This window comes from Bos indicus x Bos taurus, chromosome 9, assembly GCF_003369695.1.
Source record: "Bos indicus x Bos taurus breed Angus x Brahman F1 hybrid chromosome 9, Bos_hybrid_MaternalHap_v2.0, whole genome shotgun sequence".
Taxonomy (NCBI): domain Eukaryota; kingdom Metazoa; phylum Chordata; class Mammalia; order Artiodactyla; family Bovidae; genus Bos; species Bos indicus x Bos taurus.
Genome location: NC_040084.1, coordinates 74,350,399 through 74,576,208, shown reverse-complemented (window position 1 = coordinate 74,576,208; position 225,810 = coordinate 74,350,399). Strand labels below are relative to the sequence as shown.

The following is a 225,810-nucleotide window of genomic DNA, read 5'->3' as shown; positions in this document are numbered from 1 at the left end:
AGATACAGAAGCCTGGTGAAAAGACAGGTCGTCGGCAGTTATGTGCTAAAACGCAGATGAAGACTAGGCCGCTGAGTCGAATCCAGCCCGTGTAGTCCGGCTTTCCACGTGGCATGATAGTCTTCGGCGGCTGTCACCATGAACCCCAGCCCTGGCGAGTCTAACATTGATCAGGCTGCCTCGGAGCTCAGAGAGGGATAGAGCCTTCCGGATGCTCTCGCCTCATTTCGACGGATCCTCAGAGCGTCCCAGTTCCTAGCGCCACCAAGTGTCCCCGAACCCCCTGCAGACCTCGAGGAGCCGGGCAGCCGGGACCAGAAGCTCGCAGCCCAGGTTGCCTGACTCCGCCCACTGCTCTGGTTGCGGAAACCCAGCCGCGTCAGCCGGAGCGGCTGCCACGCCGTACCTGCCCACGAGGGGGCGCGCCGGGTGCAGGCCGCCGCGGGCTAGCGAGCGCTCGCTCCCTCCTTCCTCCGCCCTTCCCTGACGGCGCTCACCTGTCTGGGCCGCGGGCCGGGAGGCGGGGGGCCGGCGGGAGCCAAGCCGAGGAAGAGGGCGGAGCGGCTCTCCGGGCGCGTCATCGGAGCACCATGGCGGACCTGGGAGCGGGCGGCGACAGCCACACGGGCGGCGATGGCGTCGCGCAGAGCGAAACAGGTGACTGAGCTGCGGGGGCAGGTGGGGGTCGGGCGGGCGCGGGCGGGAGGGCGGCCAGCGGGGCTGCGGGGCTCGCGTGGGGCCGGCGCTCCCCTCCCCCGCCCGGCCGCGGCCCGGAACGGCCGGCTCGGAGCGCGCTGGCTCTCCGCCCTCCGCCGCCGCGCGTCGATCGCGCGGCCCCGGCGCCCAAGTTCGCTGGCGCCCGGCCGCAGCCAGGGCCGTCCCTCTCGCGCTCCAGCTCGACTTCCCCCAACAGGTGGAAGCGCGCCAGGGAGCGCGGGCTGGAGGAGGAAATAGGGAGACGCCGGTCCTCCTCTCCCACCTGCCAGTCAGGGTCTAATTCGGTTGAATGGGGAAATCCTGTTCCCCCAACCAAACCAGCAGCCGGAAAATCCTTGTCCAGGTGCGGCTCGCAGGATTATCCTTTTCTGCGCAAACCTTTTCTCTTTAACTGGCGCGCCGGGTGCCGGGGTCGCCCGACACGGCGGACGCAGCCCAGCGCTGCGGAGCGATTGTCCTGGGGTCCGCAGTTACGACGTTGGTCACGAGAAGACTGAGATCGGGGGGTTGGGAAGCAGGGGGCTGCTTTCGGGATGGTGGAGGCCTGCGGGTGCTGGTGGGGATCTCAGAGATTTGCTAACTTGAAAGGATCCTCAACAGTTCATGTTTTCAGTCAGTGCACCAACCATAGGTGGGAACATCGTCTCGGCCCCTCCGAAAGCGGTACAGAGGAACCCGCCTCCCTCCACTTCCAAGCCGCGGTTGGGGGCAGGAGCTCACATCCCTGAGAGCATTAAGTCTCCCCCGCCCCCCTCGATTCCCGCCCCTCGAGATCATTTCTTCTTGCAGATCCACCTCTCTTTTCTAGTCCCCTCTTCTATTCTTGGCCAGTAAACTGTTTCTGGTACCTTCCTACACTTGGGGGCGGTGAGGCAGATTCTTATTTTTAAAAAGCCGTGCCAATTGCAGGCTCCCCAATTAAGTTGAGTTTTCTGCTTACACATAATCGGAAACAATTGTCACCTAAATTTGAGACTCCCTCCGCCCTCAAAAGAGAGGTATTGACTTAGAAGGTGTGCTTCTATTAATGCGACAGGTCCGGGAAAGCTGTAACCGTATTTGCAAATGAATCTTTTCAGCTACGTAGAGTCGGGGCACCTAAAGTCTGAAGACTTAATACCTGAGATTAAGACAAGGAATCTTGAACTTGTTTACTTTGAAGTCACGCTACTTCCTGAAGGGTGGTTTATTTTGTCTTACTGTATTTGAAAGATTGGCAGGTCATTATTTTGGTTTGGGGTGGGGAAGGGGTGGCTAAGAGGACGTGCCTTTGTAAATGCTTTAGGGAACTTGATAAACTGGGTTCTGAGGGTTAGTGCAGCAGGAGGGCAGTATCCTCATTAAGAATATAAACGGTTTGGTGCCTAATCTGCACAAAGGAAAAAACAACAGCAACAACAACAAAAAAACTGCTTCTGAAGCAAAATTGTTCCAGTGAGTTAATACACACGTTTTATGCTAAAAATAATAAATAAGCATTTCCTAGAATTTGCACATGAACAAGATTTTCAGATGTTAGTGAATTACAAACTAGTTTTATTCAGTGCTCAGGCATGTTTACCAAGGAACTGGTCATGCTTCTAACAATTAACATACAAATCAACCATGTGGCTGTCAGTGAACTATTTTCTTTATGAAAAGGGCAATTTAACCATCTCCTTCATAGAAAACAATTCTTTCACATCTCTTCCTGGAAACTTCAGTTTCCAAAGGACAAGTTTTATATATAGTCTTTTGAATAACTGTAGTTTAGTTGATAAAGATGGAGAAGGAAATGGCAACCCACTCCAGTATTCTTGCCTGGAGAATCCCAGGGACAGGGGAGCCTGGTGGGCTGCTGTCTATGGGGTCGCACAGAGTCGGACACAACTGAAGTGACTTGGCAGCAGCAGCAGTTGATAAAGAATCTGCCTGCAATGCAGGAGACCAGGGTTTGATCCCTGGGCTGGGAAGATCCCCCCAGAGAAGGAAATGGCTACCCACTCCAATATTCTTGCCTGGAGAATCCCATGGACAGAGGAGCCTGACAGCCTACGGTTCATGGGATCACAAGTGTTGGACATGACTTAGTGACTAAACCACCATAGTTTAACTAAGCTTATTTCTGGCTCACATCTTTTTCCTATTTTTCTACCCCTGGATTATTGTTATGGCTTTTCATGGTCAGAATACCTTTGTGATTAGGTGCCAAAGAAAGAAGAAAGGTGAAAAAAATATATTTAAATCTGGGTGCCAGTTGTTTGAGGATTGTAACAACTTAGGAAGTTTTTCATATATTTAAAATATGTGACCTATACCTGAATATCAAACTTCAGTGTAGTACTTTTCTTCTTGTGGATGTATTTAATATTAACATACAAATGCTGCAAGTTTTTTTTTTTTTTTTAATAATTACAGGATTATATTGAGGTGGGTTTTGGGGGATGGGGTGGGAATTTCTGTCTTTTATTACCATCAAGAGGAGAACATTGCCACCTTAAAGGGCAACATTTGTTGAAGGATTCATTTTATTCCCTTTTAGATCAGGTTATTAGGTTATTGGGCTTCCCTGGTGGCTCCGATGGTGAGGAATCCACCTGCAATGCAGGAGACCTGGGTTTGATTCCTGGGTTGGGAAGATCCTCTGGAGGAGGGCATGGCAACCCACTCCAGAATTCTTGCCTGAAGAATTCCACGGACAGAGGAGCCTGGCAGGCTACAGTCCATCGGGTCGCAAAGATTTGGACGTGACTGAGTGACTTGAGCACGTACAGCACATTAGGTTATTAGGAGGTAGAGCCCATTCTTAAATGTCTTAGTTTTTCTGTCCCTGAAAAGACTGTGGTCCAACTTTAGGGCAATTTAGATTAGAATCTCAGGTGATTATAAAAGTAACACCTGTAATGTGTTCATTATTATGTGTGTGTGTGTGTGTGTGTGTGTGTGTGTGTGAGTGTGTATCAAAGATGGGTTGAAACTGGCAGTATACCATCTATAAAATGAGACTTTCTAAAGAATATTGAAAAGTAGAATATAAAAATCATATTTCTTTCAGCATTCAGAACTGTATTTCTGTCAGCATATATTTATTTTCTACTCAAAAGTAGTCAAGTCACATTCTTTATGATGAATTTTTTATTTTTTCTTTAAAACAAACCATTCTTTCCACTTGTGTTGCCATAACCAATCGTAGGCAAGAACTGAGCAAAATAATTGACTTGGAAACAAGTTTTCAGTTTCACCACTAGAGGATGTCAAGTCTATTCAGGTTATTTTGTGTAACAGATTGAAATTCACGAAATTGCCTCTGCCCAGGCTTTGTGTATTTAATTTTATACTAGTGCTCAAGAACTGTGAAAGTGAGTGTGCAGAGCTAATTTGTCAATTTAATAACTTCCTTAAAAAAAGCCTATTGAGTTAAAACCAAATCTAGAGCTGCTCTTGACTAATCCGTGAGAGCACACTTTCATACACTGGGGATAAGTTAATACCGATGACTTGTGAAATCTGTTGACACTCCTTTGGGGGAAATCACTTAGAACCTGGAATTGGGCTTTTTCTCTCTTTAGCAGGCAGCGCTGTGGAAAAACATTGACCTTTTGTGTGATCTTGTTCATGACTCTTCACTGTGTTTTTTCCGAATTATAAAGTGGTATTTAAGATCTTACATTTCAGGGTCTGCAAATAAAAATTGTTAGGTGGGGTTCAGATGGCATTAAACTCATCCATTTTGAAATTCACATCCTAGAGCTAGTAATGCCTCATTCAGGTGAATAGATAACTTTTCCCCTGTTATATTTTAGTTAATATAGTTATACATCTTGCTAAGCAGAAGGGAAGTATTATTAGACTAGGCCTTTAGGCTCAGGAGCCTGCATTTAATTGATGCGTTAGTTAGGCATGTGTGTGAATCACTAATTTACATTGGCATGTGCTGTAAAAAAGAATTCTAACATCTTCATCTCCTGGGGCATGAAAAATAATCATTTGAAAGGGTTTTTTTGGCTGTATTGAGTCTGCACTGTTGCATGTAGGCCACTGTCTAGCTGTGGTGCCACAGGCTTCTCACTGAGGTGGCTTCTCTTGTGGAGCACAGGCTCTAGGCTGCACGGGCTTCAGTAGTTGTGACTTGCGGACCCTAGAACATGCAGGCTTCAGTAGTCGTGGCACACAAGTTTAGTTGCTCCGTGGCATGTGGGATCTTCCCGGACCAGGGATCGAACTCACGTCCCCTGCATTGGCAGGTGGATTCTTATCCATTGAGCCACCAGGGAAGTCCCTGGGGCTATTTTTTTTTTTAACTCAAGTCTATTAATATGAATTGAAAATATTAAGGTTTAGAATAATTTAAGCAAGAAATATGTACCTTCTCAAAAACATAATAGTGACTGAAAGGTTGATAAAGACATGATCCTTAGATTACAAAAGAAAAACAAAACCCACAAGCAAATAATTACAGGGTTATGAGGAGTTCAGTGAAGAAAGAATTACTTCTAAGCTGTGGCCTTTCATCAGGGAGGATGTACTGGGTATAGTAATTAACTTAAACTTTTAAAATAGGTAAATGGCATATAAAGTTGAATGAAGGGAGGAGAGAAAAATAAAGGTGCAGATGAGGAAAAAAGCAAAATTTGGGTCCTATTGAGTCGTGTGAAGTTCAGCGTGAAAGAATCTAGAAGACGGATTAGGAATGAAGGCACGTTGAGGCCGTATTGTTGAGTGATCAAGCTCAGAGGTTAGTCCATGATTCTGCAGGCAATGAGAAACTGTTGATGACTCCTAAGGATAACATATCTTGATAAAGTGTGATAAATTAGATAATTCTCTATCTGTGGATCTTGAAAGCTTCATTAGCAAGGTCTGGCACAAGTGCTCAGCTGTGCATTTTGGAAGTCTACGGTCCCTTCATCAAGGAAAGCCATTCCCTTGATTGAATTTTGCTGCTTTGGGAAGGGTATCAGGGGCAAGGGGAGGAGGGAGTTTATGAGAACATACATGTAGTCAGTCAGATCAGCCAAATCTCTGGCGATCAGGAGGGGAATTGGTATTCTACCCACGTGATCCTCATTTTGAAGTAGTGTTGTAGAGTAGGGGAGGCACTTAAGAAGAACGCATGCGGTGATGTACAGACCAGCTTTGAAGTTCCTGAAGGAACCTCCTGGGTAGGCGCTGGGCTGGCACTATGGCATGGCAGTGAAAGTGGGAAGAGAATGATTTAATTCAAGATTCTATAGAGGCATGTGTCCAAGGATGCAGGTAAAACATTGACATTTAAGGTTATACTCCAAGTTTGAGTTGGGTTCATTTGTTTAAGGGCGGCAGGAATATAGTCATGAGGAGGACCAGGTTTTGGTGGGAGAACTAGACAAACCTCTGCTTTAAACACAGAGGTTTGAGCTGCAAGGGAGAGATGCAAGTAAAATGTTTAATGGACACCTAGAAGGGTGGGAATAAGGAGAAAATGAAGGTTGGGACTCTGGGCAGATTCATTCCATAAGGGGAATGGAATGGAGGCCTTGAAAATGAGGAGGGTTCTGCAAGGAAAACTGAAAGGTGGTGAGACGACACTTCAAGGACAGGAGGTGGAAAACCAGAAAGTAGGAGAAGCATAACTGAGCAGTGCTGAACCAGCCAAGGGAGAGGGATGAGCCGGTCAAGGATTCAGACACTGAAGAGAAAAGAGAGCACTTGGTGCTGTTACTGGGTAGTCACTGATCACCCCCAGAGTTGGGGCATTTCAGAGTGGGGGACGTAGCAGATTATGTGATTAATAGACTAGCAGTTGAAAAGTAAAGATAGCCAATTTAAAAGACTCTCCATAAAATACACTGGTGAAAAGAAAAAGTGTAAAATCCTTGAAATTTTTCTTATTAAAACTTTTGAATATGCACACAGCTTATTGTTTTGGGGGTTTGTGTGATTCATTGAGTTTTGTCGAATGTATAGTCATGTAACTACCTCTATCGTAATGATCCAGAAGAGTTCTCTCACCCCAGAAAATTCCCTCTTGTGGCTCCTCTGTGATCCAGCTGTCCTATCCTTAATGCCTGGCAACCACTGATCTGCTCACCATCCTAGTTTTGCCTCTTCCAGAATGTCATAAAAGTGGCATCCTACACATAGACTTCTGAGTCTGAATTTTTTTCACTTAACATAATGCATTTGAGATTCAACTGTGTTGGGGGTATCAGAAACATTGGATATTTCCAGGCTTTGGTGGTATAAATGTTGCTGCAAACACTTAGGTACAAGGTTTTCTTATTTATCTAAGGGAAATACCTGGGAGTGGAATTGCTGACTCACAGGTACCTACATGTTTATAAGAAACTGATGAACTTTTCTCCGTAGTGGCTGTGCAGTCTTGCATTCCTACAAGCAGTGTATATGAGTCTTACTTGCTCTGCATCCTTGTCAATACTTGTTACATTTAGTTTTGGTTTTTAGACATTGCACCAAGTTCTTTGAGTAAAGCAATGTACACCTCAAAGTAAATTGGTGCCCTTCGGGATACTGCATGATGTTCACTTGAACCAGGAAAACCCGTGGAGGTGCTCCCAGAGCCCAGGGTGTAATGAGGATTTATTTGGCTCAAATGTCATTGGCTTCTTTTTTTCCATAGTATTTATTTCTTGTGGAGTTTCCATGCTGAAGTTGATGATGAACAGGAGTGTTGTCATACAGCACATCCCATGCTAGTCCAAGTTCTCCTGCTTAGGGTCTGTCTTCCAATCCCTTGAAATATGGCTTTCCAGAATTTGGAACTTTTTTTCCTCTTTTTTTTTTTTTTCAGTAAGAAAGTTGGAAGTATTACTATAACTTGTTTCTTTGTTGGCAGAATTTATATTGGCCAACTCAGTATCAGTTCTCAGTTATGAAGTGTACTTGTAGAGCTTTGTCAAAAGTCTTGATAATGTCTTTGGACCTTTAATCACTGAGCATGGTCTATGGTTCTATAAGCTAAATGTTATGGTGTTCAGGCCTATTCTTTTCTAGAAAAACAAGTTTAAAAAATTTTTAATGATGTATAGTTGATTTACAGTGTTCTAATTTCTACTGTACAGCAAAGTGACTCAATTATACACATGTATACATTGTTTTTTATACTTCCCATTATGGTTTATCCCAGAATATTGAATGTCGTTCCCTGTGCCATATAGTAGACCTTGTCGTCTATCCATTCCATTCTATAGGTAATAGTTTGCATCTACTAACCCCAAACTCCCAGTTCATCCTCCCCACCCCCCGCCCCTTTGCAGCCACAAGTCTGTACTGTCTGTGAGTCTATTTCTATTTTGCAGATAGGTTCATTTGTGGCATATTGTAAACTCCACAACTGTTATTTGTCTCTTTTTGACTTACCTCACTTTGTGTGATCATCTCTAGTTGCTTCCATGTTGCTGCAGATGAATGTGGGTATGCAAAATGAAGCAGAAAGGAAGCTAAGTGAAATGCATTTGGTATCTATGAACTGGGCTTTGCAAGCGTATTTAGTAAAACTGTGATATTTCAGTTTAGAGTATTGAGATTTGGGATGTCTTACTTTCTACTGTGACTTTTTTAATGCTCTAAAAGTCTCCTTTTTAGAACTGGCTTTGTGGTACACAGAAATATCTTTTACTATGGCATAACTTTCCACGTGTACAACCTGTATCCCTGACACCATTGTTATAGTTTAGGAAAAGTTGAAATTCCAAGGTGCAATTCTAGAAGGAACCCCCTTTCTTTTAGTGTTCCTACAACCCAACACAAGGCCTGTTTGGGTGGACAGTAATGTGCATAGTAATCGGCTGTAGTGAAAACACCTGACTCCTTTTCAAGGTGTTAATCCAGGCAGGCCTCTGTTTCCCAGAAGCTCCTGACCTCTTTAGTGCGGCAGACATACCAAACAGGGCCTGGTTGCCTGCTTCCGTCATTGCTGCTGGGTTGGTTTATTTTCACAGTAGATGCTCTAAGGTAGTACACCCCACGGCCCTGCTGGGTTTATTTAAATATAGCTCAGTCCTTGCCACAAGGTCATGTTGTTGAACCAATTATTGAGGTCATGTGCTGGAACATCATTGGTTCAGATCATTGGTTCTCACTCACCTTGGGTAGTCTCAGTTGGCTATCACCTGGGGACCTTTTAAATACTCGGTACCCATGCTGCACCCTAGACAATTATCTGAGACTCTCTAGGGGTAGGAGGCAGGTGGCAGTATTTAAAGAAAAATTCCCCAGGTGGTTCCAGTGTGCAATCAAGATTCATAACTACTTTAGATCCATTTTTACTTAATGCTCTTCCAGTTGACCTTAGGTTTAATTTGGAGGTGTTGAGTGTGTCTTATGAAAACCACCTGGAAAATTGTAACAGCTACTGCCCTCCAACTATTGAGCTTACTCTCTTATTTTAGCCCATTTTCTTTCTAAGGAAAGAGAAGTAAATATGGGTACGAGTCCACTTGAATAGCCAAGTATATGTACACACATATTCTGGGACATATTTATGCACTTTATTATCTGAATATGTTCAGGTAGACACAATGTTAAGTAATTAGCTTTCTTTTTGTCTACTTTGCTCAGTTGCTACACTGCCTTCCTCCTCCTCCTCCTCAAAATAAAGTTCAGTTTCAGGTAGATAACTAAAGGGTTCTTTTTGTAGACAATTGTCCCAGAGATCTCCATGGTGACCCGTGAACTCTAATCACCAGGTGCCTGGCGGGAGACCAGCCCTTGTTTCTTCCGTCTGTAAATAACTGGCACCAGGATGACCTTAGCCTTGATGCTCTCCCCTTCCGTCTCATACCTGACCTGATGCCAGTGCCCTCTGGGCTGATCTTTCCTTCACCTCTTCTTTCTCCTCATTCCATGATATTTTACCAAAGGCTTGGTCTGGAAAGCTCTGCTCTTTTCATTTTGCAATTTTTCTCAATAGTATTATTCACATCTATGGCTTTGAACCTCACCTCACATGACTGTCTCTGATTTTGTTGTGTCAGAACCTCTAGAGATAGTTCTCAGTTGCAGTTGTGTGTGCTTGCAAGGCTCTGTGGTGCCATCCATTGTGATTGGAAGCCCTTTCCGAGAGGGCTTGCCTTTGGCAGAACTGCTGCTGCTAAGTCGCTTCAGTCGTGTCCGACTCTGTGCGACCCCATAGATGGCAGCCCACCAGGCTCCCCTGTCCCTGGGATTCTCCAGGCAAGAACACTGGAGTTGGTTGCCATTTCCTTCTCCAATGCATGAAAGTGAAAAGTAAAAGTGAAGTCGCTCAGCTGTGTCTGACTCTTTGTGACCTCATGGACTGCAGCCTACCAGGCTCCTCCGTCCATGGGATTTTCCAGGCAAGTGCACTGGAGTGGGTGCCTACTCCGTTGGCAGAACTGGTCTCCTCTTTTCTGCTCCTTGCAGCTGGTGCCTGCTAAACTGTAAAATACAAGGCCAAAACAGAAAGGACAGTAGGGGTGATGCAATGGCAATGATCCCTGTAGAAGAGGATCTTTTTTGTTGTTGTTTTTCTTCAAGATTATACTGAAACTGAGCACATGGAGAGACATATAGTCTTACTCTCAGAATTGACTGCCTAATTATTTAGGGACGATGCTAAACTATTACTTTGTGCTGGGGCTTCCCAGGTGGCTCAGTGGTAAAGAATCTGCCTGCCAATATATGAGAGACAGGTTCGATCCCTGGGTTGAGAAGATCCCCTGGAGAAGGAAATAACTACCCACTCCAGTATTCTTGCCTGGAAAATCTCATGGAGAAAGGAGCCTGGTGGTCTGCAGTCCATGGGATTGCAAAAGAATTGGACATGATTTAGTGACTAAACAACAACAAATTACTTTATGCTAGGACTCTGGGGTCTGGCTGCCTGGGTTGCAATCTCAGCTCTACTCCCCACCCCGATAAGCTGAGAGATATTGGATAAGTTATTTGATCATTCCTCTGTTTCTTCCTTTTTAAAACAGAGAAATTGGTAACAGCTTCATAGAGTGAGGATTAAATGAGTTAATGCACGTCAAACATGTAGATCAGTGTCTGACACAGCAAAGGCATGAAGTGTTATAATTACTGTGGTCATGACTATTAAGGATTAGTACTGCATCACTGTGACACTGTGGACCCTGGCATGCTCTCCCTTAAGCAAATTTTCTAATTGTGAAGTCTGCATAATAAGAGATTCAAATATAGTGCTGATTCAGGCTTGACAGCAGCTGTGATCACAGGGCCATTGGCTTGTCCCAGGTATGGGAAGCGTCATCAAAGCACATGGGTGCTCCTCACCTGTCACAGTGTCGCACACAACCTCCCAGCAGAAGACTATGACACACTGGCCTGTGAGACTCATGGACTGTGTTGTAATTGAGTCGGACAGCCATGCCAGCCCATCTTGGCTTATTTTTGTTTCCTTTGTATGGTATTCAAATGTGTTTTTATTAACATATTATAGTTCTAAATGTTCTTAAAGTGTGATTGCTATAGGATTATTGTACTTTACATGAAAGGTGGACTTCCATTCTTTTCAAACCACAAAGATGGACTTGCCTGGTTTGTATATCCTTAAGAAGTCACTGTCACTTCATTGAATGTCTTAGCTGGTAAAGAATCCACCTGCAATGCAGCAGACCCCAGTTTGATTCCTAGGTTGGGAAGATCCTTTGGAGAAGGGATAGCCTTACCCACTCCAGTATTCTTGGGCTTCCTTGGTAGCTCAGATGGTAAAGAATCCACCTACAATGTGGGAGACCTGGATTCAATCCCTGGGTTGGGAAGATCATCTAGAGAAGGGAACAACTACCCATTCTAGTATTCCAGCCTGGTGAAGTCCATGGACTGAATACTCCATTGGTTGTAAAGAGTCAGACACGACTAAGGGACTTTCGCTACGAGGAAAATAGAGGAAGCATATACAGCTTGCCTTCTGCTAACTTCCATTAGAAAGTTTGGGTTTCTTCAAAGTACAGACACGAAAGAGAAAATATCAGTAAGCTGTCTTATTTGTCAGTTTCCTATTGAATTTTATAAGAGACTTTCTTAAGTTACAGAGGCTCCATTTACAAGGCCAATTCTGGTTGTGTATGTGAGTGTGTGTCTTTGAGAAAGTGAGATATGCACACGTGCAGAGACATTTTCCCTAAGAAAACACTATCTCCTTCACCTTGCAATTTAGACTTTTATATCTTGAACTTAGTAAATCTTAAAATGTTACTTCCTTCAGGGGGTCCTGGGTTTAGATGACTTCAGATTGTGTTTATATATACAGTAGATACTGTGCTAATTGAACAAATATGCTTTTTGCCATCCTTTCTTAAAATTTGTATCATTCTTCAGTGAAAAAAATTAATATTGAAAATGACATTATTATATAATATGCTTAACACTAGAACAAACCCATTAATTTATCTTGCAACAGTGGCTTCCTACCGTCTACCATCTCTGTGAAGATGCTCTTGTTGGTATATAGCAAGATGCATCCACATGCCTTGTCCAGAGACTTTGTGTTAAGCCCCAGGCTGAGAATCAGAAAGTAAAACACAAGTTGAAGAAATAGCTGTACAATAGAAAGAAAGCCGGAGAAGGCAATGGCACTGCACTCCAGTACTTTTGCCTGGAAAATCCCATGGACGGAGGAGCCTGGTGGGCTGCAGTCCATGGGGTCGATAGAGTCGGACACGACTGAGCGACTTCCCTTTCACTTTTCACGTTCATGCACTGGAGAAGGAAATGGCAACCCACTCCAGTGTTCTTGCCTGGAGAATCCCAGGGACGGGGAAGCCTGGTGGGCTGCCGTCTGTTGGGTCGCACAGAGTTGGACACGACTGAAGCGACGCAGCAGCAGCAGCAGAAAGAAAGCATGAAAATAGAGAAAAGGGAGATGGAGCTAAGGAGACCTATGAGAGGACAAATGTCGTAGTCTTCAATCCAATGAAGCCTCATGGGAAAGAACACTAGTTTGGCATTTCTAGTTGAATTTCTTGGTAGTCCAACTGTATTTGAAGTAGTCAGCTTTGAGAATGTCATCTTGTTTATTTACATTTGCCTGCTACCCTGAGCATGGAGGGAAAAAAAAAGAGTCCCCATCATCCACCAATTTGTACAACACAAGTCTAAACCATACACATGATTAGAACCTCGTGTCATTGTGAAGGTGATAAAGGAGTCATTCAAGAAGGTTTTGGAAGAGGAGGAGCATAGAATGTCAGGAGGGAAGAGAAAAGGGCTATTCTAAATCTGGCTGCTGGTTCAGAAATAGGACTCGGTGTATGGCTCTTGGACACCTGTGAAGTTGAGTTCACACTGCTCTGAGGTGTATGATGGGTTTTTCTTGTCTAGAGCACATGGTTTTCTGTTACTGATGTACCTACCTAAAAACAATTCATGGAACAATTTTCAGTGTTGCAGTTATTTTTAAAGCAAACAGCTTTGGTTATGTAAACCACCCTCTTTTGGTTTGTAAACAGAAAGCAAGGACAAAGTCTTTTTATACTGAACTGGATGCAGCCTGGCTTTGTGCTTTAGGGAGACATGGGTGCCTCTTGTTTCAGGGGTTCAGGGTGAGTCTCTTCTTCTGTGCCTGTGGAGCCAGGTAATACTATCTCCAGCAAGAAAAAAATTTGAGAGGGAGAAGAGATTTTTATTATGAGGTTGATTCCTTTCTGCACTATTGCATGTATTTGTAACAGCCTTTTTTTTAATACAGCCAAAATTTTAGTACCTTTAACAATGGAAGAGTAGCTATTTTGCCTTATGATAAAAAGGCAAAATGGTGTGTTTGTGATATTTTAGGAAGTTTGCCAAGTCTCATTTGGCATTGTAATCCTTCCTCAGTAGCCTGTCTGAAGTGTACATGAATTTTAAAATGAGGGCTTAGAACATGGATGTGTAAGGTAAAAGGTTTTAGAGATGAGGTTTTGGGGTGCCTTGAGTGTCCTTATCAACTCATCCATCCTTCTGAGATGTTGTTTATTTCTATGTAAGAGCCCCCTGAAATCTTGATGGCCCTAAGTTAGGCAAGACAAAAAGAAACTGTGTTTATCAAAAAACAAACTGGGTTGCTAGTAATATCTACATGGAAGTACTTCATATCTTTTTTTTTTTTAAGTGATTATTGATGCATTGAGTTTCCCTGGTGGCTCAAATGGTAAAGAATCCACCTGCAATATAGGAGACCCGGTTTCTATCCCTGGGTCAGGAAATCCCCTGGAGCAGGAAATGGCAACCCACTCCAGTATTCTTGCTTGGAGAATCCCATGGACAGAGGAATTCTTGGCAGGCTACAGTCCACAAGGTCACAAAGAGTTGGACATGACTCAGTGACTAACACACACTTAGATGCACTAGGGACATTTCACAACTCAGTGACTAGCACACACTTTGATGCATTAGGGACATTTTTTATTTAGCACTTGCAAATTTTGAAAGCTTCTGGGCTGGCTATTTAACCCAAGTATACTTCTCTCTTACCTGTATAATTTATTTACTTTTAAAGATTTGGACCATTTTTAAAGGCTTTATTGAGTTTATTATAATATTGCTTTTTTTTTTTTTTTTAATGTTTGGGTTTTTTGGCCCTGAGGCATGTGGAATCTTTGCTCCCTGACCAGAGATTGAACCTGTACCCCCTGCATTGGAAGGTGAAGTCTTAACCACTAGATCACCAGGGAAGTCTGTACCTGTATAATTTAGGTTTAGGCTTCTGGTTGGTTGCACACAGTTACAATGGATCTGCTAATCCTTTCACTGGGAGCCTTCAACTGAATAAAAATGACCAAACCTCAAACTTGCCCACCAGCACTTTATACTTTAGCATTTGTTAGTCCCTTCCTTCCACTAGGTTGATTTCAGAACTGTGCCAGAGAATTGTATAATTCATCTTTGCTCAGAGTTGGCTCTAGTTAACAAATAAATCAATAACTATGTAAAGTTTAGTACCTTAAATCTTCGTGCACACTATCTTCTCATGAAAAATGTGTTTTATTTCACTATCTCTCCTTCCATATATATCTACATGCCATTCACCTCAGTTCAATCGCTCAGTTGTGTCCGACTTTTTGTGACCCCATGAATTGCAGCATGCCAGGCCTCCCTGTCCATCACCAACTCCCAGAGTTCACTCAAACTCACATCCATCGAGTTGGTGATGCCATCCAGCCATCTCATCCTCTGCCGTCCCCTTCTCCTTCTGCCCCCAATCCCTCCCAGCATCAGAGTCTTTTCCAATGAGTCAACTCTTCGCATGAGGTGGCCAAAGTATTGGAGTTTCAGCTTCAGCATCATTCCTTCCAAAGAACACCCAGGGCTGATCTCCTTCAGAATGGGCTGTTTGGATCTCCTTGCAGTCCAGGGGACTCTCAAGTCTTCTCCAACACCATGATTCAAAAGCATCAATCCTTTGGCGCTCAGCTTTCTTCACAGTCCAACTCTTACATCCATACATGACCACTGGAAAAACCATAGCCTTGACTAGACAGACCTTTGTTGGCAAAGTAATGTCTCTGCTTTTGAATATGCTATGTAGGTTGGTCATAACTTTCCTTCCAAGGAGTAAGTGTCTTTTAATTTCATGGCTGCAGTCACCATCTGCAGTGATTTTGGAGCCCCAAAAAACAAAGTCTGACACTGTTTCCACTGTTTCCCCATCTATTTCCCATGAACTGATGGGCCAGATGCCATGATCTTCGTTTTCTGAATGTTGAGCTTTAAACCAACTTTTTCACTCTTCTCTTTCACTTTCATCAAGAGGCTTTTTAGTTCCTCTTCACTTTCTGCCATAGTTTCCTCTAATTGAAACAGTAGGAAGGATTTCTTTAAGTTTCATATCTATACTTTATAGACCATTTAATTTTTATACAACCAGGCTGTTTTGTTCTTATAATGATAAAAAAGGATTTATTTGATGCTTTGAAGCCAACCTGTATTGGAGTCTCGGTAAAAAATCATCAGTGAAAATACAGGGGGATTTATTCTGAGGTGTCCAGTTTATGAATACTATTTTCATAGAGCATTGCAATACAGGAAATGATTTGAGTAGATAGTATCCAGCCTATTCAATGAAGGTTATGATCATTGACAGGTAGACCTCTGACATGCTTTATTTCAGCGTGGGAATAGGGTCTTCTTCTCGGGGTCACTGACTGAGATGGTTAACTTTATGTGTCACCTGACTAGGCTACAGGGCCCAGTTTGGTCAAACATTGGAGTAGGTGTTGCTGTGAAGGTATTTTGCAGATATGATTAACATTTACAGTCAATTGACTTTAAATATCTCCTCCTTTATCAAGAAGCTTACCCTCGATAATCTAGACAGTCTGATCCAATCATTGAAGGCAATCAGAGTGAAAACTGAGGTTTTCCAGAGAAGGAAGAATTTTGCCTCAAGGCTGTAACATACAGGTCATGCTTGAGTTTCAGCCTGCTGGCCTTCCCTACAGTTTTGGACTTGCCAGCCTCCACAACTGCAGCAGCTATTTTTCCTTAAAATAAATCTCTTTATATATATTTTGGAGAAGGAAATGGCAACACACTCCAGTATTCTTGCTTGGGAAATCCCATGGACAGAGAAGCCTGGTGCACTACAGTCCATAGGTTCGCAAAGAGTCGGACACGACTGAAGTGACTTAGCATATGTATTTTACATATTATATTTTTCTCCAAAGACACGGAACTGAACCCTGACTGATATGTCGACCCACAGAAAGAAAACCAAGGGTTTACCTCTAAAATTATGCAAAACACTTAAATTACCTTTTGAGAGAAAATTTTAATCTTAAGGTTAAAAGAGGATATTAAACCTTCCCAAATTGGAAAAAAAAAATCCCAATTGATGTCAGTTTTTGTGTTAGGAGAATTGGGAAGAGCAGCAGAGGGTAAGGATTGGCGGGGTAGGTTTCAGAGTCTGAAACACATTGTTCTTGAGCTGTTCTGTTCTTCACTGGCCTAAAGACATAGGACTGTCTTTCACCTTAAAATGTCCATAAAGTAATAAACTAAATTGGCTTATATTTATTGCCTTTTCACTCACAAACCTTTAGATGTCATCTCTCAAGTCGCACAGCCACAGTGAGCCATCCGTAATAAATTGTGTCGTGAAAGGCAAACTTGTGCGTCTTATTCACCTTTACGCCCCCTTCCCCAGAGTTTTTCACCCAGTAGCTTTCAGTAAGTTGTGGGTGGGTGAGAGAAGAGGGAGGTCTGCGAGCTGCAGGTGCTGGAATCATAGCACGGGCCTCTGCTATCTGCACACCCACTGAGGGAGGCTTCCATTGTTTGCATTATTTAGCTTTAAGTCTGAAACCTCTGGGGGGCATCAGTTGAATGAGTAAAGCAATACGGCTGCAGAGCTGCCTACAGAGTGAAGCCCTGTGAAGTTTAAGTGTGGAAAGTCAGTGACAGCAAGGAAGAGGGTAATTTGAACCTCTCTTGGGCTCTTCTCTCTGCCTGACTGTTTTCCCTGAGAATGTAGCTTGAGTTTCCATTTTCGTCAGGTCACGGAATGGCGGGATCAGAAGGGACTCTAGAGTCTGAAACTCCAACTGTGTACCGTGCATTAGCCCAACATATCACCAGGGATCAGTGTTTGTGCAGGACTGTCCTCTATGATGAAGGCCCGGATTGTTACATTCGGTAACTTCCAGTGTCCTTGATGATGGAAGGCCCAGATCGTTACATTTGGTAACTTCCAATCACCCAACCTCAGTCTGTGTGCTTAAACTACACTGAAAGTTCGCCTTTAAATCCATTCTTTTTATTCCTCCAGAGTCCTATTTTCTCCAGAGTAAATGAACTGTTTTTCCAATGATCCTCCTATGTTACAGGCTTGAATCTTTATAAATCTTAGCTTCTTTTCTGAATAGGTTCTTATTTCTCATCCCATTTGAAATATCGAGCTCAGACCATGTGATCTGAGGACCAAGAAATGGAGAAGGCTTGCTCCTCTGACCCAGTGCCACATGATGTGGTCAGGATGGTCACTGCCTCCTCACAGTGAAGTGTAGGAAGCTTGCTGTCCGAGGATCTTCCTTCCTTGTGTCTGCTGAAGCTGGGGTAGGTCTTCATTTTGTACCTGTGCAGTTGTTCCTTTTTAGTACAAGAAGAGGTGTTCATATGTATCACAACTAAACCCATCTTTTTAGCTATAGTCCATTATTTCAAACCATTGATCATTTTGATCCTGATTCGAACCATCACTCAGCTTTGTTTTTTCTGCAGATGTAAAACCTTCCGTTCTCATCTGCGTCTTTCATAAAAACATTAACCTTTTCTTCCCACTGCCTACATCTCAGCTTTTATTTGGACTGTAGGTATATCCACGCTCACTCCCATGCATAAGTCTTCCACATGCCGGGGAATGCCTGTATAAAAAAAGTGAATGAGTGATTCTTGTATTTCTGTCTTTTGCTTTCTCTCCTCCCAGCCACCGCTTGAGATCCCTCTTCTCCACTTGGACAAAGTTATTATGTGACAAGGTTTTCTTAAGTCTCACTCCTTGTTCCTTCCTACGCATCCAAGCACAGCTGCCAGACTGGCCCATCTGAATCACACATTTAGTCATTACCACTCCTCAGTGATGCCCCTGTCCTTGTTTGGGAGAACAATTATATGACTTGGCACCTGCCTGCCCTCCAGTGTCATCCGCCAGAGCACCTCATCTTGCATCTTTGTTTTACCAAAACTCCTAGAAATGAGGAGCCTGTTTCTTAGTTTTCTTGTCTTTCTAATTGTGTGGTTCAAAAATTAAACATGTGATTTGCTCATAGAGCAGTGATGGATTAGGTGATTTTAAGAAACACTGCTCTGGCCATCTGTCTCATTCTTCTATTGAATCCAATGATTGATTTCTTTGCCTCATTTTGAATCTCTAAAATTGGTTATCTAAACTCATGAGACTGTCATCATTAAAGGAAAGGACCTTTCATGAGCATTTTAACTTTTGGTCAAGGAATTCAGAAGCCCATGTGATGTATATTAATAAAGTATTACCACTGAGAATAATGAACAGGAAAGCCTAAAGGTTCTCTAGCGTATGGTACTGGGTTAAAGTTTAATGTGGTGTTTTATAACATTTGCAACTTAGCTAGTGATATCTAATGTTTAGGAAAGGTTTTAAAGAAAACTTAGTATCTGTACCATACGATCAGATAAATGATCCCTCAGGGTTTTACATTTGTTTATGACAGAGCAGACAAGGGAAAGTGGACTTTGCTAGCACCATGAAATGTTCATGCAGCAAAGATTTATAGAAATGTTACAAAAGGCATGGCAGGAACCTGGTACTCCTTGATTGATGGCACATAACTACTAGGGTAGTATTCACTGTTTTTCTTGTAAGTGAAAGTTGCTCAGTCATGTTCCACTCTTTGCAACCCCATGGACTATATAGTCCGTGGAATTCTCTAGGCCAGAATAGTGGAGTGGGTAGCCTATCCCTTCTCCAGGGGATCTTCCCGACCCAGGAATCGAACCAGGGTCTCCTGCATTGCAGATGGATTCTTTACCAACTGAGCTATAAGGGAAGCCCTTTTTCTTATAAACCTGTTAACAAAAGGTGGTGAAGTGAAGCTCGCTCAGTTGTGTCTGACTTTTTGCGGCCCCATGGACTGTAGCCTACCATGCTCCTCCATCCGTGGGATTCTCCAGGCAAGAGTACTGGAGTGGGTTGCCATTTCCTTCTCCAGGAGATCTTCTTAACCCAGGGATCAAACCCTGGTCTCCCACATTGCAGGCAGATGCTTTACCATCTCAGCCACCAGGGAAGCTCAACAAAAGGTGGTAAGGAAGATCAAAGCAAACCTACTTTATTTTCCTTTCATAGAGTCAGTCTGCCTTTGTGCAGTATTTCTTTGTCCAGCTCAGCCTAATGCTGCAAGATGGCACAATGTTGTGCCTTTATGGCCACATATGCCATCGGGAAGTAGCATCATTCTAGGAAACTGTAAGGAAGCCTTTTAACTTCAAGGAAGGGGATGGCAGAGAACCATCTGGGACCTTTTGTTCCCTAGGAGTTGTTTTGATTTCACATCCACCTATGCTGGCTTTGTCGTTTTCAAACCAGCTAAGATTTTTTAAATTACATTACAATATGTATTTCTAAAGCTCCTGCTTGCAGTAAATTGCAGCTTGCTTTGGGGAGATGCATAAAGTATTTAAAAGATTACTGAAATCTAGGAGTTTTGAAGAATTAATAGTCTCTGCAAATATAGAAATGTGGGAAAGCATTTTGGCACTTCTGGGCCCCACTGGAAAGTAACTTATATGGATATAGAACTGTAATTTACCAGTGACTGGTCATGTGATCCAGCAGTAGTGATTTTTGTTTTCAGCTACAGTCCTTGATTAGTGCAAATCAGCCCCTTTACCATTTCTATAACGTTTTTGTAAAGCTCACTAGGCTTTCAGAAAGGAAAATCCAGGTATGCTTTCTCACTGATGAAGCAGATTTCTCTTTGCAAGAGGCAATTCTTAGATTCACTCAGGAACTATCGCTGTTTTCCAGTTTTGTGGTCACAAAAGCTTGGGTAGCATAAATATGAACAGCAGCCTGAAGGGTATGTGTGGGATGCGTGTGCCTACATGTGTTCAGTCTCTTATATAACATCTCGACAACGAGGCCCAAGTCATGAGCTAACTCTCCTGCAGATCAGCAGGTTTAACTCTGTTTCGTGCTCATGGTTTGGTGCCAGCCAGGCAGCCAGGGTAGAAAGACAAACAGACATAAATTCATTGTGTACTGTGGGAGTGGGGTGAAAACAGCAGTTGCTCAAGGGCCTATTGGCCTGTTTGGTTCATAGCAATGATGAGTGAGTGGTACCATTTCCACCTATGATTTTTCAGTACATTTGGTGATTTTTCTGCTAATATTTTTTTCTCTGTACAAAGCCAGGCTAGTTGTAAAATCTACCCTTTTGCACCAGTTAGAGTAGGACACAACTGAAGTGATTTTGCAGTAGCAGCAGCAGTCTCATTTGTGCGGAGTCTCTGTTACTACATCACTTACTATTTTAACAGTTTAAACAAAGCACTTGTAAAACCTGATTGATTCTTGGAAGTCTACGTGCCCGCATTCCATGGGAACTGAATGAAGCTCCTGTATCTGTAGGCGACAAGCAAGGACAGTCGTGACATGTTGAATTGAAAATGCTAATTAGTGCTGAGAACAGTAAAGTTCAGAGTAGTATTCCTTTTAATTCTGGGAATATTAATTTAAGGTCCCACTCTCCCCCTTTTCACATTTGGTTTTATTTTGGATCAGAGTGTAAAAAGGAAAAGATTATAGCCTCAGGCTCTGCCCCTTCAGGGATTGAGCCAGGGCAGTCCTGCAGTTGCATAACTTAAACCTCTGTATCTGTAAAATCCTGGGTTTGAGTATTTAGGAAACTAATCTCAAATGTATTCATATGTCTTAAATGAGGTAACAAATGTGTACTTCATGGATAGGAAAAAATACTTTATTATAATTATTTGATCTTGAACTGTTTGCTTTCCTGTGACTGGTCACAGCTGTGACTGTGATGTGGTGGGTTTTGGAGTCAGGATCCACAGGGCAGCAGGATAAAAGCTTCTTGGCTTTAGAGCTGATGGGCCTGAGTTTAATTCTGACTCAGTGATTTAACTAGCTGTGTCACTCGAACCTCTCTGAGCCTCTGTTTCCTGATCTGTCAAGTGACAACTCCTCTCTCTCAGGGCTGCTGTAACTAACCAAGATAACATGGGCTTTCTTGGTGGCTCACATGATAAAGAATCCACCTGCAATACAGAGGACCCAGGCTCGATCCCGGGCTCAGGAATATCCTCTGGAGAAGGGAATGACAACTCACTCCAGTATTCTTGCCTGAACAATCCCATTGTCAGAGGAGCCTGGCGACTTTCACTTTGTGGACTTCCCTGGTGATCCAGTGGTTAAGACTCTGCTCTCCCAATGCAGGGAGCCCAGGTTCGATCCCTGGTCAGGGAACTAGAGCCCACATGCCGCAACTAAGACCCAGTGCAACTAAATAAATATTTTGAGGCTTCCCTGTTGGCTCAGATAGTGAAGAATCTGTCTGCAATGTGGGAGACCCGAGATCAACCCCTGGGTCAGGAAGATCTCCTGAAGAAGGGAACCCACTCCAGTATGCTTGCCTGGAGAATCCAGGACAGAGGAGCCTGGCAGGCTATAGTGCATGGGGTCCCAAAGAGCAACTAACACTTTGACTTTCAAGATAACATATCTAACGCACCTGGCACAGTGTCAGACAGGAAGTTAAACATGTTGCCAGCTGTTGGGTTCTTATATTCCTATACTTGAGACCACACTGCCTTATGAGTTGAGTGATGGTGGCAATCTCTGACCTCCTTCAGTAGGCTCTCATTTCCCCCCGCCCCCCCAAAAATGATTTTAAATGTAACTTGTATTCTTTTAAAAACAAAGCAAAACAAAACAGCCATTTTAGTGGTTTTCACATTTTGAGACAAATTGAAACTTTCCAGGAGACCCCTCAGGCTAGAGCAGGAACAATTCCGTCTCCCTCACTGAGGGGTATTGCAGTGAAGTTCACAGAAGAGGAAGACTTTTGATTGCCTGGGTTGAGTGTTGAAGCTGGGCTGTCCTGTGATCTCTCTTCCCCAGGACCTGCATTCTGCTGGGAACCTTGAGTGCAGCCACAGACATCAAGGAGGACTCCTTCCTGAAATCTGTATCTTGTCAGGACAACTTAAATGCTATATAGTATTTGCTTTGCTGTTGCGTTTCTCCCATAAAATGATTGAGACCATCCCTGAAAGTAATGGACTGGACACCTTCTGCAGAGGTCAAAAACCACTCTTAGTAAAAGTTTTTTGTTGTCCTTCTAGGTGGAGAAGAAGATCCCTTTTTCTTCTTTCAGTAGTACTTTATTAAACTCAGTGGTTAGCTATATTTGAGTGAGGAATATGTTCTGAATGAAATCTGTCATTTGCCCAAGACATTGATATTCATTTTCTCTTCCAAAAGGTAGTTTCAACTATACTTTGTATGTGTGTTGCTTTTGTAAGTACCGGCCTGATTCTCTAGAAGGAACTAAAATAGATTTGAAAATATTTCAGGTATGTTTATGTATGATAATTGGCCTGTGTTTATTAATCATCTGATTAATGAAGGAAGATTGAAGTAGGAAGAAGGGAATCTAAATTTTCATCATAGACTTGCTGCCAAGTAACATTTGACTTGTGCAAGGAACTTCATTTCATGGGCCTGGGCTTCCTTGAATGTAAAATGATGCTGATTCAGATGCTTTCTGAGACCCATTCAGCTCATTTTCGTCCAAATGCCTATGTCACAGGTTGACATGACTTTAAATAAACCCCATATCTGAAACTTCCTACATTTCTCTAAGCCACAAATCAAAATGTGTTAATTAAATCTCCCCGCCTTTGGAGGGAAAGATTTCTGAAGATTTTTCTGTTGTTGTTTTTCTCCCAGCAGCATTTGCTAACCATTTAGTACATTTCCAGCCCTAGGCTGGGCTGCTGCTGCTGCTGCTGCTTAGTCGCTTCAGTCGTGTCCGACTCTGTGCGACCCCATAGACGGCAGCCCACCAGGCTTCCCCGTCCCTGGGATTCTCCAGGCAAGAACACTGGAGTGGGTTGCCATTTCCTTCTCCAGTGCATGAAAGTGAAAAGTGAAAGGGAAGTCACTCAGTCGTGTCCAACTCTATCGACCCCATGGACTGCAGCCTACCAGGCTCCACTGTCCATGGGATTTTCCAGGCAAAAGTACTAGAGTGGGGTGCCATTGCCTTCTCTGAGGCTGGGCACTATAAGTAAATAAATAGCAAAAGTATTCCTAGATGCAGTTGACAGTTGAAAACACCTTAAATAATCATGAAGCAAAAGTGAACTACTTATAAAAATGTATTATAAAATATAATTAAAGCAGCTGATATTTATTAAGCACTTTTTTATGCTGGCACCAGCCATCATTTAAACCTTGCCCCTAATCCTATGAGACAAATGGTGTCATAAACCCAATTTTATGGAGAAAACTGAGGTACCAAGAGGGTAGTGAATTGTCTGAAGTTACTCTGCCATGTCAAGGATTTAGATAGGATGTCTTCCTTACCTTAGTACCCCTGGGTCCCCTCTTAGATAAGTGAGTTTGTTGTTGTTTAGTTGCTAAACCATGTTTGACTCTTTTTGTGACTCTGTGGACTATAGCCTATCAAACTCCTCTGTCCATGGGTTTTCCCAGGCAAGAATACTGGAGTGGGTTGCCATTTCCTTCTCCAGGGGATCTTCTCAACCCACGGATCAAACCTGTATATCTTGAGTCTCCTGCATTGATAGGCGAATTCTTTACCACTGAGCCACCAGGGAAGTCCATAGTAAGTTTAGGGGTTGAGAAAAAAGTAAGAGAGTAGGCTGGGGGCGGGAGGATGGCTACAGACTTTCTAAGCCAACTTGAATTTGATTAAAAGGCAGAAACAAAAGATTTGGAGTTTGACATTTTTAGTATCATTTATTGTATATTTAGGTTTTCTTGCACACAGCATAAATTTTAGGCAGCCTAGAAATGGAGAGTCTCATAAAATGAGAGAGATGATTTCAGGAGAAAACAATAATCACATGATTGTGTGCTTTGGAGAAATCAGTCCAAAAAAGAGCTAAAATTGGGTCAAGTGTTGGGAATTGCTCAGCCCTGCCGGTAAGGAGTTGCCCAGAGTGGTGGGAATTGGGGGGAGTTTGCTGGATATAATCAAGGCAGCTTTTTGCCCATTGGAGGATCATAGTGTCTCATTTGTATCCCTTCAGCATGACCTGCAGAAGCAGTATTTCAGATTGTGGTCTCTGTGAGAACAGGCAGAGTTCTCCCCTGCCTGTCTTCAGTGGAGAGTCTCAGGGACATGGTCAGGCTAGTCCTCATGACAGGTACCACCAGGCCTGCACTTAAACAGACTCTGGGGTCTTAAGAGTGTCAGGGAAACTGGGATGTGTTACTGAGTGTAAAGTGAGCTGGAGGGTACCAGTCAAGCCTTCATTCATCCAGGGGCTCACAAACATTGTTACGATGGAAAACCTGGTCCCCCAAAGAAGCAAAAGCAGTCTCACCTTGAGCCCCTTTCCTCAACTAGGGAGTCCTTGCTGCCTGTGCAAGCAGAATGACATTTCTCCTCCCCTCCTGCTGCTCCTGCCGCTGCGAGGGAGAGGGAGCTGCCCAGCGGCTGGGCGGCCTCGCCTCCTCGCACTGTAACCCTCTGCTGGCGAGCTCCCAGGACCAGCATCCCAGCAGGCTGGCTGCTGCCGCTCCACCGGGAAGATGGAGCCGCTCCCAGCCCTCCTCGATTAGGATATGTCAGGGTTGTCAGGGCAACTGTTCACGGCAGCATCTCCTACTTCCCCTTCTGTGCTGAGTGCTGAATATTTTCTCTGTGGTAGCAGGAAGAAGACTGGGAAAAGGTGCCGAGCAGGAAGGAGAAGCTGGGATCTGACTGAGCAGGTTAGGCAGTGGAGAGAAGCATTCGCCCCTGCGTGCCTTTCGCAGGGCTTTTCTGGAAGGAGAGAGTGGGAGGGTGTGGGTGTGGGTATGGGTGTGTGAGTGAGCGAGCTTGAGCCAGCACACGTGCCTGTGAGGAGTAAGTGGGAGGGGGCTCGAAGGGGAGGGGGCGCTGCTAGGTGAGGGGGAACCGCAGGGCCTCAGTTGCCAGGAGGCTGGTAGTATCTGTCAGCTGTTTGCACACTATTTCCCCATAGGGGATCTATTACAAGTGCTCAAATGAACCGGCAGCTTAGAAACTAGCAGCTTCCTGGGAGCTGCAATTATATAAGCATATACTTTGGATATACTGATAATTAAAAAACAAGTCGCAGCGGTATGCCTGGATCAGCTACAGCTCTCCGACAAGAGAGACTGAAGAAGACCCATGCAAGGCCAGTCCCCCTTGGTTTATTCACCATTAATGAGGAAGATGAGCAGCAGAAGAATGGACATTCCAGAAGACCAAAAGGTATGCATCAGCCCTACCCTGTGGTCAGAGCCAGACCAGCCCCCCGTTTCCCACACTCCCTACAGCACTCTTATCAACTGGACTCTGGGGCACGCTGTGTGGAGTGCTGGTGACCTGCCAGCACAGTTCGCTGGTTATATTTACACATTCTGTAGGGCTGTGTGTGTCTGAAAGGGAGAACAGATTTTTGCAGATTGGGTAGGTTTCAGATCAGATGCCTACTTGACTCAAGGTGCTTTCTGGGCCTAGACAGCTTTAATCTTCACCTGCTCGCTTAAATAGTCACCAGTGACTGTCCTCATCAAGAGGAGGGAATGTGAGTTCTCAAGGTTAAAATGAATAGCTCTCCGCCTTCTGTAGGTGCATTGGGCGATTTTCTCCTTGAGAGAGATGAGTTGGATTGAGTGACCCAAGAGTGCAGCATTTCCATGGGCAGAGGGTCAAGCTGTTACTTCCTTTTCTATTTTGAAGTGCTGAGAGGAGGAAATCAAACACCGAACATGACTGTGGGAGGCAAGGCTGGGGAGCAGGGAGGAGACCCTGAGGTTTTATAACTTCTGATGGCAACTCTGCTGCATCTGAATAGAGGTTGAAATGTGCTGGATATGGAAAGGAGAGGACCAGTTCTTGTGCTGTCCCTTCATCAGGATGAAATGGAGCAACAGCTCGCCGACTTCTTTCATCCCAAGTACTGCATCATCTTTAGTGCTGTCTCATGGCCACCCTCCTGGGCCTGCAGTCACCATTTAGTCAGCAACATGGTGCATTTTTGAAGCAGGACTTCAAGGCTTACGTTTTCTAGTATCATTCTTGCAACGCCCCCTTCCTACACACAGATGAGCTATTAAGCTGATCGGTGATCAGTTTTGTTGTTTCCTATGTTCTGATTACATTTTAGCTTGTGTTCAAATTGTTCTGTCACCGAGAGATCACATTTTGCTCAGCGTGTCTCAGAGCTGTAGCATAGCAAAGGAGCAAGGAAATATTTGAGCAGTGATAAAATGAGCGTTTACATAGAAGCCACTGTCTGAAGACAGCTGGCTCTTTCTCTCCTGGTTCTGGAATCAATCTCTTTGCTTTTAGGAAATATAATGTAAACTCTCTAAACCAAAAAGTATATTTTAATCTCATCTTTAAAAGGCTAGACAAGGAAGTCCTAATAAGTAGAGTCTTATTACTGCAGTTGATCTCGTTTCACCGTCAGACTTCGTTTCTGCCTGAGGACCAGCCGTCTTCAGGTATCTGATGCTGTGTGACTAGAAGGTGACTAAGGGGATTCTTTTATTTGCCCATGAACTAGATCTTGATGAAAACTCAATCCTTTTTCAATTGTTGGTAGCAAATCATTTGGCCTTCTGGCATTTGGTAGCTTTAAAAAATGGATGTGGGTTTGTTGAATTGTGGCCACTGTGGATTTTTGGAGAAGTTGTTGTTGATTTGTGGCACTGTTCCCCGTGTTTCCTAGAACAGGAATTTAGGATCATCATCCATTTTGTCCTTAGTAGTTTTCTTGAATTTCCTTTCTGTCTCCTGTTCTTTTCAGTTGCCTCTAGGATTTTATTTAAAAGGAAAGAGGGCTAGGGGACGGAGGTGCTTCTTAAAATCGATTTGCTTTTGGCAATTTATGCAACTTCTTGGGCAAGAGACTTAAATCGAGGAGTTTCTGATCCCCTACTATTCTGTTTTTTCTACCTTCCCCCACACCAAGGGCAGAGGGGAGGGTGAACGATGAGGGGGGAAAAGCCTATGCTGATAAGGATGTCCAGACTTTCTGTATATCCCAGAATGTCTCTAATTTAGGAGACATTCAGTAAAATAAGCAGATCAGGCATCTTGGGGGTGTCTGAGATTCTTGATGGGTGAGACTGTTCGATTCTGAATTTGTCATCAGGTCTATAGGAGCAATAGGAATGTTCACTTTTAAGTCTAGCTTGGTCCATCAGGAGGACAATGATGGAAATATTGTCTGCACTGTGCAGTATGATAAACCACTAGCCACATGTGGCAAAGAGCACTTGCAGTATGGCTGTTACAGCTGGCAAACTGATTTTTAAAATTGTATTACTTTTTAGTTAAATTTAAAGATGGTCGTGTGTGGCTAGCGGCTACTTTACTAAACAACGCAGTTCTAGTGCGTAGAGCTATGACTTTCTGAATTTGTCCTCTTTGTCCATGCTTGATTGCTTCCTGGTGCCAGATTTGGTTGATCCTGAAATGAATGTGTTATTAAGAAGGGCAGTGGGGAGCAGACAGTCTGTTCTCTGCAGAGTAGCACATTAACCTGGATTTACAGATAACTTCATTTTTCCTTTTCCATTTAAATGTTATTGCCTGCTCTGTATATTATTCTTACCAGTTGCTCATTTCCTATGCCATTTTAATGAACTCCTATTTTCTATATTATTTCCAAAACAGCACAGCAGGATAACATGCAATTTATCTTTTAGTCTAACCCTTAAGATAAGCAATCAAAAACTTTGGGTTTTGTTTTTTTTTTTTTCCTGCTTACTGCATGATCTAATCAGCCAACCATGTTCCAACCTGGTTTTCAATGCTTAGTATCTTTGTTGTATCATTACCAGGAATAGAGAAGCTTGGCATCTAAATTGAATAAGCTGAATGCTTCTGTTTGGGATTACCCTGGGTTAATGGCAGTGGCACCTTTCCAGGTACTCTGTTCATCAGTATGGATGAACACGGCGATTATCATCTCGACTCCCAGTGGTAGCTTCACAATTACCTGATAGGGTCATGCTATAGTTTGGTTAGCTGGTAGACTAGATCAACTATTAAAGGAGGGATTTCTCTCCTTTGATATCTCTCGTATAATCAATAGCAATATGAATGTTTTACATGCCTGCTTATTATTGATGTATAGCACTTAGTAATTGGGAATGAGCTGGACTTATGCTGTTGCTCTTACACCTCAGAACCCAAGCCTCCATGTAATGCTGCCTGTATAACTTGCGTAGGAGAGATTGTTTAGGTATTGCAGTGACTGAATTGGTTTCAAGGCCAAAGTGCCTTATAAGTTTTGCTGAGTTCAGTGTGATTATTTAGTAATATGACATTTCTCCCTAAACCAGCATTTGTTAATTGCTCACTCTATGCAGATTACTCTGCTGGCCATTGAAAGGGCTGCAAAGATAACTGACATGGTTTCTGCTTTCAGAAGTGTTTAACCATCTAAGAGAAGAAGACAAGTATGTACAAATAATGCAAGGATATTAACTGAAATTAAGGGCTGATAATGTAATGATATTACCTCTGCATACAGAGTGTAAGCTGCTTAAGGGCCAAGTCTACTCCATGTCATAAGTACTTTGCAGATGCAGGGAAAGCTATTGAATGGAGATAGATTTAACATTCAGAAATAATTTTCTCTGGTTCTTAAAGGTCTTACTAACGCAGGGATTCAAAGATGTTGATGGTATTAGAATCATCGTTCCAAGGTAACTACTTTGAAGGAGTGTAGCATTTGGATGTATCTGATGTGTTCATTGTATTATTCTCTGCTGCACTGCATTTATCTAATAGTATATTGAGGATTCTGCTGTTTGTTGCTTTCCACCATGGTATGCATTGTTCTCTTTGAAAAAATACAGGTATGTGTTCACAAGGTAGAATCAGTTGACTACTTGTTAGTATCTCGGTTAACCCCTTCTGCCCCTTTTGTTAGCTAATCGCAGGTTAGAGTGTAAAGAAATAAAAATTTCTCCTTGAAATCAGGACACAGTAATTGTGAGAAACTGAGCTCCTCTTCTCCCCTTCCCTGCCATTTTGTTAAAAATGTGTATTGATGGAGCCTGCAAGTGACTCTTCTTCTTTCAGCTTGTCCCTTGTAAAGGTAGAATTTCTGCCAGTTAAGGTTTCCAAATGAAATACAATCTACCATTTACTGTCTATATTCCTATTGGATAGGTGGTGATCTAACAACTGTAATGTCCTCTTTGTAAGTCATGAGTCTTTTTCTTTTCAAGGGAAGTGATATGTTAAGACGTGTGAATGCCATTCTAGAATCATTCTCACACATTTCCTCGTTTCTTTTTCTCTTTTGTTTTGTAAGACTTGGACCATTGTCTGTTCGCAGTGTTCTTATTTGTGCCATTTGAAGACTAGGCAAAAGGCTTTAGCCATAGAATTTTACAGCTAGTGAGGCAAAAGTATAGTTTAGAAAAACAGCAATACCAAAGATCTCCATTGTGAGGAGAAACATCTTAGACATATTGGCATATCTTGTATTTGTTAAAGAAACCCTAAATATATTTATTCAAAGCAGTTATATTTTTTTAAAAAAGAACAGAGTATACCAGGAACAAGGGCCACAACATCTAATGCCTAGCTTGCACTCACTGGATTCTCCATAAGTATCTGTATGTAGCTGTTTTTCAGGCATCCCTATGTTCTAGAAGTAGAAATTAGCATAGATGGATCGCTGTATACTAGGGAAACATGATTTAACTCGTACATAACCAAGTTTTTTTGAACAGTGAGTATGTAATGGAATTTGTTTCCTATCTAAAACTAATAGGTTTAAAACTTGTGTGCCTGTTTTAAGAGCTGTAATTGATGGAGCTAAAATTTAGCTGACTGCTTCAACCATAAAAACTAAAAACACATATTTGATGAGGCTCTCCCAGCTGATAAATCTTAGACCTTATTTATTGGAAGATTGATATGAGTGTCCATTTCCACTAACATCAGCATGTCTCAAGGAGCATTTAATTTGTTGCTGCCAAAAGTTTTCCAGGTGACTTGCAGGCACCTTGACCATATTTTTAGCAGAAACGAATACCTTCACAGCAACACAGGTAATTTGAGAGATCCGTCTTAATGCTCAGATTTTTGTAGGCATTTAGAAGAAGCCCCGTTTGTATTGGACCCTCTGTGGGGTGTTAGGTTTAGGTTGCAGATTTGCTAGCTTCGGAAGGCAAGTCATACCACATTATACCTCAGATGCAAAGGCCCAGAGTGTATCACAGATGGACATAGACTTTGTGTTTGAAATAGTTGTCAGAGCACCATGGAAATCACTTTGCTGACTATAAAATGCAAGTCCTTTTTTTTTTTAGGCCATATGCCCAGCATTGATTTGTTAGTGAGAGAACTGTAACAGATGCTGTCCAGATTCTGAAGAATTTACCGTCCTTGGTCCAGTGTGGGGTATGAAATGAGAATACAGCTTAGGAGTATAGACCAAGGAAAATTATTTTCACAGTTTCCATTGAGTGTGAAAATAGGCAAGTCACATTTATTTAACCTCATTATTTCCAAGCCTCAGGTTCTCAGCTGTAAAGAGAAATTAATAAAATGATACTCACAGGTGGTGGTGAAAATGAGCAATAATGTAAGTACTTAGCACCCTCTCTGGGAAATAATTGGGGTACATTAAATGAGAGTTACAGAAATGATAATTTGCAGTCCTATGCCCCACATTTTCTGTTAACTTCTACCAGCATGTTCTCTTGGGGGTATGGGTTATGGGCTCACAGAAAGACCACCATGCTTATCCCTTCTGGCACCCTCATCAGAGAAAGATTTTTCTCTAGTCTGATCTCCTACCTTTTAACTTGCTTGTAAAAAGTTTCCAGGAGGGCTGCCTCTTCTCCGAAGACTTTTTAGTTCCTTCGCCACCACAGGCATATGCAACCGGATCACTGTCCCATGCTTATTCATGTGGATCAGATGTACCACATCTGATCAGGTAGGTTACTCATCAGGTAGATTGCTCATTGCAAAACCCTGTAATTGCGTCATGTTAGGTAAGGGAAGTAAATTGCCATTATGTCAGATCACTTACTATTTCAAATACAACCCAGGGAGTAGGCCTGTTCTTCCTCGGGAGGAATGGAAGCACCTGGTCTTTAAGGGAACGGTGGTACCGCTCTTCTGCCCGCTTTTTGTTGTTGCTGTTTAGTCACTCAGGCAAGTCGACTCTTTTGTGACGGCATGGACTGTAGCCCTCCAGGCTCCTCTGTCCATGGAATTTTCCAGGCAAGAATACTGGAGTGGGTTGCCATTTCCTTCTCCCAGGGGTCTTCCCAATGCAGGGATCAAACCCACATCTCCTGCATTGGCAGGCATGTTCTTTACCACTGAGCCACTAGAGAAGCGCTCTGCCATCTTGGAAACCAATCAAAAGGAAATTTTTTTCCTTAAAATTTGTTTATTTTTCCTTCTGATATGGTGTGTGTGTGTGTGTGTGTGTGAGTGAGAATTGCTTGATGGAGATGTCCTAGATTGGTGGGCAGGTTTCTACCAGTGACTTAGGTTATAGACGCTCACATGTGGGGCAGCCAACGTTATGCAGGCCATTTTTCTTTTCCTATATGCGTATTTGCAACACCAAGATTGGTTCTAGGTTGCTTTAATGCTGCTCTGTGGTAGTCTCGTTTCATTCACTAGTCAGGCAGCTGTAACTGTGACAAGCATGAGTTGGGTGTTTTAGCTGCTGTTACTAAAAAGCACAGGCTGGTGGGTCTTTGTGGCCTTCCTCCTGCTGCTGTCACTTGGGTTTCTCCTCCCCTCTCTACTTTGCGAAACCTGGTCGACTCCTGCTTGTCCTTCAGTTTTAATGTCATTTCCTCAAGAGACCAGGCAAGGTCCCATGTTCTAGGCTCTCGCAGGATCTGGTACTTGTCCCTTCTCTTCAAATTGTAGATCATTTGTCAAATAGCCATTTAACGTCTGTCTCCCCAACTAGACTAAACGTTGAGCAGGCAGCGACTGTAACTGTCTTGTTTACACTGTATCCCTGCACCTACAAGGCCTGGTACATAGTTGAAGGTCCCTAAATACTTGTCACATGACTGATTAGAGAGTGGTACCCTGGCAGCACCAGCCGGAGAAAATGAGGGAGCACGGCTGTCCAGGCCTCAGAACATTCCAGGGACCAGGACTTGGCTTTGAGTCTGGCAAAGGGCCAGAGATACCAGATCAAGAGTCACCCTGCCTAGTGATGGGACAGTGTTAAGACATCGTCCCACTAGCCTTCATGCAGAGATGAGCTGTTGTTGGTTTTCTTCTTCCAACAGCTAAGAGTCGTGATAGAGAGCCTGCAGATACTGCAGTGACTGACTTAGAGCAAATTCCAGTGCTGGACCATTCCAGAAGCACCTTCTACCATCATCTTTCCATGACATGCTGAAAGCTCATTATAAAATAATTCACTTTAATTTGTGGTGCTTGTTCAGTCACTAAGTCGTGTCCGATTCTTTGTGATCCTATGGACTGCAGCATGCCAGGCTTCCCTGTCCTTCACTATTAGATTGTGGTATACTCATTATCACCACGTTTGAAGTGTTAAAAGATTTACCTTACTTTGGAACTATTCAAATTCACTATCATGACTGAAAGTGTAAGTTGCCATCGGAAGGAGTTGTGGCAGGGGAGAGAACGACATAAGAAACAAATCCTCATTTACTTAAACCCTCCCTGAGTTCTTTGACCAATAGTATCTGCCATTTTTTCCTGCTGCTTTGTGGATCAAGAAGCATCTCTGAGACCAGAGCTGCTGTTAACTTAGCAGTCCTGTGTGTTCCTAGTCACGTGCCTGCTGATCTCCCACCCATTTTGGTGCATCTCATTAAGCCACCTCTGAAATGGCCTTTTATGCCTTTCTTTTTACTGTTTTTACGTCAGCCTTTTTCTTCTTTTTCCTCCTCAAGACCCAGAAAAACAGGTTCTTTGTCAGTAGACAGGTCCTGGTGCAGACCTTTGTGTCAGCAACTTGTACAGATGCAAAGTAGCAACTGAGACTTTTGGATTCAAAACTTCAGCACTCTGAGTTTTTACCCTGGACTTGTTTCAGGATCACTTTTTTCTTTTTTTTTTTTTTGACCAGTTGGTTACTTGTTACTGCTGATTCTTCTGTGATACTCCAGTGAACCCTTCTAATTTTTGCTTGTTAGTTCCTCAGTCATTTCTTACTCTTTGCGACCCCATGGATTGTAGCCCGCTAGGCTCCTCTGTCCATGGAATTCTCCAGGCAAGGATACTGGAATAGGTTGCCATTCTCTTCTCCAGAGAATCTTCCCGACCTAGGGATTGAACCTGGCATTGCTGGCAGATTCTTTACCATCTGAGCCACCAAGGTGGTATCCATTATCCTACAGCTCTGAATACTGAGCTGAATACTGTCATCCTTAGCCATCTGAATACTGTCACAGTAACCTGGGCATGAATTATGAATGGAACTCCAAACTGGCCACTTGTCAACACTTCCAGTCACCAATTTTACAGCATTATCTCACAAACCCAGTGACTTCAAAATCATCTTCACTCGACTGCTACAAGTTGCAGTGACCTGGACATCTGCTTTGCTTCGTAGCTTTCGCTTCACCTCCATTTAGGTAGCCAGGCTGCGGTGCAAGTTGGTGCTGGGACTTGTTAGCGCTCTATCTATGGTATCATGAACTCAGATTCCCCCAGGCAGCCACAGGCTTCAGATTTAGCAAACACCGACTGTGTGCTGACCCCATGGAGACAATGTGTTAGGTTTTCCCAGATCTGTGAGATCATCCTTCTACTGGACACACAGACTCACATCTTCCAAATCCATCATCATCTGCAGAACCTCTGGGTTCCTAAACCCTCTGTGTTCTTATAGTTGTTAGTACCCTTCTAGCTCACTTGGCTTACCCTTGCCTCTTTTCAAGCCTGGAACTCATGGGTAGCCATTTCAGCAATGCACTTGCTATGAAGTTGGGGCCACCTTTGCAGGCTCTGAGTTTGCCCGCGTGGCCTCTTATTTAGGGCTACTGACTGCTATGTGAAAGCACTCAGGTCTGTTCCACTTTCCTGTTCTCTCACCATCAGATGAGCCTTGATTGCTGCTGGACAGTCATTTTAGTTAAATCATGTGACAGCTGGTATTCACCCTATGTCTCATTCACTCTACCTCTCTTAACGTCTAACACTTTCTGCCACTTTGCTGTGAATATTGAGGATGTATTGTATTAGCTTTTAGATCATAATCTACTCTATTGTAACGAGGGAGAAAATAAGTGGAAAGGCATATAGCCTGTATTATTCTAATTAAAACTCAACAATGGAAAAGAGAAGAGGAACTTTGATATAATTTTAAAGAAGGAAGAAGGTAAGATTTAAGAGGGCTTTTGGTCACTAACATTGGATTTAAATAAAGCCTGTCAGAGGATGACTGCAGCTTCATGGTCAGCAGCACAGTTCTTTGAGGCATTATACATAAAAGAAAAGCAAATTGAATGTTCCAGGTACTATCTGAGAATTTCTTGATCATTTCGTATTGATCATTACAACTATAGATGCCACATGACCAAGTTAATGCAGTCATTAATCTGTGCCATATTACTTGGAAAGAACAAGGTTAAAGAATGAGGACATACTGTTACAAGTCATGTGTTCACAAGCAAAGCTTTATATCCTATGATGAGCCATAATGGAAAAAAATATGAAAAAGTATGTGTGTGTATATATATGTATGTATAACCGAATCACCTTGCTGTGTGGCAGAAATTAACACAACATTGTAAATCAACTATACTTCAATAAAATAGTTAAAAAAAGCAAAGCCTTTAGCTCGGGGCTTTTAGTATTTGAGTTCCTTCCTTCTGACAGTACTGTTGGAACCATTGCAGTGGAGGTCTGCCTAGTCATTTCCAGTGTCCCAGGTTTGATTCCCGCCGCACCCCCCCCACCCCTGCCCAAGATTATTGACTCTAGGTAACAGGAAATTTCTTGGCTGAATATGTGGCTATTTCAGTCTTCCTCTAACATATTTTATCTTAAAACTTTACTGTGATGTTTTAGTGTAAAATTTAAAATAGAAAAAATAACTGTCTTGGGCTGTGATTGATAGTTCATCCTGGACAAATCTGTAGTATTTAGCATTTTCTGTTTTCACAAATGTGACCCTAAGGCTTAGTGTTCATTCTTCTAGAATGTTGACTGGAGGGAGGAAGGGAAAAGCAGGCACCCATGTATGAAACTGTATGAAGGATATTGGGTCAATACAAAGCTTAGCATGCTTAAGGGGTAGAATGTGCTGGTGCCAAAATTCAGAATGATTGATCTGTAATTAGTTGAAAGATTGACAAAAACTAATTTCCTTTTCCTGATGCTGATTTCCTTCTTAGAACCACAGGGTTCTAAGTGGTTCAGATTTCCAGTGGTGTGACAGGCCTTTGATAGAATAGTCCCTGGTGAAAACCAAATGTTCTGAATGGTAAAATGAGCAAGTCATGTGTTAATGTCCTAGAAGCAGCTCTGAAATGTTAAATTGGGGATTGGGGATTGTAGGTCAAAGTACATGTTGAATTGAGCAGTTGCATGCCGCTCAAATGTCAAATGCTCACATCTGAGGTGTGTCATTATGATCTCTTGGAGGTAATGTGGATTCAGAGCCAGTTTTAGCACCTCTGAAGTGTATGCTTCAGGCAAGGGATTTTATATTTGTGCCTGCTGACTTCGTCTAAAAACCAGGGATAATGGTGACACCTATCTCACGGGGTTATTAATGATTAAGTGGAATAATGCATCAAACATGCTCGTAACTGTGGCTGGCACTATTATGCTGGCATGTGAGTGGTAGCAAAGGTCACTGGGAAAAGTTTCTTAGCTCAATGGCTTTTCTTAATAGTTCTGATAAACCAGCATTTCTGCTAAGACTCCTAAATTCTGAGAGACTTGAAACCAATTAAAACAAAGTTTTAATTACTGAGAATTATATATCTGCTGAGAATTACTTATATAATTTAAAAATAGTTTTTCTTCTACAGTTTATCCTTTTAAAATAACTGTAGATGCCTAGTGAATGTGAAACTGTAGCAAATATTTTTATTGAAACTCGCTATCCTTGACAGTTACCTTGATAACAGCATTGTGAGTCACACAGCGCTCTCCCATCAGCCACACGAAAATGAGGACGTGAAAATGTGTTTGAAATTGCAGTGCATTGTTCTTAAGAAAATACTCAGGAAGGTACTACTTTTTGGGTTGGCCAACGCATTTTCACCTTATACATTGTTGTAAGGTTACATAATAAATATCCATATACCCATCCCAGACCATTTTTTAAAAATATTTCTTTTATATTTGAATACATAATTTGGGAAAATGTAAGTAAAGTATTACTGCAAATGTCATAGTTTCCTGTGTATCCTTCCATGGTCTTCTGTTCCGTCTCTCCCTCTCCCCTTCAGGGAGATAACACGCACCCTTCCAGTCTGTTTCTGAACTTTTACTGCATGTGTGTCCTTGTGCTTAGTTGCTCAGTCGTGTCAGGCTCTCTGTGGCCCCATGGACTGTAGCCTGCCACACTTCTGTGTCCATGGAATTTTCCAGGTAAGAATACTGGAGTGGGTTGCCATGTTCTACTCTAGGGGATCTTCTGGACCCAGGGATCAAACCAGTGTCTTCTGTGTCTCCTGCATTGGCAGGTAAATTCTTTACCATTAATGCCACCTGGGAAGCCCAGGTGTATTGCTACATGTATATATCTATATCTATAAATATCATGTGTGTATATTTCAATGTATATAAATTATATTAATATATCAGTTTGCTACTTGGTACTTTCCCCTCACTCAAGTTTTAAAAGAACTTTCTAAAATGATCAGTGTAATTTATTTTAACTGCAGCTTAGAATTCAGTACTGTGACTTTACTGCAGTGTACTATTCCGCATCTGACAGATGAAGAAGTTGATTATAGAGTTTTGTTTTCTTTGCCTTGTCTCTACTACAAATTGTGCTGTAATAACCATTTATAAACTTCTTCTTGGGCATGTGTACAAGTTTCTCTGTGTATTCCTGGAAATGGAATATGCATTTTCACACACCAAACTGCTCTCCAAAACAGTTTTATCAGCCTCATTCCACCTATCGTATGTAAAAGTCACATATCCTAACTTAGACTGGATTTATTGTAAGACAATTTGATTTTTGCTAGTTGGATAGATAGGAAATGGTATTTGGTTTTAATTAGCAAAGTCAGACATTGGCTAACTTTTTTTTTTTCTTTTAAATAATGGGGACACTGGTATTGTTTGTGTGTCCCCTCCCCGGCCCAAGGGAGGGCAGAGAAACCACTGCATCAGTAATGTGGCTTAAAGCTCCTTGTTCTTGGCAGGTATACTGAGTCACTGGGGGAAGAAACAGATGGAACCACCACCCTGTGCAACTGGAGGGAGGGTAGTTATCTTCGTTGAAAGCATGGCTGGGCCTTAGGACAGGGTTTCAGATTCCCCTTTTCAAACAGTGCATCTTGTTTGCAGGCCTGAGCCTTTTGGTTTTCTCTTCCCATTGCTTCTTTTCACTCAGTCAGTATCACTGCTATTAGGTAGCCAGAGAAAAAGCCGTGTATATGAAAGTTAAGTTGACCTTCTTGATAAAACTTGATAACTATACACTAAGATTTCTCTTAAGGATGAAGACTGTAAGTGGCAGGGAGGGTAGAGACCATGTTTGGGGAAGATTTCTGGAGAGAGCATGTGTTGAAAACATTGCTTAAAATCAGATTTGGTAATTATTTGCAGCTTTCCATTATTCGTAATCCTTGAATCTGATTAGTATTTGTAAAGTATAAACTCTACAAATGCAAGGTATTAACATAAATAATTAAAAGGTAGGGAGTTAGCTGTATGTGACTGTGGGTTTTCTTTTATTATTGCGGAGGCTATTTTAATAGACTCGTAAACTGCTGGTCTGGAGACTCCAGTAATGCTCTCAGCTCAACCACATGCCATGATATATTGTACGATTGCCGTATTTTCCTGGAAAAAGAAAGGTACTTTGCTGGCGGAGGGGGTAGCAATATTCTGTGCTTTGTATCTATATCAGTTATATGGGTACAATCTGAATTCCTGGGAGGAGGGCTGTACTTGATGTAATCATATCAACCTAAGTATAATTCTTATTATAGTTTGACATTGCCTTGGTCATGGCTCTAACTCATTGATTTGGGATCCTGAACCCCCAGAAAGTAATCCTTTTCAAAATTAGGGTATTTCCCAGGGGATATTTGCTGTGCTGTAAACAAGGCTACCTGCACGAGTGCCACCTCCATCCATAAGGTGCCTTCCCTGTTCATACTGTGCCCATACACTGCTCTACACTTAGACGTCCCAAACTGGCGTTCACTAGGTCAGTCCTTCTGCAGGATGTTAATGGATGTGCCAACAAGAGTGATTCTAATTCAGATTGCTTTACTATGGGACTCATAAGGGCATTTAGTATACTATTATGAATCACCAAGAAAGAATTGGTGGATGCATTTGACTAAGGAATAATTCTGTGTTGCGTATATGTATGTCTCAACTGCACGGAGTACCACTTTAGGAGATTCTGTAGTGTTTGTGTGTGTTTGCTTGCGAAGCATCATTTAAGAAATTCTTCCTTTGCCACCACGTGGTGCCAAAGCTGTGAGCTGGTTCCATGCAAATAGATGTTAGTGGGGTTTTTTTGTTTTCAATGGCTTCTGGGAGATACTTGTGACAAGTCTTGATGTGTCTAAATCTTTCAAAGTCTAACTTGGACCCCTGCAACATAACAGAAGTCTATAAACCTAACTTGGCTGCTGGTGAAAATGCACGAAAAGGTATCTCGACCTTTTTTGTTCTTGCTCTGGAAGCTGGAGGCAGATATTATCTCAGTGGATACCAGACTCTGGTCAATGAAGTCATGGCCACCTCTGGCCATGAATTTATTGTGGAGGGCGGGGAGGAGATGGTCTGTCTATATTCTGCAACCTCATACACAGTCTGTGACCCTCCCTTCATGGGAATGTTCCACTGAGTAAAGAAGGGAAAATTTGTGATAGGAACTTGACCGTTTCCACTGAGATCTGATGCAAGCAAGTCATGATGGGTCTATTTTCTGTATTCTGAAAGGATAAGTAAAATGAAATTTAAGTCATACAGTGATTTGATTATTCTACAGCTTACTTCTTTGATATGTATGTAATAAAAGACATTTGTACAGAGAATTTCAATAAGTAATTTATTGTTGTTGTTCAGTTGCTCAGTCACGTCTGACTCTGCAACCCATGGACTGCAGCACGCGAGGCTTCCCTGTCCTTTAGCATCTGCTGGAGTTTGCTCAAACTCGTGTTCATTGAGTTGGTGATGCCATCCAACCATGTCACCCTCTGTTGTCCCCTTCTCCTCCTGCCTTCAGTCTTTCCCAGCATCAGGGTCTTTTCTAATGTGTACCATTTATTTATTATATATTGTTTATTTTACCCAATAAGTAAAATAAATGATATATAAGATCAAAGAGAAAGGAATCAAAAGGAAGATCTGAGAAAAATCACTGACTTTTGGATATATTTTCTCCAGTCTGTTTTCTGTTTATCATCCCAGTGATTTGGAACGTGATGTTTTGCTATAAAAATCTACTGTGGTTACATTCCTGAAGATTTTCCCCCAGCTATTCTTAAGCTTATGTTACCTGACAGTGCCAGAAAATATTAGTAAAAGATGAGCTTATATGCTTCTTAAAACAAACATTTAAAAAATGTTGAAGATTGAAGTATGTAATTGCTGATAAATCATAGCAGATTTTGGAACACTTGTTTTTTGAGAAAATGTTAATCAGAAGTTTTCTTCTTGCTGTTCAAATCCCTCTGGGAGCCAGTTAGAAGCACTTAGTGTTAACCACCAGCATAGCACTCTGCTACTTCAGCATCATTATTCTTAATGGAAGGTAGTAACTCTAAAATTACTATAAAGCCCAGAAAGAATTTATTTAGAGTTAGTTCCAAAGTGATTCCAGATGAGTGAAAATAATTTTTCAAAACTTGAGATTCAGTTCAGTTCAGTCGCTCAGTCGTGTCTGACTCTTTGCGACCCCATGAATTGCAGCACGCCAGGCCTCCCTGTCCATCACCAACTCCCGGAGTTCACTCAAACTCTCGTCCATCAAGTCAGTGATGCCATCCAACCATCTCATCCTCTGTCGTCCCTTCTCCTCCTGCCCCCAATCCCTCCCAGCATCAGAGTCTTTTCCAGTGAGTCAACTCTTAGCATGAGGTTGCCAAAGTACTGGAGTTTCAGCTTTAGCATCAGTCCTTCCAAAAAACACCCAGGGCTGATCTCCTTCAGAATGGACTGGTTGGATCTCCTTGCAGTCCAAGGGACTCTCAAGAGTCTTCTCCAACACCACAGTTCAAAAGCATCAATTCTTCGGCGCTCAGCTTTCTTCACAGTCCAACTCTCACATCCATACATGACCACTGGAAAAACCATAGCCTTGACTAGATGGACCTTTGTTGGCAAAGTTATGTCTCTGCTTTTGAATATGCTATCTAGGCTGGTCATAACTTTACTTCCAAGAAGTAAGCGTCTTTTAATTTCATGGCTGCAATCACCATCTGCAGTGATTTGGGAGCCCCAAAAAATAAAGTCTGACACTCTTTCCACTGTTTCCCCATCTATTTGCCATGAACTGATGGGACCAGATGCCATGATCTCATTTTCTGAATGTTGAGCTTTAAGCCAACTTTTTCACTCTCCTTTTTCACTTTCATCAAGAGGCTTTTGAGTTCCTCTTCACTTTCTGCCATAAGGATGGTGTCATCTGCATATCTGAGGTTATTGGTATTTCTCCCAGCAGTCTTGATTCCAGCTGGTGCTTCTTCCAGTCCGCGTTTCTCATGATGTACTCTGCATAGAAGTTAAATAAGCAGGGTGACAATATACAGCCTTGACGAATTCCTTTTCCTATTTGGAACCAGTCTGTTGTTCCATGTCCAGTTCTAACTGTTGCCTCCTGACCTGCATATAGGTTTCTCAAGAGGCAGGTCAGGCGATCTGGTATTCCCATCTCTTTCAGAATTTTCCGCAGTTTATTGTGATCCACACAGTCAAAGTCTTTGGCATAGTCAGTAAAGCAGAAATAGATGTTTTTCTGGAAGTCTCTTGCTTTTTCGATGATCCAGCAGATGTTGGCAATTTGATCTCTGGTTCCTCTGCCTTCTCTAAAACCAGCTTGAACATCTGGAAGTTCACAATTCACGTATTGCTGAAGCCTGGCTTGGAGAATTTTGAGCAGTACTTTACTAGCGTGTGAGATGAGTGCAATTGTTCGGTAGTTTGAGCATTCTTTGGCATTGCCTTTCTTTGGGATTGGAATGAAAACTGACCTTTTCCAGTCCTGTGGCCACTGCTGAGTTGTCCAAATTGGCTGGCATATTGAGTGCAGTACTTTCACGGCATCATCTTTCAAGATTTGAAATAGCTCCCCTGGAATTCCATCACCTCCACTAGCTTTGTTCATAGTGATGCTTTCTAAGGCCCACTTGACTTCACATTCCAGGATGTCTGGCTCTAGGTGAGTGATCACACCATCGTGATTATCTTGGTATCTCTAGGTAATGGCTAGACATATCTTCCTTACAAATGCACTTAAATGTTAAGATTAACTGAAAAAAAAAAAAATCAGCTATTAACAGTGTTCCATAAGGAAGGAATGGAGAAGGAAAATCCCATTTGAAGAAACAATGTACAGGTCATGAGCAACAGTTTTCCTGCCTGGAGATGCCTGTGAAACCTGTGGTACTTGAAACTTTTAACAGAATAACTGTTTAATAATAGCCACCAATTGAGCCAATAGTCACCCATTATTGAGCACTTGTCATGTGCCAGGTTATTTATATAGATAATTTCCTTTTAATCTTAATAGTAATCTTATAACAGAATTATTAAAATCCTCTTTCCAGAGTTCTTCATTGAGACTCTGAGAGCTTAAGTAACTTGCTCACGATCACACAACAAGGAAGTACTAGCATCTGATTTAGAATAGAATCCAGGTCTGTCCAGAGTCCACACTCTGAAACTTTACTCTTGATATTTTGCAACGTTGATTCTATTTTCTTGGTGTCTGGTATTTTTTATTTCCTTTGGATCATTTCCATTATGTGTCTTTCAGCTGCATCTCATTCCCTTTAAGTTCTAGGTGAGACCGGGATCAGAGTTCTTCAGGTAAGACCCTGGCTTACATGGTGAGGACAGTCATCACTCAATACCTGAGGTGAATTTGTTCAAGGAACCCTTTGGATACCAAAATCCACGCAGCACCACGGACGTTTGTGTAAAATGGAGTAGTACAGGCGGCTCGTCCCACCCGCTCGCCCCGCACCCAAAATTCCATCCTCGGCTTGTGGAATCTGCAGATGTGTGAACCATGAGTATGGAGGGCCAACTGTGGGTGCTTCCAGAGTTAGGATTTGGCTTTAGGTGCCAATAAAAACACATGAGCTTCTCTCTGGGGAAATCTTTAGTGTAGGAATGTCTTGCATTTGAGTTCCAATGGACTTAGAACCACTTGTTTGACCTGTAGACCCTGAAAATAGCTCTGCAGGGGTGACTCTGTCCTCTTCTTCCAATCCCATTCCTCTATACAAAATGAAATCAGTATCTAGGAAGGGAGACTTATCTTTTGGTGACAAAAAGACCTCAGGTTATCTTCCCTTTTCCTACTGATAATCCTTGTAGGTAAACTCTTTCTCACTGTTTTTCCCTGAGATTAGGAGAGTAATTGTGCTGTGCGGTAGTTTGAGCATTCTTTGGCATTGCCTTTCTTTGGGATTGGAATGAAAACTGACCTTTTCCACTCCTGTGGCTACTCTGAGTTTTCCAAATTTGCTGGCATATTGAGTGCAGCACTTGCATGGCATCATGTTTTAGGATTTGAAATAGCTCAACTAGAATTCCATCACCTCTACCAGCTTTGTTTGTAGTGATGCTTCCTAGGGCCCACTTGACTTCACATTCCAGGACATCTGGCTCTAGGTGAGTGATCACACCATGTTGGTTATCTGGGTCATGTTCTTTTTTGTATAGTTCTTCTGTGTAGTCTTGCCATGTCTTCTTAATATCTTCTGCTTCTATTAGGTCCACACCATTTCTGTCCTTTATTGTACCCATCTGTGCATGAAATGTTCCCTTGGTATCTCTAATTTCCTTGAAGAGATCTCTAGTCTTTGCCACTCATCTCACACGCTAGCAAAGTAGTACTCAAAATTCTCCAAGCCAGGCTTCAACAGTACATGAACTGTGAACTTCCAGATGTTCAAGCTGCTTTTAGAAAAGGCAGAGGAACCAGAGATCAAATTGCAACATCCATTGGATCATCAAGAAAGCAGAGTTCTAGAAAAACATCTACTTCTGCTTTATTGACTACACCAAAGCCTTTGACTGTGTGGATCACAATAAACTGTGGAAAATTCTGAAAGAGATAGTAATACCAGACCACCTGACCTGCCTCCTGAGAAATCTTTATGCAGGTCAAGAAGCAACAGTTAGAACCAGACACGGAACAACAGACTAGTTCCAAATTGGGAAAGGAGTACATCAAGACTGTATATTATTACCCTGCTTATTTAACTTATATGCAGAGTACATAATGAGGAAATGCTGGACTGGATGAAGCACAAGCTGGAGTCAAGATTGCTGGGAGAAATATCAATAACCTCAGATATGCAGATGACACCACCCTAATGGCAGAAGGAGAACTGAAGAGCCTCTTGATGAAAGTGAAAGAGGAGAGTGAAAAAGTTGGCTAAAAACTCAATATTCAGAAAACTAAGATCGTGGCATCCAGTCCCATCACTTCATGGCAAATAGATGGGGAAACAGTGGAAACAGTGACAGACTTTATATTTTGGGGCTCCAAAATCACTGCAGATGGTGACTGCAGCCATGAAATTTAAAGATGTTTGCTCCTCGGGAGAAAAGTTATGACCAACCTAGACAGCATATTAAAAAGCAGAGACGTTACTTTGCCAACTAAGGTCCATCCAGTCAAAGCTATGATTTTTCCAATAGTCATGTATGGATGTGAGAATTGGACTATAAAGAAAGCTGAGCATGGAAGAATTGAGGCTTTTGAACTGTGTTGTTGGAGAAGACTCTTGAGAGTCCCTTGGACTGCAAGGAGATCCGACCAGTCAACTCTAAAGGAAATCAGTCCTGAATATTTATTGGAAGGACTTGATGCTGAAGCTGAAACTCCAATACTTTGGCCACCTGATGCGAAGAACTGACTCATTTGAAAAAACTCGGATGCTGGGAATGATTGAAGGTGGGAGGAAAAGGGGACATCAGAGGATGAGGTGGTTGGATGGCATCACCGACTCAATGGACATGAGTTTGAGTAAGCTCCAGGAGTTGGTGATGGACAGGGAGGTCTGGCGTGCTGCAGTCTGTGGGGTCACAAAGAGTCGGATACTACTGAGCCACTGAACTGAAGTGAGGAGAGTTAAGTTCTTCTAGAAGACTGGAGGAGCCTGGGAGGTTTGGGAGGTCTCTGCTGCCATGACTTTGCTCTCCTCAATAGTTTTTTGCTTGTAAATTTGAACAGCAGCCTGTTGCTTCTGTTTCAGAACTTTCCCATAGAGGTTGCAGAGTTTATTTGCTAAATCAAGGGAATATGCAGCTGTCCTGAGTTCATCAAAGATACAAATCTCAGTGATGCTCCAGAGGTTGGCAAACACAGCCTGCAGGCAAATCTGACTTTGGCCTATTTTTGTACTAGGAGCTCAGAACAGCTTTTCACATTTTAAAAATTGCAGGTCAGCAGTAAAGAATCCGCCTGCCAATGCAGGAGACTCGGGTTCAATCCCAGAGTCAAGATGATCCCATGGAGAAGGAAATGGCAGCCCACTCTAGTATTCTTGCCTGGGAAACCCCATGGACAGAGGAACCTAGTGGGCTACAGGTTAGTTACCTAGCAACTAAACAACAGAATGTACATAATATAAAATTTATCATTTTAACCATTATTAAGTTCAGTGGCATTCATTACACTGATAGCTTTGGGGTTTTTTTGTTTGTTTTTTGTTTTTTAACATTTAAAGAGTTGTAACAGCAAAGAATATGTGACATATTAATGTAGCTTGAAAGCCTGAAATATTTCCTGCTCAGTCTTTTACAGAAAAGGTTTACTGACCCCTGTCTAGGTCTTTCTCTGTACATGGGAAAGTGAGTGTCATGATCAAGAGTGTCAGCTGTGGAATTGGGGAGCTCTAAGTTCTCTTCTGGTTCTGTTACTATTAATGTTGTCAGCTAAACAACTTGAGGCAAGTTATGTAACCTCTGAGCCTTGTTTTTCTCAAGCCCTGTAAAACGGCAATGATAATAGTACTTAACCTCATAGACGGCTTCCCATGTGGGGCTAGTGGTACCCGCCTGCCAATGCAGTGGATGTAAGAGATGTGGGTTCGATCCCTGGATCGGGAAGATCCCCTGGAGGAGGGCATGGCAGCCCAGTCCAGTATGCTTGCCTGGAGAATCCCATGGACAGAGGAGGAGCCTGGCAGGCTACAGTCCATGGGATCACAAAGAGTCGGAAACAACTGAAGCAGCTTAGTACGCATGCAACCTCAGAGCCATCTCTTGATTAAATGAAGGAATATTTGTGAAACATCATATTAGTTAAGAAACTTTAAGTGAGATTTATTGGGCTCATGTAAGTGACATGTCCAGAGATTAGTAGATACTCTTCCTCCTTGGAGGTGGAGGGCTCTTGCTAAAGTTGCTGGCCATAGGAGAGATCAGCCTGAGGGCAAAGCTAGCCCAAAGAGGAGGCACAGGTTAAAAAAAAATTCTCAGAGAAATGGAACCATTATCCTGATCACTTGCTGAATTTCCTAGTCAAACTAAAGCCTTTCCCACTTTTGTACCTGTCAGTGATGAATGCCAGTAAATCCTCTGTCGGAGAAAGCAATGGCACCCCACTCCAGTACTTTTGCCTGGAAAATCCCATGGATGGAGGAGCCTGGTAGGCTGCAGTCCATGGGGTCACTAAGAATCAGACGCGACTGAGCAACGTCACTTTCACCTTTCACTTTCATGCATTGGAGAAGGAAATGGCAACCCACTCCAGTGTTCTTGCCTGGATAATCCCAGGGACAGGGGAGCCTGGTGGGCTGCCGTCTATGGGGTCGCACAGAGTCGGACACGACTGAAGCGACTTAGCAGCAGCAGCAGCAGCCCTATTGAATTAGGATCCACCCATATGACCTCGTTTTACCTTAATCATCTCTTTAAAGGCCTTATCTCCAAATATGGTTCCATTCTGAGGTACTGGGGGTTAAGACTTCAATGTATGAATGGTGGGGGATAAATTCAGCCCATAACGTGTTCTGATTTTTATAGTTTTCTACATGTATTAACTACTCCTGTAAATAATACAACAGTGAGGACTGCCTTAGTTTAGGCCAGTCAGAACCCACCCTTGGACCTGGATGGGGATACAGTAAGGGAGGGTTATAGTGGCTGTTGGGAGAGCCATGATGACCACTGCAACCATTAACACACTTCCTTAGAGTAGACACCATTATCTGTCAGCTTGCTGCCAGATTTATTCTCTACTAGTATGAGTTGTTTTTAGAAGATAACTTTGGACTTTATTGTAAGGCTCCTGAGCAATTAACAATGTATTTTGAACTTTTAAAAATCCTTTCAATTTGTCACATCATTTTAAAAGTGAATTTGCTTTTAGAATTGCAAGTCCAAGATGACTCTCCAAAAGTCGTCTGTGTATTTCTGAGCCTCCAGGAGGTACAACATTTACACCAGCCCGGAGGGTTATGTCCCGCACCTGAAAGTCTCCAGTTCCTCCTAGCGTACCATCACCACACACTCAAGCTGACATTTCATGTGCAAGGAAAGGGACCTAAAAGGATTAGAGCTTCTTTCTCAATATAGCACTGGCATTCAAATTCCAGTAGATACTACTGAATCAGTTAACTGTGGCTGTGTAATAAACCACTCACATATAAGACTGAAAACAATAACAGCTTACTCTTTCTCATGGTTCTGTGGGCTGGTTCCGTGGTTTTGCTGGTTTTGCCTGGGCTCACTCATGGGCTCATTAAGCTCGAGAGTTGGCTGAACAGGAAGGTCCGTGATGACCTCACTCACTTGCTTGGAGTTCATGGTCATGGTGATCTACTGGTGCACCTAGGTTCTCTTCTAGTAGGCTAGACCTATTTAGTGATCCTGAAGAAGTATTCCACGAGAGCAGAAACTCCAAAGCCTTTTATGGCCTGGTGTTGAAAGTCACCCAAGGTCGCTTCTGCCACGTACATGATCAAAATATATCACATGGCTAGCTCAAATTCAAAGGAGAGGGAAAAACCCCACCTGCTGGTGTGAGGAGTGGCAAAGTCAGATGCAGAGGTTCCTGAAAAGAAGCTATGACTCACCAGGAGCTGCTGTGGTAACAGTGCCACAGCTGCTAATGTTCACTGACCCCAGATGCATTTCTTGGATTGTGACTTATATGGAATAGTAGGTGAGAAAGTAATCCAGGTTTGTATGCAGATGTATAGATTTTTTCAAAATGTATTCATGAGTGTGCTTATTGTAAAGAATCCACCTGCCAATGCAGGAGACTAGGGTTCAATCCATGGGTGGGGAAGATACCCTGGAGGAGGACATGGCAACCCACTGCAGTATCCTTGCCTGGAGAATCCTCACTAACAGAGGAGCCTGATGGGCTACTGTCCATGGGGCCGCAGAGTCATACATGACTGAGCAACTAAGCACGTCGTATATATTGTTTTTAAAACAGGTATTAAATGGCAGGTTTATATAATATTTTCTATTTTGCATCTGGGAGGATATATTTCAGAAAGTCCATACTACATCATTATAGCCAACTTAGCTCTTCAACTGGGCTGTGCAAATAAATGACTGAAAAGATTAATATGTACCTCTGCTAAAAAATACAAAGTAAATCTTTGTTATTTAACTGTTATCTTTGATATTCTAGGTTACTTCAAATGTTATGTTTACTTGGATGCATTTTTATTACCATGGATAATAAATGAGATTCTTTGATCAAAGTGGAGATCTAGCACATTCGTATATGCAGGTGCAGGGTACATGTGTGCCTAGTTATATATGAACAACTCTGGATTTCGAAAGGCATCTATGTAATTTGTATATGCTCACATATTAAATTCTTAATTCAAAATATGTGAGCATATTGCTGTCATTTAGTCTCTTAAGTTGTGTCTGACTCTTTGTGACCCCCATGGACTGTAGCCAGCCAAGTTCCTCTGTCCATGGAATTTCCCAAACAAGAATACTGGAGTGGGTTGCCATTTCCTTCTCCAGGAAATCTTGCCAACCTAGGGACTGAACTCGTGTCTCCTGTGTTAGCATACAGATTCTTTACTGCTGAGCCACCAGGGAAGCCCATGTGAGTGTATAGAAATTATATGAAGTTGTTTATATATACATTGCCTTATAAGTACAGCTACCCAATCTGAGTGACCAGGTGGTTTGTTGGACGTCTGCTCACCTAATTTTGCATCTCCTTCATCACCAATCCATTCCCTCTTAACTCATGTCTCAGACTCTGCCTTCTCCCTCCAGCCTCCAAATAGTCTCCATCCATTTCTTCTGGAGAGATAGGCTCACATAGATACAGATACTCATGAGCACCATGGGGCACACAGAGGCCTCCAGATTTCATTTCATTCTAGAACCACTGTATGTACTGGCTTGACCAAAGTCACGGGGAAAGGATAGTGCATAAATCCTGTAACTATTTCTTTTCCCATCTCCTTGTCCCTGCAACAGGCAGATCCCAGCATTCCCAGGTGTTCGACTGCATGCATTACTTCACGTAAACACCCTACTAACTCTCCCCATCCCATTGCTACGCTGATGATAAACTCTGCAGGCCTTGGATGTTTCCCTTTTAGAATATAAAGATCTAAATATAGAATTCGTTCTTGATGGTAGAGGATCTTACAAAGGACTCCCTAAAACCACTGGGGTCCTCAAGTTTCATGGATCTGTGAAATTATTTACAAAGTATATGAATATGTCCTTATCTGCATTTTTTTTTTTCTGAGAGAAAAATCTATAGCTTTTATAAGGTTCTCAAAAAGACACAGGGCCTAAGAAGAGAATAAGTCCATCATCCTATGAGAACTCAGTGAAATAAAGGAAAGGGTGAAAGATGCAGGAGAGAAAAAAAAAATACAACCTACTTCACTATATTACTGGCTCCTCCTTGCCAAATATTAATACTTAGTACAGAGCATAAGGTTAGGAAAGAGGCCAAGAAGAAAAGAAACTGTCAGTTCTAATGGAGAATGAATCATGCCAACCAAGAGAAGGAGAAAAAAGGGAAACATGTAGTAAGCAACTTCCATGTACCAGAATCTGAGCTACATGCTCAAATTTTTCATTTAGTCCTCTCCAACATTTACTCATTTGATGGGAAGTCCTTGGGTTTTGGAGCTAGTTAAGAAATAGCTAGATCTGGATTTGAGTTTTGGCTCATTGCTTCATGGTGTGACACCTGGCAATTCCTATAACCTCTGAAACCCAGTGTTCTTAATTGAAATGTGAGATTAAGAGCACTTATTAAATTTGCGTGAAGATTGGGGATTGTTTATAGAAATCTTAAGAGCTCAGTAAGTAGTAGCTATTATTAATCATATTTTAATGAAAGGTTCATGTTTAGGGGTTGATTACGAAATCAGAAAGGGGCTGGCTCTGAAATAGGTTTCCAATGATTATTACTTAGCTCTGGTGGTTCCATTGTCCCTTCCCTCTAGGAATTGATCCTTACCAATCCCTCCTTGCCCCTAGGTTCTGACAGCTTAGTTATTATTGGGAAATGGGGAGAGTTCTGTCTTCACACAAACAGCGGGGAGCTGTGTTCGAAATTGAAACTCTGGCCCTCGGAAATCCTGCCGTGCAGCACTGAAAGTGCATCTCAGCTTTAGGTTGTGGGTTAGACTGTGGATCACATGGACTTCGGCAAATCAGTCTTGGAGCTGACATTTATAATATTGCTTCTGTGGGGGAGCTGTTTTCTAAATTCCAGTCAAATGTCCTATTCATATGCTGGGGATTACTAGTATACATAAAACTTGATGAGGTCTTGGGAATTATATTCTTAGGCAAAAATTGAGAGATTCAGAGAAATACAACATTGACAGATAGTTACACTTTTTCTCATTGTTTATGGAGTTAATGTAGTTTTGACATGAAACTTGTTCTAACCATGTATTAATTGCATGGCAGCCAAATGAGGGATACAAGAAAAGATGCTTATTGTCTCTCCTTTTGTGTCAACTCAGCTTCTGTTCCCTTCCAATCATAAGTAATTAGGAGCTGCTACTATGAGAGAGCTTAAATAATGCTCCACCCTGCCAAGGCCTGAGTCATTCACATCATTGGCATATTTCTTCCTTTGAAGGGAAAAACACCAACTTTTGGTCATCCATTAATTTCATTTTGATGCTACCTGTGGGTAGGGCGGAGAAGGCAATGGCACTCCGCTCCAGTACTCTTGCCTGGAAAATCCCATGGACAGAGGAGGCTGGTAGGCTGCAGTCCATGGGGTCGCTAAGAGTCGGATACGACTGAGCGACTTCACTTTCACTTTTCACTTTCATGCATTGGAGAAGGAAATGGCAACCCACTCCAGTGCTCTTGCCTGGAGAATCTCAGGGACAGGGGAGCCTGGTGGGCTGCCATCTATGGGGTCGCACAGTGTCAGACACGACTGAAGCGACTTAGCAGCAGCAGCAGCAGTGGGGTAGGGAGAGATGGATCCAGTGTGTTCATGTGACAGAGGAAGTCTATCTATTAATACATGCTTTACAGATGTAAACTATGCCCCTTAACAGTTTGTAACTTGAAAAGCATTTCAACTGTTACAGCTTATTGTTAAGTATTTTAATTATTCCTCTGAGTGTTAGGAATTCAGTCCTCCATGAGCCAACACTTTACAAATTACTTTTATTTGGAGGGTACTTTAAGTAAATGATTTTACCTTTCTTATCAATATTTTCACTTTCTGGTATTTATTTTGATTTGTAAAAATAAAATCCAAGAGAAAAACTCAAGACATGTATTTATTAAAAGAAGTCTTAGTATAAACTTGAAATTGTCATTTTTTTTTCGTAGCAAATAGATTTTAGGTATGTAAGATACCTATAGGTTATATTCCAATGGCTATCCTTTTCATACTTTAGATTAGACCTATACACATCCCAGTAGAAAGAACATTCATTGATGTACCAATCAGGAATACATTTTTTTTGTATATGTGTGAACATGTGTGCATGTATATATATAATTTATATATTGATAAAGTGTCACATACACGTCTTACTGGTCATGAAAATAAGTTTATGATTCAAACCCAAGATCTAGAGGACAGAGGCTCAAAGATGTGCTTAGGTGGGCTAGGACTAAATTGCAACAATTTACATTTTCTAAGAAGATTTGGAGTTTATGGGCTTCTCTTAGAGAAAGCTGTGACCCAATTTAGAAACCACTTTTCTAGAATAAGTCAGGTAGTAGAACTAGATAATGTCCCTCTCCAATCCTTTTAGGATTCTTGAATTTAATTTTCTACATGCTCAAGCTTTTAGTGTCTTAGAGATCTCAGGAGGGTAGAAAAAACTGGCTTTGTATAGAAAATAAGCAATAATGATAAACATAAGGAGAGTCAGTGTAATTTCTAGGCCAAGTAGAGCTTTTGCTAAACCCGTGGCTTTGTTTTGATCAGGTTGCTGCTGCAGCTTTCATATGTGAAGTTTCAGTGATTGTGGCTTTATAAAATGAGCCGTTAGGCTTCTCCCATTTCTCTTCTCCGTGTGTATTTGAGTAACCGTGTATGTTTGTGTGTGTGAGGAGACCTTGTGTCAGGGTCTCTATGGACGTTAGGGCAATCCTGATCTGGAAATGCTTGTTCCATATTACTGAATCCAGAGACTCAAGGAAATATTCTATTCACTCATTTGACAATGTGACGTCGTCAGCAGTCTCAAGTTTTGTAGGCCTACTCTTTAAAGATGGAGACGTCTTAACTCTTGACAACTTTTTTTCTAGTTTGTCTCCTGTCAGTCTATGTTTTATCTCATGTAAACATGACTCAGTAATGAAGGGACTCTGAATTAGTTGTAGCCTCGGTGTTCATGAGACCTACTAGAGAGATGATAGTGACTATTTAAGGATTTAAAAAAAAATTCTGGTGAAATACACATCACATGAAATTTGACATCTTAACCATTTTTAAGCTTATAGATCAGGGGCTTTAAGAACAGTCACTTTGTTGTGCAACTATAGGGTTTTTCAACAATGGGTTTTTCTATGCAAATATTTCTATTTGGTCAGAGATTTTCTCCTTCAGAAAACCATGTATCTTATCCCAAGGACAATATAAGTAAAACATGTCTGTTAAAATAATGTGTCTCCTAAAATCACTGAGTCTATGGACTCAGTTTTTACAGTAAAATAAAGACTCAATATTACAACTGCCACCAAATCTGTTACTAAATCTGTCACGATTCTAATTTCGCTACTGCATATCACCACACTGTGAATGCGGCCTTTCTTGTGGCAAATCCTCATGTTTCCCTTTTCTGTTTCCTAAGTAACCGTCTATTTTGAGATTGGCTGTGAGACTGAAGGCACCACCTCAGCATGCTTGGTTCTCCCAGTTCAGACCAACAGATGTTGATTGTCTGTTATGCTGAGATGTGCTATCTCCAGTTCTCCTCAGTGTCATGGACTGCAGCCTCTGAAAGTGATTTTATACCTTACAAATAAAAAATGGTCAGGAATTAAGAGCTCTAAAGATTCTAATTAGGTATGACTTGAGAGGTGGGTAAGTTGTACCTCCCCATTTTGTAGATACGGGGTCTGAAATGTAAAGGTGACATACGGCATCAGGGTAGTAGCTTCCCGTAGAATGCGTGGGGTCGAAATGCTAGACTGAGTCCAGTGCGCCTCTTAGACCCATGGGGAGGTACAGCCACTGTTGGCATGGACGGAATTAGGGATTAGCATGTTTCTGCGACAAAGCGCTCAACTCACATGTCTTGGAGTTTTGAAACATAATTGAATCCAGTGAGAAAGAGGATACTGTCCATATGGGTTTTTAATATGTTTCATAGAAATAACTTTGCAAAACTTTATGAAGATAGTCATTATAGAATTGTAACTTTCAAGGGTGAAGGTTTTACCAAAAGTCCCTTAGCCTCGTTGATTCAAATGTTTATTTTTAAAAATTAAAGATAAAGGTTATGTTCAGGGTGCTTCTTAGCATGATGCAGTTAATAGTGTTCAGATTTGTATGATTTTTCCAAAAGACCTTTATCAGTCTTTAACAGATTTTGGTCCTAGAACATAAGATCTGTGAGCTTTATCTGACAAAATTTTGTAAATGGACATTACTTTCTGTCCAGTGGCAAGTCTTCCTTTGAAGCAGACAGACCTGAAGTAATTTACTCCATAGTGCCCTTACTGGCTCCGGTTTAACCCACTGCCCTTGCTTCTCTCTGAGGATGCTTTGAATGAGAATATCCTGTGACATTTCCTCTTTGTCTTTTTGTTCTCCAGACAAATGTCTTAGGTTCATCTAGCAAAATTAAGATGAATAATTTTATTTTCATTATTTTTGTTTTATTCTACCCATCTTGTATGGAGATAATGCTCTTTATGGTATAATTCTGAAATCAGTTAAAGCCATTGTTTATCTCATATCTTTTCAGCACTAGTGAGCAGAATGAATTCTCCATTTTTCCAGTGAAAACACTCAGGCAACAAAGAAATATAAATGCCTTTTCCCAAACTCTCAAAGAAAGAGAACTAGTAGAATGAAGGTTATATGTATCTTTGAATCTTATGTACTGATTTGCATGAAACCATGCTTATTTGAAAGATAGTTTTCCTTTTTTCCTTCATTCATTAAAAGATTAGGTAGGGCAGTGCATGGTTCCAGGTATTTAAAATAAGATGGATATAAGCTTCAAGAATCAAGAATGCTTAGTAGTCTATATAAGAATTCTCAGTGCAATTCTTGACTTAGAAGTTCTGTGTTTCATTTTATTGGATCCAAAAACTAAAGGAAATGATTGCATATGTGTTACATTTCCTGTCTATAGTGTGTAAGTTCCACAGTATCTTGCATTATAACTGTTTATATGTCCTCATCATCAACTATTGGAATATAAGTGCATGGGTAGGCAGCAGGACAGAAAAGATCTCTTCTCCCTCCCCACACCCTCCGGTTTCCTTTGCAATTTAGTGGAGTGTTGAATATGCATGATTGGTAATGTAGAACCTCTCAAGTGGTTATTTCTTGTGTAGAAGGAATTCATTCATATCATGATTATTCTGCTGTTTTCCCATTAAAGCCATTCTTTGAGATCAGAATGTGAAGCCAAAGAGAGCTAACCAGTCATGTGGGGGAAAATTATAGGAGCAGCATTTTGATATATTTTCTTTTTGGTTCATTTCAGTATTTAAATCTCAGATTTCCATTTAATATAACCCACTGAAATGGATGAATTGAATGAAAATGAATTTTAAGAGAAAAATATGAAATGGAAGGAGGGAGATATTAAGTCTCTTGTTTTATTCTTTGTCTCTTGTTGATGATGGTGCTAACCTTGCACAAGGAATACAGCGTGCTCACCACGTTGTTTGTCCCCTTCATCTGTGTTGTTGGGTGAGGAATGGGCACCCGTGATCAGAAGTCATTGTCATGATAAACTGAGTGATGCCATTTGATGGACTCAGTGCAGGCACCACAGGGTGTGAAATCTAGGTCACATCGTACACAGCCGTGTCCTGGGAACAAGAAGCTTGCTGGCTGTCATCTGTCTTGCACAAACAGCTCATTTTGGTGCTTGAAATTGTTTGTGTAAATTGACTCAAGTATGAAGCTGAACTATATGAAATTGCCATTTTTGACCATTCTTTACCTTATATGACAATTTCACGTTGTTCAGCTTAATACAAAATATAGTGAAATCTGTTTAAATTTCAGACTCTTACACTGTAATTTTAAACTTTTTTTTATTAAAAACTACTACCTGTTAAAAGCACATTATATAGTCTAGGAGAATCTATACAGTTACTAATAATACCTTTTACTTTCAAAAACAGTGTTACTAATGGCAAAAATTTCATTGGAGAGTAGAGTTAGTTTCTAGGACTAAAGAAAAGAATTAAGGTACAAAAGCTAGAGTACTTAACTATTTGTAACCTCACACTTAAATATAAGAGGATTTTTTTTTCCTACTAACCAAAGTCTGTCCTGTGTCAGCTGTTGAGAACAATTATATATGGAAGTGAAGTTGCATGTGTTTGCTGGCCGGCTCCAGTTCAGAATTGTCTTGTGAATCTCTGGCGTCATGGATTCTTCTACAAGTTTTGTGTTACGAGCTGGTAGTCCTCATTCTTATTAAGGGCAATGTGTTGCCTTGGAAAATCCAACTAGGTTTTCACAACTGTAATATGGCAAATAGATTTAAAATCTTCAGATTAGAAAACTGCATTGGCGGGGGAACTACACTTTACCTGGCTTTTGGTTAAGAATGCACTATTTTATTTTATTTTTTATTTTATTTATTTTTTAATTTAAATTTATTTTAATTGGAAGCTAATTCCTTTACAATATTGTATTGGTTTTGCCATACATCAACATGAATCCGCCACGGGTGTACACGTGTTCCCATCCTGAACCCCCTTCCCACCTCCCTCCCTGTACAATCCCTCTGGGTCATCCTGGTGCACCAGCCCCAAGCTTCCTGTATGCTGCATCGAACCTGGACTGACGATTCGTTTCTTATATCATATTATACATGTTTCAATGCCATTCTCCCAAATCATCCCACCCTCTCCCTCTCCCACAGAGTTCAAAAGACTGTTCTATACATCTGTGTCTCTTGCTCTCTCCCATACAGGGTTATCCTTACCGTCTTTCTAAATTCCATATATATACATTAGTATACTCTATTAGTGTTTTTCTTTCTGGCTTACTTCACTCTGTATAATAGGCTCCAGTTTCATCCACCTCATTAGAACTGATTCAAATGTATTCTTTTTAATGGCTGAGTAATACTCCATTGTGTATATGTACCACAGCTTTCTTATCCATTCATTTGCTGATGGACATCTAGGTTGCTTCCATCATGGCTTCTCAGGTTGCTCAGTGGGAAAGAATCTGCCTGCCAATGCAGGAGATGTGGATTCAATCCTTGGACCAAGAAGATCCCCTGGAAAGGAAATGGCAACCCACTCTAGTATTCTTGCCTGGAGAATCCCACGGATAGAGGAACCTAGAGGGCTACAATCCATGGAGTCACCAAGAGTCGAACACAACTTAGCGACTGAGCACGCACACACAATTTATTTCAAGTCACATTACTCTGAAATAAATGTGAAACTCCTGAGACTTCAGATTTAAATACTTGTTGCTTTATATAGATCAGCTTCTTTCTCTTTAAATTCTATATGGTTTTATATACACACAAACACACACACACACACACACATATATATATCGTTTTCTACTTCAGTGTTTTGAGTTATTTTTGCCTCTCTAGGTGATTCTCCTCTCTCTATGCCCACTACTACCCACAGCTTATTCTTTCCCTCATATCTTAACTACAGCTGCTTAAAAAGTTCTGGGATGCCTTTACCACTCCCTGTCTGCCTTGGTATTCCCAGTGTGCTGGCAGTTTTTAAGTTGCTCATGCTAAATGTTTCTGTCCATTTATGGTGGAAGAAGGAAAATGCCATGGGGACGTGTCTGCAGCGTCATCAAGGCCCCTGATCTTACAGCGTATTGGAATGACCCAGGAATTCTCTGGAGTATACTGTTGCCAGATGAATAGCATGAAGAGGTAAATGTGTAGACTTAAGTGAAAATGGAGGAGAAAAGGACGGAATCATTATTTAACGTTAGGTATAAAAGGGCAAATGTTAATCAGATATTTTCTGGTTAATACCAGCTTAAAGAAGCATACCTTTCTCTCTAAAGATTTGTGAGTTGCTTCTCGGGATATAAGTGAATGTATGCGATTCTTCACCTTTAAGTACAATATGCTTTGATTTCCATGTCCATCCCATTGTGGGTTGGGAGATGAATTCTGAAATCTCAAGAAAAAAAAAATACAGTTTACTTTTGGGAAGGTAGAGAAATGGTCTTAATTTGGAATTACTTTTGATGTTGTTCAGGGAGATTAACACCTTTTAGCCCTATTAGAGTCTGTTCCTATTAAAATCAGAAATCTGAAAAAAAAAATTGTAAAAATAGAGGGATGGTGAATGTAAGTGTGGGGATTGACACAGGTCATGTCTAAAATTTAAAAATCCCTAACATATTGCATGTGTTTTCTGTAGTGTATTATTTTTCTCAAAACATAAGAAATTAAATGCATAGCATGGCACATGGCAAGAATCAATAAATACTTGTTGCTTGACTGAACACTATTCTAGTCTAAATGTATTAGGAACAAAGTAGGGTTTTATGTTAATGACAGTCATTTAAGGGGAACATATCCTGTTGGTAAAATAAATGTAGACTCATATTGTTTGCTTTTGCTATATTTGATGATACAAAAAAAAAAAAAAAACCTTTCTAAAAAGACTGCCAGATAGTGTCTCCACCATCTTGAATTTTAAAAAGTGAATAAAAATGTGAGGAGTTATTACTTGGCAAATGGTTTTTCTTCAGAGTAGAAAAGCTTGTGCAGGAATATTATCTAGAAGCTACTTGAAACTTTAAAAAGAGATGTTGAAAATGAAATCAAATCACAGAAATTTGCCTTTTTTGAAATGTTATAATTGTATAAGTATGAGCATAATGTGAAAGTAAATAAGTGTAAGCTGCCCTTTCCCCAGAAGGCTTGTCTCTGTTTTATTTTATTATTTTTTTAAGGCTGTCTCTTTTGATTGGTTTTTGGGGGAGGCCTTTTTCCCAGAATAGATTCGCCTTTTAACAGACTTTCAGCTCTCCACATTAGCATATAAAGTGAGCCCTCATACTAGTGGTCCAACTTCAAACATCTTTTCTGCCATCACTAACGACTAGAGCACAGAAAATCATGAACAGAAATAGGCTCCAAGCATTTCTTACTGGTTCCTGTCTAAACACCTTAAATATCACATACATATTTCTGATAGTAAAAGTAATACATATTGTAAGACACTTAAAAAATGCAGAAAAGGATTAAGCTTGTTGTTGAAAGTGAAAGCGACAGTTGCTCAGTTGTGTCGGCCTCTTTGCGACCTCATGGACTACACAGTCCATGGAATTCTCCAGGCCGGAATACTGGAGTGGGTAGCCTTTCCCTTCTCCAGGGCATCTTCCCAACCCAGGATGGAACCCAGGTCTCCCACATTGCGGGTGTATTCTTTACCAGCTGAGCCACAAGGAAAGCTCATTTTTAAATCATCTATAATCCTACCGTCTACATATATATCTGTTCACGTTTTGTGTGTGTGTGTGAACATGTAGTTTTTAGAAACTCGTGTGTGTATTGTTGAATATATGTGGTTTTGCAAACTGTTTTCTTTTCCATTTAGTGTCAAACATTTTTGAAACATTTTTCTAAAATAGTTACAGTAAATATTCTCTTATTTGAAATTTCTGTTAATTTTATAGGCAAGGAAATGATGTTTTGCATTCATTTAATAACTGATGTTAATTCTTACATGCTTGTTAGCCTTTTACTTTTGTGAATTACATGTTTATTTCTTGTGACATTTTCTAGTGGTGTGGTTTTTTAATATAGAAAAATATATAATATCTATCATACATGGCCACATGTATGATAGGTATTTTTGATATTTTCCCATTTTAGCATTTTCAGTTTAATATTGTTATGGGTTTTTGTTTAAATCTTTGTTACAATTCTTTAGTGATTTCAGAAATCCCCCTGGTTCAAAGAGTTGATTTGGGACTGTCTGTTGGTGATTCACTCAGATCCGCACTAAAATGGTCTCAGAGATGCGAGAATGACCTCTCAACTATAAGCTCATGAACTGTGAAGACCGGGTGAACCCTAAGGCCTGAGCTCTGGGGCACAGGGCAGCCTCGACGCTGGGTCAGGATTAAGCCAGCTCAGATGCACACAGCCTGCTGATCTAACTAGGTCAGTCTGCAGTGCCTCGGTGACAGACTGTGGGCTATTTTTGCCGGTGTTTCTTCTGTGTATGAAAATTAGAATTGAGAAGAGCTACAGATGCTTCCCATATGGCTGCTATTAGTGAAATTATGTACCAAGGATTTAATTTGAAAACGAAGTAGGTACACTCACATTATTTAGAGGCTTAAAGATCTCTGTTTCCAGGACGGGTGCCGCATCTTAGTGTGAAGGCCTCTGTCCTGTTCTTGTTCTTCTAACGAGGGAGCTTCCATTCTGGTGTTCATGATTTTTCATGATATCTTATGACGGATTCGAATCTCATTTTCTTCTCTTTTCTTCCCTTGCCCTCCAGAAGTTTTTTTTTTTTCCCCTAATAGATATTGTCTGGATTCTGCCTACTTTTGGGGATTTCTCATGGCCTTTTCATGAGCTGAGCTGATAGCTGCCCCAGTCTTTCTGACATCCAGAATTTAGGGGGAATTTTCATTTGCAATTAGCTGTACTTGTTCTTAGAATGGCTTATTTGGATATAGCAGTGAACAGGCTGTGATGGTTTATCACTTTAATTGGTCCATTAGATGTACTTGATGTTTCACAAGGTTCTAGGAAGAAGAAAAAAAACTTTCATCCGCAACAGACTTGTGGAGCCTACAAATGGAGTTTAATGTCTATTTTTGCCTTCTTTGAAAATGCATTATGGATTTGTATTTTAAAAATAATAATAATAATAAACTTTTAGTGGGATTAATCATTAAGTCATCAAATTTAGTTATGCTCTATTAAGGCAATCAGGTGACCTCTAAATTTGATTTCCCCTAAATTCATGATCAATATGCTATCCCAGTACGCTTGACCTACAAAGAGAATTTACTGCTACATAGTTTTCCTTTTAAGAGAAATGTCATGTTGAAATAGCATTATTTGTGTCTATTAAAGAGGAGCCTTTAACAATCTTAACTTTTAAACACTGTAATGACATTTGTAAATGTAACCCAGACTTATAAAACGTAACCCAGACCTACCCCAGATTAATAAATATTGCCCCCCAAAAAGACCTTTGGTCAAGTAAATTTGGGAGACCCTTATTAAATTGGTTACTTACTAAGGGCTTCCTCACAACATTTAATATATGTTGTAATTCTTCAAAATAAGAATTAGTTCATGCTGTTTTCCAAGTGCATTTACATCAGAACCCCAGTTGTGAGAAACATCACTTGAGGCACGCTCTTTAGCAATAGTATAAGTTTTTAATAAGTGATTAAGAATATCATCATATGAGTTACAGTTAAAGAATCACTTAAATAGTTAAGATTTCTTTTATCTCCCAGTTTTTTAAGTATATAACTACTCAAGCATATGCATACATAAAACACATCACATAGTAGATTAAGAAACACTTCCTCTACCTAGGTATTTCTTTTGTGTGAGTTATTGACAAAGGAAGCAGAGGAATTCAGTCTAAAATTTGTTAATTTAGCTGGCAAAGACAACACTAAATACATAAATCCTTATATACTGAATGATCATTTCAGAGAAGAGAAGGAAATGGGGAGAAAGAAATGAGATTGTTTTCTGTAATTACAATTGGCTCTGATAATCATAACATGCTAAATGATGCTAAGATCCAACTAAAGTAGCTTCTACTCCCTAATTCAAAATCATGCTATTTTACTTTTTAAGAGAATATTTCGTTAGCTTTTATCTTACTTTAGGGGAAAAAGTATGAAAAGCTTTTTTTTTTTGGCTTTTTGTTTAACAACAGTTTTTGAGCCAGATTTGAGGTCTGTCTTGTTCCTGGGAGGGGAATGCTGATTTAGTAGAGCTGGACTTAGATTTCAGGGCTTAGCTTGAGTTAATAAGAATCTCAAGTCAATTGATGCATGGTGTCGGGAAATTGCTCCCTGAAATTCTCCCAGCTCATGTCCTGCTGCTCCGGATACCAGATTCCATTTCCTTCTACCACAAAGGGCCAGCTAGTTCACCCTCAAATTGCTCTTTGCTCAATTTTCCTATTTATTTTTAGCCAGTTTAACATTAAGCATATGAAAGGTTTTTTTTTTAACCATCTGGTCAAAACAAATTGAATTTTTTTCTTCTGGAAGAAAAAAAAAAGGTTAAAAATATCTGAGGGTGGACCACTGTATAAAGGAATAGATTTTTAAATTTCATCTGCATTTTATACCAAGACAGTTATAATTGGAAGGAAGAATAAAATAGGTAAGGTGCTTGCTTTTGCTGTGTATCTTATACTCTAATTTGAAGAAAATATTATATATTATATATAGTATATTTTCAGAAAGCTTTGTGTTTTACATTCAGATTTTTCCAGTTTTAATTAATGTTCCTGTTAGTAAATGAGTCAGAAGTTACATTAATTTTTTAAAACTATCAAGAACAAATAGGAATTCAGTAGCCTTGGTTTTTAAAAAAATTTTACCCCCACACAGTGTCAGAACTACAGAAAAGCTGAAAAGTTGTAGTCATAGTACTGCTAGGAATTCCCATGTGCCCTTCACTCAGATTCTCCAAATATTAACATTTTGGAAGATTTCTTTTTAATCCTTTCTCTCTCCTTTTTAAAAGCAAGCATTGTCTTTTATATAGCCATATGTGCTTGTGTGTGCGTGTTCAGTCACTCAGTTGTGTCCAGTTCTTTGTGGCCCCATGGACTGTAGCCCGCCAGACTCCTCTGTTCATGGAATTTTCTTGGTGAAAATACTGGAGTGGGTTGCCATTTGCTCTTCCAGGGGATATTCCCGACCCAAGGATAAAAAACCCACATCTCTTGCGTCTCCTGTACTGGCAGGCAGATTCTTTACCACTGCACCGCCTGGGAAGCCCATTACCATATTCCATTTATCACAGTTAAGATTATCACTGATAGAACAGTGTTGTCTAAGCTGCAGACCTTACTCATATTTCACCATTTATTCCAGAGATGTCCTTTATAGCAGAAGATGAGCCAGGGTCATGCATTGTATTCAGTTATTGTGCCTGTTGACTCTCACTTCCTCCCAGTCATTCTTTCTCTGAGTCAGTAGTTCATGCTACATTTTTAAAGCATTCAGGCCAGTTATTTTTGTAGGATATTCTCAAATGGGGTTTGCCTAATGTTTCCTCATGGTTGGATTTAGGTTACATATGTCTGGCAGGAATGCCAGAGAAGTGGTACTTAGTCCTCAGTTTATCTGCCACGAGTCACAGTGTTGATTTATCCCAATTCTGGTGATACCCTGCATCACTGTGTGAAGGTGATGTCTTCCAGGTTTCTCCACTATCAGCTTACTTATCTTGCTTTGTAATTAATACATGTCTTGTGGGGAGGTACTTGAGGCTGTGTAAATATTCTGTTCTTCCTCTTATATTCATCTCAGTTTTAGAATCAGTGATTCTTGCCTGAAACAGTTGGTTGCCAAATAGTAATTTTCTAATTCACCATTCCCTCTACATTTACTAGTTAGCTTTCTACTGTAGGGAAGACCTTTCCTTTCTCTTACTTGTTTACCAGTGTGGACTCATGGATATTTATTTTACTCTGTAGATTTGAACACTTTTGTGTATTTATTCTGATGCTCAAACTGTCCCAGATTTGGCCAGTGGGATCCCTTTGAGGCTGGCTCCTGTCTCCTTTTAATGCATCTTTATTATTCTTTAAGCACATCTTTCTCCTCTGGCACAAGATGTTATCAACTCATCTTTCTTTTTGACTCAGCCTTGCAATCTGCCATTATTGTAGGAGAGCCCTGGTTCGTTACAGTGGAAAATGATATTTTATAATCCAAGATTTGGGTGCTAGCTGTGCTCATGGCTGAAGAAATGCGCTAGCTGTGCTCATGGTTACCTCTAGGCTGTCAGCAGGTCAAGCTCTGTGAAGTTACGTGTGTATGTGTGTGTATACTAAGACATTGCATCATTGCATGTGGCTGGTGATTACTATATTGGACAGTGCAACTCTGGAGAGTAATGACTTGCTTCATGTCACATACATGCTAGTGACAGAAGCCACGCAGGATCTTTTGATAGTGCATACCAGATTAAGTTGACTAGACCAGCCTTATCATATACCTTCTATAATAATTGTGATTTTTGATGATTTTGTTTATTTTTGGCTGTTTGGGTCTGTGTTGCTGCTTGGACTTCTCTCTAGTTGTGGCAACTGGGGGCTGCTCCCTAGTTGTGGTGTGCTGGCTTCTCATTGAGGAACCTGGGCTCCGCGAATGTGGGCTTCGTAGTTGTGGCACATGGGCTCAGTAGTTGAGGTTCCCGGGCTCTAGAGCATGGGCTCAATAGTTATGGTTCATGGGCTGTGCTCTGCGGCATGTGGGATCTTCACGGATCAGGGATTGAACCCATGTCTCCTGAATCAACAGACAGATTCATTACCACTGAGCCACCAGGGAAGCCTAATAACTGTAATTTTTTATACCAAAACCTCTGGTGCATTTTTTAGCAGATTTTTTAAATCTCAGGAACTTCAACACAATGATCTGTAGCAGTATATTTATTATTTTAAAGAAAATTTAGAGACCAGTAACAACTCAAAGTTGACTTGTTTTCAGTACCTAATAGTCACTAATAGTCATAGCTATAGTTTGAGCCCTTGCTGTTTTCAACAGGAATGCTTTTTTTAGATCTAACATGTACTGGCAATACTTATTTTAAATTAGTACTAATACTTTCTCCAAAAATGCTAATTCTCTTATAGGCTCAATGATATTACTTACGTTTACAACCTTTAATAAATAGTATGCCAAGATTTATTTTTATTTGTTTCTAGTGAGAATAAGCAGTGCAACTTGGTAGTAATTCTTGCACAGTGTTGGTGAGAGGAAATTGGTAATGCCATCCAGGAAATTATTTTCGGTGCTAGGTATCAAAGCTTTAAAACCATTCCTAACTTTGAGCAGTTCCCTTTACAATCTAATGTACAATTCAAGTTTATGTATAAAGACATAGTAAAAAAAAAAATCAGAAAAACTTGTATGTACAAGAAGATGCAAAATAGAGAAAAATAATGTGATAGCATCCTGGCTTATCACATCACAGATTTTAAATTTTGATGTTTTTTTAAAAAAATTATTATTGGCGGATTCACTTCGATATTTGGCAAAACTAATACAATATTGTAAAGTTTAAAAATAAAATAAAATTTAAAAAAATTATTGTTGAATGAAAGATTCTTTAAATTCTGCAGTGCATCGTGGTTTTGAAAAGTTTCACATACATGGCTTCATATAATCCCAGACTAACCCCTTTTCTCACTACCTCTGTGCTGCCCCTTCCCCTACCGCTCTCCCCAGTGATAACCACTACTTTGTTCTGTGTATCTGTGTCTGCTGCTTTTTTGTTTATTCACTACTTTGTTGTCCTTTTTAGATTCCGTGTATAAGATCATACAGTATTTGTCTTTCTCTGTTTGACTTACTTCACTTATTATAATGCCTTCTAAGTCCACATGTTGTTGCAAATGGCAAAATTTCTTTCTTTTTATGGTTGAGTAGTATTCCATTGTATTTATATACCACATCTTCGTTATCCATTCATCTGTTGATGGACACATAAGGTACTTCCATAGGGTGGCAATTGCAAACAATGCGGCTATGAACATTGGGGTTCGTGTATCTTTTTCAATTAATGGAGTGTTTGGGTTTTTTTTTTTTTTTTTGTGGGAGGGGCATGTATATGACTCAGGAATGGAATTCCTGAGTCATATGATAATTCTGTTCTCCTGAAGCATGTTTGATCCTCAGTCAGCTCTGTCTTAATAGATGTTCAACCAAATGCCTACATGTCATGTTTAATTTTTCCTTCCACATCGAATCCATCAATGAGTCCTGTTGGCATTACCTCCAAAATATATCAAACCTGTTTACTTATGTCCATCACCATTCCTGGTACAAATCGTATGTGCTCGCCCCAGATTGTATCATTAGTAACTGAGCTGGTCTTGCCCTTCCATGGACACCTCAGCCCCCAGTCAATGTCCTTCTACACAGCAGCTAGTGACCTTTTAAAATTATAGATCTGATTCTGGCTCTTCTCTGCTTAAAACTTGTCGCTTGCCAGTGGCTGGCTTCCCATCAATTTTAGTATTCATTTCGATATTTGGCAAAACTAATACAATATTGTAAAGTTTAAAGATAAAATAAAAAATTAAAAAAAAATTAAAAAATTATATTAAAATCCTTATTATGAACTACAATTAGAATCTTCCCCGATGGTTCACATGGGTAAAGAATCCACCTGCAATACAGGAGACACAGGTTCTATCCCTGGGTTGGGCAGACCCCCTGGAGGAGGCAATGCCAACCCGCTCTAGTATTCTATTCTTGCCTGGGAAACCCCATGGCAGAGGAACCTGACAGGCTACAGTCCAAAGGGTTGCAAAGAGACAGACACAACTTAGTGATACATTTGGATAATTTGGATTTTTTATGAGCTGCAGTTCGCTGCTTTTCTTCCTTCTGACCACATTTTAATCCAGTTGATTTTCTTTTCATTCTCTTAATCCTCATTGCTCACCCTGGCCTCAGGACCTTTACACTTACTCATCCCTCTGTCTCTCTTTGAAACTCCCTTTCCTTGGCTTTTGGGCTGAGTGGATCCTCCTTAACCTTCTGTACTGCTACTTCCTCAGAAACCCCTCCCTGGTCATTCTACCTGGCATCTCCTGTCCCACCCAGTATTGTTTCATTGCCAATGTTGATCTGATTTATCGATCTCTTGTCTCATGCATTGTTCATCTACATCCATGGGATGGAAGAGTCTTGAACATTGCCTGGCACATAGTAAGTACTTGTCAGATAACAAATGAACTAGTGAATGTATTGCTACTATCTGAGGATACGGTGGAAAAGGCTCTCTTTGGTGAAATGTATCATTTAAAAATTCGAAACCATTTTAAAACATTCCTAACCAAAGGTTCAGCAATTCTGTTTTAGAATTTGTCCTTCAGACATTGTTAAGATTTGTGAAACTCTATAGTCAACCTTGTTAATAATATCAAGGAATGAGAAACAACTTAAAAGTTGGAGAGTCCGCTACATATATTGTGTTATTTCAGTATTGTGCAACCCATTCAGTTCAGTTCAGTTGCTCAGTCGTGTCCGACTCTTTGCGACCCCATGATTCGCAGCACGCCAGACCTCCCTGTCCATCACCAACTCGTGGAGTTTACCCAAACTCATGTCCATTGAGTTGGTGATGCCATCCAGCCATCTCATCCTCTGTTGTCCCCTTCTCCTCCTGCCTCCAATCCCTCCCAGCATCAGAGTCTTTTCCAATGAGTCAATTCTTCGCATGAGGTGGCCAAAATGTTGGAGTTTCAGTTTTATCATCATTCCTTCCAAAGAACACCCAGGACTGATCTCCTTTAGAATGGACTGGTTGGATCTCCTTGAAGTCCAAGGGACTCTCAAGAGTCTTCTCCAACACCACAGTTCAAAAGCATCAATTCTTCGGCACTCAGCTTTCTTCACAGTCCAACTTTCACATCCATACATGACCACTGGAAAAACCATAACCTTGACTAGACGGACCTTTGTTGGCAAAATAATGTCTCTGCTTTTGAATATGCTATCTAGGTTGGTCATAACTTTCCTTCCAAGGAGTAAGCATCTTTTAATTTCATGGCTGCAGTCACCATCTGCAGTGATTTTGGAGCCCCAGAAAAGAAAATCTGACACTGTTTCCACTGTTTCCCCATCTATTTCCAATGAAGTGATGGGAACAGATGCCATGATCTTCGTTTTCTGAATGTTGAGCTTTAAGCCAACTTTTTCACTCTCCTTTTTCACTTTCATCAAGAGGCTTTTTAGTTCCTCTTCACTTTCTGCCATAAGGGTGGTGTCATCTGCATATCTGAGGTTATTGATATTTCTTCTGGCAGTCTTGATTCCAGCTGTGCTTCTTCCAGCCCAGCGTTTCTCATGATGTACTCTGCATAGAAGTTAAATAAGCAGGGTGACAATATACAGCCTTGACGAACTCCTTTTCCTATTTGGAACCAATTTGTTGTTCCATGTGCAGTTCTAACTGTTGCTTCCTGACCTGCATATAGGTTTCTCAAGAGGCAGGTCAGGTGGTCTGGCATGCCCATCTCTTTGAGAATTTTCCACAGTTTATTGTGAGCCACACAGTCAAAGGCTTTGGCATAGTCAATAAAGCAGAAATAGATGTTTTTCTGGAACTCTCTTGCTTTTTCCATGATCCAGCGGATGTTGGCAATTTGATCTCTGGTTCCTCTGCCTTTTCTAAAACCAGCTTGAACATCTGGAAGTTCATTCATGGTTCACGTATTGCTGAAGCCTGGCTTGGAGAATTTTGAGCATTACTTTACTAGCGTGTGAGATGAGTGCAGTTGTGCAGTAGTTTGAGCATTCTTTGGCATTGCTTTTCTTTGGAATTGGAATGAAAACTGACCTTTTCCAGTCCTGTGGCCACTGCTGAGTTGTCCAAATTTGCTGGCATATTGAGTGCAGCACTTTCATAGCATCATCTTCCAGGATTTGAAATAGCTCCCCTGGAATTCCATCACCTCCACTAGCTTTGTTCGTAGTGATGCTTTCTAAGGCCCACTTGACTTCACATTCCAGGATGTCTGGCTCTAGGTGAGTGATCACACCATCGTGATTATCTGGGTCATGAAGATCTTTTTTGTACAGTTTTTCTGTGTATTCTTGCCACCTCTTCTTAATATCTTCTGCTTCTGTTAGGTCCATACCATTTCTGTCCTTTATCGAGCCCATCTTTTGCATGAAATGTTCCTTTGGTATCTCTAATTTTCTTGAAGAGATCTCTAGTCTTTCCCATTCTGTTGTTTTCCTGTATTTCTTTGCATTGATTGCTGAGGAAGGCTTTCTTATCTCTCCTTGCTATTTTTTGGAACTCTGCATTCAGATGCTTATATCTTTCCTTTTCTCCTTTGCTTTTTGCTTCTCTTCTTTTCACAGCTATTTGTAAGGCCTCCTCAGACAGCCATTTTGCTTTTTTGCATTTCTTTTCTATGGGGATCGTCTTGATCCCTGTCTCCTGTATAATGTCACGAACCTCAGTCCATAGTTCATCAGGCACTCTATCAGATCTAGTCCCTTAAATCTATTTCTCACTTCCACTGTATAATCATAAGGAATTTGATTTAGGTCATACTTGAATGGTCTAGTGGTTTTCCCTACTTTCTTTAATTTAAGTCTGAATTTAGCAATGAGGAGTTCATGATCTGAGCCACAGTCAACTCCCGGTCTTGCTTTTGCTGACTGTATAGAGCTTCTCCATCTTTGCAAAGAATATAATCAGTCTGATTTCAGTGTTGACCATCTGGTGATGTTCATGTGTAGAGTCTTCTCTTGTGTTGTTGGAAGAGGGTGTTTGCTATGACCAGTGTGTTCCAAGGCCAAATTTGCCTGTTACTCCCTGTGTTTCTTGACTTCCTACTTTTGCATTCCAGTCCACTATAATGAAAAGGACATCTTTTTTGGGTGTTAGTTCTAAAAGGTCTTGTAGGTCTTCATAGAACTGTTCAACTTCAGCTTCTTCAGCATTACTGGTTGGGGCATAGACCTGGATTACTGTGATATTGAATGGTTTGCCTTGGAAATGGACAGAGATCATTCTGTCGTTTTTGAGATTGCATCCAAGTACTGCATTTCAGACTCTTTTGTTGATCATGATGGCTACTCCATTTCTTCTAAGGTGACCGTCGACATTCTAGGAATCAGCGAACTAAGATGGACTGGAATGGGTGCAACCATTAACAATGGTTTATTTGGAACATAGTTGACCTGGGAAAATGTCCAGAGTATAAAATAGATTCCAAGATAATATTATGTAAAAAGCTTCCTTTTTTTTGTTTAATATATATGCAAATTAAAGATTAAAAAATCTTCAGGAGCAAATAACTAAAATGTTAACAGTGGTAATATCTGAATTTTGAGATTGCAACTTATCTTAAATATTTTGTGCCTATTTTTATTTTCTGTTTTCTACACTTAATGTTTATCATCTAATTTATAATCTTCTGAAATATATACTCCAATAGCACTGAAATCAGAGAAGGCAATGGCACCCCACTCCAGTACTTCTGCCTGGAAGATCCCATGGACGAAGAAGCCTGGTGGGCTGCAGTCCATGGGGTCGTGAGGAGTAGGACACGACTGAGCGACTTCACTTTCACTTTTCACTTTCATGCATTGGAGAGGGAAATGGCAACCCACTCCAGTGTTCTTGCCTGGAGAATCCCAGGGACGGGGAAGCCTGGTGGGCTGCCGTCTATGGGGTCGCACAGAGTCGGACACGACTGAAGCGACTTAGCAGCAGCAGCAGCAGCACTGAAATTGACCTATATAACTAGAAGCTACGTCATTGCAGTTTAGTGTGTTTCTTGAGCTTTAGTTACCCAGAGAGCCTTTGAAGAAGTAGATGGATGAGTCTGATAACTCCCCTCTGAAGGCAGTGCTGTTAGAGAAGTGTAATTGATGTGTTTTTGGCTTAGGATGGGGGCAAGCTCTTCTGTCTGGGGAGAATCCAGATAGAATTCATAGAGGATGAGGGTATTTGCCTTGCTTCTTAACAGAGATGACTGAAGAGACATTCCACACAGGAAGAAGAAGTGAACAGGAAAGGGAAAGGAAAGGAAATCCCGAGACATGTCAAAGGGACAGCAAATGCATCCATTTTGTAAAAACATGGGCTATCTGAGGGAGCCATGGGAAAAAATTCTCAAAGTCAGTGGAAACATTGCCGTGCTTTAATTGGGAAGGTATTTGGGAGACATGATAGATACTTGAGCAGGGGAATAAGCTGCTGAAGCCGGTTTTTAAGGCAACTAGTCTAATGGATCACAGGAATTAAAGAGGAGAGACTGGCAGTGGTGAGACCGGTTTTGAAGCTGACGGTGGAGATGAAGTGGTGATGCTTGTTTGAGACTAAGCTGTCTGCCTGGTGTGTCACGTGTGCATGCGCCATGTGCTCAGTCTTGTCTGACTCTTTGTGACTCAGTGGGCTATTGCCTGCCAGGCTCCTCTGTCCATGGGATTTCTCAGGCAAGGGTTGCCTTTCCTCCTCCAGGGGGTCTTCCTGACTGAGGGATTGAACCCAGGTCTCCTGTGTTTCCTGCATTGCAGGGGGATTCTTTACCCCCTGAGCCATTGAGATTTTCCAAGTAGACTAAACTCTATTCTGTGTCATAGCAGAAAGCTGCAAAACTTGAATACTCTTGTTTCCTAGTGATTTGCCACAGGGCCATAAATGTTTTATAGTCTGATCTTGCATGTAAATTAGATTATAAAATAAGAATTTGTACTTTGGATATATCACACTTGACATTTTTACATCCCTCCATTCCCCAACTTCTTTATGACATTTCTCCTGAGGACGGTGTAATGTCTGGAGCTGGAAAGTGGGAGAGGAGTGAGTGCTCATAGTCTGGAATATGGTCATTCTTCAGTATCCACAGAGGCTTGGTTCTAGGACACAAATCCGGCTTCAGGGATACCAGAATCCACAAATGTGCAATTTCCTGATATTTAATAGCATAGTATTTGCATAACCTAGCACATCCTCTGTATACTTTAAATCACCTTTGATTACGTATAATGCCTAATACAATGCAAATGCTAAGTAAATAGTTATAAATACAATGCACAATATGTGGCAAATTCAAGTTTTGCTTTTTGAAACTTCCTGGGTTTCTTTTTTTGAGGATGATTTTCTGTGTGTGGTTGGTTGAATCCACGGATATAGAACGTGCAGCTATAGAAGGTCGACTGTACAAAAAAAGGAAACGTCAAATTGTTTTCGTAAATTCAAAGTTGTGTTTTACAAGAGTTCCTTGCATGTATGGATGTATATTTTAGTTCTCTGCAATAAAACCTTTGACATTTTGGCTCCAGATTCTGAAGGCAAATACCTGAAAGATTGCATTGGTTTGGGTTGAGAAAATTAACAAATATCCCTTTAGAAACTAGGTCAAGTTCCTTATTTTAATTTCTGATCTAATTCAGGACTCCAGCTGTCAGACTACCCCATTAATCCTCCACTGGCAGTGAAATCCTCTCTAAAATACATTGTAATTAACTTACAGGAATTGACAACAAAAGATGGAAAGTTCAGATGATATTTGTTTACAAATTTCCCACATGGATGTGGACATTTAAATTTTTGAGAAGTCATTAAAAATGCTTAGAGAATTTTGGCAGAGACTTTTTTTTTTCCCACTGAAAAATAGCTGACCCTTTTTAGCAGTTTCAGCACCCAAAATCTAGACCTGAAAACTTGATTTTGCTAAAGTGTTTAGTATTAGAACTGTTGCCTCAAGCATAGCGATTTTTTGTTACAATTAATCCTTAAACTAACGTGCTTCACAAGTGGCACAGGAAAACTGGTTATAGCTGGTGACATGCCTAGAGTTGGGTAGGAAGAGGCTTGAGCAAGTTTGATTACAGCTAAGGGGAAAGATTTCAGTGTAAACTAAAAGTATCTCATTTGTTAAGTATAGCTTTGTCCCTTCCTGGGAAGTGTTGACATGAAAGAAAATTGTTTCCGCAATTTGAGGTCATGGAAGATTCCAGGGCAGTGCAAATATGGATTTTGAGAAACAGACAAGCATTGCTATAACGTACTCCCTGAAAGAAAACATTTGTGTGTGGAGTACATTTTTAACTGAATTGAGTGAGTTTTCCTAAATAACCAACTCTTGTAGCTTTTGTCACTATCCAAGGTACTAATAAATGGGGGGCTGAAAAACAGAATTTTCTTCTTCCAGGATCTTAAAGATTATGGCCTCTGAGGACAACCTAAACGGGAAAGAGAATGAGCCAAGATATCTATTGGGAAGGAAAAGAAAACAGAGTGCTGGTCACTATATAACGGTTGAAATTAACAAATATTCTCCCAAAGCCTATTACTTGTTGAACCCAAAGGAAATGAGGAAAAATAAACAAGAATTAAGATAAAGAAGGGATCTTGGAAAAAGTGGTAGGCTACAGTATTCCTAGACTGATATTGGGGTTAGAAGCAGTTCACATATTTTCAAATAAGACTGGCCATGATTAAATCAATTTGTAGAAGATAATGAGCTGAGAAACTGGGTCTTTTAATGAGTTATGTGTAACAAATCTGATATGTAGCTATTGAAAACTTCAACAAAAAGCATAAATTCCTTTATAAAATGAATCTGCTTTTACTTTTCAACTAAATATGAAACAAATGAAATCTATTTCTAAGTGAAGTGAAAGTCGCTCAGTCATGTCCGTCCGACTCCTTGTGACCACATGGACTGTACCCACCAGACTCCTCTGTCCATGGGATTCTCCAGGCAAGAATACTGGAGTGGGTGCCATTTTCTTCTCCCTATTTCTCAGTATTTGCCCCTTAAAATAGCAATAGCCATGGTCTCAGTATTTTATAGTAGATAAACACTAAATTCTACCAAATAACAAGATTTTAAACTGTGCCATTTTGATAATTGAGGTAATAAAATACAGTATATGTGATTTTTTTAATAAAAAAGTTTTATGTGTAAAATATGTTTAGAAACATATTTTAAATTCTTATAAATAATGATAATACACTATAAGAGCATTATCTTTTCAGCCTAAAGGCTTAGTCTACCCATGTTCTCTCAATTATTTGATAGAACAACTAGATCTTCATCTATATATTTATATATTCATCATTACATGCACACACATACACACACCTCCCCCTGTTAAGAAGTGCAAAACAAAGTTGGATCACCCAATTCTCTTGTTTAAAAAAAAAAAAAAAGGTGGAAACATTACCAGATGTCTCATAGAATTCTTCTATCTATGAATATCCTAGTTTATTCACATTTAAATTTCACCAAGAGTTCAAGTATATGCTAGCCTTCTGTTCAGATTTTTGAAATGAAGATAAAATGGACAGACAGCTTTAGAAGGGTACAATGTGTTTAACACCTGCATAATAGATTCACCAACTATTCAATCTGATAGGTGGTGTAACTACACACTTAGGAGCACAGGTATAGCAACAAGCTCTGGAACTGGAGAGAAAACCCACCATTCAGGACTAAACAGAGCTTCTTGGTTACTGACAGAATCTCCCCTGGACTTCGGGCTTGAGTCTGTCAGTGTACTAAAACCACTCAACTCAGGACAGTAACAGGATAGATTGGCCAGTGCCAGTTCTCACTGTGGCAGCCAGTCTGAAGGGAACAAGGAGGCTGAAAATGTTACAGCTGAAGTGCAGAACGGGTGGATGAGAGGGGCCATCTTCTAAACATCGCTGATTTCCCAAACAAGTTCCCAAGATGCTTTTCCCAAACAGTCATAGAATTCTTGGCTTCAGCTTGAAAGATCCTATTTTTTAAGAACTGGTTTTTCTCTTAGTAGCCAAAAAGTTAAGGCAGGGGGTGAGGGGGGTGGGATGGAAATAGGAAAGAAAGAAGAACAAGGAAGAAGCAGAGTGGTAAGTGAGCAGATTAGATGGGAGAAAACAGAGATAAGAGCTGCCTACGTGCTTTACCCTGGCGAGGGCCTCTGCAGTTTTAAGGTTTATGTTGGGACTCAGGATGGAGCAGAGAGCTGATGAAGCATCATCTCAGCCACAGAGCAATTTTAGGAGGCTGGTGAGCAAAGCAGGTAGTCAGTGAGCGGGTAATAAATGAGCACACAGAGGGGAGAAGGTGGATTCCTCAGAGTTCTACAGCTGCTCTGCCAATTTTATAACTCACCAGCTCCCATTACAAAATATGTATCACACTTTGTATTTGTTAAGGATGATATAGTTTAGATTTAATAAACAGATTCATTTCCCCTTAATTTCTCAGGATTCACGTATTCCGTTGTAAAACTTGCTAAGCTTTCCAAGTGATTTCCATTCTCGGAAGTTGAACAGCCTTCATCCATCTGCCAGTATTCTGCATTGATAGTTTTGCTGGTTATTGAAAATGAAGCCAAAAACAGACTGGTAGTCGAGAAAATGACAGTAACCATGCATGTAGTTAGAAATGTGCCTCTTTCCAAGACCCTCACTGGGCAGCTATGGTTTCAGATGCCACATTATTACCGTACCCACTGCTCCATGCACTGGGACATAGAAATCTCCTTGAGCCACTCGTCACATAACAAAACCCTCTATTCTCTTTCCTCTCTTGTTAGCATTCAGCTGTTTTTCTGGATGAATGCACTGCCATTTAGTTACACCCTGTTGTTCCTAAGGGGAGAGTGGGGCACTGTCTCCATGCAGTGTCACCTCCTGTCTCTCCCCGCCTGTCTTCTCTCCTCATGGTACCAGTCCTTTCCTGTCTAAGCAGGCGACAGTGGTCTGATGCTCCCGGGTGCTCGGAAGTGAGAAGTCACCTAGCTGGAGGGCAGAGATTGCCATAGAGCAGAGTGTGGGGACTGAGAGTCTGCCACTGACTAGCTCACCCAAATTACTCTGTATATCTGAGTCTCCCCATCAGTAAGCTTAGCATAACAGGGTGATTTGCGAGGTCAGACCAATCCTTATGTGTAGGACCTTAGAATAATGACTGACTTAATAGGCCATCCACAAGCTTAAGCTATTATTTTTATAATTTCCTATGGCAATCTCTCTGAGCCACCAGGGAAGCATGGCTTAGACAGATTGCCATAGGAAATCATGAAAATAATAGCTTAAGCTCAGACAGTAAAGGGTCCACTTGGAGGGTGGGCAACCTGGGTTTGATCCCTGAGTTGGAAAGATGCCCTGGAGGAGGGCATGGCAACCCACTCCAGTATTCTTGCCTGGAGAATCCCATGGACAGAGGAGCCTTGCAGGCTACAGTCCATAGGGTGGCAAAGAGTTGGACATGACTGAGCGACAAGCACAGCACAGCACATGGCAATCTGTCACGTGAGGCAGTTTTTCCCCACCAGCCCTTCTCTTTCCTGTAAACCTCAGATGTGCACACAGCTGGTCGCAGTGTGGAAGGATGGATCCACAGCAGGGAGGCAGTGTGGAGAGTTCCTGAGAAGCTGATGGAAGGTAGAGAAAAGGCTTGTGGTAGTTAGCCAGAAGAAGGGAAGAGAGGAATCTTCAAGAAGTAATGGCAGCATATACACAACTGATGGGGACAGGAGAGCCAAGTCGAGGGAAATGCAGCCAAACACCATCCTCCATGAGGCCAGAGAGGAGAAGGCGAAGCAGACAGGCAGCCAGTAGTGCTGCTGATGTGTGGTGAGAAAAGCAAGTGTCTGAGACCACCAAGAGCCAAGAAAACAGAGGCGCTAAAAGAGTTACAGGATCAGATTGGTATTCTAGAAACATCATAGCTGTGTTGATGACTGGGTTTTGGCAATCAGGATTTGGACGGCCAGAGAACAGCTAGGAGGTTCATATAACACCGCCCTATCCTCTTAAAACTGGGTGCCTCTAATCTTCAATGAACTGGAAGATAGATAACTGAGCTAGCTACATTTGAGTCTAAAGTATAGATATAAAGATTCTGAGGGAAGAAGTGAAAGAATTTTTTTTTTCGAGTTGCTAATAGGAGTTATTTTTTTATTTGATAAATTCATGATTCCTGTCTTTGTTCTGTTTAAAGGAGTTGTGAGATAACTCAGGGTATGAGTTCTAACATTTATGGAGCCCTACTAAATGTACCCCTGGAGGAGGGCCTGGCAGCCCACTCCAGTACTCTTACCTGGAGAATCCCATGGACAGAGGAGCCTGGCAGGCTACCGTCCATGGTATCTCAAAGAGTCAAACACAGCTGAAGTGACTTAGCATAGGCACATTGAATGTATAGGCATAGAATTGTGGGAATGGATTGATATTTTAATAACAAATTAATAACCAACATATTTCTTTGGCTAGCATACACTCTGTGTCATGCATTTCATTGCTTTAATTGGACAGAATTGGGAATTTGTCTACTTCTTGAGACATTTAGGCAAATCACATACCAGCCATTATGTCACACGTGAGCAGAGAGAAATGTGGAGGGCGTGTTTATTATCCACAGTACCAGTGTTGTGAACCTTGACTTCCCTTTCCCATGGAATCAGTTCTGTGTCCGTCTCTGAGGCAGTAAGGTCTTTGGGAAGGGAAAAAAGATAGTAGAACAGTGGAGCAATTCAAATATGTTTCCCCCACCTGGGAAAGGTGCTTTGCCATCCAGCCTCCCTACCATACTAGCCCTGCTCAGAGGTGCAGAAAGAAGAAAAGAAATCTGGATTTGGTGCCACCGGAGTTGTAATTTCCTTTAACCAGAAGTAATCTTGCCCCAGACCCTCATGGGACATTTGGCAGTGCCTTAAAAAATTTTTTTAATGGTCTTGACTGTGAGGAGGGGGCTGTCTGCAGGCAGTGCTATTAGATACAGGAGGCAGAGGCCAGGGATGCTGCCAAGCTGTTAAAGCCTCATCCCCTCCCCTGTAGTCCACAGCGAAGAGTTATCCTGTCTGAAAGGTCAGGAGGACCAAGGCTGAGAACTCCTGCACTAGAGATCCTGTCTGTGTTTATGTTGTTCAGTCACTAAGTCATGTCTGACTCTTTGTGACCCCATGGACTGCAGCACTCCACTTCTCCTTCACTATCTCCTGGAGTTTCTCAAACTCATGTCCATTGAGTTGGTGATGCCATCCAACTATCTCATCCTCTGTTTCCCATTTCTCCTCCTGCCTTCAATCTTTCCCAGCATCAGAGCTGCTTTTGAAAATGCAAGGGGACTGGTTGGCAGGAATGATGGTACTTAGGCCTCTGGAGCTGTTGGGATGGTACTGGCTACAACTGGTATTCCATTGGTTCCTACTAGGTAAGTCTTTAGTTCCAAGGGCATTAAAAAAGGGTTCATTGCCAAGTCCAGTGGATGCTTGAACTCCTACATCTTATAAATCCTATGTGTCCAGTCTCTTTACTGAGGCAAGTCCTACTACTCAAAGAGGCTTGAAATGATTTGTTTTCTTCTCAACAGCATATTTCCTTTCCCAGATTGGACCCATGGATCATCCAAACTCATGAAGTTCATTGGTTTTAACTCACGTTTTAACTCAAGTATTCTGACTCCCATATCACAGTTTGAAATTCTGTAAAGGCACAATGAGGACTTGACATGATCTTTTCTCCTCAGATTCCCCTCTATGTCCCTAGACAAAAAGTCCTTTTAAAGACCGTTACCTTTAAAGGTAACATTGTGATAGAAATGTTGAATTCGAAATCCATAATGTAAAACTCATCACTGGCTTAAAAATTTTTTCTGAGGCCCTATAATTAATTTATCCAGAAATAATTTCTAAAACTTTACTGATTGTTTATTGATTCTTCCTCTTCACTTTGAAGACCTCCAGAATTTCTTCTGGACCTTCTGAAGGATAGTGAAACTTCATTTCATGTGGTTTCCCAACGGCTCCATGAATGTTCTCAGTGAAGGGAGGAAAAGAACAGAGGTCTCTCTGCTTGACTGATTCTAAATGATTGCCTCTCTCAGATGCATTTGGTATGGGAACAATATCAGCCATAATCTTCGGGGTTTTAAAATGCCATCTTTAGTACATTAGGAAACCAAAAGGCAGAAGAATTTGGAAAAATAGTAAATACCGTTTAGATGATCTTGGTAAACATTTGTTCAAATGTGTTTAAGGCACATCCTGTTTGGGGCCTGGGCTGATTTTAAACCCTGAGACTGAACTGATGTTTAACAGCCATTTCTTAACCAGGAAAGGCCTCCCCTTCTCCCAGCCCACACCCGTTCGAGCTTCACTGGCTCTTTTGAACAGAAGCCGTTCTCAGTTTTTACTTGGTTCGGTGAACAAGGTTACTGTTTAGAAACAGTGGCTGTTGAGTCATATGTCTCCTCACCCTTTTGCCTTCTTCCTGAGTGCACCTCGAGCTGCATGAGAGATGATATTAATACTTGGGATGATTAAAAGGTCTCTTCACTGATCGCTTGGTCTCTGCCTGGCTGAGAAACTCAAAGCAGGAAGAGAGAGACATGCAGATATGTTGCAGCATATTCAAGAAAGAAGGGTTTTAGGATGGAAGACACTAAACTGGCCTGTAAGTTCTTGGACTCAAAATATGTTTCGAAACTTCTTAATAAGGATATGTAGGAATCGGGCAATCTTTAACTCAGTTTGACACACTAACACTTTCAACAGGTCAAAGTACAGAGTAGGAAATCTTTTAATAGATCTTTTTGTTTTGGGGGGTAGGGAGGACTTGGTTTTAATGTTCTAAGAAAAAGAAGTGGGAATTTTAATTAAGTGAAACATTCCTTGTGCTCTATAGATGATGGATTTATACTTTATCGTCCTGCAGCCATGGGATAGTTTCTATGAAAATTCAAGGCAAATGATATTATTTTCCATTTTCCATGTTTGTGCTTTTTTCTTCTTTTAGCAAAACACAAAGTGCAAACCCTGAAACAGCTCCTAGGGTCTCCTGAGTGCCAGAGGTAGACAGTGTAGCTACACATACAATTGCACTGCCGTCCAAAGAACATTGTAGCACATAATTTATTGATGATTTCTTATTGCTTTTAATATCTGTATCTGGATTAGATCATGAAGATTTTGAGAAATGATTGTTTTCTATTTTAGGGGCATATGAGGAGTGCTGAGGATTTTTGCTGATTAAAAAAGGTCATACTTCTCTTGCCTACCTCTTCGGTTTTTATTTAGTTTTGTTTTTGTTTGTTTGTTTTTTTTTTTACCGTCAAAAACATTGCCTGCATTTTCCTCTCATATCTTTCCTCACCGGAATGCTTTCATTTCCATGATATGTAAATCAGTTAACTCACATATAGGCTTTATGGGAAAAACTATAGTGATCAGAATCGTAAGCACTACATTTTAGAGAGGTATTTTTATCACTGTATTTTCTTGTCTAGAATTTTCTATATGTACTGGATGCTTTATAAGATTTAATTTTAAGAGTGGTAAAAATGCTTTATTCTCTAAATTATTTGCCTTTTAAAATATTGCCTCTATTCATTTGCATGGATAATATTTGCAAATTTTATAGTAAAAACACATCTAGGAAAGAAAAGTGAGTTGTGTGTAGTGTCAGTATCCAGTAAGCATTAAGGAGATGGATTATGCTATAAATTAGTGGTTTGCTTTTGGTATTTTATGATTATAAAATATAGAGCCAAAGAGGCATATTAGAAATATCTTGAGGGTTGGATCCAAGCCTACATTTTAGCTCTGACACTAGTTTTGCGACCTCAAACAAGTTACTTATACTCTATAAGTATGTCAGTATCATCACTGCATAATGGGAATAATCTAACTTTCAGGGCTGTATATACGTTAAAAGAGAGGCAAAATGCCTCACCTAACTGGCTTCTCAGAAAAAAAAAAAAACAAAAAAAAACTGGTATTATTATTTGTATTTGTTCAGTTAACTCACTTTTAAATTAACTTTGTACTTAATGAGTCAGAAAAGAATATCTTTCTGTGTGGAAATCATATTTACATACAGTATTCAAATATTAGGATTAGACAGTTAATGCATAATAAGCATTGGGTTTCATAATGAATTATTTAAATGTGATAAATAATATTGGTTGAATCAAATGAAATACAGGTTACTCAATAAGAAAACTGGATAAATATCCAATAGATAAAATTGATATTGAGGGGGAGAAATTTTTTCATCCAGAAAATTGGTCAAAAAATCTTAGATAAGTGGTTTAAAAATACTAAATTATTCTTTTTTAAAAAATATGAATTCTTTTTTTAAAAATACTAAAATATTCTCTTTTTTTAAATCAAAAGATAAAAAAAATTATTTATTTGGCTGCACTGGATCTTAGTTGCAGCATGCAGGATCTAGTTCCCAGACCAGGGATCGAACCCAGACTCCCTGCACAGGAGATGTGGAGTCTTAGCCACTGGACCATCAGGAAAGTCCTCTAAATTAGTCTTAGATACTCAATTTTAGTCTCTTCCAATTTCCAACTTTTAATTTGATATTGAGTAGACCTTAGAAAAGTAGATGTAGTAGCTTCACGTTTCCATAAACTAAAATTTCAGTGTGAAGACCATAACTCTATTTGGAGTAGAGATGAAGGGTGAACTCTGCTCTGTACACTTCACGAAGCCCCTCCAGCTCATTCATGAAAGTCCATCCCACAGTGGGAGCAGAGCCTGTTGCCACGTCAAGCTGCTTGGGAGTAACTATAAGAAACTGTAAGAGTGACCCGCCCCCCCAACCCCAGACAAAAACTGGTATCTATTGTCATTCAGTCTGTTCTCACGTTAGCACTTCCCACCAACTAAGGCTGTCATGTTTATTGTGTTCTCCCACACTAGAGTATGAGCCATAGGGGCAGGGAGTTTCGGCCTTGTCATTCATGGCTGTATCCCAAGCACCTACAACAGTGCCTGGCAACCAGTAGGCGCCTAGTCAGTTTATCAAGTTAATGAGTCGACCCCGTAGTCGTCAAGAGGACAACAAGGTAAGGAAGGCCATGCCTACTCTCACTGTAAAGCACAAAATAACAAAGATACAGTTTTGTATAAAATCTGCACCAGGGCATGCTAATTTATCCTGTGGTTGACACAGAAGTAGAGTTTGTGCCAACTTTTAGAAGAAAAGAAAGTCAGTAGAAAATGTTACTGTCCTCAGTTGGACATGTGCCAAGAGCAGAAAACCAAAAAGTTTACTTCTTTTATGAAAAATAGGTAAATCAAGGACTCTAGAAAAATAATTTTGTGATAAAATGCCAAGTCACAGGCCAAATAAACTCCCTCCTCCCCTGAACCCTCGGTGAGGTCAGCGCTCAGCTCCACAGGGACAGCCCCTCCCACACACTCCGGAAGCATCATACAACCCTGTGGACTCAGCTCCTTTACCAGGAATTTTATGTAGGTGTAGTTTTCAGAAGCTAAGAATCTTGTTCAATAAGACTTTCACAAATCACTAGCCATTCTCAAAGTTACACTGAATCTATGCCTCTATAAAGATAAATTGCTGTACTGTAGAGTCAAAAGACCAGGTTTTCAAACTCTATTCTAAGGCAGTCTGTATAACCAAGGGCAAATCCCATTTGATCTCTGAGTCTCAGTCCCCTCCCCTATAAAAGGGCAACAGGCATACCTACCATAATCTAGTTAAGATGGTCAAGTGAGTTTATATTACAAGAAAGTGACTTGTAATCCATTAAACAAATTATACAGTGTCACTTGAATACAGATTTAAAAAACAGTGCAAGTTCTTTCCTTAAATGAGAATTTAAGTGCTTTATAACTTTAAATTCAATTATTTGTCAGAATATCACTAATTAAAGGGGCAAACCCCATCAAAACAATAAAAAAGAGTAAGGTACAATTTTTAATGCCATATTTGAAAAATAAATCTAGAAAACACTGTGGCATAGCGGTTAAGATACTAGGTTTTAAAGTCACATTGATGTGGATTTTATTCATGATTTAGCTGTTCACATTAGACAGATTTCTTAACTTTGAGACTCAGTTTTCATCTCTGAACAGTGGGGAAAGTGTTACCTAAATGCAGGCTTACTATAAATTTTTGAAACAAAATGCTTAAAGCATGAGTACAGCCTTGGAACATAATAGATACTCAGTAAACAGAAGTTGCATTTGTAGTTATTTTAATTCTTTATAAATATCATTGGGTATATGGTTTGCCTTTTAAATGATATGATGCTAAACTTTTAAAATGTATTAGCCACTACTACTCTATAGAAATCTGCTAGAAATTTCCTAAAAGAAAATAATTCTACAATTTTTCAGAGCTCTTACTTTACTGAACCTGATGATTCTTTAGATTAGGTGATCTTTGAAACAAGCATCAATACAGCTAAAAGTTTTCCAATATAATTTACTCACCTAAAGCCTAGGGGATCTCAAAGTATGTTAGATTAAATAAACTTATCCGTAACAGAATGCACAGATACTCATAAAGAAAGGGCAGGGGCAGGGATTTTCAAAGAGAGGAGTTTAAAATTCTCTTTCTAGGAAGTGTATGTTGCTAGGGAACATAGAAGAGCATTAAGGTAGCAACACATATTGTCATGCAACCTAGAGATATTTAAGTTCCAAGATTCATTGCTCATAGTCCAAGATGTAAGTCATGTATTAACTGTCACTAATCCTTTCTCAGCATTTCACGGAGTCATTGAATTAAATATTCTCTGAACTGACATTTTAGTACTGAATTACAAACATCAGTGTACAGTCTTGATAATATAATTTCTTTCTCTTATCAGAACCTCTAGATGACGTGAATAAATGAACTTCAGTTGAACCACAAGCCAACTTTAAAACTTAGGTTAGCATTTTGATACACAAGAATCATTCTCCATTAACAGATGCTTTTCTATAAGACCTACTTTATTTTAAAAGATAATGCCATAATCCATTTCTGGTCATACTCTGGTTATATAAATGTATATGTAATGTCTTATCTCAGACAGCATAAAATAATATTACTTGAATAACAAGTAGCATGTGATGAAGGACCAAGAAAGTAAAAGTTAATATTTAAGCTTTCTCCTTACTTGACTTAATATTAACAGTACATAGTTTTCATGTTTTTCTGTAACATAACAGTTATAAAGTCCTGAATCAAAGATTAACATTTTTATATAACATTATTAGGAATTATTGTTTTGAATATTTGGATTTTGTGTTTTACTTCTGTTAATCAGAATACAGAATTCAAATATACAAGCATTTAAGTGTGATGTTATTATAATTCAGTGCTGTCCGTTTTACCCAGCAGTTGCAATCAAGTTAAAGAAAGCAAGTAAGTCTGAGGGATTTTAGTTGGACTCAGTATATACCATTTTAACAAAAGAAAGGTGGCTTGGGCTTTGAGAGATGATATATTGTGGGAAAGTGATTAGGAAATAGAGCTAATGGAAGATGAGGGTTAATATAGGAGGTTTGTTTATGCAAGCTCATCTCTGTCTCTGGGCATGAGCCATTCTCCTCCTCCTGATACCGGAGAGGGGGGCACCATCAGAGGTGATATTTATGCCCAGCTTTTAGGTGGGTATGTGCAGAGAGTTCTTTCCACATCTGTTGATTCTCAATGCCTACAGCTGAAAATAATGCCAAAGTGGCATCTTTTGGAACAGTGCATTCTGATGCCTTTCATGGTACTCTAATGGACATCTTTAGATGTAAGACTTTTCTCATATTTTAGGTTATTTCCTTAAGACAGAGTCTCAGAAGTGCAATTGTCTAGCTAGTAGTATTAAACCTTTTAATGGCAGTATATTCATATCACTAAATTCCTTTTGTGGAATTATACCAATTAACTATAACTCTAATACTGCTGCTTTCTGCTCCTCATACTTTCAGGGTTTTCAGTGCTGCATTTGGAAGCACATGTCTAATATTCTTCTTCAGGGTTCACACTAGATGGAAAATACCAAGGATCTAGAAAGGGATAGTTCTAACCATTGGTGAAGCTAGTTCCAGTATTCATGACTGGTGCTGTGGTTGTGAAGGAGTAGCATAAACTGGCTGAAGCAGATGCTTTTCTCCAGATATCCCTACTACCAGCTGAATTTAACATCTCAATCATAAGGAGACCGCTCAGGATGAGGGGTAATTGAAGACACCTTCATTGCAAATAGATCATGTGCCTTGTGCATGTGTGCATAGTCACTCAGTCACGTCTGACTCTTTGTGACCCTGTGGACTGTAGCCTGCCAGGCTCTTCTATCCATGGAATTTTCCTGGCAAGGATACCGGAATGGGTTGCCATTTATTCTCCAGGGGATGTTCCTCACTCAGGGGTAAAACCCCTGCCTCCTGCAATGCATGTGGATTCTTTACTGCTGAGCCACTGGGGAAGCCCAAATAGATCATGTGGTGGTGGTGGTGGTGGTGGTGGTGGTGGTGGTTTAGTCTCGGAGTCGTGTCCGACTCTTGTGGCCCCAGTGCTGCTGCTAAGTCACTTCAGTCGTGTCCGACTCAGTGCAACCCCATAGATGGCAGCCCACCAGGCTCCCCCATCCCTGGGATTCTCCAGGCAAGAACACTGGAGTGGGTTGCCATTTCCTTCCCGAGTGCATGAAAGTGAAAGCGAAGCTGCTCAGTTTTGTCCAACTCGCCGCAACCCCAGGGACTGCAGCTCACCAGGCTCCTCCGTCCATGGGATTTTCCAGGCAAAAGTACTGGAGTGCAGTGCCATTGCCTTCTCCTGACCCCAATATGGATGGCATTAAATCTTCAGGAGCTAGTTAGTCTTAAATCCAAATTAGCATTTGATTGCCAATGGGACTGATACCAAGCCTTCCTGGGGACAGATCCTCCCACCCACATGTTCCCCCATCTCTTTTTTATTTAAAACAAAACAAAACAAACAAAAAACTTTAGCCTCTTTAGCCTTCCCCAAGTTCCAAAGAGCAAATTTAATCAGATAAATGGAAAAAATGCAGAAACAAAGGAAAGCAGTCAAGCAGGACAAAATTATAGTTTAGCCACAAAACAAAATCAAGGACTTTTAGTTCCTCTTCAAGGGTTACAGGTAATACCCTGAGCCACATCCTTGAGTTGTTTTACGGATAGTAAAAGCTCCTACCAGGTGGAGGCGGTCAAACATATGCTGCCTAGCATCACGTAGACCCCAGACAGGTTGGAACTAGAAAACTAATCATTGAGATTCCCAAAATACTAGTGTTACCTTCAGTTCAGTTCTGTCGCTCAGTCGTGTCTGACTCTTTGCGACCCGTGAATCACAGCATGCCAGGCCTCCCTGTCCATCACCAGCTCCTGGAGTTCACTCAAACTCATGTCCATCAAATTGGTGATGCCATCCAGCCATCTCATCCTCTGTCGTCCCCTTCTCCTCCTGCTCCCAATCCCTCCCAGCATCAGGGTCTTTTCCAATGACTCAACTCTTTGCATGAGGTGGCCAAAGTACTGGAGTTTCAGTTTCAGCATCAGTCCTTCTAATGAACACCCAGGACTGATCTCCTTTAGGATGGACTGGTTGGATCTCCTTGCAGTCCAAGGGACTCTCAAGAGTCTTCTCCAACACCACAGTTCAAAAGCATCAATTCTTCGGCGCTCAGCTTTCTTCACAGTCCAACTCTCACATCCATACATGACCACTGGAAAAACCATAGCCTTGACTAGACGGACCTTTGTTGGCAAAGTAATGTCTCTGCTTTCTGTTAGCCAATTCAAGAATTGTGCATGAGCTGATCAATCACCCCAAGACCCTATCCCTCACATTGTCCTTATAAACTTTCCCTGAATGCTATTGGCAAGTATTTAGGTCTTTTGAGCACAAACTGTCCTGTTCTTGCATGGCATCCTACAATAAATGCTGTGCTTTCCTTCACCACAGTGTCAGCAGATTGGCTTTGCCATGTATTGGGTGAATGGACCCAAATTCACTGGATTTTTCAGAAGGCACAAAATGACACATTTAAATCAAGGAATTTTAGAGCCATCACCATCAGCTAATTACCATTGGGTAGAATCTTAAGCAATGCACTGGAAGACTGAAACAGCTTCAATTGATTATAAATTAATGACATAGGATGTTTATTAATTATTAAGCTTTGTTGAAATATGCTGAACGTTGTACATAGGGTTTACAGCCAATAGCTGTCATCAGAATGTTTTGAAATTACACCCATGAGAAAAACAAAGGTTTTTACCTCCATGCATTTGCAGTCGTTTGCTAGTTTTGCAGTAACCATCAAAACACAGAACATTGATTTATACTATTAAGCCTTGCCTCTCCAAGAAGATTTAGCCACTTTGAAAAAAAGTCATATATCTCAAAAAGCCCCTCTTAAAAAGTCAATACAAGATACTGATTTTATACTGAAGTATTAAGTTCTTCATTTTTAGGCAGACAGTATTACATGGTGGGAATTAATACCTTCTATTTTTAAAAAATCTGCATTTATGAAGTGGTTGAGGGGGAGAAGTGGTATTTAAAAACTTAGTTAAATGAAGAAATCTTGGAAATAAGTTTCAGATTTGAAGTTGTGTTCAGTTCAGTTGCTCAGTCGTGTCCAACTCTTTGTGACCCCATGGACTACAGCACGCCAGGCCTCCCTGTCCATCACCAACTCGTGGAGTTTACCCAAACTCATGTTCATTGGGTCGGTGATGCCATCCAACAATCTCATCCTCTGTCGTCCCCTTCTCCTCCCACCTTCAACCTTTCCCAGCATCAGGGTCTTTTCCAAAGAGCCAGATCTTCGCATGAGGTGGCCAAAGTACTGGAGTTTCAGCTTTAGCATCATTCCTTCCAAAGAACACCCAGGACTGATCTCCTTTAGAATGGACCGGTTGGATCTCCTTGCAGTCCAAGGGACTCTCAAGAGTCTTCTCCAACACCACAGTTCAAAAGCATCACTTCTTCAGTGCTCAGCTTTCTTCACAGTCCAACTCTCATATCCATACATGACCACTGGAAAAACCATAGCCTTGACTAGACGGACCTTTGTTGGCAAAGTAATGTCTCTGCTTTTTAATATGCTGTCTAGGTTGGTCATAACTTTTCTTCCAAGGAATAAGTATAAGTAAACTAAGTTGTTTTAGATACAGTATTTTTATACATAAAGGTATATCTAGAGTTGTGTTAGTTCAAAGGACAAAGATTTAAAAGAAGCCATGTGGAATTTTAAATAGTAGTGCTTATTGAGCTCACTGTGTTATATTCAATAGAATTGTGTACTTCTTTTTAGAGCTGTTATCTCAATTCTCAGTGTACCAGTCATTGCCTCCCTGTAGCCTATAAGTTCCATATAGGCAAGACCACGCCTGCCTCCCACCGTTATATCCCAACTATCTGACACATGGGATGTCAGTACTCAGTAAGCAGTGGCTGGATGGAGTAATAGGGAAGGATTCTGGCTCTTTTGTCCATGGAATTCTCCAGGCAAGAATACTGGAGTGTTTTGCTATTTCCTTCTCCAGGGCATCTTCCCAACCCAGGGATCAAACCTGCCTCTCTTGTGTCTCCTGCATTGCAGGCGGATTCTTTACCCCCATGCCACCGGGAGGGCAAGTTAGTCATTCTAAAAGACCTAAAACATCAAAGTGTGTTTTCTTTTCTCAGCATCTAGTTGAAAGGATTGATTGGTTACTTCTTCCTGCATCTTTATTTGTCCAGTATCTCAGTGAAACATTTTGTAGAATCAGAATACTTTGTAAGAAATCCATTGTCCTTTAACAGTTTGTGGCCTTTTAAAAGTCTGGACTCTTATCCTACACAGTTTTAAATAATAGTGTTGCTGAAAAGACCTTAAGGGAAGTTAAGCTTATTTATAAAGACTTTTTCCAGTATAAACCCCAGAGCATTACTATAGAATTCCCAGAACCTGCTTCTCCCCTCAGAAGTCAAAACAGCTTCTTATTTGTAATTCCTTGGACTCCTTGCCTTTAAAAGAAAAATACCGTGTTTTAGCACAGCACTATATGAAAGTTACTGTTAAAATTTTAGGTGATAACTTTCAGGATAAATTAATATTAAAAGAACAGTATTGTTTCAATTTTTGAAAAGCACCAATAACTTAAGTATTGTTTTCAAAATGATGCTTATTCAGCCAACATTTGAGCCTTTAAATTTTGCCTTGTCACAATTTAAAGATGTATTATAAAGTATAAATCTTAGTTGAAATAGTATTAAAATATATTTCTACTGCATTGACAAAAGGAAAGAGAAGCTCTGGAAAATGTTTGAGGTGTATACGTGTTAGAGGTGGGTGTTCTAGTTTAAAATACTCTGATTATGATGTAAATATGTCAGAGTTTCTTCATTTGTTTTTAGCCCCAGATGTTATTCAGTGTCGAAATGAGTGTTAAAACATAATACAGGGACTTCCCTGGCAGTCCGGTGGTTAAGACTTCAGACTTCTAATGTAAGGGGTACAGGTTCGATGCCTGGTTGGGGAACTAAGATCCCATATGCTGTGTGATGCCCAAAAATTGTTTTTTAATTTTTCAATTAAAAAATAAAACATTCAAAACAGATTGAATGCATGCTAAAGTTGAGAAGTAACCATAAAAACAGGTTTTATGGAGGACAGTGTGGTTCATTACACAACTCTCTATTAGTCTAATTTAATACAGAAATAGATTTTAGAATATATACAATCAGTCTGTCATACATTGCCCACAATACAGCTTCTTGAAACTGTGCTTGTGCTAGCTATTGAGTGAGCACTCCTTGTCAAGTTTCTGGGTTACATTCTGTGTTGTCAGTTAATAGTGGAATCACATGATTTAGCAAAGAGTTGACCTTGGGGTAGAGTTGATCTGGTCACATAATAACTGAGAGCTGTAACAAAGATGTAGGCTTAAACAGTCAGCACATTGTACCTCTAGGAGATACCAGTGGTAGGGCCAGACTTCTTCAAGAATAATTTTTAACTGGGTCATTCATTCATTAAAGGCCCAAAATTGAAACTCCAGGTAGCATGACTAATAGAGTTGTAGTCTGGAGTTTGTGAATTTGGATGAAGAAAATAATTGCATCTGTATTTCTAATAACCTTTTCTGGAAGTTGAATGTTTCTTTTAATTATGAATGTGAGCAAAAGAACCTACGGCAGTATTAGCATTTACAGAAGTCAGATATTTTCATAACACATTACAGTTGTTTTAGGAGAGCAAAAGGCAGCTTAAAGAGATAACTGCTTTGAAATCATGGCAGTTGTGAGACATACCTCTAGATTGTGTTAATTAATGTGTTAATAAAGAAGCACATGTATGTATGTATATGACAGATCTTTTGCTGTGTTTATAAGCTTTTATATATAAATAGGTATTTTTTGTGATGCTACATATTTTAATTTATTCATTTAAAAATATTATCCTGAGTAGGAATCTAGCCTGACCTTTTGCCAAAGGAATCCAAAACAGAAAGAAAGGTTAAAATCCTTTTGTAGAAAGCCTTCAAGTGCCTTTAAGAGCATTCATACCCTAGATTGAAGGCTGCTGAGCCTAGAAAAGACTGAAGCCCACCAACTCGTCTTAAAATGTTAGTCCAGGAAACCCAGACTTGTTTTTTTTTGTTTGTTTGTTTGTTTTGCCAGGGTATGAAAAATGTAAAAAAAATCACTTAAGCCTGCGGAAGAGGAATCCTACTTTAAATTCCATGATCCGTTGGTTCTAAATCAGGGATGTACATCAGACTCCTCTAGGGAACTATTTATAATCATAGAGCTGAGCCTTATGCCCCAGGATTGCAGTTCAGCAGGTCTGGGTCTGGGTCAGACCTGCACATCTGTGTGTGAAAGGCCCAGAGGTGGTTTTCATACAATCCCGCAAATGAGAAGTGCTTTGAAAGCTTGTTCTTTAAGAACTATTTCAAGTATCACATTTTTAAGAATTTATGTTTGGTTTTAAAAAAAATCACCTCAAGAAATGAGGAAGATTCACTTTATAATTTGGAACTCATAACTGCTTAAGGCATCTTTTGCTGTGACAGAAGGTGAACCGGTACTTGACCATTCATCCCTGGGAGCCATGAAACGTTCTGAAGTTGCATGTACATTTTTCAGGGTAAGGGGACAGTGGCTTTCCTGAGATTTGCAAGGGTACTCATGATCTAAATAAGAAGCAAGAAATAGCTTCCTATGTACTGAGATAGTAAAACGTAATCGTGAAGCAAGCAAAAGACAAAATTACTAGACCTACTAAGGAAACTTAGGAGAATACCATTAATTCTATGATAAAAGTATTGAACTTGAATGATATGACTTTATCATTAATCCCTAGAATCAAAATATTTGTTTTTTGCAATGCAAGGCATCATAGGGTGGCAAATAAGTGGTTTTGATGCTATATATACATTAGGGAAAAAATAAATATAAAATATTAAACTTTATAATTGCATGTAAAAATCCAATCCCTCATGGCTCAGTGGTAAAGAATCTGCCTGCAGTGCAGGAGACACAGGAGATGTGGGTTTGACCCCTGAGTCAGGAAGATCTCCTGGAGACGGAAATGGCAACCCACTCACTCTAGTATTCTTCTTGGGAAAATCCCATGGACAGAGGAGCCTTGTAGGAGACAGTCCATGGGGTCCTGAAGAGTCAGACACAACTGAGCACACACACATACATGCAAAAATCCAAAAACAAAATGATCATTAAAATAAGACTTAGCTTTCTTTAAAATAAAATAAATTTATTTTAATATTGGACTTACCCCCCTACCTTGGACAGTTTTGTGTCCTGGGACCCATATTCTAAAATTATGAAGCAGTAGAAATGTGCTGTGAAATGTAGCTTCCTCCTTAGTGAAAAACTATACTTCAGGAAAAAATATTTTTAAAGGAATAAAGAAAAGATGTAACCTTTTATTTATGAAAGAAGTTGACAGTTTCAAGTAGGCATGATTGAGTGTTGATGCATATCTGTCCTTTTCTCTGTAATGGTAATTTCCTCCTGCTTTTGGTTATCTTGCTTTCTCCTTGAGAGAGGTGCCCCCTCCCCCGCCACATGCCTACTCCAGAAGGCCACCCTTAACCTTTGTCTGTGCTTCCATAGAATCTTTTTTTTTTTTTTCAAACCTTTTTCTTTTTTTTCCAAGCATGTTTCTTTTTTTTTCTCTGTGCCTCAAGGCATGTGGGATCTTAGTTCCCCAACCAGGGGTTGAACCTGAACCCCCTGCATTGGAAGCATTGAGTCTTAAAACCACTGGACTACCTGGGAAGTCCCTCCACTGAATCCTGTACATATCTCTGTCTTACTACTTACCATGCTATGTCCTTATTATCAGTTTCTATGTGTCTTGCGAGATTAACTTCGCTACCATTATCCTTGTGTTATTATGCCAGGAATGATGTCTGCTCATTAACTATTTTGCTGAGTAATTACATATGATTACCACCCAACTCATGCCACTCACCCATTATTTATTGTACTCGACAGTGGTCCTGTGCCACTGGATCAGTACAGGGATTATGCTTTGGCATTCAGACTCCTGCTCTAGCCAACCAAGCAAACCTGCTCAGCCCGACTGGCAGCTCAATACAATAAACTGAGTCCAGACTGAATCTAACAATATTTAGACTGGCCATCAGCCCAAGATTACCCTTCATAGTGGTAGCAAGACCAAGCATGAAGTTGACGACTAAGCCAGCCACTCCCTGTTTATGTTGAGGTCCACTTCAGACTCTCAGACTTGTCATCTTATCACTGTCTTAGCAAGATTTCCTTTCTTCTTGGCCTATATTGACTTTTAAAAAGTTACTTATGTCTATTCAGTTATTGGGTTGGCCAAAACGTTTGTTTAGGTTTTCCGTAAAATATTAAGGAAAAATGCGAATGAACTTTCTGGCCAACCCCAGGATTACTGTGGGGCTTCCCAGGGGGCACAGTGGTAAGGAATCCACCTACCAATGCGAGAGATGCAGGAGATGCAGATTTGACCCCTGGGTTGGAAAGATCCTCTGGAGTAGGAAATGGCAACCCACTCCAGTGTTCTTGCTTGGAAAATTCCATGAACAGAGGAGCCTGGTGGGCTAGAGCAACTGAGCGTACACACGTGATATTATTATAATCATAAACTAAATAGGATCCTGAACTAGAAAATAACAATTTCTTATGACATCGAGTGAATTTAGTGGGAGCCGCATCCTGGGTTCCTCCACATCCTTGGGTTCAGCCCACCCTGGGCTGTTAGCACTGTACTGCTTGTCCACTTATGCCAATTCTTCCCAAGACTGTAGTGTTTACTCGGGAGAAATTGCCATATAAGTGGATCCACTCAGCTCAAACTCATGTTATTCAAGGGTCAGCTGGGGTCAGAGAGCAGTTGCATTTCATCTTAAAAAGTGGGGAGGGAAAAAAAAGAGATGGCAATAGACTTGTTACTTTTTTTTTTCTTTTGACTTCTTTTATTCCTGGAAAATAGGAACTGTATGGCCCTGAGGGTCCTGAGTGCATCCTGAAGATTTTATGCATCCTCCACATGGTCTTAGGCAGTAACTCATCAATAGTGAAGTCAAGCATAAAATTATTAGTACAAATTAAGACTGAGCTGCATGTATCAGCTATGCTCTGTAGCCTCAATTTTGGCAGAGAAAGGGGTTGAAACATATATCTTGTACTACTATCAGATTGCTAGGAGAATTGTTCATGCTCTCCCTTTTGTGTCTTTTAATTAAGCTAGGGAGGGGGAGAGTGAGGGCGAGGGAAGAAAAATATGATTTCATCCTGTGAGGATTTTCTAGAATTCCATGGAAGGTGTTGCTTCTGTTTCTGTAGTCTCCGAGACTGCTTCCTTTCTTTAAAACTAACTGTGGCTTCATTATGAATTCATTAGTATTATGAACCACCAAGAAAGAGTAAAACTACTGTGACATCATGTGCACTTGCCCAAGCAAGGCTGAACTTTCACAAAGCAGATACGCAGATTCTCCTTAGGTTCAGGATAGGTCATCAGAAGCCTGAGGCCTCGCGTTGCTTTTTCTTATCAGAGAGAAAAGGAAAAAGTCGCTGGTCTCCTCTCATACCCTAGTCACACCTCAGGACCAGGGCTACTCTCCATGTAGTCTAGCATATGAGTTTGTCTGACCCTTTTCTCGAAGATCAGCATGGTGAGTGAAAACTACATAAGGCAGATCACCGCATTCGGCCACTTACTCTTCTCTTCCTCTGTGTTTTCAGTGTAACATGGGGGTGTTCATTGCCTACCCTGCCTGGATGCCTGTAGGAATTTGATGTGATGGATGTAAAGACTCTTGCACAGTGCTGATTACATTAGATGCCACTTGATAAATAGCTCTCACAGTTGTTGCTTTTTTATTGTGACTAATATATTTATTTTTTCCCTCTCACAGTGATTCTGCTGTCTTATTTAACTTTTTAAAGCATGAATTTTCTAATGAGCAATCTGTGTTTCTCCCCTTTCACACTGAGTGTTTTCACTGCTGGTTTCTCATTTTTTCATTTGTTAGCTTTGCCTTAGGCTGCTTTTCTTTCCTTATTGAGTTAATCTGATACTAGATAAGAGAGAGCCCACTGGAAGCGTGCTGGGGGAAGGCTGAATAAGAAGTAGCATGTACTAAACGGGACATTTTTAATTAGAATTTGAAGCATTGTTTTAAGTAATCTAAAAAGGTGTATAATAGTCTAAAACCAAAATATGAAGGTTTATAATCAACATTTTAAACATTGCATAGTATTAAGATAGTTTTTCTAGCTTTTATATTCAGCTTAAATTTTTTCTTAAAAGTTGAGTTTTATAAAAGGGCTAGTGAAATGAGAATCAGCACACTTCTAAAGCTGGGTGAGAACACTTTCCAGATTAATGGAAATGAAAATGTGTTGCCAGTAGACATTTTATGGTAGGCTCCTAAGAAATGACCATGAATTCTGTCTCATCTCCAAACATGTAAATGAAACTGCATTCTTAAATGCAAATTTAGCTCAATGCTCTCCAACTGATGTAAGTCAGATCAGTATCAGTATCTGTGTAATTCCAGCATGGGGGTGCCTATATTGATTGCTGTAAGGAGCAGTGAGTTTTCAGAACAGCCCCCAGAGATAGTACTGGCTCTATTCCAGGATAGAGTAATGTGTCCACAAACTAAATTCTTAGGAACAAAGCTGTTGGCTTCTGGAATCCCTGTGAAGTGGGCCAAGGGCTCTGGAGTTGGAGGTGGGAAACTTCCCACTCTGGCAGCACTGGGTAGGTACTGAGATGTTCTCTCATACAGACTTCTTGTGAGTGGGCACCAAACCCTATCCAATCAATTACCAAGGGGTCCAAAGAGGACTATTGGGCTCCCATCCTGGGAAGTCTCACTCTGATTAGAAGCAGCAACATCCCCAACATAGATGATACTGCTTGGGAGTCAGTGGAAGAGGAAGGAAGGTGGCAAGGAGGCAGCTGTCTGCTGAAAGTAAAGATAATAGAATGGACTTTCTATTATCTTTCTGCCGTAGGCAGTAGTGCTTCTGGGAGCAATGTATGTCATTGTAAGAACTTTTTCCTTCGTTAGAGAAGTGTTGCTCTACCAGATATACAAGTAAAACTTCAGTTAGTCAAGCAGTCTCAGAAGTTCACCTGTTTAACTGGTTTAACTCACTTAATCTAGCACAGGGCACGTACACATGGAGGATTTAAAAATCAGCCTTGATGACAAAGATGAAACATGATGTCATTTGTTTTTATGCCTATCTCCCTGTATGGTGGCGTTATTATACCATCATGTCATCAGTAGGGCTTCCCAGGTGGCCCTAGTGGTAAAGAACTCATCTGCCAATTCAGGAGACTTAAGGGCCAAGGATTCAATCCCTGGGTCGGAAGATCCCCTGGGGCAGGGCATGGCAACCCACTCCAGTATTCTTGTCTGGCAAATCCCCATGGACAGAGGAGCCTGGTGGGCTACAGTCCATGGGGTTGCAAAGAGTCAAACGCAACTGAAGCAACTTCGCACACTCATATGCACATATCATCAGTGCTTGTATTGCTGAGGCTGATTGATGTATTATTATAGAGCATAGATGTTGATGCAGCAAAAAATGTATATGACTGGTTATTTGGTGCAAAGAATTAGATACTCATTTAATGTAATCACATTAATCTGATCATTCTGAAGGCCAACATCCATATTTGATTTCAGTGTGATTTAATGAATAAGATGCTCTAAAATCAGTCTGGTGAGTTGAAAAAGGTAAATGCTTCCTTTTTGAAAACAACTCCCACTGAGGTAGATGTCAGCCATCCTTAACTTTCTTTTTCCTACTTTCAGTTCAGTTCAGTTGCTCAGTCATGTCCAACTCTTTGCGACCCCATGGACTGCATCACGTGAGGCCTCCCTGTCCATCACCAACTCCCGGAGTTTACCCACACTCATGGCCATTGAATCAGTGATGCCGTCCAACCATCTCATCCTCCGTTGTCCCCTTCTCCTCCCACCTTCAATCTTTCCCAGCAACAGGGTCATTTCTAATGAGTCAGTTCTTCGAATCAGGAGGCCAAAGTATTGGAGTTTCAGCTTCAGCATCAGTCCTTCCAATGAAGATTCAAAACTGATTTCCTTTAGGATGGACTGGTTGGATGTCCTTGCTGTCCAAGGGATTCTCAAGAGTCTTCTCCAACACCACAGTTCAAAAGCATCAATTCTTCGGTGCTCAGCTTTCTAGTAAATGCTTGTCCATGGTGTTTTCAGATGATGAAAAATGTTGTCTTTTAGACATATGAAACGTGAAATTTTTATCGGGCATCAGTAGTTGCCATAATTTTGCTACTGGACATTAAGTTCAGCCTGCCTTTTAGAAACATCTTGCCTAAGAAAAACTGAATAGCATATTCAGAGGCACTGAACTGAGCAACATATGAGTGACTGTTTCTCAGACATTTAAACTGAAATGGCTAATGACACTTAGGAAGTGAACTTCCTTTCTCAGCTAGTTCTAAAGTATGATCACCTATGACCTTTGCCTTAGGCATATTTGCTAGACTTCTGTAGTGTTTAAAAAAAAAAAAAAGATAGCAATTCCCTGTGATATATGGGTTAGGTTCCAGAAGTTCATTTGTGCATTGGCTGTTTGAAAGCTGGAACACATTCATATTATAAAAATATTATATGTGCAACTGGTGACCCTCAAAAGCCTATTTAACCTATTTGGTAGCAATGTTATCATAGAATCTCTATTTAAAAAAACTCAATTATTCCACAGTTTCTAGACATCGTACTAATAGTACAGTGGTGCTACTGGTGGCTTAGTCGTTAAGTTGTGTCTGACTCTTGTGACCCCATGGACTGTAGCCCACCAGGCTTCTCTCTCCATGGGATTTTCCAGGCAAGAACACTTGAACAGATGGCCATTTCCTTCTCCAGGGGATCTTTCGCCACCAAGGGATTGAACCTGCATCTTCTGCTTGGCAGGTGGAGTCTTTACCACTCAGCTACCAGGGAAGCCCCGAAAGTACAGTGATCTACCCTTAAATTGCTCATATTCTGTTTTAAAAGCTGAATTTCCCTCTCTCCCCATCCCTTCTTCCTGCCCTGTCTTCTCCCAACCATAATTGCTCTCCTACCTTAATCTACATGAAGACCAAACAACATCCCAGCTTCTCCCAACCTTACTATTTACAGAAAGCACACACCCTTTTGAAAATTGTCTAAGGATTTTTACTGCTTTAAAACGAAGGAGGTAGAATTGCAAAAGAGTTTGAAGAAGTCTTGGGCTTGTGCTTCATTTGTAAATTACAAAGAAACTGTTTGCTCTGTTGCTCCAAGATTATTCCTGGGTCATCCAGGCAGAGTGGTGGGTTTGAGAGGCAGTCCCATACTTTACCAGGGCTTCACTGAGATACATTCACACCTCACTAAAACACTCGGATAGTTTTTTAAATATGTTCCTTTCTGACAATGATTCTACTGGAGTTTTGAAAACAGAGCAGGTTCTTAGTTAAAGAACAGGGTGGAGAGACAGTCAAGGCCAATGACTGGTGACCAGTAACAAGGCCAGTGTTCCCTGGGATGCAGGGACAGCAGCCTGGCTTACAGTAGCTCTGTTCCTCCCCATCTCCACTGAGTAACTGTTGAATTTTTTCCTTTTTTCCAGGAGGAGCTGTCTATACAGATTTACCCTCCCAATCTTCCTCACCCCTCTCCTGACTTCTCCAACTACTGTAGCTCCCAACTCCCAAATAGAGATTGTCAAGTAAGAAATGGTCTCCCCAAATGCATCCAAAAGCACTTCGAAGAAAGGAGTCAGTTTATCAGCTTAGTTCTGGCTTAGCTCTTTGTGACCCTGAAAAACCTGAAAGCTGAGGCAGATTGAGGACTTGTAATTGGATTCTCTCGTTTGGAATGGGTGTAGCATGCTTCAAATGAATATACGTATTAGAAATCAAACATGTGAGTCGCAGCCTGTAAACCAAATAGCTGTTAGTGCTCTGTACCCTAAAGAGCCCTTCCGCCTGGCCTTGTACCGTGTGCCAGGTGGTGACGCCTGCCACACAGTCAGCTTTGTCCTTCCGTGAGTTGGCCAGCTTCTGCCAGACTCTTTCCTTGTTTCTGAGACTGAGAGCCTTTTCTTCAGTTTTTGTTCTCATGTGTTACTATGTTTAGATGTGCAGTAGGTTCCAAAATTGGAGAGCCTCTATTTGGGAATATTTTTAGTATGGCAAATTAAAGAAATTGATCAAATAAAACGCCATGTCTAGTAGAAAGATAATAAAGAGAGCAGAACACCGTGTTTTAAATTTCACTTTTCCTTTCCTGCAGAAGGCTGGAGGGAAACTTTGTGATTTAAATCCTTTTTCTTGGCCTGGTACTTAATTTCTGGTCATTTACTGTGTGAGCATAGCAAGGTCTGGGCTACATCACATTTCTTTGCACTCCACGGTAATTGGAGAAGGAAATGGCAACCCACTCTAATATCCTTGCCTGGAAAATCCCATGGACAGAGGAACCTGGCAGGCTGCAGTCCTTGGGGTTGCAAAGAGTTGGGCACAACTGAGCAACTGACACTCCAGGGTAATTATTTCAGAGTTGTTATTGTTCAGTTGCTCAGTCATGTCCTTCTCTTTGTGAACCCATGAGCTGCAGCACACCATGCTTCCCTGTCCTTCACCATCTCTTGGAGTTTGCTGAAACTCTTATCTATGGAGTTAGTGATGCTATCCAACCATCTCATCCTCTGTCACCCCCTTCTCCTCTTACCCTCAGTCTTTCCCAGCATCAGGGTCTTTTCCAATGAGTCAGCTCTTCATATCAGGCAGCCAAATTATTGGAGCTTCAGCATTAGTCCTTCCAACGGATATATTCAGAGTTGATTTCCTTTAGGATTGATTGGTTTGATCTCATGCTGTCCAAGGGACTCTAAAGAATCTTCTCTAGCATCACAATTCAAAAACATCAATTCTACAGCACTCAGCCTTCCTTACTGTCCACCTCTCACATCCCTACATGACATAGCTTTGATTATACAGATCTTTGTCAGCAAAGTAATGTCTCTGCTTTTTAATATGCCATCTAGGTTTGTCATAGTTTTTCCTCCAAGGAGCAAGTGTCTTTTAATTTCACGGCTGCGGTCACCATTTGCAGTGATTTTTGAGCCCAAGAAAATAAAATCTGTGACTATTTTCCATTTTTCCCCCGTCTATTTGCCATGAAGTGTTGGGACCAAATGCTATGATCTTAGTTTTTTGAATGTTGAGTTTTATGCCAGCTTTTTCACTCTCCTCTTTCACCCTTATCAACAGGCTCTTTAGTTCATCTTCACTTTCTGCCATTAGAGTGGTATCATCTGCATATCTGAGGTTGTTGATATTTCTCCCAGAAATCTTGCTTCCAGCTTGCACTTTATCCACCCTGGCATTTTATATCATGTGCTCTGCATATAAGTTAAATAAGCAGGGTGACAATATACAGCCTTGACACACTCCTCTCACAAATTTGAACCACTCCATGTTCAGTTCTAACTGTCGTTCTTGACCTGCATACAGGTTTCTCAGGAGGCAGGTAATAAGGTGGTCTGGTCACAGTTTGTGGTGATCCACACAGTCAAAGGCTCTAACATAGTCAATGAAGCAGTATATGTTTTTCTTGAATTCCCTTGCTTTTTCTATGATCCAGGGGATGCTGGAAATTTTATTCTGGTACCTCTCCTTTTTCTAAATCCAGCTTGTACATCTGGAAGTTCTTGGTTCACATACTATTAAAGCCTTGAAGGATTTTGGGCATAATCTTGCTAGCATGTCAAATAAGCACAATTGTACAGTGGTTTGAACATTCTTTGGCATTGCCCTTCTTTGAGATTGGAATGAAAACTGAGCTTTTCCAGTCCTGAGTTCTCCAAATTTGCTGGCATATTGAGGAGTGCAGCACTTTAAAACAGCATCATGTTTTAGGATTTGAAATGGAATTCCATCACCTCCCCTAACTTTGTTCATAGTACTGGTTCCTAAGGCCCACTTGACATCACACTCCAGGATGTCTGGCTCTAGGAGAGTGACCACACAATTGTGGTTATCTGGGTCATTAAGACCTTTTTTGTACAGTTCTTATGTGTATTCTTGCCACCTCTTCTTAATCTCTTCTGCTTCTGTTAGATTCTTGCTATTTCTGTCTTTCATTGTGCTCATCTTTGCATGAAATGTTCTTTGATATCTCTTAAAGAGATCTGTGGTATTTCTTGAAGAGATCACTAGTCTTTCCCATTCTATTGTTTTCCTCTATTTCTTTGCATTGTTCACTTAAGAAGGCTTTCTTACTTCTCCTTGCTATTCTTTGGAACTCTGCATTCAGATGGATATATGTTTCCTTTTCTCCTTTGCCTTTGGCTTCTCTTCTTTTCTCAACTTTTTGTAAGCCCTCCTCAGACAACCACTTTGCCTTTTGCATTTCTTTTTCTATGGGATGGTTTGGGTCATCGCCTCCTGTACAGTGTTGAACCTCCATCCACAGTTCTTCAGGCACTCTGATTCTTTGAATCTATTTGTCACCTCCACTGGATAATCATAAAGGATTTGATTTAGTTCATACCTGAATGATCTAGTATTTTTCCCTACTTTCTTCAATTTAAGTCTGAATTTTACAATAAGGATCTCATGATCTGAGCCACAGTCTGATTTTGGTATTGACCATCTGGTGATGTCCGTGTGTCGAGTTATCTCTTGTAAAGTTGGAAGAGGGTGTTTGCTATTACCAGTGTGTTCTCTGGGCAAAACTCTGTTAGCCTTTGCCCTGCTTCATTTTGTACTCCAAGGTCAAACTTGCCTGTTACTCCAGGTATCTCCTGACTTCTATCTGTTGGATTCCAATCCCCTATGATAAAAAGGACATCTTTTTTTGGTGTTAGTTCTAGAATTATTTAATAGAGTCGAATGCATTTGCAGACCACAAACTATACACCCCTGATAGTCACTAGCAGAGTAAATCCTAGTACAACGTCTGTGCAGAGCTGCTGGGGTGGGACTCGGCACTGTGTCCTCGCAGGCGTCATCAGCCTTCTTCCCCGGTTTGTCACACTGGCTGACAGAGGAAGGAGCAGCTTCTGCCTTCCATGCTTCTCAGCACTTTCTGATTTAACAGCCTGTGGTGCTGGCTTTGAAGTGGGCGTGAAGGCAGCCAGGAAGTGTTCTCCTACCTTTTGCTGCTCTGCTCCATTTCCTGTGCAGCGAAGGTGCCAGAGAAACAATTCGATTTCCGCTCAACCCACAACATCTCACGTCAGAGTTGGCAGAAGCCACAGCTTGAACCAATACAGGTTTGGCTTGGAAAACTGAGAGGGAAAGCGGTACGTGTATCCACATGGAGCAGTCTAGTTTGTCAGCTTCTGATTCAGACCTAGCACTGTGGCTCCTAGCGGATCCCTTTCCTGCCTTTGCTGGCTTTCCCCTTTCTCCCTGCAAAGTCAAGTTGTCTTGGAGTTTCCTTGGTAGTCTTCCTCCTTGGAAGTGGTGGCCTTCTCAGTAGAATCCAGACTGGCAAGAACAGAGAGGCCTAAACTGCAAAAGATGAATTTACCAATGCCAGAGGCAAGAGATCAGGTGCTGGTGTTGAATATAAATTATACTCAAGCAGGAAGATTCAGATAACTTGAAGTTAGAAAGCAAGACAGGGGATTACTGTTTTTTAATTACTTCAGTCATGTGTTGAAAATGATGAGATGCTATGCAGTTAAAGAAGGAACTTGAAAAGTAGGCTGAGGTTAAAAAATTCAACAGAAAAGTAAGTATTGTGATGTTTTGAATAAATTAAATGTAAATATATATATGCACATAGACATTTTTTCCAGAGAGAAAAGAGGGGAAAATAAGGGGCTTCTATTTTTAATTTACAACTTTTATGTACAATTTGACTTTGCTAACCATAGAATAAACATTTCTTTTTAACATAAAAAGAATAAATGGGTTATTCAGGTGGTGGGATTATGGACCTTTCAAGTTTGTACCTCTATAGTCTTTATATTGTGTAGAAAAGCTAATAAGTACTATTTTTTAGAATATACTAATTCAATTGAAACTTTTTATTTCCTTTGATAGGCAAGTATATGATTAATACCTACTCTGATCACTTCTCTCTCAACAGTTCTATAAATGTAACTTAGTCCCCTAGCCAACCTTTCAGTGCTTCCGTGCAGTGTAAGCAGTCATACAGAGGGCCTTAGGATACTATCAATAGCTGGTGAGAAAAAGTAGAATTGTGGTTCAGGAGTTACCAATAGCTATTCCAGATGACCAAGTTTGCTCTGGGGGAAACTTTCCCATTCTTTTCAGAAATAACTGGCTTCTAAGTTGGAATTCCTGTGATTTCTATCACAAATGATATTATTAAAACCACCTGATCTGGGGACTTCCCTGGTAGTCCAGTGGCTAAAACTCTGTGCTCCCAAGGCAGGGGGGTTGATCCCTGGTCAGGGAACTAGATCCCACATGCCACAACTAAAGATCCTGCATGCTGGAACTAAGACCCAACACTGCCAAATAAATAAGTTAAAAAAAAAAAAAAACTGATCTGGCATCTTTGCTCATTTTTTTTTTCCTACTGCTATTTTTCAAATCTAAATGCAAATCTTCTTGAATATGCTAAACCAGCCCCTGTTTTGCTTTCTGACTCCTGGAAGAAATTGGAGTAAGTCACGATGCATCAAATGAAGGCGATGCTGAAACACGAAGCCTGTACAGACTCCCCAGTGTCAAGCCTGCTCACGAACGCCTTAAATGAAAAGCCCTTCTCTAAGACCACGCATGAGATATTTTTATCATCTAACCACCACCTAGATCTGTGTGCCCTTTTTTTTCCTCCCTTTCTGGTTCCTCACTGTCCTTTGTAGCCTTTTATTATCCCCCACCTAAATTAAATCCTCTGCCTTTTCTGAATCTCTCCCACCTTCTAAGCCAGTTTGGAGCACCCACTCCAGCCCTCAGTGATGTCTGACTGAGCTCCAAGAGGTGATAGTTGAGAATTTGGAAGCTAAGCACTTGGACTTGATTCTGTAGTTAGTGAAGGCTCTATCAGGTGGTGGTGGTTATTCAGCCACTAAGTCATGTCCAACTCTGCCGCCCCGTGAACTGTAGCACATCAGGTTTCTCTGTCCTCCACTATCTCCCAGACTTTGCTCAAATTCATGTCCATGGAGTCAGTGATGCTATCTAACTATCTCATCCTCTGCCACCCCTTTCTCCTTTGGCCTTCAATCTTTCCCAGCATCAAGGTCTTTTCCAATGAGTCACCTCTTCACGTCAGGTGGCCAACATATTGGAGCTTCAGCATCAGTCCTTCCAGTGAATATTTAGAGTTGATTTCTTTTAGGATAGCCTCATTTGGTCACCTTGCAGTCCAAGGGACTCTCAAGAATCTTCTCGAGCACGGTGATTTAAAAGCATCAGTTCTTCGGCAGTCAGCCTTCTTTATGGTCCACCTCTCACAACTCCCACATGACTACTGGAAAAACCATAGCTTTGTTGGCGAAGTAATGCCTCTGCTTTTTAATACACTGTCTAGGTTTGTCATAGCTTTTCTTCCAAGGAGCAATGTATTTTATCTTCAGGCTAAGGATTACTTTTCATTGTGAATACAAGATCTAGAAAATAAAGTGATTTAAACAAATTAGGTTTTCATTTTGTTTTCTTGCCAACAGCAAACATGCTAATACTTGTTCAGAGGCTTAAAAATGGCAGGGCCAAGTTTCTGTTATTCCCATCACCTCTTTGTCATCATTGCCTTCTGGTTATAAGGTGAATGGATGCTCTACTTTGAACATCACATCGAGATTCAAGGCAGAAAGAAAAAGAGGGGAGAGGAGCAAACCCACCAGGTCTGCTTCTTCTCTGAGGAGCTTTCACAAACCCCACCAGCAATTTCAGTTTTCAACTTTTCAGCCAGAGCTGTGCTTTGTGGCCAATCAGGGTTCTATTAGAAAGAAGCATCAGAGAATATATATTTAGTGGATAACCAGCACAGATCTGTACAGAGCCTTCCCTGTGCAAGTTGGCACTGTTAATTTCCACACAAGAAACAATGTATCAGGCATTTCCCCCAATTTATTAAACGATAAAGCATAGTTTTTGCCTTGCCTCTCACGAGATTATCAGTATTTAGAACTTTTGGAAATAAACATTCTAAAAGTCATATAAGATAGAATGAAGTCAAATGCTCGATAATGTGGGGCAGCCTTGGAGTGTAGCAAAAGTCAGAGAAAAAAATGTGTCGAAGGTAGGATAACTAGAAGAGATTTTAGGGAAAAGAGACTTGAGCTGGACTATGAAAAATGATCTGGATTCCGTATGATACTATAATGGTGGATATATGACGTTATACATTTTTCAAGACCCAAAACACCACCAAGCATGAACACTAATGTGAACTATAGACTTCGGGTGATGATGAGGTGTCAGTGTAGGTTCATCAGTTGAAACAAATGTCCCATTCAGTGAAGGAGGTTGATGGTGGGAGAAAGTGTGTGTGTGTGGGGGAGAAAGTGTGTTTAGGTAGAGGAAGAGAGTACATGGAAGCTCTCTAAACTTTCTGCACAATTTTTAGGTAAACCTAAAACTCTCAAAAATATTTTACAAAAATAATAAGATGGATTGGATTAAGTAGTTGGTGAGATGGTGAGACTGGTGATCCAAGGAGAGAAGAAAAACTGTTAATAACAAGGTCACAAATGTAGAAATGACTACAGCATAAGGCGGCATGGTGAGACTGGGTTGGCCAGTCACTTTAAAACAACCTTTAAGTTAAATGTTCAGTAGTTAACCTGAAATGAATTGGAATAACTTTTAACCTTTCACTATTTACCGTTCATTCCTACTGAGTTTGTCAATGTTAACATAAAAAAATTTAAAGTAGTTTACTATTTTCTGCAGAGGAGGAATGATTAACAATTAATATTCTGCTGCTGCTAAGTCACTTCAGTGGTGTCCGACTCTGTGTGACCTCATGGGCGGCAGCCCACCAGGCTCCCCCGTCCCTGGGATTCTCCAGGCAACCATGTGTATATGGAAAGCACAGATGACTCATTTAGTCAGATAATACAGGATTAAAATTACTTTCACATTTCTTTGCAAAACTGATATTTAAATCTACTGCTTATTTGGGACTCTTTCTAAGAATTGTCCATTTACTACCTTGATAATTTTACTTTGTATTTAAGTACAAAATCTTTTCTGTTTTGTGGCCGAAAATAAGCATTTTTAAAAACTGTGGCATTCGTCATTTTAGTTTTCTTTCAAGTTAAGTTGTGATCCTGTTAAAAGTAAAAACAGCTTCTTTCAGTCGGTGACTTTAATTAAGGGGAGCATAATAAAGTTGAGTTCTAATTATTTTTCTTTCCTAAATTATTTAAACAGTTGCTTTTAATTACACACTGAATTTAATTGAATTGGATCTAATTTGATCAGCTCCCTATCCAGCTGTTGAAATTTAGACAATTAACTGCAATCTGTAATTTACCATTTCTCAGTGAGACTGGAAAACAGTATGGTTAGGGTTTTCACCCTTTTTCTATATTTTTCCCTGTACTTTGCTTAATCATAAACATTATTCATATTACAGGGCAAAGATCATTTGTGAAACAGCTTACACTGTGACTGGTAAATATCACCAGGAAAATACGTCACCCACAGGGATGAAAAGGCTTATCTTTTAATCTGATTATATTAATACAGGTGAAAAATACAGCATTTTATCTTTTGATTATAGTGTTGTCGCCATCTGGCTGGAGGGAGGCTTTTGTTTATTTTTTGTTGACTTTTAAATAAAAGCCTCTTGGGTTGAATTTAAAGTGTGTAGTGAGTGTTTACTCCTGTTGGCTAACTGTATCAGAAGGACTTTGTAACACAAATCAAGAAGCTGCTTTTGGTGATAAAACAGCTTGAGAAATAATTCTCAGTCATTTCCACAAAATACATGGAACATGTGCTTTTCTGAAATGCTTTTCATTTCAGCTAAGATGGATTTTTTTTTTTTTTTTTTGCTTTTTAACAAACAGATTATCAAAACATATCTGTTAAGTTGCTTTGGAAAAAAGACTAGAGTTCACAAATCTCTCACAGATGAAATGCCTGTTTCACAGAGTGTCTGATGTTTCCAGCTGGAGACTGCCCTCTTCTCAGGCTTTATCCCGGGCAGTATAGGTGGTACACTGTTGTATTGGAGATTGACCCTCTGTTCCCCAGATATTCACTATTAAGTGGGATGGTGGTTTAGTCGTTAAATCGTGCCCAGCTCTCGCGTCCCCATGGACTGTAGCCTGCCAGGCTCCTCTGTCCATGGGATTCTCCAGGCAAGAATACTGGAGTGGGGTGCTATTTAAGTGAAAGTCGCCCAGTCATGTCTGGCTCTTAGCGACACCATGGACTGTACAGTCCATGGAATTCTCCAGCCCAGAATACTCTAGTGGGTAGCCTTTCCCCTCTCCAGGAGATCTTCCCAACCCAGGGATCAAACCCAGGTCTCCTGCATTGCAGGTGGATGCTTTACCAGCTGAGCCACAGGGGAAGCCCTCACTATAAGTGGTACTGAGCAAACCTTTCTATTATGTGGCTGCCAAAACAGTCATTTGATTTTGAGTCTTGCCTAACACATTGTCGGCACCATCCTGAATTACGTTAGTTTTTGTTTTCTGACACGGAGTGATGTAACTGTGATCTGACAGTTCTTTTGGTCACCTTTTTTCTACCGTATCTGCTGGAGAAGGAATAGGCTACCCACTCCAGTGTTCTTGGGTTTCCCTTGTGGCTCAGCTGGTAAAGAATCTGCCTGCGATGTGGGAGACCTGAGTTCAGTTCCTGGGTTGGGAAGATCCCCTGGAGACGGGGATGGCTACCCACTCCAGTATTCTGGCCAGGATAAGTCTCAAAGAGTCAGACAGAATAAGCGACGTTCACTTTTTCACCATCTTAGCCGCCATCAAAAAGTGAGCAAATGTATACTTTTTTTTTTTAATTGTCATTAATACTTTCGCTTCTTGGGCTTTTGCCACAGTTTGTTTGGGGTACACTATCTACAATTTCTTGCTCTCTTGTTTCCTTCTTTAGGCGTTTATTCAGTGTCACCTATATGCCAAATGGAGAAGGCAATGGCACCCCACTCCAGTACTCTTGCCTGGGAAATCCCATGAATAGAGGAGCCTGGTAGGCTACAGTCCATGGGGTCCCAGAGAGTCAGACATGACTGAGCAACTTCACTTTCACTTTTCACTTTAATGCATTGGAGAAGGAAATGGCAACCCACTCCAGTGTTCTTGCCTGGAGAATCCCAGGGAAGGGGGAGCCTGGTGGGCTGCCATCTATGGGATCGCACAGAGTCGGACACGACTGAAGCGACTTAGCAGCAGCATATGCCAAATGGTGGGCTAAATACTAAAGGTACGGAGCTGATAAAGATGAAGGCACCATACTTGCCTTCAAGTTCCTTGGGTCTGGTAGAAATTATCGTAGTTCTGGAAGCACCTGGCCAAGTGTCAAAGGCTAAATTAGCCTGTCACTCCCCTTACTTGGAGAGCATCTATAGTTCTTCAAGGTCAGAACATGATGTCTGAGTGTGTGTGTGTGTGTGTGTGTGTGTTCAGTTGCTCAGTCGTTTCTGACTCTTTGCAACACCAGGGACTATAGCCCGCCAGGCTCCTCTGTCTATGGGATTTCCCAGGCAAGAATACTGGAGTGAGTTGCCATCTTCTCCTCCAGGGTATCTTCCCGGCCCAGGGATTGAACCTGCCTCTCTTGCTTGGAAGGTAGATTCTTTACCACTGAGCCACCTGGTAATTTAAGTATGATGTCTGTGATTAGACATCAACTCTTTGGAGTAAACAAGTAGCTTACCCTTTATCCCTTAAAAATATCTTGGTAACTTGGTAGAATTATCTGTTGCAATTATTTAAATAATATTTATATCTTTCCTGTTGTGTACTTTGGCAGACAAAATGGATTTTTATAGAAAAGGTTATGTTGGCATTTTATCTTGTTGTAGACGAACCTTCAATGCAACTGCTTCAGTTTCTTTCTGGAAGTTGATTGATTACAAACTGTTAATAAAAACCAACATTTGTCTGTTCCATTCTTCGTGCCTTATTGTCAGTTTTGTAGATGAGTGATGTTTTCGGTGGATTCTGTTCCCATACATCACATAATTTCACACAGTGTTTGGTTGATATTGATATTTGTAAAATCAGTGTCTCTACATTGGATTTGTATTATCTCAGTATTGGACAGATTTCTTTGTTTTTTGGATGAATATCATTTTCCATAACTGTCATAACTTCATTTTTCATAATGAAAAAAAATTATCAGAAAGGGATTTTCAGTCACTATTCATTGTTGCTGGATGAGCTCCCTCTAAATTTTAAAACCTCCACAGGGTCTTACAAGCCTCTAATGTAGTCTAGTGGGGCTGCTGAGTCATTAGTTTTTGTTCTATTTGGAATGTGTGAAATGCAAAAAAAAAGTAAGTCTTAATCGAGTCGTTTCTGTCAATATGAATAAGGATGCAGTGTATGTCCCAGATACATTATCATCAAATATTCTCATTTAATTGCATTTGTTTTTGCAACAAGAAATGAGCAAGAGTGCTGAATAAATGGTTCATTGTTCTTATTGTTGCGTCAATTTAAACGTGACCAGATGTTGCACCATGCCACAAAGTGGGTCTGTTCTGGTGCAGAAGGGTAAATCAGACTCTGCACTGTTTCTCAGCATCTCTAGTGACATATGTTGCCATGGTGCGGTGCCTGCAAGTTTGCATAGTGAAGTGACTGCTTCCTAGGTTTGCCTATGAAAGAGTCAAGATACTCAGCAGCATCTACCCACATCACCTGCTGGTGTATCACCTTCAAAAACACCCCACCTGTTTCCCAGCCAGACCCTGTTCCTCCATTCTCTGTTTCCTCTTCCTGCTCATCGTTCTTGCTTCCTGGAGTTTGTGGCTGGGTCTCCATTTCCTGCAGGGTCTGAAGCCGAGGAGACCTGGACGCCTCCGCAGGGTCCCTGTGCGGTGCTGCCTCTCTGTCCTGGCTCCCACTAGCACAGCCACGCTGACTCTGCTCGTCCTTGGCTCCCGGATGCTTCAGCTACAGACAGAAATTTCAAAACACAGTCACGCATGTCACTTTTCCCCCTTACTGGTTAAGTAATCATCTCCTGGTGCAGGTTAAGGGAAAGTGGGAAAGGCTGCAGAATTATTAAATTGTGCAGAAAGTGGAGTTCTTAAGATGGGGTTTTAGTCAGATTTCCTTTTTATTAAGATGATAACCCTTTTGAATACATTTCCAGCAGGCTTGTGGGGCCGTACCTTTCATTTACCCAGAATCTGCTGAAGCTAGATTAGTTCACAGCTGGAAGTGCCATCTGGCACTCTTGTGACTTCCCATTGCCTTCATCACAAATTCAAAGCTCTTGGAATCTGAGGAGGCAGTGACCTCGGGCTGTTTGTCTTATTTTCACCTGCCCACCTTCCTACACCCCCCGTTCTGACTGGACAGTCCCTTGACGCACTCTTATCTGTGTGCCTCTGTAGTTTTGCACATGCCATGCCCCAGCCAGGAGGATTCTCGGCATCCCCCTCACGTATCCATATTCTCTCCATTCGTCAAAATCTTTATTCAGTGACATTCCCATCCCTGCTGCTGCTGCTAAGTTGCTTCAGTCGTGTCTGACTCTGTGCGACCCCGTAGACGGCAGCCCACCAGGCTCCCCCGTCCCTGGGATTCTCCAGGCAAGAACACTGGAGTGGGTTGCCATTTCCTTCTCCAATGCAGGAAAGTGAAAAGTGAAAGTGAGGTCGCTCAGTCGTATCCGACTCCTTAGCGATCCCATGAACTGCAGCCCACCAGGCTCCTTCATCCATGGGACCCTCCAGGCAAGAGCACTGGAGTACTACCCCCTGAAGTACGGCCTCTCACCTCTGATTACCTATAACACTGTATCATTTATTTGGTTACTAGTCCTCTGTAGTGTATCGATTTTTGAAAACTGATTTGGTCTGTTGTTGTAAATGCCTATATTTATTTGCATATTGTCTCCACCAAAGGACAATGAGGATCTTGGAAGTAGATGCGATGTCCTCAGTTCAGTTCAGATGCTCAATCATGTCTGACTTTGCAACCCCATGGACTGCAGCACACTAGGCTTCCCTGTCCATCACCAACTCCCGGAGCTTGCTCAGACTCATGTCCATTCAGTCGGTAATGCCATCCAACTATCTCATCCTCTGTTTTCCACTTCTCCTCCAGCCTTCAATCTTTCCCAGCATCAGCGTCTTTTCTAATGAGTCAGATCTTCGTATCAGGTGGCCAAACTATTGGAACTTTGGCTTCAACCTCAGTCTTTCTAATGAATATTCAGCTTGCAGTCCAAGGGGCTCTCAAGAGTCTTATTCAAAACCACAGTTCAAAAGCATCAATTCTTTGGCACTCAGCTTTCTTTATGGTCCAACTCTTACATCCATATATGACTACTGGAAAAACCATAGCTTTGACTAGATGGACCTTTGTTGGCAAAGTAATGCCTCTGTTTTTTAATACGCTGTCTAGGTTGGTCATAGCTTTTCTTCCAAGGAGCAAGCATCTTTTAATTTCAAGGCTGAAGTCATCATCTGCAGTGATTTTGGAGCCCAAGAAAATAAAATCTGTCACTGTTTCCATTGTTTCCCCATCTGTTTACCATGAAGTGATGGGACTGCATGCCATGATCTTTGTTTTTTGAATATTGAGTTTTAAGCCAGCTTTTTCACTCTCCTTTTTCACTTTCATCAAGAGGCTCTTTAGTTCTTCTCTTTCTGCCATAAGGGTGGTATCATCTGTGTAGCTGAGGTTATTGATATTTCTCCCAGCAATCTTGATTCCAGCTGGTGCTTCATCCAACCCGGCATTTCACATGATGTACTCTGCATATAAGTTAAATAAGCAGGGTGACAATATACAGCCTTGATGTTATATTGATGTACTCCTTTCCCAACTTGGAACCAGTCTGTTCTTCCATGTCTGATTCTAACTATTGCTTCTTGACCTGCATACAGATTTCTCAGGAGGCAGGTAAGGTTATCTGGTATTCCCATCTCTTGGAGAATTTTCCAAAGTTTATTGTGATCCACATAGTCAAAGCCTTTGGTGTAGTCAATAAAGCAGAAGTAGATGTTTTTCTGGAACTCTCTTGCTTTTTCAATGATGCAATGGATGTTGGCAATTTGATCTCTGGTTCCTTTGCCTTTTCTAAATCCAGCTTGAATATCTGGAAGTTCTTGGTTACTTATTATTGAAGCCTGGCTTGGAGAATTTTGAGCATTACTTTGCTAGCATGTGAGATGAGTGTGCAGTAGTTTGAGCATTCTTTGGCATTGCCTTTCTTTGGGATTGGAATGAAAACTGACCTTTTCCAGTCCTGTGTCCACTGCCAAGTTTTCCAAATATGCTGGCATATCGAGTGCAGCACTTGACAGCATCATCTTTCAGGATTTGGAATAGCTCAGCTGGAATTCCATCACCTCCACTAGCTTTGTTCATAGTGATGCTTCCTAAGGCCCACTTGACTTCACACTCCAGGATGTGTGGCTGTAGGTAAGGGACCACACTCTTGTGGTTATCTGAATCATTAAGATTTTTTTTGAATAGTTCTGTGTATTCTTGCCACCTCCTCTTAATATCTTCTGCTTTTGTTAGGTCCATACCATTTCTGTCCTTTATTGAGCCCATCTTTACATGAAATGTTCCCTTGGTATCTCTAATTATCTTGAAGAGATCACTAGTCTTTCCCATTCTTTTGTTTTCCTCTATTTCTTTGCATTGATTGCTGAGGAAGGCTTTCTTATCTCTCCTTGCTATTCTTCGGAACTCTGCATTCAGATGCTTCTATCTTTCCTTTTCTCCTTTGTTTTTCACTTCTCTTATTTTCTCAGCTATTTGGAAGACCTCCTCAGACAACCATATTTCCTTTTTGCATTTCTTTTTCTTAGGGATGGTCTTGATCACCTCCTCATGTATGATGTCATGATGCTAGGTCCTACAGTCTTTGTATTCTTAGCGCATAGCACAGTGGCCGGCCCATAGGAGTGTCTGTAAATTTTTACTGAAAACATGTAACATTTCTGAGCCTGGGAATACAGTGGTTCCATTGACAGTAACAAGGAGACCGGGTTGGCTCATTTTGTGAGGACGGTTAGTTCAACTTTGACATAGTTTCAAGAGATAGCAGAGATACATGAGCATATTTTCCCTAGGGGTGGAAGACTGTTTATAAATGCAAAGCATATTTATAAATCCAGACTGGAAAACAACTGAGGTCAAGATTGTGCTTTAGGCCCTAAATGGGGAGAATATTTCTGGAGGGAGAGAAATTACTAGGGGAAATCAAAAGCACCCTGGAATTAGAGGTCTAGAAAAGGAAAAAGTTGTAGAAAAGATGTATTGTTCATTTAAGATTTTCCCAATACTGAGCACAAGGTGTCCCCTGGAGTAGGGTATCGACTGAATAAATGTGAAGAAAACTGAAATAAAGGAGAAAATTAAACCTAGGTTTGTCTAGTGCTGACTCCCATGAGCTTTGATCATTCCTACACAACTTCACAAACAGGAGGAATTTAAACTGAAAAGCTCTCCATGTGGAATAATCAGGAAAGTCATTAGAAGTTATGAAATTGCATTATGACTTTCTTATTCTAATGCAAGTTTTATAAATAATGTTGGATAAAACATTTAATAGCAATGCCTTAAATGTTACAATATTCCTGGAAGCTCTTTTAGAATAAATTTTAACTGTCAAGTAAATAAGCAAAAGGATTTCATACAGTAGAACATTTTAGGTGAAACACTCTGAATTACCCGAGACTGTCTCGAGAGTTCTCTTTAATCTTTAGATATTGTGATTTTAAACCAGTAATGTTCTTCGTTTGCCATAGTTGTATTCAGTAGTCAGATTTTCATGTAAGATATTTGTGATTCAGGTTCTGTGATTCACTGAGAAGGACTCAGAACTTAACATATAGTCATACTTGTGCCTAAGATTTATCATAGCAAAAAGACATAAAGCAAAATCAGACCTTTCCAAGGACGCACTGGCAAGCCTGGAATATTAACTTTCTTTCTGCCCAGGTAGATTGATGCTATGAGACACACGAAGTTGCAATGTTCAGCCATTTTTTACTACAAAAAAAACAATTGTGTGCAGTTCAGACTCCAGTTCTGTCTTCTGGTTTACTCCCCAAAGGTATGTGTGTAGCCTTGGGACTTGATTCCACAAAGTCCAACCCACTCTGAGCAGGGTTAAAGTTTTGCTGTTTCCCAGTCCATATGCCATGCTTGATCTAAAACACTGACAGAAAGACATTTTTGTGGGGGTTAAGACCACCTGTGATTCACTGAGTTTAAGCTCAGCATGGTCCCTAAAGTTGTAGTTGTAGATGTCTTATAAGAGGAAACATTTTGACTAAACTAAAGCATTTGTTGGACCAGTTATCTTCATCACATGAGAGAAGGCACTTCAGCCCCTACAGCCAAACATAGACACAAAGCAGTGAGAACCCCATGACCTTCATGGAAAGACATTGCAAGGAGTGGATTAGTAGTGAATCATAGAGGAGGTCGATTGTAGACACACATTTGTGGCACTTCCTGAAGCTGCAGAATTTTTTACTAAATGAAAGCTCTGAAGGTCTGCTGCCTGCATCTTCTATTGCAGAGTGATTTAGAGACAGAGTCCCAGACCACAAGGGTGCTTCTCTCCATCCTTCCTCTTCTCTTTAACACTTTTACATGTGCTGCTAATGGAATAAAGCTTTCAAGCTAGCAGGAAGATCAATAAAAATTTTATGAGGCTAGCAAAGTCTTATTGAGCGTCATAGTATATGGCTCAGTTTTCTCTTCTGAAAAAATGAAAGAGATTCAAATAAATAATGCTGGAAATGTCATCTGGGTCATTTTAAAACTGGGATTTTGATGGTAATTTTTAAAAGGATGTATGTGTTAGAAAGTGGCAGATTCATTTCAATATTTGGTAAAACTAATACAATATTGTAAAGTTTAAAAATAAAATAAAATTTAAAAAAAATAAAATAAAACACATAAAAGGATGTATGTGATCCTACCTGCTAGTTACCTAGGATTTCCAGATTTTTAAATGTTGGAAATCTTAAAATGGATAAATTTCTATTTTCATTCTGTTCTCAAACAGCGAAATTCCCTGCCATTTGTTTGGAAAAAACAAAACAAAACAAAACAACCACCAACCAGCCCTCTCAGAAGCTACTATTTTCCTGCTATTATAAGTGAGTTTTTTTTTCTTTTTTGAAGACTTATCCTTACTTTTGGCAACTTGAAAGGCATTACATCTCAGAAAACTGTCATCTCTCTAAGCCCCAGAAAGACTAATGATTAAGTCAGGAAACTAGAAACTGTACTCTTAAGTCCTACCTTCCTGTACCCCCCAGGAGGTGTGATTGTAGCTGAGCTACAAACCTCTGAAGCCAGCAGCAGAGCCAGGCTCTGCTCCCTAGGACTGCTGTCACCGACTTGACACAAGTTTGCTTTCCCTGTTAGCGTTAAGCAAGCAAAGCCCAGAGGAACTAACTAGAAACCTGCCTTCCCACATTGGTGTAGGACTAGGGGGAGAGCCAAAAATACCTGCCACCTTTTACTGAGCCTTTCAGTGGGCCCGGCAGTCTCATTTAATTTTCACAACCCTGAAAGTGTTTTCCTGCATTGCAGATGGGGAAATTATGACTGAGAGGTTGAGTGACGTGCTGTGGGTTCACAGCTCATAACTGGCAGAGCCTGGTCAGCTGACTCCAAAGTGCATACCGCCTCCACTACAACCTCAACACACAACTCTACACCTGGGAGTGTGGGAGGCCAGGACCTTGAAGAAGAGCATAAATGTTGAGAGAAGGAGGGCTGAATGTTTGCTAAACACCTCCTTCTACAATAGATTCTTAACATAGATCTTTTCAATTAATCCTCCCAGTGACCCTCTGAGTTAGGCCATTTCACCCTCATATTACCTACTCAGAGAAGTCAAGAAACTCTGATAGTCACTCAGCTAGTAAGTAGCAGGGCTCACAGAGGCTTCTCTGGTGGCTCAGATGATAAAGAATCTGCCTGCAATGCAGGAGACACAAGAGACACCAGTTCAGTCCTTGAGCCAGGAAGATCTCCTGGAGAAGGGAATGGCTACCCACTCCAGTATTCTGACCTGGGGAATTCCATGGACAGAGGAGCCTGGCGGGCTACAGTCCATGGGATCACAAAGAGTCAAACACAACTGAGCAACTGAGCCTACACACATAATCTTGGCTTAAACAGACTGATGTTCAAATTTACCTTTATTTTTACTAAATTTAGCCTATCAGTTTTATATGAACATAACACATTTTAAGATCAATTTTAAATTTGTTTTGTTACGAATAGGACTCAGAAGGATTTTGTTATAGAAATGAATTCCTGAGATCCAGATGATAAGAAAGTGGCCAGATAGATCCAACTCAACTGAGTCTAATAAAAATCAGATATATTGATAGGCAAATTGGAATTCAGGTAACCAGACCTCCAGACTTCCAGTTTAATTGAAATTTACATTTTACATTTGAATTTCAAGACAAAGCAAATTACAACCAAGAAAAAGGGGGAGAGGGATTACCCAGGAATTATTTGGAAAAGTCTCTTGCACTGAATATGTCTTCTTTTGAATCTCCTCCATGGTCTACTGCAACATAATATTTAGCTGCGATTGATATCTGTTGTCCGGACCTGGGGGCATTGCAGATAATCAACAGAGACAGATTAAATTATGTCAAATATGCTAAGGTAAAAAAGAAATGAATGCATATGAAATACAGTCTAAACAAATAGTCCTAATTATCTTTCAGTTAAGTAAAAATGAAGAGCAGAAGATCGCTTAAACAGCTTACTAGCTAGGGCTTTATTTGCTTTGTGCTAGAGGTGGCTGCATAATAAAAAGAAAATAATCACAGTATTCCCAATCTGTGTGCACTCCTTTCTGTTTATCTTCTTTATGAGCAGTTTTGAAAATACCTTGCAAAAGATGGGAGAAAGTTGTTCTATCCCTATTGAGCACCAGAGTTCCAATTAAATCAATTTGTGGTCTTTAGGGGCTGTCTCTAAAATTGTGAGGCTGTAGGCCAGTATGAGCTAGTGTGGCCTTTACCTGCCGCATAGTGATAACTGGCAACTTGGTTTTGGCGAGGGGGATGAGAGTGTTATAGCAACCAGTGTTTATGTTTGAAAGTGTTATTTAAAGACAACAAATTGTTTGAAACAGGGCAGTTAAACAGTGTTAAAAGTACGGCATAGGATGCTTTCTGCTGTTCAGTCTGTGGTTTCCTATGCCAGCTAATATCATATGTAATTGAGAGGCATCCATAAAAATTTGGTATATTCTTTGTTCAGAGCTTAAAGGTAAAGGTTTAGCAAATTTAAGAACTTTTTAAAGTACATCTGGGGTACCATTTTTAAATTTAGTCTTCCTGAAATATAACTGTCACACTCTTTCAGGTTCAAAAACCCTGAACTACTGAATCTCATTTTCTAGTTATTCTCCATTTCCCTCAGCCTGGTGGAGGAGATAATAAATGTGCAATGTGTCAGGGGATAAGGGCTACAAACAAGGCAGAGTAAGGAGGAGAGATGAGTAACGCAGGTGCTATTTTAGATAGATCAAGAGGACTCTAATATCACATTTGACCAGAGACCCAGTGGAAGTGAAGGACAGACTCGTGTTAACATCTGGGAGAAGAACATTTCAGGTACATGCAAAGGCTCTGAGATGGACGAAGTCAGTATGTAAGATCTGAGCAGAGTAATTAAGAGGTTAAGTGGTACAAGGTAAAGGCCAAACCATATAGTACCCTGTAGGCCGTGGACAGCCCATGAGTTTTTCTGAGTGGGATGGTGGCTGTTAGAGGAGTGGCATGACTTATGATTTAATGGGATCACTCTGGCTGCTGAGGTGAGCAGAGACTGAAAATCAGTGGTAGGATCTGGTAGACTGGTTAAGAGGACATTCCAGTCACACAGGGAAGAGAGGATCAGAAAGGTAGTGATAGAGGTGATGATTTTTTAAGGTAGAGCTGAAAGAACTTACTACTGAATCAAACTTGGGGAGAGATTGGAGGACAGAAGTCAAAGCTGATTCCAAGGCTCCAGGCCTAATCTACTGGAAGAATGGAATTGCTTGAATGAATGGGGAAGACTGTGGGTGAAACAGATTTTCAGGCAGAGGGCAGGAGGCAGGGAAAATCAAGAGTTTGGTTTTTGACACCACTTAATGAGAAGCAGCAAAATACTTTAAATATCTTTTGAAAAATATATTATTAAAGCAAAATGTGTAAAGAACAATTTACCTGGAGGACTTTATACTTTATATAACCAGGGAGTTGCCTGATATTTCTGCCCTTTGGTCACTTACTAGAATACATTTCCCTTAGTCTCTTGAATGATCTTTGTTACTGAACATTTGTTAGAGGCTTTTCCAAAATCCAGTAAATTATATCCCTTATTCCCTTTTGGTGACCTGCTTGGTTATGTTCTTGGAATTTTTTGGTTCCAAATGCATGACCTTTGTAAGAACAAAGATCAGATGCTCTAGATCCCAGTCTTATTTCTTCATGGTTACTCTATGTATAAACTGGAACAGCCAGGGTGAATGACTTCGTGGACCCTGAAGACACCACTGCTGTAGGGTTGGTCGGTTGAGCTGAGGCTATTGATTCTTGGGTGTGTTCTTCCCACTGAACGTTATGCTCATTGAGGGTAGGAATTATCAGCTGCTTAATCTTTGTATTTCCTGAGTTTAGCCTAGTACTTGATACAAAGGTTGACAGCAAATTTTGAATATGTGAATGTTTCTGAATAAATTTTGAGAAACTAAATATGTCTTTTCTCTTTTATCTCCTCTGTGTAGCACCTGATGGCAACAAAGTACAAGATAAGAAAACCACTGCCTCCCACCGGCCCTCCACTATTTCAGGACAAAATAGCAACCACTCAGGAAATAAACCAGGTACTATGCATTGCCTTTGCTGTGGAAAAAGGAGGGTAATCCCAAAGGTCTTAGGCCTGCTAGAATTTAGGAGAGCTTGGTTTCAGTCCTGCCATCAAAACACACATTTAGACAGATTTCTGTAAGTCAGAAAACCTCTCACACCTTTATTTTCTTTCTTTAAAATGGAGATTCAAAGCTAAGCCCTACTCACCTCTCAGAATCATTTTGACAGGCAAGATGGTATCTGTGAGTGCACTGTTAACTGTCAAGCAGTGTGCAAGAGGTAATAATTTTTCCATTCTGCCTGAAATGATAGAAATGACACACTTTTTTTGTACCTCTATGCCCAGCATTAGTGCATATCTCTTTTGTGACTTTTTCAAAACCCACTTAAGGAAATCATTACACACAGCAATACTGTATAGAATTACGTTTTTGTTCTCTGTTGCCTGCAATGATTGTACACCTACACAGTAATTTCATTTAATAGCCTGTGACTCATGGTCTGTTCCATTCAGTGATACAAAGAAGCAAACACTCTGTAAACAAACTACAAACAATGGAGTAAACAGTTCAGTAGCTTCCAGGTATCCAGCAACCATGATGTGGTCTTTGGGAGAGACTGACTTACAGTATGATGACCGGAGATAGCCAAAGGAAGGGAAAGGCAAACCGAACACCTCTTGAGGTTCTTGGAAGCCTGCTTCATGCTGCATGCAAGGCCAGAGTTACTCAAGAACAGTGCGTCAGTGGGCCTAAAGATGGAAATAACTGTATCTAGCCCCATAGAAAACATTCCCTGTCCCGCCTAGTTTTGTGGGGCCTTTTTTCCTATATGGAGGAGCTCTTGAACAGAGCAGATAAGTCTGCCTTGCCATTCAGATGATGTATAACAGGTACAGTTACAAGTACTGCATTTGCTACCATTAGTAGCAAATGATGTATAGTTTCAGTGGAGTTTTAATTCACAGGCTGAGATTTTCCCCATTTAGTCAGTTTACATTTTCATTCATTTATCTGTCCATGTATCCACCCAAAGCCCAGCCAACATGTAATGTTTCTTGAGTAATTACCCAGTGTTGGGGGACGCTGAGAGATAGTGTGTGAGCAAAGCAACAGGGCCGCTGTCCTCACAGGGCTCATTCTAGTGGACCTTCTTACCCTGTACTCCAGTGGGCATCCTTGGAGAAGCAAAAGCTGTTTAGCATAGAAATCCCCTTTGTTTTATCATGAGAATTGAACATAGCTAAATGGTTTATATTGATTTTCCCTTATTCTCTCCATCAACCATCATTTCTAATTCCTCTCATTCTTTACTGTGCAGTTGATACTTTTATATCCTGATAATTTGTTTATTCATCTGGTAATAGCACTGTGTAGGTACTAGGAATATATTATTGAAAGATAATCCTACTTTCTAGCTGACAAGTATAGTAGAAAAAAATCAGTATATGAATAGATCATTCTAACATACTATTTCCATTGTGAGAAGAGAGAGATGCAGAGTGCATAGAAATATAGAGGCCAAAAGAAAAATCTTTTCTACCGCAATTGACTGTCTCTTCATAGAACTATTTGATTTATATTGCTAGAGTCAAGTTCAGTGAGGAGACGTTTCATTTCAGATTGTGTCTTTTAAGTATACTGTGTCTGCTTTCTTGTATATACACATAAGCACAGATATACCAAAGACTCTTATTTTTAAAACCACCATGTTATTTTCCTGAGTCTCTCTGAAGATGATATCAGAGGTTCCATGTTGGAGTTATAGGTTTGAGTAAAACCTTTTGATTTTATGGGATATGAGTCATGGGAACGTCTGTCTAAAGCATTTTTATTTTATTTTCTGACTTCAGGAACTTGAAGTACATGCTCTTTGGGGGATATTTTGAGTATTGCCCTAACCAAATGCGAATATCCTGACAGTAGTTGTTCAGACAGGAGTCAAAGTATAGTGAGTTCTTATAAAAAGCCTTGTCACAGTGAGTTTGTTTTTCTTGATCTTTGAGGGTCACGCTTTAGTTCCAGTTGTTTCAGGACTGTACCTGTTTTCACATGTAACCACAGGCTATTATCAGCATGCCCTTTGACTCTCAAAAGTACCCTGGTGTGGGTGGTCCCCTTACTTTTCAGTTATCACAGGTAGAAGGTTGGATGCAGAGTGTGGCTGCAAGTGTGTCTCCACCGAAATCCTATTTCTCTTAAAAACTTTTCCTTCTAAGAATTAAGTAACAATTCTATTCTAACTGTTAATCTATTGGGAAACAGTGTGAAATAGTCATGATGTCAAACTATTTTCTCTACCTTCATTTTGTTCAAGAAAAAAAAGTGATATGAGGAGAGAAATGAGATGGAGAAAAAAACATTTCAGAAAATTCGCTATTTACTTGCAATTATTCAATTGTATTTTTTTCCTGAAATCCTACCTTTAAAGGTCATTTTAATCAGTTTTTAATGATTAAACCTTAGAATTGTAATTACTAGTATTTACTAATACCTTTTAAAAAATCTGTCGTCAAATACAAGTTTGGTATGAGTTTGCCCTCATAGTGAATGTTAATTCCATTAACGTTTAGAGTGTGTAGGCCCCAAACGTTAGCCAAGGTTGCTGGCTCGTTTGTTCTTTCATTTAATAAATATTCGTTGAATGCCCTCCTTTCTGCCAGGTATAGTCCTAGGTTTTGGGAATATACAATGAACAAAACTGACCCGGCTCCGCTCCGCCCTACCCATATTCACAGCCGTCTTTAATCTGCAACAGGGTGTTTATTAACATTCCGGTAACAAAGTGACCTTCTTATTAATGTGACCAGAAGGATGGGAACAGAATTCAAACTGAATACCTTTTTCACTCTACAGTGCTTTTTAGTGCCAGGTCCAGAAACCAACCAAAATCGTCTAGCACATGATGGTCACGATGCACATTATGTTTCAGAAATGGGTTGTATTTGTTCTTTACTTTCTCAAATCGAATTCTAAATCAATAGTGGTTGAGATCAGTGCTGAAGTGACAAAAGTGACCAGGGAGAATTATTGAACTCATAAGCATTGGCTTCATTTATAGTGTTTATTGATATATCTTTATAGCACTATATACAGCCTGGTTTCTGAGGTACTGGTGTTACCAGACAGAATACAGTTTATTACATGTGAAGAGTGTAATTTTCATATGGAGTGATATCACAGAAATCAGAGGTAAACTATGCCCTTTCTTTGTCCATCTAAAAGGCATGTGTTCCTTTGCATAATTGGGTGCTGCCTCATGACTGCAGCGACACCAGGTATTGACTTGGGACTCTCAGCGTTGGTTGGGGCGGAAGAAAGATCTTCACGACCCAGATAATCATGATGGTGTGATCACTCACCTAGAGCCAGACATCCTGGAATGTGAAGTCAAGTGGGCCTTGAAAAGCATCACTACGAACAAAGCTAGTGGAGGTGATGGAATTCCAGTGGAGCTATTTCAAATCTTGAAAGATTATGCTATGAAAGTGCTGCACTCAGTATGCCAGCAAATTTGGAAAACTCAGCAGTGGCCACAGGACTGGAAAAGGTCAGTTTTCATTCCAATCCCAAAGAAAGGCAATGCCAAAGAATGCTCAAACTACCGCACAACTGCACTCATCTCACATGCTAGTAAAGTAATGCTCAAAAATCTCCAAGCCAGGCTTCAGCAATACGTGAACCTTGAACTTCCTGATGTTCAAGCTGGATTTAGAAAAGGCAGAGGAACCAGAGATCAAATTGCCAACATCCGCTGGATCATGGAAAAAGTGAGAGAGTTCCAGAAAACCATCTATTTCTGCTTTATTGACTATGCCAAAGCCTTTGACTGTGTGGATCACAATAAACTGTGGAAAATTCTGAAAGAGATGGGAATACCAGACCACCTGACCTGCCTCTTGAGAAATCTGTATGCAGGTCAGGAAGCAACAGTTAGAACTGGACATGGAACAACAGACTGGTTCCAAATAGGAAAAGGAGTACGTCAAGGCTGTATATTGTCACCCTGCTTATTTAACTTCTATGCAGAGTACATCATGAGAAACGCTGGACTGGAAGAAACATGAGCTGGAATCAAGATTGCCGGGAGAAATACCAATAACCTCAGATATGCAGATGACACCCTTATGGCAGAAAGTGAAGAGGAACTCAAAAGCCTCTTGATGAAAGTGAAAGTGGAGAGTGAAAAAGTTGGCTTAAAGCTCAACATTCAGAAAACTAAGATCTGAATGTTGGCATGGCATCTGGCCCCATCACTTCATGGGAAATAGATGGGGAAACAGTTGAAACAGTGTCAGACTTTCTTTTTTTGGGCTCCAAAATCACTGCAGATGGTGACTGCAGCCATGAAATTAAAAGACGCTTACTCCTTGGAAGGAAAGTTATGTCCAACCTAGATAGCATATTCAAAAGCAGAGACATTACTTTGCCAACACGGGTCCGTCTAGTCAAGGCTATGGTTTTTCCTGTGGTCATGTATGGATGTAAGAGTTGGACTGTGAAGAAGGCTGAGCGCCGAAGAATTGATGCTTTTGAACTGTGGTGTTGGAGAAGACTCTTGAGAGTCCCTTGGACTGCAAGGAGATCCAACCAGTCCATTCTGAAGGAGATCAGCCCTGGGATCTCTTTGGAAGGAATGATGCTGAAGCTGAAACTCCAGTACTTTGGCCACCTCATGCGAAGAGTTGACTCATTGGAAAAGACTCTGATGCTGGGAGGGATTGGGGGCAGAAGGAGAAGGGGACGGCAGAGGATGAGATGGCTAGATGGCATCACCAACTCAATGGACATGAGTTTGTGTGAACTCCGGGAGTTGGTGATGGACAGGGAGGCCTGGCGTGCTGCAATTCATGGGGTCACAAAGAGTCAGACACGACTGAGCGACTGAACTGAACTGGGGTGGAAGAGGGTAGGTGAGGATGACTATGTTGTTATTAAAAACTCCTTCTGAAAATTTTTGTCAAAATTTGTGTGAAATTTGTAGAAATGTCATATACTCGGTATTCTATGAGCAGAATTTTACTTCATTGTCTCTATTTATATACTTTCTATAATGTGCCCATGTAACTTTTATAAATAAAAGTTATTTATATTATTTTAGTTATTATGGTTTTCAAGTTTCATAATAAGTGCAAAGTTTTCATAAGGGAGTAAAACTTCACTATTAAAGGACTTTTTTTAAGCAATAAGTAATTGTTACAAGTCTTGCTTCTAACTTCATTTTGGCTTGGATTCTTAGATCATTTTTTTCTTCAAAATATCATTTCGATAGGGCTGTCATTTCCAAAAACAAACGACAGCAAAGCTCCCCTGTCTGTGACCGTTAACAAAGTGCCTAAGGCGGTCTGCATGCCTCTTTTCTAGCGTCAGAAGCAAACCTTTTGGGACCAAAGGCTATATTTTTCTACATAAAAAATATTTGAAACCTCATAAATGATTAGCAAATGTGGGAAATATCATAACTAATATGAGCTAGTTAAGGGTTCATATTATCAATTAAAAAAAAATACCTTAAAGCAAAGGAAATAAACAAAATATCATCTCCTGGTCCTGCCCATGACCCCACTGCCAGGTTTATGCAGCTTCTAATGCACTTTCATACAGTTTTATTTCTCTTAAATGTTCAAATTCTGTAACATTTAGGAGGCATTTGGGATGCAAGGCCTTTAAATCTGTTGAAGTACTACTATGTTGTCTCTGAAGTATTATTCCAGTAGGTTTTTCTTTTTAATATGAGATTTTAAATTGTTAATTTAATAGCAAGGAAAATAATGCTGATTTTAAGTGTAATTATTATCATCACCATTGTTATCATTACTATGCTTTTGTTTTTATTTAGAAACAGCAGAGTGAGCGTATTTTTATAGACCTCTGCTGGAAAGCCATTAGTGGCATCTCACTCACAGCATAACCCAAAGTCCTCACCAGGACCCCAGCCTCTGGCTCCATCACTTAAATGATCTCACTCTGCTCCAGTGGCTCAGATCTTCATGTCGTTTCTTGAACATCTTAGGTACTTGCGACCTCAGGGCCTTTGCACTTGCTTTTCACCTCTTGGAATGTCTGCACAGACAGCTCCCTTATTTCCATCAAGTTTTTACACATAAAAGCTACCATCAAGTTAGAATTCCCTTGGCACCTATCCAAAATGCCCAACCTTCCATCCCTGCCATTTCACAGTCCGTTTTGTTGCTTTGTTATCTCCTTAACATTTATCTCAGTCTTAACATTCCCAGGTGGGCCAGTAGTAAAGAACCTCCTGCCAGTGCAGGAGATTTGGGCTCAATCCCTGGATTGGGAAGATCCCCTGGAAAAGGAAATGGCAACCCACTCCAGTGTTCTTTCCTGGGAAATCCCATGGACAGAGAAGCCTGGCAGGCTCCAGTCCATGGGGTCGCAAAAGAGTCTGACACAACTTAGCTATTAAAACAACAACATTCTATGTGCTTGCATGCTGAGTCGTCTTTGTCAAGTCCAACTCTGTGCAACCCCATGGACTGTAGCCCGCCAGGCTCCTCTGTCTATGGAATTCTTCAAGCAAGAATACTGGAATGGGTTGCCATTTCCTTCTCCAGAACATTCTATATATTGCCCATTTTTCCATTCTCTATATTTTACATATGTTTTCCCTAAGCAAGCTTTATTTGAGCAGAAATTTCTGACTTTTTTGTTAATAGCTCTCCTTTCAGCACATAAAACACTGCCTGATCACAGTAGATATTTAGTGTATTCAATGAGTGCAGATAGTTACTGAGATTTATCAAGTGCTAGGCACTGTGCTGGAGAAGGCAATGGCACCCCACTCCAGTACCCTTGCCTGGCAAATCCCATGGACCGAGGAGCCTGGTAGGCTGCAGTCCACGGGGTCGCTAGGAGTCAGACACGACTGAGCGACTTCACTTTCACTTTTCACTTTCATGCATTGGAGAAGGAAATGGCAACCCACTCCAGTGTTCTTGCCTGGAGAATCCCAGGGACCAGGGAGCCTGGTGGGCTGCCGCCTCTGGGGTTGCACAGAGTCGAACACGACTGAAGTGACTTAGTAGCAGAAGCAGACATTGTGCTAATGCTGTTGTAAGCATCATTTTATTTAATCCATATGGTAATGTTAGATAAGGTCTATTTTATCCTCATAGACAACCAGTAAAAACCCATGAAACCGATGTCACAGCTTAAGACTTAGAGAGCTCGGTGAGTAACTTGGCCAAGTCTCATAGCAAGTGAGAGAAACAGAACCAGAAGTGATTTCATGCCTGTCTGATTTCAAAGCTGGGCTCTTCATGTCCAACTGGTGACTGACCATCTATTTAGTAGAATAAATTCACTTAGGATTCTATTTGTTGTTAAGGAGCAGACTTTTTTTAATTTTATTTTTTTATTTTTTATTTGGCTGTGCTCTGACTTTTCTCTAGTTGTGGCGAGCAGGGACTCCTCTCTAGTTGCAGAGCACAGACTTCAGGGCACACAGCCTTCAGTAGCTGGGGCATGTGGGCTTGGTAATTGTGGCTCCCGAACTCTAGAACACAGGCTCAGTAGTTGTGGCGCATGGCTTGGTTATTCCATAGCATGTGGGATCTCTCAAACCAGGGGTCAAACCTGTGTCTCCTGCGTTGGCAGACGGATTCTTTACCACTAAGTCACCAGGGAAGCCCCAGGGGACTTTTTAAAACATAAAAATAATAAGAGTTCAGTAGTTTAGGAACATAAAACCTCATGAATAGTGTTTGATGAAAATAAGCCAAAGGCACAGTTATGTTTTTACATAATTTGTTTTGTCTGTGTGTCTTTTTCTTTTACTTATTTTTTGAGTCTTATTGAGATGTAATTAACATACAGCATCAATTAAACTGTAAGTTTAAGGTGTACAGCATAATGACTTGACTTGTATTATGACATATTTATTCCAATATTTTTAGTTAACATCCAGCATCTTATATAGATATAAAAAGAAAAAAAAGAAAAATGATTTTTTCCCTTGTGATGAGAACTCATAGAATCTAACCTCATATATAATATTTTTAAATTGCAGAAAATACTGGGAAATTCTCAGGAAAATTATAATAAAGTACATCACTACAAGTATGGTCATAATTGTTGTAATGTTACTATAGGTAAGATGTAGTAACAATTCATTCATCAGATGTACCAGACAGATATTTATCAGTGTATATCATTTTTAAAAATCTGCTCCTCTTATGTCTCCCATCTCCTTTTCAGACCCGCCACCTGTGCTGCGTGTTGATGACCGGCAGAGGCTCGCGAGGGAGCGGCGTGAGGAGCGGGAGAAGCAGCTAGGTATGTCCCTTTCAAAGACACTGTTGTTGAAATGTTACTTTTTCCCCCCTAGGATAATGGATACTTAACATTGAGCAAACAGACATTTCTGTAATAGCCATGCTCTCTTGCATGCCTTTATGAGTTTTGCTGATGGATTGGGAGATAGAATTTAGAATGTGATATAAACATAGAACCAAATTTTTACCCACAATGAAGTCCAGCCCAAGATTAGGGAGATTTTCATTTCTTGGTGTAAGACAGTTTCATCTGACACTGGAGGAATGTATGTATGAGAGGCATGATGGCTCAGCTTACATTTTACAACTTAAAAAATACCAGGAGAGTAAGCATAGGGTTCTTTTTATGTGCCAGTTATGAGACTGTTAGTGCTAGGGCACTCACTGCTTTCCACGTTAAAAAGAACACTGCTGCTGAATTTATAGACAGATGCTACCAGTATGCTGCCAGGAAAAACACAAGACCTGAGCTGCAATGTCTGACTTTTCTTTTGTTACCCAAGGCCCTTGCAAAAGTTTAAGAACTGCAGTATTTGCCACATGATTAGCTAGAAAGCTGGGTCACGGGACTAGCTGATCAGGAAGCCAAGATCCAAGCACTCAGCGATCATCTTCTAGAGCACTGAGCAAGGATATTGGTGCCAGCTCCTCCTTTGCCTGAATGTCCATTTATGCAAAGTTTGCCAAGACAGGATATTCTCTTTATGTGCCTTGGAAAGATGAAATGTCTAGTCATGTGTCTCAGTGTTTCCAGGGTGTCTGATATTTTAAAACCAGAACTGACTTAGGTTGTCACAATCTTTCCAGTGGATGACTTATAACTTTTCTAAAGTTCTACTGCATTTTATAAGAGTTAGTGTTTCAATTGGAGAACCCAGCCCCATATCCCATCTCTGATTATTTGTATTCAAGAACCCAGATTTGTGAGGTTCATTGGAAGCTGGTTTTCCAAAGTCTGTTGACATTGTTTACATTCTTTGAACACAGGCCTCTTTCCCTTGCCATCATGGTCATGTGAGGTTATTTCTTCTGATGCCAAGGTTTTTCCAACACAAATTTCAATGACTTGCTGGAAGTTAACAAGCTGCATTTCTCTGTGTTTAAAGTTTGCGCCTACGCTTGAAGTTCCCCACCTCTGGGAGGTCTCCTTCCAGCCACTGGTTCCTGGAGAACAGGGCTACCTGTGGCGTGTTCCACTCCTCTCTGCTTGGAGTGCTGTGCAGTCTGGATTTCTTCCTTTTATGAACTGTGCCTACTGCTCCCCAGGCAAGGTCAATTTGACAAGTGGATCAGAACTGAGAGGGAAAGAAAGGCAGAGCTGCAGAAGCAAGAAGAGATTCCAGATGAGCATAAAGCAACAGGCTGCTGCTCCAGAAAGTGGAAGTGAAGTCGCTCAGTCGTGTCCGACTTTTTGCAACCCTATGGACTGTAGCCTACCAGGCTTCTCTGTCCATGGGATTTTCCAGGCAAGAGTACTAGAGTGGGTTGCCTTTTCCTTCTCCAGGGGATCTTCCCAACCCAGGGATCAAACCCAGGTCTCCTGCATTGCGGGCAGATGCTTTATCCTCTGAGCCACCAGGGAAGCTGCTCCAGGGTGGTTGGTATTTACACTCTGGTTTTGAATCCATCCAAACAGGGAAAAGCACTCTCCCCCATCCACCCCATCCCTGTTGGGTTAGGCTTCACCCTATTAAATATCTCCTTACCATCGCAATGTGGATTCATAGCTGCCTGAGTTAAAGGAGCTCCATAGGGTGAGGAGACTATTCCTTTATGATTTAAATCCCATCAAGAATTAGCTTTTACACCTTAACTCATGTCTTTCCATTCGGGTTTCTTTGTCTTTCAAATCCAGGTGTTACTAGTTTTATCATGGAAAGCATGATTATGCTGGTCACACAATAATGATTTCCCTTCTTATGCTATAAAGTTGTATAGCTCTGAGCCTGCAGATTCCCTCTGTAAGTTGCCTTGCTTAATCTGTTAAGTGGCTGGGTTTCTTCTTAATATATAACCCCATATTTTAAAGCATATTTCAGACCATACATCAGTGGTGTAGAACGTGCATCATTAATTTATATATTTTAAGACTGCTATTTGCCAGGCATATAGCATATTTGCTATATGCAAAAAAGATGAATAAAGGTTGAGACCCAGCCCTCCAGGGTTAGCTGCAGTCTAGTGGGAGGTGGGAGAGGGTAGATAAACACACAGCAATTCTAATAGAGGATGGTATTGAAGGAGTGCACACATGGGGCATTGAGAACCCACAGAAGAACCTAGCCCAGCCTGGGGATGTCAGGGACCACCTGAGCTTCCAGCTAGAGGATGAACAGAGTCATCCAGGGAACTAGAAGAGATGGGGACTGCAGAGCAGTGGTGCGAGGACAGGTGGCAAAAGGGGATTTGGTAACAGATCCAACATCTGTTCATCATCAGATTAATATATGGGTCAAAGTAAAGTTCAAATTATTATATTATCCTGTGGTCACAACTTATTTGGTGAGCTAGTAGCTCAGACAATAAAGCATCTGCCTGCAATGCGGGAAACCTGGGTTCTATCCCTGGGTTGGGAAGGTCCCCTGGAGAAGGAAATGGCAACCCACTCCAGTATTCTTGCCTGGAAAATTCCATGGACAGAGGAGCCTGGCAGGCTACAGTCCATGGGGTTGTAAAGAGTCGAGCACAACTGAGCGACTAGCACACCCAGCATATTCTAGGCTTTGTTTTTCTTCCTTCTTACCCCTGCTATATTTAATACTACAGTTTCCTTACTTTTGATCTCTTCTCTTGTTGTTGACAGCCATAGTTTTAATGAAGTAGCATTTTATTTATTGTATTTATATTTTATTTTGCTCTGCACTTTTATTTTTATGTTCTTATTTTTTCTGCATTAATTGTATTTTCTTTTAAAATTTTAAACCAATGTGTTTTGGCCTCTTCTTTTCCACTTAAGTTCTCCGAGTAGAAATTAATCTTCAGAAATACACAAACATGGAAACGTGGCCTTACGTTTGTGAAGAGTCATCTAAAACCTAGCATCTGATTTAAGCTGTGCCTTAGAATACAAAAGGGCTATTTCTAAAAGATTTTAGTACTAAGAGAAGATCAAAGGGCATCTGATAAACTACCCATAAACTGTTAGCAGAAACTATAATGGCAGCAGAATAGTGTTTTTTAAAAAATGGCAGGTAGGGTGGAGGAGTGGCTATTACCTCAAAGATCTTTGGAGTGTGCTTTTTGAAAACACAAAAGCAGTTGATAATATCAACTGTTACCAAGCTTTCAAAGTTTAAAGCTTTCCAAGTATAAAGGAAAAAAAAGAATACATCTCAGAAATTCCAACAAAGCAAAGTTGAAAGCAATTGGCTGGTGAGATTGATTATTTACTGTTGAATGTAGGCTGAAATTAATATTGAAGTCATTGAAGTTTTTTTTTTTAAGACCACATTTTAAAAAGCAAAGTAGAAAGAAGGAGAATAAAGATCTTTGCTTTGGGTGACATGTCATGTCTGTATTGTTTTGCAAACAGAGGGTCTGTTAATAACTTTCTGTGGGTTAAATCTCTGATCATGCTTTAATGCATTGTGATAGGATTATGTCATGTGGCCTGCTGTTTCTACATTATCCTTCAATTTATCACATAAAATCAGGCATAATTCTTGAAGTGAGGGACTGTTCTGTTCATTTGGTTGGGCATATATACTCTGAAAGCTTTATTTTTCTGCCTTAAAAAGTTTTCTCATGAAGAAATGTCCTCAACTAGTCTATTTCATTTGACTCTAATTCAGGTCATTCCTTCAAACTTCTCGCTTGACTTCTGCATATTTTTTACCATCTCTCTTCTAAGCTTTAATTTTGTTTTTTTCCTGGGCTAGGTGGGGAGAATTGTATTTGTTCTCATGATTTCTACTCTCCTGTGTTGATATTATGGGTTCCACATTCCCAACTCACTCTTTAAGGTAGTAGATGCTTTCCTATCGTCTAAAACTCAATCAACTTCTATACAGTAAGTTGTCCATCGACTTTCACTCCTCTGAGTCATTGCTGTGTACCAGTCAGTTGCACCAATATGCCTTCCACCCTTCCCCACCCCCACAGCATTATTTTTCAGGTCTCTTTTTTTTTTTTTTAATACTTTCTGCTGCTGCTGGAGGCACTGGCATCTTTCTGACTCCCAGCCTTAACTACTGAATCTTTTGCAGGATAAAAAGTTCTCTTCCCGGTGGTCCAGTGCTGTGCACTGCCTAGTCTCCACGCTGGCCTGTTGAGCCACTTGTAGGGCCTACTGGTCAGTCTGGACTCAGCCTAGTCTTCTAGCGGTGGCTTCAGGTTTGTAGGTGGAGGTTGCCTCACAGCCTGTCCCTAAACCCACATAGTCACAGGTCCAGTGCTCCTCTGTCTTCAACAGAGGGCTCAGATCCTTGCCTTTAAATTTGCTGCTTCTGCTATCATCCTACTGCAGACTTTAATAAATTTGGACTTTAGTTACCCAAAAGTGTCTCACTGACCTACTTGGTCCATCTGTCACATTCAGTACCAGTCCTTCTTTTTGAAGCCTTCCTAGTTTTTATGATCGTTTCCCTCTTGGAAACTCTCATTTTCTTACTATATATTGTACCTTGCATAACTATCATGTTTTAGCTATTTTGTATGTTATTGAACTTGTCTAGTGGGACTTTATAGAACTTTCTAATTGTATATATTTCAAGCTTTTAAAGAATATGGTCATAGTCTTCTAATTCTTTTTATCCCAGTACATAGGGCTAAATATAAAACAGGTGCATAATTTTATGACTATCCTCAAGCCTTTAATTAAATACTAATAATATTATTAATAATAATCATGTTAATTGAGCACTGACTATGGGTAAAGCAATGTTCTAAGCACTTCACTCTGTATTATCCCGTTTAGGAGCAAATTAACACAATGGTTGTACTTTCTGTTGTGTAAGCCTGCCATAGTTGCTGATGTAAGTTATTTTATGCATTGTCTTTTATTTTTTTAAAAATGCAATGGGATAATTTAGCTTAAGGAAGGAACTGGACCCTTTTTTCTTTCTGCCGTATCAGCTGTTTATGTACAGGGTCACCAAGATCCATGTTTACATTCTGCAGCAAATGGCGATGCTGTTACACAGAGAGCAGTCCCTGTGCTTTGTATTCAGGTGGTGGGTTTTTTCAGGTTTCAGAGCTGGGCACATACGCAGCTCTCGTGTAGAGGACGAGCCTTTCTGCTTCCACATACAAGCAGGGTATGTGCATGCTGTGCTCACTGTCCACTTGACATAGAACCAGAGGGTAAAGGTAAGTGTTGGAGCAGATTCTGACATCTTTCTGAAAATACTTTGTGGCATTGACTGTTTGTTAACCTTGGAGTCATTAAGAGTCTGTAAGAACTTGGAATAGATCCTGGTTACTAACCTGTCTTCTAAAACATCTGCAAGAATCAAAGCATGTGAAATTTATGTAATATAAATTTTTGACTTTAGTAAAGTAATACCACCACCACTACCACCACCTCCTTTTTAAGAAGCTATTTCATGCTATTTTAATTCACGTATTCATTCACCTAGTATTTGATGTGGGGTCACTATTGAGCTAGAAATCCTGGGGCTATTGAAGTGAAAGATCAATTTTCTAACCTCCTAGAACTTACATTGCTATGCCCTCCACCTGGAATATTTGGCCTGAGAGATGCATGTAAATAATTTTCTCTCCTCCTTCAGGTATTGTTTAAATGCCATCTCTTTGGTGATGCCTTCCCTGGCCATCTTCCTCAGATTTGCAGCTCCCCAAACTAGCAACCTCTATTTTTCTCCATGTCATTTGCAACATCTAAACATGTATATATTGATATTCTACTTGTTTATTGTCTTGTCCGCCTTCACTGGAATATAAGCTTATTATAAGAAAGGACTTATGTCATTTTTTTAACTTCTGTAGCCTAGTATCTAGAAAAGTGCCTGGCACATAGTTGATGTCTAACAGCTGTTGGTTGAATGGTAAGCGAATAGTCTGTGCATTTCAATGTATATGCCGCAGGTATACTGCAAATTAGTTAGATATTACCAAATTATCAGGTAATATCTGTCCTTATAAATCCAGTCAAACAAGTCTGAAAATCTCATTCTTAAGCAGTTTCTCAGTTATTTGAACAAGGACACAAAGATAATCTATATAATGGTTGTACCTTGAAACTACTTGGTCTTCATATATGTTATGAAACTAATAATCCTACAGTATGCTGACAAATTCTAAGGAATATATGAGGAATATTGAGCAGGCAAGTAGTCTTCTGTGTTTAGGAAGATATAAGATTTCCCTTTTTGAAGGTGATACAGATTAAGTTTGAGGTAAGACTCTGATGCTGGGAGGGATTGGGGGCAGGAGGAGAAGGGGACGACAGAGGATGAGATGGCTGGATGGCATCACTGACTCGATGGACGTGAGTCTCAGTGAACTCCGGGAGTTGGTGATGGACAGGGAGGCCTGGCGTGCTGCGATTCATGGGGTCTCAAAGAGTCAGACACGACTGAGCGACTGATCTGATCTGATCTCATCTGATCTGTTGGATCAGAGGCTTTTGAGAGTCTGTAAAATCATGAAAGATTATCAGTGAATTGCATGATTGACTCCTATAGCTCATGAAGAAAAAAATTAAATTTCTCAACTCTCTCATTCAGTTCATTCATATTGGGTTTTGTGGCTAAGTTCAAAGCTGTGCAAGATATCTGTCAGAATGTAATATATTAGAAACAACCATAAGATAATACAAAAAAGATTTTGACGTTCAATTAGATTATATTTGCCTTGTTTCTCAGATAAATTCACCAGACTTTATTGCCCCTCCAGTCATAACTTTTCTGCTTTGCCTCTCTTCCTACTCCCAGTTTCAGCGTGTTGTCAACTCAGGGGCAGCAGTGTTACTAAGAGTGTGGTCAAGACATACATGATCATTTCAATCTGGCTTAGAATGTTCGTCTCAAAAATGTTGATAGAGTAGAATTAATTAGTAAACAACCAGTGATGCTGTACTCTGATTAGAATCACAAGTGAAATTGTCCCTGGTTTCATACTTCACATTATCATTGCTAGACATATAAGGAAGTCACTGGTTTTGACAAAACTGTCCTCAGTACATACACACACACACACACACACACACACACACACACACACCCAAAAACCCAGACTTTGGGCTTCAGGCAAGCAGTCTTTCTAGTCCAAATATATGCTGGATAAGACTTTGACAGATCTGTGGTCATCTGTGGCTTTTGGTTTCCTAAAGTTGTCTCTTGATGAATAGAGAGTACAAAATCTCTCAAGGCTGCCAGGCAGGCTGTGAACAGTCAAGGGTCAGAGTACATGTGAGTGGGAGGGATGCGGACATGAGCGCCACACACACACACACACCCAAAAACCCAGACTTTGGGCTTCAGGCAAGCAGTCTTTCTAGTCCAAATATATGCTGGATAAGACTTTGACAGATCTGTGGTCATCTGTGGCTTTTGGTTTCCTAAAGTTGTCTCTTGATGAATAGAGAGTACAAAATCTCTCAAGGCTGCCAGGCAGGCTGTGAACAGTCAAGGGTCAGAGTACATGTGAGTGGGAGGGATGCGGACATGAGCGCATACTGCAGCACTGCATCAGGAGTCAGGCACAGGACTGGGAAGAATAAACGCTTGTTGTGGAATGGATTAAGTAACTCACAGGCTGAAGCTTTAACATCAGGTGAATCACTGTGACTAAGCAGCCATTATTTATTTCTCCCAAGTTTACTTTGCCTGTAAAGCTCACAGTCTTAAAGCCTGAAAAGTAAGGGGTCTTGTAAACGGATGATGAAGGCCAAGAGTGATGTGAGAAAATCAGGATCTTCACGTTGGGTGCCCACTTTCTCCCGGTCTAGAGGAGGAGCCTTAGTCATGGGAAGTATTCCCAATCCTGCCTTTTAGCATAATGGTTCCTTGTTTGTTTGTAGAGTCAGACAGTCCAGAGTTTGGATTCCAGTCCCCCCGCTGACTTACTGTGAGACCTCAAGCAGGTTACTTCCCTTCTCTGTAAGTTTAATAGCAGTGTCTCCCTTGCCAGGTGGCTGTGAAGGTAAAGCCTATAAATCACTGGTGTCAGCATAAAGAGCTGAGCACAGCTCACCATGACGACTGTGATGATAAAGGTGAGGATGGCAGGTCAGGTGACTCCAGAGACTGGCTGACATGCCTGGGACTGGAGAAACCAATGCTTCTGAGCTTCGGGGACGAAGAGATAGAGGGGCATTTGTGCTTCCTGGTCGAGTAGGCTGGGCTCAGTAAGACAGTGAGGGAAGAGGATGGCAACATTTTTGGAGGAGTAAAAGTAGATTAGGGTCGAGGCAGTGAGAGTCCGAGGACAATCATTGCTTTGTGTGCTTTAGCAAAACTCTATTGACTTAAGCCTAGCTAAACACTCCATTGAGCCTAGCTCTGAAGATAAGAAGTCCTGGCACAGTGCTGCTCTCCCGTCTCAAAAGAAAATGTCTTTCACAGGTATAAGCACCTCAGCTCTGCCCTAGCAGCTCAATCTCATTAGTCCACCACTGTGTCCAGGGATGAAGACAGTAGGAAGTCCCCTCAGGCAGGAGATGCAGCGTAGTGGGTATCCTACAAGGTCACCTTTGTTACCAGGCAGTTCTCCAGCGTAATATTCAAATGAGAGGACAGTGGAAAACAGTTTAAATGACTGGTTGAAAAGGCTTTGAATTAACACTAAGACTCAATGTAAATCACTTTGCTTGGAGGTCATATAACCCTTTAATTCCTTAGCTCATTCCTCATCAGACTTACTTTAATCATTTGCTAAACTAGTCATTGTTTTATGTGGGGAAAGACTCAGAAACATGTAAGAGCAGAGTAATTACCATCTGGCGTACAGGTAGGAGTGCAGAGGAACTAAGGGAGTGACCTTGGTGCCAGGGAAGGCTTTTCAGAGGAAGAGCCGTTTGACCTAGAACTTGAATGATGACTGAAGTTTGACTGGTGGGAAGAGGTATTTGGGGCAGGGGTAGCACGTAAAAATGTAGAGGATCATATGGTCAGTCTAAGGAGCTGAACCGGGGGACAGGGGGCACTAACAGATCTTCAAGCAGGACTATGACATTAGGTTTTGTTTGGGAGTGGGGCCAGTGGCAGGGGGAGGGAGATGTCTGAGAACAGTATGCAGGATGGTTGTGAAGAGGAAATAGACTAAACCCCAGGAGTAAGAAAAAAAGGAGGGCTTAAATCCAATCAAATCGGAAGGATGAGAGAGAAGACACTAAATTCTGATGTAAAATGAGAAGGTCAGTTGTGGAAGTGTTGAGTTGGGTTGGAACATCCATGAAGGAGAAATTGAGGGTGACTCCAAGAGATCTTCGTAAACTATTGGGAGGTCGTGTATCTGCTTTCAGAGTGGAGAAGGCGGATCAGGTTCTGGTTTGAGGTAGAGATAATGAGTAAGGTTATGTGATGGATCTGACCAGGAAATTCAAGAGGAAATTTTAAACGGGCAGTTGTGAATTTGGAGGAAGTATTGTAGGGTAACTGAAAGTACAGGCTTTACAATCAGAGCTGAATTATAATTTCAACTCTTCCTCTTTTAGACACTGTGATCCTGGGAGAGCTATTTAACTCCTTTGGTTTTTTTTTTTATTATTATTTCATTTTATCTTTACTGCCAGACAAAATGGAATTATTATTCCACATTTATTACAATTTTGTTTTCATTTGCCTGATAGCTTTTGTTCATTCATTATTTTATGATTTTTTTTTAACACTTTGTTTTAGGTTTGTTTCTTTTAAACAACATGTTGTTGTTCAGTTGCTCAGTTGTGTCCTGCTCTTTGTGACCCCATGGACTGCAGCATGTCCGGCTTCAACATAACTTGGGCGTTTCAGATTTTGGCCTGGTCTAAAAGTCTCAATCTTAACTAATAGGCTTAGTTTTATTCCTTTTAAACTTTCTTTTTTCCCCTTGCGATGGTAGGGGTAGGGTTGGTGGTGTGGAGGTGTAGAGGTTACGTGTATTGAGTCCCTACTGTGTACCTGGCACTCGCTGAACACTTTATATGTTACCGTGGGCTCATCTGGCAACTCTGGCGGGAGGACGGTTGGAGGTAACAAGGAGTCCCTCTGTAATGGGAGTGGTGGGAGGGGGGGAGCTCAGGTTCCTGTGAAGCCAGAGCTGCTGCTCTATCCAGTACCCTTTCACTTCAAACTCCTTTTAGTTCAGGAGTCACTGTTTCTTTAGTACAAGAGTCAAGTTTCTAAATAGAGTCCAGGTTGACAGTGGATTTCCCCTTTGTGTGTCACTGACCAGCTGTTACAGGGTCACTGAAGTATAACCTTGGTGGCAGCAGCTCAGGGATGGGACTGGATTGTTCATGTCCAGGGGCCACAATGGGTTTTCATTTCATTTTTATATTATGATCTCAGAGTCCAGGAGAAAATCCTAACGTCACAAGAGCAAAGGTTAATGATATTCATCACAGGTCCTTTTTGGACATGTTATTCATTCATAGAGCTCTGTGAAATTAGTGATCGTTAATGATTTAAATACTGAATGAGTTGTTATATAGTCTGTTCATACTGCCATAGCAGACTACCATAGAGTGCATGGCTTAAACAACAAATTGTTTTTTCTTAACAATTCCAGATGCTGGAAAGTTTACGATCAAGGCTCTGGTAGGCTTCCATTCCTGATGAGAGCTCTCTTCCTGGCTCATGGATGGCTGCTTTGTTCTCACCTGGTCTGTCTTCTGAGCATGAAAAGAGAGGAGAGAGAGCTCCCTGGTGTCTCTTTTTATAAGGGAGTAATCATTTGAAAAGACCCTGATGCTAGGAAAGATTGAAGGTGGGAGGAGAAGGGGATGACAGAGGATGAGATGGTTGGATGGCATCACCAACTGGATGGACATGAGTTTGAATAAACTCCAGGAGTTGGTGATGGATAGGGAGGAATTTGGTGCTGCGATTCATGGGGTTGCAAAGAGTCGGACACAACTGAGTGACTGAACTGAACTGAATCCTGTTGGATTAGGTCCCTACCCTTATGACCTCATATAATCATGACCATCTCCTGAAGGCCTTAGCTCCAGATACAGTCACTTTGGGCAATAGAGATTCAGTGTACAAATTGCTGGGAGAAGAGACACAGTTCAGGCCATAGCAAGTGTTGATTTCTTTTTCTTATGCTCAGAAGCCTCATTTCTTAATGAGAAAATACAAAACTTTGATATTATATATCATCCACAGGGAATATTTTAAGTAACTAAACCTCTTAGGATAAGTTAGCTTTCAGTTCTTACTAAAATATTGAAATCTTTTATGCATTATCCTTCTGTTTAAAGGGTCACAGGATCTGTACTTGGTAATAATCCTGGTGCTCACCACCATTCTCTGCAATAATATGAAACCATTGTTTGCTATTTCACCATTATTTGCCTGTTCTCTGTATGACTGTGTAAAGATGACAATTATTCAAGAAGGCACTGCAATAGGATCTCCACTTCCTGGTAGAAAATAGAAGTGGAAGTTAAGAGTTTGATGAAGGAATGCTCTTCATTTAAAAGATTATTTGGGATAAAACTGTTATTGTTATAATATCTAGCTCTGTTTTGATTGATAGCGCAAGCTTAAGAACTACCTTGAATTTTCTGAATTGAAATTATGGTGACAAATTTGGCAATAATGGCTAATATTTATTGAATGCTTACCAAGTGCTGAGAACTGTTCTAACTGTGTTAGGTGTAATGCTTCTTTTAATCCTCACAGTAAACACTATGAGAAGGCCCCATATTTAGCCACAATTTACCCTGACACAAGTGAGGAGTAAGGAAGTTAAGTAATTTGCCTAAGACCACACAGTTAAGGGTGAATGAGTCAAGAAGTACAATTGTTCGCAATAAATCAGGAACTAATTGTTAAGGCCCTTGCTTATACACAAGTTGTGAAAAACACTATCTGTGTATGTGCACTCAGTGATGTCTGACTCTTTGTGACCCCATGGACTGTAACTCACCAGGTTCCTCTGTCCATGGAATTTTCCAGGAAGAATACTGGAGTGGGTTGCCATTTCCTTTTCCAGGGGGTCTTCCAGACCCAGGGATCGGACCTGTGTCTCTTTCATCTCCTGCATTGGCAGGCAGGTTCTTCATCAGCTGAGCCACTGGGGAAGCCCTGAAAAACACTATAGTGAATGGGAGGAAAAGGAAGGGAAATAGTCACTTGCTACACAGAAATCAGAATATAAGAAATGCTTAAGTTTGTGGTAGAAGTCATAAGACCTGTGTTGAGCCTGGAAGAGATGAAACTTCTGGAGAAGTTAAGAGCGGTCCTCCATATGCCATCGTGGATCACCTGGGATCAACATAACCTAGAAGGTTTGTTTAAAATGCAGATTGCTAGGCCTCATCCTGGGAGTAGTAAAAATGAATGAGGGTTAGAATCCAGCAATCTGTGCTTTTATGAGACTACTGCCTTAAAGGATGACTGTTTGGACTGAAACAAGGATAGCAACTTTCCCAACAACCACAACCTCGGGAGCAAAGAGATGGGGGAGGTATGGTTTGTTTGAAAGCTGCAGTAAGGCCAAAGGCCTCTAGGGAGAATGAAGGGGCCAGGTTGAGGTAGGCCTTATTTCACTTAGCATAATATTCTCTGGGTTCATCTGTGTTGTCACAATGGCAAGATTTCATGATTTTTTATGGCTGAGTGATATCCCATGGCCTGTGCTTACCACATCTTCTTTATCCACTCATCTATTGATACAGACACTTACCTTGCTTCGATGACTTGGCTTTTGTGAATAATGCTGTCCATGTTACTTTTAACATATGTTCTCAGAGTATTTTTTTTATTTATTTAATCATTCAGTAAATATGTATCGAGTGTGTGTGTGCTCAGTCGTGCTCTTTGCAACCCTGTGAACTGTAGTCTGCCAGGTTCCTCTGTCCATGGAATTCTCCAGGCAAGAATACTGGAGTGGGTAGCCGTTCCCTCATACTGTGTGCTTTTGCTCAGAGTAAATGTCTAACTTGAGCCTGAGAATTTCTTTAAAACCATGAGATTTGAACATTGGAAGGAAGGAACCTTAAAGACCAGTTTCTTCATGTTTCAAGCCAGAGAAAACGGAAATCCAAATGAAATTGTCCAGGTCTCACCATGTGTTAACAGCAGAGCTGCTGGGGAAACCCAGATCTCTGTGAACCACCCTGAGTGATGTCAGAGAACAAGCTCCCCTTGCGTTTGTCCTCCTCCTTTTCTTCCCACGGAAGGCAAGTCAGTTCACATCCCTTTCAGTGGCTTTGTCTCCTGAAGGGAATAGCTCTGAAAAGACTTAATGGTAGCAGGAATACAGAATCTCTCATATTAAATATCTAGAGGAAGCTAAATGTTCTGAATTTCATTGTTTTTCTCTTAAAAAGTAACGTTTTAATTTATATACCATGTAGTGCCCTCCAGGTTTATGCTCGATACTTTGTTTGGATATTTTTGCCTACAATATTAATAACTCACATTAAATATGTGTTTAGCTATCATGGCTGAAGGAAGCATCATATTTAAAAAAAAAAAGTTTTGTGCCCGGAAATGAGGAAAGGACATGTATATGTAAAGAAGAAAGGAAGCATTCCATCATTAAATGATATTTTTTTAAGGTCATATAGATTTTATTTTTTTTCAGACTGTAAACTTTTTATTTCGTGTTGAGGTATAGCCAGTTAACAATGTTGTGGTAGTTTCAGGTGAACAGCAAAGGGACTCAGCCATACATACACATGTATCCATTCTTCCCCAAACCCCTCTTCCATCCAGGCTGGCACAGAACATTGAGAAGAGTTCCATGTGCTATACAATAGGTCCTTGTTGGTTATCCATTTTGAATACAGCAGTGTGCACATGACCTTCCCAACCTCCCTAACTATCCCTCCCCTCTGACAACGATAAGTTCATTTTCTAAGTCTGTGAGTCTCCTTCTGTTTTGTAAGTTCATTCGTATCATTTCTTTTTAGATTCCACATCTAAGGGATGTTATATGATACTTCTCCTTCTCTGTCTGATTCACTTCACTCAGTATGACACTCCCTAAGTCCATCCATTAAACAATATTTTTTGAGCTGTATATGCCTAAATAGATTAGGAGCAATTCAGAGACAAGGTCGGCTGCTCGTTTGATCCCTCACATCCTTTTGCTGACTCAGTGCAATATGCCCATGAGGCGTATCTATCATCAAGTACCAATCTTTGGAATTTTCTCCCAAATCTTTTTTTTTTAATTAATTTTTATTGGTGTGTATGCTAGACAGCATATTAAAAAGCAGAGACATCACTTTGTCAACAAAGGTCTGTCTAGTCAAGGCTGTGGTTTTTCCAGTAGTCATGTATGGATGTGAGAGTTGGACTGTAAAGAAAGCTGAGTGCCGAAGAATTGATGCTTTTGAACTGTGGTGTTGGAGAAGACTCTTGAAAGTCCCTTGGACTGCAATGAGATCCAGCCAGTCCATCCTAAAGGAGATCAGTCCTGGGTGTTCATTGGAAGCACTGATGTTGAAGCTGAAACTCCAATACTTTGGCCACCTGATGCAAAGAGCTGATTCATTTGAAAAGACCCTGAAGATGGGAAAGATTGAGGGCAGGAGGAGAAGGGGACAACAGAGGATGAGATGGTTGGATGGCATCACCGACTCCATGGACATGGATTTGGATGGACTCCGGGAGTTGGTGATGGACAGGGAGGCCTGGCGTGCTGCAATTCATGGGGTCGCAAAGAGTCAGACACGACTGAGCAACTGAACTGAACTGATGCTAAGTCACTTCAGTCGTGTCTGACTCTGCAACCCGGTGGATGGTAGTCCTCCAGGCTCCTCTGTCCATGGAATTCTCTAGGCAAGAATACTAGAGTGGGTTGCCATGCCATCCTCCCGGGGATCTTCCCAACCCAGGGACTAAATCCACATTTCGTATGTTTCCTGCATTGGCAGGCGGGTTTTTTTTTTTTTTTTTTTTTAACCACTAGTGCCACTTGGGGATTGGAATATAGTTGATATACAATGTTGTTTTAGTTTCTGCTGTATAGTAAAGTCGATCAGTTTTACATATACACATATCCACTCTCCCAAATCCTTTTAACATTTGCAGAACCAATGCTATGTTGAAAGGAAGTCACAGGCTTTCGATCTGAAGGATATCACATATTTTAATAAGAGAGAGACAGATGGTGCTGCTGGGTTTGAGAGTATCATATTGCTATCAGCTTTGAGGCTAGAGTATGTGATGCATGCCTTCTTCTGCAGTAATAATGTACCAAACTGGAGGGCTGTTCCAGTTCCCAAAGAATAGAATTAAGTGCATCTTCTTCTGCCTCATTGTTTGCATATTAAATTATGCTCAAAATCAACAGTAGTATTTTTTTCCCTGAAAATTTGAGGAAAGCACAGGCCATGGTTGGTTAATAAAAACCAAAGACCCCATCCATGTTTGTTAAATGTGGGCCACTTCTACATCCCCAACTGTTAAGGTTTTAAACTTGCCTGTGTTTGGTTTCCCTTGTTTTTCCTCCTGAAGCTGCTAGAGAAATCGTCTGGTTAGAGAGAGAAGAGCGGGCCAGGCAACACTACGAGAAGCACCTGGAGGAGCGGAAGAAGAAGCTAGAAGAGCAGAGGCTGAAAGAGGAACGGCGGAGGGCTGCGGTGGAGGAGAAGCGACGGCAGAGGCTCGAGGAGGACAAGGTGAGATGCTGCCCTGGGGACACGTGGGAGGCACGTCTGTTTCAGAAACAGCACATGAACTGTGAAGCTTCCCACCGAGGCGCCATGATGCACAGCTAGAATGTCTGAGGCAGCAGATTTACCAGCAGTCATAGTTTCTAGGGGCTTCCCTGGTGGCTCAGACAGTAGAGAATCCACCTGCAATGCGGGAGATGTGGGTTCAATCCCTGGGTCAGGAAGATCCGCTGGAGAAGGGAACGGCTACCCGCTCCAGTATTTTGGCCGGAAAATTCCATGGACAGAGGAGCCTGGCCGGCTATAGTCCGTGGGGTCACAGTCAGACATGACTCAGCAACTCTGACTTTCATAGTTTCTAGGGAGGTTGTGGTGTGGAAATCAGGTTGAGAATGATGTGATTGTCATTGTTTCCACAAGACCTTTAAAAACTCATTTCTCCGGTCTGGACCTATAACTTATTTATGCTTACTTCATGCATGCTGAAGTGTTAATCCCAGCAACTGGATTTCTGTAGGGCTTTACCATTTATAAATATTTCCACATCAGTTATCTCATTTAACTCTTACTCAACCTTTGAGTGTTACCACTTTCTGTGGAAATGAAGCTTTAGACTCAGAATAGCTAAGTCACACAAAGTCATACAGTCCATTAAATTGTGGGTTGGGATTACCCACATCCTCAGATTCTAGATTCTGTTTTTAAATACAGAACCACATGTGTTACACGTCTGCTTAAACTAAGACCTGTGCTACGGGCTTATGTGAGTTGATGGAAAAGCATCACACTCCCTGCAGTGTGCTAAGATGCTTCAGTCATGTCTGACTCTTTGTGACCCTATGGGCTGTAGCCCACCAGGCTCCACTGTCCATGGGAGTCTCCAGGCAAGAATATGGAGTGGGTTGCCACGCCCTCCTCCAGCAGATCTTCCTGACCCAGGGATGGAACCTGCGTCTCACGACTCCTGCATTTGTAGGCAGGTTCTTCACTGCTAGCGCCACCTGGGAAGTCAGTGGTAATAGTAATAGTCCTTTTTTTAAGTACCTGCTGTATGCCAAGGGCTTTATCAGCTGGAACCTAATAATTACCACCCACCCACCCCCATGTTGATAGTACTACTCTCACCTTAAAGTGTAGAGTTTAGGAATCTTCTGAGTATTAGGAGTATTAAGGTTGAAATTTAAGTAGTACCTCTCATCCCACTCTGCCTTAAGCTGAAGAATCCTCCAACAACCAGGTAGAATCTGATCATCAGCTCCTGTGTTCCATTTAAAGGAACGTCATGAAGCCGTTGTGCGACGTACAATGGAGAGGAGCCAGAAGCCAAAACAGAAACAAAACAGGTGGTCATGGGGAGGTGCTCTCCATGGGAGCCCGAGCATCCACAACACAGGTAAATGGAGAAGCCTCTTTCCAAAATCATTATTTTTTAAATCACAGTTAAAGTCACAGTTACTTTTTTACTCTGTTTAAAAAAACCTGCATAAATAATTAAGCTACAATGAAATGATGCTTCTACTGTTTGAGGATAAGAGGGTGATGGAGATAAGAAGATAAGGTCCCCTCCCTCCCTGCTTTTCTCATTTGTTACAAAGTTCTTTAAAGAAACAGAAATCTGTGCAATTTTTCTCAGCAACTATTTTCAGTTCTACATTATTTTGGTAATTTATTTGCATAGGGGTTTCAAGACTACGGAATGGGTTAACCAGTTTTGCCTTTTTTTCTGTGAGAATCCTAGCACTGTTGCAGTTCAGAATCAATCCTATGAGCTTATGTATTCTGATCCTAAAGTATATGGAACACAAAGGCTCTGCAAGAGGAAGTGCAGATTTCTGAAGCTAGAAATAGTAGTGAATGTCCACGTGATTCCTTGTACTTAAACTGACTAAAAATCCTAAAATTTGGACTTAGTGAAAGGCCTTATTTTTGTACTGTAAATTCAATACACCTTGAATTTTATGTAGTGTGTCAGTTTCATATGTGTGAGTCTAATAAGCTTTTTTTTTTTTTTTTTTAATTTACTTTGGAAAATCATTGTCTTACATTCTGTCCCCAGGTGGTTTTGTTGAATCATCATTCACCTTTCTCGATTTAGCAGGCCTGGACCACCACTTCACAACTTTTGGTGGTACTAGAAAACCTGGTACTGACCTCCTTGTGATTTGCTGATCGCCTGACCTGTAGCTAGCACCTCAGACTAGGGCCAGTTCATCACTAGCTGAACCATTGCCGCCTTAGTCATAATGCATGCTTAATATCCTACTGCATAGACCTAGATCTGGGACATGGCACAGTGTTTCTCAAGTATTGATAGTATAACTCGGGTGACTTAAAGGTATTGAAATAAAGTAATTACCGGTGATATGCTTACTTTCTCTTTAAATGATCATTTTGGATAAAACCTTAAAGAAAATGTTTTTTCACTGATAAATCACCTGAGGTCAAAGTACATCCAGTTTGGCTTTATTTCACTCTGCCTCCATCAGTACAGCTATTGTAACTCAGTTTTCATATAAGTAACTATGGATTTTTGTTTGTTTTCTCTATTCCCTTTCATTCCTAACATTCAGTGTATCTTCTATAACCTCATCATTTAAAAAAATCTAAAAGCATATTGCCACAACTTTCTTTCCTATGCAGTGAATCAAATTTGTTTTTTCCTTCTTGGCTCGTCATGACCCAGTTGTATTTGCAGTGGGGGCACATCAAATCTGTGGTCATAAGGATCATTTACATGTGATATTTCATTCTAGGTACAATTTTGCATATTTGTTCCATGCAAAAAAGTCATCATGGTATATGCTTTTATAACCTTCCTTATTTCTCTTTTGTGTGGCTTCATGTTTTACATGTGCCTGTTAAACAGGTAAACCTGTGCAGACGTTCAAGCTTTTCTTTTTTTAGCTGCAGTGTGTGACACGCAGTATCTTAGTTCCCCCGACCAGAGATCAAATCCATACCCACTGCAGTGGAAGCTGGGAGCCCTAGCCACTGGCCTCCCAGGGAATTCCCTCCAACATTTTTGAGGGGATGTCAAGTTACTTAGCTTTACTTCTTGCTTCCATGCTTAGAGTTCAATATATGACCTCTGTTATTGCCACTCAAAGTTGTATTTGTGAGCTGTTGGATAAATCATTTTTTTTATTAGGGCTGTGAATTGGAGAATATTGCTCCTATAATGGCACCCCACTCCAGTACTCTTGCCTGGAAAATCCCATGGACGGAGGAGCCTGGTAGGCTGCAGTCCATGGGGTCGCTAAGAGTCGGACACGACTGAGCGACTTCATTTTTACTTTTCACTTTCCTGCATTGGAGAAGGAAATGGCAACCCACTCCAGTGTTCTTGCCTGGAGGATCCCAGGGATGGGGGAGCCTGGTGGGCTGCTGTCTGTGGGGTCACACAGAGTCAGACACGACTGAAGTGACTTAGCAGCAGCAGCAGCTCCTATAATAGAGAAGTTTGAAAATAATGAGAATTTACCAAAATTCTCAATGGTCAGAATGATTTGCCAAGATCTCAAGAGCAGTAACCAGGTCTTGCTCATTTTGCCTACTCCTTACTTCACAACAATGCTAACTTGTGGTAGACACAGCAAACAAATCCTGGAAATTAACTTTAATCTAGATCAAATCAATGTGTTGTCTGACTGTTCCCACGTCAGCTAGCCCTGCTTTGTAAAGACTATACTTTTTAATCCAATTCTTCTTAAATCCTTTTGTGAATTTGTGTTTTGTTCAGAGAGGGAAAATAAAGATTCTTATTTGTTAAGTAATATAATAAATACATATTTTATCTCCATAAATTTAATTATGTGTGATAGGCCTGCATATAGACACCATTTCCCCCCAACTGAAGCTGAACATATAAAGCAATATCAGACAATGTATTGCTATGAAATGTCCTGGAAATAACTTTCCTTATCCTTCTTTGTGTCCTTAAACCTCCCATTTTGTCATTGTTTCTTTTGACATTTTACCCTAAGTCTTTTCTTTGTTAGGATTCCCTTAAGAGCCCATCCATTAAGTGTGAATTTGAGTCACAGAAATGATGTTTGGTTTTTTTCTTTTGATGATTAAATCACTTCACATAAATCAATGATATGTCAATAAATTAAAAATTTTTTAATTGCTTCAACTGTAAAGATGAGTCCCTGTAGAAGACAGGAATATCTGATGTTGGTGGAAGACATGCTTATCCCCTGTACACTGTAAGTAATAGCCACCAGTGATTATTCTGGGGAAGAAAGTTTAACATATTTACTCCCAGGGTTAGTTTAGACATGTGGGAACAGGGTTCGAAGGTCTCTCCCACAAGGAATATGTTGGTTTGTGTTCAGTTCTAGAAGAAGCTGACCATAGAAAATAAAACAAAATACATCAGGAGTCCTTTAACTTTGGCTAATATAGATCAGAACAACTCCCTGCATCCTAAATAAATAAAATAATGAGGTTTTTTTTTAGACTTTCATTATACGCACTTGTATTCAGGAAATGTGATGTACACTAATGAGCGTGGTTACAGCTTGGTCTGCTGTTCAGAGGGCAAACCATCAGAGTTGATTCTTCCCTTTTATACAGCTATTATTTCTCTTCTAACTTGAAGAATTACTCTAAAATTATCCAGCAGCAATGTCTATAAACCACACTCATCTCTGTGATCTAGGCACACAGAGGTGGTCATTAGTAGATTTTTGAAAAAGAAATGCTCTAGGGGCCATCCTTTCCGCACCTGCAGTGTTGCTTTTTTTGGTTTCTGATTACTGTTTTTCTATAGTGCACTTTAGTGCCCTTGCAAAATGACTCTACAAGCAAAAGTATCAGCAGATGCACAGACCCTGGTGTTTGCATTCTATCTCACCAGCACTATTACTGCCGCATTGTTTCTCCTTTGGGAAATGATGAAGGCGTTCCCTCTTGTAGACCCGCTTTTGCTTCATGGGCTGCCTCCGTCATTTTCGTTACCCGCCACTGGTTTTCCTTTGGTCTTCCTCCGTTTGTTGTATTGTAACCATATGCTTGAATTTCCCTGGCTGACAAACTGGTGAACTGAATAGTTCTTTAATATTTTTATTTTCCTATAAGAAAAATGAGTATTATTTCTAGCCTTTAAGTTACCTTAAAATGTCCACTTAGAAAACTGTGCTATAGTAAAGATCTAGCCATAGAGCTGAAAGCATCCAATCCTAGTTTTTCCTTCCATCAGTGAACTAGGAAATTGCAATCCTGCATGCTGGCTGTCAATTAGCATTATCTCCATTTGTTTTAGATCCAGACAGGCGGTCAGTTTCCACCATGAATCTTTCGAAACATGTTGATCCCGTCATTAGCAAGCGGCTCTCCTCTTCATCTGCAACTTTACTAAATTCTCCAGATAGAGGTACAGTCAAAAGGAAAACAAAAAAAGTGTTCTGTTATTTCCTTAATGCTTTTATTTTCTGGATGTTTACAGCTAAGAATAAGCATCTGAAGTTGCTTTCCCTACGTTTCTTAAATAGGAAGAAAAAAACTTCAGAGTAAAAAAGCAATAAACGTCTGAGCAGCATTTTCCTTGCGACAAGAACATTTCTCATTTTAGAACTTGGCTGAATGATTGCATTTAGCAGTGATGAAAAGCGGTGCTTCTCTCAAGTTTTTAGTACAGGAGTTTACAGCTCCAGAAATCACCCACTTATCCACCAACATGCTAATAATCTGTTATGAACATTTATTTCATTTCAATCAGATTGTCTTTGACTTTTCATCTGTACTTGGGGAATTCCAGGCATTAACATTCTAAAAAATCTTTTTAAATGATTCATGTTGGCAGATTTCATTTTGCTAACTTATTTTTCCTTTAACCAAACCTTTCTTACTGCATTTCTTGTGTGTGTGACTGGGTTTTTTGGTGTCCATTCATTTAAAGGAATATGGCCCAACTTTAAGAATATCATTATGTAAGCCTCCTAAAAATTTCAATATTCATAGTCCTCCAGTTAACATTTTATTTGAATTTTGAGTTTTATTCATCCCATGGATTTACAGTACATGAATGCTGAGTTACTTATAAAATTAAAGTTTCATTCTACATATATATTATAGAATGAAAAATCAAGCTTTTAAGATAAGCTACTTGTTTTACATAACTAAAACAATTTTAAATTTGACAAACCAAAGAATTATTGTGCAATATAAAAACACTCTTTGAAAGTAACAAATTGTGGTTTTTTTGAGTGCTTTATTAAGAAACTGATTGGTTTTGAAGTGTTTATAGTCTTTAAAAAAGATTGTAATGTGTGCATGTTCTATATGTGTGCATGTGTATTTGTATATTTTGTATTGTATAAAAGTTACGGTGTCATTGTAATGTATAATATAATGTGTTGATGTTAGAATTAATCTCTTAAAGCAGTAAATGTTTGAACAACTTCCAATTCTTGCCTTTTAACCTAAATCTTTTCTTTAACCTAGTTTGCCTAAATCATTGGTATTAGATGGCCTTTTATATGTTAGGGAAAAGTATTATGAATTGAAGCTCCTTTCATAAGTAGCCTTTATTTTCAAGCCAATTCCCTTAGTGTAAAATATAGATACTGTTCTTAGCAGTTGTCTATTCCTCTTTTCTTTGGAACTGGCCACTTAGCACTTGAATTTTATATTTTTGTGAACACGGATCTAAAACAAACCATAATCGGGATTTCACAGTAATTTTCAGTTAAACCTTGCTTATTGATTCCGTAGCTAAAATTGGGGCAATGTTGGGAGCGGGGATAAACCGACCAGTATTCTATCCACACTTCTATGGAATGAGAGTACTGTGTCAGCTAGTATCTGACACGTGACGGTATCTGATTGAATAGTCTGAGGTAATCGGATCTTAGAACTGGGAACAATTTGGATGGCTCGACTGGATGGCAGAGTCCCTGAGAGATGAAGGGCCTGACTTCATAACTGGCAGGTTAATCACAGAGAAGAGGGGTTAGAGCAGAGATCGCCAGCTCCCAATGCATGTTGTTGCTGGGCTGCCTCTGCAGTTCTCTCCTTCATGGATGGCCTTCCTTAGATTACTCCTGACTCTGTCCGCTCTGCCTTTGGGTGAGGTCAAGGGTCAGGGAAAGTTCCGCAAGCAGTGACTAGCTGGAGCCAGGAAATTGCCCCCTGAATCATGGTACAGGTCTGTAAAACCTGATGCCAAGCTGAACTAAAAGGATGAGGAAGACAGCACTAAATGTGCGGGTTCCACGTCTCTGCCCTCTTATCAAAAGAACTGTGACCCAGTCCTGGTTTAACTGGTGAGGTCAGCCTGGAAGAAAAGTCTGGTTCATCCAGAGGCTCCCATGTGGTTCAGGAAGCAATTTTTCTTGAGTTAGGCAGAACACTCAGTAGCACAGTGAGAAGGCTCTGTCTTTTAATGAGAATAAAAATCTGCATTTGAACTTTGCTAATTTGAGAGATCTAAGTAATTTAGTTAGTATAATTTTTCTGCTATCTATTTGTTAAATTCAATTATGCTTTATTATCAAAGTAGAAAGCATTCTTATCAAATTATTAGAGGCTTTTACAGTCTGGTCCTTAGAGAGTGTACACCATTACTAGATTGTTTGAGCTTTCTCAGCCCTACAGCACAGGCCTTAAAGGTGATGTTAAATTGAAGCTCTGATACTATCAAAGTTGACATTCAACTGAAGTGCTCTGCTAGTTATTCAAAATGCTGGAATATTTCCGTACGAGTTGGTAAATATCCACTTCCCCAAGCTGTGCTTCCCCAAGCTGTGCTTCCCCAGGCCCTCCAGAGCTAAAGGGGTTAAAGAGTGTTACCTACTAGCCCCATCAGTTTTTAAATATTTTGATTATCACACCTGGATATAGAGTTACAGAGACTGATAAAATGACCCTAGTTAAAGGAAACCCCTGATTACCAAAGATTTCTGTAATTGCTACAACAGAGACAATATTGCCACTGGGAATTTTTGCATGAAAAGTGTTTATTATTAAGCTTCCTTCTTCACCATTTTTCCCCCCTCAAGGAAGACAGAACGTTTGAAAAAAAATAAGGAAATTGGCTACTCCTAGCTGGAAATTAGTCCATACATTTTTTTCCCCCATAGTCTAGATTAGAGGACATGGGGGTGGGCCTAAAGCTGAATTCTGCCCGCATGTTCTGTTTGGCCTGAGAATGGGTTTTTTGTTGTTGTTACTGTTTTAGTTCAAACTATGCCATCATATAAAAAAAAAAAAGGAAGATTTCATAGAACATTTCAGGATGTAACAATATGTGCCTGATTTCTACCTGGCACCCATCATTAGGAACTAAATAGTGATTTCTGCTTGTGGAGGAACAGGGCAGCACAAATATCTGTAATGTTTAGTTGCCCCCTTGGACCAGATTGTCTATTAAGGAAATTGTCAATATCTCATTTTAACTGCTTAAGGAGGATCAATACTATAGTTGTTCATGAAAATTAATACCTTTTCCTTCAGCTGCTTATCTCAAGATCAGGCCCTTCTGGGTAGAAAAAAATTTAAAAAGTAACTCTCCTGTACTAACCTTTACTAAAAATTTATCTTATGGTGGAAGAGATCTATTTCTCTCTTGCTCAGGGCATAGTTAAGAATATGGTAGAACTGGAAACATATTTCTCCTACCAACATCTTTCATTTAGAGTTTCAAAGTTATTAAATCTCTTTGGATTTGCTTTAAACCCAAGTCAAAGAGGGTGTTTAATGATCTTCATTTGAAGCAGATTCTTTGGTTGATGCCTTAAAGATGAAACAGAAATAGAGCAATAGAGCTTCTTAATCAAGGAGAAAAAAGCAGACATATCTTTTCAATGATAGACCATCTCTGCAGTTTTGAGTCATTTATTCTACAGAGTTTATCTAAGAAAAGGAAGGATTCACCTCTTCTTTATCATCTACTGAAATTACAATTCTGTTGAGGATTTTAATTCTAATTACTTTCCCCACTGATTTAATTCTCTGAATGTATTCTAATTTTAGATTACATTTTTAGATTATGTTCTGTTGATACACACACACACACACACACACATACTGTAGCTTATAATGGCACTTATCCTATTGTGCATTCTACCAACTGTATTATAATAGTTTTTATAACAGATGTTTATTTATGTCTTCATATCAATAGATAAGGTTTAATTTAACCATGAAGACTCTCCCCCCAAAACCCAGAAAATCTAATAAACTATTCACTAATTCTTAAATTCTCCAGTGCCTGATCAAAATGGCTACTCTTTTAAAATAAAGTCAGGTAATTAAGGTACTTGGTACCTCCCTTTGAAATAGCAGATATTTTTTATAACAACCTTTAACACTGGATGGCTTCTATTAACTAAAATTAATTTTCTGCAAGTTAGAAGTCATTTCTTTAAAATATAACATATATAAAAAATTATTATAAGAATAGTTGCTCCAGAGGCCAGAGGACTTGCACCTGCTGTTTGTGGTGTAGAACAGAGTAGCCTTGTCAGGTTTAGACAGTTTTAAAGATTTTTACAAATGATTTGGGAGTATGTTCTAAAATATACAGACCTCTCTTGGTATCCACGGGAGGTTAGTTCCAGGAACTGCTGCAGACACCCAGACCCTCAAGGGCTTGAGCCCCATAGTGAGCCCTCTGCATCTGCAGGTTCTGCATCCATGAACACCAAGGGCCAACAGTATACTTAGTGGGAAAAATCCACATGTCAGTGAACTTGTGTAGTTCAGGCTGTGTTGTTCAAGGGTCAAGTCTATATGATCACTTTATTTTAGTGATATTTGTAGGATTTTGCAAGCTTCTTTCCTGATATCTTTGGAAAGTAGCTCCTGTATTTTCATAGACCATTACTGGAAGGTAATAGCATAAGCAAAGTAATTTACTTGTAATTAGCATTCATTTCCCAACAGTGGTCTTGCGAAGCCCCAGTACAATTTGGGCCTCTACTGCATTGTATCATTTTAAATTTATTTTCTGGATTCTTCACAAACCCACTAGTAATTTCCACCATTATGGTTATGTTGGATTTTGGTTTTTCTATCTTAATTTGGCCACCTCATGCGAAGAGTTGACTCATTGGAAAAGACTCTGATGCTGGGAGGGATTGGGGGCGGGAGGAGAAGGGGATGACAGAGGATGAGATGGTTGGATGGCATACTGACTCGATGGACATGAGTCTGAGTGAACTCCGGGAGTTAGTGATGGACAGGGAGGCTGGCGTGCTGCGATTCATGGGGTTGCAAAGAGTCAGACACGACTGAGCGACTGATCTGATCTGATCTTAATTTTATGTTCAGCTTTATCCTTATCCTCCATCAAAAGTTTTATGTTCTTGCCAAACCAGGCAAGAACCTGCTTGCTGAATGGGGAAAACAAAAGTTCTAATACAGAACTTTACATGAGTCCTCTTTCATTTTATTATATCTAATTCCGCCCCTCCCAGTTACCCACGTAGCAGTTCATGGAGATGTAGCAAAATCTAATGGAGACCCTTTCTATCTTTATTTACATATTTCCAGTCTCACATTAAGCTGCCCAAGCCTGTGCCGAACTTGACATGCAGGATACTTAGGACACCCTTTGGCTGAGGTGTATGCCTTAGGCCCGCTGCCCATCCCGGTGAGGGCAGCTAGGTTCGATGGACTCAGAGAAACATGCCAAACCCGCTTGAAATGGTTCTTCTGTTTTGTTACCTGTTGACTCCATAGGCAGGTGGTTAGCAAAAGCCATGTCCATAAACCTAATATAGAGCCTGCCACAGACTTAACACCTTGAAGAGAGCCAACCTTATGGAATAGCCGCTCCTCTGAGCAGAGTCTCTCCTGCCCCAACTCTGCACCACCTTCCTCCCCAGACAAGCCTCTCTCGTCGAGGTTTCTCTCCGAGGCCTGGGAAGTGAAAGGGATTATGCCCTGCACCCGCCTCGCCCCTGGAAAGAACGCTTCTAACATCTCGCTTATGTGGTGACGTTTAGCTCGCCGCCTGCAGCTCAGCCCGTGGGAGAGCAGCGTGGTTAACAGACTGCTGACGCCCACACATGCGTTCCTGGCCAGAAGTAAAAGCACAGCGGCCTTGTCTGGAGATTCAGGTAAAACTGTCAAGGTGCAACTTTCTTAGTGAGGTAAAGTCCTCCTTTAGAAGCCCTCTCTGAGCCGCCCCATTTTCATCTAATCACATCGCAGTTCTTCCCATTGTGTGCTTCTCCTCCTCTTGGTGGGATGGCATTGGAAATGTGTGTGCTGGTGTTGGTTTCATGCCCCTGGCATTGTTCCTCTGCGCTTCCATCTTAGCATCTTATCTGGACACCAGATGCCAGGCGGACAAAGGCTGTTCCTCCCTGTGATCAGGTGGCTCCAGAGGCTTCTGTCAGTTCATAACTGTTACTAGAAAATCCTATCCCTTCCCTTCCTTTCTGCCTTCGCATCTGAGGAGATGATCAAAGGTAGAAATAATTTAAGATTGAATGCTACTTTGTGGACTTGGGGATAATATCAAAGCACAAGCCTATTTAAGAATAGTGTTTCATAAATGTGGCCGTGGGTTAGCCACTTATCTTCCCTGGGCTAGGCTTTTAAATGTAATCGAGGAATAGTACCCTTTCAAAACTCTTAAGAGTTGTGGAGAAGGCTAATTACAGTGTTCTTAGTTGTTACATTACTTTGAAAATATGTAAAATGTGCCAAGTACTAGTTATTATAATTAGTTATAACTCCTCTACTTTTTTAAAATGTAAAACGTGCCTGAATGAGCCAATTAGTTTAATGAGAAGTTCGTATAGTCTACACCTAGCTGGGAAGAAACGTATTAGGCTTTTGGCAGTGTCTCAGTGAGTTGACTTAGGTTTTCCCAAATATCCATGTGACCAGCCCTCATCTTTGGTATATAGGAAACTGCATTGCCTCCTCATAAAGCTCCCTTTAAAAAGGCTTTGCCTTTGCAAGCCTCTTCATGTTCACTAGCCCTCTTTTTTTTTTTTAAATAATAACTCTTGGTAGTTTTATGATGTCTTTCATCTATAGTGCCCAGTGAGCGAGTATCAACCTGACTTCTCACAGTACCCCTGGGAGGCAGTCAAGAAAGCAAGTACAGGCATTCCTACCACCTTCCTGTAGAAAGCAAGAGACTGCCAACGAGTGACTTGCACCAGAGCCACTGAGGTGGACTAGGTCCTCCATGTACTTCTGTCCTTGGCACCCTTGTGATGCTCTGTGTACCGTCGTGCATTCAACTAGCTGGACCACAGCGATCTGTGTTTTCTGTAAAGCAACTCTTCTGTCAGCTGTCACATTGCATCTGAGATTTTTCTGGACAAAAAAGTACAGGATAATTTATTTTTATGCCCATTTTGTTGTACATACATACAAGTCATGACAGCTTTTCTTTGTGTCCAGCTAATTGAAGAACCTTTGAAACTGCTTTCCAGTCGTGTTTCATAGGATCCATATAGTTTGTCTCTTGTGCTCCTGAACCTCCACTGTGTGTTGTTTCATAGTGAAGGACTGCCTCACAGCTAAAAAACAAAACAAAACAGAACTGTCTCCCTTTGCTATTTCTGTCATCACTAACCTTGTCAATTCTTTCACTCTTCCTCTAGTCTCTTCCAGCACCATTTCCGCATTTTCCACCCATTTGACTTGCCCATCTTTCCACCTTCTGTCCTTATGCTCAATCAAGGGGCTTTTTAATCTGCTAACTGGCTCTTGTTTGCAACTTTGACATCCTCCTTTTCACAAACTGATACATTTTTGTCACTTATTTTAATGTGAAGCAATGCCATACATAGCCTTTACTTGTTTGTTTTATTAATACTTTCCTTAGATCATTGTTACCTATTATTGCATTGATACAGCTTATATTTAATGAACCCAAACGGTGGTGTTTAAAATTTTCTGTTTAAAATTATTTATGTTAATGTCTCACATTTATCTTGTCAAAAACACTTTCCCATCACTTTTATTTTTCCAACTCCTCTCCTTGAGTTTTTTTCTTGTCTTCCTATTTTTAATGTCTTTCCTTCAGTTCACCTTGTCTCCAATTGCCATTGGCAAGAGGATGACCTACATCTAGAGCCAGGGTTATAATAGCAGATCAAAACAGCCTCCCTTACCCCTAGGGTGTCCAGTGATTGTAAATTCCCAGAACAAGTAATAAGAGCAGTTGAAAATTGGAAATCAGTCTCATATGTTTCATTTGTGACCACTGCTTTGGGTTGATTTTTCCTTGCCCACTTTTTAAAAATACATTTAAGATATATGTGATTATTGGAGCTCAGGATTGAATGAATTAACATAAGCAAAAAGAAGCTTAGAATAGTACCTGCACATAGTAAGCACTTAATAAATGTTATTATTCTACCATGTAGTTATTCTCTCTGTTGCACATCAACCACATGAACTGCATTATCTTTTCTCTGCAGCCATTATTTCAAATAGAAAATCCAAATGAGTTCAATTAATGCATACTTACTACCAAAAGTAGAAAGAAATACAGATATTGTGGAAGGCTTGCTCAAAGACATTTCCATAAAAGAAATTTTATGTTTAATAAGACTACTTTGGGATATGGAGGGCACTCTACAGAGAAAAAAACAAATATTGCTCTTCCTTTTCCTTCAGAAAGGCAAGATCATTAGAACTATTGAGTTAAAGGTTTCAGGTTTTCCAGTAGTTGCTGTTAAGAACAGCAATGAATTCCATGAGATGTAGTCTCCTTAGAATTAACCAGACAATATTTCTTGAACAATTAAATTTGAGGATTTTTGTATAGACTACATCAGGTAGGTTTCTTCCTTTCCTTCATATTCACTCAGCACTATAATAAAGAATGAACCAACGACATGATGAGATCGGTTTACAGCCATGCTGGTCTCAGGAAATGTTCCATAGATACCCCATGAAATTATTACTTCCCACTAGAGGAAAAAGAAATCATATTTCTGGGCTTCATTCCTTTTTCAGTGTCAGGCCCATGGGCTCAGAGAAAGGCTGTCATCTAGGGTTTCTTGATCGTTGCGCAGTCAATGAGCTCTGGCTGTGCCCTGGGCTGTGTGTGCCTCTCTTGCTCATAAATCCCACAGAAGTGCCTTGTGCTAGGATGTTCATCTTTAAAGGCATTGGATTGGATTGGAAGGGGTTTGCATTAATGAACTCTTTCCTTGTCTGGGAAGGATAAGTGTTTTGTTGTGGCACTTAAGAAAAGGTTAAGTTTTCTTTTTCTTTTTTTTTAAAAGGTTAAGTTTTCAAATCGTTTTGCCTGTGATCACAGTAAGCCAAATGGTGAGAGGGTCTCCTTTACAACATAAAGGAAACTTCCTTTACCATTTAGGTCTGAAGCAGAGCTTTATGTCAGTTTGCAAGTAAGACATATATCTTTTGACGAGAACTGAGGGAATGCAAAGTGTTTCAGCTTATCCAAGAAATAAGAGTTCTGTTTTCAGATGATGGGAAAAGAGTGCCATTTCCAGTCAATCCACTGCCTTGACCATTCAGTGATAACCACAAGATACTGCAAGGCATTTACTGAAAAAGAACACAAGGGTGAAAATGCAATCTGATGGACTTTCTGTCTATAGCATAAACCAAAATAACATATTTTTAACCATAATTCTGAAATTAAGATTACTTTGAATTTGTCTTATGAACTTTTGAGTTTTGAATTTATTAACTTAATACTATTATATTCAGTTGATGTAATAGTTTCTTTAAAGAGTGGCTACAATGGCGAGGGTTGGGTAAAGTCATAACATGGTCCAGATACATAGTATTCCCTTCAGTAGTCATGTTTGTCTTATTTTCCTAGAAAACGAGATTTCTGGATGAAATATGAAAGCAAACCTTGGATCATTAGTACCCAAATATCTGATACCTATCCTGTGTTCTGTGAATTTCTTTAACCCCATTGTTACTCAGAATCAACCACTTGATTAATGACAATGTTCCTTTGAAAGTAAGGTCAGAAACTATGTGGTTTTCACAAAACAAAAATCTCATCTTAAGTAAAACTGTAACAGCTGTTCACAATTCAACTTTATTTTCGGCAATTCTAACATATTCATGTTCTCTTCACCGTTTTAAATGATGACATCCCATTTCCCTATACGTTCCTCTGCTTCTTGTGAACCATCCAATGCCTTGGCTTTTGGGAAAACCCAAAAGCATGCATTTGATTTGCTTTTAAATAGATAAAACATTTACAGAATTTTTTTCTAGAAATTATTAGTTATTCTTGTAGCAAGTCTTAACACCTGATGAGACTTGGTCATTTAACATTTTAAAAATTCAGTTGCTTTTTTCCCCACTGGCTGTTGAATTTTACTCCCAAAATAGCTGCAATATATCTTGCTTGCCTGCTTGCTCACTTGCTGTCTTTCCACCTTTTGTTCCATCTGAAAGCTAATTAGGACAAATCTGATTATAAACAATCCTTATCTTAAAATTATCTGTCACTAATATAGCATTTTACCAGAACCATCTGTTTATAGGAATATAAGACCATTGCTTTCTGTATGGCTGACGTCTGTATCTTTAATTAAAGTATTTAAATAGCCAAATAGTTTATATATTCCTGATTTTTCACTTGGACGTGCCCTCCTTTTGGACACACTGTAAATAGGACCATGAGGAGAATTGAGCGTGATGGTTCTGGAGGCCTTTAGGTAATAACACTTCTCCCTACTTTTCTCTCTATCTCTGCTTTGCTCCTTGTCCTGATCCCGCTTTTGGCTTTCCTTCAACTGCTCCTCTGGCACTCTTGTGTGTAAAACAATCACCTGCACCCTAGTTATCCCCATTTGTCCTCGTTCAGCATCTTGCAGCCCCATCAACATCACGCCCTACAGAGCTGCACACTCTAGAAATCCACTGGAGCGACCAAAATTCTTTGTAACACCACCCGAGGGCTCCGCGCGGAGGAGGACTGTTCACGGCACAGCGGTGAGTAGCTCTTGGGACGCAAGCCTGGTGAGTCTGGTGAGCACAAGTCTGCTGTTGTTGTGCAGAGTGGACACCGCCCTGAGGTGCAATGCAGATGTCAGAGCGGGCCATGCCGACATCCATCATCACGTCCACCCACCAGTCTTGAGTCTGCCAGGCTGAGTGGTCCTGCCCCTACACTTCCTCCCCACTTGGGGATTCTACTCCCACAGAAAATCTAAATTTGAAGAGGAAAACCATTCTTTGTTCAAGCATGTCTGAGTGGCTGGACTGCCATCTGAGTGCTTCGAAACAAATCAGTGCAATACTGGCATACTTTATGTGTGAAAGTAAGAAAAGCTTTGAAGGGGAAGTGGGCCTGGACTGCTGCCTTTGCATTTTATTCCAACCATATCCAGAAGCTGGCTGCAGTCTAAATGTGGTTCACCAAAAAGCAAGATAAATACTTTTTGTCTGTTTAGCTAATGCGTGTCAAGGCCCAGATCTTAAAATATAGTGACAAAGTATTTTGAAAACACTAATTACCTGCTAAGTAATTCTTGAAAGGCTGTTGGGCTCTGTTACAGAATCACATTTTGCAAGTGAAGAATATAATTTGTACTTGTTGTTACTGGCAGGGTGGCTGAACTAACCTCAGTATTCACCATGCTGTAAATGCAATGAAGTCACTTGTATGTCTCCAGGAATATTTCTTCTTCTTTAAGCCGTGTATTATTTGGCATCTGTTGAAAGATGTAGACATTTGTATTTTAGTGTTAAAGGACCCCCCAGTCAACCAGGAGATCTCATTGCCCCTCTCTCATGGTAATAGCGTGACCCATGAAAGGCTGGAACAATGCTTTTTTCAATCTTAACTTCCCAGAGCAGTTCAATGTATAAAGCTGATGGACACTTAAAAGGATTTTGCTTAGACCTTTGAGGATAATTCAAGAGTTGTGAGAGTTTGATGGCTTTGCCTATAGGCAGTTTTCTTTCAAGCCCCTCAAGCTTTCAGGAATCAACGTTTAATTCACGATTGAGTCAGACCTCCAGCCCTTGAAGCCAGAAGTAAAACTACCTTTGAAGTCTGGGAAGTTTACCATCATTAGCACCTTGATGCTTCAGAAAGCCTAGCTGTGGCCAAATAGTAATAGTCAATTAGGACAGCTTTGGCCCTGAACACTGGATACTTATTGGGTAGGGAAAAGTGTTTACCAAAGGAAAAATATCTTTTTAGAGATTAAAAGGAAAATTAACACACCAGGAGGAAAGCGTGAGAGCCAATCCTCCAACAGATTAAATAAGAGGGATTTGTCATCACTTAATCCACTACCTGTATTTTCTCACCAGTTTTGTTTTATCTTTTCCGTGCCTCTTTCTTTCTGTGTTTGATCTATTGGCTACCTTTTCATTTCTTTACAATTAAATATTTAGGCAAATACTTACTGTCAGAAAACGACTCACATAATTTATATTCCAGAGCTGCACTGCAGAATTGAAACCAAGCACTTGAAAATGTAACTGAGACTGACAGATCAAATTTGAAATTTATCTTTTAAACATTTTTCAATTGTGACAAAAAAACAAAATTTACCTTCTCAGCCATTTTTAAGTGCACAGTTCAAAAGTGTTAAGTATATTTGCATTGTTATGCAACCAGTCTCCAGAACTTTTTAAATCTTGCAAAACTGCAACTGTACCCACTAAGCAATAACTTTCCATTTCCTTATCCCTCAGCTCCTGGCAAGCACCATTTTACTTTCTGTTCCTATGAATTTGATCACACTAGATACCTCACATGAATGAAACCATACTGCATTTGTCTTTTGTGACTGACTACTCGCACTTAGCATATTAAGTCTGTCCTTCCGTATTGTAGCATGTGACAAGATTTCCATTCTTTTTAAGAATGCATATACACACATGTATTGACACACCACATCTTGTTAATCTGTTCATCTGTTGATGGACATTTGAGTTGCTTCTTCCCTTTTAGATATTGTGAATAGCATGGCTGTGAACATGGGTATGCACATATCTCTTTGAGATCCTGTCTTCAGTTCTTTTGAATATGGACCTGATTGTTGGATCTTATGGTAATTCTATTTTTAATTTTTTAAGTAACTGCTATACTGTTTTTCATAGTGACGATACCATTTATATACATTCTAACCAACAAGGTACAAGATCTTCCACTTTTTCACATCATCAGCAATATTTGTTTTGTTTTCTAAATAGTAGCCTAAGGAGTGTGAGATGATCTCATTATGGTTTCGACTTGCATTTCTCCAATCGTTAGTGATGTTGAGCATCTTTCTATGTGTTTGTTGGCCATCTGTATATCATCTTTGGAGACAAATCCAATCAAGTCCCTTCCCCATATTTTTAATCTTTTTAGTTTTTTAATCTTATTTTACATTTTATTGGAGTTTTTATATATTATGGATATTCCTTATCAGATATATGATTTGCAAACATTTTCTCTCATTCTTTAGGTTGCCTTCTTACTCTCTTGATTGTATCCTTTGATGCAGTTTTTAAGTTTGTAGTCCCATTTTTCTATTTTTTTGTTGTTGTTGTTACATGTGCTTTTGGTGTCATATCCAAGAAATTATTACCAAATCCAATATTAGGACTCTCCCCATTTTTTTTTCTGGGAATTTTTTTAGTTTGAAGTCTTAGCATTTAGGTTTTGTAAGCATTTTGAGTTCATTTTTGTATGTGGTATAAGGTATGTGGTGTAAGGTAAGGGTCCAACTACATTCTTTTGCATATGGATATCTAGTTTTCCCAGCACCATTTGTTGATTAGACTATCTTTTCTCCATTAAGTGGTCTTGGCACCTTTGTCAAGGCTCCTTTGACCATATACTCAAGGGTTTATTTTTGGTGGTCTGTTCTGTTCCATTGGTCTTTAAGTCTGTTTTTATGCCAATACCATATTGTTTTGATTACCTTTGCTTTGTAGTATGTTCTAAAACCAGAAAATGTGACTTCCAACTTTGTTCTTTTTTCAAGACTGTTTTGTCTATTCAGGGTCCCTTGAGATTCTATATGAGTTTAGGATGGAATTTTCTATTTCTGCCAAAAAAAAAAAAAAAAGATGTGGCCTTTTGATAGAGTGTATTGATTCTATAGATTGCTTATAGTAGTGATATATTAGCAATAACAAGTCTTCCAGCCTATGAACATAAGAGGTGTTCCCACTTATGTTGCATCTTCTTTCATTTCTTTCAGTAGTGACTTCTAGTTTTTACCATAGACATCTTCCATGTCCTAGGTTAAGTTTATTCCTACATATTCTTTTTTTGATGCTATTGTAAATGGTATTGTTTTCTTAATTTTCTTTTTAATTTTGTTTGGTTTATCTAAATTCAGCTGACTGCTCTTAAGCACTTGAAATACATTTGTGAGACTGAACTTAACATTAAATTTTAATTTAGGTCCAAATTCAAATAGCCAAATGTGGCTAGTGGCTACCATTTTATTCAGTGTAGATGCAGAATACTTCTATCATCCAAGTTCTTTTGTACAGTGCTACCTTGGGATATCTGTTTATATTGTCTCTCTTGTAGGTTATTTGTATTCTAAACCTAACTCTAACTCTAAAATTAAAGTCTTTGTCCTGCTGGTAAGTTTTCCAGACCATTGACATGGTCAGCTTGCTGTGTGTGTTTCCACCTTAGTCTTGTGGAGTGTTAACAGGAAATATTATTATACAAACCACTGGCTATTAACTCGGATCAGGATAAGAATTAGGAGCACCTTCACATGTATGGAACTCAAATAAGTGATTGAGTCTAAGACCAACAGAAAGACACTTGAAAGACATTTGTGACTTTAGCTACATTAAAATGTTTTGAGAAAAAGAAAAGCAATTCAAGCTACTTAACTCCAACCTCCCTTGGGAAGGGAAGCATAATTGCCACCCTGTACTCTTGCAAAGAGCGTTCCATATGGTGGCTCCTGCTTCAGCTACCCAAGGACTGCAAGTGTTCTCTGAGACTCTGCCTCCTGCCTTCTGGTACCAGAGATGGGGACAGAAGGTGGTCATGCAGCTGCAAGTGATATAGAGAGGGCACATGCCCTGTGAAGCTCTTTCCTACCCCATCCTTCATTTGTTTTATTTAGAAATTCTGGGAAAATGTTGAGTATTATTTGACAGTGAGGTGTTTTCCCCCACCTATAGTCTATCCCATCATTTAGGATGTTACTAAGGAAAAGAGAAGCAGTTAGAAGAAATGCTGAAGGGAACAAAGTCAGAGGGCAGGTGATGGAGAAGGTAGGTGATGCTTAGGCCAGGCAGGAAGGAGAGAAAAGAAGGTACACACCAGCTTGTTGGCCCTGAAGCTAGATGATGTTCTGTCTCTCCCCTAACAACCTCAGTCCTGAGTTCCTGCAAGGATCCCACCGAGTGAAGGACTGCTAGACATCTACACAGGTGTCTCCAGCAAGCATTCGTTGCCCTCGCAGAGCACTGTCAGCCATGTTTCAGATACTTGGAATGAGTCTCTCTTGCCATGTTCCTTGTTTGTTTTTTGTCTTGGTTGACTTTATCAGAACACTCCTGGGTTTCCTTTTGCCCATTTCAACCTGGGAAAGGTGTCATTTCTCTAATTCCTAGGGTTCAGTCAGAGGAGGGCTGATATTTCAGCCCACTGTCAGATTCTCGTTTCATCCCTAATGAAGAAGGCCAAAAACAGCTAAAATACCTCACCTTGGGTCTGACTTTTCCTTCAAGGGCAAGAGGACACTAGGTAAGGAAGGACTTGTTTATATACCATTAGTATAAAGAAAAAATTAACGTCTGATATAGCAGACATGTAAATTAAAAAAAAAAAAAGACTAAGCTGTAGTGTGTTCCAGGTTGAAAAAAAGAAAAATGCTAAAGAATTAAAAGAGACAAAGGTAGGGAGGATAAGCTGGAAGTGACCTTTATTTTGACATTTGTGTGGGCTATAGCAGACTATGAGAGATTCTGGTCCAGGCAGTTTTAGATAGAAAGCATAGGTGCTTTCTAAAAGTGTGTTTTTGCTTTGTTTTTTACAAATACACATCCAGATCACACTTCCAGAACCTTATTAGTGTCAGATTGTGTTGCTTCAATTATAAGGTTCCGTTTTAACCTAATAAAGGCCTTTTGTTGGGGTGGAATGGATATATATGGCAAAGGCTGGAAATTTCCCAAGTCATTCAGTGGATTACAGCTCCACTGTTGAATACTATGAATGCGATTGTCCTGCTTGTGGAAAAGTCTAATTATTGTGTTTCTCTGAACTTAGGGCTATAAAAGAGAGAAGGAGAGAGAAAATGTGCCCTTCCACCTCACATGCGGCAGCCAAAGGTCTCTGTCTCCATCTCATCCCAAAGCCAGATCACCAGCTTCCTCCCGACTTTGGTAAGTGAAATATAAGAGCCTGGCAGTGTTGTTCCATATTGGATAATTAGTAGTGTCTGTCCTCTGAGAAGAAACTGTTCTCCCCACATGGTTTAGCCTTCTCTTAGGGAGTAACATTTTTCCTCAGAGGAAAGAAAAAGGAAACCTGGAATGAGCCTCTAAAGCAAAGACTTCTGTGTTTGCCACGTAAGATGTAAGAGACATGTTCACACAGCTAAATACCTTCATTTCTCTTGGTGTTGGTGTTCCAAGTCTATTACATGGCAGAGATGTGGAGAAAGGGGGGTTCTGGCGAGCCTGTTCTCATGTTCCCTCTTCTCTTTGTCTGTTGCCCAGGCTCCCATCCAAGTCCTTTCCCCATCTGCCTGGCACCCCCAGACCAGCACCCTCCACACCTCCTGGACCAGTCAAAGCTGCCCCTGCTCAGCTCCGGCCCCCCTCCCCCGGCAACATCCGCCCTGTCAAGAGAGAAGTCAGAGTGGAATCTGAGAGAAAAGACCCTGACAAGGAACCTCAGAAAGTTACCAGTGAGCCCTCACTAAAGGGCAGAACACCTTTGGTGAAAGTAGAAGAGTCCACAGTTGAAGAGGGGACACCAGACGAAACAGAGTCTGCCCCTGGTAGGAGTCCGCTGACTGTGGTGCCGTGGGGGCTGCCTGCACTCTTCTTTCTCTCCTGCACTGCTTTCACTTAGCCCTTCCTCCTTCCCTCTCTTCCTTCCCTCCCTTCTTTGCTCCCTTTTTGGGCACTTGGAAATTTTACTCTAAGACTAATCTGGGGACCTTTTCTTAAGTATAATTTTCTTACATATAAAGAAGGAATCATCCATCCAACAGCCTATTGTTAGAGCCACAGCATATTTGTTTCAGGTATGGTTTAGGATTCCTTTCATTGGCTGAGTCCAATAATTTGACAAAATGTGGTATGCAGAGCACCTGCATCAGAATCATTTACCTATTGCTGTGCAACAAAGTATCCCAAAACTTTATAGTTTACAACAACAGATAGTTACTGTATCATGCAGAGTCTTGGGAAAGGAATTTGAGAGCAGTTTAGCTGAGTTATTAGAAGATGACTCACACCCAGGGCTGTCAGCAGGTGGCCGTCGTTTCCTGACACATGGACCTCGCTGTAGAGTTATTTGATGTCCACACAGTCTGTCTGCTTGCTCTGTTGGCTTTCCCCAGCTGAGAGACCTGGGGTAAATGCAAGAAGCCCACACTATCTTTCATGCCTAATCTCAGAAGTCTCACATCCACAGAAGTCACGATTTCTGTCACACAGTTCATTAGAAGCAGGTCACCAGCTTCAACTCACACTCAACTGGAGGGGATTAGTCTCTACCTTTTAGAAGGAGGATTTTCAAAAAGTTCATGGAAATATTTTTCAACCACATCTATAATGTTTCATACTATAGAACCCTGCCCCTACCTCAGACCTATTAAATCAGGATATGTTGTGGATCCATGGACTCTGATACTAAGGTCATCTGACTCCCGTGCAGGATTGCCAGATAAAACAGTGGCACTTATCCTGTGTGTCGGCTTCCCTGGTAGCTCAGATGGTAAAGAATCTGCCTGCAGTATGGGAGACCCAGGTTCGATCCCTGGGTCAGAAAGATCCCCTGGAGAAGGGAATGGCTACCCACTCCAGTATTCTTGCCTGGAGAACCTCATGGACAGAGGAGCTTTGTGGACTAGAGTCCATGGGGTTGCAAAGAGTCAGACATGACTGAGCGACTAACACATCACTTATACTTCACATCCTACGTGTACTGTAGTTTGAGGGCCACTGGCTTATTAGCCTGTGTGACTGACAGAGGTCAGAACTTTTTCCAGGACACCCAGTGGATCTCATCTCTACCAGACTAACCAGATGCCATCTAGAAGTTTAAAAATCACCTGGAGCTAGAAATTCAGTACATCTTGTTGAAAACTGTCTTCATCCAAGTTTTCTCTTTAAAACTTAATTTGAAGATAGAGGGTGAGGGCAAAGAAAGATGACTCAAGACAAATGATAATGTTGTTAAGGGAATGGGAGAGTCCAGTATCTGTTTACATGTAGAGGGAGAAGAGTAAGGCCAAACAATGTCCTGAGGACAAAGAAAAAACTTGTGGGAGCAGGAGAAATGTAAATCTTGAAAGGAGGGTCTGGAGTGGTCAGGTGCATCTCACCATGGTGCCTGGGGTTGGGGGTTGGGAGGGTTCCCTGCCGCACAAGCCCTCTAGGTCCTTTCCCTGAATCCAGATAAGGTCAGAGAACTGCTCTAATCTTGCATGTTCGCATTAGGACTGGCAGTGGAGACCTGCCCTGTCTAAGGAGCACGGATGCTGGTTCATTCCTTCTCAGACCTGGAGACAGTGCTGGGTGGACCTAAGGGATCTCTTGATGGTTGTCTTCCCAGCCTGAACCTAGGCTCGTAGTAGGGACACTGGCCATGGCCATAGAAAGGGTTTAGTCCTCTAATGATAAATAGTCACTTAAGAGAAGGAATTTTTTTTTTTTTAATGTAATGAAAGGCAAATGGGAGCTCTCATCTCTTTTTGTTAGGTATTCAGTACATGTTTGATATGTGTTGTTAACTGACCTAACTGTCTAAAAATAAGACTCAGTGACAGTGTCAGCTTCGGATGTCTCACTCGCACATGAAGCTTTTTGCTACCTGTTGCCAGGTTACAGATAGAATACAGTGAAACCCTGAGAACGCTCCGTAATAAACATTCCCTTTTCTAATGATGAATTCTAGGCCTGGGGTCTAGGGGATGCTAGTTTTTGTTTTGTTCTTTGGCTTTTGTTTCCAATTGGCTTTCTCCTTGTACCTGTTTGTACAGCTGCTCCAGCAGCAGCCTCAGCCGCAGCTCCGGCCCCAGGCTCTACCCCAGCCCCGACACCAGCCCCGTCATCCACTCTGACTGCCAGTGCTTCTCCGAAGACCTCTGCGGGCACCACCGACCCAGAAGAGGCCACAAGGCTGCTGGCTGAAAAGAGGCGGCTGGCCCGAGAGCAGAGAGAGAAGGAGGAGAGAGAGAAGAGGGAAAAGGAAGAACTCGAAAGGTAACGGAGTGACACTGCTCAGGGACACCCTCGAGACACCTTGGAGTAAGTCTTCAGAAGAAGTGGTAGTAGTGTTGAAGGTCAATCTATATAAGTTGTTACAGAATTACTCTCACCTGGTGTTCCTCTGATGCCTAAGCAACTTTTTAAGTCACATTTTCTTTTTATAATGACAATACAACAAAATTGATGGAGAAGGGTTTGAAGAAAAAAAAATCATCCATAAGCCTACCAGATTTCAATAAGTGTGTACATTTTGATTCACCCTTTCCAGTCTCTGAACAGTGTGTGGGTGTATACACATGCCTATATACAGACACACATATTTTCATGATTGTAACCACCATAGAGATACAGTTGTACGGTCTGAGTTTTTTTTTTAATCTGACATCTCCCTTATCTCCATGTTTCCGCATCTTATTATTTTAAAGCTGTGTAATAAAAGTTCATCTTTTCTTCTTTCCAGATAGAATTCCTCTCATAGGGTAGCTGCTGGGAGATAAAGTGCCCCATGACTGCCTGCCAGACAGTATGCCAGGGGCACTTTGCTTAGTTGGCCTCCTTCTGGAGCTAACAAGGCTAATGTTAATATAATTGTTCTTCAAATAGGCAGAACTGCCTCTCAGGAAAGTATGCTGGGCCGCCATCTTGGACACGCCCTACCCTTGGTCCCAATAGGGAGCTTACATGGTCCGTCTTCCCCTCTCCTGCTGCAGAACGTTATAACCTTTATTTATTTACAGAAACTGGGAGGGGAGTATTAAATTCTTTACTAAAAAGTTAATATTATTGGATTAAACAAGTCTGAGCCTTTAAAGATAGTTATGTTGCAGATCCTTAAAACAACAACAACAAAAAAACAAGCTGCCCTCAGAATATGAGTGGTTACATTTTGCTTCTTGCTTCTGTTTCCCACGAGGCAACATGAGGTGGGGGAGAGAGTGGCTTCACATGTATCCAAGTGGAGACTGTGGCAGACCTCCCAACAAAGCGTCCTTGAGATAACCGCAAGCTCCAGCCTCGCCAAGGAACTCCCTCCACTTTCGTCTCGATTGGTCTTTCTTCCAGACAAAAGCGAGAAGAATTGGCCCAGAAGGTAGCTGAAGAGAGAAGCCGCCGAGAGGAGGAGGCCCGCCAGCTGGAAGCTGAGCTAGCCCGGGAGCAGGAAGAGCAGCTGCGGCGGCAGGAGGAGGAGCGGGCCCGGCGCGAGCGGGAGGAGATGGAGCGCATCCGGAAACAGGTAGCGGGGTCTGGCTCGGCCTGGGAAGCAGGTCGGCGGTGCAGCCCTGGCTCAGGATGGCGCGAGGGGCAGCTCAGATGAGCAGAGCAAGGTGTCTAGCGTGTGGTGAGAAGCGCTCTGAGTCTCCTGCGCGCCATCCTAGTCCTTGCGTCCTGTGCTCCGGAATTTCGGGGCAGCGGGCAAAGCCAGCTTGTCCCTAGGAAGCCGATGCCGTCTTCTCATTTTCAGAAGGAAGAAGAAGCTCGTGTTCGGGAAGAAGCAGAGAGGGTCCGGCAGGAGCGGGAGAAGCATTTCCAGAGAGAAGAGCAAGAGCGCCTGGAGAGGAAGAAGGTATTTGGGACTCTCACTGCTCTGATTCTTCCTAGAATGAAGCTGGCTAAAGATGGAGAGACTGGCTGACCACATTCAGAAAACAAATGTGTCTTGCCCATTTTAGGTTCTCTAAAATAGCTCAGTATTAATATTCTCCTCCAAAGAAATTGGTCTTGGTGTTTCAGTGCTCACCGAAAACAGATACTTCCAATTCATGTGGCCTAAGCCAATTCCAACGTGTGTGTGTGTGTGCTGTGCCAAGTTGCTATGTCTGACTCTTTGCGGACCCTATGGACTGTAGCCCTCCAGGCTCCTCTGCCCACAGGATTCTGGAGGCAAGAATACTGGAGTGGGTTGCCATTTCCTCCTCCAGGGGATCTTCCCAACTCGGGGATTGAACCTATGTCTCTTACGTCTCCTGCATTGGCAGGCAGGTTCTTTACTGTTAACTTCTTTTAATAACTCCAATTAAGACAAAGATAATATTTTCCTAAAATAATAGACGTGTTTAGGTGCCCTGCTATTTGCTTAGTCAGTGAAATGCACCAGACTAGCTTTCTTCCTTTATCGGATCTGTTTGCTCAATTCTTTCCTTCTTGTAGCGACTTGAGGAGATTATGAAAAGAACCAGAAGAACAGAAGCTTCAGATAAGGTATTGAGATGGTCATTTTTTAAACTATTCTTAATTTTTTTTTTTTTAACTTGTAATTTTAACATTAAAAATTCTTTTTTCTTGGCTAGAAAACTGTTGATCAGAGAAATGGAGATATAACCAAGGGAACTCCCACTGGAGGAATAGGTATGTATTTCAGTGAACTCAATTCAAATGCAGAATTTTTTAATTGACTCTAGAGGTCAAGATAAGCATTGATTTTAAAATAAACAAGACTCATTCATTCACAGAAGCGTAGGTATATCTCATCTAATCTACAAATAAATCTTGTTTATCTAAAAAATCTCTAGCATTTCTAGCAGATTTTTTCACATTTGGTTATACTCTAATGGAGTGTTTGATATCTTAAGTCATTTTATATCATACTTCTATTATGTATATATTTGTGTGTCCATATCTGATATATATGCCTTTATAGGTATGTATAGTGGTGGATGGTTTAGTCGCTAAGTCAGGTGTAACTCTTGTGACCCCATAGCCTATAAGCCACCAGGCTCCTCTGTCATGGGCTTTTCCAGGCAAAAATACTGGAGTGGGTTGCCATTTCCTTCTCCAGTATATACACACATTAAAATTAATTTTCTTTGAATATATAATTAAATATCATTTGGAGACTCGGGTTTGATCCCTGGGTCGGAAAGATCCCCTGGAGAAGGAAATGGCAACCCACTTCAGTATTCTTACCTGGAGAATTCCATGGATAGCCCATGGGGTCACAAAGAGTCAGACACGACTATAGGACTAACACTGTCACCATCTGCTAAAGGAACCTGTATTTATATTTTCTATTAAGGACATTAAACTGTCTGTACTTACAGCAGTTCTCAGAAAAGGATTTAAATGTTATTTCAGTTCTGACTTCAGAAGACAGTTAAAATTTGAAAATTGTTGAAATTTCATTAGAAAATTGTTCATACGCCATAGGCTTTGGCCAGAGATGATTAATTTCTTGGTGATTTTAAATCAAATTTGAGGTAGATAAAACTTCATGATTTTACAGAAGGGTGGTTGGTCAATAGTACATTATTCAGTTTTCTTTCATCATCTGCAATATCAATATGAAGAGAAAGGACCAGAGATACCTGTTTCTTTTGCTGTTTTTTTTTTTTTTTAAGACAAATGAAATGATTTACAGAAAAGAACAGTCTCTATAAACTCTAGGGATTTTCAAATGTGAAATTTGGGGTTTAGGGATTTGGTTTTACTTCAATAGAGGCTTTCCCAGGTCCTTTAGGTCATGATCTCTTCTTAATGGTGTTTTCCTGCTCTTTTAAAATATTTGTTTGGCTGCACCAGATCTTGGTTGTATTTGGCAGGATCTTTAGTTGCAGTATTTGAATTCCCAGTTGCATCATGTGAGATCTTGTTCCCTGACCAGAAATTGAACCCAGGCCCCCTACCTTGGGAGCATGGAGTCTCCCAGTCACTGGACCACCCGGGAAGTCCCATGCCCTTTTAAAGATGCCCTAATTATATTTGTTTGGAAAACAGCCTTAATGGTTTCCTGTTAACCCCACTGTATTTTTAACAGGTTGTCTCCAGGAATGTTGTAATAGATGCAGGCTTGAAGCAGGTGTGGCACCCAGTGAGTGATCAGAATGCGCATTTTAGGGTGTAAATTGTACCAACTCAGGATTATTTGAGGAGCTGATGCTGTAGATTGTGCAGAGCCAAACAGCTCCTAGTTTGTTTTTTTCCCCCAATCTTTCTTCTTTCTGCTATTTCCCTATCAATTCTTTTGATATTCTTTTTACCTCACTTCTGGAACAATGTTGAGAGGGAAGGTGAAACTTGTCAGTCATCATACCTGTGTTTATCATCACTAACAATCAGTTTAATACTGCTGGAAAGAGGCCTGAGGATTATCTAACACATGTTCCTCTTCTCCCAATCTCTTATGTGGTTGAGGGCTAAATGGTATTACCCGTGCTCCAACGAGAATTCTAGGCTAGGGCGGCAGGTCAGTTGGGTGCAGGCAAAAATAGTAGCAGCCCTAGTTTCCACCCTTACAATGTGCCATGCAGTGTTCTAAGTACTCTTACTAAGTACAAGTGTTCTAAGTACATTTACTTATCACACTATCCTAGGAGGTAGGTACTATTATCCATGAGGAAACCAAGGCACAGAGCATTTATGGCTTGCCCAAGGTCACAGAGCTGGTAAGTGGCAGAACCAGGACATAAATCCAAGCATTCTGGCTGCTGGGCTTTGGGTTTGATAGAGTAGTAGTAACCCTTTATCCCATCATCTTTGCTATGTCCAGCAGTATCTACACTTCCCAATATGACAAACTCTCCAGGATCGGAGGAACCAGAGGCCAGCACCCATGTGGTTACCACTCACCAATCAAAAGTGACTGTGGACAGGTGAGTTAGACAACTGGGGCTTTTCTTAGCACATTAGAGCAAAGCACGACAGTTTTGTCTAACCATCCCCCCACCCCCTAACCCTTGGCTCTGCCAAATCCCACCAGAATTTTCTGACGGGGCCAGACAGAATTTCAGAGTTTTAACATGCAGATTTATTATATTTAGGTTCATTATTTTGGTTAGAGGTAGTAATTTTGTAATTGGAGAAAAGGAAAATGTCTTATCTTGAACTGCTAAATATGATGGTGAGGTTTTTGTGTGGCTATTTAGTTAAATTACAGGGAATAATTTGTTACTTTCCTTTATATATCTTTGGCATGATCCTGGACCATCTTCACACACTTTGATAATATATAACAGCTGTATTTTTACTGTGTATAATATTATAATGAGTCACAGGTTTGTTCCTTAGTAAAAGTAATTTAGATGCCAGTATTTCTTATACCAGTAGTAGGACTTCCTACGAGGAAACAGATGTTTGCTAACAATAGTTAAGAAGTGTGGGTTGAGGGAAGATTGCCTTTCTCTTCCCTTGCGTTTATATTGACAGGATTTTAACAGTGCTGTCTCAAACATGAAAAAAGTTCTCTCTCTAATGCCAGCCTTAGACACCATAAGAGAATTCAAGCTCCTCAGATTAATTTTCTTTTAATTGATAGAACAATATGTCTTAAGATCTAAGATCTTTTTTCTTCCCAGTTATATTGAGATGTGACTGACATATAGCAGTGTGTAAGTTTAAGGTATATGGCATAATGGTTGATATATATAAATTCTTAATCTAAAAACGCATACCACACGTTTTATAGTATTGGCAGCAATGAAAAGACAAGTCATCCTAAGGTGTCATAGGGTATCTTTGTATATCTTTCTGGGACAGTAAACATTTTTTATTTTGCCCACTTACAATTCCAAAAAAAACAATTTTCTGAAGAGATACCTTAACAATAAGCTTTTGATTATGTAGAATAAATTTTCAAAATTATCTGAGACATATTAAGTAATATTTCATTTTTAAATTAGTTTAATTTTCAAATAAAGTATTCATTTCCAACTCCTATAAGAAGTACTGCAGAGAGTGCCCCATTATTATAACAAGGAATAAGTTTTTTAAGCTACTGATAATTCTCTCCAGGGAATAAAATTAGCTTATACATTAGCTGACTCTCTTCAGTGGTAAAATCAGCAAGTGATCAATCATTGTATAAGAACCCAAAACATATCTTCAGAAACTTGAACTTCAGTTTTATAGTTTTGCATATCGCTGTGTCCTCTAAACATTTAGTAATTGGTCATCCAAAGCATATGGTATGATTATTCCTCTAATTGTTAACAAGACTGGGTGGAGGGGTTGGGTAGTAGTGGAAGGGGAAAACGAAGTCAGCATTGAGTCAAACCTGGGGTTGGTGTGCCATTATAGCTTGTCAGCACACGCAGGCCTGGAAGGTGATGGAGTTGACATCCGTCAAGGAACAAGGGCTTTGAAGATACATTCTTCTTTTGCCAAAACTTGTACTTAAAAAATCTCTGTGGGATGAGAACCGAAACTCTCCCTGGTTACAGAAAACCCACTCGTATTGGGAAAGAACAGGATGGCAGGCATTCCGTGTGTGTGCATGCATGCACACTCATGTAGACTGTGATGCCAAGCTTCCTCTCAGTTCCATGGTACAGTAGTGGGAAGGCACCACACCATCATAGTCTGAATCTGTATAATAATTTTACGTTCTTTTCCACAGCACTCTTACAAATAATATTTTCACTGTACCCTGCAGTGCCTTGTGATGCAGTTAGGTCAGGCATCTTTATTTTTCTCCTAAAAGAAGAGGTTTAATAGTTAACAAAAAAATGTACCAAAATATCCATATCAGAAATGCTTTAGAATATGTTCCACGAAGTCAATATATCTCACTGAGGAAAATAAACTATATCCTCAATACAGGGGCAGAGAAGCAAAGATTCCTCAAAAAAAAAAAAAAAAAAAAGTGAGAGGGAGGGGGACAGTAAAGAGTGGATGTATATTAGCTTCATTTTCACCATTTTTGAAGGAGATGGAAAAAAGACTAACTTACTAAAGTTCAAGTTGCTGGCATTACTGACAGAGACCTGATTTTCTGATCTCTTCCATAGACCTGTCTATAGCTAAACATTCAGTTAATAATCAGTGTATATTAAAAGTTAAAACATTCACAATTTTTGCCTCATTTTCCATTTGAAGACTAACTCCTGTCAAGCAGGGTCATTTTCTTATGAGCACTGAACAAATCATGAAGCTTGCAAATATGTTTACTGCTGCAGTCAGATAAAATCAACAGTAAAATTAATCTAGCATCCGTTTGATGCACAGGCATTGTTCTGTCACATTGTAAAGCATAATAATGAACATATAACTTAAAAGGGGCTGCTGGTTTGGTTATGGAGTATGTAGAGGGAGCAAAAAACCTAAAAGAAATTACAGGTAGAAAATTAAGGATTTCATGGCCAATTGAATGTATCTCAAAAATCCAAGCTACTAAGCATGAATTGATAAGAATCGAGGTAGGGTCAGAGGCAGAGTTAAGGGGCAAAGATGAGAAGGTTGGTCTAGAGCAATTAACCTATACAATTATGTTCATGTTTTAGGAAGCTAGAGATAGCCAGGAAGAATGTGAATAGCCAGGCAGTGTACAAAACAGCATTATGAGAAAAACATAGGACCAGAAATCATGTAGCCAGTCTGGAGTGCAGACTGTCTCTCAGTACTTAGGCAGCTTGTACAAATTATCCCCCTTACCCCCAAGTTATAATCCCCTCATCCTTGAAGCAAAGATCCTAATAAGGGCTATTTTTATCAGACAAAGGGATGTAAAATGCCTGCAGTAGAAATTGTTAAATGTATGTAGAATTATTGATAATGATCTATTCTAATTGATAAATTGTTCCATTTTATTAAGTTTAAAAAAAAGATTTTTTAAAAATAAATATGTTGGAACTCATCATTTTTATTAAAAATGTCATTCTGATTTATTATAAATGTTTTGGGTTGTCCTAAAAATGTTTTCCAGTTTTAATACTAACTCCTTTAATTTTGATTTTTCAAACTCCCTAGTACTCCCAGTTTGGAAAAACAACCAAGTGAAAATGGAATATCAGTTCAGAATGAAAATTTTGAAGAAATTATAAACTTACCCATTGGATCCAAACCATCCAGACTAGATGTCACCAACAGTGAGAATCCAGATATTCCTTTGAATCCAATTTTGGCCTTTGACGATGAAGGGACACTTGGACCCCTGCCTCAGGTAGACGGTGTTCAGACACAACAGACAGCAGGTAAGCTTGCCTCAAACTCCAGAAATAGGTGACATCGAAGAGGGAAGGAGAAGGGAATGGCAACCCACTCCAGTATTCTTGCCTGAAGAATCCATGGACAGAGGAGCCTGGTGTGCTATGGTCCATGGAATCGCAAAGTCAGACATGACTGAGCAACTAACACTTAAGAGGGAGTGAACCTTGTGCTGTATGACTTTGGCACACTTTGTCCTTCAAGGGACCAGGTACGCCTCATGGAAAAGACTGTATGGGTCATAGAAATTGAATTTTGAGTTGTGTTGGGCAACTTCTAGGGCCCCTCTTATTCTCCCACTCAGTGTAGAAATTCAGTCTGCAGCACCTGTGGGTATCTGTGGGCCTCCCCTCACAGAGCGACATGCATTGCCCAGAGACACTGCTGGTCAGAACATGCTTTATAGTAAGACAAAAACTTAACCATAACTGAGTGGCCAGTGAACCAAGTTCTGTCCACTGGAGACGAGGTTTGTTTGGTTTCTATTCCATCTTTCTCAGTTCTAAAGATATTTGAAAACTGCAAACAGGTGGCTCAGATGGTAAAGAATCCTGCTGCAATGCAGGAGACGCAGATTCAATCCCTGGGTCGGGAAGATCCCTGGAGAAGGGAATGGCTACCCACTCCTGTTTTCTTGTCTGGAGAACCCTATGGACAGAGGAGACTGGCGGGCTGCAGTCGACAGGGTTGCAAAAAGTTGGGCATGACTGAGCAACGAACACTGTCACTTTTTTCACTTTCAGCATGTTCTCCCACGATTTTTCTCTCGTTTGGCACAGCAACCTGGGATAATACATTATTGTCCTTTTTACGTGTAATGAGATAACGATTTAGGTAACAGGACCAGTCTAGGAGTATACTGAGCCCAGGGGCCTTCCATTCCTAGTTGAATGACTGCAGCTGTTGACTCTCTTAGACCCTCTGGGACTTACAGTTAAGCTGAAGTCATTGTGCAAAAAGAACAATAGCTTTACAGGACCCAGAGAAATAACAACATAAAAAATTGCCAACTCAGTGCTCCTAGTGACTCAACAGCACAATTTCATCAGGCTCCAGAACAAATTGGATAATCCAGCTTCATCTCTTTTCAAACCTCTTGGAATTCTATCAACTTCTCTCTCTCCCAGCACCCCATTTTCACATGTTGACCAGCATCTCTTTATACTGTCGTAACAACGCCAGGCAAATTCAGGATGTTTAGATGAGTCAGTAAAGCATTACTTGTGGTCAAACTGTTTTGTATTAGATTGCAACAAATATTTTTAGATATAAATATATTAGATCTAACAAATATTTTCCAGTTTAAAACTGGTTGAAAAAGCCAATTTTGAACCTTTATACAAATGAAGCTAGTCTTCTCCTCCTCCTCTAAGATACTGACCTTGGGCCTGTAACTTTGCTTTAGTGATCTGCTTTTTTAGATTGTAAAAGGAAGAAGGTCCACTGTAAATGGAAGCTATTAACACCTGACATTCTGCTAAATTAAGCCTTTGAGAACAATCTGATTGCCTCTGTGTTGATGGAAACACTCCTGGTACAGCTTCGTACTTTGTCATGTCACAGATTCACAGAGATGGAAGGAATGTTCAGATGACTTTCTGTTTCACTGGCCAGGTTTTAAATACATTTTGATTTAAAGGTGATTTAATGATTTACCTGTCATTTCATTCCCACTCTTTGCTAGGAATATAGTCCAGTGTCTGCATTAGTAGGTGGTGGTAGGGGTTGTTTTTGTTCACGGCTACTTATCAACCATCATTTATTTCAGCTTCAACATATGACTGGAGCCTGAAGCATCAGGTACTGAGGATTCAAGACCAATGAATGTAAAGTTTCTAATCTCAAAGCAAAGTACAATTGACTTAACACAGTTTGAAAAAGCAAATGATATATAGCCTAAGTTAAAGAAAGGACATGTGTTTTCCTATTAGTGCTAGAATTCACTTAGATAGAAGACCAGCGATCCTGATCAAATTGCCTGTTTGTATGTAAGACAGTGTATGAAAAGCATGGTAAAGTTTTAGGAACATAATGATATTACTGTAGTATTTTCTAAGACTTTAGGTAAATGTCATATTAATCTGTTCTTTCTTGTCTCCTAATATAGAAGTTATATGAGCATTTCTTCTGAAGAACCAAAGCAGAAATTTAAAAGGAATTTCTACAGTTGATGGAATTCCTTCCATGCTGCAAAGGAGCATCTTCCCTTCCTCCAGTTTTCTAAAGATTTCTTGACCATCATTTTGAAAAGATTTTATTAAAACTAGCTAAAGACAACAGACTGGAAAGCTTTTCTAATAATTTTCGCCAGTAGAGAAAAAAAAAATGCTCCTTGTTCTTCAGTACTTTAAAATGGCTTTTTCCAGTGTGCTCCTTCTTAGGAAATCAATATTTTTCTGCATTCTTTAAAAGATGAGACCATTTGGCTATCAAAAATAGGCTGAGTAGGCATGATTTTTCACATAGATATTTTGATCTTTAAATGCTAACATGTAAAATTAACACAGAAATTTTTACCTTTTACAATATAATACTTGAAAATATAAGTACCTCTTGGTTCCACAGGTAGAGTCAATAGGAGAGGTGTTTAAATTAAGCCTGTTTGTTAAAATATTACTGCAAAGAGCTCTATTTGTAGAGGCAGATTACCAGGTTCCTGTAAATGCAACTTGTACATGGACATTCTGCAAACCCCGCTGTCCATTCTTCTTGCAACTTTTTGCTAAAGTGTACTCAAGTTTTAAAAATGTGAAAAAATTATTTTTTCTAGAGCAAGAAAATAATTTACTGTCCTCTTAAATAATGTATTTATAAAGTTTTTCAGAGAAACTAATCAAATAAATTAGAACAATGTGATAACATTGCAGATTTGATTTATGAGATGCATTCCTTATATTACCGTGAGAGAATGTTGCTGATAATTCAGGGCTATTTCTGAAGTCTGTTTATTGCTGCTGTCCCCAGTGATGGTGGGACTTATCTTTGCCTTACCAGATCTCAAATTATGTGCGAGGGAATAAAGATTTACTATTTCTTTAAATTAAAAAAAAAAAAAAATTGGTTTTGCTCGTTTAAGAGCAATGAAAAAAATGATGGAATGTTGACTGTGTTTGGCACCCAGGACACTGCAGGACACCTTCGTGAAGGTCCTTGTTCTGGGTGACATCCATCAGCTTTTACCCTTCACTTCCGCTGCTGAGCTTGGCTGTACAAACTTGCACTTTCATTTGATGATATAAATTCAATTTTATTTTACCATTTGGGAGACTGTTAGTAACTAAATACTGAAGGAGAGAGAACATTGCGGAAACACATGTTTTATTATGGAGTATTTTTAAAAAATGATAAACTTCTGCCACTAGAGTGTTTTTTTTTTATTAAAAGAGGGGTTGGTTAATTAGATTGAATGAAGGGCTGTTCATTTATTGGACTGTTTCCTTAAAATCCCAATATACCATCTTTAGTAACAGCTGTAATTTGTTAAAACATTAATTTGGGGGTTTTCCCTGTTCTCAGTTGTCCATGTACACCTAGTCATATTAAAAGAAAATCTGTTCCAACTGGGTCTTTGTTGTTGTTGTTTAGATTGACCTAGCATGAAAACACCAAATAAAATGTGTTTGACATAGTTTTACTTTTAGGTTTCTCATATGTTATAACTGCACTTAGGTTGATTCTTGAATTTTCCAATTGTTCTTCACTTAACCTCAACCATCTTCCTCTGAACAGGCATACAGAATAGGTTTCTTTAAAATCTAGAGCAGGAATTCAGTTTTTGCTAGCTTTTCCTTTTTTTTATTTATATTTAACTTGAGCAAAATCATTAGCAAACTGAAAGCCTCTGAGTAATCAAGTTTTAATTAGAAGTGATAGAAATTGTTAACTCTTATTTTGTTAGCTACACTGCCAGAGGGTGATGACCTTACAACAACTAGACTGCCTTCTCTCCAGCCCCTTCAGATAGATCAGTACGTATCTACCTACTGATCTTAAAGAGGTGCTCAGTAGGGACTACATTAAGGGACGGTCTCAGGGATCAAATACGACCCTGTCCATGGCATGAAGGTGCATGGGCCTTTTGTTTCCTTTTCCACACCACTGTGGTCTGTTTTAGGCCAGTTTAGTCACCAGTCACATGTTCATTTGGTAGATAGCCACAAACCTTTACTGGAAGGTAAGGCTATATGTTTCCTCTTGCATAACTTCACTACCTGGTGGTATATTATAATAAAAGCAAATCTAAAACAGTTCTTTAACATGAACAAACATTAATTCACATGAACGGTCTCTGGAAAGCTTGAGGAAGTTCCTTCTCAAAACCATCAAGGTGTCTGTGGGATTATGATTTGCCTTATAGCAGGTAGGACCACAGTGATATTCTAAAGGCAGGATTAGGTAAGCTGATTGGATCAGGAAGCACAGTCCTAAATGGGGGTTTTGGGGAAGGCGAACCCCCAGAACTCTACACCTACAGTACTAATTAAAAGTCCTGAGCTTGCAGGATCTGCCATATTCTTTTACCTCATGTATATTCCCTCTCAGCCTTTCTAGACAATCACTGATCTTTCAAGCTCCATTCACTAATGAAAAGTTACTAACATCCTTTCTGCTGATTAACAGTGATACAGATTTAGATAGCAATGTTTAAAGCCACCAGATTGGGGTCCTTCAAATCCTATCTGTCCTACCCCCACAGTAAGATTAAACAGGTGTAGTTTATATACACATGTATATGTACTCTCTTGAGAGTCCCTTGGACAGCAAGAAGATCAAACCAGTCAATCTTAAAGGAAATCAATCCTGAATACTCATTAGAGGGACTGGTACTGAAGCTCCAATACTCTGGCTACCTGATGTGAAGAGTTGACTCACTGGAAAAGAGCCTGATGCTGGGAAAGATTGAAAGCAAAAGGAGAAGAGGACAGCAGAGGATGAGATGGTTGGAAAGCATCACTGATTCAGTGAACATGAACTTGAGCAAACTCCAGGAGATAATGAGGGATAGGGAGGCCTGGGGTGCTATGGAGTTACATGGAGTCACAAAGAGTTGGACATGACTTAACAACTGAACAACAACATACACACATACATCACAAAGTATACGTTAAAGTGTTTTGCAGTAAATTATTGCGTATTAACTGGAGGAGAAAATGGCAACCCACTCCAGTATTCTTGCCTAGAAAATTCCATCTACAGCGGAGCCTGACAGGCTAGAGTCCATAGGGTCACAAAGAGTAACAGGCATCAATAAATGCAACCATCTTTTGCATTTTTTTAAACTAATGGAAATTATTCACCTATTGGCCTATATATGTTTTGTGCATAGAACATTAAGTCATGATGAAATGCTATTGGATCAGGTTAGAAAAGCAATTTTAGATGACCTTCTGAAAAACATCTCTTCAATCTTCAATCCTATTTAACACTTGAACACCTAAACCTGCTCAAAAATACTCTTGTCATTTTTTCACATCTTTTGGCTTTTCACTGGTTTGGGGCAGGGGCTGTAAAGCCAAGAAATGGAAGAGAAAGGCACCATCATGTGAACAGAGACAATTTTAAATTTGTTACAAGTATTTTGCTAATAACTGTTTCCTTGGTGACTACTAACTTGAGGTTTATGTTGATAGTTTTGATTACAATTTTAGAGATCAAAGAAATTTTAGGAAATGACAAAATTAAAAAGAATATTAACAGCAGGAGGGGGAGAGCAACAAATAACATACAAGGGAACTCCCATAAAACTATCAGTTGATATTTCAATAGAAGAAACTGTAGGCCAGAAGGGAGTGGCATGACATATTTAAAGTGGTCAAAGGGGGAAACCTACAACCTCTACCCAGAAAGAATCTCATTCAGATTTGGAGAGATCAGAAACCACAGACAAGCAAAAGCTAAAATTTGAGCATCAACAAACCAGTTTTACAACAAATGTTAAGGAATTAGAAACAAGAAAGTTATGAAATGAAAATCTCTTCATTAAAAGCAAATATACAGTAAAGGTATGAAATCATCCGCAAACAAAACTACTAGGGAAGTTAAAAGACAAAAGTAGCAAAATCATTAAGATCCACAGTAAGCAGTTAAGGGATACACAAAACAATTAGATGATACACAAAACAATTAAAATGATTACTGTTTTCACTATCATATTTTACATCTAATTGTTTTGTATATCCTTTAACTGCTTATATAGATAGATAGATCCAGGTGGCACTAGTGGTAAAGAATCCTGCCAATGCAGGAGAAATAGACAATTTCAATCCCTGGGTCAGGAAGATCCCCTAGAGGAGGAAATGGCAACCCACTCCAGTATTCTTGCCAGGAGAAGCCCATGGACAGAGGAGCCTGGCAGGCTACAGCCCATGGGGTCACAGAGTTGGACATGACTAAGCATCTGAGCATATCTAGATATATATAGTCTATATACACACACATATATATTTAGACTGCTATATCAAAACCTCATGGTAACCACAAACCAAAAATCTACACCAGATACATACACACAAAAGAAAAAGCAATTCAAACAACACAAGATAATCATCAAATCACAAGAGTAAAGAACAAAAGAAGGGGGAGGGGAAGATCTACAAAAACAAGCCCCAAACAATTAACAAAATGGTAATATTAACATCAGATCAGATCAGATCAGTGGCTCAGTCGTGTCCGACTCTTTGCGACCCCATGAATCGCAGCACGCCAGGCCTCCCTGTCCATCACCAACTCCCGGAGTTCACTGAGACTCACGTCCATCGAGTCAGTGATGCCATCCAGCCATCTCATCCTCTGTCGTCCCCTTCTCCTCCTGCCCCCAATCCCTCCCAGCATCAGAGTCTTTTCCAATAAGTCAACTCTTCACATGAGGTGGCCAAAGTACTGGAGTTTCAGCTTCAGCATTAACATACTTATCAGTAATTAAATGTAAATGGACTACATGCTCCAATCAAAAGAGTGACTAGATAAAAAGACCCATATATATATGTACTTCCTACAAGAGATCCACCTCATATCTAGAGACATAATGACTGAAAGTGAAGGAATGTAAAGGGCATTCCATGCAAATGGAAATCAAAAGAAAGCTGGAGTGGCAATACTCATTATCAGGCACAACAGACTTCAAAATTTCAAAACTGTTAAGAGAAAGAAGAACACTACATAGTGATCAAGGGATAAATCCAGGAAGAAGATATAAATGTATATTCACCCAACATAGGAGCATCTAAATATATACGGCAAATACTAACAGCCATAAAAGGAAAGTCGACAATCACACAGTAGTAGTGGAGGACTTCAACACCACACTTAACATCAATGGACAGATCATTCAGACAGAAAAATCAAGGTAACACAGACCTTAAAGGAAACATTAGACCAGATGAACTTAACTGATATTTATAGAGCATTCCATCTAAAAGCAGGAGAATACACATTCAAGTGCATATGGAACATTGTCTAGGATAGATCACACGCTAGACCACAAATCAGGTCCCAGTCTATTTAAGAAAATTAAGATCATATCAAACTTCTTTTCTGACTACAACACTATAAGACTGGAAAACGACTACAAGAAAAAAACTGCAAAATAAACAAATGGAGGGTAAACAATATGCTACTGAACAACCAATGGATTACTGAAGAAATAAAAAATACCTCGAGACAAATGAAAATAATCCAAAGCCTGTGGAACACAGCAAAATCTAAGAAGTGTATAGTGATAGAAGCATACATCAAGAAACCAGAAAAATCTCAAACAACCTAACCTGACATCTAGTAGAAGGAAAGAAATCACAACGATCAGAGCATAAATGAAACAGAAACAAAGAAAAAACATAAAAGATCAATGAAACTAAAAGCTGGTTCTTTGAAAAACAAAATTGATAAATCTTTAGTCAGACTCATCAAGAGAGAGAGAGGATTCAAACCAAGAAAAATTAGAAATGAAAAAGAAGTTACACCTGATACCACTATATTGCCAATAAAAGGGACAGCCTAGAAAACATGGATGAATTCTTAGACAAGTACAATCTTCCAAAACTGAACCAGGAGGAAATACAAAATATGAACAGACCAGTCATAAGAAATGAAATTGTGATTTAAAAACTTCCAACAAACAAATGTCCAGGACCAGATGACTTCACAGGTGAATTCTATTAAACTTTTAAGAGTTAAGACTGATCCTTCTGAAACCATTCCAAAAAATAGAGAGGAAGAAATACTCCCAAACTTACTCTGTGAGGCTCCAATACCAAAACCAGACAAAGATATCACAAAAAGAGAAAATTACAGGTCAATATTACTGATGAACATAGACACAAAAATCCTCAACAAAATACTATCAAACGAAATCCAGCAATATATTAAAAGGATCTTACACCATAATCATGATCGCTCAGACCTAATTTAAAAAGTCTACGACCCTTATTTGTACACTGTTAATCAAGTCATTAATGCAATATAAGTTATCTGTGAAATGAATCTGATCTCTCATAGAATTCTTCATTTAAAACAAATTCACACTTTTTGTAAAAGTCACTGTTTTGAGCACATTTCTTTGAAAAATGTTGATGGTTTTGTAATTATTTATTTTCTTAGATTTCTTTTGCACCACAGTTTTTAGGATCCTTTTGGAAATAGTGTGACTACTGCATTTTGCAGCATGAATGGTACTAAATGGTCTTAAGTTCTTAACAACAAATGGATTTCTCTAGAGAGACCAAAATCGTGACTTATCAATTTTTCTTATGCCCCCTAAAAAGTGGCTCTGCTTCAGCAGATACTTGCCAGTTTTTAATTTATCCATGACTTTTCACCCTACCCCACACCCATATACCTCCTAACATCAGCTGTCTTGTTTCATCACTTCTCTGGGGTACAGTGTGCAGTGAGCAATTTGTGTGTCAGAAATCCTGTCATAATAAATAGTTTAACAAACTCAACTTACGTAAAGCTACCTGTGTTCTCTTCATATATCTGTAAAAAGATGTCCCTAATTGATTATGTAGCGTAAGAATAGTTGAAGATAACCAGAAAGACTATCCGTAAATTAATTATCCTGCCTATGTAGAAGAACAGTAATCACTGAAGAAAACTGATTAGTTGTTACTAGTCAGTTTAACTTCAGAGAAGGCAATAGCACCCCACTCCAGTACTCTTGCCTAGAAAATCCCATGGACGGAGGAGCCTGGAATGCTGCAGTCCATCGGGTCGCTGAGGGTCAGACACGACTGAGCGACTTCACTTTCACTTTTCACTTTCATGCATTGGAGAAGGAAATGGCAACCCACTCCAGTGTTCTTGCCTGGAGAATCCCAGGGACGGGGGAGCCTGGTGGGCTGCCATCTATGGGGTCGCACAGAGTAGGATACAACTGAAGTGACTTAGCAGCAACACCATAATCAAGTGGGATTTAAACCAGACATGCAAGGACTTTTCAATATCTGCAAATCAGTTTGATATACTACATTAACAAATTGAGGAATAAAAACCATATGATCTTCTCCATAGATGCAGAAAAAGATGTTGACAAAGTTCAACATCCATTAATGATAAAAACTCTCCAGAAAGTGGACACATATCTCAACATAATAAGGGCCATATATGACAAACCCACAGCAAATGTCATCCTCATTGGTTAAAAACTGAAAACATTTCTTCTAAGATCAGGAATAAGGCAAGGGTGTCCACTCTGGCCACATCCACTCAATATAGTTTTGGAAGTCCTAGACATGGCAGTTGGAGAAGCAAAACAAAAAGAATCTAAATTAGAAAAGAAGAAATAAAACTGTCACTGCAGATGACATGATGCTATACATAGAAAATTCTAAAGATGCTATCAGAAGACTACTAGAGGTCATCAGTGAAGGTGGTAAATTAAAGGATACAAAATTAATACACAGAAATCTATAGTTGCATTTCTATATACTAAAAGGTCAGAAAGAGAAATTAAGGAAAGAATCCCATTTACCATCACATCAAAAATAAAGTACCAAAGAATAAACCTAAGGAGGCAGAAGACCTGTACTCCAAAAACTATAAGATGCTGATAAATCAAAGATGCCACAAACTGATGCAAAGATATACCATATATACCATGAACGGGAAGAATTCATGTACTACTCAAGGTAATCTATGGATTCAATGCGTGCATGCATGCTCAGTCGTGTCCAACTCTTTGCAGTCCCATGGACTGTAGCCTACCAGGCTCCTCTGTCCTTGGAATTTTCCAGGCAAGAATATTGGAGTGGGTTGCCATTTCCTCTTCCAGGAGATCTTTCCTACCCAGGGATCAAACCTGCATCGTCTGCATCTCCTGCACTGGCAGGCAGATTCCTTACCATTCAGTGCAATCCCTATCAAATTACCAATGGCATTTTTCATAGTTAGAAGAAAAGAATTTTATGGTTTGGTAGGAAAACACAAAGACCCCAAATAGCCAAAGCAATCCTAAAAAATAAAAATGGAGCTGGAGGAATGGGCCCCCTGACTCCAGGTTATACTACAAAGCTGCAGTAAACAAAATAGTGCTGTATTGGCACAAAAACAGAAATTAGACCAATGGAACAGGATTGAAAGCCCAGAAATAAATCCAGGTATCTATGGTCAATTAATCTATGGCAAAGGAGACAAGAAAATACAATGGAGAAAAGACGGTCTCCTCATAAGTGGTACTGGTAAAACTGGACAGCTACATCTAAAATAATGAAACTAGAACATTCTCTAACACCATACAAAAAAACAAACTGAGAATGTATTAAAGGTTAAACATAAGACCAGACACTATAAAACTCTTAGAGGAAAACATAGGCAGAACACTCTGACATACACTGCAGCAATGCCTTTTTGGATCCACCTCCTAGAGAAAAGGAAAGATGTACCCATTTGAATGCAGAGTTCCAAAGAATAGCAAGCAGAGAGAAGAAAGCTTTCTTAAGTGAATAATGCAAAGAAATAGAGGAAAAACAATAGAAAAGGCTAAAGATCTCAAGAAAATTAGAGATACCATGGGAATATTTCATGCAGAGATGGGCACAATAAAGGTCAGAAACACTATGGATCTAACAAGCGGAGGATATTAAGAGGTGGCAAGAATACACAGAAGAACTGTACAAAAATTGCCTTAATGACCCAGATAACCATAATGGTGTATCACTCACCTAGAGCCGGACATCCTGGAGTATCAAGTCAAGTGAGCCTTAGGACTCATTCTAACAAACAAAGCTAGTGGAAATGATGGAATTCCAGCCGAGCTATTTCAAATCATAAAAGATGACGTTGTTAAAGTGCTGCACTCGATATGCCAGCAAATTTGAAAAACTCAGCAGTGGCCTCAGGACTGGAAAAGATCAGTTTTCCTTCCAATCCCAAAGAAAGGCAATGCCAAAGAATGTTCAAACTACCACACAATTGTACTCATTTCACATGCTAACAAGGTAATGCACAAAATCTTTCAAACTAGGCTTCAACGTATGTGAACCAAGAACTTCCAGAAGTAAAAGCTGGATTTATTAAAAAAAAAAAAAAATAACACAGAGGAACCAGAGATCAAATTGCCAACATCCACTGAAGTGAAGTGAAATTTGCTCAGTCATGTCCGACTGTGACCCCACCGACTATAAAGTCCATGGAATTATCCAGGCCAGAATACTGGAGTAGTTAGCCTTTCCCTTCTCCAAGGGATCTTCCCAACCCAGGGACTGAACCCAGGTCTCCCACAATGCAGACAGATTCTTTACCAGCTGAGCCACAAGGGAAGCCCCAACATCCAGTGGATCATAGAAAAAGCAAGGAAATTTCAGAAAAATATCTACTTCTGCTTCATTGACTATGCTAAAGCCTTTCACTGTGTGGATCACAACAAACTGTGGAAAATTCCTAAAGAGATGGGAACATCTGACCAACTTACCTGTTTCCTGAGAAACATGTATGCAGGACAAGAAGCAACAGTTAGTACTGGACATGGAACAATAGACTGGTTCAAAATTGGGAAAGGAGTACATCAAGGCTGTATAGCGTCACCCTGCTTATTTAACTTATATGCAGAGTACATCATGCAAAATGCTGGGCTGGATGAAGCTCATGCTAGAATCAAGATTGCCAGGAGAAACATCAATAACCACAGATATTTAGATGACACCATCCTAATGGCAGAAGGTGAAGAGGAACTGAAGAGCCTCTTGATGAAGGTAAAAGAGGAGAGTGAAAAAACTGACTTAAAACTCCACATTCAAAAAACTAAAATCATGGCCTCCAGTCCCATCACATCATGGCACACAGATGGGGAAACAATGGAAACAGTGACAGACTTTATTTTCTTGGGCTCCAAAATCACTGTGGATGATGACTGCAGCCATGAAATTAAAAGACACTTGCTCCTTGGAAGAAAAGTTATGGGAAACCTAGACAGTGTATTAAAAAGCAGAGACATCATTTTGCCAACATAGGTCCATATAGTCAAAACTGTGGTTTTTCCAGTAGTCACATACTGATCTGAGAATTGGGCCATAAAGAAGGCTGAATGCCAAAGATTTGATGCTTTCGAATTCTGCTGCTGGAGAAGACTCTTGAGAGTCCCTTGGACTGCAAGGAGATCAAATCAGTCAATCCTAAAGGAAATCAGTCCTGAATATTCATTGGAAGGACTGAGGATGAAGCTCCAATATTTTGGCCACCTGATGCGAAGAGCCTGAAAAAGAGCACTGAAATAGACTCTGATCCTGGGAAAGATTGAAGGCAGGAGAAGGGGGTGGCAGAGGATGAGATGGTTGGATGGCATCTGGACATGAGTTTGAGTAAACTCTGGGAGATAGTGTAGGACAGGGAAGCCTGGCATGCTGCAGACCATGGGATCACAAACAGTAAGATGACTGAGCCACTCAACAATTTAGAGTTATGAAAATAAAAACCAAAATAAACAAATGGGACCTAATCAAACTTACAAGCTTTTGCATAGTAGAGGAAACCAGAAACAAAAGTAAAAGAGAACACACAGAATGGGAGAAAATATTTGCAAACAAAGCAATCCACAAGGGATTAATCTCCAAACTATACAAATAGCTCATGCAGCTCAAAAAAAAAAAACAGAAAACTGAAAAGTGGTCAGATCTAAATAGATATTTCTCCAAAGACTTACCGATGGCCAAAAAGCATATTTAAAAATGCTCAACATTGCTAATTATTACAGAAATGCAAATCAAAACTACAACCTACCACCTCACACCAGTCAGAAGGGCCATCGCCGAAAAGCCGACCAACAATAAAAGCTGGAGAGGGTGTGGAGAAAAGGGAATGCCTCTACTTTATTGGTGAGAATGTAATTTAGTGCAGTCACTATGGGGAACAGTATGCAGGTTCCTTTAAAAACTAAAAATATGAACTATCCAAGCCAGGCTTCAGCAATATGTGAACCATGAACCTCCTGATGTTCAAGCTGGTTTTAGAAAAGGCAGAGGAACCAGAGATCAAATTGCCAACATCCTCTGGATCATCGAAAAAGCAAGAGACTTCCAGAAAAACATCTATTTCTGCTTTATTGACTATGACAAAGCCTTTGACTCTGTGCATCACAATAAACTGTGGAAAATTCTGAAAGAGATGGGAATACCAGACCACCTGACCTGCCTCTTGAGAAACCTGTATGCAGGTCAGGAAGCAACAGTTAGAACTGGACATGGAACAACAGACTGGTTCCAAATAGGAAAAGGAGTACGTCAAGGCTGTATATTGTCACCCTGCTTATTTAACTTCTATGCAGAGTACATTATGAGAAATGCTGCACTGGAAGAAGCACAAGCTGGAATCAAGATTGCCAGGAGAAATATCAATAACCTCAGATATGCAGATGACACCAACCTTACAGCAGAAAGTGAAGAGGAACTAAAAAGCCTCTTGGTGAAAGTGAAAGAGGAGAGTGAAAAAGTTGGCTTAAAGCTCAACATTCAGAAAATGAAGATCATGGCATCTGGTCCCATCACTTCATGGGAAATAGATGGGGAAACAGTGGAAACAGTGTCAGACTTCATTTTGGGGGACTCCAAAATCACTACAGATGGTGACTGCAGCCATGAAGTTAAAAGACGCTTACTGCTTTGAAGGAAAGTTATGACCAACCTAGATAGCATATTCAAAAGCAGAGACATTACTTTGCCAACAAAGGTCCGTCTAGTCAAGGCTATGGTTTTTCCAGTGGTCATGTATGGATGTGAGAGTTGGACTGTGAAGAAAGCTGAGGGCTGAAGAATTGATGCTTTTGAACTGTGGTGTTGGAGAAGACTCTTGAGAGTCCCTTGAACTGCAAGGAGATCCAACCGGTCCATTCTAAAGGAGATCAGTCCTGGGTGTTCTTTGGAAGGAATGATGCTAAAGCTGAAACTCCAGTACTTTGGCCACCTCATGCGAAGAGTTGATTCATTGGAAAAGACTCTGATGGTGGGAGGGATTGGGGGCAGGAGGAGAAGGGGACGACAGAGGATGAGATGGCTGGATGGCATCACCAACTCGATGGCCATGAGTTTGTGTGAACTCCGGGAGTTGGTGATGGACAGGGAGGCCTGGCGTGCTGCAATTCATGGGGTCACAAAGAGTCAGACACGACTGAGCGACTGCACTGAACTGATGATGCAGCAAGCCTACTCCTGGGTATATATCCAGAGAAAATCACACTTAAAAAAGATACATGCACTCCAATGTTAATTGCAGTACTATTTACAATAGCCAAGACATGGAAGCAACCTAAATGTCCATCGACAGAGGAATGGACAAGAAGATGTGGTACATATATACAATGTAATTCTAGTCAGCCATAAAAAAGAATGAAATAATGCCATCTGCAGCAACATGGATGGAGCTAAATCTTATCATACTAAGTGAAATGGGTCAGATAAAAAAGACAGTATCAAATGATATCACTTATATGTGGAATCTAAAAAAATGATATAAATGAACTTATTTACAAAACAAATACTTTGAAAACGAACATGATTATTAAAAGGGAGCGGTGAGGGGGGAAGGATAAATTAGGGATTAACATATACACATGTGCATGCTCAGTCATGTTTGAATCTTTACAACTCCATGGAATATAGCCCACCAGGCTCCTCTGCCCATGGGATTCTCCAGGCAAGAATACTGGAGTGGGTTGCCACGACCTCCTCCAGGGGATCTTCTCGACCTAGGGATCAAATCCGCATCTCTTACATCTCCTGCATTGGCAGGCGGGTTCTTTACCACTAGTGCCACCTGGGAAGCCCCACATCAACTATGCTACAATTTAAAAAAATTTTAAAGCAGTATTAGGAATTACTGTCAAGATTAGTAAAGTTCAAAAGAGAAAAATTTAAATCACTCTTTAATAATACACACTAAAAATAAAATTAGGACTCATAACCACTTTGAATGATTGGATCCCTAATATCTCTCAGGAGATTACAGGGAGAAGGTTAGAAGACAGGGCTAGTATTAGACTTGGGTTTGAACACCAGGACTGCCACTGATTAGGCAGAGGTGGATGGAAGTCCCCTGTCATCTGGGTCTGGGTTTCTTTATCTGTATGTGGAAGGACAATGGCCATCCCCTGGGTTGTCTTAATCGTTATTAAGGGTGAATCAAATGGGAATAAAGTACACAGTAATAGTTCAATAAAGTACAAGTTGCTTGTCTCCAGTCTGAGATATACATGGTAGACAGGACCTCTAGCAAGGTCAGTAGGAAACCACGCAAAAAAGTGGGAATATCACTATTCTCCTGATACTGGCCTTGTATGTGGTAGGGCTTCCTAGGTGGCACTAGTGGTAAAAAACAAAAAAAAAACAACAAAAAAAAAACCGCGCAGATAGTATACCAAACAAGCTAAACAGATATGAGCCCATTTCTCTAGAACAGTATTAACAGGTAATTGTTTTTAAGTTAGCATATTACTATTTAAGTCATTTCAGTTCACTCCTCTTTCCTCTACCCTACCCAAAGTATTTTCTTTCCAAAAAGAATTAGTTCATTGATATTTTTATGTATTTGGAGGCCCTTCTTGACACCATTTGACACAATTAAAGCTATCTTATTGCCTACAAAGTAGAGGTCAGGGAGGGGAGATTAAATATTTCTCCAAAAGTTCCTGTCACCATTGACCAACCCCTCAGGAGGTGCTTTAAGAGAAGAGGCTGGAGCAGTGAGGAGAGAAGCTTCTAAAGCAGTTGCTGTGAGGACAGTTAGGGCAAATCATGTTTGGCTTATAGCTAATGATTCTTATTTTTCCTCACATGGAGCTCCCTTACCGAAAGTGCTCAGAGAGGAGAAGGAAGCAAGAACTCAGAGATCCTTGTTGGCTTTCTGGAGTCATCCTCCCCCCTCAGAATGACTGACAGGAATTTGCCTCTTAGCTGTGAGCTGCACCTGCCCTCTTGCTGTTATTATGTCGCCAAGTGACAGGAGGAAGCTGTGACTGGAACAGTCAGTGCTCCAGACTTTCGCATGTTTGGATTTAATTGGAGGAGGATTGGAAAAGGTAAGTGGGAACCAGGATCAGTGACTAACATCTTTTTGCCAAGATCAAAACAGACAAAATTACTCTCAAGGTCACTATCAGAGGCTTGTTCCCTCCAGCTGTACAGCTACACCGACGTGTCTGAGGAAACCTCTCAGAAAAAGCATAGGCCTTTTCCTCACTGGATTTGGCTCCTGTCACCCACCGTGGTCATGGCTTGATGACACTCCTGCTGTGGTTGCCTTCTCTTCCTGTCTCACTTCTCCATTCCTTCTCCGGGGTTCCCTCCACCATCCAGATAGATTATGTGTACGCAAATCCTTACTCTAGGGTCTGCTCCTAGGGAAACCAGGACTAAGGGTATTATGCTAAAGTCTATTAACATAATTGTATAAAACAAAGAACATTTTATCTCCTAAAAAGAGCACAGCTCTTGTTCTTGAATGAATTAAATAAATTTAACTTCCAAGACCCACTCTAGTTTTCTCATTCTCATTTTGTCACATACCTATACCAGTCAGTGAAAAATGTTTTCAGCATAATTCAGTTCTTACTAGATATAAATGAATAATAGTGAACACTCCTTAACTTCCTGTGTTCACCCAAGCATTCCCATCGTTATCTTCCCTCCTCTTTATGTTCAGGTCAGTGACTCCCAGCTGTTGAATTCTGCTTTCTCATCTCATATCCTAGATACTTTTTAGTGAGAGTTCTACATATTTTTTAAAAACCCTAAAGATTGTTTTTATGTGGGTCATTTTTAAAGTTTTATTGAATTTGTTACAATATTGCTTCTATTTGGTTTTTTGGCCATGGGACATGTGGGATCTTAGCTTCCCAGGCAGGGACCAAACCTCCACCCGCTGGATTGGAAGGTGACATCTTAACCACCACCAACGTCCCCTCAAAACTCTAATTTTCTTCACAGTCCTTGAAGCCTCTCAGGGGATGACTGCTCATCCCCCGAGCACAGTCTCTGTGCTGTTGCTGAATTTGTGAGAGTTGGAGTACTGTTTGTTACATTTTCTGAAAGAATCTAAAACTAATAATCTTTCTAATGGTGTGCTAGACTCAGAATCTTATCAAGTACTTAAAAAAAAAAATTGCTACTGCTCCTTATAGAAATTGCAAGTGAAGGAGGGATTTTTTTTTTTCAGATATTTTATAGGGACCACATGGAAATGGTAAGGAAACAATGGTAAGTGCTATTTTATAAAGAAATATGATGTTACATAAATATACACATAAGATTCCTAAAATGTGTTAGCTGGTCTTTACATTTTGCAGTTTTCATATCAAAATGCTTAAATTACACTTATAAACAAATTTTAGTTACAAACAACAAAAAAACCCACAAGATAAATCATTTAAAAATAGCATTTTTTAGCTACTAAATTTTTTAAAAACATTTGGGGCAGTGTTATAAACACAAAGATAATCCAACAGTTGTGTCTTTTATGCATATTTAAAGTACTCCAAATTTAAATATCTGATGATATTGATGATATTTATTCAGCTAACATTTTAGGAAGAGAGATATAGAAGTATAAGGCCCAAAACCTTGAAAGCCTGCTTTCTGATAGAAAAAATATGTATTGCTCATGTTCTCGATAGGAAGAAATGAAATGGGAATGTAGCATAGTTTATAAACTAGGATATACTAGAGATGAAAATGTCATTCTTTCCTAATGGCACTACCTTTGCTGTGTTACCTTCTGCTGCTGCTGCTGCTGCTAAGTCACTTCAGTCGTGTCCGACTCTGTGCGACCCCATAGATGGCAGCCTACCAGGCTCCACCGTCCCTGGGATTCTCCAGGCAAGAACACTGGAGTGGGTTGCCATTTCCTTCTCCAATGCATGAAAGTGAAAAGTGAAAGGGAAGTCGCTCATTCGTGCGACTCTTAGCGACCCCATGGACTGCATGGACTGCAGCCTACCAGGCTCCTCTGTCCATGGGATTTTCCAGGCAAGAGTACTGGAGTGGGGTGCCATTGCCTTCTCCAGTGTTACCTTCTAGGTTTCCTGCAAATCATGAATGTTATCACCCTCTTCTTAACCCTTTGAGTCAGTTCAGAAAAAGGGTTTCCTTATGGTATCTCATCCACACTAGGAGCACAGCCAGAGGCATTTCTGCTTCACTCATAGCCAAACCAAGCCAACTGGTTGGTTTGGGCTTTTAGCCTGTTATGGAAGAAAATCAGCATACTCACTAAGGAGCCATCCTGAATGTTCCTGCTGCTGCTGCCCAGCCACATCTTACACCTGTGGAACTCTGCTCCTGCTGTATCTTCTCTGTTGGGACATTAGTCAAGGCTCCAACTGTTGTCCATGATGGATTCTTTTACACTTGGTGCAAATTTCCAACAATAACAGGACTCAAAACCCCAAATCTATTGGGCTGGCCAAAAAGTTCATTTGGGTGAAAAGGCAAAACCCGAACAAACTTTTTGGCCAATCCAATTTAACAGGTACCCTGAGACAAAGATGTCAGTCTGCTCAGAGGTGGCCCGCAGGATTTCTAACCAAAATAAACAAAGCCAGATGCTATGTAAAGTGGTCAGCACAGATTTTAATCAATAATACACTGTTGCAATAGAGGAAAGAATCCAGGATAAATGACACCTAAGTAATCTGTACAGAGGTGATGGTCTTTTAAAAGGAGAATGAGGGAATAATGAGACAGCTGAGCAGGCACTCAGTGGAGTCAGGGAGGTAAAATATTACAAAAAGTTAGAAGAGAAGCACTGGTCCATATGAAAATCATCTGGACTTGTTAACTGACTCTTATCAAAGTTGGGCTCCTACACTCCCCCGGCAGCTGGGAGCCAGGGCCCTATCTTTAGGTGTCGGCTGGAACAGTGTTTCTTGCTCACGCTCTTCCCTCTGCTAATATTCTCTACTTCATATGAATGTTTGGAGGATTCCATGAAGTCTAGCATGTAAAGGTCTTAGCATCATGCTTAACCTACAGTAAGTGTTTGGTATTTATTAACTAAATAAAAAGACTCATCCTTCAATATTCAGCTTGGGTTTCTTCCTTCAAGAAGCCTAATTCCTTCCCGAGTCTCACTGCAGGTTAGGCGCACTTACTCTTTTCTAATGTTAGCTCCCTGAATATGCCTCTATTGTTGTAGTAGCCACAGTCTATTACATTTATATTCATGATTTTTCTCCCCAACTAGACTGAATTCTTAAAGAGAAAGACTATTTCTCATCTATGTACAGTATTTCCAAATGTCCAGTGTGGCCCCTGGTACCCATTAAGGACTTACAATAACAATTGTTATAATGGATGGATGTTTGCATGCATTCATGAAATCCTCATCCGGACTTTTTGGCAGTTTTTGAATTACTACTGCTACTGCTAAGTCACTTCAGTCATGTCCGACTCTGTGTAACCCCATAGACGGCAGCCCACCAGGCTCCCCTGTCCCTGGGATTCTCCAGGCAAGAACACTGAAGTGGGTTGCCATTTGATTTACTATGTAGCCCTTTATACTTGAATATCTTTCCTCCATTGGCGTTTGTATTAATTGGAGGTCAGTTGCAGACAACAGAAACCAACACAGTATTTTCAGCAGAGAGGGATTTAAACACCATTAAAATCATTGGATAGAGAAGAAAATGATAACCCACTCCAGTATTCATGCTTGGAAAATTCCATAGACAGAGGAGTCTGGCAGGCTACAGTCCATGGGGTCGAGAACAGTCAGATACAATTTAGCAACTGAGCACAAAATTGTTGGAAGGACTGAAGAGCATGCTCTAGACTGGGCCTTCAGGAATGACTCAGATCACAGCAGAAATGACCCACTAGGAGAGCTACTACTTCTCCCACACAGGAAGATGAGAATTCAGGAAGCTGCCCCTGGAACCATTGACTTCAGAAACATATTGCCTTCACTGAGATCCAAAGATCAGGAAGCCACCACAACTGAACTTTTATGCAAGAGTCACACAAGCAAAGCATGAATTCCTAGGCCTTTGCCTCTTGTCCCCCAGGAAGCCGGTGCCTGAATGCCAAATGACAGCTTCGAGGAACAGAGGCAGCCAACGATTCCATGACCTTACTTGTCAGCAGAAGCAGCTCAGAAGTGCTATCAACATCTTGCCAGTCTCACTCAGATCACCTGATTCTCAGAACCTGCATCACATCCAGACCCTCTGGTTGCAAGGAAATCTGGGAAATGACACCACAGAAGGGCATCCTAGACTCACAGTGGACTGGTTGTTAAGTCAGCATACAAGTCAGCCCCAACTCTGTACTCTTCACTGAGTCTTCCCTCTCATCTCAGCACCACCCCCAATATGATTTTACCCTTAGTCATGACCCATTCCCCTGAAATTGCCTTGAATAGCTTTTATACACATTATTATTTCCTAGCCCAATTTACAAATATTAATTTCCAGCCCTTTCCTTCCTACTAAAGTTGTCCTCTTGGTCCATATGCCTGTCACCTGGTACCACTTGGGCATCCTCCAGCACTGCAGACTCAAAATGTCTACAATTAACTGCATCAGTTCAGTTCAGTTCAGTCGCTCAGTCATCTCCGACTCTTTGCAACCCCATGAATCGCAGCACACCAGGCCTCCCTGTCCATCACCAACTCCCAGAGTTCACTCAGACTCACGTCCATCGAGTCAGTGATGCCATCCAGCCATCTCATCCTCTGTCGTCCCCTTCTCCTCCTGCCCCCAATCCCTCCCAGCATCAGAGTCTTTTCCAATGAGTCAACTCTTCGAATGAGGTGGCCAAAGTACTGGAGTTTCAGTTTCAGCATCATTCCCTCCAAAGAAATCCCAGGGCTGATCTCCTTCAGAATGGACTGGTTGGATCTCCTTGCAGTCCAAAGGACTCTTAAGAATCTTCTCCAACACCACAGTTCAAAAGCATCAATTCTTAGGCGTTCAGCCTTCTTCACAGTCCAACTCTCACATCCATACATGACCACAGGAAAAACCATAGCCTTGACTAGACGAACCTTTGTTGGCAAAGTAATGTCTCTGCTTTTGAATATGCTATCTAGATTGGTCATAACTTTCCTTCAAAGAAGTAAGCGTCTTTTAATTTCAGGGCTGCAGTCACCATCTGCAGTGATTTTGAAGCCCAAAAAAAGAAAGTCTGACACTGTTTCCCCATCTATTTCCCATGAAGTGATGGGACCAGATGCCATGATCTTCATTTTCTGAATGTTGAGCTTTAAGCCAACTTTTTCACTCTCCACTTTCACTTTCATCCAGAGGCTTTTTTTCCTCTTCACTTTCTGCCATAAGGGTGGTGTCATATGCATATCTGAGGTTATTGATATTTCTCCCGGTAATCTTGATTCCAGCTTGTGTTTCTTCCAGTCCAGCATTTCTCATGATGTACTCTGCATATAAGTTAAATGAACAGGGTGACAATATACAGCCTTGACATACTCCTTTTCCTATTTGGAACCAGTCTGTTGTTCCATGTCCAGTTCTAACTGTTGCTTCCTGACCTGCATACAGGTTTCTCAAGAGGCAGATCAGGTGGTCTGGTATTCCCATCTCTTGCAGAATTTTCCACAGTTTCTTGTGATCCACATAGTCAAAGGCTTTGGCATAGTCAGTAAAGCAGAAATAGATGTTTTTCTGGAACTCTCTTGCTTTTTCCATGATCCAGCGGATATTGGCAATTTGATCTCTGGTTCCTCTGCCTTTTCTAAATCCAGCTTGAACATCAGGAAGTTCACGGTTCACGTATTGCTGAAGCCTGGCTTGGAGAATTTTGAGCATTACTTTACTAGCATGTGAGATGTTAACCCCCAAATCAACTCTACCTTTATAATCCCTTTCTTTTTTCCCCACCACCATTTAAGTCATCCATGCTTTGAACATCAGATATTTTATATTTTCCATTCTGCATTCAGTCTCCAAATTTCCCTGTTACATACTTCTAAACTGTTTCTACCCTGTTAGCTGTGGCCCCTTGCAGCTGCACACCACCACTGAAGCACCCTTTGCCTCAGAAGACTGCAAGTTCAGACATAGTTGCCTCCTCACTTTGAAGGCTCACAATTTCAATGTCACACAGGCTAACATGAAAGAAAAGCAACAGAGTGGTACCTTAACTCTGAGCTGTTGTCAGCAGGTTCCTTGAGTTTGCCTGTAGTGGGATTATGCATGTCTAACCTTTGACTGTGTGGATCACAATAAACTGTGGAAAATTCTGAAAGAGATTGGAATACCAGACCACCTGATCTGCCTCTTGAGAAATCTATATGCAGGTCAGGAAGCAACAGTTAGAACTGGACATGAACAACAGACTGGTTCCAAATAGGAAAAGGAGTACGTCAAGGCTGTATATTGTCACCCTGCTTATTTAACTTCTATGTAGAGTACATCATGAGAAATGCTGGGCTGGAGGAAGCACAAGCTGGAATCAAGATTGCCGGGAGAAGTATCAATAATCTCAGATATGCAGATGATGCCACCCTTATGGCAGAAAGCGAAGAGGAACTAAAAAGCCTCTTGATGAAAGTGAAAGAGGAGAGTGAAAAGGTTGGCTTAAAGCTCAACATTCAGAAAACTAAGATCATGGCATCTGGTCCCATCACTTCATGGGAAATAGATGGGGAAACAGTGGCAGACTTCATTTTGGGGGGCTCCAAAATCACTGCAGATGGTGATTGCAGCCATGAAATTAAAAGACGCTTACTCCTTAGAAGGAAAGTTATGACCAACCTAGATAGCACCTTGAAAAGCAGAGACATTACTTTGCCAACAAAGGTCCGTCTAGTCAAGGCTATGGTTTTTCCAGTGGTCATGTATGGATGTGAGAGTTGGACTGTGAAGAAGGCTGAGGGCCGAAGAATTGATGCTTTTGAACTGTGGTGTTGGAGAAGATTCTTGAGAGTCCTTTGGACTGCAAGGAGATCCAACCAGTCCATTCTAAAGGAGATCAGCCCTGGGATTTCTTTGGAAGGAATGATGCTAAAGCTGAAACTCCAGTACTTTGTCCACCTCATGCAAAGAGTTGACTCATTGGAAAAGACTGATGGTAGGAGGGATTGGGGGCAGGAGGAGAAGGGGACGACAGAGGATGAGATGGCTGGATGGCATCACCGACTCGATGGACATGAGTTCGGGTAAACTCCGGGAGTTGGTGATGGACAGGGAGGCCTGGCGTGCTGTGATTCATGGGGTCCCAAAGAGTGGGACACAACTGAGCGACTGAACTGAACTGAACCCCCACTCAGATCATCAAGACTGAGAAAGGTCCACTCCCATGCCCAGCTCTGCCAGGAAGTTTTTCTGGTTATAGTTTGCCTGTTATTAACCTTTGGTACCTGTATTCCTTCAAAAATATGGGGCATAGGCTCCTGGGAACCAACAAGTATGTATGTACTCATTTCTCATTTGCTATCTTAAGTCCACCATTTCTTGCTAAATGCTGACCACTTCCTTTGAAATATATCACCTCTAAGTCTATCTTTATGTTCCTACTCTCATCGTCTTCATTTCTACTCTGGTCCCATTCTTATTATCTAATGCATGGACCATGCTCAAAATCTTTTGTCATTTCTTCATAACTATCAGCTGATGAAGGTTTAGTTTTTTTCTTTTTTCCAGCTGCACCACATGGCTTGTGGGATCTCAGTTCCTGAACCAGGGATTGAACCTGGGCCCACAGCAGTGAAAGCACCAAGTCCTAACCACTGGACCGCCAAGGAATTCCCTGGAGGTCTTTAAAAGGCAACTCATCAACTGATTTTGACTCCAAGCAGATGATTACTCCAGATCAGAAAAAGATGATATAACATCTAACACAATACAATCTTCCCTTTGCATTCAGTGGAGACCTAAAAAGTTATGAACAGTCAGGTTTTTATGAGCTAAATAGTTTCTTTCTCTCATATGGATATACAAGTTAAAATATTGTTAGGATTTGTTTCATCCCTAAGTTTTAATGAAATTTGAGGCTTATTGATAATTGTCTTTCCAAATTTGTATACTGGCCTATTTCAAAGTTAGAGAAAATTTCCTCTATTAAGTAGAAAATACAATTATCATTAAAGTAGCGCACACTCATTGCGGATTTACTATGTGCTAGTCACTGTGTTAACATCTATTATGCATTCGCTCCTTTAACTCCTTTCATCCTCACAACCTCTTGAGGTTGGTACCATTATCCTCTGAGGCTTGGAGAGGTAAATAATTCTGTGAAAAAGCACACAGCTTCTAAGTACAGAATCAGGACTAGAGCCCAGGTCTGCTTCCAGGGCCCAAGCTCACAGTCACTGCTCCATCTATGATGTGACCTCCAAAGTGAGTTCATTGGAAATCATTGTGCTCTGTGTGTGAAGGGAATTACTGCTTTAGTTTAACAGTAAACTTTCGGGGTGGGGAAGGAAGCTGCATCTTATTTATCACTGATTAAATACAGAGATCAACAAATAAATACATTCAGAGATAATTGGAGTAAGGTTCTTCATTCTCAGAATAGTTACAGATATGGAAACCCAGTTGCATTGAATTATATTTGGAAGCATTGATGTGAATACACAGTATCTATGATAGAGATTTCTATACATATACACATGTATATACATACATTTATTTAGCTCTGCCTATTGAGAGGACCTAGAAGGAATGACAATCTATTAGCAATGACCACATCTAGTATCTAGATATTTGTTACTGAATATTGTCTTCTACTAAAAGTAACCAGAGAAATGGCTGTTTGCAAGGCAAGGGTAGGAAAAGTACATGAGTTTGGTATCTTCTGTCCCAGAAACTGGGCAAGTGCCTTAAAAATTACAGGAACGTCAAAAATGTACAGGAAACAAGTTTTGAAGGCCTTCCATTGACCAAATCTAGGACACTTTGAGCATGAAAAGAATGATGATAGTCATAGTTTGTGACCCAATAAATAAAAGAGAAGCTGATGAGGCCATACTGATTTAAAATAGAAGGAAAAACTTTAACTCACAGTCAAATTTCAGGTAATAAATATAGAAGTATGGAATCTTAAAATCACCATTTTTCAATTATAATAACTGGCTCAGGCAATAATAATCAATGAATACCACAAACAGTGGGTGGAAATTTGATGAGGAACAGCATATGTACACAGTCTTAAAGTATTTTTCCACAAAATACCTATTATTAATTTAAAAAGTTAACAAAAAACATTAGAGAAATCTGTCAAATACCATCTGAAGCGATAAACATTACCACCAGTTCTAGTCGTGGGCCAGACCCACATATATATCCTCATATGATACACAGAGAAAGCATACATTTTTATATTTCTGCCTAGAATGCATAATCTAAATTTAGTGAGGATGAAACGTCAGGCAATCCCAAAATAAAGAGCACTTTACAAAGTAACAGGCCTGTCCTCTCCCAAATGTTATGGCTGTGAAAGATAAGGAAAGAGAAACATTCCCAGATCTAAGGAGTTAGAGAGAAAACCATATAAACTAAATATAATATATATATATAAACTCTTTGATTGGCTCCTTTGTCTAGAGAAAACAATATTGGAACAATAGCCAAAATAAATGGGGCTGGGTGGGGAGGTCTGTGAAATAAACAGTGATGAGTATCAATGTTAATTTCCAGACTGCACTCTCATTAAGTTGGGAACTACTCTCAGAAATTACAAACTGAAGTATTGCGCTGACCAAAAAGTTCAGTCAGGTGTAAACCCGAATGAACCTTTTGGCCAACCCAATATTAAAGGGTTAATAGGAAGCATATCTGTAAACCTCAAATAGCTCAGGGGGGGAATATACGTAATATACCTATAATAGGTATTATATATGTGTATATGTGGGTGTGTGTCTGTTCACATAAAGATCCAAAGATGAAGCAAATGTTAAAAGTTAACTGGAGAATCTCCATGAAGGGTATATGAGATTTCTTTCCGTTATTTCTGTAACTTTTCTAGAATTTGAAATTACGCCAAATAAAGAATGTTTAAATATATGTACATAGCTTTGGATGATCTCCGTTCCTTCTGCCTGCCATAAGCATAGAAGATATGACCACCGTAACCTACTTTAAGGATCCCATTCATAGCCCTGCTGTAAACCAGCACTTTAACCATGAGCGAGTCAAACAATAACAATGGCTTCTATCTGTTGAAGTCTTACTGTATGTGGAGACAGCGCACAAACCACTTTATACATGGTACACACCCTCCCAACAAAGCCAGGAGGCTCAGGAAGCCTCAGCACCTTGCCCAGGATCACACAGCTAAAAGAGGCAAGCTGTGAATTCAGGCCTGCCTCATGCAAGGTTCGGGCTACAACAGCTCTGCTATTCTAGTTTATAAAAAGACAAAACTGCATAAATGCCTATGAGACCTCTTTTAACACTAAGATTTTATAATGCACATTTCCAGATTTCTTTTCTGGAGACTGTGATTCATTTGGTGTGGTGGTGAGGGTGCCCCAGGTGACTCAGACTCAGGCTTGCTGGTGTCATATGTGAGATGCCTTGGCCAAAGCTCATTTGAGATGACATCTGGATCCTCATCTCACAGTATTTTCTCTTGACCTGTGTGTAGGTGACCAGTATCCCCCTCTCGGCCAACCTTTGCTGCATGGCACGCTTAGAGAGCAAAAACATTGGAGCTGCTCTCTGTGAGGGAACCAGATCATGTCCATGACTTACATGCAGTGACCATGCATCCTGGTCCTGGGATACTGATAGCTCCCCTTTTTCCTCTTCCATGGGTCTGCGGGCACAGGTCTTATGGTTAGAGCCCTCCTTCTAGGTCTGGGTGTCAGAACCTCCCATACATAGTCTGTCTCCTGTACACCCAGTCAGTCCCCATATCTAGCCAGTGGACCTCTGACCAGACCAGGTCGCACTTTTGTCCCCAAGGCTTTAAGGGACCACTAGATCATGGGAGGGAAAAGGCAATGGCACCCCACTCCAGTACTCTTGCCTGGAAAATCCCATGGATGTAGGAGCCTGGTGGGCTGCAGTCCATGGGCTCGTGAGGAGTCGGACACGACTGAGCGACTTCACTTTCATTTTTCACTTTCATGCATTGGAAAAGGAAATGGCAACCCACTCCAGTGTTCTTGCCTGGAGAATCCCAGGGATGGGGGAGCCTGGTGGGCTGCCCTTTGTGGGGTCGCACAGAATTGGACACGACTGAAGCGACTTAGCAGCAGCAGCAGCAGATCATGGGAATCATTTACAGTTTCACCAAACACCAGTATAGATTCTTCAGAGCTTCATACATGCTCTTAAAATCATATGCATATATTGCTCATCAAGTCACATTTTCCAGCCCAATACTTTCCTTGCCAGGGGCAGTATGTCTATGTTTATATAAAACCTAAGTGCCTCACACAGAAGGCTTGTCTTTGTATCATGATCATTTGACTCTGAAATACAATTCTCTGTAGCCTTGCAGCTCAGGCTGGGTTCTCAGCCCGACCTCTCTTGATAATGACGTCCTCACTCACTCTCCAGCTAGAAATGACTAGGGTTGCCATGACAAAACAAATAGGTTTTGCTGGCAGAAGCTTTTGTATGTGAGTTTGTGTAACTTCTGTGTCTGACTCTCAGTATTGATGAAATGGGCCCCTCCAACAGCCTGGAAATAACAGTAAAATACAGATGTCACAGGTAATGTGACAAGTATTTTTTACACATACATCAAGAAAATAGGGCTTTGAAAAGAGGTAATTATTTAAGCTTCTTAAGCCCAAAGAATCCAGATGTTTAATTATAAAATGTTCCCTTCTAATTCTAGATATAACCTCTCCTGGGTAACTTTGAACTCTGCTAAATAATATGATTTGCCCTTCTGTTCCTTATCCCTATTTTTTTTAATATAAATCAAAATATGACAAGAGTCATTTAAGTGAGCAGAGAGTCAATAATATGAATAATAACTATTTGTGAAGGGCTGACTGCCTGCATCAGAGTCAGGGACTTAAATTGCATTATTTTGAATCCTCCCACCACCTGGCAAAGGTAAGTATCCTTATTCCTATTTTAAAGATGAAGAAATAGGTTAGTGGCAGAGCTGAGATTTGAACTCAGGTCATCTTGACACCAAAGTCTGTGTTTCATCTACCAAACACATCCCAGGGAAAGTTATGCAAATAAACATTACAGTTAATGCTCACTATTTCGGCTTGACATTTTAGGGATGGGTTGGAAAAGGGATGGAAAAGAATAGATTTGGGGACTAAGGCACCTATGAGCCTTACCTTCCTCTACCCGTGGCAGCCCTGAGATAATGGATAAAGCCAGCACTTAAAATCAACAGTCATGGGCTATAAATATTAACTTTATTCCCCATTTTGTTCTCTCCATGCTGTTCCCATGGAGACACAGATCCTCAATTTATCTGGAATTCAAATCGCCCAGAGGATGTGCCTGCGAGAGCTATGAGAGGGGCCCTGTAAGAGGCAGACCCTGTGCAAAGCTTCAACCCCTGCCTGAGCCCAATTGACCCCTCTCCTCATTCTTTCTCCCTTTCTCATTTTCATTAGCAACTGACAGTGAGATGGATGTTGTAATGAGATATGGACTCAATAAAATACTTCTCCATTTCCAAACATTATCAGGGAGAGAAAGAAACCTCTGCGGTGACTGGCCATTTGTAGGCAAGTCCACAGCCAATTTTCAGCAAAGCTATTCTTTCATGGGTAGAAACCACGCCTAAAACTGTAGATATTACCGATACCTACGGGGTCTAATTAGACATTGCACACCCACCCTGGGCACTGGCTTAATTAAAACATTTATGCTGCCATTTTAACATTGAGATATATTTCATACCTTCCAAACAGTATGGATTCTTGAAAAACAAAGCTCACCTTCAGATGGTCTAATGTGCCATCAAATGCTGCCTTGTGTTTTTATCTCAAATGAGATTTCTAATTTGGCCATTCTGACAGTATTTTCTTGTTTCTCAAGCTAGGTATTGGGGGTGGGGAGGGAGGGATAAAAAAATTCTGCTGTGCCTCAAAGGGTTAGTACTCAATATATAAAAAATTCTTGATAGAAGAATGAATAGCTAAGAACATTAGTACTGAAAGGGAAAACCTAGTAACAATGATAAATAAAAGCCAAATTAAATTATCTTGGAAAAATAAGAAAAAACTAAGTGTAACTCATTCCTGTCTTCATTTTTCTTTTTGGTTTCTCATTTTTGTCTTCCTAAACCTACAAAGACGACTTATGAATGTATAATTGAAGTTCCGACCCCTTCTCCTCCTTGCATATAAATTTCCTTAAAATTGGAAAGCTTGTGGGAATCAAAGTTTAGTCTCCATCTCATATATAAATATCTCATGAATAAGAAACTAAGAAGTAATAATAACTTCTACAGGTTGAAGGCTGGCTGTGTCTGCCACAAGTGAGGGTTTTGAGCTATGAATCTGCATTTTTCACTGAATTCTCACAGCATTCCTGCTAGACAGACAATACCAAAGCCATTTATCATTTTGCAAATGAAGAAGTTGAGGCTCAGAAAAACTAATGCTGCTGCTGCTGCATCACTTCAGTCGTGTCCGACTCTGTGCGACCCCATAGATGGCAGCCCACCAGGCTCCCCCATCCCTGGGATTCTCCAGGCAAGAACACTGGAGTGGGTTGCCATTTCCTTCTCCAATGCACAAAAGTGAAAAGTGAAAGTGAAGTCGCTCAGTCGTGTCCGACTCTTAGCGACCCCATGGACTGCAGCCCACCAGGCTCCTCCATCCATGGGATTTTCCAGGCAAGAGCACTGGAGTGGGGTGCCTAGAAAAACTAATGAACCTACCTAAATCACATTTGGTAAAAGCCAGAGGCAGGATTGAAACCTACGTATGTCTTATTTGAAATGTTATTTTCATCTACTCTATGCTGTCATTCATTAGCTATCCAAAGTATAAGCGATGTTATGATAAATAAAGAGCGAAAGTGTTTCTTGAAACCCTAAAACCAGGTGTGTTTTAACGGTAGAGATTCGGAAGATTTTCTTTCAACACAATAAAGTGCCTGGGACAAAACAGGAGTGAAACTAAACTTAGCTCCTCTTCCCTCAGACAGAGCAGCTTAACTTGTACTAGAAAGTTTTATGCACCTGCGTCAGCTTGAAAGTCTCCTCACTGCAGGTTGACAGACAGTTCTGTGGAAAATACTGGCACACACCATTCGCTGCCCTGCTTTCCCCTCTATCCATTCCTCCTCTGATCCCGCCCTCCGTGCCCTAATCCTATTCAAGGCCACAGAAAATGGGATTAAAGGAACACAGCCAGCCAGCAAGAAATCCTTTCTAACCTTCTTTTTAATGCTAGGTGTTTTCTGAACACAGCATATAATCTTTATTAAGCACTGGATGCCCTTGTCATGGCTCCTTTTACACCGGGATTTATCCTCTCAGGAAATGGATAACAGAAGGGCAGAAGGAGAAAGAAAGAATATAAATGGACTGTGTTATTCCAGCTTTCAGCCTAAATGAAAAACAACCAAGCTTCCACGATTACATCAGGTAATACTGGCTGCTTCGAATCATGTGGTATGCAAATATGTGTATTTTTCAAAGACCAGATCTGTACTATTCAGAGGACCCATAAGACTCTAAAATAAGTATCATTTCATTCTAGTCATTAACAGGACCCCAGGGAACCAAAGCCTGTTCAACATGGGCTCTAATATCAATATTTCTCAGCAATTCTATGAGGAAGCTTGTCACTTGAAATATGTATTGCTTTCTGAGAGGCATTCCAGATGAAGAGTCTGTGTCTTTCCTTTATTCCTACAACCATATCATTAACTTTTCTTCTCCTCCTTCTCTTCTTCCTCCTTTTTCTCCCCTCCCTCAGATTTTATCAAACTCCTTGATATCATGTGGGGTTCCCTCATAGCTCAGTCAGTAAAGAATCTGCAGGAGATCCGGGATCGATCCCTGGGTCTGGAAGATCCCCTGAAGAAGGAAATGACAATCCACTCCAGTATCCTTGCCTGGAAAATCCCATGGACAGAGAAGCCTGATGGGCTGCAGTCCATGGGGTCACAAAGAGTTGGGCACTACTGAGCAACTAACACTAACAAATATGTAGTTAATATTCACTGATTGTAATTTATACCATTGTTCTATTTACACACTATTTATCCCTCCATTCTTACACCTTCTTATAAATGAATATCTTGTTAAGACTTGGCAGGCTGACTAAAAAAAAATCTTTCTAACTAATATAAATGTTAAACCTTATTTCAGGGAGAAAATTTTTGTGATGTCTAGCACAACTCTAAATATTTTCAGAGTTCACTGCAAAAGCAGTTTTAACAAATCCACCAAGAAAGTGAGCCTTATTATGGAGTCATTAAGATATAATCTATTTCACCTCAAAAGAAAATCCAAGCTTTTGCTCACTCAGGACTTAAAACTAAGGCTCACATATTTTAAGTGGTTTGTTCTGAACTGGCCAGGGAGTGATCTTATTAGGACATGAAAAGCCTCTTGTGTTTAATTCTCACTAGCAGATAACACTCCATCTGGGACCAGTAACTCAGATCCAAATGGGGCCAAATCAGCTCAGCAGAATGACCTCAGAGCCTTTGCTGTCCTTAATGCTGCAAGTCTAAGAGATCTCCAAGCCTAGAATCAAACTGTCTGCGAAAAGCACCCTGTAGGATGCTGGGGCCATCGCAGGGCTGAAGCTGCCCTATCCTGTCATGATTAAGAAAGAGTGTACAACCTGGAATTCTAACTGCACCACTTACAAGCTGTCAACTAACTCCTTTGTTCCTGTATTCTCATTTGTAAATGGGGCAAAAACTATACCCACTGGGACTTCCCTGGTGGTCCAGTGACTAAGACTGCTCTCCCAGTACAGGGGGCCCGGGTTTGATCCCTGGTCAGGGAACTAGATCCCGCATGCTGCAACCAAGTTTGCATGCCACAGCTAAAGATCCCACTTGCCGCAGGGCCGATGGAAGATGCTGAGTGCTGCAACTAAGACCTGGCATAGTCAAATAAATTAAAATAAAATCACTTCATGGGAAACAAGGTAATCATATCTGAACTTGGATATTCTGGTCAGACTATGCATTTCAATTCATTTGAGTTAAAAGGCCCATGAAGTAGTAACAAAACCAAAAACCTACTTCCTAGAGTGAATAGGACTAACTGAAATGAGATGTGGAAAGCATTTATAGTAGCACTTGACATAAATATTGGTTATTATTATTTTTTCTATTAATATGACTATTAGGGCCTCTCTGGTGGCTCAGTGGTGAAGAATCCGCCTGCCAACGCAGGAGACGTGAATTTGATCCTTGGTCCGGAAAGATCCTACATGCCATGGAGCAACTAAGCCTGTGTGCCACAACTCTGGAACGTGCTCCAGAAAACCCGGGAACTGAAACTAATGAGCCCACATGCTGTTCATTAGAAGACTGTGCGCTCTAGAGCCTGTGCTCTGCAACGAGAGAAGCCACCGCAATGAGAAGCCCGAACACCGCAACAGAGAGTAGCCACTGCTTGCCACAACTAGAGAAAAGCCCTGGCAGCAGTGAAGACTCAGCACAGTCAAAAAGAAATTATTTTTTAAATTACTATTATTACAAAAAAGGAAAATTAAAGTTGTTTTGCCAACAAAGACAGAAATACAGATCAATGGAACAAAATAGAAAGCCCAGAGATAAATCCACGCACATATGGACACCTTATCTTTGACAAAGGAGGCAAGAATATACAATGGATTAAAGACAATCTCTTTAACAAGTGGTGCTGGGAAAACTGGTCAACCACTTGTAAAAGAATGAAACTAGAACACTTTCTAACACCATACACAAAAATAAACTCAAAATGGATTAAAGATCTAAACGTAAGACCAGAAACTATAAAACTCCTAGAGGAGAACATAGGCAAAACACTCTCTGACATACATCACAGCAGGATCCTCTATGACCCACCTCCCAGAATATTGGAAATAAAAGCAAAAATAAACAAATGGGACCTAATTAACCTTAAAAGCTTCTGCACAACAAAGGAAACTGTTACCAAGGTGAAAAGACAGCCTTCAGAATGGGAGAAAATAATAGCAAATGAAGCAACTGACAAACAACTAATCTCAAAAATATACAAGCAACTCCTACAGCTCAATTCCAGAAAAATAAATGACCCAATCAAAAAATGGGCCAAAGAACTAAATAGACATTTCTCCAAAGAAGACATACAGAGGGCTAACAAACACATGAAAAGATGCTCAACATCACTCATTATCAGAGAAATGCAAATCAAAACCACTATGAGGTACCATTTCACGCCAGTCAGAATGGCTGCGATCCAAAAGTCTACAAGCAATAAATGCTGGAGAGGGTGTGGAGAAAAGGGAACCCTCTTACACTGTTGGTGGGAATGCAAACTAGTACAGCCACTATGGAGAACAGTGTGGAGATTCTTTAAAAAACTGGTAATAGAACTGCCTTATGATCCAGCAATCCCACTGCTGGGCATACACACTGAGGAAACCGGAAGGGAAAGAGACACGTGTACCCCCAATGTTCATCGCAGCACTGTTTACAATAGCCAGGACATGGAAGCAACCTAGATGTCCATCAGCAGAATGGATAAGAAAGCTGTGGTACATATACACAATGGAGTATTACTCAGCCATTAAAAAGAATACATATGAATCAGTTCTAATGAGGTGGATGAAACTGGAGCCTATTATACAGAGTGAAGTAAGCCAGAAAGAAAAACACCAATACAGTATACTAATGCATATATATGGAATTTAGAAAGATGGTAACAATAACCCTGTATACAAGACAGCAAAAGAGCCACTGATGTATAGAACAGTCTTATGGACTCTGTGGGAGAGGGAGAGGGTGGGAAGATTTGGGAGAATGACATTGAAACATGTATAATATCATGTATGAAACGAGTCGCCAGTCCAGGTTCGATACACGATACTGGATGCTTGGGGCTGGTGCACTGGGACGACCCAGAGGGATGGTATGGGGAGGGAGGAGGGAGGAGGATTCAGGATGGGGAACACATGTATACCTGTGGCAGATTCATTTCAATATTTGGCAAAACCAATACAATATTGTAAAGTTAAAAAAAAAAAAGTTGTTGTGCCAGGCCTAGAGATATATTATATATTATCTGAATTTGGGGGAGTATTTTTCAAGATTCATTAGCTTGGGCAAAGAGCACATATTTGGTTGTTTTGCCTTAGGTTTTAAAAGAAAATATTATCTTTTAACCTTTTTTGTATTGTGACATATAATACACATGTAGAAACAGAGGTAAAATATAAATAATAGTTTAAGGAATTATGTTAAATTTAACACCCATGTAAATCTCCCAGGTCAGAGAGGATTATTACCAAAACCCCAGAAAACCTCTGCATGCCCTTTCCAAAACACAAATCCCTCCTTCCCCAAAAGTAGCCACTATTCTTACTTGAATATAATCGCCTTTTTGACTCTTTTTAGGCTTTAAACCTAAGCATACCTAAACACTAGACTGTGGTCTAGCTACCTTTTTATAGCAAATATAAAATGAAATGGTACAGTATGTTTGTTTCTGGTTTCTTTTGATCAACATTGCCTTTGTAAGATTCCACATTTATTTTTGTATTCCACTGGATGAATATGCCATATATTTACATATATACACACACACAAGTCTATGCTCCAACCAGTAACGCTGAAGAAGCTGAAGTTGAATGGTTCTATGAAGACCTACAAGACCTTTTAGAACTAACACCCAAAAAAGATGTCCTTTTCATTATAGAGGACTGGAATGCAAAAGTAGGAAGTCAAGAAACACTTGGGGTAACAGGCTAAATGCCTTGGAATACGGAATGAAGCAGGGCAAAGACTAATAGAGTTTTGCCAAGAGAACGGACTGGTCATAGCAAACACCCTCTTCCAACAACACAAGAGAAGACTCTACACATGGACATCACCAGATGGTCAACACCGAAATCAGATTGATTATATTCTTTGCAGCCAAAAATGGAGAAGCTCTATACAGTCAGCAAAAACAAGACCAGGAGCTGACTGTGGCTCAGACCATGAACTCCTTATTGCCAAATTCTGACTGAAATTGAAGAAAGTAGGGAAAACCACTAGACTATTCAGGTATGACCTAAATCAAATCCCTTATGATTATACAGTGGAAGTGAGAAGTAGATTTAAGGGCCTAGATCTGATAGAGTGCCTGATGAACTATGGAATGAGGTTTGTGACATTGTACAGGAGACAGGGATCAAGACCATTCCCATAGAAAAGAAATGCAAAAAAGCAAAATGGCTGTCTGGGGAGGCCTTACAAATAGCTGTGAAAAGAAGAGAAGTGAAAAGCAAAGGAGAAAAGGAAAGATATAAACATCTGAATGCAGAGTTCCAAAGAATAGCAAGAAGAGATAAGAAAGCCTTCCTCAGCGATCAATGCAAAGAAATAGAGGAAAACCACAGAATGGGAAAGACTAGAGATCTCTTCAAGAAAATCAGAGATACCAAAGCAACATTTCATGCAAAGATGGGCTCGATAAAGGACAGAAATGGAATGGACCTAACAGAAGCAGAAGATATTAAGAAGAGATGGCAAGAATACACAGAAGAACTGTACAAAAAAGATCTTCATGACCCAGATAATCACGATGGTGTGATCACTGACCTAGAGCCAGACATCTTGGAATGTGAAGTCAAGTGGGCCTTAGAAAGCATCACTATGAACAAAGCTAGTGGAGGTGATGGAATTCCAGTTGAGCTATTCCAAATCCTGAAAGATGATGCTGTGAAAGTGCTGCACTCAATATGCCAGCAAATTTGGAAAATTCAGCAGTGGCCACAGGACTGGAAAAGGTCAGTTTTCATTCCAATCCCAAAGAAAGGCAATGCCAAAGAATGCTCAAACTACCACACAATTGCACTCATCTCACACACTAGTAAAGTAATGCTCAAAATTCTCCAAGCCAGGCTTCAGCAATACATGAACCGTGAACTTCCTGATGTTCAAGCTGGTTTTAGAAAAGGCAGAGGAACAAGAGATCAAATTGCCAACATCCGCTGGATCATCGAAAAAGCAAGAGTTCCAGAAAAACATCTATTTTTGCTTTATTGACTCTGCCAAAGCCTTTGACTGTGTGGATCACAATAAACTGTGGAAAATTCTGAAAGAGATGGGAATACCAGACCACCTGATCTGCCTCTTGAGAAATCTGTATGCGGGTCAGGAAGCAACAGTTAGAACTAGACATGGAACAACCGACTGGTTCCAAATAGGAAAAGGAGTACGTCAAGGTTGTATATTGTCACCCTGCTTATTTAACTTCTATGCAGAGTACATCATGAGAAACGCTGGACTGGAAGAAACACAAGCTGGAATCAGGATTGCCAGGAGAAGTATCAATAACCTCAGATATGCATATGACACCACCCTTATGGCAGCAAGTGAAGAGGAACTCAAAAGCCTCTTGATGAAAGTGAAAGTGGAGAGTGAAAAAGGTTGGCTTAAAGCTCAACATTCAGAAAATGAAGATCATGGCATCTGGTCCCATCAGTTCATGGGAAATAGATGGGGAAACAGTGGAAACACTGTCAGACTTTATTTTTGGGGGCTCCAAAATCACTGCAGATGGTGACTGCAGCCATGAAATTAAAAGACGCTTACTCCTTGGAAGGAAAGTTATGACCAACCTAGATAGCATATTCAAAAGCAGAGACATTACTTTGTCAACAAAGGTTCATCTAGTCAAGGCTATGGTTTTTCCTGTGGTCATGTATGGACGTGAGAGTTGGACTGTGAAGAAGGCTGAGGGCCGAAGAATTGATGCTTTTGAACTGTGGTGTTGTAGAAGACTCTTGAGAGTCCCTTGGACTGCAAGGAGATCCAACCAGTCCATTCTGAAGGAGATCAGCCCTGGGATTTCTTTGGAAGGAATGATGCTAAAGCTGAAACTCCAGTACTTCGGCCACCTCATGCGAAATGTTGACTCATTGGAAAAGACTCTGATGCTGGAAGGGATTGGGGGCAGGAGGAGAAGGGGACGACAGAGGATGAGATGGCTGGATGGTATCACTGACTCGATGGACATGAGTCTGAGTGAACTCCGGGAGTTGGTGATGGACAGGGAGGCCTGGCGTGCTGCGATTCATGGGGTCGCAAAGAGTCGGACACGACTGAGCGACTGATCTGATACACACACACACATACTGTTTCTGCTGTTGATAGGCATTTGTGTTGTGTCCACTTTGGACATTTGGATAGTAAAAATACTGCTGTTATCCACACTCTTGAACGCATGTCTCGTGGTGCACTCACACACACTTTATATACTTGAAGTGGAACTGCTTGATAACAGGAATGCAGATATTCATATTTAGTTGACAATGTCATAGTGTTTTCTAAGATCAATGCATTGGGTTGCCAAAAAGTTCGTTCAGGTTTTTCCATATGTCTTAACAGGCAAACCTGAATGAATTTTTTGGCCAACCCTCAGACACAGCTGAGCAACTAAGCACACGCACCGTCTACACTCTAACCAACAGTGATAAGAGCTCCAGTCGCTCCACATTCCCACCCCAAATTGGTCTTGTTAGACTTTTTAATTTCTAGTCATTCCTGGATTACTAATAAGAATGAGCACTTTTTGAATTTTTAGTGGCTATTTGGATATGCATATCTCTTGCCCATTTTTCTTTTGGGTTTTATCTTTTCCCTATTGATTGGTAGGAGTTCTTACTATAGCCTGTATATGATTATTCTTGCTTATGAGTACTACTGTTGTCTTCTAATTTTCAGCTTGCATTTTCATCCTCTTAATGGTGTCTTTTGATGAACGAAAGTTCTTAATTTTACTGTTGTTCAAGTTCTCAATCTAGTCCTTTATGTTTGTTCGTGTGTATCCTATTTTAAAAATGTTCCCAATTCTGAGTTCATGAAGATAAGAGTATACTGTAGAGGATGAAAGACCAAGAGCAAGTTGCTTGCAAATGGCCATCTACTTAGAGTCCTCACAGGACAGAGCAAGCATGGGCTCTGCACACTAATTCCATCACAGGGGCCCCACACTCATGAACTCATCGACACCTAATTACCTCCAAATGCCATCGCTTTGTCTCTTTGGGCTTCAACATACAATGCTCTGAGAGGGACACAAACATTCAGTCCGTAACAGTCTTACTATGGAAATCCATTTTTGTTAGCCATCTAATATTTCTTCTGGATAACAAATTGCCCAGCACTATTTCTGAAAAACTGTCCTTTAGCAACTCCTCTGGAATATTACTGTGATCTCTGCAAAGTCGCTTCACAGGCCACCAGTGCCTCTTTAGGTTGCCACCGCGGTGTTATCCCATGTCCCAGTGCCCCAGAATTGGAGATACAAAGGGAAAATTTCATGCAAAGATAGGCACAATAAAGGATAAAAATGGTAAGGACCTAAAAGAAGCAGAAGAGATTAAGAAGAGGGGCAAGAATACATAGAAGAACTGTACAAAAAAAGCTCTTAGTGACCCAGATAACCACAATGGTGTGGTTACTCTCCTAGAACCAGATATCCTGAAGTGTGCAGTCAAGTGGGCCTTAGGAAGCATTGCTGCAAACAAAGTTAGTGGAGGTGATGGAATTCCAGCTGAGCTATTTCAAATCCTAAAAGATGATGCTACGAAAGTGCTGCACTCAACATGCCAGGAAATTTGGAAAACTCAGCAGAGGCCACAGGACTGGAAATGGTCAGTTTTCATTCCAATTCCAAAGAAAGGCAATGTCAAAGAATGTTCAGATTACTATACAGTTGCACTAATTTCACAGGCTAGCAAGATTATGCTCAAAATCCTCCACGCTAGGCCTCAGCAGTACGTGAACTGACAACTTCCAGGTGTAAAATCTGGATTTAGGAAAGGCAGAGGAACCAACTATCAAATTGCCAACATCTGTTGGATCACAGAAAAGGCAAGGGAATTCCAAAAAATATCTACTTCTGCTTCACTGACTATGCTAAAACCTTTGACAGTGTGGACCACAACAAACTGTGGAATATTCTTAAAGACATGGGACTGCCAGACCACCTTACCTGACCCCTGAGAAACCTGTATGCAGGACAAGAAGCAACAGTTAGTACTGGACATGGAACAATCGACTGGTTCAAAATTGGGAAAGGAGGACATCAAGGCTATATATTGTTATCCTGCTTATTTAAATTATACGTACATCATATGAAATGCTGGGCTGGATGACTCACAAACTGGAATCAAGAATGCTGGGAGAAATATCACCAACCCCCGATATGCAGATGATACCACTTTAACTATAGAATGTGAAGAGAGCCTCTTGATGAAGGTGAAAGAGGACAGTGAAAAAACTGGTTTAAAACTAAACATTCAAAAAACTAAGATCACGGCATCCAGTCCCATCACTTCATGGCAAATAGATGGGAAAACAATGGAAACAGTGACAGATTTCATTTTCTTGGGCTCCAAAACCATTACGGATGGTGACTGCAGCCACGAAATTAAAAGACACCTTCTCCTTGGAAGAAAAGCTGTGACAAACCTAAACAGTGTATTGAAAAGCAGAGACATCACTTTGCCAACAAAGGTCCATATAGTCAAATCTATGGTTTTTTCAGTAGTCATGTATGGATGTGAGAGTTGGACCAGAAAGAAGGCTGAGCACCAAAGAACTGATGCTTTTGAACTGTGGTGCCGAAGAAGACTGATGGAGTCCCTCGGACAGCAAGAGATCAAACCAGTCAATCCTAAAGGAAATCAACCATGGATATTCATTGGAAGGACTGATGATGAAGCTTCAATACTTTGGCCACCTGCTACAAAGAACTGACTCATTGGAAAAGATTCTGATGCTGGGAAAGATTGAGGGCAGGCGGGGAAGGGGGCTACAGCGGATGGGACGTTTGGATGGCATTCTGATTCAATGGACATAAGTTTGAGCAAACTCAGAGAGATAGTAAGGGATAGGGAAGCCTGGTGTGCTCAGTTCATGGGGTCACAAAGAGTTGGACACGACTTAGGGACTGAACAAAGAACAACTGCAATATCAACTTCAGCAATAAATCAAATGTCCATTTTGTCTCTTGGCTTGGTTTTTCAGTTCTCTATGGTGTCCCACAGTCAATTTGTCTATCCTTGAGCCCAATCCGCATGGTTATGATATTCAGGGAGAGCAAGTCCTCTTTTGTCCTCATCAAGTAGGAAGACTTTTGCATTTCTGAAGCAACTGCAGAACCAATTTCATTTTTAAAATCTGTGGGAATTTTGTTTGGGTTTGCATTGAATCTGGAGATGTATTTTGGGAGAACTGATGTATAATATCAAGATCTCTGATCCACAAAAATGAGATATATACTTCCCTCATTGAAGTCTTCTTTAATAATTTCTCCCAATAATATTTTAGATTTTTCTAACTAGAGGTCTTGTACATTTTCTTTCGAGGTATTTTTAGGTATTTTATTTTCTTGGTATTATAACTGGTTTCTTCTTAAATTTTATTTTCTAATCATTAGCTGCTTGTAAATAGCTTTACAAATGATTTTTTAAAAATCTACCTTGTATCAGCAATCTCACTCTTACTAGTTTACTAAATCTACAATGTCAAATAGAAGCAGAATTATACATCATTCTTTATCACCACCCTTATTAAGTACCATTAATTCATGATAAAAACTTCAGTCAACTTAGTATGAGAGACTTGACTTTATATGATGGCCTATTTACAGAAACATATGTAGCAAGCCTAAGTGTGAAATGTTGAAAGCATAGGCTCTGAGGCCAGGAACCAGCAGAGGATGCCTCCTACCTCTGCTTCTATTTGACTTTGTATCGGAGATCCTAGCCAGTGCACGTGGTAAGAACAAGAACAAGAATCTATAATACTTAAAAGAATAAAACTCATTCTTCAGATTATTTGAATAGGAAAAAATTCAAGTTAATTTAGTAAACTAGTAAGAGGTTAGTGAGATTGCTGATACAAGGTAAATTTTTAAAAAATCATTTATAAAGCCATTTACAAGCAACTAATGATTTGAAAATAAAATTTTAAGAAGAAACAAGTTGCAATACCAAGAAATATCAAATACCTAAAAATAACTCTAAAGAAAGAATTATAAAGCAAAAAATGCCTACCAAGGCTAACCAACAGCCCTGTTATAGCTCGAAATTTCCAGCAGGTGGAGGCAGTGAGCCACCAAAAAGCTTTTAGCCTACAATTTCCTGCTGCCTTCCAAAACCTATTACCAGTTAACTGAGCAGAGAAGTTGGCCTATTTAGCTATTTTATCCCTATTCACTTGTTTGCTGCTGCTGCTAAGTCACTTCAGTTGTGTTCGACTTTGTGCAACCCCATAGATGGCAGCCCACCAGGCTCCCCCATCCCTGGGATTCTCCAGGCAAGAACACTGGAGTGGGTTGCCATTGCCTTCTCCAATGCATGAAAGTGAAAAGTGAAAGTGAAGTCACTCAGTCGTGTCCAACCCTCAGCGACCCCATGGACTGCAGCCCACCAGGGTCCTCCATCCATGGGATTTTCCAGGCAAGAGTACTGGAGTGGGATGCCATTGCCTTCTCCGATTCACTTGTTTAACTTCTAGCATTACCAGGCAGAAATTTCACTAAGGCAGCGTTGCATGATGGCTGCTGTTTTCCTGGTTGGATCTCACTGGGTTTCAATATTCGGTACACTCAATCCATGTCATTATAAGAGTACCTTAAGGGGGCTCTTTTGCTTTGGAATAATGAGACTAGGATTCATATAAACTGACTGAACTCACATCTGTTGACTCATTCTAGTATGAAAGTGTGTTGCTACACACTTGGTCTGCTCAGCCTGCCGTAACAACATGGCATTGGCTAGATGGCTTAATCAACAGAAGATTTATTTTTTTACAGTTCTGGAAGCTGGAAAGTTTAAGATCAATGTGTCTGGTATTCGGTTCCTGGGAGAGCTCTCTTTGTCACTTGCAGACAGATACCTGTTCCTGTGTCCTCCCACAGCAAAGAAGAGTGTTCTCATAAGAACATTAATCCCACCACAAGCCTCATTCTCATCACCTCATCTAACCTCATCCTCAAGTACAATCACATTGAGGGTTAGAGCTTCAACATGGGAATTTGAAGGGGACAAAACATTTAGCCCACCGACATGATGTTGCTAAGTTGCTTTAGTCGTGTCCAACTCTTCGCCAGCCCTATGGGCCATAGCCTGCCAGGATCCTCTGTCCATGGGGTTCTCCAGGCAAGAATACTGGAGTGGGTTGCCATACCCTTCTCCAGGGGATCTGCCCTGGAAGGATCGAACCAGAATCTTTTACATTTTCTGCACTGGCAGGTGGGTTATTTACCACTAACACCATCTGAAAAGCCCCTTAGTCCACGACAACTAACTGTAAAAGATGTATGTAGGTCTCAGAAAGGAGCTGGTAAAAGTTCTCAGCCTAAATGAATAGAATTGACACATTTCTGGTCAAGTCTGGATTCTTTTCTTCACTGATCCTCTCCTGTGAATCTGAGCCTATTTTTGTCCTGTTCCATCTGTCCCAAAACTGGAGGACTCCTATATGAAGGCCCTTATTATCAAAATCTATCTTCTTGCTGCCTACTCTTGAAATCCTTTTTAAAACAGAATTTTAATCACATGAAGACTAAATGGATTTATTTGGTCCACTAAACTCTGAAAAATCCAAGCCACCTACTTTTCTTAGTGTTCTGGGACAATAAATTTTCGGTTTTTTGTTTTGTCTTATCTTTTTTAGTTGAAGTATAGTGATTAACTGGAGAAGAAAATGGCAACCCACTCCAGTATTCCTGTCAGGATAATCTCATGGCCAGAAGAGATGGGCAGGCTACAGTCCATGGGGTCACAGAGAGTTGGACATGATGTACCAACTGAATAACAGCATAGTGATTTATAATGTTGTGTTAGTTTCAGGCATACAGCAAAGCAGTTCAGTTATATGTACTTTTCCAGATATTTTCCACTATAGGGTATTACAAGATAATAAAGTTTCCTGTGCTATACAGTAAACCCTTGTTGTTCATTTATTTTATGTATAGTGGTATCTAATTCCATACTTAGTTTTTCCCTTCCCACCTCCACTACCCATTGGAAAACAAACTTATGGTTACCAATGTCTATTTTTAAGTTAATTTGTATATTTTTGATTCCATATACAAGTGATATATTTGTCTGTCTGACATACTTCACTTAGTATGATATTCTTTAGATCCTTATTTCTGCAAATGACATTACTTTTTTCTTTTTTATAGCTGACTAATATTCCATTGAAAATCTGTAAAAATGTATTGTCCCAGAACACTAAGAAAAGTGGATGGCTTGGATTTGGCAGAATTTCATGGACTAAACAAACCCACTTAGTCATTGTGTGATTAAAATTTTGTTTTAAAAGGAATGTTTGCGAGTAGGCAGAAGGAAGATAGATTTTGATAATAAGGGCCTTCATAAAGGAGTCCTTCAGTTTGGGGAATGATGGAACAGGACAAAAGATGCAAGAGACATGGGTTCAATCCCTGGGTTGGAAAGATCCCCTGGAGTAGGAAATGGCAACCTACTCTAGTATTCTCACCTGGAAATTCCATGGACAGAGGAACCTGGCTGACAGTCCATGGGACTGCAAAGAGTTGGACATGACTGAGCATATACACACTTATCTCCTTTACCTATTCACTTAAAAAAAATTGTTTATTTGATTGTGCTGGGTCTTAGTTGCGGCATGTGGGATCTAGATCCCACCAGGGATTGAACCCAGGTCTCCTATATTGGGAACACGGAGTCTTAGCCACTGGACCACAGGGAAGCCCCTATTTATTCACTGTTGATGGACAGCTTGGTTGCCTCCGTGTCTCAGCTATTTGAAAACAGTGCTGCTATTACCACTGGGGTGTGTGTTTCTTTTTGAATTAGAGTTTGTCTTTTCTGGCTATATGCCCAGGAGTGGGATTGCTGGATCATATGGTAGTTCTATTTTTAAGGACCCTCCATATTGTTCTCCAAAGTGACTATACCAATTTACATTCCCACCAGCAGTAATAGGATGGTTCCCTTCTCTCCACACCCTCTCCAGCATTTATTATTTGTAGACAGCTTGATGATAGCCATTCTGACCCGCATGAGGTGACACCTTGTTGTAGTTTTGATTTGTACTTCCCTAATAACTAGGGACGTTGAGTATCTTTTACATGGGCCTGTTGGCCATTTGTATGTCTTTGGAGAAATATCTGTTTAGATCTTTTGCCCATTTTTTGGCTGACTTGTCTTCATTATTGAGTTGTCTGAGCTGTTTGTTTATACTGGAGTTAATCCCTTGTCATTTACATCATTTGCAAATATTTTCTCCCATTCCAGACTGTCTTTTCACTCAACAATGCCCACTTTCACCACTTCTTTTCAACATAGAATTCGAAGTCTTAGCCACAGCAATCAAACAAAGAGAAGTTAAAAGGTATCCAAATTGGAATGGAAGAGGTCAATGTCATTATATACAGATAACATAATTTCATCATGTACAGATGAAATAATATTCTATGTAGAAAACCTTAAAGACTCTACACAAAACTTTAGAACTAATGAATTCAGCAAGGTGGCAGGATACAAAATATACAGCGATCTGTTGCATTTCTTCGACTAAAAATGAAGTATCAGAGAAAGTAAGAAAAAAAAGAAAAAGAAAAAAAAAAAAACCATTTAAAATGGCATTAGAAATAACACCTCAGAATAAACCTAACCAAGGAGATGAAAGACCCATATGCTAAAACTATAAAACATTGATAAAGGAAATGGAATACAATTCAATAAAATGAAAACATATCCCATGCTCTTGGATTGGAAAGCGTGAAAGTGAAAGTTGCTCAGTTGTGTCTGACTCTTTGTGACCCTATGGACAATATAGCCCATGGAATTCTCCAGGTCAGAATACTGGAGTGGGTAGCCATTGCCTTCTGCAGGGGATCTTCCCAACCCAGGGATTGAACCTAGGTCTCCCACATTGCAGGCAGATTCTTTACAAGCTGAGCCATCAGGGAAGCCTTGGATTGGAAGTATATTGCTAAAAAGGCCATGTTACCCAAAACAATCTACGGATTTAATGCAATCCCTATCAAATTATCCATGACATTTTTTCATAGAACTAGAATCCTAAAATGTATATGGAACCATGAAGGACCCAAAATTGCCAAAGCAATCCTGAAGAAAAACAGAGCTGGAGGCATAACTCTCCCAGACATCAAACAATACTACAAAGACACAGAAGAGAGCCCAGAAAGAAACCTTCATCCCCTAGTCAATTAATCTTCAACAAATGAGGCAGAATATACAATAAAGACAAGTCTCTTCGGCATTGGGAAAGCTGGACAGATTCATGTAAGTGAATGAAGTTAGAACACTCCCTAACACCACAGACAAAAGATGGTTTAAAGACCTAAATATAAGACATGATGCCACAAGACTTCTAGAACATAAACAAAACATCCTGACATAAACCACAGCAATGTTTTCTTAGATCAGTCTCCCAAAGCAAAAGAAACAAAAGCAAAAAAAAAAAAAAAAAAAAGGGACTTAATCAAACTTAAAAGCTATTGCACAGCAAAGGAAATCATGAATCAAGAGACAACCTATGAAGTGGGAGAAAATATTTATAGCTTTTGCTAAGGCTAATTTAAGTGTTTCATTGGACCTTAAAGTCCATACAACTATACTCATTGGTCATGACTCACTCATATTGTTGACCCACGAAAAGGAGTCGTTTCTGGAAAGAAGCTGTTCTCTCTGGCCCTGCCTCTTTTCTCAGTCCTTATCCTATTCTTTCTGTGTATTTCAATCATTCTCCTCTCCCCCTCTGAAAAGTAAATGCTTTCTGGATGGTAACAATCTTTTCCTGATTGTGCTCTACTGGGAAATCTGCTACCTTTTTTAATCCCTACAGATTCTCTAAAATTAGCCAGGCAGGACTTGTAAAGAAATGAAATTAGATCATTCCTTAACTCCATACACAAATATATGCTCAAAATGGATTAAAGACCTAAATGTTAGACGAGACACTATAAAACTCTTAGAGGAAGACATAGGCAGAACAGTAATATAAATCATAGCAACATCTTTTTTAATCCATCTCCCAGAATAATGGAAATAAAAGCAAAAATAAACAAATGGGACCTACTTAAGCTCAAAAGCTCTTGCACAGCAAAGGAAACAATGATGTGACTGATAAAGGATTAGTCTCCAAAATTTATAGCTTATACTTTGTGTGCTGTGCTTAGTCACTCAGTCATGTCCACCTCTTTGTGACTCCACGGACTGTAGCCCACCAGGCTCCTCCATCCACGGGGATTCTCCAGGCAAGAATACTGGAGTGGGTTGCCATGTCCTCCTCCAGGGGATCACCAAACCCAGGGATTGAACCCAAATCTCCTGCACTGCAGGTGATTCTTTACCATCTGAGCCATATGGAAGCTTCAGTTCAGTTCACTCACTCAGTCGTGTCCAACTCTTTGTGACCCCATGGACTGCAGCACGCTAAGTTTCCCTGTCCATCACCAACTCCCGAAGCTTACTCAAATTCATGTCCATCGAGTCAGTGATGCCATCCAACCATCTCATCCTCTGTTATCCCCTTCTCCTCCCACCTTCAATATTTCCCAGCATCAGGGTCTTTTCCAATGAGTCAGTTCTTTGCATCAGGTGGCCAAAGTATTGGAGCTTCAGCTTCAGTCCTTCCAATGAATATTCAGGATTGATTTCTTTAGGATTGACTAGTTTGATCTCCTTGCAGTCCAAGGGACTCTCAAGAGTCTTCTCCAACACCACAGTTCAAAAGCATCAATTCTTCGGTAATCAACTTTCTTTAGTCCAACTCTCACATCCATACATGACTACTGGAAAAACCATAGCTTTGACCAGACGGATCTTTGTTGGCAAAGTAAACTTTGCCAGGGAAGTTTAATAGCATCAAAATAAACAACACACTCAGGAAATGGTCAGAAGACCTGAATAGACATTTCTCTAAAGAGGCCATATAGATACCCAATAGGCATATGAAAGATGTTGAACATCACTAGTTATTAGAGAAATGCAAATAAAAACTACAATGAGATGTCACCTCACACGGGTCAGAATGGTTATCATAAAAAACATCCACAAACAACAAATGCTGGACAGGGTGTGGAGATAAGGGAACCCTCCTGCACTGGTGGTGCGAATGTAAATTGCAATAGCATGGAAGTTCCTTAAAAATCTAAAAATAGACCCTAAATATGAAATATATTCTATTTCAATATGAAATAGATCCTAAATATAAATAGAAAACTAAATATGACCCTGCAATCTCACTCCTGGGCATATATCCAGAGAATAACATGGCCCAGAAAGATACGTGCACCCCAGTGTTCATTGCAACACTGTTTACAATAGCCAAGACATGGAAACAACCTAAATAGCCACTGACAGAGGAATGGATAAAGAAGATGTGGTACATATATACAATGGACTACTACTCAGCCATTAAAAAGAATGAAATAAGGCCATTTGAAGCAACATAGATGGACCTAGAGACTGTCAGATTGAGCGCAGTCAGACAGAGAAGGAGAAACAGAACATCCCTTATATCTTGAATCTAAAAGGAAAGGATACGAATTCCCTCACAAAACAGAAAGACTCACAGACTTAGAAAAGGAACCACAAGCTGTCATTGGGAAGGGATAGTTAAGGACTTGGGAAAGGTCATGTACACACTGCTCTATTTAAAATGGATAAACAAAGTTCTATTGTATAGCACATAAAACTGTGCTCAATGTTATGTGCCAGCCTGGATGGGAGGCGGGTTTGTGGGAGAATGGATACATGTATATGTATGGATGAGTCCCTTTGCTGTTCACCTGAAACTGTCACACCATTGTTAATTGGCTGTACCCCAATACAAAATGCTTTTGGTGTTAATAAAAATAAAACTTAAAAAATCAGCCAGGCAGGGAGAATTTCCACCTGGGAAGGAAAGGCAGGTTTCCTGGAAGGCACTTGGCTTTGTTTCACCTCCTCCTAATGGTGGGGTCTCTGTGGAATCATCCAAGCACTTCCCTGCGGATGCCAGAGACTTGATTCACCTACAGACCCCGAGCCAGTTCTTTAAACCTTTGTTGTCATTTTGACCAAACACTTAGAAGTAGTCACTTTTTCAGCTACTTCCACAATTTATAATAATGGTAACGGTGGTGACAGTGGTGTGGTAAACATATTGAGTTTTTCTGTGCCACACAAGATACTGTTTCACATGTATTATCTCATTTGTATATATGTTTGAATTCAGAACTTTAGGGGTTTAGCAAGGTAATAAATTGCATATATATAGTATGGAATGCTGGGAGCCACCACGGGAGATCCCACCCATGACAAGGTCATGTGGAAGAGATCTGACGAGCAACGCGGATCAGAACTTGAGGGACCCCCTGGATCTGCTCGAGCATCTACCCCAAAACCAGAATCTGTCTGTCTTACTATTTTGTGCCTTTCACCAACTCTTCTGACATTAGCAGGGGGCTATGCCCGACCACCTTTCTCTGGAAAAAGTCAACTCAGGGCTCTAATTAATAAGTCTCTTGGGCATGAAAGGAGTATTTTAATTCAAACCTCTCTGATGGCTTTCTAGCTTGCCTGACAGGTTTATCCAGACTCTTGCAGCTATGCACATGATTGTTCACAGCCTCCCAACCGTGAGAGACATGGGAAGCCTAAAACATTCTAAAAATATAGAGCCTTTCAAAGAGTTAAAAACTATTAGAGTAGTGCTGGTGTAAGATTTCATTGTTGAGCCAATGCTTGCTGCCAAGTTCCCATATCCCTTACCCATTGTGCACCTAGGGGTGCACTGGTTAACATAGTTGGAATGTAAGAAAAACAAGGAGCAGCCTTGGAATTAACCACACCAGACTTTTGAGCTAATTGGTTCTTTCTCTATTGTGACCCACTGCACCTTTGCTCCGTGAGACTGTAACTTTATTTAGTATTTTCTGAAGCTGGGAGAAATAAAGAAAAAACTAAGGGAAAATAAGTTTTCTGGTTGAGCAGCCTTTATCAAAAAAGGGTCATAAAATGTCCACAGGCCTCCAAGGCCAGAAGATAATGTACACAACATTGTTTATAGGAAAGGTATGCAGAAAAAACCCTGGTTTTGATAAAGACAAAACAGATGTAATGTTTGGGCTGACTCTGCATGACTCTGCATATTTCATTTCCCTCTATGTACAAGTCAAGCTTTAAAAGTTCCTTTTGAAAATAAAGTTATGGGCCTTGCTCACCAAAGGTTGGTCTCCCCGTGTCATTCTTTCTTTCCTTTTCTTTCTTTCTCTCTCTGTTCTTCTTTCAGGATGACTCCTTGGGGCACAGGGGCTCTCTGAGTTCACTTTTTTGCCTAGGCTTCTTAGGCCCGATCGGGAAGGCGCCCTGCGTCTTCACCAGGGAGTGGGCGTCCTGCGTCCTCACCCTACCGAGAGGGTGCCTGCGGCCTCCGTGAACAGAGCAAGTTCCGTGCCAGGAGCTTTACTGGCTTTCTGTGTAAACCAAGGAAGATCAAGCCTCTTTCTCTCCCCTTTTTTTACTTTCCTTATCACCGATGCTGTCATCCTGAGGGTACCCCTGGATCCTGCTGGGGCTGGACCCCGGCAATGGAACACAATTAGTAGGGTTTGTTAACTTGTAATCAAATACATGCATATACCCTCAGTGAAATGTATGAATATGGTAAACTACATAAAGGCTACACAAGTTGCCCCAAAACATTCCAGATTAGGTTTGTTTGCCAATAAATTCAGATTAGGTAGAGTTTTGGTACCAAAAGATTTAGAGAGAATTTTGGAACTACAGATAAGAAACTGTGAACCTTATAAATATTTCAGAACTTGTGTGCTCAGTATCTAAGTTATGTTGGACATTGTGTGACACCATAGACTGCAGCCTGCCAGGCTCCTCTCTCTGTGGGACTCTCCAGGTAAGAATACTGGAGTGGGTTGCCATTTCCTCCTCCAACGGATCTTCAGTTCAGTCACTCAGTCGTGTCCAACTCTTTGCAACCCCATGAATCGCAGCACACCAGGCCTCCCTGTCCATCACCAACTCCCGCAGTTCACTCAGACTCATGTCCATCAAGTCAGTGATGCCATCCAGCCATCTCATCCTCTGTCGTCCCCTTCTCCTCCTGCCCCCAATCCCTCCCAGCATCAGAGTCTTTTCCAATGAGTCAACTCTTCGCATGAGGTGGCCAAAGTACTGGAGTTTCAGCTTTAGCATCATTCCTTCCAAAGAAATCCCAGGGCTGATCTCCTTCAGAATGGACTGGTTGGATCTCCTTGCAGTCCAAGGGACTCTCAAGAGTCTTCTCCAACATCACAGTTCAAACGCATCAATTCTTTGGCACTCAGCTTTCTTCACAGTCCAACTCTCATATCCATACATGACCACTGGAAAAACCATAGCCTTGACTAGACAGACCTTTGTTGGCGAGGTAATATCTCTGCTTTCAATATGCTATCTAGGTTGGTCATAACTTCCCTTCCAAGGAATAAGCGTCTTTTAATTTTGACTATAAAATATTAGTACTTCCAGATCATTACTAATCAAGGATTTTTTTTCCCTCCCACATCTGTATCGAGTTACTTAGCACTATTTATTTAAACATTTCTCTCATTTAATCTTGGTGACTGTTGATCAATTGACCATATATGTATAGGTCCATTTCTGGACTATCTGTTCTATTCTATTTATTTATATATCCTCACAACAATGTCACACCATAATTACTGTGGTTACTGTGGTTTGCCATGAGACCTGAAATCAGGTAATATAAGCCCACATTTGTTTTTGTCTTGAGTTTTCCAGGTTCACTGCATTTTCATACAAATATTTCAATCAACTTGACTTTCCACAATTACTATTCCACAAAAAATTAGCTATTTGTAGACAATATGATACACCTGGACCCCCTAGACAATCATTGATCAAACTCACTCAGTAGCAGGATATTAAGTGAACATGTGGAAGTCATTAGCCTTCTTATAAACAAACAGTATCTAACGACAGGACAGACCATCTTAGTAACAAGATAAAATATTAGAAATAACATTTAATCAGAAATGTACAAATTCATATGAGGAAAACTTTAAACTCTAAATAAAACTAAGTTTGGTAAAATGTTATCTCTCATATTTGGATCGGATATTGCCACATCATAAAAATGTCAGTTCTCCCTAGTTTATTGATAGACTTAACTCAGTTCCTCCCCTCAAATTCTAGCTTTTTTGTGAAGCTAGACAAGTTGATACATGTTGCTCCATATTAAATTAATAGAAATACTAAGAAAATTTATGGAGAAGGCAATGGCACCCCACTCCAGTACTCTTGCCTGGAAAATCCCATGGACGGAGGAGCCTGGTAGGCTGCAGTCCATGGGGTCGCTAGGAGTCGGACACGACTGGGCAACTTTACTTTCACTTTTCACTTTCATACACTGGAGAAGGAAATGGCAACCCACTCCAGTGTTCTTGCCTGGAGAATCCCAGGGGCGGGGAGCCTGGTGAGCTGCCGTCTTTGGGGTCACACAGAGTCGGACACGACTGAAGTGACTTAGCAGACTTAGCAGCAAGAAAATTTATGAGGACTAGCCCTTACATTGGAGAAGGCAATGGCACCCCACTCCAGTACTCTTGCCTGG

The 225,810-nt window shown here is 40.6% G+C and overlaps 1 protein-coding gene and 1 non-coding gene across 17 annotated transcripts; both read left to right on the top strand.

Moving 5' to 3' along the window:
- The first annotated feature begins 471 nt into the window (after positions 1 to 471).
- MAP7 (microtubule associated protein 7) lies at positions 472 to 177,289 on the top strand. Of its 16 annotated transcripts, XM_027551654.1 has the most exons (20): positions 24,883 to 25,117; positions 25,372 to 25,625; positions 117,291 to 117,389; positions 125,592 to 125,669; positions 141,244 to 141,407; positions 142,677 to 142,794; positions 143,458 to 143,544; positions 146,668 to 146,778; positions 152,354 to 152,467; positions 157,159 to 157,310; positions 162,571 to 162,686; positions 163,023 to 163,306; positions 165,518 to 165,740; positions 166,809 to 166,980; positions 167,209 to 167,310; positions 167,895 to 167,945; positions 168,035 to 168,092; positions 170,230 to 170,332; positions 173,424 to 173,647; positions 175,429 to 175,761. In XM_027551654.1, the coding sequence occupies exons 2-20, from the start codon at positions 25,493 to 25,495 to the stop codon at positions 175,482 to 175,484; spliced, it is 2,445 nt and encodes an 814-aa protein (XP_027407455.1). In that variant the 5' UTR covers positions 24,883 to 25,117; positions 25,372 to 25,492; the 3' UTR covers positions 175,485 to 175,761. The 16 variants fall into 16 exon arrangements, with proteins under 16 accessions (XP_027407469.1, XP_027407458.1, XP_027407465.1 ...); XM_027551657.1 differs by lacking the exons at positions 24,883 to 25,117; positions 25,372 to 25,625 and adding an exon at positions 533 to 657; XM_027551653.1 differs by lacking the exon at positions 24,883 to 25,117 and having other exon boundaries at positions 25,295 to 25,625.
- TRNAG-CCC lies at positions 21,547 to 21,619 on the top strand. Its single transcript has one exon. It is a non-coding gene; the product is annotated as a tRNA-Gly (tRNA).
- Positions 177,290 to 225,810: the final 48,521 nt, after the last annotated feature.

Coding starts and splice junctions, on each gene's coding strand:
- MAP7 (XM_027551654.1), top strand. CDS start 25,493: ATGCCTGGATCAGCTACAGCTCTCCGACAAGAGAGACTGAAGAAGACC. Junction 125,670..141,243: donor GGAGCGGGAGAAGCAGCTAG/GTATGTCCCTTT, acceptor TTCCTCCTGAAG/CTGCTAGAGAAATCGTCTGG. Junction 142,795..143,457: donor CCCGAGCATCCACAACACAG/GTAAATGGAGAA, acceptor TTCTGTCCCCAG/GTGGTTTTGTTGAATCATCA.